Source organism: Moesziomyces antarcticus, assembly GCF_000747765.1.
Source record: "Moesziomyces antarcticus DNA, scaffold: scaffold_v10020, strain JCM 10317, whole genome shotgun sequence".
Taxonomy (NCBI): Eukaryota; Fungi; Basidiomycota; class Ustilaginomycetes; order Ustilaginales; family Ustilaginaceae; genus Moesziomyces; species Moesziomyces antarcticus.
In genome coordinates this window covers 75,205-283,862 of record NW_014638990.1, presented here as the reverse complement: position 1 = coordinate 283,862, position 208,658 = coordinate 75,205, and the positions used below count along the sequence as shown (strand labels likewise).

Sequence of the window (208,658 nt, the reverse complement as noted above, 5' to 3'; positions counted from 1 at the left end):
CCTAACCCTAACCCTAACCCTAACCCTAACCCTAACCCTAACCCTAACCCTAACCCTAACCCTAACCCTAACCCTAACCCTAAGTTGACCCCCGTTCACCAAGAAACAACCCCCCCTCAAGAGGGGATCAACCCCCCCTATGGTACCCTTGACCCCAGGTTGACCCACCCTCCCAACCCGCCTTGACTCAGGTTCACCCTGGTCAACCAAAGTTGTTCCAGGTTGAACTTTGGGTACCCTCAGCAGGCAAACTTTATTGGCTCATAGCTCTGCAACCTTAGAACGCGGTACCACAAGTTTCTGCATACACCTTCTCAATAGGTTCCTTTACAACTTCCATTAAGACAGATTCTATGTTTCCAAGCCAACGCTCAAGGGGACCATTGTAACCCTAACCCTAACCCCTGTGAGTTGGAGTCCGCGACGATGATATGACCTGGATAACTGCGGAGCGCCCCGACCACTGGAACACGCTCGGGTCTCATATTGGATCTGCTTCTTGCTCGGCTGGAATGAATCGCGCAACACGCATGGGCATCCGCTGGGTTTGACGCCATCCGCATCAACCTCGTGACGAATGGATGGATTAGAGTGTCTATCGAGACGCGCGCAATGCAGCGACTGCCTTGTAGTATGTCATCCCAAATAAAGGCAACGAAGACTTTCAGCGCTTTAGAGTGTCGTTGAGCAAAGCAGATAGTATTCGAGAGGCCGCATCGCCGTACCACAGGTGCTCGAGAGGGTGATCTACTCATGTCTTCTATCGGAGATTACGTACATGAGCATGCGAGATCAAATGCCTGCATTGGGGCAGAATTGCGAGCCTTGGTATGCAGACACGATAAGTAGTCTCGGCGATCCGCGCGATGGCGAGCATTAAGGTTGGATCTCTCGCGCAAGTGTGAGGTGCGCACAGACCAAAGCCAGCAAGCAATGCGCTTTCGAACTCGCATCCTGCTTTCCTACCACCGCCACCGCGTTCCTTTCCAGTTGCGCTTCCCACTGCACCGACATTCGCCACGATGGCGTCCATCTACTACGCACTCGATGTGCTCGCTTGCGCACTCGTCCACCTCTGCGTTGCAGCATCGGCATCTTCATCGCGCGAGACACGCCTGTTCCCCTTGCCCATCTCATCTTTTGGCCTTGCTCGCTTCTTTGACTGCGTCAACTCGACCGCCTATCCGACTGCATCCGTCAAGTACATGATCAATCGCGAACGGCTCAACATCTTCGCAGATATTACTGAGCTCGTAACAAGCGCAAGCCGAGATCTTGAAGAATGCAATGAGCAGGTCGGCAGCGATACCTCTACACTCGACTATATCAGCTTCTACCACACCACGCGACGTGTCGAAGGCACCCCAATCTCGCAGGCACAGCATGATCACACCATGGTGTACTGCAATTTCGAGCTGGACCCACCCGTTGATATCTCCACCACCACGACGAACGCTGTTCCATTGACTGGCTCGGCCCTAGCGAGGGTCTTGGGAGATTGTACGGTCACAAGTGTCTTTGCAATGCATCCGCTGCTTGGTCAAGGTCATAGTAAAAGTTTGTCGTTCAGTCGTTGCAAGGTTACTCAGGGCAGCTCGCTCGTCCCAGCATATTTCATGGCCCCTCCCGCGTTGTCGGCACTCGAGCCCTTATGCAGCTTTACGTCGACCACCGCAGCAGTATCCGGGACCCGACCCTCGCCCACCGGGTCTACTCAGAAGGCGGGGCTGATAAGCTGAAGAATGCGAGATTGATTGGGCGCAGCTACGAACGTGCTTGTATGCAGCTACGAGGTTGATCTGCTACGAGTTGCATGATGATGGATCGCGAAAGGTCTGTTGTGATGTACGGACAAATGCAAAAGAGGACGCAAGGCGACACGACACGCATGGCCCTGAATTCAGGTTGCAACTGGTAAAGGGCGCTGCGCGCATGTCAAGTGCCCCCGTCCGGCTAACTACTGTCGCAGCGGTAGCCCCGCCGGGTTGCCTCGACAATCGGTCCTTTTCCTTATTTCCTCTGTTGAAGTTCATGCTTGGCCTGCTGGCGTAGCAGCTCATCGTCGTGTCTTTCGACGCTCGACTGCTTAAGAAGCAGCGCGGCGGCGACCAATCCTGCGGCCCCGAGGCTGGCTAGGATGAGAAAAACGGTACGAAAGCCGCGCTGATTTGCTCGCAGGGGATCGTTCGGCTCGGATCGCAGGTACAAAGAAACGACAGTACCGCAGAGGGCGAGGCCGATCGCGCCACCGAGGTTTCGTACAAAGTTGCGTGTCGCGGTCACCACCGCCATCGTTTTGCGTGGTACCGCGCCTTGAATGGCGATCAGAGATGGTTGCAGCGTCAATCCGACGCCCACGCCCGTCAAAAGAGAGAATCCGATCTGCTTGGCCATGCCCGAGTGCTGGTTGAGCGTTGAAACCAGCCCTAGACCTGTCGGCCAAAGAGTCCATCCCAAGAGGAGCAGCTCTCGGTAGCGACCGGTCCAGGTGATCAAGAGGCCCGATATGGTCGACGTGATGGCTGCGGGAAGAGTTCAGCTTTTAGAATGCGCATCGCTCGTAGCGTAGCTTGGAGCACTCACTCTGGGATACGGTCAGGGGGATGAGCATGAGTCCGGCCTTTGTGGCGTCGTAGCCGTATACGGCCTGGTAGAACTGTGGTATCATGTAGACCTGACTCACAAAGAGCCAGCCGTTGATGAATTGTGTAATGCAGGCACCGCAGACGGTTGCATTTGTAAACATGTATACTACGAATGAGCACGAATGAGCTGTCAGCATTTGCTTCGTCTTTCTTTCTTGACGCGCGCGAAGAGTACTTACGGGGCATGAGAGCGGGGCGCGAGGGCTTGTCTCCCTTGTACTGCCAAAGACAGAAGAGGATGGCGGTGGCGAGGCCGACAAAGAGCGGGGCCAGAACTTGGACGGAGGTCCACTCGTACCTTCCGCCAGCCCAGGTGAATCCGAGCACGATTAATGTGGAAGCGGCGAGGGAGAGAAACGCGCCGAGGTAGTCGATCGCGCGTGCCTTGGCTCTCCAGTCACCATCGACCTTTTTCAGAGGCATAAAGATGAGGACGCCGATAATGCCGGCCGCCGAGGTGGGAAGACTGAGGCGGAAAATGTTACGCCAGCCTCCGGTGTTCTCGGTCCGCGTAGTCAGCGCGCCGCCGACGACGGGTCCTATGCCGTTCGCAACGGCCACGAGTGCTCCGAGAATGCCTTGATACTTGCCTCGCTCTCGAAGGGAGACCACGTCCGAGACAATGATCTGGGCCACGGTCATGATGCCACCGCCTGCTATACCGACGATGGCACGGAAGAGGATCAGTATGGCGTATGTATCGGCGAGGGAGGAGCCCAGCGATCCGACGAAAAAGAGTGCGAGGAGTGCAAGCAAGAGAGGTTTGCGCCCCACAATATCCGAGATGCGGCCATAGAGGAGCTGGAACGCGGTCGAGGTGATAAAGTAGGCAGAAGAGATCAGGCTGGTCTGCGATCCAGCATGTAGCTTCTCGCCGATGATGGGCAACGAGGCAGCAAGCGTAGTCTGGTCCATCAACGCGATCAAGTCGATGAGCCCGAGAGTGAGAAAGATGGCGACGATCTGCTTGCGCGGCACGTAAAAGGTCTGCTCGTTGAAATTGTGCTCTCTCTTCTTCTCGTCGCCCTCATGAGCACTGCTAGACGAGGAAGCTGCTGGAAACTGTTCGGACGTCTCTGGAGGCATCGTCGTTGATGCCGTCTCTGATGCGCTGGCCGACATTATGATGGTGGTTGTGGTGGATGTCGGATGGATGCGTCGGTGGTGTTGGTGGCGACAATGAGGCGCAAAGACGTGCCAGCGAGACGTCTGAGCGAGATTCTTCGCGAATGTCAATGTGTCGCCCGTTATGACACCAGAGGCTGCTCTCTGCCCCGACTCTGCCTTCGGATCACGGTGGGCTAGGGCTTCGATGGGCTATGAAGCCCTTCGGCGCCTTTCACCTTCCTTTTCTCGATGAAAGTGGGGTCGGCTAAAATAAAATGGCTGTCCGTTACTGCGTAATTTTAGCGTGCAATTTGCCATGCAGCGCGCTAAGGCTCGGCTAACGGCTAGGGTTGTGGCATGGCAGCAAATTCCGGATCCTTTTCTTCCATCGACAGCCGCAGCTCGACAACGACGGAGAGCGCACCGACCCACTACCTCGGAACCTTCATAGATGCCAAGTCGGCAAGAAGCAGCCGAGCACCGCTGAGGTAGATGACTCCAGTGGGTGAGTACCTTCTCGGAGCCTTTTTCACTCGGTCAATATGGCACTCGCCTGTGACCTGCTCGTCGGCGGCGAATGATGTCTTTGTTTGCTTGCACCGCACATTTGGGTCAGATCTGCATTCGAGATGGGAGCGGGCTCGCTCTCCCCATTTTTGATGTTGCTCTGAGCGGCGAGAAGATCTTGTTTAGATCATGGTATAAAGGCCCCTCGCTTTTTTCTGCCGACAAAGTTGTTCTCAGCATGCTCAATATAGTGACGATCGAAGGCGACGGAAACAAGCATGGCTCTACCAGGAGACATCAAGAATGTCTTTCGCGGGCCCAGATCTCTACACGACGTAAGCTCAGCTCGACGTCCCCCTCTTTGATCCACCCCTATGCTAATGTCGCTGTTGTCTTTGCCTTCGTTTCTGCCAAAACAAGTTCTACGATCCAGACAAGAACGTAGCAACGCCGCTTGTCGAAATCCCATCCTCTCTCAACCCATTCTATCAGGACGGCGTACGCATCTTTGCCAAGCTGCACTCGGATCTGCCCGCCAAGAATGTCAAGAGCCTTCCCGCCCTCAATATGCTCCGTCAAGCCGGCCTTGACGCTGGATTGAGTAGTGACAGCAAAGGAGAGCAGCCTTCAGTGTCAAACATTGTAGAATACTCTAGCGGATCCACTGTCATCTCGCTCGCCATCATCGCCAACATTTTTGGCCTCGACGGTGTCACCGCCTACCTGTCCAACAAGGTGAGCTCTCCTGACCCAAACGATACTAGCCCCGTCCAGCACGACCATGCTCACACGCTCTCGATTGTTTTGTACAGACTTCAAAGGCCAAGCTTGATCTCATGCGTTTCTTTGGTCTGAAGCTCCGTGTCTTTGGGGGACCGTCGCAGCCAGAGCCAGCCGATGTACGCGGAGGAATCTGTGCCGCAGCGGAACACGGCAAGAAGAATGGCTGGTACAACCCTAACCAGTACGAAAACGAAGCCAACTGGCAAGCGCATGCCCAGTGGACCGCCACCCAGCTTGATCGCCAACTTGGCCACGAGCTCGACATCTTGGTAGCGTAAGTGTCGCTCATTGCCCCAAGAATATGAGTGTACGAGATCGCTGATAACATCGACAATACAGTGGGATGGGCACTTCGGGAACCATGACAGGAACGGGACTTGCCATCAAGAAACTGCAGCCGCACGTGCATCGAGTCGGAGTGACGACGCAGCCTGGCGACCGTGTTCCCGGTCCACGCTCCGAGGCTCTCCTGGCACCCGTCACCTTTCCTTGGAGGGAGAGCATCGATGCGATGGAGTGGGTTGGCAGTCGAGACGCCTACACGCTCAGTCTGAAGCTGTGCCGCCATGGTCTTCTCGTCGGTCCTTCTTCGGGCTTCAATCTGCAAGGACTACACCAGCACTTGGGCCGATACAAAGAAGAGGGGCGACTGGACTCGCTCCGCCACCCGACGCGCGGCGATGGGCTGATCAACGCCGTGTTCATCTGCTGCGACGGTCCATACCAGTACATAGACGAGTACTGGAACAAGGTGGACGCCTCGGAATTCGAGTCGATAGATGACGACATCCTTCTCGACGTCGATACCCACCGCTACGATGACGCCTGGGAGCTGGATGCCGCGGATGCCATCTCTCGTTTCGGGCTCGTCAGGTCAAACAGTGTATTGGAGACTGGATCGGACGTGTACGAAAGGGAGCACGCGGACAAGCTCTTCGAAGCGGCCATCCATGCTGAAGACTCGCTCGTGTCCGTGGCGCCTTCGCTTAGCAGCAGGTCAACCTCGCTGGGCTCGATCTTTGACTCTGTCACAGATGCGTCGTCCATCTCATCGGACTCTCACTCGTCGAAATCAGACGCTGTCCCCGTCTTCATCGACCTGCGTGATCAAACCGAATGCCAGCCCTTGGCCTTGGTGCATCCGATCTTCTCGGTGCCTCTCGATTCGCTCTCTGCGCACAAGGACACGTGTCCCTTTTCGGATGCACGGGTGCTGCGCGCCCAGTGGCTCGAGCTCAAGCCTCTCTTCTCGAAAGAGCACGAGGGCTTGCCAGCTGATCTGCGTGCGCACCTTGTTGGTTCTGATGTCGCAGAGCTCGACTTGGTCTTTCTCTGCCACACGGGCAGCACATCGCGTATTGTCACCTCGATTGCCCGCGATGCCGGCTACTCGGCCTGGTCTATTGCCGGAGGCGTGAAGTCGCTCGTAGCTGCCTTGTAACGCCACACCGATCAACACTCAACAATCTCATCCTCTATTGATTCGTGCATGTCTCGATTGCCTTGGGCATGAGCAATGGTTCACTTGAGGTCATCCGGCAGACCGCCATCGAGCCATGTCTTTGCGGCGCGGAGGAGGGCGTCGTGCTCGGCCCCGCGATGTCCGGGCATGTCTCGCTTGACCTTGAGCGGGGAATCGGACTTGCCCTTCATCGAGATCTCTTGGCAGTAGCCGAGGTAGCGGTAGCCGGTGGGGAAGGTGGCGAGCAGATGATCGTCCAGCTCGGGCACCTTTCGGGGGTCGACGGGGATGAGCTTGTCCTTTTCGTACCAGTGGCGGACGAGCTTGGCGCCCCAGCTCGGCGTGCCGTCGGCGGCGGTGTAGCGCTGGAAGAAGAAGCAGAAGCGACAATCGGACTCGGCATCCACTTCGATGTCTCCCTCGAGCACGAAGCGCTGGGTGATGGTGGCCTTCATCTTGCAGATGGCGCGGTCTCCGAGCAAGTCGACGGAAGTGCCGTGGATGCGGTGCATGATGAAGGCGCCTGCTTCCATGCTCGCTTTGCTAGCCTCGATAAAGTCGTTGATGTGCGTCTTGCCGGTCCATGTGGTGTAGACGTAGGCTCCATCGGGATGGAAGATGGACCGGAAGTTCTCCCACTCTCGCGCGTCGCGGTACAGCGGCCACCCCTGCGCTAGCTCGACGATGCGCCAGCGTTCCAGTGCGAGGTCCAGAGGACCATTGTTGCGGATGGCCTTGTCCGGGCGCGTGTTGGCCGGCAGACCCGACAGCGGGACTTGCTCCGTAGGCGTGGTCATCGTGGTGGTAGACGGAGGAAGGTGGCAGGTCGATGAAACTGCTGGTGATGAGCAACGAGCGACCGAGCCAAGACCAGGACGATCTTGCTCTTTATTTGTATGCTGGGTTGGGAAATCGAGTGGGTATTCTTTTAAGCGCGTCCCGTCAATTCCGTCCCCACAGCTGCCTCCGATGCGTAGGAGTCGAACTTGACGCTTCTCGTGGCTACGCGCTCGGGATGGACGGCATCGACGGCATGAACGGGATGAACACCGGCAAAAGGTTTGGCTTCGCCAGTCGCCCACTTCCGAGGACTCTCAACTCGGCACCGCTTGAAACATAGAGTATCTCGTGCGACCTCGATACCTGTTTTACTTGTGGCGGTTGTGGGGCGTTGACTAATTCTGCCACCTCACCGCTGGTTGGGATTGGTCGAGTGGCCGTTTCTCTCGCGGATGTCGGCTGATCACGGCGACCATTTCGTGCGTATGTTGCGCGGGGCATTGTGACGGCTGTCCACACACAAGTGTGTGTCGCGTTGGACAGTTGCACGATGACACCGGTGGATGTGCCCGGAACGGAAGCCGGGATCGGGACCGCCTTTGTGGACCCTGGGCGCGGCGCGTATGTCTTGGCGCGTAAATCGTTTCCGATGGAAGCGGCGTTCAATTCAGATCTGTCCGGCTTGCCGAATTCGGGAAGCACGTTTCGCATGTTGCACACACAAATCGGGTCACAGCGCTGCGAAACGACAGCAGTGATGGCCGTACGGGTGGGCAGCTGGTGGGGCCTCTGTGCCTCTCACTCCATCTCATCGTGTCATCTTCACAACACCAAAGCATGGCAGGGTACACCGCTCTGCACTCGACGGGACGGAGCTGCAACTTGCTCCGTCGCCGGTGGCTCTTGGTGGGCCTGCTGTGCTTCACCGTGTCCGTCATTTACCTGTTCAGCCGCGATCGAACGCTCCGCAATACGCTCAGCTACAGTACACGGCCGCTCTGGGACAAGTTCGACGACACCATCCCGCACGATGAGATCAAGCACTACACGGCGTGGTCGCTTCCAGCCAACGATACAGCCGCATGCGCCCGCCACGGTTGGACGCCATACCCACCACCACAACGACCCAAAGTGTACGATGTGATCATCTTTAGCGTCGAGCTCGAGATGCTCGAGCTGCGGCTCAAAGAGCTTTACGACGCCGTGGACGCCTTTGTCATTGTCGAAAGCAACACCACCTTCACGGGCAAGCCCAAGAAGCTTGGCTTTGATGCCGCCAGGTACGCGCAGTATCGCGACAAGATTCAATATTTCACCATCGCAGGTCGAGCATTGGCACCGGGCGAAGGGCCGTTTGCGATCGAGGGTGAGCAACGCAAGCACGTCACCGAGCTGCTACGCTCGCAGGTCCAGCCTCCCGACGGCAGTCTGATCCTCATGTCCGATGTGGATGAGATCCCTTCGCTCGCTGCTGTGCAGCTTCTGTCCACCTGTCAATCGCCTCTGCCCTTGCACTTGTCCCTGCGATCGTACGTCTACTCGTTCGAATTTCCCACCACCGCCAAGTCATGGCGTGCACAGGTACATGCCTGGACATCCTCCGACACCTGGTACAACCACGGCAAGGTTACCGACAACATCCTCCTCGATGCTGGTTGGCATTGCTCCTCCTGCTTCCACCGCATCTCCGACTACCAGTTCAAGATGCGATCTTACAGCCACAGCGACCGCCTCTTTGGCAACCGACATTGGCGTCAACTCCTCCATCCCAACATCATCCTCGACAAGATCTGTACAGGCAAGGACCTCTTCGACATGCTCCCGGAAGCGTACACCTGGAGCGAACTGCTCAATCGTTGGAGCGGCGAAACGCGCAGCAACACCACCGCCAATCTGCCCAGAGGCTTGATGGAGGACCAGTCCAAGTTTCAATTCTTACTCCCCGGCGGCTGTAGAGCACGAGATTTGGCGTCAGGACTGGACTGACCAATTGCATGCCCATGTTTCCGGTTGCATTGCCCGCATGAATTGTGCCTCCGAAGCTGGGCAAGATGAATCCCTGAGATGCTCACCGAATCCGACCGCTCAAGACTCGCCTGCAAGGTTGACAATGTGGGCCAGAACTACAAACCGATCTATTTGACACGCGGCGACGTTTGCATCGAGTCGATGATACACATTGAGTAGAGAAAAGGCCGAGACTAATACAGCAGAGGCAGGCGTACAAAATGGTCGTGGCGGGGAAAAATGGGGGATCAGAAAATGGAGCAAAAACCGACGCGCTGCCATGGGTGGTGCGCTCTTCAAGCCTCGCGATTGCGGCCGACGGCCGGAAGGTCCAAGTAGCTCATCAAGTCGGCATAGCTAAAGATGCTCGAGCTCTTGGAGAAGAGCAAAACCACCGCGGCGATCAGCAAGACGGGGATCCAGAACCACACTAGCATCGCGTCGTCGCGCAGGTGCAGCTGCGTCTTGCGACGTCGTGCAGCGGCGGTGGAAGACTTGGTCTTGGCGCTGTTGCTGCTGCTCGTGGATGCTGCACGTGCGGCGTGCGTCGCTGATGACGAGGAACCCTCTGCACTCGCGTGCGCGGATCGTCGACGCGTCGAATTTCTGCGAGAAGGACCGGCGATGGGAGTGCCGGCTTCCGATGCGTTCTCGGCGCTGCGGCTGGTGGACGCAGACGGCGTGCCCATTGCGGCCTCCGACTTGCCGTCCTGATCGTCCGCGGCTGCGACCGACTCGTATGCAGGCGGAGGCGAGTAGAGAGGGTTGAGACCCCATGCACCTTCCTCGACAATGTTCTTCCAGAGCGTCAGCAGACGGCCGCGCTCGTCGTGCTCCCAGCCTGCGGCTTCATCCGAGCGCGCCTTGCCCTTGGCGGCAGACTCGTTGGCAGCGGTCGAATCCGAGTCGTCAGCGCCTCGGTCGGCGCGCTGAGATGCTGACCACGGCATGAACGCGGGTGCAGGCAGACCGAGGTGGAAGACATTGATCGCCGGCATGGCGGGCATGGCGGGCATGTGAAGCTGGGCGAACTTGTGCGCCACGGTCTGGGGCAAGAAGCCGCGGTTCATCCAGTCTGCGCCGGTGTCGCCGGCCTTGGTCAGCCACGACTTGTTGGCCGAACTGTCGCGCTCCGCCTTGTCATCAGCGCGCTTCTCGCTAGACAGCTTGGCATCGGATTCGGAACGACGGGCGTCCAGGGCCTTGAGCGAAGCCTTCTCGTCAATGACCGGAGTCGGCAGCTCAGAGAGCGCCTGTCGAGCTTCCAGGTCGTCAGCAGTGTCGGTCAACATGCCGCGTCGGGGCAAGGCGTCAGCCTCGTCATCGCCGGCCACCGAGCAGCTGTCGTCGCTGTATTCGTCAAAGCTGGTGCTGACATTGTCATCGTCGACGTCCGAGTCGCTGGCTTCACTGCTGAGCTCGTCGGACACGAGGTCCTCCTCATCTTCGTCGTAGTGAAGGCTCGAGGCGGCGTGCGACGTGAGCCTGCGCGTCTGCCAGTGGCCAGTGCGGGCGGTGTTGTCGAGGATCATTTCAACGTCCACCTGCTCGTTGTTTCGAGCGAGGTCGACGGCATACAGACCGTTTGCATCGGCAACATCATCACGAGCTCCTGCGCGAAGAAGCATGCGGGCGATCGTGACGCGACCCTGGATGGCGGCAAAGTGAAGCGCGGTGACTCCGTTGCGGTCGCGCGCATCCAGTGGGCAGCCTCGGCGGATGAGCAGCTCCACAAGGCGGTGGAAGCCCATCAGCGTGGCGAGGTGCAGCAGCGTATGGCCTTGCTTGTTGGCCAGACGGATCGCATCCATCCGCGGTTGTGCGTCTGGAATGCTGCTAACATCCGCGTCCAGCAAGGAGAGGAATTGGATGACGCTGTCCTGGAAGTTCGTACTTTGCGATCGGCCGGCAAAGAGACCAGCCACGGCCTCTCGCGCCTGTGCGTGGCCGAGGCCGTTGCTGCCTCCGGACCCGGTGAACGCGGCCGGCATGCCCGGCTGCTGTCCACCGCCAGAGCCAACGACGCGCATTGCAACCTCGCGGGCTGAGCGCATCTGCCCGGTCATCTGCAGACCGACTACCTGAAGCGCCAGCTCCATGAGGGCTCGATCGGTCGTGTCGATGTACGTGAAGAGCTGCAGAGGCCCGTTGACCGGAGGTGGTTGCGGCACTTGAGTGGCACCTTTGACGCTGACGACGACCGGGCCGGGGCTGGTACTGGGCGGCAGAAGGCAGACCAGCGTGTTGCTGGCCCACACCTTGGTGTTGGACGCCGGCACATCGCCAAACACGCACGTGATGCCCTCGGTGAAGTTCTCGCCGAGCACGGTGACTTCGATGCCACCGCTGGTAGGGCCTTCGCCGGGAATGAGCTTGGAGATCTTCGGGATCGGCGGATGCTCGATGCTGGGCGTAGGAGCAGGAGGCGAGGCCTGGGCAAAGGTGGGTGCCGGTGGTGCTGGTCCAGTGGAGTTCGGACGCAGATGGGGAGGCAGCGCAGCCGCTGCGGCCATCGCCATCAACTGTGCAAAGTCGACGCTGCTCGAAACTCCGGCCTGTGCGTTGCGGAAGAATTGCTCGAGGTCAAAGTTGGGCAGGCTGGCGAGGTTGGTCTGCAGAGTGGTGGGAGACAGCGAGCCTTGTGCGAGCTGCGCCTGGAGTTGAGGAGGCATGGACGACAGCGGTAGCGATAGCTGAGGTGCACCGTGGGGCTGCGGCAGACCTTGCGATGATCCCGGACCCACCAAACCAGCGGGAGCGGGAGAACCACCCATACTGGAGGCATCGCCAGGAGTTTTGGCGCCTGTGCTGGTGCTACTGCTGCGGCCCAAACCGTTCATGGCCGTGCCGGCACTGGCAAACGCGTTCCAGAAATCGGCCGAGCTGAAATCGACTCCGTTGCCGACGGCAACAGGCGAGGTGGCAGAAATGGAGGGCGTGTTCTGGCCGGTGCCCGAGTACGGCGTCATGTTGAGATCCTTGCCCGAGGTGTTGCGTCGACGTCGGTTGCCGTCGTACGGCTTGGAGCGCTCCTTTCTCTGCTTGGGCGCCGTCTCGAGGGTGATGCTGCCGCTAGGTGTGGCACTGCCACTCGTAGAATTGGTACCGCCGGCGGTGCCGTCACTGTGAGGCGAGGGCTGCGGAGGCGGGTTTCGAGGGCTGGTGCCATTGACCTGCTTCACGACACCCAAGGAGGTGGTGGCCGAGGGTGAGGTGACATTGCTCGAAGAGCCTGCCGCGGCTGCGGCTGCTTGAGCAGCTTGGGCGGCGATGCCCATCGACTTGTGGTCGTCCGTGATCATGATGGGAGGCGTGGAGCCGGTGGCGATGAGGCGGCCCTGCCAGTCTCGCATGGTGAAGATGACGCAGAAACCGACCTTCTCCTTGTGGTGTCGGCAATAGCACGTGATGCGGGTGGGAAGCACGGCCTCGCCCTCCTCAAAGTCGACGTAGTCGCCGCAGTTGAAGAGGACGACGCGCTTCTTCTCCTCGTCCTCCATGCGGGCCTGCGTCTTTTCCACAGCGTCGGGCGCGGATGGATCGATGCCGAGGCTCTTCATCTCTTCTTCGGTGGGTTGACTTTCGAGCGGAGTCTTGGGATCCTTCTTGCGATGAGCACGCTTGCGTTCGCGTTGGCGACAGCCTTTGCAGACGTAGACGCGGTCGTGCGGAGGCGTGGCGTTGACGACCGTGGCATCGACGAAGAGCGTCTTTTCGGGAGGAACATCGGTCTTCTGATACTTTTTCGACTTGCGCTTGGTTCCACTGAGCGGCGGGAGCTTGATGTGAGAGAAGGAGCCGATGCGCTCCCAACCGCCTGCAGGCACGCTTCGGGGTCGGACGAGCTCGATTCGCATTCGAATCTGCGTCTCCACGCGCGACTTGGCACCGTGCATGGGAACACCGTGGATGTGTACCTGAAGGTCCTTGAGACCCTCGCGGTTGGGACGCACGACGTCGAAAGCCGAGAATCCAAGGTCGGCGTCAAGGTTGTTGCTGTGGACTGCGGTTTGCGAGCCCGCTCGACGCTGCGCAGCCGAGACCACACCCGCCGACTTTTTGGGCTCGGACGACTCGCCCGAGTTTCTGCGAGATGAGGACGCACTTGCGCTTGCATTTGCACTGGCTTTGGTAGCGCGCGAGGCAGCTGGCTTGGCAGTGGGAGCCGACGGCGGCATCATGTTTGCCGACGAATTGGTCGGGATGTTCATCGAGGCGAAGGCGTGGCCATTGGAGCCGTTGGCCATGAGAGAGGCGGCTTCGTGCTTGACTGCGGGCGAGCCAAAAGAGCCGGACTGGACAAAGGAGTCGAACATGGCTTCGTCGTTGTCGCTCGTCTTGCCGTTCCAAGCTGCTTCTGGATGGCCGTCCGAGTCGTCGCCGCTGCCTGCAAAGCTGACGGTTCCGGACACTGAGGTGGGATTGTGCGAGAGCGAGCCCGTCTTGGAGTCGGAGCCGCTTGGGCTGTCGTTTGTCATCGCGTGCGAGGCGCCGGAGAAGCTGGGCATGGCGTTATGGGACGAAGCTGGCGACTGGATGGAGCGCGGAGAGAAGCCATAGTCGGTGCTGGAGGTGGAGTCCATGTCCATGGAGAGGTCGGCGTCGTTGGTGGCGGCGCCTAGGTTGGAGAAGTTGCCGTCCCAGCCTGGAAAGTTCATTCCGTCGAGAGCCAGCTTAGCGCGCTGATGCGACTCGATGTTGTTGATGTCGAGGCCAGAGATGATGGACTGGGGATGTGCGCCCCAGATGCTGGGCGAGTAGGCGTCGAAATTGGCGGAGTTGGGATGGGATGGGGTTGGAGTGACGCCGGACTCGCGTGCGCGACGGTGCGATGCGCTGGGACGCGTGTCCGACTTGAGCGCCGCCACGTCTTCGTCGCCCGTGGAGTCGCTGGAGGTGGGGCTGCTGGTGTTGGTGAGGCTGGGCGGCGATGTGGATTGTGAGACTGTGTGGGTGCTAAACTGGCTGTGACGAGGAGGGCTTGCAAAGCTAGCAGACATGGCCGATGGCGAAGGGTTGAGGCTGCCAAGTGACTTCGATGGAAGCGGGTCGAAGGACGAAGGAGCCGAAGGTGGCGCAGCAGATCACGAGATGCGGTGTCGACGTCGGCTGTGCTGTGGTAGCCTGATCGCGAAAAGGCTGGAAAGTGCTGTGATGGTCGAGTGGACAGTTTGATGCTCAGCGCTCGAGTGCAGCTATTGCAGGTTGCTGGATATGATTGTATGAGCGTATAGGCAAGATGAGGAGCTGAGCAAGAACCGCGCGATGCGATTCGAGCCTAGTAGACCGCGTTGGTCTCGAGCTAGCTCGCGTGTTTGAGCCGTGAGCGGAGGCGTGACGGAGTACGACGATGGCAGTAGCGGTGATGGTGATGAGATGGTGAAAGTGAGAGGCGGATTGGATGGCCGACGTCACGGAGAGAGGGGATGGTGAGGCGGTGGATCGAGATACGGAAGGCTGCACACGTCCTGCAGTTGCTCCTTTGCCTTGGCGGGAGGTGCAAAAGAAAGGGCGAGAGCCTGAGCCAGAGCGAGAATGAGAACGAGCTGAGCCAGGCGATTCGAGGTGAAGTGGGCTCAGACGCGAGACGGCTGCAGCAGGTGGGCGAAGCGAAAAGGCAGAGCAGTCGGCAGGCAGCAGGCAGCAGATGGCAGCAGAAAGCAAGGACTCTCTGCTCCAGTGCATTTCGGTCGAGGTGTGCCGGCGCTCTGCGTGGAGTGGCGTGGCGTGGCGCTGCGTGTGCTGAGCTCTGTCGCTCTCTCCGGCTACGAAGCTCTGCCCCAAAACCGCTCGAGCGCTGCAACACACAGCTCGGCTGCCTGATTTTGGCTGCTCGCGCGTTCGGTCTCGGGGCCCTTCCGCGTGGATGCGTGGCAGGTTGGGGCAAAAAAAGCAGGAAAGGCAAAAGAGGCGACGGGAGCGTAATTGACCTGACGGGCAGCTCGGCTGTGTAGCCCGCTTGTTCTGCACGCACCTGCAAGCCCTCTCTCTCTCTCATTTTTTGTTCCCACCTCTTCTTCCTTTTTGTTTGAAATTTCGGCTGGAGGCCGCTGTTAAGCTTTTTCACCCAGTCAGATCCACGCGATCGCAAAGCACAAACCAGATCCATTCGTCAGGCCTCGCGGGCGACAGCGGCGGCCCAGGACATATTGCCGGGGCCGTACGTGCGGTACATTCGAGTCGCAGCCACGACGCCGCTTCGGCTTGGCCCGCTCGCGCCTACGACTTGTGACAGCCGAGAATGCACCAGGTCGCAGCAGAGTAGATTCGTTCATCGGGACTGGCCGAGCCATTTGCGATCTGACCCGCTCGGAACAACCGAAGATTCTCATCCCGTAGTTCGATGATTGATCTCGTGATCTGCCTGTCGTTCATCTCGACCTCGCGGATGTGACCCGATACGGATCAAGTCAACGGGAGGCTTGGCGGGGCTCGGAATGTGGCGCCGTGATACGGAACCGTCACGTCTGCATGTCGCTTTCCGGCGTGGCGTGCCCATATGATATGGACGACTGCAAAGTCGGACCCACACGGAGCCCAGCTGCAACAATTCAGCCACGGTTTGATTGCATCTGTGCGGCACACTCGGATCAAGAAGAAGTGTCATAGCGTCGGGAAGCCAACCAAGCCGATACACCGATTCAAGTCGAAGGCAGGCTCTAGAAAGACTGTCGAGCTTGTCCGGGCAGCCTCCACCATGCAACACGACCTCGATGGGCAAGGCGAGCCTATTGTCATCTGCTTCAAGGCCCAAGGCAGTGTCTGACACTCTGCAATCTTGTAGCATGGTGATCGCAGACCATACACAGAGAGTACCGAAGAGCCCGACGGAAGATTGCAAAGCAGTCTGTAGAAGTCTGCAAGCTTCTGCACGAGACCGCTCGAGAACGAACAGGAGGCGGCAAAGGCGTGTCGTGTCTCTTTCGAAACTTTGGGGAAACGACTTGGCTGGGCCGGGCAGGCCGACGAGCGGAGTTCAACTCCGAGCGCTAAAATAAAAATTTAATTTTAAAAAGACTGCCAAACGGCCAAATTGTTGGGTTGGGTTGAGGTGAAGCCGAATCGAAGGCTGTCTCTCTCCGCCTTTCCAAGCCGGACCCTCGCTGCAGGCAGGGTGCAGATGGAAGGCAAGCAAGCGCTTTCGCCGCGCTGGGCTGCGACAAATTGACCGATCAGCTCCACACTCTGAAATCTGTACCGACCGCGCCATCTCCGGGGTTCCACCGAAACCCGTCCAGGCGAGGCTGCCATGCCAAAGTCGGAGCGCATCCGTCTTATCTCGCCAGCGGCACAGCAGCGTCAACACCTCCGCTACAGTATGCGGCCTGCAGCAGGCTTGGGGGCGGCGATGAGGTGGTGGCAGTTGCTGCGCCTGCTCGACGGAGGGCAATGGCTGCACCGTATCTGCAATCGCTCCGAAGCCAGTCTCATCTGCATGCAACGTCACGAAATGCATGCCTGTGGCGAAATCTCTGTAAACGCTGCAGACCGTTAATCTCGCAGACAAGAGAACCAAAGATGATGTGCATTACCGACAGACTACCAGAGACATGAAGCGAAGCGAAGCCTAAAGATACAACCGAGACAGAAACAAAGGGAAAGCGAAAAGCGAGCGGGCGGCTCACACACCAGTCCTGGTGAGCATCTTGCGCTGGTTGGTGAAGCGGATCACGTCGCGCTTTTCGAGGATGAAGAGCGTGCGCTCGAGCGCGTGGTTGGTGTAGCCCTGGCTCTCGACGAATTCGTGGCGTAGCTTGCCGTAGCTCGTGCTCCATCCGATGGGCAGCCTTCGGCGGATCTCGCGTTCGAGCTTCTGGCACTCTTCGGCGAGCTCGCCTCGCGTCATGCCCTCCACGTTGCCCGCCTGCACCGCGTCCATGGTCGAGGAGCGGAAGAGACGCATGGCCTCGTCGACGTGCTCCTCGCCCACCGTCGGCGACAGCGTCACCTTGGCGAGCGACTCCGAGATACGCACGATCGCCTCGAGCTGACGCACGGTGATCGGGATCGACGAGCGCTCGTCGTTGTCGCGCTCCACCTGCGCCACCTGCTTGCGCAGCGCCACAAAGTGCGACGACAGCTTCTCGGCCGCCTCGGGCGACAGACGCGGCGCACACCGCGCCTTGCAGAACGAGATGTAGCGCTTCATCTGCTCAATGTCGAACTCGCCCGTCGCCGTGGTATCGTTGGCGCGATTCATGTGGATGTTCATCACGTGCTTGGCCATGGTGCGGTCGCGCTGCTCGTTGTGCTCGTCCTTGACGATGAAGATCATGTCGAATCGGGACAGCACCGTGGTCTGAAAGTCGATGTTCTCGCCGGGCGACTTCATGTCGTCGTATCGTCCAAAGATCGGGTTGGCCGCCGCCAGCACCGAGGTTCGCGTGTTGAGGATGGTGGTGATGCCCGCCTTGGCGATCGAGATGGTCTGCTGCTCCATCGACTCGTGGATCGCCACGCGGTCCTCGTCGCGCATCTTGTCAAACTCGTCGATGCACACCACTCCACCATCGGCCAGCACCATCGCTCCGCCCTCGAGGTAGAACTCGCGCGACTGCGGATCACGCTGCACCGACGCCGTCAAACCGGCGGCGGACGAACCCTTGCCCGAAGTGTACACGGCGATGGGCGACACCTTTTCGACAAACTTGAGCAGCTGCGACTTGGCCGTACCCGGATCACCGAGCATGAGCACATTGATATCGCCACGCAGTCGCATTCCGTCAGGCAGCACCTTTTTGGAGCCGCCGAACAAGAGACAGGCGATGGCCTTTTTGATGTCTTGGTTGCCAAAGATACTTGGCGCGATGCTCGCCGAGAAGTTTTCGTACAGCTCCGGGGACCTCGAGATCCGCGCGAACTCCTCCTCCTCCTCGGCAGAGAAGATGCGCGCCATGCCACGACCACCTGCACCCTCGGCGTCGATCTCGAGACCCACGACACGCAGGTACGGCGTGCGCAGCGCGAAGGCACCGGCCTTGGATCCCTTGCCGCCCTTGGCGCTTGCGAAGGTGGAGTAGATACCCGTGGCGATGATGCGCGAGCCGGGCACCACGCGTCCACACAGCGCACGGTCGACCGACATGAGCATGTGTCGCGGCAGCTCTCCCACGGGCACCATGTCGGGCGCCTCCTGCAGCTTCACCGTCTGGTTGTCGACGAATCGGCACTTGTCGTGCAGGATGACGTACGGATCCGTCGAGCACTGTGGTGAGGTGGTGTCCATCTTGGTCGAGTCGCAGTAGCGCGGCAAGGTGAAGCCGCCAAAGCCCGAGACGACAGGGAGCGATTTGGTGGCACGGCAGTCGCGGCACATGATCTGGATGTGGGTGGCACGCGACGAGAGCGTGGTGGTGCCGATGACGATGCCTGGCACACGCACGAGGTGCGAGATGCTGTCGGCATGCAGATCGCGCATGGGTGTGAGGTTGGCATGGCTGCGCAGCGTGACCTGGCAGTCGGGTGCATCGGGACGCGGTTCGCCAGGAGTGATGACCGGGTAGAGGATGGCGCGCGCGGCGCGCTTGACCGCCGACTCGAAGAGCGGAAGGATGTCCGAAGGCGTGTCACGCAGTGCTTGCGCGAGGTCGTTGCTCCACAGCTGGATGTGCTCGAGCTGCACCTCGAGGACGTACTGCCTTGCGAGAAGATTGGCGCGCAGCCGATCGCGATAGACGTAGTCGCTACCCGTGCGGAAGGTCTGCACAAAGTTGAACAGCGTCTGCTCGGTCTGTGCTGGAGCATCGGGAGCCCGAGACGCCTCCGACCCGGCGAGTGCCTGGGCGGAGAAGACGCGGCCAGCGTCGAAGCCCGACATGATTCTCGTCTAGTGCCAAGGTGCGGCGGATGTCGTTTGTTGCCGTGGTCTTGTGTAGAGAGGTCTCGGAGGCGGCGGTGAGGGGCGCCTGTTATCTCGGGATCGGACTTCTATGGAAGTAGGAGGTGATGGAGCGTGAGAAGGTAGGATGTTGCTGTGTGGGTATCTTGCTTAGGAGTTGCGGAAGCGGATCGAGATGGTCGTTTGCAATTGAGAATGCGGAGCGAATGGATCGAGCAACACACCGGCCTCCCCTCGAGCCGTGCAGAGAGAGAGGTTGGTCGACTGTTGATCTGCGCATGGGCAGCTCCTTGCAAAAATGCCACCGCCTTCCGCGCGAGCAATTAACACGACGGACCGTTCTCAGCCTCGCGACGCGTCTTTGCAATTTACGCCACGCCCGGCGGAGCGCGCGTTCATCCAGCCCACCAGAGACGCGCGTTGGGCAAAGACGCGTCTGACTTTGATGCGGCCCTTTCAGGACGCGCGGTTGGCCTCTCGCCCGAAACGACTCGCCCCAGTCACAAGTCGCACCGGATGCCTCGCCCTGCCTCTACTCGCTCTCAATCTTTGGTACATGCTCAAGTCAAGCTTGCTCGCTTCGGTGAAAGGGTATTCTTGTGACGCAATTAGCCCCCGGAGATATGGATAAGAGTGACAGTGTGGTTAAGTGAACGGATAGCCGCTTGCTGCTTCCATAAGAGCAGAGTCGGGAGAAAGATACTCGGAGCAAATGGCGGTGACGGAGCCCGACTGCGAGGAAATAAGGCTGTGAAGCTAAGTGAATGTAGCGGGTATATTGGTTTGATGGCAATCCACCACTGGACGGCAGAGGGCGATCACGCCTCGATCATGTGGCTCAGACGCGCAAGCAGCTCGCCCGGAAGACATCGGAGCTTCAAGCAGCGCACGTAGGCGCCCTTTTCGGCCTCGAACATGGCGCCGTAGTTCTTGGCGGCGCACTGGAACGCCGACACTTGGCGGATGACCTCGGCGATGCTCCTGAACTTGAGCACGTTCACCAGCGGCTCCAGATGCACCGAAGGAGGAAGCGGCGCGAGGTACGCAAACGCGCCGGGCTCGGCCGGAAGCAGCCGCAGCTTGCCATCTGGGCGCGTCGTGACGGTCGCAGCGGCCGTTGGCGACGTCGGGTCGAGCAGTGTCGGCATGGCATCGCACTGCATGAGATCCGACACAAACAGACCGAAGAATGGGATGCAGCCACGGTTCGACGCCGAGCTTCCTCCCTCGCCAACACCACCGCCACCAGCCGCGGTACCGCTGGCACTGTTGCCGCCGATGCCCGAGGTGCCGTCGGCAAGCTGCAGCATGGCGTTGCGCAGGTGGCGGAAGTTGTTGCGCGGTCCCACAAAGCTGTTGAGGTCCTTCCACATGCGCATCTCGAAGTAGCCCACCCGATTCCACGTCCTGCGCAGCCGCTCCACCCAGGGCGTGCTCAGCCCAAAGATGATCTGCGCCAGCGACGCAAAGTTGGACTGCAGGTAGCACTTCCACGCGATGCGGATCAGCTTGCAGATCACCGCCGCGCGCTCGTCGATGTTCTGCGTGAGCACCACCTCGCTCGCAACCCAGTTGGACGTCAGGTTGAATCGCGCCACGATCGCCTCGACGGCGCGCTCCTCGTGCACCTCGCCGAGCCGCTGCGCCTCGAGGCGGTCGCGCACACGGTCGCGGTAGAAGGCCTCCCAGTCGGTCACCTCGGAGCCAAAACGGCGCTCGCGCCACCTTGAAGATGCCAGCTCGTCCCACGTGACCGATCGCAGCAGCTCCGCCTCGATCAGGCACATCTGGCGCGCCACCGACTCGGACCGATACGAGAGCAGGAAAGATCGGTGCACGGGAGGCAGAGGCGCAATGCCGCGTCCTGGCGACAGGTGCAGGCCTGCGACCATCGAAGCGCGATCCGCCGCAACTGCAGACTTGCTCGCCGCGGCGCCCGGGCCGGTAGAAAAAATCGCTGTTGGGGCAATTTTGCCCTCGACAGGTATGGCGGCGGAAGCAGGTGCACCCGCAGGAGGCTGCGTGGCGGTGGCGTGGTCCTCGGCTTCCGAGGCCGATCGGCTCTCTTGAAGGTCGAGGAAAGAAGACTGCGCCTCGATCTCGGCGTCGTCCACAGACGCTGACCCTGCCAAAGCCGCCTCGACCTCGTCGTACGAACGCTCGCAAGGATGCACGGATGCGTTGGACGCCTCGTCTTCTGCATCGGCGAGCGAGCCGCCAGTGAGCGAGGAGGACAGAGTGCGATCGGCGCCAGAGTGCGTCGACATCTGGCTCGCACGCTTGTCGAGCGAGGCTGCCTCGTCTTTGCCGTCAGCGTCGTCCGCACGTGCGTTGCGCGCCAGCGAACGCTGCCAGAGCCTTTCAACGCGGTTCGCCTTCTGCTTCTGCCGATCCTCGTCGATGATGCCTTCCAGCCGACGGAGGGCTGCCTCGACATCGCCAGGCTCCTCGTCGTCGCTCTCGATGTCGTCCAGCCGAAACCCTTTGACGAGCTCGTAGCCTTGCAACGCCTCGTCGGGATCGAGCATCTCGGATTGAACCGTGCTGATCATGGGAGGGGCTGGAGGCAACGCCGTAGGGGAGCCGAGAAGATGATCCGACACGTGCAGAGCACTGTCCACGCTCAAGCCACGCACATGACCGCGGCTGAACGAGCCGACGTGCACTTGACGCGTTGCTGCAGGATGTCGAAACATTGAGGATGCCATCGAGTCGAAGCTTTCGCGTCCGCCCTGCAACACGGGAGGCTCGAGGTCCCGGATGTTGTTTGCCTGCCGGAGATCCCTCGCTCCCGGCAGCCGTCGCAGAGCTTTGCGGACCGCAAAGTCGTCGTCGTCGCTGGACAGATCGATGTCGTCAATCTGGACGATGCGAGGCGCACCATTGCTCATGACCGAAGCTCGCATGGATGGCCCGCGACTAAGCATGCCGTGCGGCTTTCGAGACGTGCCCGAGTCGTGCTCGATGGAGGCACGACCAGCCGAGACGGAATCCTCAGAGCCGCGGCCGTAAGGGGCTCGTGAGACCGAGCGGAGCGTCTGTTCGCTGGTGGCGTGGTGCAGCGGCTCTTCACCCTTGGTGCTCCGCTTGACGAACGAGTCCAGCGGGCGGATAAAGGACGCATCCAGACCAAGCGGGTCATGAGCATCCAAAGCGGCAGGGTGCAGGACATCCTCGTCGGTATTGTGAATGCCGAGGCCCCGGCCGTCTTGCCTGCTGATAGAGGCCCTCTTTTCAGAGAGGGCGTTAAGATCGATCGAGCTTGCCGGCGTGGACCTGTTTGTCGATGCACCCGCCAAGCTGGGTGTCTCTTCTTGACCTGTGCTGTCCTCCGACATCTGACTGGCTCCGCCTTCTTCCTCGTCCTCGTTCGCCTCCTCGGTACGCGACAAAGGACGCTGGCGCGGGAGCGTCGTCTGGCGCATCACCGAGGACGACTGACGTCGAGCTTGTTCGATGGCAAAGTACTGCAGAAGGCTATCGAGGCCGCCCTTGGCGAAGAGGAGATCGTGGCACGGCTCGGCCTCGGCCTCGAGGTCGTTGGCACTGTCCATTCCTAGACCGCGATTGCCAAGTACACGCTTGAACTTTGACAGACGGCCGACCGTGTGCACGAAAGCGCGCGACCACGCGTTGGAGGGATGCGGCATGGGTGCAGGCGACGAGCTATTGGAGCTCGGGGCTGCTCTGGGAGGAAGGAACGTAGCGGGTGCTAGCGTGTGCCTGTGCGAGACCAAGACGGACTCTGCGGCCGCCTTTCGAGCAGCGAGCGACGAGCCCGAGGAATCCACGCGGGAGGACTTGGCTGCGGGGCTCTGCTGCTGATGCTCGGATGACGGAGATCGGACATGCGGCGCGTCGTGTGAGCCGTTGTCCTCAGAAAAGTCGAGATTGACGTCCTCTGTGGTCGATGGCACGGAGCTGGAACTGCTGGGAGCGTGCTCCTCGTTGGATGCGACGCTCATGTGCATACCGGAACTCGACTCCGAGTCGTGCGAGGACGACGCAAAGGTGGACAGGCTGTCGGTCTTGCGACGCATAGACGTGCTGTCCGGGAGTCGACCGGCGTCATTCAGAAGGAGGCCGCCGACGCCCGACTGCGAATAGGTCTGCTTGAGCGATCTGACGATCTTGCGCAGACTGTTGACGATGTTCATGTCAGCTGGGCGCGATGTGATGCGCTCGTCCTTGGCCATAGCGTTGAGCCAGGCTGCGAGACGCTGACGCAAGGCGCGGTTGGGGAGGAAATCGGAATCAAAGTGATGCTGGAGCCAGTGCTTGATGACGACGTAGGTGCGGACACGGACGATGCGGCGACGAGCTTCGTCCTCTGCCGAGGTGGGATCGGAGATGGCCCACTCGAATCGGAGGATGAGGAGCTCGAGCAGGTCGAGCGGCGTCATAAAGGCGCGGTAGGTGTAGAAAAAGTCGTTGCGCAGGTGCAAGTCGATTTCGGCAGTGAGCTCTGCGACGAGACGAGACGCGGATGCGGCGAGGAGCATTGGCTTGGGTTGTGACGACTGGGCGTTGCGTTCGGGCGTTGCGTCTTGGGCATCGCTGCTGCTGCCGAACGGAAGCTGACTCTTGCGGTTGCGACGCTTTGTGGTGGATGATGGGGAGGTCGTCGTGGAGGCGGGCGAGGTGAGCGAGAGGGTGGACCCGTGCTCGGTGTGGCCGAATCGATTGCAAACGACAAAGGAGCCGTCGTTGGTGTCACCTTTGACGGCCCAGACGGCAAAGCGTGGATCGTCGCCAGGCGAAGCGGACGTGGGCAAAGCTTGAGCCTGAGCGAGGAAGTCCGAGGCCGGGGAGTCCTCCATGGCAGCGCGTCGATCCAAGTTAGGTTCGGAGGAGGCGAGGTCTTTTTGTGGTACAAGCCTCGACCGATGCGACCTTGGCAAGGAGCCAGACGCCTGCGAGGCTGATGAGGGAGTCGGGCGGTGGTAGCACTGAAGGACGTCAAAGATGAGCGTCTTGTCATCGAGGCGGCTGGAATTTCCATCTTGGGTCTGTACGAGAGGCTGCAGATCAAGCGGGTTCTGTTCGATCGAAGGATCGTTCTGTTCGCCGCGAGCTGTAGCGTCGGAGACGGTGGACTCGAAGGACTGCGCCTCTCTAAGCTGGTGAACCCTGGGGGAGCTGGAGGGTTGCGAGTCCAAGCTGAGGTCAGGCAGGCGGAGCTGAGGCGGTGAAAGCTGGCTGGCGGAGATGCCACGGGAAGCGCCTGAAGAGCTGCTGGAGGAGCGCCTGCGCCGAGACTGGGGCTGAAGTGCGCGGTGCTGGGGCGCGACTTGCACGTCGGGCAGCGCTTTTGCCCACAAGTCGGCGTGACCGAGACCGAGAATGGCGCCGAGCACGTCGCCTTCTTCGATGTGGTCGGTGGCGTAGCGATTGGCATGGGGACCGTTGACGGGAGAGCTTCCGGTGCGCGCCATGAGAGCCGGTGCGGCTGCGAAGCGGTATGGATGGAGACGGTCGACAGAATTCTGGGCTGCTGCCGACTTGTGCGGCGAGGTTATTGGGAGGGCTGGCGCGAGCATGGTCGTGGCATGGTCGTGACCAGCTGCTGGTGCGTGATTGGTCGAGAGCTCGGCCGCATGGGTTGCATTGGGAGCTTCGGGCGCGGCAAATGGGGCCAAGACGCCGGAAGCTTTGCGACGCAGGACGGGGATGGATTTGGAGTGTTTGAGGCTGAGGTTGCCCGTTCGTCGAAAGAGGCTTGCGCTCAGGTTGGACTTTGCGGGGACAGGTGTTGGATCCGACGGATCAGGAGTCCAGACCGCGCCGGATGAGCTGGAGCGCGGGATGCCATGTTGTAGTGCTGGAAGTGCCCGAGGCTTGACAGGCTGAGGCGAGAGTGTCGTAGAAGCTGCGGCGTGGTCGGGACGACGAGATCGGAATCGGAAGCCGACGCGGCCAGAATCGAGTCGGACGGCAGTGATTTCAAAGCGAGTGGCCAGACCAAAGTCGTGCGAGGCAAAGTCGGCATCGGGGTCGGCGGTGACGGTGTCGCGGATGGACTCGAGCAGGGCGAGAGGGATGTCGTGCTGCACGGCAAGGATCTTTACGGCGTTCCAGTTGGTGGTCTCCACGTCGATGGGCGCGGGAGCTGCGAGCTGCGAGGTGGACGACGCGAGTGCCGCCGACGCGTTGGCTGGATGGGCGTCCATATTATAAGACGGGTTCAAGGCCGAGGGCGATTCGGGATCGATATAGGGAAGCAGAGCGCACTGCTTCCATCACCACGCTCGGATGTAGGTACGAGGCTACGAATACGAGGGAGCTGCTTCAGCGAGCCATGCTATAGTCGCATCGGGCGTCCATGTTATGCTGTTGGGGTATGAGCGTCGTTTGTATGGCGAGATATAAGTCGGGACAGGGTCGTGATGGTTCGTTACGAGAGCGCGCGCGCGTTGGTGTCGACGCCACTTCTATGGAGACGATGTGGCGCGGATGTGGCGGCGATAGTGAGCGTGAAGAAGAGGGATGGACTGGGGGTGGGATGGATGGTGGGGTGGTGGGCGGTATTGAGCAATTTGGCAGGTCCACTGTTGCAGGTTCACCATCGCGGGACGCCTAAAATCGCCTTTTTTGGTTCATGGGAAAGAGAGCGCGCGCCAACCTTTCTTTCAGCCTTTGCCTTTGGCCCCCCTGAGCCTCAGCCTCGAGCAGCGGCGGCGAAAGTGGGAAAAATGGGAAATTTGAGTTGTGAGAATCAGTTCAGTACTGCGCCAGCGTTGTCGGTCGCGACCCTGCTTTGTGCCGCGCCGGGCTGAAATTCATCTCGCTTGCAAAGGCGGTCGATTCGGATGGATCTCGGATGCACTCGATGGCACTCGATGGCACTCGATGGCTCTGCTATGCCCAGCCAGCCAGCCAGCCAGCCAAGGAAGGCGCTCAAAGGGGTCATGGTTGCCCGAAACCAGAATCACGCTTTCAGGTTGGGCTGGGGACTCCAGGGTCCTGCCTGCTCAGAACGAGGCGCCCACGCAGCGTGCTGGAAGCGCAGGTGAACTGCATATATGGTGGGGGTGGGCGTGGGCGTGAGTCATGACAGAAGATGGAGGCTGGGTGACATTTCGATCAGAAAGCTGCAGCGCGGGTCAAAGCAGTAAGGCGTCTGTCTTTGGAGCAATGCGGATGGATGACTAGCAGGGATGCAACCACGTCGCTGATGCCAGGCCAAGAGCGCCCGGGAGAACAGCGGGTGGATGGCAATTATGAGGATGGGGAGTGGATCACATGGCCAGCTCGGCCTGGAGCGCGCGGAGCTCGGCATCGTCGTCGTCCTCCACCACCGCCTGCTTGCGCTCGGCCTCTTTGGCGCGTGATGGACCGGCGGATACGGCTGGGGTATGCAGGGGTACCGAGTCGGCTCCGACGAGACGCTCGTTGAGCTCGTCCTGCTCGAGCTCCTCGAGCTCGTTCTTGAGCTCGTCCTCGTCGATGTCGTTGCCCATGCCGACAGGGTTGGAGATGGCGTCGGAGATCTCGTTGGTGAGGTCCATCTGTTCGCGGATCGAGTCCATGGTGGAGTCGACCTTGTCGATGTTGAGGCTGCCGTGGATGGTCTTGAGCGCGTCGGCGCCCTTGCGCATGGCCGTCATGGTCTCGAGGTTCATGTTGGCGCTCTCGATGGCGTTGACCTGCGTCTCGAGCGTCATACGCGTGCCTGCGATGCGATCCAGCTCATTCTCGTACGCCTTTTTCTGGCGCAACGCCGCTTGTGCCGCGCGCTTATTTGTTGTGACGTTGGCCTTGGCCTTTTTCAGTTCGTCGTCGATCTTCTTGTTGAGGTGCTCCTCCTTCTTCTCGAGCATGAGCAGCTGCTGCCGCAAGCCTACTATCGCATCGCGCGCCGAGTTCTTGTTGTCCTTCTTGCCGAAGAAGTTCATCCAGCCCGACATGTTGGCAGATGTATATGTGCGTGTGCACCGAGCGGGGCAGGGATTAAGATTCTATGCGCGTATGGTAGCGGCGTAGCGGCGGTGTCGTCGAGCCTACAACTTTGCGCCGCTTGCAATTGCGAGACCGTCCGGGCTGAGTCGCTAGATAAGCTTCCGTGCTGGTGAGATGGACCGAAAGCGCGAGCTGACCGAAGAGAGTCGGTGAACGAGCCGGATGCGATGCGATGCGATGTTGAAAGGTGAGCGATAAGAGAGTCGAGTGGTGACGCTGCCTTGTAGGGTGTGGATGCGATGGGATGTAGGATGGATGGAGGGCAGACGATGCGACGTGTGGAGAAATGGCTCAGCTGCACATCGGTGAGGCGGGCGCGTGGTTGATTGCTAGCCGATCTGTTGAGACCCAAAAGGGCCCTTGCTGGGCTGGCTCGCATCACGGCCCGACTGGCGAGCTGCCGTCACAGCGAGCTGGCTGGCTGGCAGGCTGGCTGAGTCGCGCCGGGCAGCAGCCATCATCGCCCATTTGCGTCGATTTTGTTTTACTGTACACTTTCAACTCCACTCGCGCCTGTCCACTCGTCCTCGCCCTCATGCGCTGTGATGAGGCGGTACGCAGAAATGAGAGGGTGGAGGCTGGCGCGAAAAAAAGACTTTGTTATGCCGACGCCAAGTGCAGCTCTGGAGAAATTGGCTCGCTATCCGGCCTCCAAATCGGCGTTCTTGAGAGAGTGGCGCATGCTGTTCGGATGTCTCCGATGAGCATCACCTTGGTTCCATGGTCACTGTCACACTCCCACACGTAGTCGTATCGGCACATCCGAGGGCGAGTCATCTTGTTCGGCACATCCGTCGAGTCAGAAGCTGCGCGGAGCATCATAGAAAAGGCGCAGAGCAGGATCAAGGCAGGAGCTGCACACCACCATGAACGTGCCGTCGACTTCGCGCCGTATGCTCAGCTGCCAGCCTGCTCGTCGGGGCTTGGCCACGCTGAGCAGCTCCAACAGCGTGCGTCCCTTGATCGCATCGCTGCCACCACGCTCCAAGTACCCGCTTAAGCAGCCCGAACTCGCCGTCGACCATCTCGTCGTAGGTGGCGGTGTGGTGGGACTCTCAATCGCCGCCGCGCTCGCCAAACGATGGCCCGAAAAGACCACCTACCTCGTCGAGCGCAACAAGTCCTTTGGCGAAGAGACCAGCTCGCGCAACAGCGAGGTCATCCATGCCGGCCTCTACTATCCCGCCGACTCGCTCAAGACGCGCCTCTGTCTGCGCGGGCGCGAGCTCATGTACGAGCGCTGCACCCAGCACGGCATCCCGCACAAGCAGACGCAGAAGCTCGTCGTCGGCGGTGACCATGCCAAGTCGTACCTCGAAAAGCTGCAGCAGCACTGCGCCTCTCTGGGCCCGTTGGCGCCGCCCACACGGCTCATCTCCGGCAGCGAAGCGCGCGAACTCGAGCCGCACCTTTCGGACAACATCGGCTGGGCGCTGCTGTCCGAGCGAACGGGCATCGTGAGCAGCCACGAGCTCATGGCCAGCCTCGAACGCGAGCTGCTCGACGCCGAAAATGCCGAGGTGGTGTACGATACAAAGGTTGTGCGCGTCGACCCGAGCGAGGTGCGCGCCGCGAGCACCAGCAGCAAGCGCGGCGACCACGGCTCCAACGACGGCTGGATCGTGCAGACCGTCACGTCCGAGACGAGCGGCACCTCCAGCGAGGCGGATGCGCTTCTGGCCAAGGTGGTGATCAATACGTCGGGACTCAATGCGCCCATGGTGCTCAACTCACTGCTCGCCGAGCTTGGGTCGGACGAAGCGCCCATCCCCATGTGGCACTCCAAAGGTAACTATGCATCCTACAAGGGTCGTGGCGCCGACGGCATCCGCCACCTCATCTACCCCGTGCCAGATACGCGCAACAAGGGGACGCACGCCCACACGTCGCTCGGCACGCACCTCACGCTCGACCTCGACGGCAACGTGCGCTTTGGGCCGGACACCGAGTGGATCTCCCCACCCGAGACCACGGCCGACACGCAGCAGGCGGTCGACTTTTGGAAGCACGCGCTGACCGTCGACGAGGCGCGCATCGAGTCGATGTACGCCTCCATCACCGAGTACCTGCCCAACATTGACAAGGCGGGGCTTGCGCCCGACTATGCCGGCATCCGACCCAAGCTGATCGGGCCGGAGCACAAGGCGTTTATGGACTTTCAGCTGCTCTGGCACAACTCGAGCGACTTGCGTGCGCAGCGGCTGTGGCAGCGCGCGCCCGGTCTGCCCAGTCCGAGCGCGAGCTGCGTCTCACCCGCAAGGCAGAGCGTCGACCAAATCCACGGTGGCGCGATGCTCAGCCTGCTCGGCATCGAGAGTCCCGGTCTCACATCGTCGCTCGCCATCGGCGAGATGGTGCGCGACATTGTCGCCCAGAGCTTCTACAACGAGAACGCCACGCGCCAGCCCAGCCCAAACAAGGGCGCGCGCAACGAAGAACACGCGCATCGCCTCGATGCGTGGGCCTAGATCCATACGCCTGCCGCAATACAAGATCGTAAAGAACGTCGCACAGCCAATGCTGCTGTCCATTGTCATGTGTCTGTGCGTATGGTGCATCTCCATGTTTCTCACACGGAGAGTCTTTTCTTGTCGTCGGGGGAGAGAGAGAGTTGGAATAGCATACCCAGCAAGGATTTACTGGAGCTCGACAGTGCCGCCGGCAGCCTCGATGGCCGCCTTGAGCTTCTCGGCGTCTTCCTTGTTGAGCCCCTCCTTGAGCACCTGGGGTGTGGACTCGACGAACTTCTTGGCCTCGACCAGGTTCCTGCATCAAAAACACGGCGTTGTGATAATGTCAGTATGAGCTCTTTCTCTCTGCATTGTTTTCTTTCCCAAGCTTTCCTCCTTGGGTCGGTAATCGGCGCACTCGACGGGAGAGAGCTGCACGGGAGATGATGAAAACGCACATATTGGAGTTGGTAGCCTTGACTTCGCGGATGACCTTGGCCTTGGCGGTGGGATCCTTGAGGCCGGTGAGTTTGAGCGTAAAGACGGTCTTTTCCTTTGGCTTGGCGGACTCCTCTACCTCCTCTGCAGCGGCTGGGGCGGCGGCGGCGGCGGGGGCGGATGCAGCGGGCATGGCGATCTCGGTGATGTTGAGGCGCGTCTTGAGTGCGCTCACCAGATCCGCCGCCTCGAGCAACGTCAACTTTTCAATCTGGTCCACGATGCCCGAGATCTTGGCATCTACGGGTGCCGCATTGCGAAGCGTCGAGGTGGTGCTAAGGCTTCGAATCGAAGAACGAAGCGCTGGACGCGAGGCCCGCAGAAGAGTCCTCGAGGACGAAGCTACCGCACTGCCAAACATTTTTGAAACAAAAAGGTGATGATGGATGGTGGAAGTCAATCACCAACACCATACGATCCCGACGTCTTCCCACCAACTCAAGCGACTCAACCTTCCTCACCAAAAGTCCTCGCGAAGGACCGGACCAAAACCACAGAGACACCCAGCCAGAGGCGATCTCTCCGTGGGCCAAAAGGCCAATTTTTTCCAATCGTCCTTCCGCTTCGCGCCCGATTTTGCCAGTTCTTCCCAAGAGCCTTCAAAAAAATCGGCGCGCCTTAGGTCACACGCCCTGGGCTCCCCATCCCTTCTCGCACGACAAAACCAACGCTCCCATCAGCTCAGCTCACCTCTCTCGAGCTCTCTCACACACATCGGCACTCTTCAGGCTGAGGGGTTGGAGGGGGGAATGACAGGACTTGCATTTCGTCCTGCCACTGCGCGAGCGACTCGATCAAGCACGCCACACACAGAGGCGCAGCGGCCCAATCTCGCCTCGCACATGGGGAGGAGGGGAGAAAAGTGAACATGAAAACGAGCACACTGAGGCTCAGACACTAGGCACTGGGCACTCGGCCAGGCTGACAGCGCGCTCAGGCAGCCACGCCGGCACGCGGAGCAGCCGCAGCAGCATCAGCGACCTGCACGCCAGCGCGGCGCTCAAAGCCGTTGGCCTGCACCTGCGCCTTGAGCTCGTCAAGACCAAGAAGCTTGTCGGTCCAGAGCGGGTTCTCGCGCGCCGTCTTCTCGGACGCCTTGAACAGATCAGCAAGCGCATCCTGGCCCTCGGGAGCAGCACGCAGGTCAGCGACGGTGCGCAGGCCCAGATGCTTCCAGATCTCGGTGAGCGCGTACACGAGGTGGTCGACGTCGTCGGACGTGTGTCCGGGCGTCGGCGTGACACGCAGCCTCTCGAGACCGCGCGCGACCGTGGGGAAGTTGATCGGCTGCACATAGCAGCCAAACTCCTCGAGCAGCATGTCCGAGGCCGCCTTGGCCTTGGACGCATCGCCGACGAGCACGGGCACAATGTGCGACGGGTTGTGCTGCAGCGGGATGCCCGCAGCGATGAGCTTGTCCTTGGTCTCGCGCGTGCGCAGCTGCTGCAGGATGCGCGAGTCGTTCGACTGCATCAGCACCTCGATCGCCTTGTTGGCGCCCGTCAGCACCGCAGGCGGCAGCGTGGTGGAAAAGATGAACTGCGGCGCAAAGCAGCGAATCAGATCGACAAAGCGGTTCGAGCCGGCAATGTAGCCGCCGACGTTGCCGTACGCCTTGCCGAGCGTGCCGGTGATGATGTCGATGCGGTCCATCACGCTGCCCTTGAGCAGACCGGGCTTGTGACCCTGGGCGACCTGCGCGTCCCAGTCGAGATGCTCGGCAACACCGGCGCCGCGCGGGCCGTACATGCCCACGGCATGCACCTCATCCAAGAAGGTGATGGCGCCGTACTTTTCGGCGAGCTCGATGGTCTTCTCGATGGGACCGACGGTGCCGCACATGGAGTAGACCGACTCAAAGGCGATGATCTTGGGCACGTCGACCGGGAGCGCCTGGAGCTTGGCCTCGAGGTCGTGCATGTCGTTGTGCTTGTAAATGACCTTTTTGGCGCCCGAGTGCTTGATGCCCTGGATCATGGAGGCGTGGTTGGAGGCGTCGGAGAGGATGACGCAGTTGGGCAGCTTGGAGCCGAGGATGGTGAGCGTGGCATCGTTGGCGGCGTAGCAGGAGCCAAAGACGAGCGCGGCATCCTTGCGGTGGAGCTGCGCAAGCGTCTGCTCGACGGTCTCGACGTGGCGGTTGTGGCCGGCGATGTTGCGCGTGCCACCGGCACCGGCGCCGTACTTGTCGAGCGTCTCCTTCATGGCCTCGAGCACGGCGGGGTGACGGCTCATGTTCTGGTAGTCGTTGGCGCACCAGACGGTGATCTCGTCGGCCTCGGCGGAGAGATGGCCCTTGGGAGCGTTGCCGGCGAGACGATTGATGTTGTTAAAGTAGCGGTAAGACTTGTCGGCATGCTTGGCCTGGAGCTGGTCGTGGTAGAACTGCTCGTAGTGGAAGCCGGGCCGGTTGTGCGGCTCGGGGTCCGGGTGCATGCCGAGGCCGGAGCCGGGGGTGCGCACCTGCTTGTTCTTGATGCTCTTCCTGCGCTGGTGCTGGGGCAGCGAGTCGCCGGCAGCAGCAGCGGCGGCGGCAGCTTCGGCGAGCTTGCGAGCGTGGGGGCACTTGTCGACGTTGGCCTGGTCGTCGAGCTTGATGCCCTCCTTGGCGTGGAGGCGCTCGATGTCGTCGGGCTGGGCGACGGCGGCGCGGGCAGCCTCGGAGCGCGAGACGTAGTGGCGAACCTGCTGGGCGGCGCCTCCGTTCATCTGGGCCGAGAAGGGGCAGCCGGCAGCAGCAGCCGCGGTGGGCTTGGCGGCGATGGCGAGGAAGGAGCTGCCGGAAGCGCCAAAGGTCGGGGTGAAGGTGTTGGCGGCGGCGCCGCTGTTCTGCTCGGCCTTGATGGCGAGGCTCTGGCTCATGACGGGGCACTGCTGGGCCTGGGTGACGAGGCGCGTAGGTCCGCCCGGGTGGAGGAGCGTGGTGGACATCTGTCGGAGCTGGGGCATGGAGACGCGGCCCATGTAGGGGCAGGCCTGGCGGATCTGCCTGAGCGGGCAGAGGCTTCGGTCCATGGTGTCGCGGTGTCGGCTTGGATGCGATGGAAGTAGGTTGGTAGTGGGAGTGTAAGGAAAGAGGTTCGGAGATGCCTGCTGGTGAGGAAGCAAGCGGATGCGACGAGGTTGAGAAGAGGAAGAAAGCCGTGAGCGAAATGTGCCTTGTGAGCACCTTCTGAGCGTCAGCGTGGCGGACAAAAGCGCGAAGTTGGATTGGCCGACAGATCTGAAATGCTCCTTCTTCGGGCGTTGGGGCAAGCCGGAGCGTCGCCGATGCGCTGCCCGCCTCTCACTCCGGCTAGCATCAGCCCTCTCTTGTGTGTCTCTGCAAAGGCTCGACCCTTGATTCTTTCTTTTCGCTGTTCTTGCACCACTTTTTCACACAAGCGAGCACGCAAAGATCTTGCGGCGATTCGCCTTGCGCCCGCCTACGGATCGCCATGGCAGCTGTTTGCTGCTCTTTGCCATCTCTTCCCCGCTCCAAGCAGCAGCAGCACACGGCTAACGAGGTTGAAATTTTCGACGATTTTTGGGCGAGCGCCTCACCTTGCCCGCGGCTCCCTTATGCAAGCCCTGCCGGTGGTTTGGCCAGTCAAGTGAACCCTCGGGTTGCCGCCTGCGCCTCCGAGTCACGCGGCCTGCCATAAGGGATTTCCTAAGCACCTCAGCCCGCGCCCTTGCATTTCGGCGCTGACACGTACGACACTTCCTTTTTTCGCAGATTTGTGCAATCCAGGGCCCTAACAAACGCCAAAATCGCGGAAGCTGGCGACCGTGCAAGTCACGGATCCGCTCAGGCCATCCACACACAGCACGGACGATCATCTCGGGTCGAGGTGGTCATGCATTCCACAGATGAGCGGTGAGGCGCGTGTACAGACGCTAGCAGGGGCGGCCAGACCTTTCAGATCATGCCATTAGTTGGTGTAGATTAGGGTCGAATGGTTTAGGCAGACTCGGTGGCCTCGCGCGGCTTCGAGATGACCTGGATGCCACCTGCACACAATCACGGCCGTCGATCCACACAAGCGATTGCAGAAAACAAAAAGGGGCCAGAAGAGTCAGCATAGCCGTCCGTGGTAAAGATTCAATCTCACGCCAGGCTGTGACGGCACTTACGGTGCAGAGCGAGGAGCGTGTCGCGGGCGGGCTGGTCGGCCTCGGCGGGGGTCCTCTCGATCCTGAACTCGGCATCCACGAGCACGCGGTAGCCCTTCTTGATGTTCTTCATCCTGTCCACGCCGCGGTCGCCGAACACGTAGAATCGGTGGTACGACGTGGTGGTTTCGGGACGCTCGCCCTCCTCGACGGGACCGGTGGGAGGGTCCGAGGTGGCAACCGTGTATCGCACGTAGTCCTTGCCGTTCTTGGTGGTCTTGATCTCGGGGTCGGCAGCAAGACGACCAAGCACCTGCATGCGTGCCAGGTCATTGCGCACAGCCGAAGTCGACAGCATCTACATTTCCAACCCACTCAGACCGTCAGTCGAAAGTTTGCACAAGAGTTGAGCAGAGAGATCGGCAGATGATCAACGTACACGAGTGCCGCGAAGGAGAGTCTGTCTTGTCGAAAGGCCGAACATGTTGGTGTGTTTGTGGTCGATATGAGCAAAAGGGTGACGGTGGGTGGAATGAAAGCTGAGTCGACGCAGAGGCCTCCGCAAAGACCAACAGCGCGCGCGCGTCTTCAGTCGGGGCTCAGCTTTTAGAGCTCAGTGGCTTGCTCGCCCTTCCGCCACGCAGCGCACGCGCCTCTCGCTCCCATCACGCGCTGCCATTCCTTGCCGCATCGGGGAGCCCAACACGCGCCACCCTGTCTCGCCCAGGGTCTCCTGCAACCAATTTACGCGTCGCACCTCATCCTAATCGCGCCGCCAAACTAACACCTTGGCGCTGAAACTGCCGACCAGCTACTCCTCGATCTCCGCTTCATACCCAAGCGAGTGGCAGCTGCTGACGATCTACATGTAACTCTCAAACGACTGTGCGTGTGTGTATACAACGATGCTATGCGTGAGACTGAAACCTGTGCACTGCGCGAGTGCGTATCTATATTGGCGGCTACCACCACACGTCGCGTGCGCCCGAGTTTTGCGACGAGGTCGATGGCGACGGCGATGGCGCTCGCTCCGGCCCTTCGTCGACAAGAGAGCTGCCACTTGCCGCAACACCGCTCGTTGTGGGTCCTGCCTCACCTAAGCGTGCGACTTCTCCTTTGGTCGTCGGCGCCAAGTCTCGCAGGTCCGCAGACGAACGCCACGGGCTGGCGCCACTCGCTTCTGCTGCCTGCTGCGCGTTCATGTCGAGAGGGTCCACGTCGCCGTCCGACTCGTCTCCAATCGATCCAGCGTCATCTTCCTCGATGGAAAAGCGTCCTCGCAGCATCTCGCTTCTCTGCTCCTGCCCTGCACTGCGTGTGCCAAACTTTCTCGCAAATCGCTGGCGATACTGCCGCTCCCTCTCGTCCAGCGCTTCTCGCAGCCGCGCCATCTCGCTTGCCGACGGCGTATACGCCGCACCGTACCGGCCCGGATTCGCCGCTGCCACCACAGGCGATGCACCGTCGGCGGGCGAAAAGCTCGGGTTCGAGAATCCGGGCGACAACGCTCCTCCCCCCGGGCCGCCACTCAGCACGGACGACGTGTCCATCTGCGACTCTTCCTCGGCAATGTCCGACAGACCCTCGGGTCGCAGCGTGTGGTAATGCGACAGCCCGTAGAAGCCCGGATCCATGGGGATCACGTCGTCGGCGTACGAGAAGCGCGCGCCAAAGTACGCGTCGGTGTCGAGCTCCGGCGGCGAGGATGCGCCCAGATCGTCGTCGTGCGAGTCGTAGCCCACACTCTCGGAACGCCAGCCTGGCGACTCGGGACGCGACGACGGCGCAGACGGAGGCGCGCTGCGGTCTGAATCCGCCTCGAGCTCGGCCAGCGAACGGCCGGCGACGGGACCGCCCAGTACCGCAGGTTGACCACGGCGGCTGCCAGTGTCGCGCCGAGACCTGCTTGGCGCCGGCGCAGCTTGCACACTGCTTGCCTGCTGCCAGGACGCGGTGCGACCCTGCATGGGATGATGCAGGTGCACCGGTTCAATGCGCGTTGGTCCTTCCGCCCTGTAGCGCGCCTCTTCCGCGAGTCCGAGTCCGATGCGATGCGCGAGCTCGTCGTGCCCAATGCTTGCGCCTTCGACATCGCTGCTGGCCGGCGTGGCGGCGCCCGTCGACGGCGTCGGCGTCGGCTCCGTCCACACAGTCTCGTGCGGATACACGCCCTCGAGTCCGAGCTCGTTCTGCTCGCTCGGGTCCCAGCCCTCGGATCCGGTGTACGACGACGGCGCAAAGGGGTAGTCGTGCTCGTCTCCGCGCGAGCTGATGTCCGACGGCATCGATCCCGCGGGCGAGACCGCATTCAAGTGCGGTGGCGAGTTGACCGCCACACTCAGCGGACGATGCTCCTGCGCCACGGGCAGCTCGACAGCGAGCGAGCCCACCGTGGACGCCGGCGTGCCCGGATGCGTCGATGCCGGGCTCAGCATGGGATCGGCCACAAAGCGCGCGATGATCTCGAGACCCTTTTCGCGCTCCGCATCCGAGCCCGCGAGGTACATCGACACGAACGGCCACGCGTGCACGCCGCCCGGACCGTGCTCCACCGCCGTGCATACCCAGTCGGCAGTGTGCTCGCGCACCTCCTCGGCGAGGCGGTGAGGAGAGCGAGAGGCGGCACGTCGCTCTTGCAGCGTCCTGCGCGGAGCATCCGTGTAGGAATGCTTTCCCTCCGCGGTGTCGGCGTGCGAGGGATCCAGGTCCTGGCTTGGTCGGTCGTCGCGAGTGCGTCGTGTCGACTGCGCTTGCCTCACGGCATCGATCCAGGCCTCAATGTCGTCTGCGAGCCGTTCGCGGTCGCCCCAGAGCACCAGCATGCCTCGCTTCAGGCGGATACGACTCCAGTCTCCGATGGCCGGGTTGACGAGCTTGCTCGTCTCGAGTAACGTACGCGCCGCCTCGAACTCGGCGTCGCGTTGGACCTTGCTCTCGTCCTGTGACGGCTCAGTCCAAAGCGACACGAACAGATCGGCGGTGCTAGGAACGGGGTCGGTCTTGCGCTCGGAAGCGGGGAAGATGGGATCCAGCGCGCCGATCGCCGAGGGTCGGATGTGTTCGACCTGGTTGAATGCGTCGGACGAGCTCGGCGAGGACTTGGTGGTGCTCGTACGATGGAGTAAAGGCTCGGTGAGCATGGTGTGCGCGACTCGCGCGATGCGCTGGCTCGGCACAAGAAGCGTGCGAAAGATGGCCAGTGGCGCGGTGGCTCCAACTGAGGCAGCGGCGGATGCAGCAGCGCCTTTCCTGTCTGAGGTCTTGGATTCTGGAACAACCTCGTCGTCTCCAGCGAGGACGGCACAGACATTGGCCACCCATCCCATGGGACCTCGGACGCGGCGGGGAGTCTTGAGCACGCCGGCATAGAGCTGCGCAAAGTGCATGAGCGCCTCCGCTGCGACGTAGTCCCACTCGTGCTGGCCGATCGCCTCGGTCCAGGCAGACACGCGTCCGGACGCTGCCGACCCCTGCTGCTCCCGGGCGGTCGTACTCTTGTGGCGGGGATTCGCAGCGGCAGACTCGGCAGAGCGAGCGTCTGCTGCAGCTGCTTCGCGGAGACTGGCAAAGGCAAGCGACGACGACGGCCGCAGGTCTGCCCATGGACTGATGAGCACCGCTTTTCCGGGCATGGGCAGGCTGCTCCAGTCCCGCTCGGCCAGGCCGGGCTCGTTGCGAGCCTGACCATCGAGACAGAGGAGGAGCGCCATGGCGAGGTTGCCGCCTGCACTGTCGCCGGCGATGGTGATGGAGGCCGGATCGATGCCCTCGACCTCGATGAGATGGGCGTAACACCGCAGGCACTGGAGCAGAGGCCCGGGGAAGCGCGATGTGGGCCCAAGATCGTACTCGACGGCCACGCAGCGAGCATCGTTGTCGCGCTCCTCGAGGCTGCACACCTTTGTGATGATGCGGATGAGCGCTTCGGCGTAAAAGGCGACGGAGCCGAGCGAGAAGCCGCCTCCGTGGAGATAGAGGAAGGTGGTGGCGGATCTGGACGAGGGGTCTGAGCGCCTGACCTCGACGGGCACGTGGGCGTCGGCGCCGATCCAAAAGGCGCGGAAGCCAGGCCGGGTGTATGTATGCGTTGAGTGTGGCTTGGACTTTGCTTTCGAGTGAGCTTTGGGTGCATCCTGTATTGTGGACGTCTGTGCGTTGGTCGGTGACCTGTCTGTCGGGGTATGGTCGCTTGTGAATTCGCGGACGATGCCAGCGGCACCACCACCCGTCCTCCAGCGGACCAGGGGGCCGATGGTCTCTTCTGCAAACAGGACTCGGGGCACGAGATGAGGGAAGCTGGTGCATGCGAAGCGGACGAGGAGGAGGACGAGATGGTGGAAAGGCGATAGCTGTTCGTCCTGGTCGAATGCATCCAAGCTGGAAGATTCTTCGTCGGACGACGTGATGACAGCCGTCGCCGAGGCGGGCGTAGGACGGTCGTCCAAATCTCGTCGCAGACGGTGGTTGGGTGGTGGAGGATGGTTGGTCAGCGGTGTCCAGGAGGCAAAGTGGGTGGAAGGTGGGCGGCTGAGCGACCATCTCTGGTAAAAGTCAAAGGGGAGGCGGGTGCAGACGTAGGCGAAAGCCTTGAAGGCGACGTCTACGAGCTCTGCGATGCCGCAGGTGCGCAACAGGTTGACTGCGTAAAAGAAGGCGACGACGATGAGGTCGGAAAAGTAGAGGCCGCCGAGAAGCGGCTTCTGAGGGCGCGAGCGCTTGCGACTGCTGCTGCTGCTGCTACGTTGGGAGGGACGCAATTCGGGCGTCGAGGGTGCGACGAGCGAGCCGTCACGAGAGCGAGCATCTTTGCCGCCGGTCCGAGCTGCCTTTGCGTGATGCGAAGGTAAGGAAGCAAATGTGGAGCGTCGGAAGGGAGGTTGATCGAGATCAAGAGGTTGGTCTGGCTGCTGCACACGGTTGTAGCGATACCTATGCGATGATATGACGGCGGTCTCTATGCTCAAACGACGCGCCTGCTGACCCTTTGATCGAGCTGCGGAGGCCGAGGTGGATGTAGGGTCCGGCTTTGTACGAGAGGATGAGGAAGCCTTGAGGGTGGAGGTGGACGATGCCGGAGAGAGAGTGGGCGAGGCGGGCCGTTGTGGGGAAGGACGAGCCTTGTTGGGTGCTGGTCGCAAGATATCGAGCATGGTGAGAGTCGGTATGTCTGTGCTTGGGGAGAGCGGCTCAATTCGAGCGCCGGGTATGAAGCTACTTGGAATGCTGGAGCGTGCGGACCATTCTCTGTGATGGCCACTCGGTCGGAGCGGTGCACTGACGATCGATCCGGTGTTGGCCTGTGATGTATGCTGTGCGCGTTTGTGTGCAGATAGCAAGCGAACGGTGAGCTGGTCGTGCAAGCCTCCGAAGACGGTCGCCGGCAATGGTGATGGTGAAGGGCGAGGGGTGATGGCAAGACGGTGGGGTCTGTCTGGGCACGGGATGCGATGACGGTGGGTTGCTGAGCCGCCGAGAGCAACACTTTGCACCTGCACAAGGAGGCGGTCGGAGCTTTTGGCGGAGGCATGCAGGTGCGGGCTGATGCTGCAGCGGCCTCAGCACACGTTGAAAGGTGGGAAAGTGCATCATTTCGCTGCATCGGACTCTCGTAACGTGCGACGCCGGGCTGTCGGATGTCAGATTTTGGCAGCAGCGTGTGAATGCCGTTGCGCTGTGCTTTGCCGTGGCTGAGCAGCGAGCCGAAGATGTGGGGACCGCGGCAGCACAAAAATCGCCAAAACAGAAAAATAAGAAAAAATGACAGTTGGGATTGATTTGCTTTGATGCCCAACAACTTTTGGTCTGCTATCGTCGCATCGTCATTCCGAGCGGCCCTTCCGAGGCCTCGCCCTTTCTCACGCCTATCGGATCCACCGCATCGCTGTAATGCGACCCCACTCGAGCCCACTGGGGGGGGAGAGATGGCTTCAAACTGCTGCTTTGCCTTGCTGACTCAAAGCCACGAGTGGGGCCCAAGCTACGCTGCTCCTGCAGGGCCCTGACACGTTGGTCAGCTCCGATTCCCACCCTGCGCTGCACGACCCTTCCTTTGCATCTTTTGTCTATTTTGTTTCACGCTCCAAAATGGAACGCCACCACCTCGAGGCATCGAAAGGGTGGAGGCTGCTGTAAGGAAGACCCCACGCCCACCATTGCAACTTGTGGGATCTGCGCCGCTAACATGCCGGATCTCTCCGACGCAGCCCCACCGCTTCATCCCCCCACACGCTGTGCCCCAACCGTTCACACCGCCGACAGGTCGTAGCGACCCAGAAGCACACACACACGGCTCGATGCGGGTCAAAAGCATACACTAGATTAGAGAAGGGGCATATCATATGTGCGCGCTGCAAAGGCTCCAACGAGGTGCCAAAGCGCAACGCCGGGTAAGAGGGTGGTCAGAAGACCTGGTATCAAATGGGAAAGGTGAATATTGTGTGGGCTCGAAGAATGAGCACTTGATCCTCTGTGAGACTACTCATCCTCCTCATCCTCGAGCACAAAGACTGGGTCGGCAGTGGCAGTGGTAGCGACGGGTGCTGCCGCCGCATTTCGGCCAGCGACGCTCGCGCGCATGTGCCTGGGCTGGGTATCCTCGTTGGCAGCCACGTTGAGTTGCAGAGCGTTTGCGCCGAGGTCAGGCACTACTTCGGCGACGTACACGCTCCTCTTGACCTCGCGGCGCACCGCCCAGCCCTTGAGCATCATCAGCACGGTCGTCCAGCAGAAGAGCAGCGCCACCGCCGCCACCGCCACATTGAGGATGGCCATAAAGTCGCCGTAACCGCTGCGCATCGCAGCAAACGACACTTCCTCGCTGCTCAGCATGAACACCAGCCCTCCGCAGCACAGCGAAAATGCGGCCAGCGCCTCGGTGGGAGGACGCGAGGGCAGCACCGACGCCGTGGGCGGTCGCAGCCACAGCAGGAAGTACGTCAGGCATCGCAGCACCGCAAAGCCAGCCAGCAGCTCGCCCCACAGCATGTGGATCTCCACCTCGTAAACGTAGTCCTGGTGGTGCGCCGCCATCGCCACGCCCGTCACGCCGATCACCAGCGCAGGGAACGGGTTGAACGACGCAGAGTACGACGCCGGCTGCGTCTGCGCCTCGACCAGCAGCTCGAGCTCCTCGTCCGCCTCGTCGTACCCGACACGTGCGCCTCTCCCAGCACCACCACCGCGCATGCGCGATGCATTGTGACGACGACGAGCCTCGCGCAGCGGCACAGCCGCCACGTGATGGTACGCGATCGGGAACGAAAGCATGTTGCGAATAAAGCGCGTCTCGAGCAGCATGCCCATCAGCCCGGCGAACCAGAACATGACCGCAATCGAAATGTGCTGGATCTGCTTGATCGTATACGGGTCGCCCGGCTGCGCTCCGAAGCGCTCCATCCAGGTATTGGAAGCGCCGTAGATGAAAATCACCAGACACTCGACGAATTCGGCGCTGGGCATGTTGCGGCGCCAGGCTGCCAATCGCTGGCTGCTGCCGCCTCCCCGCACGCCGGCTGCTGCACTGGGTCGCTTGTTCCACGCCCATCCGCAGTCGGCATACGCGCCCAGATAGCGTCCGAATGTGAGCAGTCCAAACCAGAAGAAGATGCCGCCCTTGATGCCGTGCGCCAGACACACGTTCTTGTAGCCCGAGCGGCAGGAGCCCGTGTAGACGGCCAGACCGGTGTACGAGGTTGCAAAGGCAAGGATGGGCAGCGAACGCGCCGCCACTACGCGCGCGTATCGCAGCACGGTTCGGAAGGTGTCAAGGCGACTACTTCGCGGCTGTGTGGCAGGGTAGCCCATGGCTTCGGGATGGCTTGAATCTTGGGGCGCGCGGGCTTGGTCGTCGTGAGCCTGCTTGCGCCACAGCGAGACCGACTTGAGGCTGAGCGGGGGAAGCAGAGTCGAGTCGGGCCCGAAGATCGAGTTGCGAGGCGTGTTGCACGCCGTGGTCGTAGGCGAAGCCACCAGACGATCGGCTCCCAGGTGGCTGTTACCGCCAGCGAGGTTGCTGCGGCGCCCGCCTTCGGGGCTGCTCACAGCGGTACTGCCGCTGCCGACCCAGTTGACTGGCTCCACGAGCGACTCGGCGCTGCCACCATGCGTGCGGTGCCCTGCCTCTCCGTCCTCGTCGAAATGGACGCGGTGCGGCGAGCCCGAGCCTGATCCTGATCGCGAGCTGAAGCCGCTTCGCCTCGGCGCGGCCGTATGGCGGTGCATGTGCTTTTCGACGTCGAGCTCGTGCGCGTCGCTCTGCGCCTCTTCAGAAAGCATAGCCTCCTCTTCAAGCGCATCGTAGCTCTCGCTGTTCAGATTGTGGCTCTGTCCTCGGCCGAGCATCGTGCCGACAACATCCCTCCACGACTGCGGACCTCCTGTGGCGTTGGCAACACCGCCGGTGGGAAGCCACGCATTGGACTGAGCGCGCCTGTGCGAGCGGAGCGCGCCTACTGCGGACCAGATCTGGCCAACCAGACGGAAGACGTCCGATCCGAGCGTGATGAGCGAGATCCACAGGATGGCCCAGCCCATGGAGCCGTGCGCGTTGTCCGGGTAGAGTCTGGGCGTGAGCGCCTTGTAGATGATCGAGATGAACATGGAGCCGCCGAGAAGAGCGAGGTAGAGGAGCGAGACGAGGGGAGCGAGAGACGAGTGGGCAGCGCGCAGCACGAGCGCCATGGGCAGCAGGACAAAGCAGCTGACGATGGCCGTCACGACGTGAAGGACGAGCAGACCACGGTGTCGGCCGGGCTCTTGGCCCTGGGCATCCTCAATGCGCGAGGCAATGTCCTGAGCGATGGCCTTGCGTTGATCCGCATCGTTCTCGTCAAAGAGCTTCCTCCATCGTCCATCGACGACGCCCATCTTTTCTGTGCCGGCGAGGACGTCGGCATCGGCAGTGAAGCGCTGGAGCTGGGCGAGCGAGCCGACACCGTAGGCAAAGTCCCACTCGATGTAGCTGAGCGGGTCGGGGCCCTTGGCGCGGAAAAGGAGCGTCTCGTTGAGCTTTTCGCGTACGGGACCCGAGCCGTGCGAGTGTCCGTGGCCCCCATGCGAATGCCATACCGGGAGCTCGCGCAGCTCGGAGCCTGCGATTGAGGCGTCAGGGATCGAATCTGGGCTGGGGCCGTCCATGTGCATGCTATGGGCGTCATGACCGTGCTCGTGGGTGTGCGTGTGTTGCGTCGCCGCCGCTGCTGTCGCTACATCTTCATGTCTGTGGCCGGCGTCATCGTGGGCGTGAGTATGCGGGTCCTGGTGATCCATGGAAGTTCCGTCGTCGTGTTCCATCCCGTGTTGCTCCGGTTCGAGGTGCGTGTGTGCATCGTACTTTTGCTCCTCATCGGCATCGTCTTCGTGCTCGTCGTCACCGTGTCTCTTGAGGAGTGGGCTCAGAGGCAGCTCACGGATGTAGCGCGGTTCTGCACGGCCATCGTAGGATGAGAGCTGGCGCTCGCTTGGCGGCTGTGAGAGCTCGATGCGGGCGCCTTGGAGTGACGCACTAGCGGCGGCCGAGACGAGGCAGAAGGTAGCCAACAGAGAGACGATTTGACGCTTCGAGGAGCCGGTTTTGGAAGATGCAAAGGGCCGCATTGTGGAAAGAGTGGTGATTTGCGCGGATCACGTTTCGATCTGGTCTGGCCAGCAGGAGAGAGGGAACTGCGGCCGTGAGAAAGGACACGGAATCGCAGCCCCCTGCTCGAGACAGATGAGGCGGGGGTGCAGCGGAAGAGTTATCGCACTTCGGCTGCTCCGAATGCTAGGTCGAGCAGCGGGATGGGGTCGAAAGAGTCGGGGCTGATCCGATCCAAAGGGAGACAGACGTTGCTCGACGTTCCGAGCGATGGCGGACGCTGTACAGAGGTGGTGTGGTGGTGTAAAGGAAAGGGACTCAAAGGACTCAGCAGCAGCGATCCCGCATCCGCACCGTTGGGAGGCTCGCTCATATATGGCTGGCTGCCCAGCTCAGCCTTTTTGAGTCAGCGCGAGGAGGGATGACTGCCAAGACCCTCGAAACGCGGATGTGCCTCGGCAGTACAACGTCACTCTTTGCACGCGGAACCCTATACCGGCTGGCCGTCCCACAGGGCTCAGCGCAATTGAGCCGTTGCCTTGGCCGAGTCCACCGGAAGCTAGCTCGAGCTTACGACCGGAAGAGGCAAGTTCACGGCTGTCCACAGAGTTAGAGCTCGACAGCCGGGCGAATCGGCAACCCAGAGAGTCACGCAGAGTCATGCAATCCAGGGTGCAAACTTGTGCAGCCAATGCAGCAGCGCCGCCTCGGCTCGGCGGACGTCTTCGGAAGCTGCGATCCGCGGATGCACGTCAGCTTGCCTCGACATCCGCAGCCGCCCTTGACTTCGACGTCGTCCACGCCCTGTGTCCTCACTCACTACAGCTTCAGTTTCTCCTCTCGCAAAGTTGGCTCTAGCTTTCGCTTTTCATCACACAGTGCAGGAAGCAGGACCGGATGAAGTCGGACCCACTTTCACTTTCAGGGTGCCATCGAGCCCAAAGGATCGTCCTGGAGCCATGCAGCCGAGTGGTGCCAAGGCATGAGTGCGTGCCACTGTGACTTGTTCCGGCCAGTCTCCACTCTGATCCACGCCTTTCTTACGTCCGAGGTTGGCACGCCAGAGGCACTCCACAAAAAAAAGGTCGAGGCTGCTCGACGCAAGGTGGCATCATCGCTGGAATTTACCAAAAAGAAAAAAAAAAAAAATGGTTGCCGTTGGAGCCACTACTCGACCTTGCTTCCCGCGGCTTTTTTTTTTATCTTCGACAGTCATCTTACGCTCCAATCCAGGCCATCCGTCCCGAGAATATACTCAGCCCCGAAGCTTCATCTCGCCGTGCATGGTGTTGCCCACTTAAGTCCGACCCGCGTTGGCTGCCAAGCGCCTCCATTGCAAGACAATAGAGCCAACTTTGCGATGGCTCGCAGACACGCCGACAGCAAACGGAGACCGTCTTGGTGGTGCCGTCGTTCAGTGTGACTGCAGCGTGTGGGTAACGATGGCTGGGTTTGTCTAAACACGATCCCGAGGTTGAGGCTGGTGTTGTGCAGTGGAACACATCGATCCCTGCGACCTAGACAGCTGCAGGATGCGAGGATCGGCGCTCCTCTTTCGGATGAAGAAGCCGAAAGCGCCTTTTTTTTTCGAGCTTTGGTTCGGAGGATTCTTTCGGACTCAGCAGAGCCGCCCTCAGCCAAAGAAAAGAAATAGAGAAAAAAAAAAAAAAAAAGAGGGCGAAAAAATTCCGCATCCATTTCGGCTCGCTCTTCTCCAGACTTGACCAATTGGCATGTCGATGTCAAAGTCGACTGTGTATCTCGCAAAGTCTTCAGGGAAGGCAGCATCGGCCAAGTCGGCCTGACACACCCGCTCGTGGTCATGCATCTCACCTCCGCTGGTCTTTCTCGCGTCGAAAGTTCTTCCGGCCAGCGACCGAGGCTGCAGCCAATCGTTGGCTTCTGCGCCGAGTTGGTCGCCGTTCATTCACCCGCGACGATGGCAACGGCAATGCATCTCGCTTCTCTTCCAGGCCCATTCCACCATGCAAGCAGATCACAGCTCCGGCGCCGATCTTCGGGATCTCACTTCACAATCCCCACCTCGCTCTTGTCAGTGACCACTCTGGCTGACAGAACAACAGGTAAGATGTGGACACTACGCCAAATCTATTCGCTTCGCTTTGGTGCAAGCCATATCCAGGTGCGTTTTGGGGCCTCTAGTCGTTTCGCGGAGGAGTGAGCGGGGGAGGTGGAGCCGAGCGGTCTACGCCCTGCGACGAGCTGGTCCACGGGGACCCATACCCATTGCGACGGTCGGCATTGTCGCTGGGACCCGGTCGCGACGGCCCACGCGAGGGCGTGTCACTACGGAATCCATGCGACTCGCGTCGACCGTCGGTCGGGTAACTGGGTCTCGTCCATGTGCGGTTGTTGCTGCCCCAAGTGCGCTGCCTCGGTGCATCGCCTTGGTCTCCCTCGTACGGCGAGCCGTGGCCCGAGCTCGTGTCTGCTCCTGCGGCTGCGAGACTCACCAGCGCACGCTCCACCGCCGTTCGCCTCTCGCCGTTGGCGTTGTTCTCGTCGCGGCGCCAGGGCGGCGGTCGTGGCGACTGAGGAGGTCGGCGCCATCCGCGCGCGTTCGGAGCCGGAGATGGACGTGCGTCTGGCGGAGGCGAGCGTGTGACCGCGCGGAAGAGGTCGTTCCCGCGCGACCGACTGGGACTCCGGCCCCCGCGCTGACTCCTCGTCGGAGTTGCCGAACGCTCAGCAGATGCTTCCCAGGTATCGTCCTGTCTTGGACGCCAAGATCCGCCGCGCGCATCCGGAGCGGTATCGGTACGGTCCCAATCTCCACCATCGTATCGTTTGACGTTCCATGCACTCGATTCGCGGCGCGGCGAATAGTCGCGTCCGCGATCCGAACGTTCGGGACGCCGATCATCATCGCGTTCGTAGCGGCGAGGCGAGGCGGATCGATCCCGATACCGCGATGGAGCAGCTTCGGATCGGGATCGTTCTCGACCCGAGCTGGCTTGACTGGCGGGTTGCCGAGGCGAAGAGTTGCCCTGCGGTGTGTTGCCCTGCGCAGCGCGGGTCGGCGTCGCGTTGGCCTGATTGCCATTCTGTTGCTGTTTCTGCTTCTTGTTCCGAGACGGGGTGTTGGGCGTCGCTGGCGCATCGATGGGCCGCTTGGCGGGCTGCTTGGCGGGCTGTCTGGCTGGCTTGGGTGGCTTGGGTGGCAGTGGGAACTTTTGGGCGGTCGATGCAGCTGCCTGCGAGGCGCGTTTACGGATCTCGGGAGGATTCGACTTGGCACCTTGGGCTGCTTTACCCTTTCCTTTTCCTTTTCGAGTTCCGTTGGCTGCTCCGTTGGCGCTCCCACTGGGTTGCGCAGTGCCCGTCTGCGTGGAAGCTGTAGCTCTTTGAGATGGTGTGGCTGGATTTGCAGCGGCATTGGCCCTTCCTTTTCCTTTCTTGGATGCTGGTGGATTGCGTGGAGCGTTGGGCTGAAGCGGCATGGTCTGGGCGCGGCTGCCGTTGGCTGCTGCTTGTGCAGTCGCTCTGCCACTGCCGCTGGCGCTGGTCTCAGCCGGTGCAGCATTGGCAGGAACGGTCACGGCGCGTGCCGTCACATCGTCATCCTTGCGGTTGGGGAAGAAAAACTTGAAGGGCTGCTTGATCTTCTCGCCTCTCTCCCTTGCGGTGCGCAACACGCCCGAAACTCTGGAGATCAAGGCGGCGGCGGTACGTCCACGGAGGAAGTTGCCCTTGATGCCCAGATCGCCATAGTTGTCGATGAGCAGCTGGAAGATGCGGTAGCGCTCTTCGGTGTACTTGCGCGTGTAGTAGATGGTCTCGGAGCTGATGATCTCGTTGAGCTTTTCGAACATCAGTCGATGCGTCTTGGGATCCCAGCGCTCCTTTGACGACACTGGCAGGCCGTTGGGACCGATGACGGTGCGGACGGGTACGGTGATGGCAGTCACATCCTGGACGGATTCGGAGCGGCGATCGTGGACAGGCAAGGCATCTGAGGACGAGGATGAAGACGAAGATGACGACGACGACGAGGATGTAGACGAGGAAGAGCTCACGCTGCGTGCGGAGCTGGACGAGGAAGACGAGGAGGAGGAGCTGGAACTAGACGTGGACGAGGTACTGGCCACCGAGGAAGCGCGAGGACACTGAGTGGTGGTGGTCGACGATGACACTTCCGCGCGAGGATGCTCGACTTTGGGGGCTGCTGTCGGAACTCGAGGTGTAAGAGCATTCGTAGTAGTTGGTGTGGTCGGAGCGGGTGGCTGTACTTGACGCGTGGACGAGGATGGTCGAGCCAAAGCCTTGGCTACGATGACGCCGTTCTCGGCCACGACATCCTGGAAGGCGGAAGGATGAAGCTCCCAGAGATCCTCGCCATCACTGACGTAGAGCTGCACGCCTTGGGGCTCGACACCGAATCGGCTGGCTGCGACGTTGCGGGCATCGTTGAAGTCGAGCACGGATGCCAGCACCTTGCCATGCGGGCCGAGGTCGAGCTTGACGCGGCTGCGAGCCATGACTGGAGGCAGCGGCCGTCAACGAGCGAACGGAAGTGGATCTTTCACCAAATCTGCATGGTCGATGGCGGAGCGGCGCGCCCAGCAGATGTTGCGGTGGGTGTATCTGCGCTGACCTGACCACCCCAGTTTGCGTGTGGATGGATGCAGGAACGGGTGTTGGTGATCAGGAAGCAAGAGGTGTGAGCAGGTCGGGGTGATGTGTCGAGAAGAGCAGCGAGAAAGACTCGGACGCGCCCACCCAACTTTTTGCCTTTTTTTCAGTTGTCACCCAGTATTTTATTTTTCTCATTTGGCAGTGGCGGACCCTGCGAGTGGAGGCGGCGGCGGCGGCGTATTTGTTGGCCAAGATTTCGGGACCTGGAGGAAGCAACACTGTTTGCTGTCGAATGCCTTCATTCCAGCGGCATGATGAGACTGTTGGGCGTTGTCGCGGCTCACAAGGCGCCTTTGCTTATGTTGGATGCAAAGGACAGGTGCAAGAGCCTGGAACGGGAGCAACGGTGGGCTACGGTGGGGGGCGAGGCAAACAGTGTTTGATCATCGCTACTCACAGTTTGTTCTCCTCGCGCCACGCGCGATTCGAATCCGCGTTCGCGCGCTGCTGAGCGGGAGAAAAGAAAAAGGGCCAAAAAAAACTTGCTCAGGGTTCGAGAGTGGCCCCACCACCCTCAACGCGCCGCCGTGCCCCAGAGGCAGGCGCAAAAAAAAAGGAAAGGAAAAAAACATGGAATTCGGAACTCGATGATGAATCGACGCGGATGGAGAGGCGGGGAGTTTGGTGCAGCCGGGCAGATGCGTCAGGTTGAGGTTCAGGCTATCGAGGCCATTTCGGAAGTGCCGTCGTCGACATCTGCATCGCCACCACATCATCTCCATCACGCTCGCGATATCCCACTTTCGGCTTCATCCCGCGCTCTCGACGTCGACGCAGCATTATCCCACACCATCTGCTCATCGTTCGGTTCCATCCGCAGTGTTTCGATCGGCTCATCCACGCGTCGTCTGCACACTCGACTCCACATCCGAGCGAATCCTGGCTCAGCACTCGTCCTTGACTCCATCGTCATCCATCACCGGCGCCACTCTGCATTCACCCACATCGAGACCGGAAAAAGACCGCAAGCATACCCTGCCGAGCATCGAACTTCACCCGGATCGCACGCCGCGAGATGTCACTCTGGCCTCTTTCATAGCCAGCCCCACCCGGACACACCCGTACGCACCACGACAGCGCTCATGTCTCCCTGCTCTAGTCGTAGCCCGTGACCCGGCCTAGCAATCCATCCGCAATAGCTCAGCTCCTACCGCCGAGCGTGCATTTGCACCACTCCACCATGGCGGACACTGCAAAGTCGCCGGCACCGCAGCCGTCGCCGACGCGCAGACAACCATCGCCGCCGGGCATCGAGAACCCTCATCCCGTCGCATCCACCTCGGCGAAGACTCTCGATGTCCTCCCGGCCGCGTCGTCGTCGTCTGTCTCTACAAATCCAGCCGAATTCAACCAGCTCATCACGCACGCCGCCGGATCCGAGCCCACCCAGCTCGGTGACAACCCGGCTATCGTCGACTCCGACTCCATCTCAGCTTCGCTTCAGGCAGCCACTGCTGGCCTCAACGAGGAGGATGCCAAGCTGCTGGCTTCGCTTGCAGAGGGCAACGGACTCTTGTCTCATCTCTCCAACCTGGCGGCACAAAATGGCAGCTCCACCGACCTCATAAACGCGTATGCAGGTGGCCTCAACCTCGACCCTTCTTCCGCCATCAACTTCTCCACCGATTCTGCTGGCTTGAACGCGGCCCAGCAAGCCTTCCGAGGCGCCGTCGATCTCAACGAGGCCCTCACACACCAGGACATGCTCTGGGACGACGACGCTTTCGACGATCTCGAACCCGAGGACGAAGACGGCGAGGATCAGGGCCCCATCCAGGCCTACGCAAAGCTCGAATTCCCAGGCTTCTCCTACTACATTCAGACGCTCGACGTCACCATCGGTCGACGTCCCGGACAGCTCCAGCCCAACCAGCGCCCCGGCGCCCAACCCCCGCAACTGCCCAACGCCGCCTCGGGCCTTTCTCAGGCGCACATCACCTCGGAATCCAAGACCGAAGGCGACGTCGACGTCGACCTCGGCCCGCTCAAGTCCATCTCCAGGCTGCACGCACGCATCTTTTACTACACCGGTCCCATCCATCCACCCAACACGGCCTTCCTCAACGGCACCCCCGCCCACAGCCGTGCTTCCAGCGCTACGAGTGCTCACCAGAACGTCGCTCCCTACCGCATCACTTCGCCTGCGTCCCTCAACCGTGTCAACGGCGCACACCTCGCCGGCACCGATCCGGCTTCCGCATCCGATCTCTACCAGGCTAGCCTTGGCGCCGAACCCGAGCACGGCGATGGCCAGTTCGTACTCATGGTCGTCGGACGCAACGGCGCCTTCGTCGACGACGTCTGGGTAGAAAAGGGCGGCCTCGTTGTGCTCGGCAAACGCACAAAGATCCAGATCGCTGAGCGCGTCTTCTACTTTGTCCTCCCGCCCCCACCAGGCGAAGCAGCCCACAGTGACGACGGCGACAGCCAACGCGCTCACGACTCCGAGTCCGACTCGCTCTCGGATCTCAGCAGCGAAGAAGGTTCCGACGACCAGGACGAAGATGACCAGGAAGACGACGAAGAAGCAGACTCTTCCAGTTCCGTGTCCAGCCAGGAGGGCGAGGATGATGATTATGACGGCGAGGATGCCGCTACAGCGAACAAGACCGGCGGCCGCAGAAAGTCTTCTGCCAGTAAAGCAGAAGCCGACAAGCCGAAGCGCAGACTGGTCCTCAAACCCAAATCCAGAGTGGGCAAGCCATCTGCAGTCGCCAACTCCGCTGACGAGTCGGGTGCGGACGAGCCTATGGATGAGGAGCCAGATGCACAAGATGCAGGTAAAAAAGGCCAAGGCAAGGCGCAAGCCAAAGGAAAGCCGGCTGCAAAGACCACAGCCGCTGCTCTCGCCAACAGAGCCGCCGGCAAGGGCAAAGGAAAAGGCAAAGGTTTCACCCGCGGCAAGATGCCCACCAAAGGCCCCCTGCCCGACTCCAGACCCGGCGGCGACGATAGCGACAGCCTCGGAACACCGAGTGCGGGCGAGGAGCACAGCGCAGACGAAGACCAGGACGATGGAATCACCACGCCTCCTCCTCCAGCAACAGCCAAAGCAGGCACCGCCGCAAAGCGCCCAGGCAAAAGCGTCAAGGGACTCAAGGGCGCCCAGAAGGCCAAAGCGGCCCGTGGCAGCAAAGCCACTGCAGCGCCAGACCATGGCGAGGCTTCCGAAGATGATGCGGCAGCAGATGCGCCAGACGGCGCGATCAAGAAGGAGTCTCCCACGCCCGCCTGGGCCATGGGTGCAGGCGTCGCGGGTCGCAAGAGGAAGCGAGGCGACGCTGTGGCAGATGAGGAGCCTGCGCTCAAGGTGGGAACTCCCATCGGCATCGAGGCTCTCGACGCCGCGAAGCGTGCCAAGGCTGCCAAAGCCCGAGCCGACGCTTCTTCACGCGCATCTGCCAGCCCCAAGAAGGACGCCACCGCAGTCGCGAGCGCCGTCGCAGACGATGACGATGTCGTCATGGTCGATGTCAAGCCAGCTCAGTCTAAGGCACTCGCGGCAGCAACACCCGCAGCAGCAGCGGCAGACACAGCACCATCTGCAACTGCTGCATCGAAGGCATCCGCTGCAATCAAGCCGACGCCAGCCAAAGCTGCGGCCACCACAGCCAACAAGTCGGTCTCCAAGACTGCAGAGGCTACCACGCCAGCTTCGAAAGCCGGAGCGAAAGCCAAGCCCGCCAAACCAAAGGCGACCAAGCCGAAGAAGAAGAAGGGAACAGCCGCAGACGAGACCTCTGCCACTTCCGAGGCTCCGGATCAGCCCGCCAACAAGACGCCAGGCGTCGGTCCAGGCGCTGCGTCGATGCCTGTGGGTGCGTTCCCGGGCGCGTACGGCGCACCGGGCATGCATCCGTCCTCTATGCCGTACGATCCAAGCTCGGCCAATGCGGCTTCCACCATCATTGCTGCGGCCAATGCGGTCTCGGGCTCGATGCCAAACTTCGGACAGCCTCAGGCTGCGGTCCTGCCACATGCTGTCGGCCAGATGGCATCTCCTCTGCCTATGATCCCTTCGGCAGTTGCTGGTCGTAACGGCGGCGTCTCGGGCACGTTCTCATCGCTCCCCACGCCGGGTCCAGCGAGTGCGCAATCGACGGCGGCGCCGAACTCTGGCACTTCCTCAAACAATGCCTCGGCATCGGACGCATCCACGTGGCCCACCACGGCGAGCATCATTGCCTCGGCAGCCAGCCTCGCCAATGCAGCAAAGCAGAAGCAGACGCCGGCAAGCAACACCGCTGCTGCTGCTGCCGGAACCAATGCTGGAAACAAGACGGGCGGTGCCGCTGCGGCTCCGGCTCCTGCAACGCCCAAGCCACCGCCTGGGCCGGAGGACAAGCCGGGCCTGTCCAATATCGAGCTCATCTCGCAAGCGCTGCGCTCGGACCATTGCGCCAAGAAGGGCGGCAAGCTCACGCTGCAGGAGGTGTACGAGTGGATTGCCAACCGATGGATCTGGTTCAAGCGCAACGGTCGGCACACGGGCCGAGACTGGCAGAGCTCCATCCGTCATGCGATCGGTTCGTCGCGCGACTTTACGCGCATCCCACGCAGGTCCGACGAGCCGGGCAAGGGCATCTTCTACACCATGTCTGATTCCAAGCTCGCCGAAGAGCACCGCGCCAATCTTGCCAAGCAGAAGGAGGAGGCGGCCAAGGCGGCGGCAGCAGCACCCGCTGCGCCCGCCAATGCTGGACCGGCCGGAAGCCTTTTGTCGGGTGGCGCCTCGACCCCCGGTGCGGATTCGCAGGCAGCCTCCGGAGGTAATGCTGCTGCCACAGCCGTTGCGGGAGCTGCTGCAGGCGCAGCTGCGGGCTCGTTGCCGGCGATCCGGATCCCTCTTATCATCGGAACGCCCCCTTCGTCTGCGACCGCCGCTGCGGCCGACAAGCCCAAGGCGGCACCGGGCACGATCGAGTCGCTGCTCGAGACGCCGCCGATCGTGCACCACGACGGAAAGCTCTACTTGAGTCCGCAGGTGTTTGGCCATCTGAATGCCGGGCAGCTGGCGCAGATCGAAGGACTGGGTGCGCAGCAGGCGCTGCAGGTGCTGCAGGCGTATCTGGTGACGCATTTGAAGGAGCGCATGCGGGTGCAGCAAGCTGCGGCGCAGAAGAAGGATGCGGGAGCGGCGGCAGCCAAACCCGCATCGACTCCGGCCAAGCCCTCGCCGGTGCCGACTGCAAGCGCCAAGGCTTCGTCGACTGCAACTTCGGCTGCGGCAAAGACTGCCACGGCGGCGCAGGGTGCGTCTGGCGCTCAGGCCGGCTCGGCGAACGGGCTCGCGTCTGGATTGAAGCCTGCATCGAGTGCGGCTGCCGGGCCGAGTACGGTAGCAGCGACAGCCTCGCTCCCCCGACCGCCGGTTGCGGGTACGCCTCTGCTGCCAAAGCCAGTGTTGCCATCGCCGATCAAGCCATCGATTCCGACGAGCGCTCAGAGCAGTGCCGCTGCAGCGGGCGCCAAGGGCGTACCTTCAGCCAGCGCGGCGGCTGCATCCAGCCCAGCTCCGACTGCCAAAGCGTCAATGACGCCAGCGTTGGGGTCCAAGGAAGCTGCCAAGAGCGGTTCTGCTGTCGCCACGACGGCGGCCGCTGGTGCGACGGCCAAGACGCCGGTGCTGCCGAGCACTCCGCTGCGAACCTCGGCAGCCGGTGCTGGTGGTGTGCCGAAGCCGAGCACGCCAGCGCCAGCGCCAGCGACCAAAGCGGCGACGCCGGGGCCTGCTACGCCGCAATCTGCAACGACGGCAGCCAAACCCGCGTCCTCGGTATCTGCGAGCGCCAGCACGTCTGGCACGCCCAATGCAGCAGCGGCGGGTACGAGCGCGACGGGTGGCGAGGGCGACGATCCGCTTTCGGCACTCTCTGCGCTGGCGGCGCATCCGGAGGCGGCGGCGCTGATTGCGCTGCTGCGAAAGCAGCAGGAGGGCGGAGCGAGCGGCGGCAAGCAGATGGCCAAGCTCACGCCAGGCCAGCTGCAGTTGCTCCAGATGGCCAACAAGCTGGCGGCGCAGCAGGGCAAGAAGAAGAAGAAGAAGGCCGCGGCGGGCGCCGCCGGGTCGCGCGAGGCAACCGCAACGCCGGGACCCAGCGGGCCAGAATCGTCGCCTGCCGTGGGCGGGCCAAGTCCAAGTCCAGGCCCCAAAGCGGGATGATTTGGACTGTCTCAATCATGGTTGTACACTATTGACGCAGCTGGCACAGTAGGAGGGAAACTCAATCTGGAAACCATCTCTTTCCATTCCATTGCGCTGAGATTCTAGGCCTTCGCCCAGGCGGGGGCGTCGTTTTCGAGAAAGTGACGTTCCTCGTCTGTCGTCTGTCTGCCGAGCACTTTGTTTCTGTGGCAGTATCGACCGAATCTGGCGATGACGTCTCTGTGTTCCTTTGCAAAGCCAAGGAAGGGTTCGCCGAGTTGTTGGCCGAGCTGGACGGCTTTGTTGTGATCGTCGATGTTTTCCGAGTGGCTATAGGGGAGGTAGAAGAACAACCTCAGTGCGGGATCAACTTTTGTGTCGGAGCCGTGTTGGATGGCGATGTCGGCCCACTTGCGCGCGATGGGGTCGGATTGAAACTGCTTGGGCGATCCGCGAAACGCATTGCGCGGGTATTGATCCAGAAGCAGAATCATGCCCAGATGCTGTTCGGCAAGAGTCGGTTCCGGGGTAGAGGCAGGCTGAAGACGCTCCGAGTGGACGGCGGGATAGATGGCCGAGTATCGATCTGTCATCTGACGGTCGAACTCGTCGCTGCTGGCGAAATGCCGATGTTGTCCAGCCGCTTTCCAGAACATGGCCATGTCGACCAACGCTCCCACCCCCGCAGCGAGCGTGGGCGCTTCGGTGCGGATGAGCTCCTCGAAGGTGCGCCCGGCGAGTGCAGTTGCCACCGAAGTCATCGTTTGCGATTTTGATAGTCTAGCGGTCGGTGTGATGGTAGCGTGGCTCGGATGGAGATCTGTTGAGGCAGAGGCGTGGTGGTTGGAGGCCAAGCTTAACCCCGTTGAACGAGGAGGCTTTCATGCATGCATGGAATCCGTGCGCCAATCCGAGGTGGAGGCGGAATATTTGATCTTGTTAGAGCTCGTTCTGATGCACACGGCAGAATTTCGCTTTCCGCCTTTCAGGGTTCAGAAGGCGTTGAGCGGGATTCTACGCTGCGTCGTACACCGCTGTCCGCCACCGCCGCTCCACCCACCACCACCATCATCGCCGCCACAAGTGCTCCAGCACAGTCGGCTCCATTCTCACAGAAAGCGCCGTCGTTCATTGCTGCGGATCCACGACTCTGCTCAGTCTGCCTGTCTCTCGGCTTAATCACAGTTCGCAGGATCGGATTCATCCTTCACCCCGACTATATCAGCCTGCGGGTCAGGCGCATAAGCTTCGTCCACCATGGCACCCAACAGGGGTATCGCCTCGCACTTTGCAGCGTCCAAAGCAAGCATCAGTCGCACCGCACGCTCGCTCAAGTCCAAGTCGACCAAGGATGCCGCCAAGGCCACTCCGCCTACCACCGGATCCACGGCCGTAGAGCCTCTGGCCGCATCAAACGAGCCTGCTCCGTCTTCACCCGCGGCGCCGTCGGTGCCAAAACCCGCGACACCGAAAAAGTCGACCGCAAAAAGACAAACTCGCACACGACTCAGGACGCCGGACGAGGGCGAAGTCGACCGCATCATGCTCGAGAACCAAGCTCTTCTTCAGGCCAGCCCCTCGCGCGCTTCTTCGAGTGCTTCTGCCGCACCCACCGACGATGCACCACTGACACTGCTCGGAACGCCACCAACCACGCCGAGCGCAGGCTCCCGCTCGGCACGCTTCTCGCCGCTCCTCGAACCTACACAGATGTCGCCAATCTCGGTGCGCACCGACCCGGACACGAAAAAGATGTTTCTTCTCCTGCCCAAATCGCCCAAGCCGTCGAGTCCGGCAGGTGCGTCTGCAGGTCCATCGAGCCCGTCGAAGCGCAAACTCACCACGCCGCCCAAGTCGACCTCGCCAACCAAAACGCCAAGAACGCTCGACGCCACTCCTCGCCGGCTCATCACGGGCGAGCACGAGGTCTTTGGTACCGAAGAGGAGGACGGCCTGGTGCTCACGCCGGGTAAGGCCAAAGGCACGCGCATTGCGCTGGGTAGCCCGAGCAAGAGCCCGCTGCTGGCCAGGCTAGGTGACACGCCCAAGGACAAGGCTCTGCGCACCATCGTAGACGAGGACGACGAGTCGTACATCACCCCGCGCAGCGTGAGGCAGCGGCCCAAAGGCGTCCCTCTGCCCCCACTCGCCACACAAAATGCAGCGGCTGTCTTTCGCGGCGCATCCATCCCATCGTCCAGCAGTGCACCCAGCATCTCGCAGCGCCAGCGCAAGGACCTCTTCCACACCGGTCCCTTTTCGGGCCTTGCCGCCATATCGTCGTCGCAGAACGAGGTGGAAAGCGAGACCGACCCGGCGGATGACGAGGCTGATTTGCCCGATCCAAAGCACGCGCTGTCGACGCAGCTGCCGCTGCCCTCGTTCTACTCGAGCCTCATGACGCTGCATGTGGCGCTGGAGCACGCGCTGGTCGTCCACCTCGCCACCGCGGGCTGCGCGAGCGCTACGCTCGAATCGTCCGTCCAGACCTCATCGGATAGCGACTCGGAATGTGACGCTGCGTTCGGATCCACACGCAAGGCCACCAAGACGGTGCGTCTGCCCAACCTCATCTCGTACACGGCGCTGCGTCCTCTCGTGGAGCGCTCCGGTGGGCGCCGCTTGGGCCCCACTGAGCTGCGACGCCTCGCCAATGTGTGGCTCGACTTCCAGCGCCAGAGCAGCGACGCTGTCGACGAGGTGCGTGGGCTCGGCTTCATCATCGGCAAGACGCGCGGCATCGACACGCGCACCGGTCGACGCGCGCTCGACTGGGGCATCGGCATCGAGCTCGAGATCAAGCGCACCGTGCGCGAAAGGACGCCGCCCACACAAATCGGATTCGGCGGCGTCGAAGTCCAGTCGTCTCCGCTGCTGGCTTCCAGCGACAATTTTGACGAAACGGTGAGGGGCACACCCAAGATGCCGTCGCGGGCGACCACGCCCCCTCCCGCAGGCGAGCGCGTGGCTGCCAACGCAAGGACGCAGTTGATGTCGCCACTCTTGGGCTCGCCACGCAGGAAGGTGTGCGCAGAGTCGCCCACGCCCAGCTCGCCAAAGGTGCGCAGCTCGCTCGGCGCAGCAAAGGCGCGCGAGGGCATGTCGGTCGTCGCCATGTGGAACAACGGATTGGAGACCAGAAAGGCCGAGGTGGCAAGGCGATTACGCCAGAGATGCGCGCGCTTCCACCAGCTCTGGCTCGACGAAAACGGCATCAGTGTTCCTGCTCCAAAGCAGGCGCACGAACCCTCGACGCCGTCGCGCAAGCCTGCTGGTGCAGCTGATGCAGAGAGCGATACCGAGGATGGCGTGCCAGGTCCGCCGCGCGAGGTGGTGATGGGTGCCGGCGGGCTGTTGACTCCCTCAGCGACGCGGTCCGGCGGGCGAAGGGTGGGCAAACGCACCTTCCATCTGGATCCGTCCGAGCTCGACTCGCACACGCTTTCGGACGAAGATGACGACGACGCCGTGCTCGGCTTTGAGGCTCTCCAGGGCGGCAAGCAGTCGATGCTGGCGGAAGTGTCGCACTCGGTGGTGCGGACGAGCAAGTCGATGCCCAACCTCGCTGCTGCCGCAGTGCCACCCGAGGGGGCGGATCTTGTAGCTTGGCATGTTGAGTTTCCACTCGACGATGCGCGTGTAGTCAAGCCTGTTCCTCTGGCTACGCTTCCCTCGCTTTCTGCGCCGCTCGCAACGCCGCACCGCAACAAAGAGATCGGATTGGGCATTAGTGACCCTACGACGCCGCGGAAACCGATCAAATACACTGCTGCGCCCGAACTCGCCTCGGAGGCGGCACCCTCGACGGCCGGCATGTCGCTTCGCGAACGGATCCAGGCGAAAGAACAGCTGCGGCGCACCGCTTCGCTTCCCGCGCTGGCTTCGGGGTCCATGACGTCCATGCAAGCGCTTTCACAACGCGCACTCGTATCGCGGTTGCCGGAGCTGTGCTCGATCCTCTTTATGCTGTTTTCCAACGGCACCACGCTGTCGTCGACGGGCATCACGCGGTCTCCGACGATTCCCATGCAGGACCTCCTGGCCAAGCTGAGCAAAAGCACAAAGATCACCCTCAGCCCACGCGAGTGTCGCGCCGCCATCGACCTGCTCGCCTCCATAGCTCCGGGCTTCTTGGTGGTCCTCAACCCCTCGGATACAGCCGCAACGGGAACCAAGGAGTATGTCCGCCTGGGAACCAATCCCGACACCAACGCGCTGTGGAGGCTCAACGATCTGCGTGCCCGCATCGCCTCGCAACTCAATGCCCACAAGTAAACTTTAGCACCATGCAATCATGGGCATCCCGGACAGCATCCCGACGCAATTGCATGCTCAATTTGATTTCCATGCGACTGTGCATTTGATTGAGAAGGCGATCAGCGACGCTTGTAGATGCACGGCTTGAGCAGCTGCTTGCCATGGCTTGCGAGCTGGTCGAGCGTGGCCGTGTGCGGGTCGAGCGCGGGCGCATCCGTGTTGCGCAGCGCAGCAGCGTGTGCGGCGTGGCCGAGGCGCGTAAACTCGAACAGCACAAAGTGCGTATTGGAAGCGTCCTACCAACCAACCAACCAACAAGAGCGAGCATAAGAATCAGTATTAGCATGTAGAAGGCTGGTGGCAGAGGGGCGCGCAAGCTCACCTTGTGTTCGAGGCCAAAGCCGAGCATCTGAACGACGTCGACAAACGCCTCAAAGCCATCGAACCGACTCGAGACCTCGGCGACGATCAGCTCGCCACTACAACGCAATTCGGGGATACAAGCGTCAGCACATCTTTCCCTGCGGATCCCACTTGTGGCCGTCGAAACTTACCCGACTCGCAGCACGCGCTTGGCCTCGAGCAACATGTGGATCCAGTTGGTGCCCATGAGGCTGAGGCAGAAGACGGCCACATCCGCCACCCCGGGTGCGGCATCTTGCGGGATTGCTTGCAGCCCCAGCGGATCGTCTTGGTCAAAGTACCCCGGCAGGGGCAGCCCGCCAATGGCAGCCGTATCCTGCTTCCTCACCCAGCCGTCCTTGGTGGTGAGCAGGTCGTAGCACAGCACCTTCACACCCCTGGGCACCAGCTTCTTGGCCAAGCCGCCCTCGCCGGCACCCAGGTCGACGACCAACGCGCCGGGCGTGAAGCGCGCCTTGCTCTGCTTTGTGAATTTCGACACGGCCGCGCTCGCCGTCGACTTTGCTTTCGCCTTACTCCCCTTGGTGACGCTGGCCGCGGAGGCGGGGTCGAACATGTCGACGATGCGATCGAGCGGGTTCTTGGGCCACGAGCGCACCTGCTCGCGGAATCCTTGGTGGTACTCGTCGAACATGACGGGCGACGCATCGATCATGCGCACCGCCTCGTCCGACGCCGTCGTGTACAGCTTCTCGTTGATCGTCCGGAAGCGAGAACCGGAGAGCTTCGAAAGCATCTGCGCCTGCAGTGCGGTGAGTGCCCCGCCTGCGGGACTCGCGGGGCTCTGCTTGACCGCTGGCTTGGGCGTCGAAGGCGATTGCGACTCGCTGTGCTTCTGTTGCTTGGCCGACGTTGCTGGCGCTTTGAACGTGGCAGCAGGAGCGCTGTTGTCGTCGTTGGATTGCTGCTGCGCCTTGAGCTGCTTGTTGATCTTCTTGCGCTGCGTCTTGGACAGCTTGCTGAGGTCCACCTCCTCTCCATCTACGACGACGATGCGCGGCTGGTTCTGCGCCGCCCTCTGTGCTTCGATGCCCGTGCTCGCGAACGGATCCTTCTTGGCAGGTTTGGCAGTCAAAGTGGCACTGCCACCGCTCTGCTGCTTGGCCTTCTTGCTCGCCGTGATGGCATCGGCTCTGCTGACATCCTCCGCGTCCGAATCGGAGCCATCTCCACCGCGAGAGGCCGGCTCGTCTTGCCAGCGTTTGCGCTTGGCCGTCAGCGCACCCTTGAGTCGCAGATCAGCCGCACTGTTTGGCTTGCCATTCGCATCGGGCGCGTCGGATGTTTTGGGCGTGGCTCCCACGCCGAGATTCGCCTGGCGTGGCCTCGAAGATGATGCTGCAGCAGCGGACTGCTTGGTCGATTCGGCGGATCCGGATGCGCTCAAGCCAGGCAGCTTGGCGAGGATGCTGTCGGCGAGCGCCGAACGCTTGAGTTCGAGCTGAGCCTGGAGCTGGTCCAGATCCAAGCCGTCGGACATGTCTGAGGAAGTGCGCAAGATCGTCGGCTCCTCCGACAGTGGCGTGAGAGCTGGTTTGGTGATTAGGGTGGTGACAGGTGATGGTCACGAGCTGGGACCACGCAGTCAAAATTCCCATTCCGAGCAGGCAAGGAAAAAAAGAAGAGGGGGACTGGCGAAATGCCGCGGGAGGGCAGGCCGAGATCCGCGGCTGTATCAATTTCGTGGGTCCCGATTCCGCGGGTGCATCCAGCAGGAATCGAGAGACGCTCGGAGCAGCCGCTGGCGGACTCTTGCTCCACCTTCGGCAGCATCGTCGTCCTCCTCTACATCTCGCTTGCAACTCACAGCTTCTACGCCGAGGGTCATCCGGGCACAGCCGACAAGCTGCACCATGAACGGCGCTTCCGCATCCACGAACCCGTCCGCCAGCATGCGGCGCACGTCTGCCTCGTCGCCAGGATCCCCGTCGCCATCGCCCCAGCAGCCGGCGCCGGCTCGCAGGACCAAGGTGAGCTGCTTCCCTTGCCGGACGCGCAAGTCGAAGTGCGATCATGCACGGCCGTGCTCGTCGTGCGTGCTGCGCGGCACCGAGCAACAGTGCGCCGATCCCAATGGCGCGGCGCCTTCGAGTGCGCAGCCTGCGTCGTCGAGCTCAGGCACCTCGACGCCCCTCCATCCGACTGCCAAGTCACGCCAGCTGCCATCGTCGGCCTCGATGCCTGGCCTCACCGACTATGCCACAAGCCAGGCCTTCCACAACGCAAACACTCTCAACAGCTCACATGCCAAGAGGAGACGCACCGAAGCACCGCCACCACCGCCGGAAACAGCAGCTCGACCTTCTCAGTCACGTATGGAACCAGATCAAGACATCCAGCAAGAAGTCAATCACATGAAGCAGACCCTGGCTCGTCTGGAAGACATGCTTGAGCGTCGGTCCCGCGATCGGCCTAAGTCCGGCCGCACTTCGTCGGGCTCCGCCCCATCCAGCCCGGCAGTGTGCGATTACAAGCTTGACCTCGACGAAGACTGCCCAGGTGAGGTGGATCCACCTTCGAAGGAGTACAGGCAGCGCTGGCACAGGCTGCGCTTCCTCTTGCCGCCGCTCGTCGATACACACACCATCATGTACTATCTCTTCGTCGAAGGCGATTGGCTCATGCCCTGGATCGAGCCGCCTCGCTTCATCGCGCGCTGGCGACACGCCTACGAGCGCCAGGCCATCTCGGACATCTTGGCCATCCAGGTGCTCTGCATCGTCGCCAACGCGGCGCTGCTGCTCTCGGACAATCGCCAGCGCATCATGCAGTGTCCGATCCCCGTCCGCACGCTCCATGTACAGCTCATGAAGGAGGCCGTCAGCATGGCCGACGCCATGCCCGCCCTGCGTGACGGACGCACGGAAGCAGAGAGCTGCGACCTCCTCGAAATCATGCTCAGCATCAGCTTCTACTTTCGCTGCATCGGCAAGGAGGCGCTCATGGGCCGGTACTGCGAACGCGCCGTTTCGCACGCCGTGCGCATCGGCTACGACAACGAGTTCCGCGCCTGCTGGCTCGGCCTCACACCACACCAGGTCGAGAGACGCCGGCTGCTCATGATGGAAGCCATCCTCACCACAAAGTGGATCGCCTTCCACTGCCGCAAGGAGCTCGCGCATCTGCGCACTCGCTCCTTCAACCTCGGCAGGGCGCATCTCGAAAACGTCGGCCAGCTGCCCCCGCTCTCGGCTTGGCCCGAGTCAGATTCGCTCTCGCTGGCTATCGGCGCCCACGCGCAATCTTCCGCATCCTTGCCGGGCGCTGTGACCGCCAACTCGCATTACCTGCCCTGGCGCCCAAAGACGGAGGAGGAACGCGACGTGGTGCGCACCTACGTCTTTGTCACGTGGTCATTCAGCCACGAGCTGACGGCACTCGTCGACCTCATCAGCAGGACCGAGTCTCGTCTCTTGCAACCGGAAGCGCTCGCACGATGCACCAAGGAAGACATGCGCGACATGGCGCGTCAGACGCGCCAGATCCTGGCGCGCTTGAACGAGTGGTTCCACAGCTCGCTGCCCGAAGCGGGTCTCGGCTATGACCAGATTGTTAACGCGGATGCCAACGGCGCTGATTCGATCCAAGCCAAGCGTCTGGCTACCATGATCATGGTCAACCACGCCTACATCTACAAGACGTCCATCCTGTGTCGTGCGTGGTTGCTGCTGTCCGACCGACTGCAGAGTCTCAACGATCTGCATCGCGAAGACGAGCACGAGCATCCCGCCACCATGGACCAGCACTTCTTCGCCCAGTTTACGCAGCGCAGCATCGACCACGTGCAGCACATGCATGCTGCGTGGCTGCCGCCCACCTTTCTGGCCGAGATCGAGGCGGCGGTGCTGGAGAATGCACGGCTGTGCATCCGACTCATCCCGGTCATCCGCACACTGCAGTCGCAGCCGTGGTCGCACTTCTACATCTCCTGGGTGAGCCAGTCGAGCATGCAGGTGGCCGTCAACCTCGCCGTGCCCCTCGTGCGCTCGCATCACCGCCAGAATCTGTCGCTGCACTCGCAGCGCACCAAGCCAGGCGCGGGCGTCATGGCGTCGCGCACCGACGAGCTTCGACAGGACATTGTGACGATCTTTGAGGCGGTGAGTCAGCTTTCGGACAAGGTGATGGCACGGCGCACGGCGAGGGTGCTCAATGGGGCTATGCGGTTTGGCGGGATTGAGCAGCCGATGAGCTGTGCGGATGACGATGACGATGCCAATGATGTGTGGCAGTCGGAGGGGAATTCGGGTCAGATGCACAAGGCTGCCGAAGGACTGGCGCTGCTTTCGGCCGCTTCGGCGAGCGACGCGTGCGGGAGGACGCCGTCGGACCGACACACGAGCAGCAGTCAAGGCTCGCCGGCCTTGGCGACGCGTGCGTGGGAGTCGAGCGGCCGTGACACGATGCAAGCACGAAGGGAGGGTCAAGCCAGAGGAGCGACCCACTCGCATTCGACTCCGACGTATTGGCACAGCGTACCCGCTTCGGAAGCTTCCATGCCGGCCACCTCGGCGGGGTTGGGCATGGAGGGTGGAGTGGCGAGAGAGCCCATGTGGTGGGAAATGCGCTTTCCTATCGATACAAAACAGCCCGCTGACGGCAGCACAACCGCTACTACCGGCAGCAGCTTTGGCAACACCGTGGAGGCGGCCGGCGGCGGCCAGACCATCATGTCCGACTCGCAGCTGCTGGACGAGCTGCTCAACCTCGACGCCTCGTTTTGGCAGTTTGTCGTCGACGGCACAGGCCTCACCGCCGCATCTTAGCTTTGTCCTCAAGCTCGAGTCCTTTTGTTCATTTTTGCAGGGTTTGCAAGGAATCAACGTGCATCTGCTGTCAGAGAATACCAGTCGTTGGGTGTCACTTCACTTAGCCTTGAAGACCTCGTACACTGTGTTACGGCAAGCGAAGGCAAGGGGTCAGCGCCAAGAAGCCCTGGCTCGAATTCGATGCGAAAGCTGCTACTCACCTACTGCAAGGCCGTCGGACGAGATCTCGAAGCGACCCTTGCCGACAAAGACGGTGCGGTTGACCCAGGCGAGCTTCGAGGTGGCGGGTGCCTCGATCACGGGGGTTGTCTTGCCAAACGGAAGCCAGGACATGATTGAGCGACTGAACCCTTACTAGAAAGGTGGCGGAGGAGGTGCGGGCACTTACGAGAAGGTACTGGTCGTCGAAGTTGGTCGACTGGGCTGAAGCGTCGCCTCCAAGGACTGTAGGGCATGGAAAAACGTCAGTGTTTGATCTGTATGGCCTTGTGTGGTGATGGGACGTACTCTTTGCGACGGCGGAGGTGACCTCGAGGTGACCGTAGTACTGGATGTAGAGCGCCTCGCCATCCTGGGTGATGGCATGGACGCGCACGTCGAGCTTGCCGTAGCCGTCTCGGACGATGGCAAAGTCTCCGCCGTTGGGAGTCACCTTGGCTTCGACGCCTTCGCCCTCGACCGTGCCGCCAGTGACCGGGATGAAGGCTGACCCGAAGAAAGGAAGTCAGTTTGTCAAATTGGGACGAGGTGCGTGGGATGAAGCAAGACTTACATCGGTCACCGACGGGCGTTCCGGGTAGAGCGTGAGGCGCCCCCACGGTCAGCGTCATGGTGAAGGCGTGCGTGAGGCTGATACTGGGCTTCGACATGTTGGCTTTCTGCGACTGTGCTTGCGAGAGAGGGGAGATATGGTGAGGAGGAAAGATTGGACGGCGACTCGTGTTGGCCCGACCAGGCTCGCAACTGCAACGTCGGCCCAACCCGACATGTGACTGAGCGGCAAGCTTCCGCCTCAGGGCCGGCAGCATGCCCGCGAGTGGAGGCTCGGGATAGCCGCCGCGTCCGTGCGCCGTGCAGGCTTGGACCCCGACTGCTGCGTAAAAAAGACGCCGCGGGCCAGATCGGCGTCTCGCGCAAAGGCGGCACCCGATGAGGCAAAATCGCGATTCGGAGGAACCGCCTTAACAGATGTGCTGGCTCGCGAAAGGCGGCGAATCTCCACTCTCAAACACCGAATGCCAACGGACGCTGCCGGCTTCCATGACGCCAACGCTGACTCAACGCGCTTCCACATCCATCCCTCGTCTTGCGCCAACGTCAACGGCAACGGCAACGAGTCAAGCAGGACCCTGGATCGCAGTCCGCCGCCCGTCCACCCGCCCAATGCGCTGACCGCCGACGCCGCTCTCTTGGTCGCTCAGCTCCCCACTACCACCAGTCCCGTCCAGTTGCAGCTTCCACTTTGCACATCGACAATCACACCCCCACACTATCGCCCACCATGGTCAAACCCGACGCCGACGTCATCAAGGAGTTCAACGAGCTGGTCAACATGACCGCGCCCGAGCTCGAAAAGTGGCTCAAGTCGGACGACTCCACCTCGTCCGGCTGGACCAACGGCAACTCGGACGGCGAGACCGTCGGCCACAACTCGGGCACCAAGATCGTCGACATCCTCAAGCGCAATCCGGACAAGAAGGACGACAAGTACACCGACGACGACCTCAAGCACATGCGCAAGGTCGTCAGCTACAACAAGCGCCACCTCGCCCAGGAGGAGCATCTCAAGCAGAAAAAGTCGGCCGACGAGCTCAAGCAGACCAAGAGCTACAAGAGCCTCAAGAGTGAGTAACCTGTCTTCCCCCTCGTCTCCTTGCCTCCCCCACGCGTCGAGTGCTTCACAACTTCATTGCGGCCACGTCTCACTGCATCGGAGTTGAGAGCTGCGGCCGTTTTATCAGCAGGCGGCTGCTGCTGCTGCTGCCTACAACCGACTTCGCCCTTTCCGACAAACACGTCCTGACACGCCCCTCGACTCGCCCGCCGCCGCCGCTTGCTTCCTGCCCTGCAAAGATGGTGCATCCGACCCAGCGGCATCGTCGGCTTCGTCGTCGTCCACGCCAGCCGCTTCCGGCACCACATTCCGCTCGGACGTCGCGCTTCCAACCGCACTCAATCTGGGCAAGATCGGGTCGTCGGCTACCACCGCCTCGACGGCCGCAGCGTCGTCGCTCGCATCGGCCCAGGCGCGCCTCTCGTCGGCAGAGTACCTCGACCAGCTCGAGGAGGGCGTCAACAAGACCATCGACGCCGAGATCGACACGCTGCTCACCAGTTACAAGGAGCTCGTCAGCCTCGCCAGTGTAAGTCCGCACGCACACGGTGTTATTCGTCGTAGAGACTTGGGATCTGACATCTTGGGATTCGCCAACAGATTGCGGACAAGGACAAGTTCCGGGTGGCGCAGGAGGCGTTCCAGACCGAAGCGAGAGCCGATATCATGGTGCGTTCTTCTCTGTTTAGGTACTGCTTTTGATGCGCAGTGGAGCTGACGTTGATGGTTGCGAAATGGCAGGTTCGGTCGGTGCAGACGCTGTCGTTGCTCTCCGAGTCGCTCAAGCTGTCGCTGCTGCTGTCCAAGGCGCCCGATGCGACGCTCAGCGACGAGGCGGTCGAGCTCATGCACAGCACCGAGCGCGAGAAGCTCAAGTGCGCCGTGCTGCTCGCTCAGCTGCTTGGCTTGGACAAGCAGGCGGCAGGCGAGTGGGTCGAGCAAATGGACAGCACCGTCTCGGCGAAAGCCCAAACTCAGCCGGAACAGCGCGCGCCACCCACACAGTCCGCAGCGCCAACCGAGGCCAGCGAGACGCGAACCGCAGAGACGCAAGCTGCTGCGGGGACACACGCCGACACGGGTGATGAAGACATCGACGACGACGATATGGAAGACGTCTCTGCCGGCTGAGCTGCGTGCGAGCACGACTCTGGATTGTTTGATTTTTTGCATCCGCGCGCACATGCGCTGCGCCCTCGCGACGCCGCCTTCGCCAGCGCCTCTGTCAGCCTGCTTCTTATCGCCGCCCTCTTGCTCCTGTCGAGACCCGTGCACGCGCGCTGTGGGGCTGCGAGCATAGCCAAGACTGACCACCACCGTTGCGCCTCTTTCCAGACTGGGGCCACGACCCTCTCAAGGCCAAGTGACGCGCGCCGTCCCCGAGACCCACGCGATTCACCACCACGCGGCACCACACCACCGATTGAGGATTCGCATTGAAGCGCTAAAAGAACGGTTGGAACTGCCAGAACTCCTGCTGTGCGCCCATGAGGTCGTGTGTGCTTTGGCGGATTTGGCCCGTGTGCATATCGACCATCTGCTGCGCTGTGGCCCTGTACACGTCGTCGAGCGCCGTATCGTCGCGAGGCAGCCCAAGGAGCGTGTTGAGTTGGCCGCGGTGCGGGTGGGGTGGATGGGTGAGGCTGTGGATGTAGAGCGTGCGTACCGCTTTGGGAAGGTGCTCGTCGACGCTCTCGCGCGAGGCTTTGAACATCTCGTCCCACCCCAACTTGCGCGTGCACAGCGGGTTGGTAAAGTGCGAGGAGGTGAAGGTGGGTCGGCCACGAACGAGGTAGTAGTAGAGCAAGTGTGCGCCGAGTGCACGCAACATCGCGGCATGCGACGACGCAGGCAGCAGCTCGAGCAGCAGCGGCGTGAAGAGATGCACGTTGTTCACGTGCATCCTGTTGTGCAAGTGTCAGCCACGTGTGTCAGCCAAAAGTGGGCATGGCCTTGCCGGGGAAGGGGCGGACTCACAGGAAGAAATCGTGATGATAAGCGTCGTCTTTGGGCGGCACTGCGCCGAGCATGAGTGCTGCAAGCAGCGCCACTTCGGAGCTGGCCTGACTAGCATCACTGACGTTCCAGGCATCGATGTATTCGTGCACCACACCATACGCGCGCCCACCTTTCTCGAACGGCTCGTCGACGAGGGGCGTATCAGCCTCGCGCAGGCCTAGCGCATCAACACCCACTCGGTCGTCAGCTTGCACCTCTCCCACCAGCTCCAACAGGCTCTTTTGCGCCCTCGGCTTTTGCATCAGCCAGTCGTGCGGGGTCAACCACGTATGCCTCGCCGCAGTCACCGCAGCCATAGCCATCGCCTCGGCCGCCACGCCCACCACATCCGTCTCGACCGCATACCCAAAGTGGATCGCCGCATGCAGCACGCCCCCATACCAACGCGATAGCATCTCCCTCCCGCCCTCGTTCGCTTCTGCGCTGAAGACGTATTCCTCCAACACCCCCCCCATACCCCGTTCCTGCAGCTTGTGCTCAAAAAAGTGCAGGTACGTCCAGTAGTGACTCGGTCGACCCAGATGATCGCCCCAATTATCGTCTGTAATCTTAGGCACAGATAGGTTGGCGGTGGTGTGGGGATCGTACCGCTCGCGACGCGAGAGGTTGAAGCCGCCCAGGTAGTGGTCGCGCTGATACTGCATGTGCGCACGCAGGTCCGCGGGCGTAGCACCCAGCGTCACGTCGGCGATGAGTTGGTGCGCAAGGTGATTGTGCATCCCGCGCGCGTTGAAGAAGCAGTGGTACAAAGCGTGGTTCGTGGCGAGCAGCGAGCTCAGCTCGCGGATCGAGTCGTCGCGCACCAGCGGCGAAAGCGCCTTAAACGCCGTACGAGCCTCGAACGACATGCTGGACATCCAACGAGCGGGTAGTACTCGAGTGGGGAGAAAGCACCGCAAATGGCCGAGGGTGGGTCGATGCATCGCTTGCACGAGCAATGGTGGTGTGTCGGTAGCTCAGCTGTGGAGTGGTTTGGAGCGTGTCAGCATGGCGCGTGCGCGCAGAATGACAGCTGCCGTGCCGCTCTCAAAAATCCATCCCTCTGCTCCACACACGATCCACTCCACTGCCACACTCCGGCTCACTTCATCCTTTCACAGCCGGAGGACTTTGGACTGGGACTTGTATACGTTGAGCTGTGGGGTAGAACGTGACATGCGAGCGACGAAAAAAAAATGGCAAGAGGAGCAAGATCAAGGTGTTGCGGCTCTACCCTTTTGCTTTACGGGGAGGCAACCACGCTTTTCTCCCTCCTCTTCCCTCTAGGTTGGATGACTTGTAGATGCGGGGGGAAATTATTGCTTGGTCATGGTCAAGTCGGTGAGGACGCCGGTGTCGAGGTCCGAGAACACCTGGAAGACGCCCTTGGTAACGTCGATCCAGTTCCACGTGCAACCCGCGCAGCGATCCACCACCGTCACCACGGCATGTTTGCCCTGGGGATCCGAGATCCTCACTCGGTCGCCGCACTGGAAGGGCGAGTCGAAGCTGATGGCGGCGGTCATGCTCGAGTCGCTCGGCGTCGGTGCACCGGGACATGCGGGGTTGAGCAGTTGCGACCCGTAGTAGTACGTCACCTTGCCTCCGTTGACCTTCTTGGCCTTGCTGTGGTGCTTGCGCGTCTCGAGCTTCGCCGGTGCATTCACCAACGCCGATGGTTCGTCCACAGCATCGTGCGGGACAGCCTGTGGTGCAACGGGAATGCGTGGGTGCGAAAGTGGGACCATGTCCGGAGAGATGTGCTGCACCGGTGTTCCAATGTGCGTCTCTCGACCGGGAGCGAGCGTTTCGTGCTGTGGAACAAGTGCCCCCGACACGGCACCCGCCAACAGTGCGCTCAGGATCAACGTCGTGCGAACCATGGTAAAGAGAAAAGTGGTGGAGAGAGTGTGTTGAGCGAACAAAAGACGCCGAGTTGGAAGCAGAGTTGGGTATATATCACAGCCCCCCACTCGGCGGACAGGGGGATGGCAACAATCAACAGCACACATCGCCCACAACGTCTACACACAGTGGATCCCGCCGGTTTAGCCTCCACTGCCAGCAACAGCAGCGTAGGGGAAGTTTGCGCTAACTTACTGCAGGAGCAAGCCCAAGAGCGAATAGGCCAACGCAGCCGGGCGGGCAGAGGTTCGTGCATCGCCGCTCCGCCCCCCAGAGCGTGGGATGGACCATCTCAATCCCCCAATCGCTTGCCAGCAAACACAAAGAGCCGTGAGGAGGTCCGCACCCCCAAATGCAAGGGGAAGCCACCCCCCCCTTTCAAGAAAATGAGATTTATTTATTTATTTTATTTTATTTTGTTTTGTTTTGTTGATGGGAGCCGCCGCCATCATCCAGCGCGACATGTCACATCGAAGCCATCCCGGCGGCTCATGCACGGAAACAACATCTCATCATTCCCGCGCTCGAACCTTGGTCACCCTGCTCGCACTGATCGCCGTCCGCACACGCCCGCACTCCATCTGCATCTGTGACACTTGCAATTTTCCCACCGATTCTAAATGCATTCGGCCCCTGAGGCTTCTTCAGCGCCCACATCCGATCAATGCAGTTCGGTCCTCGCGCAGCGAGTAGAGAAACACCCGTCCGCACCCCACCACGCCCACGGCGCTGCTGTCGGGAAACGCGGCGGCGATGGCGCGTGCTTTGATCAGCCGCGCATACTCGCGCTCGTCGGCAGACAGCGTCTCGAGGAACGCGCGGAACATGTAGGCGCCCTCGTCCTCGCCCTCGCCCTCGCCCGCACCGCCCGCGCCGCCGTGGCTGCCCAGACACGCCGTGAGCGCCGCAGCGAGCCGGTCGAAGTTGGCGCCGGTAAAGTCGACGGCGAGAATGGGCACGTTGCCCGCCTGCAGCTGGTCCGCGAATTTGCTCACCTGCCGACTCGCCTTGTCCAGCACCAGCTGTCGGCTCGACGGCTTGGGTCGGTTCTGCTGGCTCTTGTCGCCCTTTTTGGAGCGCTCGATCGGGCGTTCGGGCAGCAGCATCTCGCGCTCGCGCACCGCGATCGTCGCAGACGGCATCACCTCGTTGCCGCTGTACGTGCGAGTGAAGCCGCCGTGCGCGTGGTGGTGGTGGTGGTGGTGGAAATGATGGCCTCCGCCAAGCGAGCCCGGCGCGCCTGACGCAGCTGTGGCCGAGCGCGATCCCACCACGTCCGCCCCCACCGCACCGAATCGGCCGGACCCAGCGGCGCCGCCTGCAGAGCCAGCCACCTGCAGATCGATGCTGCGCTGCCGTGCGATGCGGTCCTGCACGAATCCAACCAGCTCGTGCCGCGCCACCTCAAACTCGGCGCGCTGCAGCACCACCTTGACTTTGAGCACGGGCGACCGAGCCTTGGCAAACACAAGCAGCAGGATGCCTTCGGCGCGACACGTGGCGGCGGCGCTCTCGGGCGTGTCGTACGTCGCGTGCTCGTACTGCAGATCCGCCGCGATGCCGTGCGCCCACAGCTCGCGGCAGATCTCCATGCGCGTCTCGAGCAGGCCGGGCGTCGAGGCCACGTACACGTCGCACCGCCGCGGCGTGTACAGCCCAAAGCTGCGCTCCTCCTCGGTGCGCGACAGCAGCTTGGGCACCTGCACCTCCTGGTACTTAGACAGGCCCAGCGTGAGCTTGCCCACCGCCAGCTGCACGCCCACACCGTGCAAAGGCGCCGCAGACGCCGTCGAGGGATTGGCAAAGTGCTTGAGCAGCGCATCGTACCGCCCGCCTGCCGCCACCACGTCGCGCCGCTTGCCCGCACGCACTACCGTGAACAGCACACCGCCCTTGTACAGGCTGCTCGACTGCGCCAGCAGCGGCGAGAAGAGGAAGCGGCGCTGCACGCCAAAGAAGCGCGCCGTGGCCACAACGTCCGAAATCTGCGACACCGCCTTGGCCAGCCGCGTGCGCTGGTCCAGCGGGAAGAGCCGTTCCAGCCGTCGGTGCACCGCAGCCACGTCGTCATTGAGATTAAAGGCTTCGAGCTCTTCGATCGTCGAGCGCGGCAGGCCGAGCTGCAGCAGCTGCGTGCGCGCCGCCTGCATCGTCTTGGATCCGGCGAGCAGCGCCACCACGCCAAGCACCGCCGTATGGTGCTTGGCAGGGATGCGGTCGAGGATCATGGACAGGATCACCTCGTGGTTGATGTGGATCACCCAGTTCTCGCTCGCCACGCCGGGGATCTCGTCCAGCACCTCTTCCACCAGCGCCAGCGCCTCGGCCTCGGCAGCCGCCGACTTTTCCGGCGACACAATGTCGAACGACGCCGCCAGCACCGCACGTGGCTGTCCGCCCGCCACGACGTTCTCGCGAAAGACGTTGCCGATCTCGTACCGCTTGAAGCGCTGGTTGCTGCTGCGCGCAAACACGCGCGCGAACGGCACCGTCAGATCGTACGGCAGATGCACCACGCGGCCCGTCCGGTCGAGCATCTGCACAATCTTCTCGCTCGCCGTGTACAGCCCGTTGGGCGGCACAATGAGCGGCGCAGCAAACTCGACCGCTCCGTGCCTGCGCGCTGCACTGCGAATCAGATCGCACACCACGCTGGTCAACGACGTATCGCGGTCCGTCTCGGCACCCGTGTCAAAGGTAAAGTCGCGCACCAGATCCGCTGCGGTTCGGCTGAAGAGCGCATCCATGAGCTGGTGATTGTACGCGCTCGTCGGATTCGCCATGAGGCGCAAACACTCCTCGATGTACTCGTCCTCCATCTTGGGCGGCAGCAGGTCGCTCTTGAGGATCTCGAGCGGCGACGGTCTTCGATCGGGGTCGTGGTCGAGCATCTTCCGAATCAGCGCCGTCTGTTTTTCGAGCTTGGCGTGCGGCCAGACCGCGGGCAGCCCCACACCCTGATTGCGCAGCTCGCGAATGAGCAGGATGCGTTCCATGCCCGTGCGGTACACGCGCTGGCTCGCGAGCATCTCAAAGAAGATGATGCCGAGCGAGTAGATGTCCACCTTGAAGTTGTACTTGGTGCCGCCCTTGGCGCGCAGCTCGGGGGCGGTGTAGAGGAAGGTGCCCAGATCGCTGGTGAGATCGGTGCTCTCGGCAAGCTCTGCAGTGCCGGTCAAAGTGCCCGCATTGCCATCGGCGATCTGGAGCGCGTTGGTAGCTAAGCCAAAGTCGCCGATCTTGACGTCGCCGTTGGCGTACATCAGCACGTTCGACGGCTTGAGGTCGCGATGGATGATGCCGAGACTGCTGATGTGGGCGAGCGCCTCCACCATCTGACGCAGGATGCGCCACGCCTCGTCTTCGGTTAGCCCCTTCTCAATCGCCTCGCGCAGCGTGCGGTTCTCGACAAACTCCATCTGGATGTACAGCACGCGTTGGACGGGAACGCTGCCGGCCGGTCGAGCGACGCTGACGCTCCTCGACATGGACCGGCCCGCGCGGGAGGCACGCCGCGACGACAGAGGGATGCGGCTGAAGTCGTCGTCGTCGTCATCGTCCCCAAAGTCGTCGTCGGAGCTCGACTGGTCGCTGTCCGAATCATCGTCACTGCTGGCGTCCGAGGGTGTGCGTAGCGCTAGTAGACCGCCCTTGAAGGACGTCTCGGCTTTGGCGCGGGCGGAAGCGCTGGCGTTGCGCGGATTTGGGTTGCTGTCGTCGTCGTCATCGTCTGCGAATCGGATGTCGCTGTAGCTGCCTGTCAGGCGAGACGAGCTGGCGCCCGAGGCAAAGACGTCGTCATCCTCGTCAAAGTCCGGGACGGCACGAAACGAATCGTCGCGGCCGTTGCCTGGCTTCTTGGACGCGGCAGGACGCTGGAAGCCGTTGCGGAAAGCCGACATGGAGAGGCTGGGTCCGGAGGCATGCGTCTTGCTGGTGGTCGTGTTGGTCTCGAGCGTGTGTGCGGAGGAGAAGCCGTCGGTGTCGCTGCCAGTCAAGCCTGTGATGGGCACGTGCGTCTCTTCGATCCAGCACGTCGAGTATCGCACGATGTGCGGATGGTCGAGACGGCTGAGCGCGCTGATCTCGCGCAGCGTCCGCTCGTCCTCGTCGGGCGAGCTGGAGAGCTTGATCTTTTTGACGGCGTAGAAGCGGCCGTCGAGACGGTTGCGCGCCTTGACGACGCTTCCGAACGCGCCCTTGCCGAGGAACTCGACCTCCTCAAAGTCGGAGAGGTAGCGCGAAGAGGAAGCGGCATGCGATGCGCCAGGACCGCCAGGCGCACGGAAGGGCCAGAGCGATCCGAACGCCTCCGAATCGAGCGGGTTGCCGAGTCTGGGGCTGGGCGAGGCGAGAGTCTTGTTGTTAGGATCGCTCTTCTGTCGAGCAGTTCCCGGCCGAGGGGTGGCCTTGATGGCGCTCGTTGTGACCAAGTCGGTCGCAGCGTTTGAGGCGGAAGCCTGAGGCGCCATCCTGGTGGAGGAGCCCTGTGAGAGCTCGGTGTCCTCGTATAGGATGAGCTCTTCCAAGCGCGACACGAGGGCGGCGGCAGTGGGGCGCTTCTTTGAGGCGCGCTCGAGCATGAGCAAGAGGAAGGCTTGCACGTGAGGAGCGAGCGATTTGGAGCTGCGAATGGCGTGCTCTGGCATGTCGTACTCGACGATGCAGTCCGGGCCGAAGAGCATCTGGCAGGCGCACACACCGAGATCCCAAATGTCGCGCTTTCTGCTGTAGGAGAGTGGCTGGTCGATGGCCTCGGGCGGCTTCCAGGCGTCTGGGTGGACGTCGTCTTGGATGGGGCCGACGATGTCGTTGAGCGGGTTCGACTTGTGCATGTCCTTGAGGCGGCGCGAGTAGCACGCGCCTGCGAGGCGGATGGATGTGGACGCGCCTGCTTCGACGAAGACCGAGTCGGGATCGATGCTGCGGTGGACGAGGTTGCGGGTATGGAGGGAGTCGAGCGTCTTGAGCAGAGCGGCGAGATGGTGGCGGACGCGCTTCCAGGGGAGCGAGTCGCACTGTTGGAGGAGGCCGCGGAGGGCGACGCCATCTGTGCGCTCGGTGACGACGCTGAGCTTCCAGCCCTGGGGCTCTGCGACGCGGGTGACGGCGCTGGCGAGGACGTTGAGCAGACCGGGCTCGCGCACCTTGACGAGCTTGTCGAACTCGAACTCGACCTCTTCGAGCTTGCGCTTGCCGGCGGAGTAGGCGTAGTGCTGGGATGCGATGAGGTAGTGTTCGAGGATCCAGGTGTGCGAGGGCACGCGTGAGTCGGCCGGATCGTCGTGGGCGGGCTCGGCGAGATGGCGGATGGCGAGACCTGCTTTGGATAGGACGGGACCGACGCGGAGGACCGAGGTGACCCTGCCGTTGTGTTCGATGGGGTCGAGGAAGGTCTCGATTCGCGAAGCATCCGAGGCGGAAGCGGCCGGTGCTGTCGTGCTGGTAGAGGCGGCGGCGGAGGAGGAGGAAGGGTATGGATTTGCCGGGCTGGTAGGGCCGTGATTGGCAAAGTAGCTGTTCTCTCGCTTGCGCTCCTTTTCCTGCTTGAGCAGCGCTGCTTTCTTGCTGGCCTCCTCCTGGATGAGCTGGGCGAGCTGTTCTGATCGTAAGGTTTCAGCATGCTTTCTACGGATGCGTTCCTCTTGCTCGTGAGCATGCTGACGCTCCTGCTCTTCCTTTGCGCGCTTCTGCATTTCCTGTTCGAGGCTGAGCGAGGGCGCGCCGTCCTTGACTTCTCTGGGGATGGCGTTGTGGATGCTGATGAATTCCTGGCCGGTGGTGATGAGCTCCCAGATCATCTCTGCTCCGAGGAGCGACTTTGCCTTTTGGTTGAGCTCGTGGCTGAGTTTGTGAAGATGGTCTGTGGAGAGACCGCGATGCCTGCCGTCATTCTGCTTGACGATGATGGTCGGAGGCACGAGCGGGTAGTTTTTCGGCAAGCGGAAGGTGACGTAGGCGCACAGAAGCGGTTTGAGACGCTCTTCGTCCGGACGGAGGACTACCTGGAACTCGTGCAGCTGTGCCGAGGCAGCGCCCTTCCACGCCTTCTGCTGGATGGGCACAAAGTCATGGTCGAGAATGGTCTGGATGGCCTCGATTTCTGTGGCTTGGATGTTGGCGATTTCGAATGGGCTGATGGCAGGGGGTGCTGCGGCGGCGCCAGTCATGTTGAGCGAGAAAGAAGTGGTGAGACCATTTCAGGTGGGGAACGCCGGTGGTCTGTGGGCTGCGTAGCCTGAGTGGGCTGTTTGGTGTGATCGACTCCACTTGCGTGGAGCTGTTCAAGGAGCCGTGCAGCGCAGCATGTCGTTATCGATTGCGTCTCGTTGATGGTGGTGATGATGATAAAGGGGAGGAGGTGTGATTTCTCTCTGCGGTCACGAGATCGGTGTCTTCGGATGTCGCCGACTGCAGCCGCGAGCCTATTTTCGCCGGGCGATTCCGACCCAAAAAAAAAGGGTCAGCAGAGCAGCACTCGGAGCACGGACCCTCTTTTCCAGTAAAAAAATGCCTCAAAAAAGCACGATTTAAATCGCCTTTTTTGGCTCGATTTTTACGAGGACCCTGAGAAACTCCACATTCGTGATTGCTCTTGGCTCCTCTCCAACGCCATCATCCATCCATTCCGCCGACCACCCAAGCATCGCCCGTCGCAATGAGCCTACAGGACAAGCGCAAGGCCGTCTCGAGCTCCTCTTCAGCTCCAGGTCCCTCATCTTCGAAGCGCGTACGCATCGACGACACGACACGGCGCACCGCCAAACGCCACGCCGACACCGACTACTTTGATGGCGACCCCGAGATCGAAGAGCAGGACCGGCGGCGGCTGCGCAAGGACCAGAAGCGTGGGCGCATCGACGACCGGGGCGAGGACCTTTCTGCGAGCGACGACTCGGATGACGACGCCGATTCGGACGCCGGTGCGGATGCAGGTTCGCATCGGCGCCGAGCTGAGCGCCGGCGTAAGGCGAGCGCCAAAGACGATGCCGACGACGACGATGACGACGACATGTTCGACGTAGGCTCAGACGACGATGCAGCACCGTCGAAGGACAAGCACAAAGCAGCGGGGAAGAAGCGTTTTCTCAAGCTCGGCGAGCTGGAAGAGGGCCAGGAATTTGGCTCCAAGAAGCGGTCGGCGCTCGACGCGGATGCCGACGCGGATCTTGTGCGCGGCGACGGCGACGCGCACGATGATGATGACGATGCCGATCCCGATCTGGAGCTCGAGGACGACGCTCACTCCGCCAACGGGCAAGACGAAGCGGTGGATCTCAATGCGTACGCCGAGCGCACGCCGCCCACCTCGCCGGGCGGGACGGTGCAGCCACGCGCCAAGGCGCCCAAAGTGACGGGGTTCAACATGAGCGACGAGATGCGCACGGGCGCGTTCGACGCCGACGGTAACTACCACGAGCACGCGCGCGATCCACACGCGCAGCACGACACCTGGCTCACGGGCGTCTACTCGCGCACCACCATCCTCGACGCGCGGCGTGCGCAGCAAGCGCGTGACCGCGCGCTGCGCGAGCGCGAAGCCACTGCTGCACAGCAAGACGGCGACGAGGACGATGTCAAGCGTCGACTGGTCGAGCATATGCATCGCACCGAAACCGTGCAGCGCACACTCCAGCGCCTCGGCAAGCAGCTTTCCGGACAAAAGAAAAGCGGCCGGAGGGAAGACGTGGACAAGGCGGCAGGCGAGGTGGAGAGTGTAACCCATCTGGCATCGGTATTGATGAGTCGCTTTGGAAGGCTCGACGTCTACGAGCGGACGTATGAATCGCTGCTGCACGACGTGCATAAATCGGGCCTGGTAAGAAACACCTTTGATCCTGCGGCCAAGTTCGATCCGCCGACAGAACCTGTAGACCCGGCACAGACGACGGCAGAATGGGAGTACCGCTGGACGCCAGCTTACCTCGCTGCAGCCGCACGCGAGCAGGGCACATCCGTCGATCCCGAGATTCAGACATTCGGTCCGTTCAGTCTCGCCGACCTAAATGCGTGGGCAAAGCAGGGATACTTTGGCGACGGCGGTGACCGCATCCTCGTGCGTCGTGCCGCGTCCAAGGATGCCTGGATTCGCTATGCGCAGCTAGAATCTTAGTGCAGGATCGGGCTGAGTCGGATGCGTCCAAACCCGGCGCTGAACGTGGTTTGCTCTGCCATACTCCAATTTCAAGGAATCAGCCTGCCATCCGAATGGGGAGTAAGTGTGTGTTCGGGGGTGGAACGTACCGATTCCATCCGGTGGAGCTGTTGCAGGCAACTTATCCGCCGCGACTTTGACCCCAATCCACAAAAGCGTCGTCAGTCTAGATCTTTCCACCTTCGCAAGCTAAGGATACGCACCGTAAATGGCCACCTCGTACAGCCCCTCTCCATGCCTTTCGATCCAGGCGAAATCCTGGGGATCTTCCGCGACCTTTACTGCCACCCTGATGAACTTTTGTGGCGTCCCCGCCTGGTGATGAGGATGTCCCTCGCCCTTTGCCAGCGTCGCGTCTGGTTTGGGCGCAGGGGCTGGAGCAGCAAGAAGTCGATGGGGGATGTGGTTGGGAACGAGCTGTAGCTCGCTAGAGATGGGGAGGGTGGCAGCATCAATCGGCTGATTGAGTGCCAGACTTACGTCGAGATACGCAGCTACTGTATCGCGCGCATACAGCAGGGTGATCTCTGCAATGCCGGGAGAGCGATTCTCGTGCATCGACCGGGTGAGTGGAACTCGCAACTCGCGAGGCGTAAGATCCGCACACCAAAACGGCACAGCTGATCTCGAGTTGCCCACGGTGCCCGAGGGTGGGGAGGGGAAGGTTACTTTCCACCGCAACTCTTCGCCCGTCATTGTAACTCTGCCTCCCTCCTGCGGGGCGAGATAGTGAAGTCGGGGTGCGACGATTCGCATCCCGTCCTGCGATTCACGCTGCTCTTCCTCGAGAGCCGTCTGTCGCAACCGCTGCGCATTGTCGTTGATGCTCTGAATCATCCCGTCCGAAATACCGTCCTGCAGACACCAGTCGATCCACCCCGGACGAGAGTTGTACCACCAGTGCTTCTTCCTCCTCGCCTCGAAATCCGCCTGCTTTTCGCCAGATGAGAGCCCAGGTGCTGCCTCGAACTGCACCAGCTCAATGTATACTCCGTCTGCAAAGACGATGAGCGCATTGGATGTGATCCCGTCCGCGTGAACACCGCCGCGAACAACTTGGAAGCCGAGCGCGGAGAACGTGCAGATCGCTCGCTCCAGTGCGCTCTCGATCTGCGAAGATGCCGTGCGTGGGTCGTTGACCAGCAGGATCAGATGGTCCAGCGCGGGAATCGCCCCGGAAGAGGCAGAGCGCGAAGTCATGCCGCAAATCCTCCAGTAGAGAGGCGTTGTTCGTCCCGAGCGGTTTGGCGTGTGCCTGCGTGTACCGCGTGCGAAATGGCCTGCAGGTGTTGGATGGTATGGCGATATCGTCTGTGCTCGAGAGATCCTCGCTGGTCAATTTGAGCTGCGTTCACCGGCTGCGAAAAGCGTCGTCGATGCACGACTAGAAGCGATTGCGCCAGCGTCGAGATCCGAGCTCAGCGGCGGGTATGACTCGATTCAAGCTGCGTTGTTGAGCTTGCGAGGCAGGTGGTGGTGAGCCGTGCTTGGGCGGTGCACGGCTGGGTAAAGGCGATGTAGACAACGAAGGTGATGGTCCCAACTCGACTACTCGATTTGAGCACGAGTCACAAGCGACGCGCACGAGCCGCATCCCCACCAAAACCCTTGGACCCTGACTCCCCCCTCGTCCCGGATCTCGGACGTATGAGCTAGCTGACACCTTCACACCTCTCCCTCGCTGTGCCTCACACCACGCAGCCGCCGTAGAAGAACCAATCCATGTAACGATCCGACCAGTCTCCCGACGTTGCCTCTTCCGTCGAAACGTTCACGTTCAAGTCACCCAAAAGCCAGCGTATAGTAACGCCTGCTGGCTTCAGACAGCTCTCACACTCACGCCGCTCGACCACCACGACAGCATTATTCATATTAGCGTCTGCATTCTTTTCCAGCCTTACGGCTTCCACCACTTCTTCTTCTTGGCCTGCGCCGAGTCGGCATCTGCTCCCCCACCGACGCTGCCACGCCTCGCTTCGGATGCTCCCACGACGGGCATCGATGCGGACGGTGGCAGTGCAGCGCGCGTCTGCGCATACGCATCCTCCACCACCGTCCCAAACCCATCGGGGCTGTCGCGCAGCTCGTCCTTGGCCGAAATTCGACGATCGCCCGGTGGCTGTGGCAGCGAGTAGTTGCGTGGCAGTGACGGCTGGTCCGTCGAGTGTCGCCGCGACGAGTCCGACTCGCCTGCACGCGTCGGCAGACCGCCCAGACCCGCCTCAGGTGCCTTGCCTGCGCCCGCCGTGAACGACGCCCTGGCGCTGAGTCTTCGCGATGCCGGACGCGACAGCTCCACCGACTGACGTGCACTTCGCGACAAAGGCGGGCCATTGCCCGTCGGCGAGGCGAAACCGCGCTGCGGATACACCGCTTCGAATGTCGAGCCGTCGTCAGCTTCCAACAGAGCGCCCATGGGCTCCAACCCCAATGCCGCCGATGTCGAGCTGGCATCCGGCACCATCGCTGCGCCCACATTACCCGCATCCGAGCCCACAGCCGCGCCCGAAGGCAGCGCACTCTCGCGTGCCGGTGCGGCTTTGGCCGTCGCCGCCTCTTCGGCGCGTAGCATGCGGTATGCCTGGCGCAGTTCGTCGTCCGACCCGTGCTCGTCCTCTTCGTTCCGACTCGAACCAAACGTGGCGCGCTGGTGTGACAAAGCGCCCAGCGGCATCGGAGCCAGCGCTTGGATCGACGTGCGTTGGCGCGGCGTCGGCGCATTGCTCTCGCTCATCTCGCTCATCCTCCTCGCGTGTCCAGGTCCAGTCTGTGGGCTGACAGAGACATCCATCTCGGACATCGCCTGCGATGGTCTTCGGCTCGAGCGTGCCAGACCAAAGCTAGTCCTCCTGCCGCCTCGTGGCGATCCGCCATCGACCTCGGGGGTCTGCTTGTCGTCTACCCTCGAGCGCGATTGCGCCGCGCTCACCGTGGCTCGGCGGGTCCTCAGCCGCGCCGGCGAGGATCTCGGCGACGTCTCGTGGGCTTCGCCACCCATAACCACCGTGCCGAAGCTCGAGGTCGAAGACGCAAACGATGCTGCCGAGCTATCCAGCCCTCCCCGTACGGGCGACGACATGAGCAAAGACGAGGCAGTCGAGCCGCCGTACCGAGACAGGCTCGAAAGCGCAGCACGTTGCAGACGCTCCATCGCGATCGGCCGCGGATCGTACCCAGCCTGGTCAATGCACATCCCTGCGGCCTCTTCGATGCGGCAGCAGATCTGCACAAACTCGTGTGTCCTCTGGCGGATCGTCGTCGCTTCCTTGGCATCAGACTTTCCATCGTGATCGCCAGCTTCCGAAGCCGCCCATCCGCCGTCGACAGAGCCAAGAGGAGATTTGACATGCTCGCGCTCCTCGGCCGCATCGGCGACGAATGCCACGAATGCAGCCAGCGCCTGAGACTGGTCGATCATATACGGAGCCCTTGGGATCGCTTCGCGATGCAAGGGCGAGAGCGAGCTCAGCTTGCGCAATGCCGCCGCCTGGATCTCGGCGTCGTCGTCGATCCTGGTTCCCAGCAGCTGCACTGGCGGTGCAGTGGGTGGCTCGGTGGAGACCACGCTGATGTAGTCGTCGTACGCCGACGAGTAGGTGCGCAGCAGATCGCTCAACGGCATCAGCTCCCAGTCCTTGTCCTTGTCAAACGCGACCTTCTTGCTGGCGAGCGCCAGCAGCACTTTGCTCAGCAGCAACAGCTTGCGCTGCGCACTTCGGTCCGGTTGCGACGGTGTGAGCCCGTAGAGCTGTGGAGCGTTGAGCGCCGCACAGAAGAGGCGCAGGAACACAAACGCACCCACGCCCTGGATGCCCGGCCGCGTCGACTTGGAGCTGCGGTAGCGCTCGTTGACCTTGCAGCGGATCTGGTACAGCACCATGCGCAGATCAGGAGGGCAGCTGTGACGCTGCCGATAGATGTTCTGCCACATGGTCTCGCTGAGCTTGCGCAGCGAGTTGGTCGTCATCGGTCCGTCCGGAATGGTGTCGATGGCGTTGGCGGGCAGCGACGGCGGTGAGCGGATCGAGGTGCTAAAGTCGAAGTGTGGCTCCTCGCTTCCCGCGCTGCCGACTGAAGCGGACGATTCCGATCGAGCCGGCGCGAGAGGATCGTGGCAGATCTTGCGTACGGTCGGGCCCAGGCATTCTTCAAGCCAAGAAAGCGCTCGAAGCCGCTGAAAGTGGTCGACGGAGCGCGACAAGAGCGTGTTGGCGCGGAAGAGCAGTTCCGGTTCCATCTTCTCGCCCCAGCTGGCACTCTCTGCCTCAATCAGAGCCGAGATGCGCTCGGAGATGGTGCCCGAAGCGGCGTAGATGCGGATGAGATGCGAGATGATGGCATCTTCGCGCATGGTGCTGGCGAGCTCGCTGATCATGTCGGCCGCATCCGGAGCGTGAATCCTGGCATACACCTCCTCGTACATGCTCAGCGGCATCACGGCTCCCTCGTGCAGCCGGATCGAGAGCGAGATCTCGCCGACGATGCCGCGATGGAAGGTGGTCGGAATCCTTCCGTCATCGGCGTCGTCGGCACCGTGGTGCGATGGGAAGGTGGAGATGGACCAGATGGGGAAGCGGCCCTCGACCTCTTCGTTCCTGCGCAGCGTCTCGATGGGGATCTCGACCAGACCCAGCAGGATGTACTTGCCTCCGACGTTGGCAGCCGAGCTCGAGAGCGAGCTGGTGGTCTTTTGCGTGGGGTGCAGCACCTCGATGAGCAGCGACCGTGCATCGCCAACGTCTTTCAGATGAAACTTGTCGATGGCAAACGTGTTGATGGCAGATTGAGAAAGGCTGGTGCGTGCGACCAGCTCGCCATCGAGACGGATGCGGCAGTAGCGGTCGAAGCGAGCCTTTTCGAAGCGATCCTTGTCGTCGCGTCGCTGTGCCGAGGCGCGAGAGGTGGTGGAGAAGCTCGAGCTGTGGCTGAGGCCGGCATGGATGCTCGGTGCGGCCTCGCTGGTGGAGGTGTGGGTAGAGGCGAAGCGACTGGCGCCGGCGTGACCGCTAAGGGGGCCGGTGTGGTGATCGCCGATGGAGCTTGCATCGTCTTCGGCGATGGAATGGGCGTCGTAATGCGAGGCCGTGCGCGAAGCCGGTCGACTGGATCCGCTGGCAGCATTGCTGTCGTCGACGAGATCTGGATGGTGGCGAATGCTGCTGACCGAGGGCTTGGCATTGTGACGCAGACGTGAGCTGGGCCGAGAGCCGGGGCGGGAGCCTGGACGCGATCCAGGCTGTGAACCTGCGCGGGAGGATCCGGAGAGACCGTCTTCGGTGAGCGGCTCCGAGCCAGGCGATTGCGAATCTTCGTTGTCGTCGGAGCGGAGCGAGGCGAGCTGATGCGAGAGCGACCTTGGAAGCTCGCCGCTGGCGATGCTGGGAGCGCCCCCTGCACTGGAGACGGTGGGGGAAGCGGGCTGGCTGCTGTGTATGAGCGGATGATTGGCCGAGCGGATGGGAGAGGCAGGCAGAACATCGGTGGTGGTGTCCTCGATGGGCCATCGCGGCATGATGCTTTTGGCGTCCGAGATGGTGATGTCGAGCTGACGGAAGAAGCGATGCGTGCCGCCGGTGTCGAGCGTGGCGGGCGAACCGTAGATGTCGGGTCTGGCGAAGATGTGGAGGAGGGTACGCACGTATTGGAGCTGCTCTTCGGACTTGAACTCGATGAAGATGGGCTCGGGGCGATGCGTGCGCTCGTTGGGCGATGCGGCTTCGTGTCTGCGTGTGGTGATGGAGACCTCGGTGCGAGCGCGTGACTGGCGCGGACGGACGGCGAGGACGTGCGGCCTCCCAAAGAGCGAGTCGTCGACGGCGCGGACGTCGGCGTGGGAGAGGGCGGCGCAGTTGAGCGTGTGAGTGAGGGCGTTGCCTTCGCCAAAGATGGAGAGGCCGCCGTTGTCGCGGAACAAGAGCGTGGCCCGCTTGAACTGGCCTAGAGGGCCGACGGAGGACGAGGGCGAGTTGAGACGACTCTTGCTTGGCTTTTCGCGCAGCCAGGATGAGCCGCCGTGGCGGAAGCCGAAGGAAGCGCGCTCAAAGACGGCATCGTGGCCGATCTCGGCTGCGCGGGACTGGTTGGAGGTGGCTCGCATGGAGAGCTTCTGCTTGACGGTGGCGGCATCGCGGAAGAGCGGGGCCCTGGCGAGGGTGGAGGAGGCACTCTTTGCAGTGGATGGCCACCAGACGTGCACGCTGAGAGAGACTTCGGCATCGCCAGTGACGGGCGAGCGGGGGCTGCCTCTGATGGAGCCAGAGCCGGAGCGAAGGCGCGTGAAGCTGGCGTCGCGACGTGCCGAGAAGGGCGAGCTGTGTGGGCTCGAGTCGAGGACGGAACGTGTGTAGTGCATATCTGGAGAGGCGCGAGAGGTGGAATGCGGGGATGTTGATGGTGGTGCCCCGAGCTGGGATGAGAGTGCGGCAGGGACGGACGATGAAACGGCTGGACGCGCGAACGGAGTCGAAGTGGAGCGAGGAGAGCCGCGCGGGTCTGGGATGGCGGAGGAGGAAGGAGAAGACGAGTAGTGTTGCTTTGAGCCAGATGAGCTTGAGAAGGATGCAGAGGCGGGGATGTTGGCACGCGCGTAGGCAGGCGCTCGATCGTTTATAGACGGGATGCGCGTTGGTGCTGCGCGGAAGGAAGGCGATGATCGAGATGCATTTTGTTGATGTTCATCCGTGTAGGGTTGCGGAGATGTTGTGGCCGTTGTAGACTCGGAGGAGTGAGCTGGCTGGAGCGCTGCGGCGGCGGCGGAGGACGACGACGACGACGAGTRGGAGGAGGATGAGAAGGAGGGGAGGCGGTTGATGGTGTGGGAGGGTTCATCGGGCGAGGCGCGGTGAGAGCGCATATCCTGATTGCTTGCACGCTGTTGCAGGGGCTGGGAGCGTGAAAGGGCGATGTGGGCGATGCCCGAGGATGGATGCGCGGGAAGGTGCGCGTCAAAGGACGGCGTTGGTGGAACCGCGGATGAGGAGGTGGCTGCATGCACAGTGGGGGATGCCACCGGAACGGGATCTTCTTCCAAGATGGCGGCCTGTGCAGATAGTGGAGATGATGCATGCATGAGCTGCAGGCGCGAGCGATCCAAGCTTGCACGGGGCGGGCGAGGGGGTGGGCTGGCCGGCGATGCTGCCTCGAGTCGACGGATGCTGGAGTCGTGATCAAGAGGGGGGTTTGAGGACGATGCAGCGGTCTCCCTGCCGCCTGGTAGTCCAGACGACGACATGGATGAGGTGCGGATCGATTCGGATGAGTGCGGGGTGCGAGTGGAGCGGTAACCGCAATTGGGAGCGGTCCGAGCGCCGGCCAAGTGTGTTTGAGCGAGGCCTTGCGGGAGCTAGAGCTGCAGGAATGGGTCTGTCGAGCGGGTATCAAAGCATTGTGTTGCGGTTGTGCGGTATGGGTCGCCGCTGTTGGTGCTGATGCGAGAGCGGATGCGGATGCGAGAGCGGATGCGGATGCGAGAGCGGATGCCAAGAAGAGGTGAGGTGAGGCGAGGTGAGATGAGATGGGTCGATGAAGGCGGGGGTCGAGGATGGGCGGGTGGGATGCTGTTGCTGAAGCGCTTTTTCGAGGATTTCGGACTCAGCTCGAGCTCGGCCCCCTTTCGCTAGAGCGGCAGCAGCAGCGGCAGCGGATGTGCCAAACAAAGGCGGCTCAGCCACGGCCGTTGGATGACGGGAATGTGATGTTGCAGAGGCAGAAGGAGGTGGGGCTTGCCGGCATCGAAGCCGATGCTGTTCCTGCTGCTAATCCTCGCTCGCATTATTGATTTCAGAGTGAGTTGGTGATTGCGCGGCTGACAGCAGCCCGTCGCTTCATTCCTCATTTCGCGCGTGGGCCGCCTGTGATTTCACAGTGGAGCGCCTCGCAGTTGTGCCTTTTCGCCTCGGCTTTTTTTAGGCGTCTGGAAAATCATTGAATGGCTTTTTGACAGCTCTTCGCCGCACATCCTCTTTCGGCTCGGCTTGGCTCGGCGGCCACCTCCTCTTAGGCTAAGTTAGTCATGCCTCAGGCTAGTGGTGCAACACCGCAACGCCGTTCGTGGTTCTGGAGAAGCAAGAGTTGAGATTTTTTGGGGGCGTGTGCATGTGCGTAGAGCGATGATGATGATGATGATGGTAGGGGGGGAGGGAACAATTACACAACGTTTCCACTAGAGGAAGACGCTTGAATGAGAAAGAGAGATGAAAGAGCGCAAGAGCGCACTTTTGCCAAACACAGCACAGCTCGCCAACTGCAGCTGCATCATGGCATGAGGAGAACCACGGAAGCGTCTTTACTCGCACAGTAGCACAGCGCGCTCCGGGACAAGTTTTGGTGGTGCGGAAAGGATGATGCTACATGTCTACGGTGACCATGAAGACTGAAGTCGAAAAAGAGGCGGGATCGGTCGCTTAGTTGTCCGAGGAGAACTGGAAGCTGACGTCACGGCCGGTGAGCTTCTTGTAAACCGACGAGAAGCTGTCCAGCTTGTACTCGAGCGAGGTGGCGTCCTTCGAGTCGAGGAAGCACTTGACGAGACGGCTGCCGTCGGTGGCGACGCGCGTGCGCTTGCCAGTGATCTCCGAGGGGTAAACGAGGTCCTCGAGGATCGACTCGTGCACAGCGGTGAGCGTGCGCGAGTGGGGGCGGGGCTGCTGGTTACGGTTCTTGCGGCTGGGCTTGCCAAGGATGCGGCGCTGGCCGACGAACACAACGTGGCGGTCCGAGAACTTCTTCTCGAGCTCACGGGTGAGACTGTGAAACAGGAGCGACAGGTAAAGGGTCAGTATGTGCGTCGATTGTAATCGTTGAGAGCAGCAGCAGCCAAAACATCGCTTGCATGCCTGGTCCCTGCACGGCATGCCGCCCTGTACGGCTTCGTAGTCCGTGCTGTACTGCTTTGCATCTCTTCGAACTGCAGCAACTGCATCCTCTGCCAATGTTGGGTGTGATCCACGTCTGCCCTCCCTCGTATGCCAAGCTGTGCAATGCGTCGTGGGGCCAAGCCCTTCGTGACCTTCTTTTCCCCCCTTCCTGCCAGCTGTTGGCTGCTGGTTTTGGCATTGCTGGCTGCTGCAAGATGATGTGGCTGTGTGTCGAGACGAGAGATGCTTACCGCTGCTGGATCTTGTGGAAAGCCTTGAGCTGGGGCATGGGGACGAAGATGACGATGGCCTTCTTGCCACCCTTCACCTCGATCTCCTTGGCGCACGAGATCTGGAGGGGGCGGAGCTCAGCCTTGAGCTCCGACACGTTCGACTCGAGGTCGATGAGGGCCTGAGCGACAACGGTCTCGACCTCGTCGGCGGGGCCGGTGGGGGCGTTAGCCGTGCGGAAGATCTTCTGCTGGACGGAAGCCATGGTGACTATATGAGGACGGAGTCTGCGTGGTGGTGGATGCGAAAAGTGGATCAAGAGTCAGTCGGTTGGGTCCTTGGGCGTATAGGAGGAGACGTAACGCCACATCGTCATCGCAAGTCGGTGCTGGCGGTGCATGCAAAGTCGAAGATCGGCTGAGAGAGGAAGCAGATGTGTGTCGTACTGCGCCGCAAGTGTCGCATGATCATGTTCGATTCAAGTGGCACTAGCTGGAGTAGGTCCGAGTTGTCGGACGAGCGTGTCGATCGAGATCTGCCCGAGAAGATGCGCTGGATGCGGCCAACATATGCCTGCTCTTGCAGCATGCAGTCGAGAAACATGCCATGCCGTGTCCCGGCGATAGGGGACTTGGAGTGGAGCAACTTTGCGCTTGTTTGTCGGAGTCGTCAAGTATCGTCGTCTGCAGCTATGTTGGACCAACACGAACAGTACGGACGCCAGGCGGGTGCTTTTGGTTTCGTGTCGTTGCAGCGGCACCTTTCCTACATGGCGTCATGACAACATGCTGGTGCCATTTGTAGGATTCTTCTGCAGTGGACGATCGCAGCGACATGAGGCGAACAGCATTGCGGCTGCGATGGCGTAGGTACAGTACTGGATCCGATGGTGTCGATGCGTATGCGTGCGTGCGTGCGTGATTGATAGATACCGGAATGCTATTGTTGCTGTACTGCGGGGTTGCTTCCACTAAAATCGTGTCTCGTGGATGCGGTCGGTGGTGGAGCGACGTGGATGTTGGTGCGTGCGATATGCGAGAGCTGCGATTGCGATGACGACGTGTGCGACAAGAGTCTTCGATGCACCACTTACCTTGAGGATGGAACACCGGGTGATGACTGGTGGAGAAAGGTATCGTGACGGCTAGAGAGACCAAGGTGGAAGTGACCAGCTCTCGACGGCGTCGGGCGCCGCTCTCACTGAGGCTCGGCCAGCTCCAACCGTCACATCGCGCTGTGCTGCCCAAGATTCCATCGCAGCCTAAATCCAACGGCAGCTCGAGTCTCGCCGCTCTCACCCCTACTCGTCCCGACCCAGGCCCGCCAGAAGCGCTTGCCAGTCGCACTCTCCTCGACTTTCTCGCCTGGCCGACGCAGCCCTCGTTGTGGCTCGCCCTCAGACACCCTTGGGGCCACGCATCGCAGTCTGCTGCCGAAATTGTGACTTTCTTCTTGCGGCCGCGACGAGTTCGGAGAGCACTTGAATTCGGTGTTGCTTGGGCGAATGCGTATCATTTCAAAATCCGGCCAACCTGAATTTAGTGCTGATCACGTGATGGCCCAAAGCTCGGCCGAGATCGGATGGTCACGTTAAAATTTCGACATTCTGCGCAGGAGAGCCGTCTGCTGCCCCAAGTCTGTCGGCGCCAGTGCATCGACGCTGGCCCACACTTGCGGTGAAGGCGAAGGGCTGGGACCAGCGGGCGGCTGCAACGGGCCTTGAAGTCGGGCGAAGGGCAGCGCAGCGCAATCAGGAAGCGAGTCGAAGGAAGCCTCTTCACGGAGAGAGCGAGCCAAGGCAGCCTCACAGCCTGGCAGCAGCTGTGGCAGCGGCCAGCGGCAGAGTCGCAGGTGAAGCAGTGCCAGTCGGGTCGAGGTTGAGGGCGAGTTTCGAGCTTGACATCGTCCGTTCCCTCACCGATCCATCCTTCTTCAAGACATATCGATTCATCATGGGTAAGTGATCACCGCAAGCAACACTGCGCAGCACACACACAGAATCAATGCATCGACGACAGCGCACACACACACATACGACATCCACGCCGACCACGCAGGAAGCATTACAGACGACCAGAAGGTCGTATCGCAACTGCCAGCACTCTCGACAAACGCTTTTGATATCGACATGATGACCAGCACGATATATCGAGGATGCCCTCAAGCACGACAGACGCTTCTGCGACGCTCTCGATGCGCATCGTTACCTAGACATTCAGCCAACAACCTCCGAATCTCACAATGAGGAGGTTGATCAGCTTGTCGCCGACCAAGGCTTCGCTTCATCTCCACCATTCTTGCGCCGCCTGAACGGCTCCATCTGGACGGCTACACCATCTCGAAAGATTCGCCGCTCCTGCCTCGCTGCACCGACCGGGCGCCTTTGCTGTAGCATGCATTATCCCTAAAGTGCCTCACGGAGCGCACCCGAAAGCTTCTGCACAATCAGTAGACCCATGACGTACATCGCCACCACGGCAGCCGGCATCATCACGTGGAGGCCACGACTCACTTTCAAAGGCCTCATCGATGTAGTCCCACCGCCAGCCCATGTCGATCCGCGCCGACGACAACGGTCGACCAACCAACCACCACAAACGCCACAGTCCCACCCTCGTGGCGCTTTCAACCACGCCATCATACTCGGCTGTCGTGTGCTGCCTCGTCGATGCATTCTTGTGTTGCAACACCGCGCTCGCACCCGACCTTGTCTACGACCGAATGCTGACCTTTCCCCCAATCACGTACGTCATTGCTTTTCGACAGCTGTCGGCAAGAACAAGAAGCTCTCCAAGGGCAAGGGTAACAAGAAGAGGGCTGTTGACCCCTTCACCCGCAAGGACTGGTACGACATCAAGGCCCCGACCTTCTTCGAGAACCGCAACGTTGGCAAGACGTTTGTCAACCGCTCGCAGGGTCTCAAGAACGCCGATGACTCGCTCAAGGGCCGCATTGTGGAGGCCTCGCTCGCCGACCTCAACAAGGACGACGAGCAGGCGTACCGCAAGTTCAAGCTGAAGGTCGACGGCATCCAGGGCCGCACCTGCCTCACCAACTTCTACGGCATGGACTTCACCTCGGACAAGCTGCGCTCGCTCGTGCGCAAGTGGCAGTCGCTCATCGAGGCGCACCAGGACGTCAAGACCACCGACGGCTACCTGCTGCGCGTGTTCGTGATTGCCTTCACCAAGAAGCGTGCCAACCAGGTCAAGAAGAACACGTACGCCAAGTCGTCGCACATCCGCGCCATCCGCCAGAAGATGTTCGAGATTGTGCAGCGCGAGGCCAACTCGTGCGACCTGCGCGAGTTTGTGGCCAAGCTCATCCCCGAGGTGATTGGCCGCGAGGTCGAGAAGGCCACGCAGGGCATCTTCCCGCTCAAGGACGTCTACGTGCGCAAGGTCAAGGTGCTCAAGGCGCCCAAGGACGACCTGAACAAGCTGCTCGAGGTTCACGGCGGTGCTGCCATCGCTGGCGCCGAGGACGCCGGTGTCAAGGCACGCAACACCGAGTTCAAGGAGCCCGCTCCCCTCACCTCGGTCTAAGCTTGTTTTTGTCGTTCCTATTCTCTCCATCCGCTAGCATTCGAGGGCTTGTGGCCCTCGTCCCTCTTTTTCTCTTCTCGGTTGTTGTGTGTGCAAGGTTTGATCGCCGCCATGCGCAATGCCGAGCAAAAGAGCGGTATCCAATCCGTTCCTACTCTGTACAATGATGCCCAACCCCCCCTATCACACCGCCCCAACCCATCACCTGTTTTCTGAAAATGCAATGATCTCAGGGATTCGACTCTACAGCTTTGGGTGCGAATGAAAGCCGGGTGAGGCGATTGTTTGAGGGGGCAATGTTGGGAAGGCGGAAGCGATTCATCGGGGCCAAACGGCGAGATTGTTAGATTACTTAGGTCTTAGGTGATGCTTTGTGTCGGGGTCCTTACGCAAAAGTGGAGGATGTGGGAAGGTTTTGCAATGCCAACCTTGCTGCTACCTTCCACTCTCAACCCCCACACACACTTTGCACATTGGCACATACGACACGATGAGCGCAGCATCGACACCGAGTGGGCCGCAGCCGATCATCTCGAATCGGGAGGAGGATACGCTTCGGAAGCAGGCGAAAGCCAAAGCTCTGTCCGAGTGTCGTGCGCAGATGGAGGCGTTCGCACAATGCACCCAGACCCGAACCATCTCGATGCTCTGGGCGTGCCGTGACCTGCGCAACGACCTCAGCAAATGCCTTCTTGTCTAGTAAGTCCATCCTTCCTTCACAAACGATGATTCACAAAGCTGACCGATCGATGGTGCAGTACATCTGAGGAAGCGTTCGAAAAGGACAAGCAGGCGTACCTCCAACAATCACGTCCCGATGCTCGATCCATCTAAACCCCACTCAATGTCATTCTCTGTTCGCGGAAAAGCTAGCTGATCGATGGTTTGGGTGCGGATGACTGCGCAGAAAGCCAGCCTCGAAAGGCAGCGCATACTTCGGCATCGGTCTGCTGCATCTTTGCGAGCTTGGTGGCGGGTTTGCGGTCCAAGTCGACCATCCATGTGGACGCCTCAGCCGCGCGTGGGAAGCGCAGCAGCAACGAGCAGTCCTTGAAGCTGGCCGAGACGAGAAAAGCCTGCACTGCCTGCTGTACATTTGATGCTTGCGCGCCATCGAGCAAAGGCTGCACAAGCGGAAGAAGCTCTGCGGCCGCTGGCGTGATATTTTCGGCAGCGGCACTATCGTTGGGGAGCTGGCCGAGGACGTGTGAGCCGGTATGCTGGGTCCAGGCGTGTGCGAGACCTTCAACGTCCCACGGATCCAGCGCGGCTTGCAGCCGCTTCAGCCGATGCAGCACAGATACTTGCGTGCCATCGTGCACCAACGAGCGCCGCAAGAGCTCGCGCTGAACCTGCACCACCAAGTGCGTCCATACATTGTTCCGCAGCATCTCCACTCCTTCGCCGGCAGACGCGCCGAGGGTCGCAGCAGCATCGGCAAGCGCGCGCGCGTCGTCTGGCCGCACCAGTGCGCCGTTGCAGAAGACGCGCAGATTGTTGGTCTTGCCACGCGTTGCGATCCAGTCGGTCCAGAGCGCATCGAGCGCCCTACGCACGCGTTCGGGATCGTCACTGTACAGATCGAGCGGGTCGTACAGCGCATCGAATTGTTCGCGGGTGAGTGCGGGATTGCGTGCGACGGCGTGCATGCGAAAGCGGGAGTAGCGCGTCTTGATGTCGACATTATCCGACGTCGATGGGATGGCGTCGATGCGTGGCAGAAATCCCCACTTGGGCTTGATCTCTACGCACAGCACATCGCCTCCGCTCGCAGAAGTAGACCGCGCAGTGATGTCCTGCACGGCGTAGATGCAGCGTAGCGATTCGGCGCGAATGCGAGCCGGGTCCGAACGGCGTGCAGCAGGGCGGTGGATCTCAATAGCCGCTGCGAGCGTATCGATGACGGTGCGATCGCGGTCTGTGCCGATGGGAATGCGGATGCAGTGTGGAAGCACCTCCGAGTCGCCGAGGAGCGGCTGGATGACGTGCTGCGTAAAGCGCTCTGCCTCGTCGACGTCGTCTTGCACCTCCTCCGAGCCGGGCGGCAGCGACTTGGGAATGCGCAGCGCATACGCTCCCTGTGCCGTCACGAATGGCGGCGCCTCAATGCCCGCAGGGGGATCGTAGGAGAGCAGCAGATTCTTGCCGCCTTCCGCGTGGTACCGCCAGTGCGTAGCATCGATGTCGGCCACCGAGATGGTTCGTGCGGCCTGCGGCGGCAGTGGCGAGTGGTTGGTGTGCGGCTGCTGCGAGGACGACAGCGTCGACTTGAACGGCGTCGCGTGGCTCGGTGCGAATGGTGTGGGCGGCATCTTCGCTTAAGCTGAGACAAAGCTGGTGGGGATGATGGGATGCGCAGCGTCAGGAAGAACCGTGCATGGCCTGGAGCCACCAAGAAGACGGAGGCTCAGCCTGGACCCTGAACCGAATCTCGTCAAGCCGGATCGGGGGCAGGACAACCCAGCCCGCAGATCCAACGCCAAGTCGACGAGTGAATTGGCGCCGAAAAATCAAGCGAAAAAAGGCAGCAAAAAATGCCAAAAAAAAAACCCAAAAAAAAAACTGCAGCACCTAGGATTCCCGCGTGGTCCCCCACCGCAGTACTGACTAGGCGATACCTTGCTTAACTTCGCAGATCGGACGGGATGCGGTGCTTTCAAGGTTCTATGGCCGCAGATAATTGTTTTGCTCGCTGTACAAATTATGACGGCAACTGACACAATGTGTTTGAGGGAGCCATCCATCCAAACAAAGGGATTCAGGACTAGGCAAGTGAAGCGGTCATGGCTCGGCAGCGATTCTGACTGGGTGAGAGTGGGCATCGGGGCTCGATGTGGGCTCGTTCGCATGCGCAGCGCAGCGCACCGCAAGGTTGGGTTCGGCGCAAGGAGCTAAAGCGAGGGCAAAAGGGTGAATCGCCCAAGGCGCAGTGAAGAGTGGGTTGAGGGTCAGACCCGCGCGCCGGCGGTCCGAGCTGCGAGGCGAAAGAGCCCAGCGTCGGGTTTGCCTTTATTTGACAGCTGGGAGAGATGCATGGAAGCCGACAACCCTAACCCTCGCCAAGCGCAGAGTCCGCTTCATGCGCATTCGCCCCTCGCCCACAGAGTCATGCTCTTCGCCGCCACTTTGCCACTGGCACAGCAGAGCGATTTGTGCGGCGCGTTCCTAAGCCACGCCAGTCTGCGCAGCACGCTGTTAGCCCTAACCCCTCAGTGCACAGGTGTTAGCCCTAATCCCTCGCAGCGCCTGCGCACAACATGAAGGTGTCCGGCTTTCAACGTGCCCCCACCCTGGGCAACAGCCGCTTGCAGCTGTCATGAGCAAGTGTTGACCTCTGCACCTGGAGCGGATGCTACTTAAAGCTCGCCTCCCTCGCCCTGTCTTTCTTCCAGTCTCGCTCCTTCACCGTTTCCCCTTGTTTCCCCTTTAGCGCTTGACAAACATGGGCATGCTATCGCGATCGTCCAGCTCGGCGTCGTCCGCAGAGAAGGGCGAGGTGGAACCTGCTCCTGCGCCGCGCATGGCCAAGTTCGCCACGTCGCGCAGTACGCGCTTTGACGAGTCCGCCACCACCCAACGGCGTCTGGAGCGCACGCACTCGATCGCCGCCTCGCTGCGCGCACCCTCACGCATCGACCCCACCGCCAAAGTGCCCGTCGAGTTCCGCACGCTCTCCATCCAGCTCTCCCACGGCGGTCTCGCCGACCCTACGCACAAGAGCGACCGAAAGGCCGTCAAGGAGCTCGCCGATCTCGACTGGCACAAGCTCAGCGTCGACGAGGTGCTCTCGCGCACCGCCACCTCGGCACAATCCGGTCTCGACCCAGACCAGGTAGAGAGAAGGCTCAAGCAGTACGGCAAGAACGTCATGTCCAAACCCCCGCGTAGGCTGCTCCGCAAGATCGCAGGCTACATCTTTGGCGGATTCGGTTCGCTGCTCATCGTCTGCTCCATCCTTGCCTTCGTCGCCTGGAAGCCTCTCGGCGAACCCAACCCGCAGACGTCCAACCTTGCACTTGCAGTGGTGCTGCTCGTCGTCGTCGTCATCCAGGCCGTCTTCAACGCGTGGCAGGATTTCAGCACGAGCCGCATCATGGATTCCATCGTAGGCATGCTCCCCGACGCAGTCACCGCCATCCGCAACGGCGCACATGCCAGCATCGAGGCACACGACCTTGTCCAGGGCGATATCGTCGTAGTGTCGCTCGGAAACAAGATCGCCGCCGATCTTAGGTTGATCGCCTGCTCCGAGGCAAAGTTCGACCGCAGCGTAGTGACCGGCGAGGCCGAGGCGATTGCAGGTACGGTCGACATGTCCGATGACAACTACCTCGAGACGCGCAACATTGCGCTTGCCGGTACTAGCTGTGTTTCCGGTTCGGCCATCGGTGTTGTTGTGGCCACGGGCGACAACACCGTCTTTGGCAGAATCGCTGCCATGACCAACCGACCCAAGGCGGGTCTCACGACGCTCGAGCGCGAGGTACGATTCTTCGTCACCACCATCGCTGCCATCGCCATGGCGCTCGCCGTCATCTGCGTCATCATCTGGGCAGCCTACCTGCGCCCCAAGCATCCCGAGTTCATGTCCGTCTCGGCACTCCTCGTCAACGTCGTCTCCATCCTGGTCGCATTCATCCCCGAGGGTCTGCCCGTTGCTGTCACGCTCTCGCTCACCGTCATCGCCAAGAAGATGTCCAACGCCAAGATCCTGTGTAAGCAGCTGTCTACGTGCGAGACGCTCGGTTCCGTATCCGTCCTCTGCTCCGACAAGACGGGCACGCTCACTTCGAACCGCATGACTGCCACCTCGGTCGGCGTGCTCGGCTTCGAAAGCACCCCCGCCGATGCACGCGATCACGTCAACACCGGCGCTCCTGTCGGACACGCCTTCCAGCAGCTCCAATTCGTAGGCGCCGTATGCAACGCAGCTGTGTTCGACGCAGCCACCATGTCGCTCCCCGTCGACGAGAGGAAGGTGTACGGAGACGCCACCGACTCGGCCGTGCTCAAGATGGCTGAACTCATCAAGCCCGTCGCCGACACCAACAGGCCGTGGGATACAGAGTACAAGCTCAGCTTCAACTCCAAGAACAAGTTTATGCTCCAGCTCGTCGGCCTGCGTGCCGAGGCTACCGCCGACGCAGTTGAGGCTCGCAAGCTGGTGGGCTCCGTCATGTCGACCGGCGAGGCTGCCGCGTTCGATGCCGAGAACGACAAGATCCTGCTCGCCAAGGGTGGCCCCGATGTGCTGCTCAAACGTGCTGTTTTCGCCATGGACGCTGCCGGCCAGGTGGTGCCGATGACCGACGAGGTTCGCGACTCGATTGTTGCCATGCAGTCCACGTGGTCGTCGCGCGGACAGCGATGTCTGCTGCTCGCTCGCAAGATCATCCGTGCCGGCGAGCTCGAAGCCTCGATCCCGCTCGAGGATGCCGTGATGGCCGCCAACACCCAGCTCACCGTGGTGGGTCTGGTCGGAATCGTCGACCCGCCGCGACCCGAGATCCCCTCGGTGGTCGCCACGTGTCGCGGCGCGGGCATCCGCTTCTTCATGGTGACGGGCGACTTTCAGCTCACCGCCGAGGCGATTGCGCGCCAGTGCGGCATTGTGACCGCCGAGAAAGTAAAGCGCTTCGACGATCTGCACTCGGTGGAGCTGCCCGTGTACAACACGCAGGCGGACAATGCCGATCGTCCACAAAACGCGCTCTCGCTCTCCGGCCCCGATCTGATGCGCATGGAAGAGTCGGACTGGGAGCAGATTTGCCGGTATGACGAGATCGTCTTTTCGCGCACCACGCCCGAGCAGAAGCTGCGCATCGTCAAGGAGTTCCAGGCGCGCGGCGAGTGCGTCGGCATGACGGGCGACGGCGTCAACGACGCACCCAGCCTCAAGCAGGCCGACATTGGCATTGCCATGGGCGGTGGTTCGGCCGTCGCCATGGAGGCGGCCGATATGGTGCTGCTCGACAGCTTCTCGTCGATCGTCGATGCGCTGCTCTACGGCAGGCTGGTCTTTGTCAACCTCAAAAAGACCATCGGCTACCTGCTTCCCGCAGGCTCGATCGCCGAGCTGTGGGCGGTGCTGCTGTCTTTCTTCTTTGGGCTGCCGCAGATCCTGAGCAATCTGCAGATGATCTTTGTGTGCGTGGGTACCGATGCCATCTCGTCGCTCAGCCTGGTGCATGAGCAGCCCGAAGCGAACCTGCTCCAGCGCAAGCCCCGCGACATCAAGAAGGACCGTCTGGCGGATTGGAGGCTGCTGGCACACGCCTATCTGTTTGTGGGCATGCCGCTCACCGTGATCAGCTGCGCCATGGCGTTCTGGTACATGCAGCGCAACGGCGTCGCCTTCTCCGACATGTGGCTCACCTATGGCGCCGGCAAGGTGCAGACCTCGAACCCGACGCTGTTCAACGAGGTGCTCTACCGCGCCAATGCGGTGTACTTTTTCAACCTCGTCATTCAGCAGTGGTTCAACCTGCTCGGCTGGCGCACCCAGAGCCGTAGCATCGTCCAGCAGCCTCCCATCGGCAAGAAGAGCACCCAGAACCTGTACCTCCTGCCCGCCATGGCTCTCTCGCTGCTCATCGCCGTGTTCCTCAGCTACATCCCGGCGCTCCAGCGCGTCTTCCTCACGCGCGGCGTCGAGGTCGAGCACTACTTCCTCCCCGTCGCTTTCGGTGTGGGCATGCTGGTGCTCGAGGAGCTGAGGAAGCTGGCTGTGCGCCACTTCCCCCGGTCTTTCCTCGCGTACGTTGCCTGGTAGACGCGAGCCTTTCACGATACCCATCCTCTTCTTCCTCATGTGATGCCAAGAATGTAGACGAATGTTGTCAGTTGCATCGATTCAAGGTTCTGCCCAGCTTGCTTTTGAGCGTGTGCTAATGGCGACGCATGAGATGGCGCTGCCGACGAGGATCTAACATAGATATGATTTTCGACGGGTGGCGGCTAGCACCAAAGCGGTGGCGGAGTCGAAAGTTGGGCGTCGCGCCGGTCGACTGTCGCGTCTCCTTTGCCTCGGGCATTCTGCCTTCTTGCCTTTCTGGCAGATTCGAGCACCGACCGCTGCGCCCTCCCTTTGTGGCTCGGCAAAAGCCGTCTTTTGCTCTGAGACGCGCTGCGCCGCCCGATGAAGCACACTGTCGCGCCTGCCACCGCTTGCGGTCTGAGGAAGCCGTGTTTCAGCGGGTCGAGCGGGGCTGACACTCGACTTTGAGAGAATCGAGACTCGCAAGGGGCCGGCTGGATCTGGGACCCAGCGATCGCGTCTCAGAAGGAGCGATCCAAGCACTCATCGGTGCAAGGCCGTGCTGGCGCCTGCAAAGGGGTGGCGGTGGCCGTCGGCTGCGCTGTGAATAATGCTTCTCACAGAGCCGGTCGGCTGTGCCGGCGCATAAGCGCAGATTGTGCGGAAATGCGCAACCGCTGCCAAGCTTCCAGGGGGGCATTGAGGGGGGGAAGGCGAAAAAGGGGACACGGGGAGGGAAGCGCTCCGTTGACAGCGTTGCAGCTGCAGCCTGCCAGCGCTCGGATGAGCCGCGTTGGACTGCACGCGTGCGTTGGGGCGCTGCACGGGCTTCGGCTCGGCGATGACAGCGCAAGTGGGAAATTTCGCAGCGTCGCCAGCCGCAAGCCCGGCCAGCCGACTTGGCACCATCTGCGCAATGTGCCAGCAACTCGGAGCTAGCATCTGCGCCAAGCAGCTGGCGCAGCCAAGCACCAAGCGCTTGCGTCTGGCATGGACCTGCATTGCGCCCACCTTGGAACAAGGAAGCTGAGATGAGTTCATTCACGGCTTGCATGTCGGGCAGGCATGTTGGATAGTGCAAAATGCGCGAGGGTGCTGGCAGCATTGGCAGGTCTCGATCGACAGGCGCCGGTTGCAAGCGAGAGACAGACAGCACCACGCGGGGCGCAAGAGCGCGAATGCACACGCGCTGCACATGCACTCGAATCCGAGATCTTGGCTGCACGCGCCCTGGCCTGGCACGCTGGCATCTGGCTTTTCCTGGCTGGCCACTCCCTGCTCGGCGAACTTTGAGCTTGCCTCTCTCTGCTGTCCTCATCGAGCCGTCCCCTTTGTGAGCCCGTTGTGAGGTGCGAACAAAGAACGAGGGCCACGCACACGCACCTTCGATTTCGCACCCACGCCGAGCCCCCCCGGCTGCACTCCGAATCGCTGCATGGCCAGCAGCTCTTGGCGGATGCCACCTCAATCGCAAAATGATTCGCTTGATCCGATCTGTCGCCCTGGAACGCGCTTCGGATGAGCCGTCGATGAGTGAGGCTGGAACGACTCGTCTCGCCTCGCATGCTGAGCTTGACTGCATCCAAGACACCAGATCTCGTCGGGCCAGGGCGTGGATGCAAAGGCGGAGGCGGGCCGAAGAGAAAGACCGTGCAAAGCAGAGGCGGGCCAGGGCAGGCGCAGCGCAGCGCAGCGCAGCGCAGCGAGTCGCTCGGTTGGTCGGGGCTTGGATGGGAACAGAGGCGGTTTCAGGGTTCAGCACCAGCCCATGCTGCACTGCCAAGAGGCGCAGCGTGGATTCCTCGCCGCCTCTCCTCGCTCCTCGCGCTTGGCCATGCAGAGAGCTTGATCCTATTCCATCCTCGCCCTCGTCCGGTCGCCCTCTTCCTTCCCTTCCTCTTCCATCCTCATCCCCCTTTCCCCATTTCCGTGTGTATCCCTGCGATTCCCCATCCCTACTCGACGAGCTGGTTCTCGCCTCTTCCTTCCTTCTTCCTTTATCTTCCTTGCTGTAGCATAACCCTATCCTCCATTCTACCACCTACCCCCTCGCATCCTTCCTCGTGCTTTTGCGCTTTCCGTTGATCCGTAGCTCTCTCCTCTCGACAACAAACACCCTCGTCACCTTCGATTCGATCCAAGCCGGTCTTGTTCGTATCTCCACTGCCATCCTTTGCATCACCATCCTGTCTCGCTCCATCAGCATTATCAACATCACAATCATCACCATGAAGTACCTCGCTGCTCTCGCTCTGGCTTTCGCCGCCTCCATCTCGGTCGCATCGGCTGGCCCCGAAGGCCCCGTCGCCGTCCCTCCCGGTCAGGGCCGCTCCAGCCGTGGTGTTCGCTCCGTCATCACCGGCCACAAGATCCGCTCCCACGTCCACCACTCGCGCAGGCAGCACCACAACGACGACCTCGTCCTCCTCGACCGCAGGATCAACAACGCAACCATCAACGCAGACGACGAGGAGGTCGCCGCCATCGCTGCCGCACACAACAAGCGCAACACCTGCACTCCCAAGAAGAGCGCCGCCAAGACCTCCAACGCCTACCGCGTCAAGGGCGGCAACGGTTCCAGCTCCAGCTCCTCTTCCGGTTCCAGCTCCAGCTCCAGCTCGGGCAGCGGCAGCGGCAACGGTAACTCCGGTTCCAGCTCCAGCTCCAACTCGGGCTCGTCCAGCTCCAGCTCCGGCAACGGCGACGGCTCTTCCTCGTCATCGTCTTCGTCGTCCAGCTCGAGCTCGAGCTCCAACTCGAACGGTTCCGGCTCGTCGAGCAGCTCCTCGTCGTCCTCGTCCTCGTCGTCCGCCTCCACCTCGCAGTGGAAGCTGGTCAAGTCGTACTCGGGCTCGAACTTCTTCGACGACATGGACTTCTTCACCAACGCCGACCCCACCCACGGCTCCATCACCTACGTCGGCCAGGACCAGGCAAGGAACCAGGGCCTGATCGGCACCAACAACGGCAAGGCCACCATGAAGATCACCGCCGGCAACGGCTGGGCGCAGTCGGTGCGCATCAACACCAAGGACTCCTTCACCACGGGCATCTTTGTGCTCGACGCCGAGCACATGCCCGTCGGCTGCGGCGTGTGGCCCGCCTGGTGGTCCACCCCGACCAACCCCAACGGCGGCTGGCCCAACGGCGGCGAGATCGACATTATCGAGGGCGTCAACGACTACTCGTACAACACCTACTCGATCCACACCACCGGCGGCTGCACCGTGCCCGCCAAGCCCAACATGTCGGGCAAGTTTACGCTCCAGGACAGCCGCGCCACCAACTGCGCCTCGGACGCCACGGGCAACCAGGGCTGCGGCGTCACCTCCACCAAGGGCGGCGACTTTGGCGTGCAGTACAACAAGAACGGCGGCGGCGTCCACGTCATGTACTGGTCCGAGTCCGACGGCATCTCGACCTACTTCTTCCCCAAGGGTCAGGTGCCTAGCGACATCAGCTCCGGCTCGCCCGACCCGTCCAACGGCGGCTGGGGCACGCCCATGGCGCACTGGCCCGCCTCGCAGTGCAACATTGGCAACTACTTCTACAACCACGTCGTCGTCTTCACCAACACCGTCTGCGGCGACTGGGCCGGCTCGGGCGCCGTGTGGAACAACGCCATGAACGGACAGTCGCAGTCGTGCCAGGCCATGACCGGCCAGGGCTCGTGCCAGGCCTACCTCGGCAACAACCCGGACTTCAGCGAGGCCTACTGGTCCATCAACTCGCTCAAGATCTACCAGACTTCGCGCCGTTCCTAGAACCCGCATCTCGAGTCGGGCTCGGCTTAGTCGTTGGTCGTGCACTGTAGCTGGTCTGCATGCTGCGCGCGCCACGATGGCCATTCGGAATCGCGTCTCCCCCTTTTGATACACACGGGAACTTCACACACGACCACCACCTCCTCTCCACCTATCTTTTTCCCCTTCCTGATGTAGGCGTGCGCGTGGCTTGGTTCGGCGACGGGGACTCGGCCTGGCGCCACCATCCTCGTCCCACGGCCGCGCGCAGCGCTTGCACGTCCGGCTCGAGCAGGTCTCGATCCGGCGTCGCACATCCACGTCACCCTTTTAGCTGTGCACACCTGCAAACATACACTTGCATTTGGTCGCGCACTCCCGTCTCTGTCTGAAAAGCTGGCTTGCGTGAACGTTGTTGCACTTCCGATGTGGACAAACAGTGTGGGGTCTCTACTGTGAGCTTAGGGTGGGGTGGGGTGAGGGGACGTTGATGATCCAGCCCTGCTGTTTGACGAGGTCGAGGAGGGGACTGAGTACGCTGGATGCGTGGAGCGTGGGGGAATGGCCTATGAGGATGAGTTTGCGTTTGGCGCGGGTGAGCGAGACGTTGAGTCTGCGCAGGTCGTTGAGCAGTTCACCTGTGCTGCCGCCGCGTGCGCCCGTGGATGACGGTACATGGTTGGCACGCGTGAACGTGACGATGATCACGTCCTTGTCTCTACCCTGCGACTGATCCGCGGTCAAAATCTCGACATCCTCGAGCGCGTGCCTCCCAACCCCGCTCGCACGCGTCGCCACCAACGAACGCAGCAGCTTGATCTGCTGCCGATACGGAGTCACCACCCCAACCTGATCCGCACTGCATCCTGCACGTAACAGCGCCTCGGCAATGCTAATAACGAGCTCGGCTTCAAACTGGTTCTTGACCAGCTCGCCGTGCTTACTCTCTCCCACCATCTCGAGCGGCAATCCGGCCGTGTCGATAAACCTCACCTTGCTTTCCGGCTTCAGTATTTCCTCCATCCACCCGCCCACTCCCGCGCCTTGCAAAGCCGCCTCCAGATGCGGAAGCTCCAACCTTCGATCCCTGACCTGCTCCGTGCCCGCCCTGAGCTGCCCGCTATACACGAGCTCGTTAGCCAGCCGCATGATGTCGGCGTTCATCCTGTACTGCGACCTGAGCGCCACCATGGCTGCATCGCCGTGTCGTTCGCACAGTAGCTTGAACAGCGACACGTCCAACCCGCCCGCCTTGGCCTCGGCGTTCTTCACCAGCGGTGGCAGCTGATGGTGATCGCCGACCAGCACAAACTTGTCCGCGAACCGCAGCGGCCCCAGACACGTCGGCAGCGGGATCTGCGACGCCTCGTCCACAATGCAGTAGTCGAAAAGATACTCGGGCGCCGCATCGGTAGCCGACTCGGATGGCGAGTCCGCACCACGCCGACTGCGCAGCTTGGCCATGCCGGACGAGAAGAAGGTGTGGTGCACACTGAGGCACGTCGCTGCCACCACGTTGGGCGACTCGAATGCCTCGCGCAGCTCCTCCAGTGTCGAGCAGCGCGGCAGCAGGAATTGGTGCGCGTCCGCATGCACCTTGTCCCTGCTACCCAGACGCAAGATCCGCATCGCCTCCTCCTCGCCCTTTGCGGGCTCGTCCTCGGCGAGCTTGCGCAGGATCGTGTCGACGGCAGAATGCGTGTAGCTCGTCAGCAAGATGCGCTTGCCAAGCCGCACGAGCAGCTGGATCAGCTTGGCGATCGTCGTGGTCTTGCCCGTGCCGGGCATGCCGAGCACGAGCGCATAGTCTTGGGCTGACAGCACCTTGTCAATCGCTATACGCTGATCCTCGTTCAGGCTCGCGTCCGCCCGCGTCTCCGCCACGACCATACGCACGCGTTCGTCCTGCACAGGCTCGAGGAACCGCGGTGCACGCATGTCGACCACGAGCTCGCGCCGCTTCACATCACCGCCCCTCTGCGGCGTCAGGAAGAGCGCGGCCAGATTGGCTCGAACTCGACCCATGCCGCTTCCGAACTCGTCCTTGTCGATGCGGAACACCACACGGTCCGCAGCAACCTGGTTTCCTACCGGTCCGTCAACACTGCCTTCGGCATCTCGTTCGAGAGCCCGCTGCATAACCGCATCCAGCGAATGATCTAGGCCGATGTCGACCGATGTGGGCGTGACTCGGGTCACGAATCCCTGCGCGACCGAGAGCATGTCCGGCTCGATCGAGATCGTCACGGGGTCGTTGACCGAGATGTGACCAGCTAGCACGCTCGCCTCGGCATCCTGTCCCGCCTGGCAGTGGCGAACGAAGCGGTGAACGACGCGGCGCATCGACGACGATGCCGGCGCTGCCGAGGCTTCCTCAAGCTGCAAGGCGTTGAGGTCCAGGCGCATGCTGGCAAAGCATCGTCCTGCCTTTTCGCGTTGCTCGGCCGACATGGTCCACATCTCTCTGCGGATGCGCACGGCGTCCTCCTCCTCGAGATTCAGGAGTCGGTCCCACTTGCGGAAAAACTCGAGATGCACGGCTGTCAGATGCGACGTTTTCTGCTCGTACACATCCGCAATCGGCGTCCTCCTCGCCAAGACCAGGTCCGTGCCCTGTGCCTCCGCGACGCTGAGCCTCGAGACGTCTTCGTGTGACGTATTCGACTCCTCTTTCGGCTCGACGACGTTCTCGATGGCGCGGCGGAACAGCATGCACCCGTCGACGGCGTAACACCTGCGACACTTGTACTCGCTGTCGATGGTGGGTGGCAGGACCCGAACGCGATCGGTCTGCGCCGCCTCGGGGTCGGGCTTGGCGAGCCGACTCGGGTTGTGACGCAGGTAGTGAGCCAGCTCGTTGCGTCCGATGATGAGGCTGCGAACCTCGTTGCGGCTGCGGCTGATGCGGTGCATCTCGCCGGACTTGGAGTAGTACAGCAGTCCGTCGTTCACTCGTGTGGCGTAGCGGTCTGACATCATGAGCGTATATAGCATCGTCTGTGCGCGATGCTCGGTTGAAACCACCTCGGCTCGGCCCGTCTTGAGCTCAAGCGGGACCACGGATGTGGTCACCTTGGATGCTGGCGGCGCTTCCGAATCTTGCTTCTGCACGCCTCGCGCAAAGGCACCGTTGCTATTCGAGCCAACCTTGCGCGACGGCTTCGGGTCGGAGCCCTCGGCGATGTCGCACTCGACCGAGACGTCGACCTTACCCTTGAGCCCAAAGGCCGGGCTCCAGATCTCCTCTTCCACATCGAGGATGCGGCGAATGCGCACCTTTGCCGGCTTCGACTCGGGGCCACGGCTTTGTTCGCGAAGATTGGCCTCGGGATGGAAAGAAGCTTCGGCTTCGTGTTGTAGAAAGACATGCGCGAAGCGAGCAAAGGCAGCTGCTTTCTCGCGGAGTTGAGCAGTGGCGTCTTCGGCACTGAGCTCGATGGCATACAGGCTCTCGACGTTGGAGCGCACCTGCTCTTCGATCTGATGGTCCACAAAGGCTCTGCTGAAGTCGCCAATACCCTGCCATCGCTCCGGCCAGGGAGACACGGCCTTGACTTCTGCGGTAGGCATCGATTCGCCGTCCTCAAATTTGGGTGGTGGGAAGGCTTGGGTGGTTGGGGGAGGTGGCGCGGTGAGACAGGCCTGGAGGAGTTCGTGGAGCATGTTGCCCATCACAAGGCTGACCGTTGTATCGGAAGCGCCGCGGAGTCGGTCTTGAACGACGGGCTTGCGAATGCATGAGGCGACATCAGCGACTTTGGTGGCCGGCACCAAGACGTCGGGATGAACCACGAGGAGGTTGTCTAGAGCGTTATCTGCGCTGTCGGCGTCTGTTGACCTTGAAGCCAAGATCATGAGCTGAGCCTGTGGAGCGTCATCGGACGCGAGCATCTCCTGGGTGGCGCACTGCGACAAGGACGGCATCGAGGCGAGATCATCCCACAGCTCGTCATCGCTCTCCACCGATTCTGCGCGGACGTCAGGTGGGGGAGCCGGATTAGCAGCTGGTTCTTCGAGTGCTATCTCGATCGCAGGGTGCGGTGCCGACCTGCCCTTGTTTGATGCGCTTGCATTGCTGTGCTGCTCGAGGAGGATTGGCACCTTTCTCAAGTCGCGTTCGAAGCGGCCGACGAGATGGACGATGTCGCCGGTGCTGACGATAGTCTGCATCCAGTCGTCGCGCAAAGAAGCAAGATACACATCGGCCTGCTGAGCGTCCTGAGGTCGTACTCCGTCTGCTCGCTTGCTCCTTGAGTCAAGTTGGTCTTTTTCGAGAACGAGAAGGTGCTCGGGCCGTGTGCGTGCAGGGCCGGTGTGCGTGTCACTGGCAACGTTGTACGAGCCGTGGACTGTTGCCACGACACGACACCGGACGTACGTGCATTGCTCGCGAGGTTGTCGAGGCGTATTGGAAGCCGACGCACCGGTACTGGTGGTAGCTTCGAGACCGCGATCTAACTTCTGACGTTTCACGGCCGATGGCGAATGACGTGACGCGAGCTTTGGCGTGGGCGGCGCTGGCTGCTGAAACCAGTCCTCTAGATCGAGGTCGAGAGTTGGCTGAGTTTGGAAGCGAGTCGTTTCGGAGAGGGCTGCTCTAGGGCGGGAGGGACATGAATTCTGCACTTTCGATGTCTGTGAGCCTTGTAGGCGGATTGGCTTGGGCTTTGGCGGGCTCTGCGAGGGAGGAATGGAGAAGTGGGAAGCGTCGAGGTCGGCGAAGAGCTCGTCCATGAAGAGAGCGTCCGCAGCGTTGAGCGCCATGGCAGGCAGGCAGGCAGAGCTTTCGGCAGACGGCCGATTGCGATGTGCTGCAACGTAGTCTGATCGGATCAGCCGAGACGAAGGTGACGGCAGAGAGCCTCGTCGTTGTTAGCCAAAAATTTCGATGTGACCCATCTTCGCTGGAGGTGTTGGTCTGATGGCCGCATCCTCCACAAAATCACCCTGCTGGACCCTGCGCTCTGAGGACTCGTGTCGTGTCGCGTGTGGCCGTAGGCGCGCGGTTTTGATTTGTTAAATTGATACGCTCATGCTCATGATGCTTCACAGAGAGGACAGCATTGGGAGCGCACACAACTGCGCGGATGATGGAGAAAGAGTGACTGTTGCAAGAGCTCTAAAAATACAAGGACGCCATCGAGCACGGCGGCATCCGACTTCAGGTGGTGAGCTTGACCGAGAACGCCTGGTTGGGGCCGGCTTCGTTGTAGTTCTGCTTGGTGATGAAGGCCTTGGCCTGCGGATCGCCAAAGACGAGCTTGGCATAGATTGTGCCGCCGAGGAAGGGCGCCAGGTCGGTGCGGTCCTTGAACTCGGAGAAGTAGTCGGGCACGCGCAGCGCACGAACGTTGCGCGCCTGCAGCGGGTTGGGCTCGGCCAGGACCTGGGCCGCTTCGGTCTGCTCGGTAGCGACAAACTCGGAGAGCGAAGAGATGGCCTCAATCTGAATCGTCTTGATCTTGGCAGGATGGCCGGTGAAGATCAGGTTCTCCCAGAGCTGTGGCCGACGATCCGCATCCTCGACGCGCGAGATGGCGTTGGCGATCGCCAGCGGCAGCGGCACAGCTTGGCTCCAGTCGGGCATCGCAGTGGGCATCGGATAGCTGTCGTAGCTCGACGTGGCATGGCCCGCACTGCCATCAGCTTCGGCAACCACGGGTCCTGCACCGAACGGCTCGTCGCCCACGTGCAGATCAGCCGCGCCCGCCACATCCTTGAGCAGCTCGGGTCGGAAGAGGGGCTCGAGGAAGCGGAAGCGCTCGGGACCGATCTTGAGCTTGAGTCCGCGGAAGTGGACAAGCACCGCCTTGTCGTCCGTCGAGCCGCCGGGCTGACCGTCCTCGCCCGTGATTGAGGCGAGCACGGCTTCGTCGATGCCCTCGCCCTGGTTGGCCTCGAACGCTCTGCGCCTCTCCTCGTCCTCGTCGTCGTGCTTCTTGGCACCGTCGACGAGCACAGCAGCGATGTCAAAGTTGCCCTCTTCATCCTCGCCGTCGGCGGCGGAAAGCAGGCCACCAGCGCCCTTCTTGACCGCGTCTTCGTCCAGCACCAGTCCTTCTTCGACGAGCTGCTTGGCAAGCGAGAACATGGCGCTCCTGAGAGCCGTGTCGTCGTTCTCACGCGGCGTCGCCGATGCGGCCTTGCGGGTATATCGGAGCAGCGTCTGGACCGCCTTGGCGACGCTCTGATCGCGGCGGAGGAGCTGGGCGAGGTAGAGGATGCAGTGGCGCGCGCCGACGTCGGTCTTGACGTTGGCGTTGGATTGAACGACACATTCGATCACCGGAGTCACGTCGCAGCTCTCGTAGCCGAGATCGACGACGCACGCGTTCATGGTGCCGACGCCGTAGCACGACAGCAGCGGCTTCTCGGCGATGGTGATGGCTGCCGAATTGAAGTGCTCGAAGAAGATCTGGGTGAGGTAGGCGTGTGTTGCACGCGAGATGGGAAGCGGCAAGCTGATGAGCACGTTGGAATCGTTGTGCGAGCGACGGATGGGCAAGAGGTGGAAGAGAACGTAGTTCCACAGCGCGATCATCTGCTGCCAATCGCGAACGTAGCCCTTGCGCATGGGCCAAAAGATGGCGACATCATCGCCGCGACGCTCCGCCTCGTCGAGCGCAGATCCAACCAGGTACTGCGAGTAGTCGGGAGCCGAAGACGAGCTCGACGATCCGGACGCGGCCGAACGCGGAAGGCCGACGCGTGCTGTTAAGGAGATGGACGGACGCTTGAGGATCTCGTGGATGCCATAGCCGGCGGTGATTGTGTGGGAGCCGGTGACGACGATCACCGTCCTTGCTTCTCGAGCGGTCATGTTTGCCGACGAGAGGAAAGAGGGTGAGGATGGAAGCTAGCTGGGGTGTAGGGAAGGGTGCAGATGTGGAGTCGAGGAGCAGCCGGAGCAACGTCTGTGCTCGACTTTGCATCCAAAGCGGCTCCGCGTCGGGACTCGCACTCGACCCTATTCTTCGCGTCGCTTCACCCGCACGATAAAATGGTGATCGACCCTTGCTTTTTGGCGCGGTTGCGACTCTGCTGCTGAGCCTGGCAGGCTTAGAAAGGGCGGAGGAGCGGCTGAGCCAATCCGCGATGGATGGAGCGAGAGAGAGGGCGTCTGGAGAGCGGCTGCACGCTTTGGTCAACCGCTCGAGAATTCTTCGCCGTCGAGGCCCGTAAGCCGTGCGCGGCCCAACAGCATCCTTTGCAGGCCATCGCTTCTCCACTCACTTCTCGTCGTCGTCATCCTCATCGCTCTCGGCTGCTACCCTTGCGATCCATCTACCGCGTTTGACACAGGCCTCTCTTTTGTAGGGCCCCTTTTCCGCGCACAGCAGCTTTCGAGCACCACCCGAGATCATCCTAGTCAGCCGCAGTAGACGTCTCCACCTGACACGCAGCACCATGAACCGCGGACCCAGTGGCCCACAGAACATCTTCCGCACGCTCGAGCGTCTGCGACAGCAGGCTCAGCAGGCGTCACAGCAGTTCAACAATGCAGGCAAGCCAGGCGGAAGCAGCGGAGGCAGTGGAGGCAGCGGCGGCGGCGGACGTGGAGGCCCGCCCAACCTCGCCAACATCCTCGGCGGTTCGGCTGGTATCGTTGCGCTCGTCGCGCTCGGCTTCGGTATCAACATGTCGCTCTTCAACGTCGACGGTGGTCACCGTGCCATCAAGTACTCGCGCTTGTCAGGTATCAAGGAGAACATCTTCAACGAAGGTACCCACTTTATGATCCCCTGGTTCGAAAAGCCCATCGACTACGACGTCCGAGCCAAGCCTCGCAGCATCGCCTCGCTCACCGGCACCAAGGATCTCCAGATGGTCTCGCTCACCTGCCGTGTGCTCTCGCGCCCACGCGTCGATGCGCTCCCCACCATCTTCCGCGAGCTCGGCACCGACTACGACGAGCGCGTGCTGCCCTCGATCGTCAACGAGGTGCTCAAGTCGGTCGTCGCGCAGTTCAACGCCTCCCAGCTCATCACCCAGCGAGAGATGGTGTCGAGATTGGTGCGCGACAACCTCACCGCACGCGCGCAGCGCTTTAACCTCGTCCTCGACGACGTCTCCATCACCCACGTCTCCTTCTCACCCGAATTCACCCACGCCGTAGAGGCAAAGCAGATCGCACAGCAGGCCGCGCTGCGTGCCGCCTTCCTCGTCGACCAGGCCATCCAGGAGAAGGCCTCGATCATCGTCAAGGCGCAGGGTGAGGCCAAGTCCGCCGAACTCATCGGCGAGGCCGTCAAGAAAAACAAGGGCTTCCTCAAGCTCCGTAAGCTCGAGGCCGCTCGCGACATTGCCACCATCCTCTCCCAGGCCGGCTCCCACAACAAGGTGCTGCTCGACGCCGACACCCTTCTGCTCAACGTCGCCAACGAGGACCCCACCCACTCCTAGTCGCGGCTGCATACCCTCGTGCCTTTTCATTCTCGCCTGGGCGTGCAGGGTGCAAGCCGCTTGCAGCTCTTCTTGTATTCTAATGCCTGTTCACCAGCCTGCCCTTGCATCCACTCCGCCCTTGGTCAAATCACAACCCATCGCTCATCAATTCCTGCTTGTCCACCGCGAAAGAAAAAAATCGTTGAGATCGAGTCCGCAACCACCTCACCGGCCATCCGGGCGTCAACTGCAACCTTCGTACACACTCGTGACGTGCACAGACCGCAGAGTATCCGACAGCAGAGAGCACAAGCCGCCGCTCTAATGCGAACGGCGGCGTGCGCCTCCAACGGCAATTTTGTATTTTAGGGTGGGGGGGGATGAGTAAGGTCACAAGATTAGCTCCCCTCATCCCAAGTCGCTTCCTCGGCCACGAGCCGAGGCATCGAATGGAACTGGGTGTAAGCGTGCGTAAATGCCTTGTGGGATGCAAGTGACCGAAGCAGAATTCTCGAAAACCCTCCAAGCTGGCCGAAAGAGACATGGCGAACAACCGCTTAGAAGAGGCGGTAGACCTTGCCCATGGTCGACTTGACGTGGAGCGACTTGATGTTCTGCCACTGCTTCTTGAGGAGCGAGATGAGGAAGTTGATGGCAAGCATGACGTTGGCCAGCAGCTGGTCGTCGGTCATCTGGACGTGGCCGACGGCGACACCGAGGCAGAGAACCTTCTTGAGCTGGAACTTGATGGTGCTCTTGACCTCGGTGACCTTCTTCTCGAGGTCCTCGTTGTGCGAGACGGGGGTGGGGAACTTGCCGGCCTTGGAGAGACCGGGGCCCAACAGACGAGGGATCTGCTTGATCAGAGCCTCGGAGGCCAGGAAGGCGTCGTACTTCTTGGCGAGCTTCTTGACGAGCTTCTTGTTCTTGTTGAGCTTCTTCAAGTCCTCGACGGTCATGAACTCGAGGTTGATGAGCTTGGCACGGTCGACATCGGCGGCGTCGGCCAGAATGCACATGCTCATGCGGGGACGGGGCACATGGGGAAGCTTGACGGTACCCGAGAAACGCTTGTCGCGCTGGGGGTCGTAGTTCTTGAGGCCGATCTGGAGCTCGACGGTCTCGTTGAAGTTTCGGCGCTTGTCCTCCGAAGCCTGGATCAGCTCCTTGAGGGTGTTACGCACGCTGGACACCTGGATCTTGCTCATCTTGACGTTGTCTTTGATGGGACTGGTGGGGAGAGAAGAGAGGACAGGATCAATCTCTCGCGCCTAGTCGGGCGCCGCTCGCCCTGCGCCGAGGACTCCTCTCAGCCACTGGGTGCGCTCGTCTGCCCTGCGCTGCCCCTCGTAAATTTCCTCCCTTGTCGCGGGTCAAAGATTCGAATTTTCGGATCCGAGACCGAGTGCTGCGGCATTACTGCGGACTGACCGGAATGTTTTGCGCGAGTATCAGGTGTTGGATTCCGCTGAAGAAACAACGCCAGCTTGAGAGTCGAACGAGCAAATCGGCGATCCTAGACAAGCTGTTTTTGCATCCGATCTCATCGGGGCGCAGTGGGAAGAATTCGAGACGAGGCGGCGACCGTGCGGCCTCGTCGCTGGGTTCACTGATCGTCTCGACGTTGCCAACCATCTTCACTCTTCCCAGCGGCTCTCGAAGAACAACTCGCGTTTGCATCAAGCTACGCTAAGGCGAACCACATAAGCACGAGCTCGACAACAATGAAGCGTCAAGCGGAAAAGCAGATTCGCAGGGAGGACGGCGAGGACGGATCCGATGACGACTCGCCGTCTTCACAATCATCCATGCCAGCCACGCCTGCTGCCGGACGTGTCATTCGGGGACTTCCCAAACGAAGGGGTACTCCCGGAACACCAGGAGCTCCCGCGGCTAGCTCGTACATGTTTGGCGCTACGCCGTCCTCGTCACCTTTCGGTGCATCCGCCGGTGGCGCCAACCCCTTTGCAAGTCCCGGTGGAGGCGCGGGATTCGGCAGCGCCACCTCTTCAGCGAGTCCAGCCCCAGCTGCCGCTGCGCCAGCACCCACCTTCAACTTCGGCGCTTCGACCGGTGCCAGCACGATCGCCTCTCAACCACCCGCAAAGGCCAATCCGTTCGGCGGATTCACTGGATTTGGTGCCGCCAAGCCTGCCGCCCCGTCGACGAACGCAGCGCCTGCATCGACAGCTGCAACCTCTTCGCCAGCTTTCTCCTTCTCGCCGTCGGCTGCCTCCTCGTCTTCGTCTCCAGCCGCTCCCGCCGCCTCGACTACGCCCTCAAAGACTTCCAGCTTCATTGCCGGCATCGTCGGCGGCTCATCCGCGTCTCCCGCTGCACCAGCATCGACCACTGCGGCCAACGGCGCTTCCAGCTCTGATTCGTCTGCAGCCAAAGAGAAGCTCCGATCCCTTCGTGGTCTGAACCTTTCCTTCCAGACGACTTTGGCCCAGAAGATCAAGGAACAGCTCGACGCCGACCCTTTCGCCGACCTCTCCGGCCTCCTCGACTCGTTCAAGGACCAGTACCGCAAGCACCGAGAAGGAGCAGACAAGAAGTCTTCCTCCGCGCTCTCTGCAGGCGCTCCGTCCTTCCAACCATCGAGCAATGGCACGTCTTCCAACACTGCGGCACCATCGTCTTCGCCAGCTTCCTCCTCTTCCCTGCCGAGCTTCAGCTTTGGCAAACCTGCAGAGGCGACAAAATCCGCGACGACAACGCCTGCAGCTCCTGTTGCTGCTCCGTCCTTCTCATTTGGCTCGAGCAGTACTGCCGTCAAGCCAGCCACCGGCGGCTTCTCCTTCTCGCCGTTGCCGTCGTCGACCTCCACAAAGCCGTCCGGCAGCACACCCTCGGCATTCTCGTTCGGATCTTCAATCACATCGAGCAAGCCCGCAGCAGCAGACTCCACACAGGCCGCTAGCGATCACGCAGAAGACGAGGACGAGGACGATGAAGGCGGAGATGAAGATGAGGACGACGAGGACCAAGACGATGAAGAGGACGAAGAAGAGGATGACGAGGAGGAGGATGAGATCGACGACGAGGACGACAACGAACAGGACGAAGACGATGACGATGATGACGATGTCGAGGTGGTTGAGACCGCTTCCAAGTCGGCCAGCGCTTCGGCATCAGGCTCAACCGTCAAGCCGCCGTCGTTCTCCATGCCTAGAGGTGGATTCTCGTTTGGCGGCAAGCCGCTCAGCACCTCTTCGGCCGATGAGGACAAGGGCAAGGCCGACGCAGCACGCAACATGCCTGGTGCCCCCAAGCTGGACCTTCCCGCCAACTCGGGCGGCTTCTCGTTCGGTGGCAAGCCGGTCAACTTCTCCACCAGCAAGCCGAAGGAAGCGGTACCCCCTGCGACCACAGCCGCTCCTTCCTTCTCGTTTGGCAAACCCGCCGACTCTTCTACGCCCGCTGCCCCAGCTGCCAAGACTGCGTCCAGCTTTTCTTTCGGCAGTGGCGTCTCTTCTAGCTCGTCCAAGGAAGCGGCTCCCGCTTTTGGCGGATTTGGATCGTCTGCAGCGAGTAACTCGACATCGACCTCGACAAAGACGCCTGCCTTCTCGTTCGGTGCATCGACAGCAAGCAAGCCAGCAGGCGCATTCGGATCGTCCTTCGGCACGCAATCCTCCAGCTCGACCTCAAACGCCGCCCCCACCTTCTCGTTTGGCGCCTCTTCGCCATCGGGCACCACGACCAACTTTGCCAACCTCTCGGCATCCACCGCGTCCAAACCGGGCGCATTCTCGTTTGGATCACAGGCGATCAAGTTTGGCGATGCCAAGAACGACGCGCAGAACAAAGACGACAAGGACAAGTGAAAGCAGGCGCAGCTGACTCAATTCCACGCGGCACTCCCCGAGTGTTTCCTGGAATAGAAAGGTTGTATTCTCCGATGAGGCAGCTATCGGCCTCGGCTGGCGTGGAATCGTCGTGCATGGCGTTCGGGTGTGAGACATGAACAAGGCCTGCATCGACTTTGAGCGGCTCGTCGCCGACAGACTAGACTTTGAGTGCACGCACCGAGTTTCCTGCTGCAAGCGCGATCCAGTCCGAGTCGTGAGGTGCGAATCCGGACGTGTTGCCGCCGCTGCTGCCCGCTGTGAATTCGTTCCACTCCTGCACAACGCTCTTGCTGCCGCTGGAACCTCCGCCTCCGCCAAAGCCTCCCACACCAGGAGGCAGACCGCCGCCGCCGGCCCGGAGCCACGAGACGTTGTTGACCATCTCCTGGTTCGGGGTGGTGTAGGCGAGGAAGGGAATCTCGGCACCGATGCCGATGCTGCCCGCCAGGCTGGCGGTGGGCGCCGGACTGGCAGTGCCGCCGAAGGAAGAGGTCGAGTGAGAATAGCCCATCGAGCCGGGCGCCGGCGAGGGCGCATGGCCGTTCCTGCTGCGCCTTCCCTGTGCCGATGCGGTGCGCAGCGTCGTGGACGCCAGGTCGTAAACGAGCACTTGAGCGTCATCGGCGGCCGAGCATACCATGCCTTTGCTTGGACCGAGCACTCCGGCGCCGACCGAAGGCGGGCCCCATGCGATGGCATTGACTGCCGCAGAGTGGCCGCGCAATTCAAGGATGGGCGATCCGGGTGCCCTGACGTCCAAGATCTGCACCGAGTCGGACTCGAGATGAAAGGTGGCCAGGTAGTTGGCATCCCATGGGTTGAAGGCGATCCGAAGTAGAGGAGCGGCAGGTACGCTGCGTGTTGACGTCGCCCTGGAAGATGTCGACATGCTGGTGCCTGGACGTGATTCGGTGGCGCCGGGGGCAGTGCCAGTCTCGTAGATGATGGTCGAGTGTTCGAGGCTTCGCAGGTCGAAAACACGCACACTGCCGTCGGCACCTACACTGGCGAAGACATCGGCCGAGCCTGGACACCAATCGACATCGTACACTTCGCGATCGTGTGCGATGAGCTGCGTTAACGCTGTGCGCGTGGGCAGATCCCAGATTGTGCAGGTGGTGTCGATGCTTGATGTGACGATGAGATTCGGAGAAGGCGTGTTCCACGAGAAAGAGGTGAGCGGAGCAGGTGGACTCTTTGTGTTCTTTGAGTGCGCCAAGACACTCTTTTCGCGCAAGGCGAAGGGCAGCTGCTGTGGATCCGGCTTGGACGCACCTGCCGTATTCCCGCCGACGTAACCGGCTTGGTAGGGATCGGCGAATTCGTTGCGATGGATCTCCCAAATACGCAGACAGTCGGCTGTACTTGCGAGCAGCTCTCTATCTGGGTAGTGATCTGGTCCTTCGCCACCTTCAGAAGAGAGGGAGGAGCGTACTTTGGCGCCCCAGCTGCCACGCTTGGCTAGCTTGGTGGTGGGCGACGCATATCCGCGGTCACCGGAGCTGGACTCTCTGTCGAGCGAGTCATCTCTTCGCTCGCTGGATGAGCCATCGAAGAGGGTGGATGGCTGGAAACCTAGTTTCGTCGGAGGATATGGGTGGGATGCATCCGCCAAGAGAGTGAGGGAGGATGAGTCGCGTGGATGGAAGCCGAGGATCTGGATGCGGTTGGTATATTGCTCGACGAAGGAGCCCACGGCTATTCTAGCGCTATCTGGAGGTCCTGGCGTGCTTGAAGCTGGCAGTCCACCAAACTCGTCGTGGCGTCCTAGCGGCGAGGGCGAAGGCGGGACGTACCGTGCTGAGCCGGATGGATTGCGCAGGTGTTGTGATGAGGAGGAGGGCGAGGAGGTGGACGGATGATTTGACCATGCCAGCGCAAAAACCGGCCAGGGCGCCCTGTATTCCGCTGTCGGAGGCATGCCGATGGCGACAAGTGCAGCCGTGTGCCGGACAAAGCTGCTGTGACTGTGGCTGTGACTGTGGCTGTGACTGTGGAGGAATCACTCACTGCCCAACCGCAGTCGGCGTATAGAAGCGGGGGACCGAAACGGAGGCGGGCGCCAGCTGCTGATACGGTGGCGCGAGCAAAGGCAGCAAGGTTCCGGAGTGGCCCAAAGTGATGATGGGAGAGGTTCGAGGTTTTGCAGGGACGAGTGGGACGGATCGCTGAGGGGTATCGGCAACGAGCAGGCGGTTGAGCGTGTTGGTCTCGTGGAGGCGCCTCGGCAGTCGAGCACCGCACGGACGTGAGATCGCGATTTTGCAGGCACAGCTTAAGCACGAGGCCGAAGGGCGAATTCCGAAGAAAGCGGCCGTGGGCAACTTTTTCGAGAAAGGGGTGCCTGCCCATCAGCCGTCCTTAGCTGGCTTCCCCGACACCTTTCCTACGCGCCTCAGACCATCCATCGCCAATGCAAGATCCACACGAGGTCGAGATGGCGTCGGAAGCTCCGAGCGGTCTCGCAGTTGCTGGCGAGGTCATGCCGGAAGCATCCACTTCGGCTCTTCCGGCTTCGAGCACAACCGAGCATGCGACTGTGACGTCGCAAGAGCCGCTGTATGATGCGCTGCACGAGGCCAAGCAGAGCCTGGACAGCCAAACGAAAGCGGCTGCGCACATCCATCCTCTGAACGCAACAACCCAGTCACTCTACTCGGCATCGAGCGCAGACGGCCGGCTGTCCCGAGACGATTACCGGCAGCTCATCTCTCAGATCCGTCGCTCTGTCTCGCAGTTTGCAGCCACCACTCCAGCGCTCAAAGCACCCGCATCAGCGCCCTCGGATGTGTCGCAACCCAACGATGCGGCGGCTGCAAACCAGCTGCGTCGGTACATCTCTCTCTTGGCCGAAACATCTACGCACACCACGGCGCTTGCACACTCTATTGCTCCGTTCAAGGCTCAACGAGACCCGGCTTCTTCGACCAATGGCCTGCTCGGCTCCTCCCTCGCCTTCCCTCCGTCACTTCAAGCTGGCACCTTTCGTAAGGGCGAATCTGCCGCTCCACCTTCGAGCTGGACCGACGCCCTGCAGACTCTTGAGGCCCTGTGCAGCACGCTAGAGCACACAGCGAGCAAGCTCGGCCTCGAAACCTTCTCCGACCCGGCCCCGGAAGTGGCAGATGAGCCTACAGCATCGGGCTCGACAGGTGTGCTGACACGCACGCTGACTCTCGGAGCCAAGATCCTCGTCATCGATGTCGAATTCCTCCTCGAAGGCAGCAGCTCGGCTGCGAGCCTCCGCCCAAGGATCAAGTTGAAATTGTCGTATGCTACCGACTCTGCGGATTCACAACACGTGCGTGATCCTCGTTTGGGATTGGTTTTGGAGACTGACATCCAGAAGATCGCGGACAAGCTGTTCGGCAACGACGGACCGGGCGCGATCGAACAAGACCGCACTGCGGTTGCTCAAGCGCTAGCGAAATGGACCACCAACCTCACCGACCTTCTCGCACTGGACGCCCTTGAGGCTAGAGCTACCGAGGCTTCGGCCGACCGGGCAAGGAGCACTGATCTCTTCGCTGCCATGCAGGATTTCTGCTCGGCTGTGGTGCGAGTATCCGAAGCGGAATCTTCGTCTTCTAACCCGGACGCCGTTCTCGATCGTGGACATGGACTCCACCAGCTCCACGCCGACAAGCCATTCCTCCACACCGTCTTCGCCCGAGACGCCACGTCAGGACAGGAATACACGCTCTCACTGGGAGTGCAGGCGCTTGATCTCCCTTCGGCCGATTCCGGCCACGCCAGGTCTGTCCAGCCTTCTTTTTCTCTGACACCGCAGGCAGAGGAGCTCTTGCTCTCGTCATCGGCCAAGGACCCGGCGACCTCGCTAGGCTCCGTCCCTTCGCCTGCAAATGCCGAGAAGCGTGTTCCATTGCACTTTGTCGTGCGCCTTTCTCCGCCCGTCGTCGTCACTCGACCCACCGCAGCCAAGTTGGCCACGATTTGCAACCTCAAAGAGACCACGCCTAGTGGCAACACTGCCGCTGCTCCTGCCATCGCATCTGCAGGCGCAACCTGGTTCGAAGACGTTCTCGCTTCCTCTTGGGCCGAAAGACTAAAACAGTCCCCGATGCAAGACGACGAAAAGCCCAGACGATGCATCTTTACGCTAGCCCAGACGGTCGAGAGTGTCCGCAGCGCTCAGTCGCAAGGTCTTGTTGTCGACTCGTTGCCGCTTTTGACTTCGACAAACGCAGCCGGTGATGGCACCGACGGAACCGGTGTCGCAAGCCAAGCAACATCGACGCTAGCCAGACTCTTTGCCGCCATCGAGATATTGAGGGACGAAGTCAAGGTGACCGAGCTCATGCACGCAGCCGTGGCCACGAAGCCGGACGAGCCGGCGCAGGCCGATGCGAAAGCGAACGGGTCCGCCGAGCTGTCCCTCGACGACCTGCTGGGTTCCGCCACCGGCTCCACCCCGACGCGCATCCCGGTCACCCTTGCATTCCGCGTCCCAATAGCCAACGCTGCGGAAGAGGCGCGGCAAACGCTCAGCTTGCAACTGGCATTCCGCACGCCGACCGACGATGGAAGCACGGTTAACTTTGATGCGTCCATCTCGCCCTCAAAAGCATCCGCTGGTTGCGGATGGCTGCTCGAGGCGGACGCCAACGCGTCATCTGCAGGACAGGCGTCTGTTAAGGGTGCTCGTCTCGAAAGTGCGTCGGATGAGGCTCAGGCGATCGCTGCCGGGCTCTCGGGCCTGGACTCGCTCGAAAAAGTGGTGCTCGGCCTCGCCGGCTGGGCCGAAAAGCAGCTGGGGGTGCGCATCACCAAGCCTGAGCCAACAGCGCCGTCGGGGCAGGCAGCCTTTGACCCGCTCTCTTACGAGCAGCAGAACGTCCATGCGTAAGTGCGTAGCCTCGTCCACATACCGCCGAGGTGCAATTTGAGCTCTCGCTCCTTCGAGCCCTTGGCGTCTTGCGCTTGCGATCGAGTGTGAGGCTGATGCTTGAGTGCTTCGCCATCTGATACAGAATCTACGAAACGATTGCGCCCCACTTCTCAAGCACGCGGTACAAGCCGTGGCCGCTCGTCCCGGCGTTCCTCTGCACTGTGCCTGCAGGCAGCTTGGGTGCCGATCTCGGCTGTGGCAACGGCAAGTACCTTCCCCTTCGCTCGACGCTCGGCCTGACGGCATCCTCTTCGACGGAGGACCAGGAAGGTAATAGCCTACTCACTGTCGGAGTCGATCGCTCGTCGAATCTGGTCGGACTGGCCCGCGACAACTTTGGCATGCTAGAGGGCAGCCGTGCGCAGGAGTCAAGCGAGGCCAAGGGCACAAGACGCCAAGAGGTTGCTGTTGGAGATGCCATCCAGTCATCGCTGCGAACAGGTCTATTCGACTATGCGATCAGCATCGCCACAATACACCATTTCTCCACCTGGGAGCGAAGACGCGCGTCGGTGCAAGAGCTTATTCGCATCATTGCCCCCGTTGCTGCCGACAGCCACGCTGATGCGAGTGCAGAAGACGCGAAAGAAGTCGATTCTCGCCTGCACGGAAGCTACGGCCGCGGGCGCTTCATGATCTTTGTTTGGGCGCTTGAGCAGAAGGACGAAGGCAAGCGCCAATTCGAGGCGCCGAATCCCGAATCGCTCAAGAGCCGGCCAGAGATCCACGACCCGCTGCGGAACAAGGCCAAGGAGCGTCTGGTCTCGTACAGCGGTCTACAGGCGAGTGCGCAGCCGTGCGAGCCGGTTCCACACGCAGACGAAGCGGAAGCGTCAGCAGACCAAGTGCGCGTGACTGACGACCAGGATGTGCTGGTGCCGTGGGTGCTCACCACGCCGGGGCAGAAGGCGAGCAAGAAGCCCAAAGCTCCTCGCGCTTCCAAAGCCAAGACTCGGAAAGACGGTGCGGCTGCAGGTGTCGACACGCGCAGCCTCGAATCGCGCGTGTCCGAGCTTAGCGTCGGAGATAGCTCGACGAGCACAGAGCAGCCTGCGAAGGAGGCTGACGAATCACGGCCCGTGTACAACCGATACTACCACATGTTCCGCGCTGGCGAGTTGGAAAGGCTCGTTGCGGATGCTGCGGAATCCATGCCCGCTGTGCACCGGAAAGATTCCCAGCCACGCACCATCCGCGTCCTCCGCGAGGCCGGTGGGTGGGAACGAGGAAATTGGTGGGGGGTTTGGCGGGTCCAGTGGGCCGAATGAACTCTGCACTCTCGTCCTGACGAAATGCATTCTCATTCAACAGAACAATGGCGAGTCTGGAGCAAGGTTGCGCAAGTGCGCTTGTGTTTATATCTGTGCGCATTGGTGGGTGGTGAGGGGGAGGCTTCCGTCATGCGGTGCGCAACTGTGGGGGAAACTTCATTTGAGCTCGGGGTCGGACTGGAATGTGATGTTGCGCTCGCTCATCCCACCAACCTCGAAAGAAATCCTGGGTGTATTGGTGGGTTCAATGACGTACAGTCGCATCTCATGTTGCCAGCACATGCGTGTTGAGATGACGAGAGTAAGGACGGATGACAAGGTCAAAGGCGAAGACAAGATCAAGCGCAGGATGAGACGCCGGCGCAGCCATTGACAGCGACGCCTGACTCTGGCTCAAGCTCGAGCAGCCGTCGAATTCAGCGGCGGGCGCGCAACTCTTCAGGACTCAATTCCGCTCGGTCTTACGACCAAGGATTCATCATGCAACACTCATGCTCAAGCCAAAACAGCAGCCGGAGAAATGGAGAAGATGGGTATGAGATTGTCATCGAAAACAATTTTGAGAGAAGCCGCACCAGGCAAGGCCCGGAACTGCATTTGGTGCAAAGAGAACCAGAGTGACTATTCGTGTGTATCCGTGACTAGTTTGATTTGTAGATGAGGCATGCTAGCATCACAACATCATGCGATCAGACGCGCGCGTGCGCCACAGATCCAGCGTGGAATCATGATAGGTGCGTGAGAGAAGCACTTTAGTACTTCTTCTCGTCGTGGGTGGCGAGCTCGTCCTCCTTGACGGGGGCGACGGCACCCTCGAGGTCCGAGCGACGAGCGCGGATCTCGGCGTTGGCGGCGGACGACTTGATGGCGGTGGTCTGGGCGTACATCTCGTCGACCTCCTCGAGCGACAGCAGACGGGTCTCGTAGATGAAGAAGTAGGCAAAGACGGCGCAGCCGGCGCAAGTGCCGGTCCAGATGAAGAACACCTTGGTGCCAAGACCAGCGTGGCCAGGGCCGGACTGGACGAGATAGGGAGTGGCGAAGCCAATGCCGAAGTTCCACAGCCAGTTGGAGGCAGTGCAGAGCGAGAGAGCCTTAGCGCGGATGGCGAGAGGGAAGATCTCACCGCAGACGACCCAGGCAGCGGGACCCCAGGTGGAGGCGAAGCCGGCGATGTAGATGCAGACAAAGGCGATGAGGGCCTTGCCACCGGACTGGTTGGTGTTGGGTACGGCAGTGCCGACGACGGCGACGATGAGCTCGCAAAGGCACATCCAGACGGCACCCCAGATGAGGAGGTTGCGGCGACCGACGCGCTCCATCATGTACATGCCTGGGAGGGTGGTGACGACGTTGACGACATTGGAAATGACCGAAAAGATGAAGGGGTTGGAGCCGGGGAGGGCGTTCTGGAAGAAGGTGGTGCCGAAGTAGAAGATGAAGTTGATACCGGTGAGCTGCTGGAAGGCCTGGATGAAGATGCCGGTGAAGGAGCGGAGGAAGTAACGGCGGTCGTTAGGCTTGAAGCAGTCGAGGTACGAGCCGGTGCTGTGGGTCAGCTCGATATCGAGGTTGGTCTGGATGACCGAGAGCTCGGAGCGGACGATTGGGTCGTCAACGTCGGTGGAGTTGAGGCGGGCGAGCGACTTGGAGGCAGCCTCGTGGTTGCCCTTCTTGACGAGCCAACGGGGCGACTCGGGGAGGACAAGGAAGAAACCGCAAAGGATAAGAGCAAACGCGAACTGAATACCGACGGGGATGCGCCACGAGCTGGTGTTTGTGCGGTTCTTGGTGCCGTAGGTAGCGAGCGAAGCGATGAGGAGACCGATGGTGATAGCCCACTGGTAACCGGAGACAACGGCACCACGGATCCAGCGAGGAGCAGTCTCGGACTGGTACATGGGGACGATGGTTGAGAGGATACCAACACCGAGACCAGCGACGACACGGCCGCCAGTAAAGACACCGAAGTCAGTGGTGGCCATCTGCATGACGACACCGACGCAGAAGACGAGGAGAGCGACCTGCATACCCCATCGGCGACCGAGGACGTCCGAGATGGGAGCACCAGCCAGGGCACCAACGAAGGTACCGGCGGAGAGAATCGAGACGACAAGCGACTGGTCGCTGGTCGTCAGATCGAAACCGGGCTTGGGTACACCGGAGGTGTTGGAGGGGATGTTATCGAAGTACTGTCCGAAGGTCTCACGGAAGTTCTCCATGACGAGGAGACCCGAAATGGTACCAGTGTCGTAACCGAAGAGAACACCACCGAAAGCGGAAGCAGCGGCCACCAGAATGGCCGGGAGCGACTGTCTCACGCTAGCGGGGCGGGCCACAGGGCCAGTGGAGGCGTAGCCGGTATCGACAACAGCACCTCCAGCCATCTTGAAGAGATAGAAGAGAGAGGTAAGGGTGTGTGAAGGGAGAGGTGGTAGGGGAAGAGGCTGCCTTGAAGGGGAAGGGGAAGGGGAAAGCCTTGACGGATTATGGGGAAGAGGTGATGGGGTTCGAGCGAGTCCGGGGGGGTTTATGTAGACGATGGGCAAGGGTCCGTAGCCATTGGGGAGGCTGGGGCTCGTGTGAGGTTGGTGGTGGGGGGCTGCTCGAAGGGGCAAAAAAAGGGGAAGGGGAGGCTGGGGCTCGTGTGAGGTTGGTGGTGGGGGGCTGCTCGAAGGGGCAAAAAAAAAAAAAAAAGTCGCGCCACACCGACGCCGCTAGCTGTGCTGTACCGCACAGCGACAGATGCAGCGAGGCCAGCAGGGCACAATAACAAAAATGGAGAAAGAAACGACGAAGGGCAGAGTGCCGTTTGGCGCCCACATGCGGGCGTGGAGCCAGGCGAATGAACAATAGAAAGCATGGGGATGGCCAGTGTGGCCTCGCTCTGAAGGCCCAGTCCTGGGTAGCAACGCGGACGCGCGCGACGCACCCCAGCAGTGAAGAGCTGCCAACATCCAATCAACACACTGGGGACCCCAAGCGGAGCGCAGACGCCCGGATCTGGAGGATGGGGGCTGGCCACGGGGGCGAAATGCAGGTTCGACGACCACCAGCCTAGCGAGCCACGCACGCGGGGCAAAAAGAGAAGAAGAGAAGAGAGAAAAGAGGAAAGGGCGAATCGTCTGGGCGTCCCAGGCGCACTGGCACAGTGGCGCACTGGCACGGAGGAGATTCGAACCAACTTCGGACAATAAGCCGTCTGACGGCCACTCGGGCAGTCAAACCCGGCTGGCGGGCTGGGGCGATGCGCCGGTGGCTTTCGGCCCTGAGGCAGACTGGCAGAGCCGAGCGTGGGGACGGCGTGGAGCGACTCGCCTCCTCGCTCTGGTGCGGGCATGCAACAAGCGGGGACCCAGACTACCCAGGTTTGATTTGGCACGCGTCGACCTGAGGCCTAGATTATTCAGTCTCCGACGCATTTGATTGGCTCATTCGCCCGGATTTTTTTTCTCGTCTCTCTTGTTGCTACCCTCATCGACGCTGCGCGGCCTGTTTTTCTGCTCGATGCCCGTCCCTCTCTCGCTCTCTCGCTCTCTTCATTCGACGGAGAGCCCTTTGAGCGTGCGCCGCAGAACGGTGCGCCGCTGCGGTCCATGTCAAAGCTTGAGTTTGAGGCCTTTGGAGCTTTCGAATTTTGAGCCGTGGCAACAAGCCATCTTGGTTCCAATTCTTCTGACGGCATCCCCATCGGCCGGTCATCGAGAAGCGCAAACCCTCCATGTGGTCAGTGCTAGCCTATGAGAGCTCGACTTGGCTTGCTGTGGTCGCAGGCGTGTTGGGATGCGCAGCTCTTGATTCCTGCTTTGCATTGAAGCTGCCGACTGCCGAGTGCACGCAGCCACCGCCGCGCCCGCCCCGCGGGGCCCTCTGTCTCTCCGCAGTGGGGCAGCCGTGCTAGTGACCGGGAGTTGGAGGCCGAGTTGCACCGTAACGGCACCTCACAGGTGCTCCTGTCACTTTCGTCTCGCTCGCAGGTCCGTCACAGATGCCCAAATCGGGTGCATGCATGAGCCACCTCCCGGCATCACCGGCTGGCTTGGGTCACGGCGAGTCTTTCCGTTCGGCTGGAATGCGCTCGCTCGCACGTCCAGCTTGACTGCACCGAACTTCGCTTTATGCCACCGCCCATTGCGACGGTCGATTTGTTGGATCCGAGCCTCGCTGCCAAGTCAATCCACCTAGCCGAGCTGTTGGAAGCAGCTCCACCCGCCTTTTCGAGCAGGCGAGCCCTTTGCGGGGACTGCCAAGCTGTCGAGCGCTACGGCAAGTACTTCGAACTCGAGACGCCACAAATTTCTTTGGGCCGCAATTGCGCATCTGAGAGCTGGCAAAAGCAGGCTAAAGCAGGCACAGGCAGGGCGCAGATCAGGAAAACTACTGAAGAGGGACGAGACCGCTGCACTGCACTCACACTAAGAAATTTGGTGATGATCGGTTCTTTCGACCGTAAATCGCCTGCCAGCTGCGAGCGCTGGTCGAGATAGGCACTCGCCCTGTATTCCGTCGGCAAGCTGTCGAGGCAGCAATCACCGTCAGAGCTCACGCGCCGCCACGGGACCGTCGAGCACGCCTGTCGCGGGGGAACATCGGCCTCGCTTAGATGGCCAAGAGGGTTGGCAACCCCAACCTCTGCCCTCACGACCTCGTGGACCTGCCTTCCCGCCTCCCCGCCAGTCAGACTCAACGCGTCCACCTATGCCCAGGTTTGGCCTAATTCGGCTGGTCCACCGTCGGTCGAAGTGTCTCAGCCGCGCAGCTCCTTTCTCCGAGCTGCTTGCGGAATTCGAATTTTCGGTGTGTTTTGGTCCTTTTTTTTTGGGGGGGAGAGAGGGTCTCTCTTTTTGGTTCACGGAATCCCACTTCGTACAATGACACGCTCTGGACGTGCACAGTCGGAACGGGCGACACCTTGTCTCTCGCACCGGTAACAGCACTTCGGTGTAGCTGTCCTTAGGCACAGATTGAGGCAACGAGAAGTGCAAGGCGATGGACACATGAAGATCTCGAGCGATTGTTTTTCTTTGTTCGATCGGAGGATTTACGGACAACACCTTGCTAGAAGGAACCGAAGCGGACGTTACGGGAGCAAGGGACAGAAATCATGGCCTCGTGTTTACAGGCGTGAGGCACGGAGACTCTTCAACCGAACAGGTGCAGCCAAGACAGGATGACTCTGGAGCTCTGAGCTTGATCCGAGATGTCCGACACGACCGGAGCATTCAACCTTGCTTACCCAGACCAAACGGCAGTCAGACTGAGAGGACCGAGGCCCGTCATCATCAAGCTCAAGCATGGTCCGATCGGCTGGCGGTCCCCTTGACCGTTAAAGCGCACAAAAGAAGGGATCGAATACATTCGGTATACAGTCCGCAAGGGCTGACGATCCAGGTCAGGGCACGATGGATCGAGCTGCAGGTACCAGGTCACTCGAGTCGCCGGTCAGTTGTCATCGCCATGCGCATCGCCGTCCTCCAATCGTGTCTCTGCGAAAAATTCGGGGGAGGGGGGGGGGGGGGGGGGCCCGTGGGGCAGACCATGACCCTGACATGCTCTCCACAGAGCCATGTTGGGCCCCGCCTCCTCCATATCGAGTCTGGATGCTACATCCAACTCAGCAAGCAAGCTTGTGGGGTCAGAGACGCACTGCCATGTCCTTGGCGACGACGCAGGCACACCTCGGCAGCTTGGATCACTGCCAAGCAGCAAGGAGGGAGGCTCAACGCGAGGATCGGCCATAGTTCGACCGGTCAAGCCACACGTCGCCGGGGAGAATCAGAGTGGGCCCGTTTCGGGTTGTCATGTCATCCAATCCGAAGAGAGCGGCGATGAGCACAGTGTCATGGCTACTGTAAGACGGTCGAGACTGCTCCGGCCATGGCTTGGAAGCCCACCCAAAGTTTCGGAAGGGACAGGATTGAAAACTACCTGCAGCAGATCACCAACTGCTCGTGTGCCTGCGATCCCCAAGGACGATTCAGATTCGGTCTCGGACGAAGCCGAGCGAGGTTGCAGCGAAATTTTGACGAAAATTCTCCGCTGAGGCCCAGTGCCGCAGGTTGGCGCGTCTCGGTCGCAATCTCAGCCGCAGACGCATGACGATCAGACCCTCAAATTTTTTAAGGTGGGATCGAGCAAAATACGTATTGGTGTGTGCCTGAGTCGCCATACTGTCGTACAACAAGTTGGACACCATCCCATGTTTCTCCTTCGCGTAGAGCACATGCTGGACACTTCATGACGTCCGCTTCTACTAGAGGTCTCGTCGAAAGCGTCTACAAGCTACAGTACCGAGAGAGACGCAGGCAGGAGCCGCAGCTGGATGTAAGAAAATTCTCGGCTTCCTGTGCTTTTCGCCCGCATGCATGAAGCCAAGGAGCTTTTTCGGAGAAATTGGTTGACCGATGGAAATTAGCCCGTCACGCAACCAAGGTGGGCAGCGCAGGACAACGCCAGAGCAGCAGAGACGAACAGACAGGAGCTTGTGCACCAAGACAGCAGGGGCACACGAGTTGGACAAAGGACCTGCCCGTCGTGTGCTGTTCGCATCTGAGGTGGCCTAGGCAAATCTCGAGAGACCGTCTGACGCTTTGAAAAGCAGGTCCTCCGTGGCCAGTCGAGCCGAGGCACTCATTCAAGCTACTGAAATTGCAATTCCACCTTTTTGCGATTTGGACGCCTCGCGTGGCGATTCAGTCGGCCCGCGTTGTCAGTGTCGACGCCTCGGTTGGCGCAACTGTGGCTTCAGCGAGGCTCGCCTATGACGCCCTGCATTTTCTCGTACCGCATTCGCCCACGCGTACCACAAAGCCAACGCTCACGACTCACGCAACCCACTTTCCTCCACATCCTTACCCCACCTTTGTCATAGAACATATGAACGCTAACTTTCGATTCAAATGTCACAGTGGTTCAGTGAGAAGGTCAATATGGCTCTGTTGGCGAGGCAGGAGTGACACACATTCTCGAGAGGTGAGGGAAGGGTGACAACACTCTGCTGGGGCGCTTGAGCTACGCAGAGAAGACGCGACAGAGAAAAAAGGTGCCGTGAGTGCAGCGGCAGCAGAGGCGGATCATGCATGCAGCTCAAGGCAAGATTTCGGCTGAACTTTGCACCCGTGTCGCGTAAGGCGTCGAAAAGGCTGCGCTCCGATCCTGGGTCTGGTCTCTCAATTCCCCTTCGGCCGCGGCGCGCGCCGCTCGGCTGGCATCGAGCAACGCAGCTGAGTCTCGCCCCCCAGCTTCGTTTCGACGCCCTTTTCGCCGCGCACAACACTACTATTGCCGTCCGCTCGCTACACGCAAACTGTCGCTCCATCCTACCGGCCGCAACGGCGATCCCCTTAGCGAGCGGGATCGGGTGCAATCCTGCATCCGCCATCTTTACTCTGCCCCGTCAGCAATCGTTTTCAATGTTGCACGAGGCGAGCTCGGTGGCACGGGAATGGATTCAGAGCAAGTTTCAATAACGCTCAAGAGGCGTGGGTAGGCGGGGTCTCGCTCTCGCCTGTTGAGTGTGCATGAACGATTTATGCCCAAGGTTCCTCCGAGTATCAGCCGCCCCCGATCCGTTGTTCCAGCGCACTGATCCCCGCATCCCGCATCCCGCAACCCCACCCCCGCACCCGCCTAGTCCCTCCAGTCACTGCAGTAGCATATTCCGCCACAGATCTCCCCAGGAAAGGTCTCGCCACCATCGTCTGGCACGCCCCAGTCTGAGTGGCGGAACTTGTAGATCCGAGCACGATAAGAAAATCTCCATCCCCATCTCCGTTTCTGTCTGTGTACAGTAGCCGTGGGCAAGATCATCCCCGCATTTTCGACCAGAACCTTGAGACAGCTGCCACTTTGGGAATGCCATGCCAACTTTTCGCACCATCTTTGCGCCCTGACCCTCGTCGTTGCAACAGAGCATGAGCGAAACAAGGTTTGATCGGAATTGGTCTCCGCAGTCTGTGCCCGGACTAGCTTGCCCCGCGCTCGATCCCATCGACGTGCAACATCCCCACACACACGGTGTTGGAGTGACCAGGCATGTGCGCACGGAATAACGGAGCCCCGTCCTCCGTGCATGAACACATGCGCCTCGCTGCCCCATCGACTCCAAGCTTTCTCGACCCCCGCATAACTCTCACACACACCCAGTCGGCGTCCGCTGCAGCATGCCTGCGGAGATCACTCTCGCTTACCGATCTGTCCTGCCGCTGCTCAGCTCGGCAACCACGTCGTGATCCTGTCAACCCTTGACATTGCGTGAAGTGCTTTGGTATGGTCCCAATGAGCTGATTCGGACGCCTCCAATGCGAAGCTTCACTGCAGCGTATCCCGTGCTGCGAACCGTGCGCCACGACTCCGCACCACCAGCCCGCCACTGTAGTCCGCAATTCGGAGATGAGTTGCATTCCGAGCTTTTGCGCGTGCCGCACCTACACCAGATTTCGTCCATCCAGGTTGTCTCGCTTGTCGAGATCCAGGAACGCGTCGAGCGTGTGCCGACGGCGACAGCACTGACCGCTTCACGCCGAAGGCTTCCTGGCTTCCTGAATGTAGCGCACCAGCGCAGAGGCGTCTCCGGAGAGCGTCTCGTACAGGAAAGTTCGCCCGTTGTTGACGCGGATTGTGAAAGACTTGCCGCCCTTGAAGTCGAGTCCAGTGAGCAAGTTGGGTATGGCTTGCTGCAAGGGTCGTTCCTGCGCTAGTGCCACTCCACCCTCGTCCTCCTCGCCGCCTTCAGGGTCCAGGCGCACCGAGGCTCTCCGATCCGAGCTCCTCTCAAACTCAACGCCGCCATGCGACGCCGTAAGCGAGGAGCTGCCAGCTGGGTCCAGAGCGGCGCTCGCATCGCTGCCGCCCGCCTTGGAAGGAAGTGCGAGGATGACCTCGCTTTTGACTTTTAGAGCCGTCGCAGTCTCCTTGACGCACAGCAGCCTTGGAAAGTCGGTGAGCACCAACTGGCGGCGCTTCGTGAACATCTTGCCGGCGCCCGTCTTTTTCTGCGCCACGGGCGTGCTGTACAGCATGAGCTCCTTGGGCAGTAGCAAAGCTGTCCAGCTCTGTTGCAGGCCCACTGCCGACGCAAGGCCAGCATCTCCACCTCCTTGAGACTGCTGCTCTCGCACGGTAGGGCTCGGACTGTGGCTCAGACCACCCGTTCCTTGGACAGAGCGGGCGAAAGGTCTCGAGCCTTTAGCAGCGGTGTAGTTCGCACCTCCATTGCCGTTCTCGGAAGCCTGAGCCGCATCGATCGACATCGACGCCATCTTGCGCCTCGGTGCAGTGTTGGCTCCTTGAGGGAGCGGAGACGCGGTGCCACCGCCGCCAGCATTCGACATGAACCGGCTCTGGAACCCGTCTGCCAGCCGTTGCAGGCCACTTTGTCTTCGTGGCAAACGTTGCTCGCCCCTCGGATCGCGCACGTTGGAGCTCGCGTCGGACATGTCCGAGTCGTCGGCGTCGTCCGCTCCGCTCCGCGACATCGCGTCGAGACTCAACGAGCTCTCTTCGGCGCCTCCATGTGGCTGATTGTCGATGCTCTGCGTGTCGCCATTGTAAGCCTGCGAGTCGGACGAGCTAACAAAGCCCTCGTCAAAGCTGAAATCGCTCGTGTTGCCAAATTCTCGACGTTGCGGCATGGGCGCAGGCTGCACGAGGCCCGTCTTGATGTCCGGGGCCTCCACGCGCCAGAGGGCATCAAAGTCGACGCCGGAAAAGAAGCGATGCGCCTTGATCTCAGCAGCCGAAGGTCTCTCTGCTGGATCAAGCACGAGCAGACGGTTGATGAGCTCTTCCGCGTCATCTGGGAAACCTTGAGGGAACGTGAATTCCCGATTCTTCACCTTCTGGAGCGTCTGGTACTCGTTGACGCCTTTGAAAGGTGGCCTACCGGCCAGCATCTGGAAGAGGACGCATCCAAATGCCCACCAGTCGGCGGGTTTGCCTGCTGGCTGCGCCTTCTCCACCAGCAATTCTGGCGAGACGTATTCAGCCGTGCCTACAAAGCTCGCAGCTCGGGTCTGCTGGGGCGGAGGCGGGGTTTGAGCGGCAGTGGCTTTTGCGGTCGGGACATCCGTCTCGCCAACGGCATGCACGATCTTGGCGCTGCCGAAATCGGTGATCTTGATGCGATGCGCGGCATCGAGCAGGATGTTTTCCGGCTTGACGTCGCGGTGGACCACTCCTGCGCGATGCATGGCATCGATCGTGTCGGCCAGTTGAGCTGCATAGTATCGGGCTGATGCCGCGTCGAAGCTACCGTGCTTGCGGATGAAGTTGAGCAGCTCGCCGTTGCTTGCCAGCTCGAGAACGAAGTACAGACTCTCGCGATCCTGGAAGGTCCAATAAAGCGTCACAACCCCTGGGCATTGGATCATTCGACTGAGCGCCTCCTTCTCGATGGCAACGTACTTCTGCTTGCCCTGCTTGAGGATGTGAACCTTGTCGACCACTTTTACAGCATACGACTTGCGGCCGGACAGGTCGATCCTGCGGCGACGCTTCCGCGCCGATTCACTACCGACCATGGCAGCTGCAGCCGATGTGGCGTTCGGGTCGACCACCGAAGGATCCTTCGGCGAAGGCCCGGACAGCAGATCCCATGCTTCGAGCACTGTAGAGTAGGACCCCTCTCCGAGCGTTTCTCCGAAGTGGAAATCATTGGGACCCCTTGTTGATGTCGTGCGAGACTGCGACGGCGTGCTGGGACGGTCCGAGCCGATGGAGGCCGATGACGGTTGCAGACGCGGGCTGCGCAGAAGCGAGATCGAAGCTGGACTTCTGCCGTAGAGCGAGTCTGAGATACGTGATGGTCCGACTCGGATCGTCTCGGGCGAGCGTGCCAGCTGTGAGGCCGGTGAGGCTGACCGCGAATGGGGATTCGGACGCACGGCAAGAGGCAGCATTCCCGCGCTTGGCGGAGACAGGGCCATCTGATAATCACCGTCCAGCCCAGAAGGCGCGGGGGAAGCTGGCGACATCTTCCCCGCGCCATGGACGGTGGAGCGCTCCAGCTGGTCACCGTTGACGCTGTCGTCGTCCTCCAGGATGACAGAGACATGCGGTGGCGCGCGATTTGCGGAGTCGTTGCCCTGAGCAGTGCTGCACGAGCTGCTCTTCGAGTGTGTTCCCGATCGAGCGTAGTAGGCATCCGAGAGCGGGCCTTCGACAGGGCTTTGAGGGGCGGGAGAGGATCTGTTGCGGTCGAGGCTGTGACTTCTTCGGCTGATTGAGCTTTCGCTCGTGCGAGCCCGCAGAATGGCGGGTCGTTTTGAGTTCGACCACAGGCGTTGGCGTTGAACCAAATCGGGTCTGCGTGAAGTGCCAGCGCTTGAGCCGACACCGAGCGACGCCTCGCTGCCGGCGCCACTGCTGGGACGCCGGAGCTTCGGCTGAGACGGGAACTCGCGCATGCGTCTATCGGACGCGGCCTCATCCGCGGTAGCTGGCGAATAGCTGGCGGGGACCGGAGATGGCTCGCTCGGAGAGTCAGGCAGCGAAGCGATCCCGGCTTGTGCTTCCATACGGACCACTTCGGCAGGCGTGGGAGGCTGTGGAGATGAGGCAGAGCCGTTCGATGCTTGGATCAGGTCGGTCGCAGGTGTGTTCTTCGCTCTCGCGTTTGCAGAGGAGATTGTGTATAGGGCAGGCCTGGCAGGTGATGCGTCGACGACGCTGGGATCTTGGATGCCTAAGCCTGGTGAGGCGACGCGACCGAAAGCCTCGCTGCTGCTCTCGGCACGTACCAAGACGGGCTTGTGCGTCGCCGAAGATCTGCGTCGAGCATTCCGAGCCGCATCGGTGCCACTTGCTTCGGCCGTCAAGAAGGGATTGGCAGTTGTATCTGCGCCGGCATTGAAGGTCGTGTGGGGGCGAATCTCGTCCACATCTGGAGTGGCTGTCAAACCCGGCTCCTGGGCAGCGTACGAGTCTTCAGGATGCTTGGGGACGAAGAGGGGCGCATTCGTGACTGAACTGGTTCGGAAATCCGCTGGGACGGGCGTGAGAGCTGGGTGGAGCGGAGTGCCGGTGGTTGAGCCAGCGGTATGAGGTGCGCTTGTGAAGTAGCTCGAGCTGCGCGGCAGAGGAGTGCGCATAGGTGGGACCAGGTTGAGCTCGTCCTCGGAGCTGTCGAGCGGATTGAACGCTGTGGATAGGTCAGAGGCCGCTGGGCCCAGGCCGGTGACGATGTTGGCCTTGATTCCTAATCGACCAGCTCCTTTGGCAAACTTTTGGCGCAGCACCTCTCGAGAGCGCTTTGCGGGGGACGAAGACGACTGAAGATCTTCGGACGAGGGATCCGACGGCTCTTCAGGGGCTACTGAAGGCGCCTTGGGCTTGTTGGTGCGCATACCGGGCCCGACACGATACATCCAGGCGTCGGATGCTGGTTTAGGAACGCCCTTATGTCGGTCGGAGGTGGAAGCCCTGGAAGCTGCTGTCGCCTGGCTGGAGCCGACCCCTGCAGCAGCTGAAGGATTGGAAGACACCGGTGGAGCCATGAGGTCGATGCTAGCAGCGGAGATGTCGTTATGATGGTTTTGCGGAGCTTGGGCGAAATCCTGGTGGCTCGAGCGAGGCTGTGTGGCCATGGCGAGAGGCCCGTAAGGATTGTTGCGCCGACCAGCGTTGCGGAAGCTAGCACCGGCGCCACCGAATCCGAGGCGGACATTGCCCATGGGAGCTTCGCGGAAGGGCACAGCCTCGAGGCTGCTTGTGCTGTTGACGGAGCTGACGGAGCTGACGGACATGGCTCGACCGAGGCTGACGCCGCCTGCGCTCGAAGCGCCCTCGCTGGCCTCGCCGCTCCCACTGCGATTGCCCGAAGCGATGCTGCTGGAGGAGGAGCTGGGATGCGAAGGCGAATGTGGTGGTGCAGCGGCGGCACTTCTGTGCGAACTGGATGCAAGAGCTGTAGAGCCCCACGAAGAGAGGGGCAAAGACGACTGGGACGACTGGCGAGAGCTGTTGGCGGTCTGCATGGGACCGCGATTCTGGGAGGCAAAGCGACGAGGCATGGGGCCCGAGTCGCTGATCATGAGCTCGTCATCGTCGTCGTCGGTGGTGAGTTGATTATGAGCCGCCGATACAGCCCGTGAGGACCTGTCCTCCGCCTCGCTTCCTGCTCTGGACAGAAGACCCTTGCGGATTCGAGTCGTTGATGCGGAGGACGAAGGTGGCGCATTGGAGCGAAGACTGCTCTTGCGAGAAGCCGCAGCGCTCGAGGTTGCCGACGGCGCCTGCAGGGGTGTGGGCGCGCTCATGGGAGTGTCGGGCGCCGAGGGATGCGGTGGTGGCGGACCGTCGGGAGGCGCCATGACAGCTGGCGCCGAGCCCGAGCCCGAGCCACCCGTAGGATGGGAATCACCGTCCATATGAGCCGGCTGTGGTGTAGGATGCGATGCTCATCTGCGAGACGGGAGAAGGAAGGAGACGGCGACGAGAAGCCAGGGTCTTGCCATGCGCATTGATGAGCCTCTTGGCTGCACGCATCACTTGGCTGACTGATTCGTGCAGCCAGAACTCCTGATGCCATGCAATGTACGCCCGTTCGAAGCAAAAGGCGCTGTGCTGCTGCAATTTTTGGAACCATTCGAGGCGGGTCGCGCACGCTCGGCAGCTCGCGTGGAGGTCCGTCCGCCGGGTCCAGAACATGAGATGGATCGCAGATGAACGAGCCCGATCGACGATCTTTCCTTTGTTACATCATTGTGAGCACCACACTAGAATTGCCGGACTCGTACGAAATTGCACCAAGGCCTCAAACGCACGATAGTGTGAGTAATTTGAGCGTAAGCCATGGTCGTGTGGTCGCGTCGCGCCGCCATTTCGCGGTGGCAAGGCTTGCTGCGAAGCCTCCGCATTTTCTTCTGCTGCTGAGCGGCATTTTCCCGTTTCGGCAACGCGTAAATTTGGAACCCTCCACCGCCGCGTCGAGGCGGTCCGCAGATTCATCCACTTTCTACCGCGGCCCTCTGCGGCTCGCGCCAGTCATGAGAAAAATCAGAGTGCGGACCTGCCGCGAAATTTCACAAACTTTTGCCGGAAATTGATGGACGCGGCTCGACCGACAGAGCACGGCCAGGCGACCTCGGCAAAATGGGCGGCTCGACGCTCGCCTCAGCGCTCGCCTCAGCGCTCGCCTCAGCGCTGAGGCCGTGGGAGCGGAGCGGATGGAGAAGCTGTCGAGGGATCTCCTTGCATTCCCGTCTTCCGATCTGGGAACGAACGCGAGCCAGAGGCGGGCGCCGGAAGCTCCATCCTTCCGACCATCAACTCTTCCCATTCTAAGCTCCAAAGCCAGCCCAGCTCTCCCCCCGCACTTGACGCTTCTACACGCATCGACTCTGCCTCCCTCCTGTCTTTTTGCTCTACAAGTGCCGGCCACTCGTACTTCGCATCCTCACATCCGCATTCCCATCACCTCGCCCACGGCTTCCATCTCCTCCACATCCCACCGACGTCGTTGTCAGCCTCTGTGTTCTTCGTGACCATGTTGCTCTCTCCAGCCGTCAAGACTTCGTACCTCAACACCATGGCGGGCGGCTCTTCGCCTACGCCTAAGCGCAGGATGGAAGGCGAAGAGACCGCAGAGACGTCGCCGCTCTCGGGCAAGCGTGCCCGCCCAACCATGCCGCTGCGAGGCTCGCGATCCGCGGCGTCGTTGCAGTTCCAGCAGCAGGCTCCGGTCCATCCTCCCATGCCTGTGCGCTCGATGTCCGAGTTCGCGCAGGATCCCTTTGCGAGCTCGTCCGACATCACCCTTGATGATCTGAGCGCACCCCAGCAGCAGAACTTGCAGCGCGACATCTTCACACATTCCTCCGCCACCTCGAACAAGGGCAAGGGTGCTGAGGCTGCTCCCTCGTCCGTCTTCACGAGCAACAACCCGCACTGGCTCAAGGTGGTCACCTCTTATGGCTACACGTTCATCAAGTCGGACGAGCTGCATCTGCTCGAAGGCAATGCCGACGTGCAGATGGTCATCGAGTCGAATCAGAACGAGGTGCCTCGCTCGCCTCCGGCGCAGATGCGCTACCCTATGGGTCTCGAATTCCCGCCCACTCCGTCGCCCTCGGACGATGGCAATGGAACCCCCGCCCACCGATACTTTGCTCAGCAGCATGCCGGCGGTAAGCCGCTGTGGGAGCATGTCGAAGGCGATTGCGAGGCTGCGCGCGCGCAGGCGCAGGCAGCAGCTGGCGGCATCAACGAGATGATGATGGACGAATGGTGATTGCATCTCGTCATCGCTCTGTTGTGTTCTCGTAGCCAGCTGTATCTGTCGTCCTTTGTCCGCTCCGTCTAAGTCTGTCGTCCCTCGCATTCAGTCCTCCCCGCATCTTTCCTCCGACCTTTCGAGTGCTGCTCACTTGTCCCCTTCGCTCCTGCCTGTCTGATGCAGCCTCTTGTATACTAGCTCCATCCGCGTCTTGTCGTCTGCCGTCCCGCCTATGAATCAGCCGCACTCGTAGTCTCATATCACCTAGCTCGACTTGATCGCAATGCTATCTCTCATTTACGCAGTCTCTTTGTCGTCACGCGATTCGCTGTTGCGCAGGCTGTGGGCACGTTCGCCCAAAGTGTTCCTGATGGTTTGAGAAGTGCGGCATGGTGCGGTTGGGGTTTGAGGGGATCGGGCGAGCTGGTCAGTGCTTTAGCCAGGGGGCAGAGCACCGGCGTCGATGGCCTCGACCTCCTCCTCGGTGAGGTCTTCGGCACCGGCGTAGGACGAAGGGATGGGCGAGCGGGGCAGGACCATGGTACCGGAACGCGCGCACTCGAGGATACCAAAGGGACGGACGAGCTTGAGGAAGGCGTCGCATCGGCTGCTCTTGCCGGACATCTCAACGATGACGCTTGTAGACGAGACGTCGACGACGCGGCCGCGGAACTGCTCGGCGAATGCGATGACGGAGCGCATGTTGTCCGACTTGACACGGAGCGCCTCGGTTGGCGTGAGCGGCGTCATGGCCTGCTGCGCCTGCTGAGCTGCTCCCGAGGAGGACGAGGTGGAAGCAGACTTGCCGGCATCAGTCTCTCGTTCTGCGATGAGCTCGGGCGTGTTTGCGGGGCTGGAGGCCTGTTGGGACTCTTCAAAGTACTCGGGGCCGAGGATGGAGACCTTGACGAGCATGAGCTCGCGCTCGATGACCTTGGTGTTGGTGTAGTCGAGCACGGCCCAGACGGGGACGAGGTCCTCGAGCTGCCTGCGGGCCTGCTCGATCACGCCGTCCTGGCCACGCAGCACGATGCACATGCGCGACAGATCGCGGATCTCGGTGCCGCACACGACGAGCGAGTCGATGTTGAAGCCTCTTGCGGCGAGGGTTCCGGCGACGCGCGACAGCACACCGGGCTCGTTCTGGACGAGGCAGTTGAGCGTGTGACGCTTGAAGGGCGCCTTGGACGGCGGCGGCGTGTTGTACAGGATGTTGGACACCGCCTGTGGTGCGTCGAGCGAAGGAGGCTCGAGCGACGGCAGCGGCGGCAGCTTGCGCAGCTTGTGTGCGAGCTTGTAGTCGAGCGCCGACGTCGAGTCGGACTCGAGCGGCTGCTGCTGGCCCTGCTGCGGCTGCTCACGCTTGTCGGTCGAGTTGGGCAGCGCGGCCTTGATCGATGATGACAGATGGCGGACGGCCGTGGTGCTGGCAGGCAGGCGCGCCATCGGCTGCGATGCCGACGACGATGCCGCCCTCAGCATGGAAGCAGCGCCTCTGGAGAACATCCTGGCGACAGCTGTGTGTGTAAGAAGCGGTGGCGGGAATGGAAGAAGCTCATGCGAAGCTGGCTCGCTTCTGGCGTTGGGCTCCCGAGGCTACTCTGGGTTGCGGATCTTCTCGCTCGCCCCCACCTGATTGAATGGAAAAACGGTGCGTGATTGCCCCGCCCCGCACGGCCAGCCTGCTTGATCCTGTCGAGACTCGCAGGCCAGCATCCAATCAGTAGGCCGCGCTGGCTAGTGACTCGGAGCGCCATATCTTCTTGGTCTGTGTTGCGACTCTATCGCACGAGTATGTCTGTCAATTTGGTGCCTTTTTTCGGTGGGTCTTCTTTCGGCCTTTTTTTTCCAAATTTTACTTCACTCCGCTCGACTTTCTTGACAGCTCGGTGAACGGCGCCGGTTGTGGGCCGGATCGAGGCATCGGTCAAGTCACGAGCCAGGCGACCCGATCGTCACGCCATCGCGCCGCCCATTGTCAAAGACCAGCAGCCTCCGCCCGCCTACGCTCCATTTTGGGGCCCACGAGCATCCTTCCGGTCGAGCGGCGCCTGGTTCCATGGCAGTAGGGAAAGCAAAGTGGGCGTCAGGAACACGCACAGGTACGCGAGCATGGCACCGTGCAGTTAAGGTTGAGCACGACGGACTGCTGGGACGGACATGTGCTAACTTGGGCGGCCACGAGGCAGAAGCCTGAGCCAGCTCGCGTGCCAATATGGTCGGAGCACGCAAGGGTTCCGTTTGCCTGCACGAGATGCGTCGGTGGATGAATTTCAGACTCCCTGATCTCAACACACCGGAAAGCGCACCGCATCGTGACCGTATTCGCCGCCTCGCTTCGCTTTCACCGCACTCGGCGGAACGGCAGCAAGACCCGCGGGTCTTGGCATCGACTGACACTGAAAACCACTTTTCTCGCTCGCTTTGACAGCTGCCCCGCTGCAGCTTGACGCCGATCCTCTCAACATTACGAGTGGGTCGCCACCTGCTCTCCCACACATCTTGTCACCCCCCCCCCCTTTTCTTTGCCGAGTCGAAGGACACGGAGGTCTTTCCATCCACCACCACCGTCCCGACCGCAACAACTCGCAAAACACTGGACGACTGGTAACATGTCCATACCAAACGCCGCACACGGCGGCAACGACCACATTGCAACAGAGACGGTGCAGACCGGCTCCGCATTCAAGGAGATGCCGTCGTCGCATCCCTCCTCGCCCGATGCGGAAGATGTCGAAAAGACCCGCTCGACCGCACCCTCGACCGACTCAAATGAACCGCCCGAAGAGCTCAGGAGAGCGCTCAAGACTCGCCACATGGTCATGATCTCGATCGGAGGCAGTAAGTACCGAATCGCCCGCCCACAGCACTCAGCCCGCCGACGATGACTACGTACTCACTTTTCTCTGCAATCACCTCACAGTTATCGGACCCGGTCTTCTAGTCGGATCGGGCTCGGCACTCGCCAATGCCGGCCCGGTTGGCGCGCTCATTGCATTCGCCGTTACGGGTGCCATCGTCTATTTCGTTCTGCAAGCGCTCGGAGAGATGGCAACGCTCTTTGCCATCCGCGGCTCCTTCGTCGAATACGCTGGCCGCTGGGTCGATCCCGCGCTCGGTTTCGTCGCCGGCTGGATCTACTGGGAGCTCTGGATCTCGGTGCTCTCCAACGAGTACAATGCCGTCGCCATCGTCATCCGCTACTGGGACGGAGCACGCGTCGTCCCCACCGGCGCATGGATAGCCATCTTCTGGGTTCTCTTCATGGGTCTCTCCATGCTCGGCGTCCTGGCATACGGCGAGGTCGAGTTCATCCTCGCCACCATCAAGGTTATCGGCATCGTCATCTTCTTCATCCTCAGCATCGTCATCAACGTCGGTGGCGCAGGCGGCGACCAGGGCTACATCGGCTTCCGTTACTTTAGGGACCCCGGCCCTTTCAATGGCACGGGTATCGACGCCCTCAACGGTATTGCCAAGATTCTCGTCGTTTCCGCCACCCTCTACGCCGGTGTCGAGAGTGTCAGCATCGCCGCAGCCGAGGCCAAGAATCCCGCCCGAGCCGTGCCACTGGCTATTCGCTCCGTCTTTTACCGAATCTTGGTGCTGTACCTCGGAACGATCTTCTTCATCTCGCTTAACGTGCCTTCCAATGACACGCAGCTCGTCAGCGCCAAGAGCAAGGCCGCCGCCTCCCCGCTCACCATTGCGCTCAAGAACGGCGGCATCGGAGCGGCCGCGAGCTTGATCAACGCGCTCATCATCCTCTCGGTCATCTCGGCGGGCAACTCTTCGCTCTACATTGCCTCGCGTACCTTGCAGTCGCTCGGTGCTACTGGCAGGGCACCCAAGATCTTCGGATGGACCACACCCAAGGGCAAGGTTCCCATCCCTGCGCTCGTGCTCTCCAACCTTGTCGCGCTCATTTCGCTGCTCTCGATCAACGCCGGCGCTTCGACCGTGTTCTCGTACATCATCAACATCTCCGGTGTCAGCACGTTCATCATCTTTGCCATCATCTGCCTTTGCCACATCCGCTTCCGTGCCGCATGGCAGCGTCAGGGACGCTCGCTCGACGAGCTTCCCTTCCGTGCATGGCTCGCGCCCTACGGAACTTGGGTCACGTTCGTGCTCAACATCGTTCTTATGTTCTTCCAGGGTTACACCACCTTCCTCAACCCAAGAAAGGCCGCCGACATCATCGTCGCCTACATCGTCATCCCCGTCGCCGTCATCCTATACTTTGGCTGGAAGATCATCCACAGGACTCGAATGTGCGTATCACTCTCCTCGCCCATGCTTTCACCTTCCTTCATGCTGACTGGACATTGACATCTTCATCCTTATTCTCGCTGCACAACACAGTGTTGCCCTGGACGACATCGATCTTGACTCGGGCCGTCGCCTGATCTCGGACTTTGAAGGGCCCACAGACGTGGTTGATGGTGATGCTCCCGCCAAGAAGCCATGGTACAAGAACCCCAAGAAGCTCGTCAGCCGCATTCTGGCATGAGAGGAGAATTCAGTGCGGATTTCGCATTCAGTTAGGATTTCGCGTTCAGTTAGGGTTTCGCGTAGACAAAATGCATCGTTTAACTTAGTGGCTTGCCTCAACCTCTCGCATCAAACTTGGACTGCATCGCCCTGCCTGACGTCGATCGCGAGCATAACGGCTGAGCGTGTACGACCTCGATGGGCGCAGTGATCGGCGAGAGAGCGGAAGGGGCGGGTAGGAGAGGACCCGGGCCGTCAGGAGCGGCCCGGACGGTCTAGGTGCCTCGCGCCACACTCCATCCCAGTAAGGAAGCCAGGTACGCACTGCCCTTGCAGTCCCCGGCAACCTGCGCAGGCGTGGTGGCTTCCAGCACGTCGGGCAAGATGCTCGCCTCGCTCACGCTGCCGCAAGGGTACGCATGATGGTGTACGGACCGCCCCTCGACCCCAGCATATTCACAGCGACCGACGCTGCAGGCGTCTGTTGCTCTTCCGCGGAGGATGCCACGCTCCAACACTGCCTGCAAAACACACTTGGAGTCAAGGCAGTTTGAGTCGGGGTACAGTACGAGTTTGAGTTTGTGAGTGTGTACTTCCTTGCGCCGTGAGTGAGCGGAGGAGAGTGCGGAAGCGCGAGCTTAAAGGGAATTTACGGGCCAGTCGCTCGACTGCGGATAACAATAAAAAAAGCCGCATTCGACCAACTGCGGATATCCTTCAGAAAGCCGCGCTCGATCAAACTTTGAGTCTCTCGAGCGGAAAGCGCACTGGGACGATGCGGAAGCAAATGTGATGACTGTGAGAGCCGGAGTGGAGCTAGACTACAGAGAAAGAAGGGAGGGGGTTGTCTGTGAAAGCGCACGCTTACTGCTGGTAGGGAACGGAGGCGTACGTGGGAGTGGACACCTTGACATCCTTCTCGGAGCTGTCCTGCTCGATGTCCGAGTCGGAGCGGTGGGCAGCAGTGACAGCCATGGCGGTCTGCTTGTCGAGCTTACGCCAGCTCCAGTAGCCCTGCTGCTTGCAGCCGCGCATGTGCATGTAGAGTCCGTACCAGGCCACGACAGCGAAGCCGACGATAGGCACGAAGAAGGACTTGCGGGTACTGGTCTTGTCGGCCACGGTGGCCTGAACGCTAGGGTACCAAGCACCTCCCGAGACACCAGCGGCGACGAGAGCACTTCCGAGCTTCTGGTTGGCGCCAAGGTTCGAGGTCGCGAGAGTGAAAATGATCGGGTAGCAGATGGACTCGAAGAAAAAGATGAGCATCACACATGCGATGCCTCCGGCTCCAGGAACAACTGCGGCCAGGATCGACATGACTGCCGAGCCGATTCCGAAGATGAAGAGCATCAGAGCCGAGTCGACCTTTGCAAGAATGGGAACTCCGAGGAAGCGCGCGATCGTGAAAACAGCCAGTGTGACCGAGAAGAGATCTGCTGCTCGGCCCACGGTGATGTTGAGACCGGGCTGCTCGACGTAGTAGTTGATCGTGAGGGACGCAACAGCCACTTGGCTGCCCACATACATAAACTCTGCGAAAGCACCGAAGATGAGGTGCTTCTGAGTCCAGATCGAGACGGGCTTGGCATCGATGGCGGCGTCGACCTCCTGCTTGACCTCGGGGAGCTTAGCGACGAAGAAGAGGAGGTTGATGACGCAACCGAAGAGCGAGATACCGAGGTAGACCCACTGGAGGTGGTTGAGGGTGTGCGACTGACCAGTCTTGAGGAAAGTGCGACCGGCAATGATGGGGCCAAGGACGGAGGCGACACCGTTCCAGGACTGAGCAAACACCAGACGGAAGGCGGCCATGTCAGGGGCACCGAGAACGGTGATGTAGGAGTTGGCGGCCATCTCGAGCCATGCGAGACCGGAAGCAGTAACGAAAGTGCAGACGAGGAAACCTGGGTAGGAATAGTAGACAGCGCAAGGCCAGAACATGATGGCGCCGAGGGAGAAGAGACCGAGACCGCCGTGGATGGAGAAGGGGTAGCCGTACTTCCTTGCGAGAGGACCGGAGATGGGACCGTTGATGAGGTAGGCGCCGAAGTAGCATGCCTGGAGTCCGGTGGACTGAGCCTTTGTGAGGTGGAGCGAGTCCTGGAAAGTCTTGTTGAGCGAGTCGAGCAGACCGTACGACAGACCCCACACGAAGAAGAGGGACGAGACGAGCGCGAAGCTGAAGTAGAGTTGGCTCTTGCTGAGCGTGTCGGCCGTGACGGCGCGATCGGCGGCGGGGCCGTTGTTCTTGTTGAAGCGACCCATGGCTCTACGACTACAGGCACGGAGTGGTGTCTGAGCTGGTCTTGGGGAAGGTGGATGTAGGGGAAGGGGAGGGAGGTGTGCAGGTTCAGGACGAAGTGGCACGCGAAGGGCGTAGACTTTATAGGCTCGAGCACATGCATGTCATTACGGAGGAGCAGGTGGTGCGACGCATGCTGGATCAGGAAGCGAGACAGGCACATACAGCGGAACTGCACCTGACGGACGATCTATCGCCTGGTCTGCGCTTGGTACGAGTCGATAAGTTAGTGCATCTCGACCGAGGACAAAGACACGAGGCGGCGGTCGGGGAGGAGCGCGGGACCCCACAAAACTTTGGCCATGGCCATGCGGCTTTCCCCACATCGAGTATAGTACGACGTGTTGGCAAGCGAAGTGCATGATTGGCCGGTCATGGCTGGTATGCATGCCCAACAACTGCTGCTGCTCGGTGGCAAGATGCATCCTGTGACGGTATTTTGTGGTTAGCGAGCGCGAGCGCAAGCGCGGGGGGGAAGCAACTGACTGAGGCGGCGGCCGGTGTGCTGCAGTACCGCGCCCCACACGTCTCGGATGAGCACCGCATCGCTTCGCGTCCACTTGTGCCGCGGGCGCGCCTCTGAGGCACTGGAGCCGTTGAAATTCGATAAAAACGAAAAAGATCCGGCTCGCCGCGTGGGCGGAAACGCGGGGGAGAACCCCTCACTCCCCGCACACTCACAGTGCCACTGTGCAACATTTGGGCGGCAGCATGTGTCGTTCCACCGAACTTTGGATTCCGACGGCAGAACCATTGGACAAGATCAAGGGTGCCTGCATGTCACCAAGGGCGAGATGAATTGTGATTGGTCCAGAGGGAAGCGAGCCGCCCGACGGCCCAGGCCTTCCAAGTGTGTGCGGCTGTATTCATCCCCACAGTTTTTGTATTGGACAGTAGCGGATGGAAGGAGTTGACCGGTGGGGCTGCAGAGATGCCAACGCGGGAACGCCATTGTTGGCAGAGTCAGGGTGGGGTCCCAGACGCGTCGGCTGCAGAACAGCAGTGTGGTCGGTGGTAAAGACGGGTGGAATTGACGGCGAAACTTGGCACCGACGACCGATGTGTCCCCGCTTGCTCCTCGCCGGTCACTCGTCGAGAGGTGGCTGAGATGAGCGCGGCGGTCATGCGGACTACCCCGCACCTCCTCGAGATCGGGCCCGGCTCCCAGCCGCCCTTTGCGGCAAAGGTTACCCCACACGTAGGCATGTGCACAACGTAGCCGCTCATCTCGGTGTCAGTGTGGGCACAAAGCCTATTTAATTTACTCTGTGCTAGACACGCAGAGCCAGTCTCGACGCTCGATGCTCGATACTTGACGCTTGATGGTTTGCTTTGCCATGGCAACCCTTCCCCGTCGTCGCCGGTGGATGCGGTCGGGGTTCGATCCGACCACATTGTGGCTTTGGCAGTTTGTGTTCTACCGACATTATGCCGTGGTGGGAAGGCTTTGCACTTTGCAATTGGGCAGGTCGCGAGCCTCGTCGGCACTGCCGGAGGGCACAATTGAGATGCCGCTCGGTCAAATTTCGCCCAAGCCTCTGTCGGTCCGGCTCGACTCCGCACGCCACCGCGCCGCACCGCCCGTGTCGAGCTGCGTAGCTGTTGCTCTCCGGGAAGCTTGGAAGGCATGAATCGCATTTCCGCCGAAAATCCTCCTTTCTCCGCCGCTAATGCGCGCGGCTCCCGGCTCTGTTCGGCTCAACTCTCATGGATATGTTGAGCATGGCCTAGGTGCGATCGATAACGACGCGGTTGGGTGAAGCGGCAAGCAGCTCGTCTTTGAAAGGAAAGCATTCGTTGTGAGCATCGCGGAACGTGGTAGCCCTGCGGAAGCGACGCCAACCGAGGGGGCAGATGGGCTTGCGGGCTTGCGCACCTGCGGAAGCTCGACGCGAGCCAAGCCTTTTTTGCGGCTCCAACCCGCTTTCTCTGTAGTCTCCACCGCGCCCCCACCTGGAACCGAACCGCCCCCCCGCCCCATTCATTCGATCCCCACCCCGCTTTGGCCTCATCGGTGCCAGCCTCAAAATGCCCGTCGAGACATGACCCGCCAAATTAGAGCCGCAGTGGTGTCTCGCAGCCAAATCTCACATCTTCGTCTTCCCGATGCGCCTCTGCAACCTCATCCGCTTGAGCCACAATCGGCGATGGTGACTACCCTACGTCTCCGAGCTCGCTCAATGCAGCTTCCTTTCAAACGACCAATCTGTTGCGACACTTGAGCTTGCCCTACGTACATGCAAGCGCTCGACTATCCGCAGGTGATGTCCGGGTAGACGTCGAATCTGCGCTGGGTGCTGATGGGAATGTTTCGTCGCGTCTGCGCAACCTCTTCGGGATCGAGCGTAAAGAAGAGCGTATCCTCCTCCTCTGCCAGTTTCGCCTTGACGTCGCCGAGCGGGCCGACGACGGTCGAATGTCCCCAGGCAGGGTACGCCTTTTCGCCCTGACGCCAGCCGTCCTTGTCGGTGGACTCGCCATCCATGGCTTGCTGGCTCGGGCGTGCCGGGCTGCAACCGAGCGTGTACACCTGGTTATCCGTGGCGCGCGCGCGCAGCAGCAGTTCCCAGCTCACGGGCCCCGTAGTGGTGTTGAAAGCGCCCGGATAGATCATGCATCCTGCGCCCAGACGACCAGCGATCATCGCCGGCTCGGGGAAGCGCAAATCGTAGCAGATGCCCAGTCCGAAGCGGCCGAGGCTGCAGTCGAAAAGCGTGACCCGATCGCCACCCGCCAGGGTCTCGCTCTCCTGGAACGTCATCTTGCCCGGGATGTCGATGTCGAACAGATGCAGCTTGCGGTGGATGCTGATGAGCTGGCCCTCTTCGTTGAACACGCACGACGAGTTGTAAATGTTGCCCGTCAGATCGTCGCGCTCCGGCACGCTTCCGCCCACCAGCACCACCTTGGCCTCGCGCGCCGTCTCGGAAAGCATTTTGAGACTCGGCGACAGCTTCTGGATACGCTCGTCGATGTCAACGGGTTTGCCGACCCCCTTTTCGCGCGCCAGTCGGGATTCCGCACTCGGATCGGTGGATGCGTCGATGGTCCAGCGGATCTCTTCTTTGCCCTTGCCCATACGCGCCAGTGCAGAAGGAAGCGGCTTCTTGATCTTCTGATAGGCTCCACCAAAGGACTCGGCATACTCGGCAAAGTACTTCACCCCGTATGGCGAGTTGAAGCATTCGGGCAGCACCACCATGCCCACGGGGGCCGAGATCGAGGCGGTTGCACCCGGACGCGTGGCTGCTGCCCGTAACACTGCATCGCGTGCACGCTTGAGGTTGAACGCCTTGTCGAACGATGTCGAGCCCAGCTGAATCAGTGCGACCGAAGTCTTTTGAAGCGATAGAGTGGGTGCTGTCGACATGGCTGTGATACTCGGTGACTGTCGGTGTCGGATGAGCTGGGGGGTGATGGTCGAGATCAAAGCATTTAAGTGCCGCGCGCTCAGATCAAGCACGCTCATCGGTCAATTCCCCGGCAACTGTCGATTTTTGCGTTCCGACAGCGAATCGGGAGCAGCTCCAGGCCCGATTATTATCAGATTGATGCAAGGTCCGACGCCGAGTCGGTTGCTCTCGGCTAAAGGCGGCGTCAAGGTCAAGGCTCAGCACCCACCGAGCCTACGGAACGACTTCCGCCAAGTATTTAAAGAAGAAAAGCAAGCGTTCACGGGGAGGTCGCGAGACTTCATCCTCGACCTTCATCACAGCGCGCGAAGAATTTCATCGAGTACCCCTCGCTCCTGGCTTCAACTAGAGTATGCAGCGATCCAACAGCTTGTCCGAGCTGCGCCACGGCGTGTTCTCGTCCAAGAAGCTCGTCCGCATGCTCTCTCCACCCAAAATCTCGCCCCTCTCGCGCATCATCCTATCGCTCACTGCCATCAGCGGCGTGACGGTGCTCAACTCTTTCCTGGGAGGAGCGCTGACGGTGGCATTGCCCTCCATTGCAAAATCGATCGGTCTCTCGCAAGAGTTGCTCTCGTGGCCACTCTCCATGTTCTCGCTCGTGAGCGGTGCGTTGCTGCTCATCGCCGGCGCCATGGCTGACGCTTTCGGGCGGAGACGTGTCTTCCTCTTGGGCGTCGCCGTCTTTGCGGCAGTCTCGATCACCACCTCCTTCATGCAATCTGGAACGGGCCTGATCGGATGCTGTGCTGGCTTGGGTCTGGCCGCCGCCATGCTCATCCCTGCGGGAGTGGGCATCCTTGGCAGCTCGATCCCGGAAGGTCCCATCAAGAACCGTAGCTTTGCACTCATCGGCGCTGCCCAGCCCATCGGCTTCATCCTGGGTCTCATTCTCGGTGGTCTGCTTGCGAATAACTGGCGCATCATCTTCTGGATCCTGGGCGCTTTCGCCATCGGTCTCGGAGCGTGTGCGTACGTGTCGCTGCCAAACGAGGGCGAGGAGCTCATTCCAACTGCCGCAAACTCGCGTGCCAGCTCGGTCCTCCATCTGCCCACCAATGCGGCTGCAGTTTCGGTCGAAGGACGCGCCTCCACCACGTCGGTACCGCACAATCTGGACGAGCTTTCTGCGTCCGCGGGCTTAGCTGGTGCCAGCGACAGCACCAGCCGCTCGATGCGACTCAAGACCTTCGACTGGTTTGGCGCATTCATGTCCACCAGTGGCCTGGTCATGCTGACGTTTGCACTTGCCGATGCCGAGTCGGCGCCGCACGGCTGGAAGACCTCGTACGTGCTGGCGCTGCTTCCGACATCCGTGTCGCTGCTTGCGGCCTTCATCTCCTGGGAGCGATATCTCGAACGCAGGCAGCGCACCTACGAGACGGGCGCGTCTGTTGCAGCCACCAATCATCAAACGCGCAACGCAACGTTCTTCAAGGCACCACCCACCACGCCGCTGCTGCCGCCGGCCATCTGGCGAGCGCCGCGCTTTGGAGCGGTACTGCTGGTCATCTTCCTCGCCTGGCTGTCGTTCAACGTGATGTCCTACCTCAGCACTTTGGTGTTCCAGGAGGTGCAGCATGTTTCGGCCACCAAGACCTCGCTCTTCTTCCTTCCCATGGTCGGCATGGGTCTGGCGCTCAACGTGCTGGCTGGTGCTGTCGTCGGAAGGGTCCCCGCCGTCTGGCTTATCGTGGGAGGTGCTACCGCTGGTGCAGCTGCTTGTCTCATTCTGTCTCTGGCCGTTGAACCCAGCACGCCGTACTACAAAGCCATGCTTTACGTCCTCATCCTCCAGGTCGGTCCGGATGTCTTCTTCCCCGCGGGCTCTCTGTACAGCTCCAAGTCCGTTGGACGACAGCATCAGGCACTTGCGGGATCGTTGTTCAACACCACTATCCGTGTAGCGACATCGCTGGGTCTGGCCATCTCTTCGACCATCTCAACTTCGGTCACCAAGGCTGCCGTGTCCAGTGCCAAGAGTCATACGACGCTTCTGCTGTCGCGAGGTCTTTCACTGCATCCGTCGATGCTGCTGACCGGATCTTCGCTCGTCAAGCGCGCGGGTGGTGCAGCGGTGGATGCAGGTAGCAGCGAAACGGTACCAGTCGAAGCACTGCTTAAGGGATACAAGGCTGCGTCTTGGTTCTGCTTTGCCTGTTCTGTGCTGTCGATCATCGTCGCCTTGGCAAGACTCAGGTCCATCGGCATCGTCGGCGGAATGGAGGGCAAGTCAGAGGACAGCTCGGTCAATCCTACACGTCCCAACTCGCCACAGCTCCCTCAAGACGATAGCGCGTACGAGCTCAAGACGATGGTAGAGCCGCGCGACCGCAAGGCCTCTACCTCGGCCCTTCCCCGTCGCTAGAAATAGAGTCAGACTGACTACCACTGTGATCTCAACAACACTTATGGGCGTGATCCTCGATACACGAGCAATGTGGAAAGGAGAGTCTCACTCTTGTGGCCTCAAGTGACACACGACACAGACCAGTGAAAAGTCACGGTTGACGTGTGTTGTGGTATTAGTGGGTCGTAGCCGTCCGGGATGATCAGCTAGATCGGTATGCGGTGAGTGCGAGTGCGGACGAAAAGACCGACGAAAAGTGCAGAGGTAGTACAGATGTTGAGGGAGGGGCGTGATCGGGGGGTGAGGCGGGTCTATGCAAGAGACGAAAAAGAGAGAGCGAGTAACACTACGGAAAACCGATTCGAGAACCGTGAGAAGTGGGGCAAAGAGCAAAAGAGAGCGAAAAGGAAGAAAAGTTGATGGTAACACATGAGGAGAAGAAGAAAGAAGAACGATTGCGGGAAGAATATACGATGTTGAATCGACCATTTTTTTTTGGGTTGGTTGGGAGAGGACAGACGCTCAAGGCATCATCAGCAAGCTAGTCCCAAGTTGGAAAGCGGGCATGGCCACCTTAGAACTTGAGCTGCTTGGGCTGCTCCCACGAGAACTCGGATCGGCCAAAGTGACCACCGGCAGCGGTAGCCAGGTACTGGGGCTTCTGCAGGCCGAGGTCCTTGACAATCACACCGGGGCGCAGGTTGAAGTTGCTGCGGATGATCTTGACGAGCTCCTCGTCCGACTTCTTGCCGGTGCCGTACGAGTCGACGAAGACCGACAGGGGGTCGGCGACACCGATGGCGTACGAGAACTGGACGAGCACACGGCGCGCGAGGCCGGCGGCGACGAGCGACTTGGCGACCCATCGGGCGGTGTAAGCGGCGGAACGGTCGACCTTGGAGAAGTCCTTGCCGGAGAAGGCACCACCGCCGTGGGCACCCCAGCCACCGTAGGTGTCGACGATGATCTTGCGGCCGGTGAGACCGGCGTCACCCTGGGGGCCGCCGATGACGAAGCGTCCCGAGGGCTGGATGTGGTAGATGGTGTCGTTGTCGAGCAGGTTGGCGGGGATGACCTTCTTGACGATCTTCTCCATGATCTCGGAGCGGAGGTCCTCGGTGGAGATCTCCTCGGCGTGCTGGGTGGAGATGACGACGGTGTCGACACGGAGGGGGATGGTGGCGCCGCCGTCCTTCTTGTACTCGACGGTGACCTGGGTCTTGGAGTCGGGGCGGAGCCAGCCGAGGGTGCCGTCGCGGCGGGCGGCGGACATGGCGAGGTTGAGCTTGTGCGAGAGCATGAGGGTCATGGGCATCATCTCGGGGGTCTCGTCGGTGGCGTAGCCGAACATGATACCCTGGTCACCGGCACCGTGCTCCTCGAGCGAGCCGTGGTCGAGACCCTGGGCAATGTCGGGCGACTGCTGCTCGATGGCGACGAGCACGTTGCAGGTCTTGTAGTCGAAGCCCTTCTCGGACGAGTCGTAGCCGATCTGCTTGATGGTGTTACGGATGACCTTCTGGTAGTCGATCTGGGCCTTGGTCGAGATCTCGCCGAAGACCATGATCATACCGGTCTTGGAGGCGGTCTCACAGGCGACCTTGGAGTAAGGGTCCTGCTCGAGGCAGGCGTCCTGTCAAGCGCAAGGAAGCGGGAAAAGGGAGATATCAGCTTTCTGCCGCAAATTGGAAGTGAAGCGCCTAGGCTGTCCCTGCAAGCTCCTGGATCAGACCGAGTGATCTTTCGGATCCCCCGCCAACTGCGATCGGGCGCAATCAACTGTGCTTCGCCTTTTTGGAGCTCGTTTTGGGAGAGCTTCGCGGGAAGCTGGACGGACCACTTCCGCATTGATTTCGCACCGGCCGAGCCAGTCGACGCCGCGAATGAAAGCAGCGATTGATCCAGGAGACGAGCAGATCCACGCCCTGATTCGTGAAAGATACTTACGAGGATGGCATCGGAGACCTGGTCGCAGATCTTGTCGGGGTGACCCTCACCGACGGACTCGCTGTGACGCAAAAATGAAGCAGGCAGGAAAGTGCAAAACGGATATGATCAGCCGCCATGCTCGGACGGTAAAGTACGACGCTGTGAATGCGTGGACGAAAACACTTACGAGGTGAAGAGGAAGTGACCCTCGGGGAGAGTGCGGATAGCGGGAGCCATTTTGTCTATGAATGACGAAGGGGGTGGTAGAGGATGAGGATGGATGTGAAGGGGGTGGTGATGATAGAGAGGAAGGGAGAGGATGACGTGCAGCTTGGGGATGGGGATCTTTGGAGGTAGCGAAGCGTAGCGTAGCTCTGGCATTCAGCAGCAAGCAAGCAAGCAAGCAGGCAGGCAGCAAGCACGAGCGGCCGTCAGTCCAAGGCGGAACGTGCCGAGAGACGACAGCCAGCGATCCCAATCGAGAAGAAGAGAAAAAAAAAAGCACGGACGTGTTTGACGTGCGTTGCACGCGCCAGGCACTTTGCCTGTCAGTCAGGGTCTGTCGGCGGCTGCAAAAGTTGGAAGAAATCGAAATTCAACGCCACAGCCAGAGCGACCCGACGAAAATCATCCCATCAGGCGTCTCCCGCAGCCCCCAACACTCACACACCTCACTCACACACCTCACTCACACGCTGCGCGACCTAGAGCTTGCTTTGAGTGACAGGCACACTGACGCGTGGAGCCGCCGCTCAACCCCCAGTCTGTCGTCCCGGAAGCCGGCGTCGAGTAACAGCGCAGCACAGCAGCGCACCCTTCGCTTCTCCCCCATGCAATGCAAGGCCGGCCAGAACGTGCTCATCCTTTCCTTGCTCGTGAGCCAGAAAGAGCAGCCACCCGCCTAGTGCACAGACCAGATCCTTCATTCCTTCTTGCCTGCTGTGAAAGGTCAAAGAGAACAGGGTTCCACTGAACTGCAGACGCAGCGGCTGTTGTCGATGAGAGGGCCTCGAATGAAAGTGCCTGCCGGCTTCGGTGAGGGCGTGGAGTGCGGCCATACGTGACTGGGCTTGCAGATCCCCTGCACCTGCGCAGCGATGGCGTGCTCGAGCTAAAAATCCGTCACATCCGAGGATCTCGCGATTTCGTTCGCAATATCGGGCCGTAAGAATCGGCACACCGATTCCGATCGGTCGACGGCGCTTCACCACGTGATCTTGGCTGCTGCTGCTGGTGGATTTCTTCCACACTTCGGAAAAAGTCAGAGAGGAGGCTGGGCAAGCTCTTCTTCGTCATCCGGCAACGGCGAGCACCACCACCACTCTTCCACCCGAGCCCGACACAGCGCACCACACAGCTTCGTCGGCATCTCTCGCCTCAGCAACACGCTCCAGTGCTACCGACGCACGACTGGACATCGCCGACACTCCCGCCCTCTCACCAGCATCACCACCGACCGGCTCGCTGCGGTCACCCCTTCGCCGCCATGCGCAAGGCGAAAGTTTTCAGCCACGAGACCGTCATGCCACGCATGTCGTGGTCGGCGCGCAACCTGTACAACATGATCGCTCGCTCCACCGTCCCCTTCCACGCCTCGCAGACTTCGTTCACCAAGACCTCGCTCACCATGTACCAGCAGCGATGGCGCTCCAAGCGCTTCCTCCGCGCATATCACGGCGACTGGATCCCAGAAAAGCGCTTCAAGCGCTGGTTCCTCCCCACCGAGCTCCCCAGCTTCGTCCCGCCCCAGGTCTCCGCCGCAACCGCCTCGGGCGTCTCGTCCGGCTCGTCCACCTCTGGTCCTCGACGCGGCGGTCTTTTTGATAAGGCGCTCCAGGCACGCAGGGCACCTGCTGCCCCCGCAGCTGGCGCACCGTCCGCGTCCGGCTCCGGCTCGTCCTACGCCACCGTCACACAGCAAAAGGCGCTCGAAGAGATGGACGCCATGCCTACCGCTTCGCTCTTCATGCGCGACATTGAGCGCCGACTCGACGTCGTCGTCTTCCGCTCGTGCTTCGCTCGCTCCGCCTACGAGTCCAGGGCCATGGTCGTGCAGGGCAAGGTCAAGATCAACGGCACCAAGTGCTCCAACCCCAACCAGCTGCTGCAGCCTGGCGACCTTATCAGCGTCGAGCCTTCTGCCGTGCCCATGCTCAGCGAGGAGCTCGCAAAGAAGGCAAAGCAGCAGAGGATCAACGACGCCGTCTCGGGCGAGGCCGACGCAACCGAGGCTGCCCAGGCGAGCGAGGCCGCCGAAGCCAGTGCAGAGTCTGCGCCAGCTTCCGAGGCCAAGGAGGGCGAGGCAGCTGCTGAGTCTGCTGATGCCTCCACACAAGCGTCGGCCGAGGCCGAGGCATCGTCCGAGAACGCTGGTGACAAGGCCGACGCTTCTGCCGCTCGCGCGGACAAGGGCAAGGGCAAGGAGAAGGAAAAGATGCTTCCGCCCGGAGTGCGACCTTTCACGCTGCCGGACTATGCTGCGCCGTTCCTGTTCGTGCCACCCTACCTCGAGGTGTCCTTTGCCACATGTTCGACGATCTATGTTCGACACCCGACCATTGTTCCATACAAGACGGTGGGTGCGGATGGAAAGCAGCGTTGGACGTTCCGTACCGATCTGCCTTCGCCCTACCCGGCGGGCGGCGAGCTCTACTCGATGGCCTGGGAACACTATACGCGCAATGCGCCGCGCACGCGTGCCGATGCGCGACGCACCAAGCTCGAGGCGCGCGTGGGCCGTAACGGCTTCGAGTCGCAGCGCGCAAAGGACCAGAACTCCAAGCGATCCGCTCTGCGCAGGGGCTGGGGAAGGACAAAGCCCGTTTCGGGTTGGAGAAGGCATCTTGCAGCTGCTCAGGCCAGACAAGAATCGCACACCCAGTCAGCGGCTCGTGTCGTCGCTTAGAGCGTCGAGTCGTCTTGCCCGAGGCCAGCCTCGACTCATGTACACTTTCTTCTCACCGCTATCTAAAATCGCATGCGTCGTGCATCACTGAACTTCCCCTTCCATCGATGCGTAATGAATCAGCGTTGAGCATGACGCTTTGTCTTCCCGGTTTTGAATTGCTTGGCCATGACTCTAGGCGACATTGCTCAGCTCTCGTTGACAGGCCGTGGTGCCGATTCCACGGCAGGGGTGTTGTCTGGTTCAATGCCCATCGTGACGTCTTGCAGTTCGTCCCGAGGACCGCTGTTTGGATTTGCGACGCCTTGGTTCGCGGGCTCTGCGACAATATCCCCTGCAGAGGCGGTGGATGACGGTGTAGCTGCATCGGAACGGATCAAGGAAAGCAGCTCCGACTCGTACGTGAGGTTGTCGTCTGCAATGACAGCCTTGACGTCGTCCGAGATGAGGTTGTCCTCCACTGTTGGCATCGCTTGACTCGCCTCCTCGGCGCGCGCATAGACGACCCAGAAGACCGAGAGCGATGCATCTTGCGGTCTGCCCATGACCACATCCTCGCGCTGCACCTGCACTGCGCGGCCACTCGCTACCTTCCACCACGTGCCATCGGGCTGCTTGACGTACGAGATGCACCGATTGCCCTCATGGCACAGCACCGCACACAGATCGTATGCAAGCTGCGTCCATTCGGGATTGGCTGCCTCGCGCCGAGCCTGCTCGGCCACTGCCGCACGCTTGGCATCGATCTGCGCGCGGATCTTGGCGATCAATCGGTCGGTTTCAGCCAGATCCATCCGAACCGCCTCGAGAATCTTGGTGATCTGAGGTGCCGCTTCGCTGAGCGACGCCGAGCGGATGGCATCGGCACCAGGAACAGCCGAAGCAACCTGCTCAAAGTACCGCTGTGCGCCCTGCAGCACCTCTGTGCTGGGCCTGCCGCTGTCGCCAAGGAGTTTGCGCTTGCGCGCTTCGAGCTCTTGACGCAGTGCATCGAGGCGCACCATCTCAAGATCGCGCAGCTCGGCATCCAATCGCATGCCCTGCCGACGGTCCCACATGAGCGAGTCCAGATGCATGCGCTCGTTGATCGTGAATGGTGGCACATCCGCATCGAGTGATGACACGTGCTCGATGCCCAGGCTGATGGTACGCGCGGTTCGCGTGAGCAGCGCACCCTCGCCGTCGGATGCAAGTGCGGCGCGCAAGCACGAATACGTGTCCGTGTTGACCGAATCGTGTCGGATCTGAATGAAGCTACGTTGCTGCTCCACCTTGGGTGCGGATCGACTCGGCCCCGATGCGCTTTGCTGAGGCGAAGCTGGCCGGGTCAAGGCAGCGGCCCCGCTCGAAAGGAAGAGCGAATCGTCCATCCACAGCGCATCCGTCTCGACCGCCTCAGCCCCCGGCGTATTTAAGATGAGCTCGCTCACCGATGCGACGTGCTTTCCGTAGCTCTCGACGAGAAACTCGTAGAACAGGCTGGCCACTTTGGCTGGCGGGGAATGATCAGCACCCCGCGCGATCGTCTCGCTGGGTGCGAGGCTCGTGACGTTCTTCACGACGCACAGCGGTCTGTTGGAGAGCTGCGCAAACGCAAACAGCGTCTGTATGCGCTGCGCCAGCTCAATGTGCGCTTCGAGCTGCGGTTGGCTCGGCTCCGAGGAGGCGTCGGTCGACGCAGCGCCTTTCCAGTAGTTGGACAGATCGGCGCTGCGAGGATCGGCTGGTCGTGAGGCAAGGTATGCTCGACGCACGGGGGGCGCAGCAAAGAGAGCCTGGAGCAGCGCGGCAACCACCTCGAGCGAGGCAAAGGGAGCCACCATGGCGATGGGCGCTCCTGCCAGCCGTCGAGTGTGCAGGTCGGTCTCGAGGTGCTGTGGCAGCGCCGGCGATCTGGCGCCAGAGCCACTGGTGTGCAGCAGATCCTGGTGGCTTTGTACACTCGCCTCGAGTGCCTGTCGTAATTGCTCGTCTTCCGACATGCCAATGTCCTGCGGTCGCCATAGAGAGAACAAAAAATGCAAAGTCAGCCATAAGGATCTTTGAGATGATGAGGGCAGACGGTCAGAGCTTCAACGCGCACCATGGACCAGCTTCGCCTGCCTCGACCTTTCCGCCCCCGCGCCGCTCGTTCCCCAGAGCCTCGAGTGGCTCGCCGGCCGTACGTCCTTGGTCGTCTGGAAGACTGAAACACGGCGTCCGAAATTGGAGCGACAGGAGCAGGTTTCGATAGTTTGCTCCGATCGCGCAGACCGTATGTATGCCCGTTGCGCCGAGTGCTCTGCTGACTGCCAGGCACGACACCACCTGTCCCATTGTCTTCGATCTCCTCCATCGGCGATTCCTTAACCCGACTGCTCCTGACGGCATCGTCATCCGGACTCCAATCCGGGTCGTCTCCGTTGGCTCGCGACCGGCGACGCTTCGGTGATGAACTGTGTGCACTTACACCAACTGTGCTTGAAGGCGCTGGTGGACGATAGGTCTGTTGGTCTTGCAACGAGGCGGCCATGGCGCGCCTGAGGTCTTCGTCGGTATCTGCATCTTGGGTGAGATCGATGACGTCGCTGAGACCGGGATTGGAAGGGCTGTTGCGCGGTCGTACGGGCAGGGGCGATACGATGCCCTGGTCGTCCTGACGCCAACCCTGACTCGACGATGGCGGAGGACCTGGAGGCGGACCGTAAGCCGGCGTTGTCGAAGGCGTCCATCCTGATGCGCCGGTCTGTCCCGAATTGTCGCCCTGAAAGGGTACTACAGCAGTAGAGGAGCTCTGCGTGGTTGGTCTCTGTTCAGAAGTATTCAAAGTCAGCGATGGACAGCGCCAGTCTGAAATAGTATGCAGCACGGATACTGACCTCTGGTGGCGGATCGTCGAAGAACGAGTTGACGGCCCTCTCTGTATCCCAGTTGGATCGTTCGAGGACTAAGCCAGCTTGGAACTCGTTGCAGCCCGTGATGGCCGAGACCTGCTGTATCAACGAGGCTCGGTCGGTCATTGTGCCGATGCGCAGCTTGTCAGACTGCGATGGAGGTGGTGCTGTCACTGACGAAGAGGCACTGGTGTCGCAAGGTGAAGATGGAGAGGTGCAAAGACGTTGGTGAGCCGGTCAGTGCGCAGAGCAACACACCGCCAAATCAAAGCCATGTGGAGTGGAGGAGGAGAAGGTTTGACGTCTCGGCCGAAAAACAAACTGTTCTTCCAGATTTTCTTAGAGAGCCTCCGCTGCGGGTCCACTGCTCTCAACCAGCCATTCTGCACTCTTTGCTGCTCAGCTTCTCACCACGATCACCACACTTCGCCGTCACCATGAGAAGCACAGCAGTCCGACTTCTCAAGCTCAAGCCGGTGCCCGCGTCGGCAATTCCGTCGCTCCGTCTGCCTCCCGCCGCGTCTCGCACCCAAGCCGCGTCCGCAGCTTCGTCCGGGGCAGCTCGAACCAAACCGACCATGGCCAACGTGGCGGCCGAGCTCGAGTCGAAGCTCGTCGCGCGCCAGGAACTCGGTAGCAACGTGCGCTTCTCCGAACACGTCACCAACAAGGAGCTTTACTGGAAGGTAGGTTGCTCTCCACAAGCCAAATCGCCCATTTCTGCCAGATGCTGATCTTTTGCACCCCGTTTCGCCGCAAATCACAGATCTCCAAGCCACAGCGAGACGTGCTCAAGAAGGTCTTGCGCGAAGCATGATCTTCGGTCCATCTCGCTCTTTCATTCCTTGTATTTGTACCGGCAACATCCAATCAGCATCACCATCGGTTCTCTGCACCATTTTCACCACGACACGACCTGAGCATTCCTCTGAGCCACGGGCTTCGGTCCGGCACACGAGCATCATGGGAGGACCGAAAGAGTGGCATTACAGGATTCTACACTCGGGAAAAGGGAAACGGCACAGCGGCGACCCGGACTCGGTGAAGTCAAGCCACAGGAAGCGAGGACCAGCTCTGGGATCCGAATGTGGGCGTATGGAACGGCGCCGCATTGAGCGAGCCCGACGATGCGGCGGATGCCAAGCTGTCGCATCTTACGAATCTCGGACGGTGCTCGGAGGAGCGTCTGGATCGAGGAGGAGTCTGCACGAACGCGAACGCGCACTGGCCTTGCGCTACCGCCTCGCCCACGCGATCGACTTCCGCTGGAGGCGAGGGGAGCGGTGGAGGAGGCGACGCCGCACGATCGTGCGCATCCTTGGCTTGGCTGCGTGCTTCGGTTGCGCTGAGGCTCTTGGAACGTTTGCGCAGCGGATTGCGCGATGGGCGTAGTGGCGGCGGAAGCGGTAGCGAGGTACAGCCGTTGGTGAGTCCCGTCCACTCGGGAGGTGGCGGCGAGTACGCGCACGACTTGCACGGCTCGCGTGGATACGGCTTGGGTTCGAAGCCGTGACCGACCTGCGCCCTGAGCGAGGCGTAGGATCGCTGGCCCGCATCGCTTCTCGCCGTGGCGCTCGGCATGCGCTTCATCGAGCTGGGCAAGAGGATCCGATGATGAAACACTGAATCCTCTGCGCTCCAGGGTACTGCCAGACCACCGAGCTGAGCGTGCATAGGCTCGTTCAAGGTGTCCCAGGTAGCCAGCGATGGACCCGTTGCGTAGGAATCGGTCGTCGACATGACAGACGGCGAAGGCGACATGCTGCACGACGCCGAATCCGCCACATCGAGACCTTCGCTCGAAGTCATGCGCGCCATCGCCTGCGCACTTGACTGCATCGGCAACGTCCCGCCAGTCGCACCGGCCTCTGTGGGAGTGTCGGCGATCGTGGCCCACGAGGCGCTGGCGTCCTGATAGGAAAGAGTGTCGAACAGCGTCGATGAGGGCGACTGAAAATCTGGCGACGAAGGTGCGGTTGGTTGGTTCGACATGGCCATCTGATTCTCGACGGCCAGACATACAAGGTCCGAAACGCGCTCCAGCGCTGCTCTCTTCTGCTGTTCTTGTCGCTGCGTCGAGAATCGCTGGCTGGACCGCCCAGCTATTCTGCCGTTGCCGTACGTCAGATCGAGGGAATCTTCATCTTGCTGAAGTGCGCGCTGAGCGAAAGGGTCGATGAAGCGTTCGGCACCCCATGCTGCGCGCTCGTCGAGTTCTCGCTCGGAAGGAAGTTCGGATCGCGCCTTTTTGGAAAAGAGCGACTTGCGACGTCGCTGGACGCCGTCGTTTGCCAGGCCATCGCTGGAGGTAGAGGTGGTGGTGGCATTGGACGATCGACGACGACCAAAGTCCTTGCCTCCCCTGCTGACGGGGGTGGCCGACGGGAGTGGTGGGGATCGGAGCTGATTGCTGAGACAGTGGGGCGAGGCAGCTGCGGACCAGCCCTGCTCGAGTGCCTCGTTGAGGTTGAGCGCCGATGGCTTGTCTTCTACACCACCCGAGGCCGAGTCTCGCGAGAACAGTCGACGGCCCTTGGACGCTACCGCCGAGAGCGACGGCGGTAAGTAGCGACGTTCGAGAGCCGGCATTGCGATGCGTTCAGCGGTCGATGCAATTTGGCAAGGGTGAGATGGGTGGGATCAAGATGGACGATATGGATGGAGGGAAAGATGGTGGCGTTGCAACCAGGCACGTTGCCATCTCAGACACAAACAAGGCCCAGCTCAAGCGACGTCGGCCCATTGGATCGTTGTTGGGTGAAAGAGTGGCGACTGGTTCATTTGGTGACGGGGGGCACATGGAGATGCAACAGGGGTCGCTTGTACGCTACACGACGCCACCCTCGACCCCCGCGCATCTTACGGCAAGGACGTGTTTGCCCACCTTGCAAGGGGATGCAAAGGCTGGGCGCGACCCGAGGGAGTGGACGCCGGTGTGGTGTTAGCAGAGGTTCGGATCGGAAGCGTGCGTTATGCGAGCAAGGCGTGCCCTGCGAGGGGGTCCCGCAGTGGGATGGGAGGCGCCAGCTGTAGCAGTAACCTCGCCGATTAGCTTAGGTGGAGTTCACAGCTCAGGAGGCCGAGTGCAGATGCAAAGGCCGACGGTGGAAGCGAGCCATGAGACAAGCTTTTCATGAAGCGATATCGACGGGGATGCTGGTGCGAGGTGCCAGTGTGGAACACGATGCGCCGCTAGCGAAGCAGACAGATGCAAGGAGGCCCCATCTCAAGCGGGCTTCGCTAAAACTGACAGGGCGCACAAGCGAGCGGCGCAACGAAAGGGCAAATCGGCGACTCCATCGAGATCCAGGATCGGCCGCCGCTGTCAATCGGGTCGAGTGCATGGCGACCCAAAATCCCAATTCGGATCTGGCCGCCCTCGATGTAGAGCTCGGCCTTGATCTTTGCGCCCTCAAGTTACGCCCTGATGCGCTCAAGCCGCCTGGAATAGGAGAAGGCCCACGAATGCTCCTGCCAAACAATGCCATGGCGGACAGACTTGCGCCGAACCGACCTGCCTAAATGAGGTCGAAACACGCGAGACCCCTCGGAGCTTCTTTTTCGACTTTTCTCGGGCGTTTTTTTCTCGGGCAGAAGTCGGCTGCTGTGCCGTGGAAAAAGGGAAAAAAGGACAAGATTTCGGTCGGGCTGCGTTCCGAGACAGAAGGACAGCCGCACGGGCACAAGAACACACGGGCACATGGACACAGCACCGCGCACGAGGGGATCCGAGACCAACACGGCGATCCTGCGCCGCGCCCCAACCGCTTCTTCTCGACGCACGCAGCTGCACGCTTCTTTGTGTCGAGCTGCACTAGCAGCCATTCATTCGTGATTGGCAGCTGAACTCAACTGCTGCCGGATCGACGCAGTGCAGGACAGCGACCCAAACGCTCTTTTTGTGCCGCCGCTGTGGCAGTCTGCACTGTGCCACCTCAAGCCAAAGTTAAGCTGCACGTCGACTTACAGCATGCGCGCGTATCCAGTGCACTTCAGAGGCAAAGAGCGGGGGAATCGCGGCTGACTCGTACAAGGCGGCAAGTGCATCTTTCTTGCATCTCCGCTCGGCCGCCTCTGATATTTTTCGAGAGCCGGTGGGAGGCGGCGGTTTTTTTTGGTGCGCCCACCGCCAGCAGCCCAACACGCACACACTCTCTCTCTCACACACGCGACCGAGCCGCCTGCAGATCCACGCTGCGTTGAACTCCGTCGTGCTTCAACTCCCACCATCGACCTGTTGTTGTCGTCGACTCTCACCCCGCATCCTCAACCCATACACGCACGACGTCCTTGACTGGTGGGCGACAATCCTTCTTCGCATCCATCAGCCCACCTCGTCGCCGATCCGCACTCGAACGCATCAAGGCGGCGCGCACACTCTTTGCTGCTGCTCCTTCGCCTCGACGTATCGCCACATCGCCTATCTTGCACCATTGCGAAAATCCCTATAAGCTTACTTGCTGAACACCAGCCGTATCATGCATACCCTCGTCTTCCGTTCACATACCGTCTGAAGCCGTCGCCACACCGCCAACACCCGGCTGATCGTCTGCCATGTTGCGCGAACTCTCCAGGAGCCGAGACGACTCAACAACCGCTGCCTCGATCGCAAATCGCATCGGTCGATATCGAAGACCCAGCAACACCCCAGCGTCGCCCTCCTCGTCCTTGCAGCCGTCCCCTTCCCCGCGGCAGGACTACTTCAACGCGCCATCGCCCTCCTCGTCCAAGCACACCTATCTGTCTCCCGAGGAGAGGCGACATGCAGGTCCGGCATGGTCAGAAGCCTCGATCTCGCCGCAGTCAAGCACAGCCGTGTCGCCAGCGATCAACTACGATCGCGAGCTACCAGATCTACCGCCCGACGCACTCTCGGACATCGACGCAAACCAGCTCGCCCTGCGAAACTTGCAAAGGGGCCAGGACGAAGTGCGCTCCCGCCACCTCTCGCAGTACGAATCCGTCTCTGCATTCGCTGCCACCAGTCCAGCATTGACAAACACGGCGCCAGCATCCAAACCCGACAACTCAAAGCAGTCGGCTGCGCTACGCTTCGCTTCAGCATCCACCTCGGCCGCCGTCTCGGCTGGCCTCGGTCTCAAAAAGCTGGGCAAGAAGGCATCGGCTGCGCGGTTGCGTCGTCCAAACACTTCGCAGCTCGCTCAGGAGAGGGATGCAAGCTATGCTGCTCTTCGCACCCCTTCCTCCAACGCCGATCCACAGGACGTCGCCCAATCGCCCGCAGGCTCGAGCTACGCTTCGAGCTACGCCTCACCCTCACCCCATGCCAACTCCTTCTACGATAGCGCCGACCCGGCCATCGGTCTGCCCTACGACGTCTCGCACAACGTTCACGTCGATGTCGGCCCGCATGGCTACACTGGTCTGCCAAGCTCGTGGGCGCAGATCCTTCTCTCCGAAGGCATGGACGAGCATCAGATCCGCCAGGATCCGCACACCGCAGCCCGGCTCGTCGAAGAGAGGACCGAGTACCTCGTCCAACAGGCCGTCCAGAGCGGCGCAGATGCCGACGAGACCCGTCGCATCCTCTCTCAGAAGCTCGCAGCAGACCATCAGCTCAGTGAAGCGCTCGCCGCCGCCGCCTCCGCCTCGCCCTTGCGATCCCGCCCACGTCGCGACAGTGTCCAGTCCAGCGCCAGCAGCTCCTACAGTAGCGTGCTCGAAAAGGGCTGGGATCTCGGCTCACCGCCAAAGCCTCAGGCTCCCCAGCACTTCTCTCCGCTTCCCGCCAAAAGCCCGCTGCTGCCGGACTTTGCCGCCGAAGACTACGACGACTGGGCCACCTCCCTCCTCAGCTCCATCCCCTCGGGCGCCTCCAATGACAGCGCCACTACGCGATCGACAGCTGCAGACAAAGCTTCGCGCCGCCGCTCCAGATCCGTCGGCGAACTGGTCGGTCGCAATTCTCTCAATGGCCTCGGCATCGGCATTGCAGCCGACGCCACACCTCGTCGTGCCGCCACCCGCGACAGGGACCTGCTGAATGCATCCAACGCCACACCCAAAGCGTCCCATCGCCTTCGAGCCTCTGTCGGCCTCGATGCGGAAAGCGCCAGTGTCACCTCGATCTCGTCCAACGAAGCGCGTCACATCGGCACACTCAAGCACGCCCAGAGCATCGACGAAGAGGTGCAGGAGAGACTTCGCGAAAGCCTCGACAACGGCGACAGGGATCCCGAAGAGGACGACGAGGAGGTCGAACTCGTACAGATCGCCCAGGCTGCCATTGCCACCAAGGGCGTCCTGCGTCCCGTGCGTGCCTCGCAGCTGAGCGCTCGCAAAGTGTCGCCCTCGTCCGGAAGTCTGGACTTCAACAGCCCGCACGCCAGCCCGAATACAAGCGTGGCGGACCTCCATTCGCGGCCAGCGCGGTCGCCGCATGCCCACGCCAACAGCGTTGCGTCGCGACCACCATCGTCTCTCTCGGACACGAGAATGTCGCGCAGCGGATCGACCGACTCGTATGCTACCGCCAACTCGCATGCGGCTTTTGGCAAGCATGGCAGCCTCTCGCATGCACCGCCACGCATCTACACGGAGAACGTGTCGATGTTGGCGGATCGCGACCTCGCCAGCTCGCCGCTCGAGACAAGCTCGTCGGGACACTCGTCGTTCCGCATTCGCAGTCCAGCCTTGACCGTCGCCACATCCTCGCTCGGGCACACAAGCCCGGCAGGCACCATGACTCGGGGCTCGCCGTCTCCGAGCCTGTCTGTGCGCGAGTCGGTGTCTCCAGAGGTGCCGCCCAAGGACGCCGATTGGAGGTCTCGCTCGCCTGCGCTTTCCGTCTCTGCGTCCGAGTCGGGCGACGGCGCCGCATCGCCCTCGGCGGCCAATGGTGCTTATAGCTACGCCAGGAGGGGACCTTCGTCGCTGGACAGCGGCCACGTCTCGGGACACCAGACGCAGGATAGCTGGGCAAGCACGGCGCATTCCATCACTTCGTCGGAGGGCAGCCACGGCGTGACGCGTGGATTGGGTCTGCGCGAGCGTCGTCATGCTCCGCCTCGCATCTACCCACCTTCGACGTCGACTCGATGGGCACACATTGCGCATCAGGACGATAGCAGCAGTGCATTGGGCGGATTCGCGCCCAGCCGCCGCTCACAGCAGTCGCCCATGCACGCGCCTATGCAGAGAAAGACGTCGGCAGACGCTTTGGTCAGGGCCGACCGCAGCCCCATGAGCGACGTTTCGCAGGTGCAGCAGGTCGGTCAGCAGCATCATGACGACCGCAGCTCGATCCGCAGCGCGCGCTCGGACGGAGAGTTTGCCGGCTTGGATTCGAGGGACCGGCGGCAGCCCCATCTCCCGTCCAGTGCCTCGCCAACCACCTTGGATGGCCGTCCTTCGCCATCGGGCTTCTTCTCGCCCAAGTTTACGCAAGGCTCACTGCAGAACGGTGGGCGAGGCAGCATAAGCTCGGTGGGTACGTCGTCGAGAGACTCGATGGGGCCTCCGCCTCCGCCGCCTCCGAAACCGTCGGTGGTGCGCAAACAGCCAGAGTACATCCTTCCGGGAGCCGATGGCTTCTACACGATGCCCGCAAGTGTGGGAACGACGGGTCGCGACGCAGTTGGCAGCGATGCTGCCATGCTCAGCGCAGGCCGGCTTCGACCTCCTCCGCTATCGCCTGCGCTGTCACCATCGTCGTCCACCGAGGCATCCGACTATCATGCGACGATCGAGGAGTGGATGCGAGACGACTACTCGGACCGATCGCCGGCTACGACGACGTTCTCGGCTACGTCGCCAAGTCCTTCGTCGAGCAGCCGAGACTCGCCGCTTCCTCCACTGCCCAAGGAGGACGAGGAGGAGACTTTCGACTCGATGCCGCAGGCATCGCCCTACCTGACATCTCCCACCGTGCTGGTGAGCTCGAATGAGCCGACGCACAATGCATCGCAAGCGCCTGCCAGGGACGACAGAGCTTTGGCATCGAGGACGCCGTCTGGAGGGCCTCCGCGGCTGGAGCTGAGAGACTCGATTCGGGATACTACGAGGCTCGAGGCGTACTACGCTCCGCCGTCGCCGGGCGAGTCGATCGAGATGCTGGATGACGCAGGCTCAGGTCGCGGTAGCGCTGAATCGGGTATTAACAAGTCGGACGCAGGCCGGGAAGCGAAGGGAGAAAGCAGCCGAGAACGCAGCCGGGACGATACACGATCTGTGATCTCGATCGGGCCGCGGGCGCACGACGACGCACGTCGCTTTCCGGTATCGATGCACTATGCAAGCGGCTTCGACACGGCGTCGATGCTGGGGGACGATTCGGAGGCGATCCGGTCGTTCCGGGAGCTGATGCTGGCGCGGCAGTCGATGGACCTGGAAGACATGATGCCTTTGCAGATGGGAGCCGATTCGAGCGCGCCGCCGGTGCCTTCGCTGCCGAGCATGAAAGAGCTGGAAGCCAAAGTGGCGGCTGCGAGCCTCTCGCGCCCAGGCGGCGAGTCTGGACGAAGGAGCGACGAGTCGGGATCGAGTTCGCACTCCTCCGGACGGGTGACGCGCAGCAGCGCCGCCTCGCCGAGCTGGTCCGAGACGGGCGCCGAGGTGGTTGCGACCCGGCTTCCGGCCAAGCTTTCGCATCTGGCGGTCGAGTTGGATCTGCAGCCTCTGCGACGCGGGGTGCTGTGCGATCTGGAGATGATCGGGGACGGCGAGAGCGGGCCGGTCTTCGCTGCCAACGACGTGGTGAAGAAGCGACGCGCGGCGATCAAGATGGTCAAGTTCGGTGCGGATGCGGACTCGGAGCCATCTGCTCGACTCAAGGGACTGGTGAAGGAGGTGGGGGTGTGGCGACGCTGTCGACACGTCAACGTGCTGGATCTGTACTCGGTGGTGCTGGGTACGGATGCGATTTGGATGGTGCAGGAGCTTGCGGAGCGGAGTCTGGCGGACGTGATTGCGTGGAAAGAGAGCGGGGTTGAACTCAGCGAGGCGCGGATGAGTCGGATCATGCTGGATCTCGTCGAGGCTTTGCAGTTCCTGCACGGGCAGAGGGTGTTGCACCGCGATGTGCGGTCGGACAATGTGATGGTGTCGAGCACGGGCGTATGCAAGCTGAGCGACTTTACGCACGCCGGCGAGCTGGGGCCGGATGCAAGTTGGAGGCAGTCGGTGATTGGGACGCCGTACTGGATGGCGCCCGAAGTGATCAAGGCGGACCGGTACGATACGCGGTGCGATGTATGGTCGGTAGGGGTGGTGCTATGGGAGATGGTCGAAGGCGAACCGCCTCGGGTCGAATTCCCACCTCTGCGTGCGATAACGCTGACGGCTACGCTGGGACTACCTGCGCTCAAGGATGCGTCGTCGCTATCGCACGAGCTCAAGTCGTTCCTGCACTGGGCGACGGAGATGGATGCGGAGAAGCGGCCGAGTGCCGAGATGCTGGCGATGAGCGACTTTCTCTCGGACCCCTGCAGCCGCGCCAGCATCGTGGCGCTTCTCGAAGAGGCACGCCAAGCCGAAGCCCAAGCTGCACGCGAGGAAGCGGCGGAGGAAGCCGGCATGGACGAGCCAAGAAGCGGTAGTGGAGGCAGAAACGGATCGGGACGACGGGATAGCTGGAGTAGCGACTCGACGACGAAAGGATGACGCATGCGTCAGGATGGATACCCCTGCTGCAGCACACACGACTGCAGCATTGTTGTCGCATGCTCACCAATATCAACATCATCTTGCGCAGAGAGAAGCTTTGTTCATTGCATGTGTGTGTTCTCTTTTCTCGCGCGGGTGTGTGGAAAAGAAAGGGTTCTTTGTGTGAGCGTGTGTGTGTGTGTGTGTGTGTGTGGGAGAATAGCAGCGCAGACAGGGGAGGGGAGGTGGAGAGGCATGCATGGGCTTCATGTGGCGCGCGCGTGCATCTGTGTGGATACAATAAGTGGATCCGGGTGGCGGAGATAGGATCGCCATGGTGACACGCAGAGACAAAGCGGCGCCGGGATTGCGCAAGACAAAGGGGGCTTGCAGGCGTGGGAGTGGCAGCGCGCCAAAAAGGGTAAGAAGGTAAGAAGAACGGCCCCGTGCGGGACGGGCGGACGCGTCTTCCCCGATGGACCCCGCCCATCCCGAACCGATCTAACAATGTTGAGCCGCGCGAGAAAGTCGCCGCACCCTCTCTCGCAGAGCCGTTGAAAAGTGCACTTTCTTTAGCCGGTTCAGTCGGTCGCGTTGACCGCAGCGCAAAGTCGAGCCAAAGCGCGCTCTCTGCCACTTGACGAAACGCACGGCGCAGTGCATTCCTCAAACGCCTCTCTCTCTCTCTCTTGCAAGCCCACTGGCTCCTACAGTAAGCGTGCAGTCCCGTTACAGTTCAGCTCAGTCGATGCAGCTGCAACAAGGTTCGTGCCTGAGAGAGCCAGAGCCAGAGTCAAAGGCGCTAGATAACCGGAAGCCACACGGGTGCGTGCAGAAGATGTGTGTGTGTGTGAATGTGTGTGTCTTTGCTCGGCTGAGGAATTGATGATTTTGCTCAGCTTTCAGCCAGCGCCGCCATTCAAGCTTGACCTCCTCCCCTGTCGATCAAGCTTGCTGTCTCGCATCAATCCCCCCACCATCTCTCTCTGCACGTCCGCCCCCGCCACGTCTGGCAGAGTATCATACATACAATCCCCCCCCCTTCATCTCCCTCTTTGCCCCCACTCCACACGCATCCCCACCCCTTCCGTGGCTCTCGCTTTGCATACAATCACCACCACCCCCCCTTCCCGGCGCCACCAACGCTTCCTCGCTCCTTCCCTCCTGCTACCTTCAACCACACCCCTATCCTTACCACAGCTCAACACCACACTCGAGACGCCACCGCCTCTTTTTTGCGCCACCCTCTCTCTCTCGGAGCAGAACACGCACAACCGACCGTTCAAGCCAACCCCTTTGCAACAGCGAATAGCCGATCGACGTCCAAAGCTCGCATAGTCGCCGGTCGACTCGTCCACCGTATCGCTTTCCTCTGGCTCGGACATCTTCTCGTCCCTCTTGGCTAGGACGATCGCAAATCTTCATATCGAAAAAACAGAATACAAGCATTCTTATCCGGCATTCATCGGGCACACTCGCCTCCTCTCCTGCATCTTTATTCTCTCTGCATTCTTGGCTCCCATCGCATCTCCACCGCATCGCGCCTCAAGGATCTCTCTCTCTCTCGTCTCCGCCCAACAACATTGTTTCCCAAGCCTCGCTGCTGCTAAAACGCTCGCTCGTTCAGCACCGCTTCATGCGCACCAAGTCGCTCTCATCCCCATCGGCGTAACATCGCGCTCTCCTCAGCTCAAGCTTCATCGAGCCCCTTGCAATCATGCCGGTGCCTTCCACGACGGTCGCGACTGCTCGTCCAGCAGACGCTATCGCTCAGAATGGCCTCTCGTCCAACGCCAGCGTCTCGGCTGGAGCACCTTCGCCTGCCCGTCTCCAACCAAACGCTGCGGCAGCTGCGCCTCGTCGCTCCGTCTCGGCAAGCTCTTCCCAGTCCAGCACCTCCAACAACTCTGCGCGCAGGCCTAGCGCCGCTAGATCCGAGGCCTCAGCCAAGTTGAAGGCAACACTGTCCGCCGCTGCAGCGTCCGATCGCTCCAACGCCGCAGCAATCTCGTCCAACAACGACCAGCGTCTGCCCTCCAGTGCACCCATGTCCAACTCGGCTTCCTCTTCGTCAGCAGCACCACCACCATCAAGTACTCACAACGCGGTTGCCCTCGACGACACGCTCGCCAACCATCCCATCCATGCCTTCAGAGCCGACCCCGCCAATCTGCCCGCGATGCCAGCACAGGTCTACGCCTCCCAGTCCGCCACCCAGTCCGCCTCCCCTGCCCACATCGATTCGTCTGCAAACGGCTACCTTCCTCCACAGATGGCTACCAACGCTGCCCCGCTCCTCACTTCGCCCAGCCGCTCAGCACCGCTGCCAGCTATGTACACCGCCACCTCCACCTCGCACTCGACGCCCTCGGCTTCGCCAAACGGTCGCATCCGTTCCCAGACCGCCGCCAACGCCGCCTCGCCACACTCGTCCGGCTACATGGCCAACGGCTCCAACGTCGGCTACCACGGTTCCCGAAGCATGCGCACCAGTCCACAGATGCGCGCCCTCCCGCACCACGCCCACGCTGCCATTCCCAACCTGCAAGGCATGGGCTCCAGCATCATGGCTCCGCCCTCGGCTCCCAGTTCCGTCTATGGCGGCACCGCCAACGCCAACGGCCACTCCACCATGCCAGCCACAAGTCCCGGCTACAACCAGGCTCAGTCGGGTCCCCAGTGGGAGCGCCACACCACCGAGCTCACCAACTGCATCGTCGCCTTCCTCTCCCCCATCCTCCCCACCGAAGAGGAGTACAGAATCAAGGAAGCCACCCGCCGCCAGCTCGAGCGGCTCGCCAACCGCGTCAGCCCCGGCTCCAAGCTCCTCGCCTTTGGCAGCATGGCAAATGGCTTTGCGCTCCGCAACTCCGACATGGACCTCTGCTGCTTGATCGGCAAGGGCCCAGATGGTCAGCCCACCACCCACCATACCGCCTCCGAGCTCGTCGAGATCCTCGGCCAGCTCATTCGCGAGGAGACCGACTTCACCGTCATGCCCTTGCCCAAGGCGCGCATCCCCATCATCAAGATCAACCGCTCCCCCACCACCGATCTCCCGTACGAGATCGCGTGCGACATTGGCTTCGAGAACCGTCTGGCGCTCGAGAATACGCGTCTGCTGCTCAGCTACGCCATGGTGGACCCCACGCGTCTGCGCACGCTCGTCCTCTTCCTCAAGGTGTGGACCAAGCGCAGAAAGCTCAACTCGCCCTACATGGGCACGCTCTCCTCGTACGGCTACACGCTCCTCGTGCTCTACTTTCTCACGCACGTCAAGAAGCCCGCGGTGCTGCCCAACCTGCAGCGCTTGCCGCCCACGCGCCCCATGAAGCCCGACGAGATGGAGCTCAACGGCAACAACATCTACTTTTACGACGACGTCGCCACGCTGCGCAAGGAGTGGAGCTCGCAAAACACCGACAACGTCGGCGAGCTCCTCGTCGACTTCTTCCGCTACTTTTCCAAGGAGTTCAGCTATGCGCGCGACGTCATCAGCCTCAAGTCCGAGAACGGCCTCATTCCCAAGGACGGCAAGACGTGGAATGCAGAGCTGTGCATCGAGGATCCCTTCCAGGCCGGCTACAACGTCTCGCGCACCGTCACCAAGGATGGGCTCTACACGATCCGCGGCGAGTTTATGCGCGCCAGCCGCTACCTCACCAACATGCGTGGGCAGAAGATCTCGGTGCTCATCGCCGAGCTGTGCGAGGAGCGCGAGGACAGCCTCAGCCGCGCGCCCGATGGGCCCGGGTCGATGCAACGCTACCCGTACAACACGCACCTCGGCGTGGGCGGCGCGAATGGCGCCGGCTTTTATGGTCAAGCGAACGGCGGGCGTCACTATCGCGACACGTACGGCTCGCATCGACGCTACGATGCACCCAACATGAGCGGGTACGGCGGCAGCTTTGCATTTGAGCAGATGGCGCGCGGGCTGAGCCAGGGCGTCGCCTACCCGCCTACGGCTGCGATGCTTGCGCCGCTCTCGCGCACGCATGGGCTGAGCCCCAAGCCGCAGCCTCGCTTTGGCGCGGGCAGCACGCATGCAGAGGGAGCTGCGGCGTTCAGCTCGGCGCAGAGCGATTCGGGTGGATATGCGCCGCTCGACTTTTCGCGCGCGAGCATCGGGCATGCTTCGGCGCGCACGTCGCCGTCGTTCAAGCACGCCGTGCCCACCGGCTTTGCGGCGGCGAATGGCAGCGGTGCGCAGGAGGCATTTGCGTACGGCGCCGAGATTAGCTTCGGTGCGCCCGCGCCCGCGTCGACGCGCGACGATCTCGGCAGCACACCGCGCGGCAAGACGTCGCGCTCGTTCAGCGAGACGCTCAATCGGTCCAAGTCGCTCCCGCGCGCCGCGGCGTTGGCGAACGGACATCGCACCCAGCCTGCTGGCCCGAGTGCGGGGTCGACGGGCTTGGCGCCGTCCAGTGTGACTCCTACGTCGGTATCGTTCGACCATGCAGTGCTGCCGGCCGAGCTCGAGTCACGCATGGCCACGCTGTCGGTCCAACAAGGGCCGGGCGCGCGGAGGCTGTCGAATTCGAGCCGTGCCTCGTCGTCGGCGCAGTTTGACAGCAGCGTGAGCATGCAGTGCTCGTCAGCCAGCTCGCCGTGGTCTGTGGGACATGCTGCGTTTGATGCGCACCACCAACAGACGGACACGCATGCGCTGGTGCAGGAGTACCTCCGCCGCGCCGCCCAGCTCGGCACCGACATCACGCTCCCTCTTGACGCGGACAAGGGATCGTCGCACGATGTGGATGGGGAGGGCTCGGTGATTAGCGAGGCGACGCTGGACGAGCTCGCGCGGCTGTCGGAGCTCGACGACGATGAGCACGACTGGCGCGAGGGTGTGGAGGACGAGGGGGCCCAGGCGAGGAGGAAGCACCAGCACAAGGTGGCCGCGGCGGCGGCGACGGCGGCGGCGACCAGTGGCATCGCGCGCAAGGATAGGGAGAATTCCGCCGCGAGGAGGTAGGTCCCTCCGGCCGGGATGAAGCGAAAGTGGAATTCGATGTAGCCTTGATTCCACAGCCATGTGTCTCCAGAGCGTGACGTGGTGTGAGTGCCCAGTTAGTTCGCGTGGTGACGTGGCTCGCAAGCGTGTCACTGCTCGTGCGGGGTACGATTCCAAGTCGCACCTGCTGTAGTGGTGTAGTTCATAACAGCGCCTGCATCTTTCTTCTCTGGAGTGCGTCTGAGCGATACTAGCGCTCTTTGCTGGGACGGGGTAAGATGACCGGAGCCCAGTGTTGCATCAAGGCAGCGTGCATAGCGATGGAGCTAAGAGCATGTTGTGGCGTGTATGCATTCCTTTACGTTGTCCAATTGAACCCCCCCGACCCTGATGGTGCCAAGTTATTCTTCGCCCACGACGGCCCATGTTGTACAGTCTCGACTGCAACTGCCAAAGCGGAGGCGGACAATGAGCAGCTCGCAAGACAGATCCCTGATGACCTTGCCATCTCTCGAATCGGTCCACCTTGAGTGCACTTGTAGACTTGAATGCTGCACACTCGCCTTGACAGCTGCGCCCAATCGTATCAGCGTCGATCGAAGGGGCAGAATCGTTGACAGCTCGCACACGCCTACATTGGATCTCAAGAGAGACAAAACTTTGGGCGGATGTTGGTCTCCTTCAACAAAAGCACCATCGGGACTAACTTAACCGAATATAGTATGCTTCCGCAGGAACGTAGACATCTGCGGCCATAGAACCTTGAAAGCACCGCATCCCGTCCGATCTGCGAAGTTAAGCAAGGTATCGCCTAGTCAGTACTGCGGTGGGGGACCACGCGGGAATCCTAGGTGCTGCAGTTCTTTTTTTTATTTGGCTTTTTTGTATTTTTGGCTTTTTTTGGCCTTTATGGACTTTTTCGCCTCTGGGATGGTGAGAAAGAGCAGCGTCGGAGGGCGGTTGGGCGTTGGATTTCTCGGCACTCGGAGCGCGCATTGTGGTGGAGGTGTGGAGGAGAAATGCAGCGATGGTAACGTTGAGCAGCTTCCACCAACTCACTCCGCACGACATCCGCAGGTGGAGCAAGCAAGATGCCGCGCGAACGGTCACGATCTCGCTCACCCGGCGCCGACTCGCGCTCCGGTCCTCACGCGACGCTCCTGCGCTACGGCGTGGGCGAGATTGGCGAGGACGACTACTACGTGCGATCGGCCGAGTTCAAGGCGTGGCTGGCGGACACGAAGCGCAAGTACCTCGACGAGATCTCGAGCCGCGAAGCACGCCGGTATTTCGAAAAGTTCATACGCCGCTGGAACGACGGTCGTCTGCCGGACGACTACTACAAGGGCACCATCCGTAGCGCCGCCACTTCCGCGGGCTCGTCCAGCCAGACTCGGCACCGATGGGGATTCACCAGCAAGCCGACGTACACGGCGGCGGAGCAGGAACAGCTCGCCATGGTGAGGGACAGTGTGGACACCTTGACCAACAGCTCGACGCGCGGCGCTGTAGAGGCTCGAGACGCCGAACGCCGCGTCCGGCGCCGTACACAGGAGGAGGCCGAACCGGCTCCAGCACGCGATTCTGGATGGGCCTCACGTTCGGGCGCGGGCAAGAGCAGTGCAGATGCGCAGCTGGACCGCGAACATGCGGCAGACATGGAGCGTGTGGCACGCAGCCAAGCACGCCAGCGAGACCGACACCAACGCCAGGACGAAGACGACTCGCTGCATGGCCGGGCAACTGGCCGCGAGAGGATGCTGGAGAAGAAGCGCGAACGTAGTGCAGCCCATCGCGACTTTGCCGAACGTCGTGCGGCGGACGATGGGATCGAGATGGACGACCGAGAGCTCTACGACGATCCCAAGCCGCAACAACGTGCGAGCCGAGACGGCGGCAGTCGCGGTCCGAGCCGGCGCGAACAGCAACGACAACAGCGCGCCGAAGAACGCAGGGCCGACATGGACGAAAAGGTCTCGGCACTGCGCGAAAAGGACGCAAAGACCATGGACATGCTCAAAGCCCTAGCCGCCGAACGCTTCGGCAGCTGAAACTGCAGCACGACTAAATTCGAGGTCTAACATGCTCAATTCCGCCCCCACGCCCAACGGAGATTGCGCGCGCCGGGCGCTTTACCCGCTCGACGGGATCGACTTTTGACAGGCGCATCTGAGACACCTCTGAAACTCTCCCGCCTGGCGGGGAGATTATATTGAGAGCCGCACCACCGGTTTGTTACAGCCCACGCGCAAAAGTCCGCCCACAGAGCCAAAGGGCATGACGCAGTGTGGCGTGCACGTTCTATTGTGGCGGCGAGGTGTGCGAGCCAGTTGCGGGCTGGGTGAGTGGGTAGCAAGGTGGGAGGGCAGACACATGCACGAGCAAAAGGACCCTGACAGCTCTCGTTGCCGATACACACGCGCACCACGCCAGCACACCTTGCCGTGACATAGTTTCGTGCCGCCAGCTCCGCCAATTTAGCGTCCCGCTCCGCACCAAACACTCGCGCCCGGGCGCCTGAAGTGCCGTCTGGTCGGTCGGGCCCCTGCGTCCCCGCATTGCGTGTCGCCGCACTCATCCACTCCCCGCCTGCCCTGACGCCTTCTTTTTTCTCTTTCGAGGCTCGGTATCGAGCTAAGCTGTCCGGTTGCACGTCAACCCCCACCTTGGTTTGGTACTCGCCATTGCTCGTCACCACCATCTTCATCCCGACATCGTGTGCGACCGTGGCCCAGAGCTGCTCGACACGATTGGAATCGCCTTTGAGGTGCACCGAAAGTCGCCGCTTATCAGGGCCCAGCGCGGCGATCCGAAACCGCGAGCCTCGCGTGCTAAGCGAAGTACGGCGCTGCACCCCACGTAGCAGCTTCAAGTTGCCGCTAGCCGCTTGCCTCTCTCTTGCGCTCTCATTCAACGACGACGGTCAAAGCTAAAGATAGAACTCATGGGTGGATCGACGTTCATGGCAGGATCGACGACTTCGGGGTCCGGTGGTGCCAAGCCGGCGCTGCCACAGCGTTCGCGTCGACGATCCATGGTCGGCGAAGCGCGTCCGACTCGATTCGATGCGCCACCACTTCCCGGTATGGTTGCATCGTCATCAATGCCCCAGCTCGCCCAACGCTCCAGCACCAGCCACACAGTATCCGTCGTGGCACCGCTGAGGATTGCGGACAAGAGACGCTCCTCCACCATCTCCACGGCATCGGCGAGTTGTACGCCAACCATGCCGCCAAAGAGTCGCTTTCGCAACTCGGTCGATTCCAAGTCGCCTCCCCACACAAACCTTGATGATTCGACCGAATCGTCGCCGTCGTCGGTCGCTACGTCGCTGGCCGATGGAGAGCTTGGACGCGCCTATACGCACGATGCGGTATTCACGCACGACTTGACCGAGCACGGACGCAAGCGAAGCTCACTCTCCGCGATTCCGATGGGAATCTCCAAGAGTCATCAGGAGATGATCGACGACAGTCCCGGGACGTTGCATCGTATCGAGGCAGCGGGATTGTTCGACTCGGTCCGGGGGTTGATGCACGATCTCCAGCTGGATATCGGCCGCGACGATGCGAAGTCGAAGCCAGAGGCGGGGCAGGATCTGAGGNGAGCCGATGGACGGACCACCAGCCAACGGGCGCCTCTTCCATCTCTTCAGCCTCGTCACTATCCGGGCTCGGGCTGCGGAGACGGGGAGCAATTGGCTCGGGCGAGAGACTGCGAAGCCGACTGGGTGCAGTCGACGCGGAGGACGAGTCCGATTCCGAGTCTGGGTCGATGAGCAGAGCGTTGTCGGCACTGTCGTGGTTGATGCACGATCTCCAGCTGGATATCGGCCGCGACGATGCGAAGTCGAAGCCAGAGGCGGGGCAGGATCTGAGGTCGTGGTTGTCTAGTCCACAGCGAAGCGAGCCTTCGAGTGCGCCCGCGATCAGCGTTACTATCGACACACCCGAGTCTTCACCCCAACCCATCCCGCCCAAGGCCGATGAGACAGATGCTGGGAGCTCGGAAGGCACTTCACCGCGAGCAGGGGGGTTGTGGGGGTTCCTGCGAACGCCCTCACCCCTACCCATACGCACATCCACTGCGTCGTCGTACTCATCCACATCCTCCTTCGTCGCGTCCGATCCCACTGCCTCAAGCACCCTCTCACTCTTCAGCAACCTCCTCGGTCGTTCGACGCCCGAGACTTCATTGCCGGAAGAGGCGCCCGTGAGACTCGCACGCACTCGGATCGACGAGGAGAAGCTCGCCCAGCTCATGGTCTCGTGCGCCGACACGCGGCATGTGCTCAAGACCGAATCGGACCCCGCCAAGCTGCGCGACACCGGCCTACGCTTGGAAAAGGCATGGCGAGACCAGCTGCAAGAAGCCGGCGCCTTGAGAACCAAGCTCGCCGTAGCCCAGGATACGGTCGAGGATCTCGAGGATGAAAATCGCCAGTTGAGGAAACAGATCGCTCAGCTCGCCGAGATCATCGTCGAGCGAGAAGAGCAGTTGCGCACCACAGAACAGCAGCGCAACGAGGCGGTCGAGAGGAATAAGCAGTTGGAGAAGCAGTATCAGTCCACGTTATCAGCATAGCACCGTTGAATCCCAGTCGCGATCGAACCAAGTCCACGTGTACAGAGTGCATGCACACCTCAGGTCGGCGTTTGAGACAAGCAAGCCGTGGAGCCACTGAAAGTTTGGCAGGAATGCGATTGCGCCCACAGGCATGTGCGTGTCTAGACGGCCTTCATCTGGTCCTTGATCGCCGTCTTGGCCTCATCCTTTGCGGCGACGACATCCTTGACCCTCAGCCCCGTCTGGCTCTCTACACTCTCGAGCCCCTTCCTAACCGACGACTCTGTGTTCTCCTTGACCTTTTCGAATCCATCCTTGGCTCCGCTAACCAGATCTCTTGCCTGGGCCTGCCACTTTTGTCGCTGCTCCGTGAGCGCCGGGAGGTACTTTCGTTCGGTCTGGGTGTAGTACGCTCCGAGGTTGGCGGCGAGTTGCGGGTTGGTGGTGTTGACCGCAACGATGGCAGCGAGGGGTGGCGTGAGCATTCGAATGGGAAAGGCGCGGTATCGGGTAAAGATGCTTCCTGCCAGCGTGGCGACTCCGACGTAGAGCAGACCCGGGGTGAGCGGTTCGGTGTCGGGGATGAGCGACTTGACCTCGCCCTCGACGGAGCGCTCGAGAGAGATCCATCGGTCTACGAGCGATCGAACCGATCCGCGCGTCTCGGCAGTCACGCTGGAGACGGCTCGTCGTGCAGAGCCAATCTGACGCTCCAGCTCGGTCTGCACCGGCACCACCTCAACCTTGGCATCCGGCAGCGGATAGATCGGAAGCTACACAACACAAGTCTGTCAGCAAATGCACTTCGCGCTCGATCGAGTGAGTCGGTTCCTTACTTTGGTCGAGCTCGAGGGTGCTTCTTCGCTGTACACGGGCTTGGCAATCGAAGTGCCCGCGACCATGACCGAAACGCCTGCTACCACCTTGGCCGAAGCCGTTCGTGCCTGTTTGAACTCCAACAGCATTCAGTACGCATGCCTACGGTGGGGCTTGTTCGTGCCGGGGGGGTGGTGGGTGCTTACCGAGGCTGCAATCATTGTGGCTCGTGCTTGATATGGAGGTATGGAGAGGGAGAGATGACGATGATCGCGACCGCATTCCAGTGCTGCACTGATCCGTGTGGAGCAGACTCTCGCTTTCGGAAGAGCCAGGAAGGCCCAGCTTTGGCCTGCGACTGGCGATGACCGCACGTGACGACGCGCGATTTTCGAACCCAATTTGGGATTGGATTGCGGCGTAACATTTTTGACCCCCGCGCTGCCTGACGTCTCTCCCTCCGAACGCTCCCTCTCGGCCTGCACTACAGACACCGCAGCGGTCATTGCCAGCCTTCGCTGAAGATCAAGGCGGAGCATCCTTACGATGCCAAAGATAGTGCTGAGTCGTTGATCACGAGAAGCACAATCATATCCTCGTAAGAAAGAACGGGCATCGCGTGCAGATTCACTGGCTGCGACTGATGGTGACACGGCTGATATTTTGCCTTGGCGTGTGCTGCTGTTCAACGAGAGACGGCATCGAAGGACTATGTATACTCAGACATGTACTGTAAGGTAAGCAGCAGGTCGGGCTTGATACCGAAGGTTGATTCGACGTCTAGTCGGGCCGATGCATAGTCGGAGCGAATCGTGAACAGAGCGAAACGGTCGAATCAAGCAAAGTGGTTGCAAGGTGAAAAGCACAAGCGAAGATGAAGCTCAAAAGGGAAAGCACAGACGGTACGAAGCAAGAAGTGTGGTGATGAAGGTAGGATTATCGGATGCGATGAGAGAGAGAGGGAGGTTACGATCAAACGAGGGAAAAGCGATTGTTCAAAGGAGAGACTCCAGGATGTGCAGTGAATGCGACCATGCAAGCTAGGATGCTTAGTTGATCGAGATGGGAGTGCACGAGGTCTGGATGAGGCCGTTGTTAGCGGAGCCCTCGCAGCAGACGGCGGTGTTCTTGCAGGTGTTCTGGACGGCGACACCGATGAGGAGGGGGATCTGCTGGCAGTCGAGGCCGATGACACCGTCAACAGCCTCGTTGAAAGCGAGACCAAGGCCGGCAAGGGCGTCCTGGGCGGCGGGGCCCTGCTTGATCTGCGAACAGCACTGGGCGACACCGGTGGCGCACTGGCCGTTGCCGTTGTGCTCGCTGCCAGTGGGGAGGGCCGAGGCGACGGCGGCGAAGGTGGCAACAGCGGCGAAGATGGTCTTGAACTGCATTTTGAAGGCGAAGTGGTTTAAAGCTGAAGAGCTAAAAAGAGAGAGAATGTGGAAGAGTGTGGAAGAGAGTGGAGTGGAGTGGAGTGGATGAGTGGATTGATGATGAAAAGAGGAGGAGGAAGACGCCATTGGTCTTTGTCTTTATACTTTTCGATGCCACTGATCAGCTCGTATGAACAGCTGCGTATAGCGTGCTTGAAGCGCTGGCTGTACAGCGAAAGAGAGGGAGAAGAGCGACGCTGCGAGGCACTGCGACGTCTCACCGAGAGGCAGGAGTGGTGGCATCCAAAACACTCGGACGGCGCACCATGGTTCGGGCACAATCGCAGTATCCGACGCAACGAACGCGCGAGACAGACGGTATCAAAAAGCCTAGCCGCCAAGCATGCTGAGGCCAAGTGCCTGTGATTCGAGCCCACAACAAGCGCATCAAAACAAGCGATGCACCGTATGCGGCCAAGGCGACGGATGCGCTCGATCGCATGTTTTGGCGGCCATCTCGAGTGGAGCTACGAGCTTGAGACAGGCACGTCGAGTCTCGCTAAGCCTCTGCACCCAAGCCTCACTGGAATCGTGTTTACGCATCCGACTGGCACGGAAAGGAACTGCAAATGTGCCATGCTGGCTGCGAACGGCGGCAAGGAATGAGAGTGTGCAGAGTTGATGCAGCATCTGCCCATGAAAAGCGGCGTGCAGCCAGGTGGGTTTGTGCAGTGCTGATGGAGACAGCGAGTGATGCAGCTCACCGGTACGTAGCGCACATTGCTGTTGAACCTAATTCGGGAGCTGGCGTGTGCATCAGCCACGGAGGCAGCAGCATGCACGCGGCGTCCAAGAGTGCGCGGCTGCAAGCGGCGCGACGTAGGCTTTGGCACGGACATCCCGTTGGGCAGCTGAGGCAAAGCATGGGTAGGGATTTTCTGTGTGCAGCCCGTCGGGACGGGCTGAGGGTACCGATGTGGGGAGGGCGAGCGATTAGCGCATCGGATGTGCAGTCAGGCCTTCGAGATGGGCGGTTGGCAGCATCGAGGAACGCAGACTGCTTGGCGGAGGCTTGCATTTTTACGAGCCAGAGCCATGCATTGTGCCCCTCTGCCGTGGCCGCCCTTGCTGTCACATCTGCGCCGTCGAGCGCCAGGCATTCGCATCGCGTTTTTCCTGCCGCCTCCCTCAGCAGGTTTGGGCTGGGTTTTCCTTGCTATTTTCCCAACACCACGGAGAATTTCAAGGCCGCCTCTCTGCTTAAGCGACGAGATGCACATCCGCGCGTCCTCCTCGCGCCAACGCCCCCGGCTGCACGTCAAGCAAGCTCGTGCATCATGCACACGCACCCCGCACCTTGCCTGCTTGAGCGCTTGCTGGACGCCGCAGACCAAATTCCATCGAGCTTCGGTCAAGAACATCCCATATGCGGAGGCTACAACATTGTGGACAATGCCCGAATCGCTCCAAGCGAGAGTGACTATCGATGACCAAGCCACCGTATAGCGCGAAACGTGGGGGCCTTACTGAGACGACAGCCGACCTTGAAGGGGAAATAAAAACATTGTGAGAGACCAAAGCGGCGGAATTGCGTCTAGGACGGGGGGGATCTGACTCGAGCGTTGGATTCACACAAGGCGTGTCTCGGTGCTGATTGGGCGGCGACAGATCATCCAGGGCATTCCTATGCTCGCGCAGCCAGACGAGAGGCGACGGGAAGCCCACTATGCCCCCGTTGAGTTCGACAAGCTTGTTGCCGAGACGTGGCGGCACGGGGGGATTCTGACGTCGATCATCCCACTTGCGCTTCGGGACAATGGAATCGATAGACATCGCCGATGGCCATCTCGACTTCCCGAGCGAAAGATCAATGCAGGAGCGACGGGCGGAGGGTAGGTGGCGGGTTTGAGATGAGGAATGTGAGGTGCTGCGTGGGAAGGGGCATGCGGGCGGCCTCGTGCGGTGCAAATGTCAAGATCTGCACGCCCTCTGGCTCGCCTCGCGCGCGCTCTTTTCGAATCATTCAATCCCCGCTAACCGCGTTCCTCACCATTACTTCCGTCGTTGGCCTCGCAGCGAGCAATCGCAATGAGGCTTGGAATGTACAAGCGCCCTTGCTCCGATCCGATCGCCCCGCTCTCCGTCTATCGAGCGCTTTGGCCAAGATGCACTCCACAAAATCCCCAACTCAGTACCTTTGCGCGTCGTCGCTGGGGGAAAATGCCAGCCTCGGTTTCATACATGTGACCGCTTACCCCCACAACTCAACAGCGCGGAGTGGGAGGAACACATGCGCGACGCCTGCACGTGCATCTCACCTCCTCCCCACCGAACTTGGTTCTCCGAGTTCCGATACTCGGTGAGCGCCGATACTACCCGCCCAATCACTGGCTTGGCAATCTACCATCATCTAACCCCACGGTCTGATCTCCACACACGATACGATCGGACGAAATGCCGAAAAATGATCCGACGTCATGTAAGGCTAGCACATTGCGATGTGGCTACAGAACGGTCGGCGAGTCGGTTTTGGGAGGTGCAAAGGAGGTGTTTAGGCAACGGGCTCCTCGATCTTGACGACCTTGCGGGCACCCGAGCCACGAACCTTGCGGGCAGGGGGCTGCTTGCGGCCACGCTGCGAGCGCAGGAGCGCCGAGGCGCGGACAACGGCAACTACAATAGATGAAACAATCGTCAGTATCACTCCGAACCATGATCGGGTCTCTTCCCACAGCATCGCATCAGCACCATCATCGCTGTCGCCAACCGTGGCTGTCGCGGTCGAACGAGCGAGGGGAGTGTGGGCTGGTAGACAGCAGAAGAGGCTGGAGGAAGGTTTGTACTTCGGGCAGTCGCACCGCTCCTATGACGGGGCGATGCAACATTGGTGAGCCAAGCTGCGTCCGACAGGGACGACAGGGCCCCACGAGAGATGCGCATGCGCACACCCCGCCCGAACGCCGTCGATCTTGCATCGCTATTACGCCCAAACCTTCAAGGAGAGTTTGTGGATCCGGTGGGTTCTAGCGCGATGCATTGGTGTCCGTCTTCCTCCTCTGTCCGTCCTCTCTCCAGCCTCTTTCGCCTCTGTCGCCTCGCTTCTGTCGCCGTGTGGTCGGGTTGGCTGCAGTGGGCTGATGTGTGGCGCTGATGCATGCTGGAAGGGTTGGGCGGATATCGAACTTACCCTTGGTCAGGTCGGCACGGTAGCCCTTCTTGGCGACGACGTTGGAGACGACGCCGGCGGCACGGCGCGAGCCGCCCTTCTTGATGGTCGAGGCGTTGTTGGTCGACTTGATCGAGAAGGGGGTCTTCTTGGAGTTCTTGGTGGTCAGAACGATGCCCTTGCCGGACTTGGTGGCCTCAATGCCGACAGCCTTGGCGTTGACAACACCAGAGTACTGTAAGCACAAAAGATGCAGTCGATATCACGTCGGTGTCAGTCTATCCGTCTCGATGTCGATGCGATGGCGATGCAACGGCGATGGATGATCGATCGGGACAGTCGAGTGCTGGTGCATGCCGAGAAGAGCTGGTCCGTGACCTCGATATGCATGCAAACGGCCCAATCCAGCGATGTCGCAAACCTCCTTCGGATATCGCTTTCGATGCAGGCCGCTTCGAGTCGGCTGTCGAATGGCGTAGGTGTTGGTGTGATCTTACCTTGTAGCTGTGCAGCTGGACGAGGTTGCGGGGCTCGCGCGAGAAGGTGCGGCCGAGACCCTTCTGCTTCACGATGAAGCTCGAGTTGTTGCGCACGAGAAGCCACTGGAGGTCCTGGGAAGCCATTTTGTAAGATGTATTTGTCGTCGGTAGTGATGAAATCGAGACAAGGAGACGATGGTGTTTGAGAGTCAGCGGCCGGCGACGACCACGGGCGCCGCCGCTGCTCGCCTGGGCAAGGCTGCGTGCACAGTCCGTGTGTGCCGTTCTTCTGTCTGGCCATCGACAGATCGGCGTCGACTGGCCTGGAGACTGCGTGCGCCAGGCTGGCGGAGCGCCCGATCCTGACCTCGCTCGGAATGAGTGGCCAGGCGGGAATGCTCGGACCCGACACGTCTGGACTTCGGCCGAGCTCTCGAGCATGTCTATCGGGGGATCGGTGGGCCGATGAGGGCGATGCCCAGCCCTGGCGCATTTTCAGCTCCACCTTTTTGGCGTTCATTTTCTTTAGGAGCCGCAAGAAGAACGGCAGAGGTTCCAGCGTCGCACCGACCGACGCCGGGCTTGAGCAATACGTTCCGAGTAACATCCATTGCTGGCTGGTGTGGACGCCGTTTATACGAGAAGCCCACGGGTGATGCGGCCTAGAGACAGGCTTGGGGCCTGTTGAGACACGCACGACGGACAGAGGGAGGCCGATCGGCCCGATGGGCGTATGGGATCGACGATCTGAGCTGACGGCCCGACTGCGCACGGAGGTGTGCGTGGCGAGCTGCAAGGTGAGGCTGAGCTGCAGTTGTGTGAATTCACATGCGCTGCTCGACGCGTCGTTTAGCCGGGCTTGGACCACATCTCGAAACGTTGTCCGCCCAACACCATCACATCCTCGATAGCTCAGCACAACGCGCCTCGCCACACCCACTGCGACCAACGCTCAAGACTCTACTCCGACAACAACGCACTTGCTGTCGAGCTCTCCATCCTCGACCCCCACCTCCCGTTTTATGTATCTTGACCCGACCCTACCACCTCACAACCAGCACGAATCGCATCTCGACCAAGCAGCCTCGCACTCGACACCGACACCAGCACAGCATGCTTTCGCATACGAACCAGCATATTCCAGCGACCCGCATGGACCTGCTGGAGACACGGCGTCGCCCGAGCGCGCCCGCGACAAGGGCAAGCAGAGGCAGACGGACACCACTGATGACGCCGATGCATCGACCATAGTACGCGTCGTCGACCCCGAAGCGGCCCAAGACGCGCTTCTCGAGGCTCGAACAGGTACAGACGCGTATTGCGCTGCATCTGTCGCTACCGACGTCTCCGAGCTTGCGCCCGAGCTGCTCATGCGCATCTTTGCCTTCCTCGATCCCATCTCGCTCTGTCGATCCGCCGCGGTATGCCGCGCATGGGCCCTCGTTGCTCGCGACGACTCCACGTGGAGAGCCGCCTTCGCCACCTATTTCAGCCTTGAAGCTGCGCAGGCTAATCGCGCCGCCTCTTTGGAGGCATCTGCCACGCCAGCGCTCCGACGCCTCACAGACGCCTCTTGGCGGCATGAGTTCCAGCAGCGCGTCGATCTCCTGCGCCGGTGGCGCAAGTCGCGCACTCCCACCGTGCTCTCCACCCCACGCATCGACATCATCAAGAAGATCTCGCTCTCCAAACAGCACCGCCTCCTCATCTCGGCCACGGACACCTACGGCGTCGCTTCACGCTCCAATCCTTGGACCGGCAAAGTGACAAAGGGCTACCTCGATGCTGAAGGCACCGCCAACGGTGCAGGAAACGGTAATCCCAACGTCGAGTTCAGCCCAAACGTCACCACGCTCAACACGAGCTCCGACGCATCCCACATCTACTGGGGCTTCCGCTCGGGCGAGGTCGGCATGACAACCATGGCCAGGCAGGGGACCAATCCACGCGGCGCCATCAAGAGCATCCGCTTCACGCCTCGAGCCTGTCATGCCGGGCCGGTCACCGCCATCGCAATCCCGTTTGCCAGCGACAGCGACGGTGCGCACGGTCCAGGCCGTAGCCCCGAACGCCTCCGGCAGGCAATCGCCTCGCTTGGCGACGTCGCATCCACCTTCGTCACGGCCGGCTTCGACGGCACAGTGCGCATGTGGACTTCGAATCGCTCGTGGCCGCTCTGGATAGCTTCATCGGCTACCAAGCCTGCCACGACCGAGGTTGTCGCCACGACGGCTTCGGCCGCTGCGCCCATCTGTGCGCTCGCCTACGACGCAAAGGCAGGCATCGTCGCGGCCGGAAACACCGCGGGCAAGCTGTTCGTGTGGACCAACATCGACGTCGCTGGCTTGCTGCGCATTCCTTCCGAGGCCTCGGATCCAGAGCACCTCCGCAACGGCAATCCCGAACCACAGACGCTCGAGGCCAATCGACAGTTCTCCCGGCTGTCAGACGCCGTGCGCCGCACCGTAGTCGATGTGCCGCTCGGACCAAGCAGCGAGGTTGCTGTGAGCTCGATCTTTATCGACGCCTCGCCTTTGTCGACCGCCAGGGGGCTGGAGGACGTGTCGGAGGCGCACGAGGGTCAGATCTTGGTGCATCATTCGGGCGCACGGGTGCTGCTCCGCCATCGCATCCCGCGCGATGCGTCGCGGGATGTCGAGACGACCGTGCTCGGAGCGGCGGTCATGGACGAAATCACGGCGATCCGGCCGGACTTTGAGCCGCGCTTGCCCAAGCGCGACGTTCGCTCCTCCACCGCCCAGAGTCCTGCCACGAGCGTCTATGCCTCGCCCGTGCTGTCGGCCGCACGTCCCGAAATGGCGGTGCCGTCACTGACCAGCGTGGCTCCGACGCTCGTGCTGGGACCGAGCCCATTCGACACGTACGCCGGGTCGGGACAGTACGCCGAACGAAAGTACGTCTGCGTAGGCACCAAGGCCGGCTCGCTCTTCCTGTTTGATTGGGAGAGCACGGGCGTGCTGATAGACGAGACGACGCAGGAGGAGTGGCAGGGCCACAGCCCTCCGCGCTTCCGGGGCCAACGGCAGTTGCTGCCGTCTATTGGATGGGAAGCTCACCATACAACCATTAGCGCGCTCGAGCTTACGCCGCTGCACATCTTTGTCGGCGCGTGCGATGGCACGATCAAGGTGTTCGACTCGCTCGCGGGTGATCTGATCCGCGTGATCAATGACCGTACAGCCACGCGGCATCCGGCGCGCATGCTGGCAGCGGGCGAAATGACGGCTTCGGAAGCGGCGCGCTTTCGCGTGACGCAGATCATTGCGGACAACGACTGTCTGGTGGCGAGTATCGGGCACCAGGTGTTGGCATTTCGGGCAGAGCCGGTGCTGAGCAAGCGTGCGGCGGCAGCAGCAAACGCAGCTAAGGGCAAGGGTGGAAGGCCTAGGGTGGGAGAGAGCAAGTATGCGACGCAGTTGGAGATGAGGCGCGACGTGCGCGAGTCCAAGGCCGAGCTGCAAGCCGAGCACGAGGAGAGGCAGGCCGAGTATAGCAAGATCCGCAACAGGCAGGGATTCGAGCTGGACGGGTTGAGCGAGCAAGAGGCGCTTGAGTATGCGTTGATGCTGTCGCGCGATCAAGAGGCGGCTACATTGTCAGGTAAAGCGAAAGTGATGGGTGGCAGTGGGTATGTACCCGGGTCGTTTGCTTCGAGCAGTCGAAAGAAGATCGAGGCTCCGGAAGAGGTGGTGGATGATCCGGAGCTGGCCGATGCGCTCGAGCAGATTGCACTCGCCGAATCCAAAGCCGAAGCCGAAGCCGAAGCCGAGCGAAGGTGGGGGATGTTGGACGACGAGGATTTTGGTGTGGATGATGTCGATCTCGACGAGATGCATTTGCGGCCTTCGCCTTCGCCGTCACCACATGCATCGCCGTATCTGGCCGCAGTGGGGTCGCCACCTTCTCGCGCATGGACGATTCTCTCACAAGCCGGGTCGAGCGCCACTACGCCCAACACTGATCGATGGGGGAGCAACTCCAAAGTGCGCATGGTCAACGTTCCGCGCAGTGCGAGGTGGTCCTCACCCACCCCCGCCGAAGCCTCGATCGTCTCGAGCGTAGGTAGTAGTATGGGCGCGCTCAGTCCGCCCGAATGGCCAGCTATGCCGCCGTCAAATCCCGCGTCGCTATCTGCTTCACCACGCTTCGGAGAGAGACACACTGGTGCTGCTAGTCCGGCGTCAAGACCAACGCTGCCAACAAGACCCTCGGCCTGGACGACAAGGTCACCGGCTGTCGCTGCGACACCTCCCCCGACCCAGTCGCTCCTAGCCGCCTCGTTGCATCCCCAAGAGCAGGCGCGAGATGCAGATGCACAGCTGCAACAGGATATCGATCTCGCCATCCAACTCAGTCTTGCCGAGGCGGAAGCGCAGTAACGTGATTCGAATTGCATGCCATTGGACTCAGGCTTTGAATGCGGCGAGTGGACGTGTGGGATGGACGTGCAGTGAGAGATCGTGAGCAACTACGGCCTGGACATCACACAGCGCGGTGATGGCGAGCCATACGTCGGCGGCGCTGACGGCAGGTGCACCCGTCCGCGGCTCGAACCGCCGTGCAAGCGCGCCGAAGGATATCCCCGGTCGCTGCCGCACGGTTGCCAGGCACTGTTCGAGGAGCGACCGCCAGAGACGCGAGGTGGCGTGCGGCGTGCGGTGCAGCGTCGTCCATGCGTGCGGCAGCGTGCGCGACGGTGTGTGCAGTGTGTAGGTGTGCACGTACACGCTGGCTACCAGTATGGGCTGTGAAGAGAGTGGCGACAAGAACGCCAGTGGTCGCCGACCCGCCACCAGCCGCGTGACGGTCGTGTGCGCCACATCAGGTAGTGGCAACCCCGCCGGTCCGGCGGCCAGCAGCGTCCTTGCCAACGCGCCAACGTCAGGTGCCCCCTCACACTGTGCGGTCCACTCCGTGCGCAAGTCTGCGCTATCTAGCCAGTCCAATACGCTATCGCTCGGAAGGGGTGGAAGCGTCAACACCGCGCGTTCTAGCACTTCCATAGCGTTTGCCTTGGCGCGCACATGGATGAGGCTCTCGAGGTCCTGATCATTGAGCACGCGCGCGTTGAACGCCGCATTCTGCCGGAGCGCCTCGAAAGCTCCCGTCTCCACCCGCGTCTCGACGACCCCCATCTCCATGAGCACCATCATCGCCGCTGCCTCCCCGTCCGTCTCGACCGGCTGCACATACATCCCCTCCTCAGCTGCGCACAGCTCCTCCCACGCCGACCGGCGGTGCGTCACCGAAGCCTCGAGATCCCCCGCACCCAGAATGAACCGCGCACCACCGTCCGGTTGCAGCTTTTGCATCTCGTCGCCCAGCACAAAGTTCGTCCCGGGCCGACGCCGGATCGTAGGGTCGCCGCTCACGGAGCGCAGCAGCTTGGCGTCCAGCATGCGCGATATGGCCGCCTCGATGCGCGCGTCGCCCACCGAGCTGCAGAAGTCGGCTTTGGCCGCTTCATCCACCACGTGCTCCGCGGACCCAGACGCAGCGTCGACGTCGGTTTCGACGGACGAGGTGGCGACGACGATGCGCACCGCAGATTCGGCCATAAGTTCCTCGATCGACGCATCGCGCTGCGTGGGTCTATCGGCCTGCTCGCTACCGAGCGCGGCGCCCAGAAGCTTCTCCAAGCGCCGACTGGTGACACCCACCTCGGAGCTGAAGAACGCCTCGAACCTCCTCTCGACCGGCTCCTCGACGAGATCCTCCTTCCAGCTCGCAGTGAAGTCGCTCGCCTCGGTCAGCACCGCCGGGAGCGCATTCCGCGCCGTCGGCTTGGTCAGCGAGCGCTGCACCTCGTTCTTGTCAATGCTGCTGCGCAGCAGCTCGATCTGTGCGACCAGATCGAAATTCGTCGCCGAGGGGAAATCAACGTCCTGCAGCGTCCCCTCCTGGCGCGCAGCGAGGTACACGGGCACCCATCGCGACTCGAGCGCAGCGAGGTACGCCTCTTCGCCGTAGAGCGTGCGCATGCGCTGGTACTGGCTGCGCCACTGCGCCATGATGACGCTGCGCGTCTTGGTGCGCTCTTCGGGCTCGATCACCTGCAGCAGCGCCGTCCAGTCCGAGCGCCCACGCACCTCGTCGCGCACGCGCAGGATCACCGCCGCATCGCGCAGAAGCTCCTTGCGCGCAGGCGTCCAGAAGTTCACTTGGTCCACGTTGCGGCGCCCGCGCCGGTCGCGTCTCGTCACACTGCCACCCGTCGCTTTGTTGTCCGCCTCGCCAGCGTCCTCCTCGTGATCCGAAGACGTCTGCCGCGCCCGACGTCGCTGCCGAGCGGCTGGCGTAGCGCGTGCGGCCGGCATCAGTCGCACACCCGTAGCGGACCGGATGGCACGCAGGATCGCCTTCTGCGCCGCATCCGCATCAAAGCGCACATCGCCCGCCACGAACTTCTTGCGGATGACGCCGAGCGCGGTCTCGATCTTGGGCCGCAGCGCGTGTGCCGACGGTGCTTCGGTGAATGCCTGGTCCAGCAGCGCCTGGAACTGCTCGTCGCGACGCTGGCGCAGCTGACGCGCCTTGGCGAGTGTCGTCATGCGGCCCTGCTTCTCGCGCTCCGCCTGCGTCCTCTTGCGCCTGACCGAGGCTGCGGCCGCGATCGGCCTGTACACGTTGGTCGGGAGCGAGATCGTAGACAGCCGCAGCGGCCAGGTGAAGCGCGGCCTGCTCTGATGCGGCGCAACGTCCGGATCGTCGGGCTCCTGGGCCGCTCGAGCTCGATGCTCAAGCACGGCGCGCACCACGCTCTGGGGCACGAGCGTGGCGTACGCCAGCCTGTCAATGTGCTCCTGCGATGCAGATGCACAGTCTTGCGCGTCGATGCGTCGGAAGAACCTCGTCTGCGACGGTCGAAGCTGGTGGAAAGGCCGCCACGACTTGTTCACCTTGAGCGCAAACATGAGCTCCTCCGGCAGCGTCTTGAACGGATCGACGTTGTCTCCGGGCCTCAAGCCGTGCACGACCGCACCTTCAGTAACCCCCTCGGTGCCTTCCTGGCCACTGTCGTTGGCCAGGAGCGCCTTGCTTTTGCTTGGACTGAGGCAAGAAGCCTGCATCCTGGCCCAGAACAGATTGATCTTGTCGGCATCCAGGCCTACGTCAAGCACTTCGACCAACGGCTTCTCTGCTTCCTCTGCCAGCCAATTGTACCGTGGGATCCGAGACCGAGGCTCGACGGAGACTGCAAACGAGACGGGATCGCCGCTGGAGGAGTCGAGCTGCTCTTGAGCAATGTTGGAAGCTGGATGGATATCGAGCACGCCAAGTTCGGAGAGCTGGGCGGCGAGGCTGTAGAGTGCAATCTTGACGTCGACCGGAACGCCGTTGGCGAGCCCGATGGCAGCTATGAGCTCCTTTGGCAGCGCATGCATCGGCAGACGACGCATGTTGGGATCGAGCGCCATCTGCTCGATCGGCTCGGACATATGCCGCACTGCGACTAGCCCGAGGTACAGATCCAACGGCGCGTCGGACCAGAAGAAGCTGAGAGGCAGTGTGGCGCCATTGCCAAACCTGGCACCGGGTGTCTCGGAGATTGACGATTGCAGGCGGAGGAAGTGCGCGCAGGCGTGATGGAACGCCTTGAGCCGAACCATTTCGCCGCCCAGGAAGCCGAGATGCTGTCGGTGCACGCTCGTGACGTCTCGGAAGGGCTGACGAAGCGGCGCGAGCTGCGCCATGTCGGCCGGCAGATCCGTGAGCCGCATGGGATCCGACTGGTGCCAAGGCTTGACAATATGGAGCGCATCCATCGAGCCAACCTCGACGCTGTCGGTCGCAGTCGTGAGAGTCGAAATGGTTGCCCTGGTATCAAACCAGCCCTGGCGCCCCGTCTTGACCGCGTCGCAGTAGGCATGCAGCGTCTGCTGCGGCAGATCGGGGAGGTAGATGATCTGGCGTCGGGGGTGTGGGGCGCTGGGCCGATCGATGCGGACGTAGGTGCGACGGAGCAGATCGTTGTTCATCGCAGCTGCAATCGCCTTGTCTCTGACCTTCTTGTCTCGCAGATTGACGAGCTGCGCCTCCGAGGCGAAGCCGTGCCGCTCTACAAAGCTCGACAGCTGTTCGGGGATCAGGAGCGCATCCATCGCGCCGCCTGCCTCGCGGATGCACTGGACGAGAGCATGTGCGCTGCGCAGCTGTGTCAGGTTTGTCCGCTTCTTACGGTCTGAGGTGGTCGGTGTCGATCCGGCCTTCAACACTCTCTTGGAAGCGGGAGTGGCGACAAGCCCCCAATCGGCTTCGGTCTTGAGGTTGGTCGGAATCGAGAGCAGATCCGCGACGTTGCCAAGGTCGGCTTCGGGTGCCGATGTCGCTGGCTTCGGATGATCGTCGGGTGCATCCTTCTGGCCGTCTTGCGCTGCTTCGTGCTGAGGTGCGACTACAGCATCAGAGGGCGTTGCCTTGGCTGCCTCGACTGCCTCGTCGGTCTGCATTGCTGACGGGCCTACGACGGGAGCCGTAGCGAGGAGAGAAGTGGGCTGACGTGCGCTCTGCTCCTGCGCAAGGCGCCGCTCCCGACGCTTGGCTGCTCCCGCCGCTGGCGAGTCTGGCACGGCAAGCTGAGGTCGAGAAGCGTCCGAAGGCTCAGCGCCAGGTTCAGCGGCTTCCAGGGTAGCGGTGGCCGTCTCCATCGGCATGTCGGACAACTCGGGCGCTTGCTCGGTGCCCTCTGCTGGTAGGGGTGTAGCTTGTGAAGAGCAAGTAGCTACGTCGTTGGCGTCGGCGGCAAGCGGGCTCGGCTCGGCACCACCGGTCGGGGCTGGATTCTTTCGCGGTCGGCCTTTCTTTTTGGGAGGCGTGTTCAGATCGGAATCAGCTCGCCTTTTCGGCGGACGACCTCTTCTGGGCGGATCCGGGCGTTTACCGGGAGTGGCGATCTCCTGGCTGAACGAGGCAACAAGCTGATTGATCTGCGCCGGTTCATCCCAGGCAGTCGACTGTTGATGGAAGCACGACGGACCGCCGGCGAGTGCGAGGCGGTCGCGGTCTTGCTGCTCGAGATAGCCATCGTTGGCAGACTGGAGGACCCAAGCGTGATTACTGAAAAGCTTTGAGCTGCGTATGCGAAGGCTGTGCTCATGGAAGGTGCGGATGCGGAGGTCGTTCATGGATGGCTCGCCATCGGCGTCCTCTGCGCGCAATACGATCTGTTCGATGACGCGAGTAAAGTGGCCGGTGGCGTGGAGCTTTGCCATGAGCTGAGCGGCAGTGCGACCGGAAGGACCGGCGCGCGCCACCTCTTCATACATCCAGCGCTCCAGAGTGAGCTCGCGAGGCAGGCGCGACTCGAACCTGTCGAGATCCTGCTGCAGGGCGGCGTTGAGCTTGCGGGCGCGTTGCTGCTCCTCGAGCGAAGCCGGATCGTCAAAGTCACCCTGGAGCATGTTTTCCATCTCTTCGAGGCCCTTGTGGGTCATGCGGAGGCCTCGGGAGGTGCGGCCTGTACTGGCGATGAGCAGCTGGACGACCTCGAGGAAACCGTCTACGATAGCGTGCTCGAGGACGTTGATAAACATCCTCTTGAGCGAGAGGTTGTAGGCGATGTTGATGCGGTGGACGAGGCCGTGGCGCTTTGTGATCTTGGAGTTGGTGGAGTTGCAGAGGAGATAGATGCGGAATCGCACGAGCTCGGGCCTGCTGCTCATCCACAGCCGAGCCTTTTCGGGGTCGACGTGCTGGAAGGTGGGAGCGAGCGTCTGGATGGGGACGTGGGCATTGCCGTGGCCGTCGGAATCGATGAGCTGAATGGCTTGCGATTCTTCGTCTTTGACGGTGATGACAGGACCGGATGCGGGATGTGCTTCTTCCTGATCCGACTCGGCGTCGACGTCGGGAAGATCGATCTGAGGTGTAGGGAGGCGCGAAGAGGAGGCGAGATCTGTGAAGAGAGGAAGCATAGGCCCTGATGCGATATCGGACTGATGCGAGTCGGTGGTGATCTCTGCGTTGCGCTGCTGGATCAAGAGGTCGCAGGCGTCCTGAAAGCGAGCTGCAACAAAGTAGCTTGCCGTGGTGCCAGTTTCGCGTGCCTTGATCTTGACGATGAGGCCGGGGTCGGTGAGGCGTTTGCAGATGTAGTAGACGGTTTTCTGGTCGGTGTGGATAGCGGATCCGATGTCGGTGCTGAGGACGGGCTTTTCGCGAGAGCGGCAGATGATCTGGAGCACATTGTATGCTGACGGCGGGAGGAAGATGTCGTCTGCACCGACAAGCTGTCGCTTGATGGCGGCCGGTTGCAAGACGAGGCGTAGACGGTCGCCGTGTGCGCTCTGGAGCCGTGGGAGGTCGTGATGCTCGGCGAGCGACGGGTCCAAAACATCGACCCAGTCATACTCGGGAGCTACAGGCTGATGCTGAGGCTCTCGCTTTGTGGTTGGCGTGTTGGGCGCCGAGGCCTTGCGCTTTGTGATGCCGCTCCTTGCGCCCTCGCGTTGGGGCACGCCGGCTACAAAGAGGCCGACGTTGACGTGCGGATGCGCGATGAGCTGTCGAAAGACGAAGGCGAGGTAGGAGGCATCGACAAGCTGGTGTGGGAGCTGAGAGCGAGATGAGTGGTCGGTATGGAATTGGCGGATGAAGGAGGTGAGGCGGTCGATCTCGGTGCCGGACTCGCCATCCAGGCCGATCTCGTTGATGCAGTGGTGGATGAGCTCGTCGATCATTTTGGCGGGGCTAGGGGGGTTTTGACGAGCATGGCGCTGTGTTTTGCGGATGATCAGACGGGGCCAGGCATGGCAACGGCAAGCATAACGATGGTGCGAAGTAAGGATCGCAGCAAGGATGGTGGGCTGAGGTGAAGAGGCGTTTGACACAGTTGGCTGGCTTGGATGGGTCGAGGAGAAGGCCAGAGCGCCGCTTTTCAGGGTCCAATTTCTCCGCATGGTCAGACGACAAAGCATGACTAAGCACCGAAAAGTGCCGTCTTCTCGCCGTCTTGGCGCCAAATTGTGGAAATCGACTTAGCAGCTTCGTAGCCATCTCCTCACTCCATCATCATCCTCATCTTTGCTCGTTCGCCCGCTCGCTCGCACGCACGCTGCTCTGGATCCAATAGCTCGTCAGCACACGGTCACATACTACCGGTCACGCACATTCGACTCAGCACACGGACGGACTCTGTCGATCTCCTCTGCAGTCGCTTCGACCTAGACGTACACGAGCACAGCCTGTGCTTCTCCGATCCGCAGTCACTGCAACAAACACTCCCACGCACGAGGACACAGCCGTCATGGCGATCCAGACGATCGAAGGCATCGTGACCAAGGCAGGCGTGATGGCCAAGACGGTCACGGTCACAGTGGAGCGCCGCTTGATACACCCCAAGCTGCTCAAGGTAAGTTGGAGGCAGCGGCCAAAGTGCCCAACCATGCGTCGCTGACATTGATACTGATGATGACCTTGACTCGTGCGCAGCCGTTCATCCGCCACAAAAAGTACCTGGTGCACGACGAGCAGAATTCGCTCTCGGTGGGCGACAAGATCGTGGCGTCGGCGTGCAGGCCGCTGTCGGCACGCAAGCACTTTACGCTGCTCGACAAGGTGGGCACCGAGGCGGAGGCGGAGGCCCGCCGCGCCAAGGCTGCGAGCTACATGTCGGCAGAGGACAAGGAGAAGGGCCGCATCGAACAGCTCGTCAAGAACGAAATCGCCAAGCGCGCCGGTCCCGGCGGCTCGAGGTGATGCTTGCCTCCTCTCCAATCTGCCCTCCATTCTCAAGCCCTTGTACTATATCCCACCCACTCGCAACCAAGCTTAACACTCACGACTCACGACCTTGTGTGTGTGTGTGTGTATCGTTGATTGCTGTTTGCATGGTGATCCGTTGAAGATGAGCCAAAAATGTGACCAGTTGTTAGATCGAGCGCGCTCGTTTAGACTTGTTTCTGGCGATACGCGCGGCTATCAGGGTCCACAAGCGAGCCGCGGCGGCCCAAAAAGCGACGTTGGGGACGCGGCGCACTCCGGGCCTACAAAAAGCCGGAACAACACGCTGAGCCTACACAACCTCGGCAGCTTACCTCCGCACCACCTACACCTGCTCACTTGCCTGGCCGCCCGAACCGCACACAGGCGTGGGAATAAGCGCCATGCCGAATCACACACCCGCCACCGACGGTGGTGAAGACCATCTGCGTCCGCCGCCAGCCTCGGCGTCGTCGTTGTCGCTGCGCAGCGAGGCCGACACGGCGGGCTACATCACCGCCTCCTCCAGCCGCGTCTCGCATCTCGATGCCGATCCTGTTACGGCTCTGCCGCGAATTACGATCGGGGGTCTGTCGTCGACACCCGTGCGTCGCATGGCACACAGTCCGTCGGTCGACTCGCTCAGCACGGGCGATACGAGCGATGCGCCACACATGGCATCGCTCAGCTCCGTGACGACGTTCGTGCCCACGTCGCTCACGAGCGACGGATCGGACGACGAAGAACCCAAGGAGCCCAAGGAGGAAGAGTTCGTGCCATCGTACGAGTTTGATCTGCGCGATTCGCACGAGCGCACCGACGACGAGGCAGATGCGAGCGCCGAGTACGACGCAACGATGCTGGGCGAGGCACAGGAAGGGGATGTGTTGACCATCAGTCACTCGCATTCGACGAGTCTCGCTACGCATCCGCACTCGCGCGTGCCATCCGAATCTGCCGTGCGTTCGTTTCTCCCCACGAGTCTGTCTGCATCGTGGCCAACGCTGCCACCGTCGGCAGCGAAGCTGCAGCGTCGACGACGGAATCTGCTGCTCAAGCTGCTCAAGACATGGGAGGGTCGCGAGCAGGTGTTGCAGTTGAGCCACTCGCTGGTGTTGCTGCTGCATGCATCGCTCGACCATCCTGTGCCGCGGTCGTACCGCGCCGCTATGCTGAGACCGGCAGGTGCGGTGCTGGCGCTGTCGTTCCCCAAGCCAGTCAGGGTGGCGTTGATGCAGAGGATCTATACGACCGCCGAGGGGATCGATAACTTTCGCCGCATCGTACTGATCGCGCGTTGGATCACGGCAGCGACAGAGGCGACCATGGAGCATTGGCAGCACCGCAAGCTTGCGCGAAAGCAGAGCCAGGTGGAGCTCGAGGAGAAGTTGACGGGCGAAGAACCGCGCGATAAAGCGTCGGACCACACCAACAATCCCACGTGGCCGACTACACAACCGTCGTTCGACGTGTTTGAGGAGCAACACCACTCACCCACCCCTGCAAGGCAGAGCGGACAGGCGGTGGGTGGGTTTGTACAGCGGGTGCGGTGGGTTTGGTCGAGGGTCTGGACGGTATCCCACGTCGAAGCGGCGGCTGATACAGTGGGCACTATCGGGGAAGCATGCGAGACTGCGGCGGTCCTATGCGGTGGAGGGATGTTTTGGCGCGCCGTGGGAATCCAGCGTCTCGGCCTGCCGTTCCTCTCGCGTCGACGACGTCGGGGTGTGGAGCACATCGGAATCGTGCTTTCGCTGTGTAGCGTCATGCTGAGCTTGGTGGCTCTGCGGTTGGAGCGCGCCTCGCTGCGGGCAGATGTGCGGTCGGCACATCGACGCATCACGCGCGCCAACGATAAACTTGGCTGGGCAAGCGATCTTGCCGGCACAACGATCGACCGCAACCAAGCCCTATCGCTACGAAAACGCAACCCCACCCGATCCCATCGCCCCGCCCCGCAGGAGAAACAACTCCAGATGCTCGGCGACCTTCAGGATGCGACTGACATCGACGATGTATCCTCCTCTTCATCGGCTTCGGATGATCATCCGCATCCAAGAGGACAGCATTCGAGTGTCGATTCGCTAAGACGCTCGACGGAGCGCGCACTGGTTCGCGCCGAAAGCGACCTCAAGACCGCGCGTCGAAATGTGCGCATCAACTCTTGGCTCAAACTGGCCAACTGGTCCGAAGCCATCTTCCTCGCCTACGAAGCCGCCGCCCCCAGCATCGACAAGGACGCAGTCGAAGCTTGGACCGGCGTGGCTGCTAGCACCATCCGCCTTGCTGCTCTTTGGATCTCCCTCCGCTCGTCATAACCACATACCCGAATGTAACGATTCCAAGTATTCCATATGAAGATTACGTGAGGGTGAGGGGGGTTTCTAGTTGGATTTGGGAAGGACCATCCAGGCGGCTAGAGCGACGATGAGGCCCGACACTTTCTCCTGCGGCGTGTGGAAGTAGATGGCGGTATTCAGCAGCATCCAACTCCACAACCCCACCAGTGCCACACTTGCCGCCACTGCCAACTTCGCCTTTTGCTCGCCCACTACCGCCCTAGCCCTCTGATCCACCTTTGCATCCCCGAACACCGCCCTGCCGACTGCAGAGTTCGCGACGAGTGCAGCGAGGTAGGGAGCGATATCTTCGAGCAGCAGTAGCGACGAGAGCACCATGATGAATGTATGGCCCGAGATATCGTGTCCGCCCCTCCACGCTGCTCTGATCGACTTGGCCGCTCCGGAGCTTGCAAAGAGCGCGGGGTGGGTTGTGGACGATAGCGGCGTGCGTGTTCGGCAGTACATCTCCTCCACCTTGCCCAAGCCTGCGTTGGAGCCCGGCACACACACTGCGCCCGTGGCGGTCAAAATGCGCTCTGCCAAAGGTGGACCGAAGAACCAGTTGGCAAACAGCAGCCATGCACCCGTCGCCACAATGTAGCGAAGCACCGAGATTGACACCGGACTCGTAATCGTCGCCTGCTCCTGCCCCGATCTAGCCTCGTCCTTCTTGAGTCGAGGGGTGGCGGGGGCGAGACGCAGGAAGAACAGCTGCGCAAGCCACGCAGCCGTGGTCCAGAGCCACGCCTTCTTGACAAAGATGCGGTTGACGATGTTTTTGCGGTTCGCCCAGTAGTTGAGTGCGTGGTGCGGCGGCAGTGCGATCGTGGGCGGCAGCGGCCCAAGCTGCGTACTTCCATCCGCACCAGTCTGGATGCTCGGAGCCACAGCAGCACCGGGCAGCGTAGAGGGGAATTGGGAGTCGGCACCCGACGAGAGGCGGAGGTTGTTGATGTGCGTGCCGTACGCGATGCTGTACGCGGTACCGAGCAGCACGATGGAGCTGAGGTACGCGACGAAGACGATGTGGTGACGCTGCAGCCCGAGCGGCAGCGCCGAGCGCCGTTGAGTGGATGGTCGACTCATCTAGATGCAGCGTAGGTGGATGGAGGGTGGGAACAAGGAGTGGAGCGAAAGAGGTGGATGCCGGAAGAGGGGTTGGAAGGCGACGTGTTCGCAACCGGCATTTCACGGTGCCGAAGTGGAGGCGACGTCACTGTCCCGATGGCCAGAAATCGGGCGACTGCGCCCTCCACTTTTGGGTGATTCACGTGGGCGCGAGGTGAAAGTGCAAAGTGTTGGTCTTCGACTTTTTTTGGCTCTCGATGCTTCTTCCACCTCTGCGGGCCGCACTCTGTCGCCATGGCGTCCAACACACCGCTGCGCGATCCGTTTGCTACCGAAGACGACGAACCACCACGCTCAGGTGCGGGTCGACCACCTCCACGCACCTCCCGATTCGGCGCACCAGGTCCCACGCCATCGCTACGAGCCACACCGCCCACTCAGCCGTCGTCACGACCGCATGGATCGCTCGGCGCACCGCGGTCACTCGGCCTCTCGCTAGGAGTGCCGCGCTCGCGCATGGTCAGAACTAATGCTGTCGAGCATTCCGAGGCGGATGGAGGGCGCAGGACGGTGCAGACGGACGATGCGGTGCGTGCCACCGACTCGGACGCACTGCTCTCGCGACTCTCGGCGCTGCGTCTGGGCTATCTTTCCCCCGAGCCGTACACGCAGGAGTTTGCAGCGGCAAGCGCGTCGAGCGCGCGAGGGATGCAAGATTCAGCGGCGCGCAGGTCGCCGCTCATCAACATCGGCACGTTCCTGCGATGCAGCACCATCGACCAGCACGTCGAGACGTTCCTCATGGCCGGCACGGGCAGGAAGCAGATCATCTCGATAGGCGCAGGTAGCGACAGCAGGTACTGGCGCATCATGGTAAGCACAGACAACAGGCTTCCGAATCAATTTCGCGAGTGTATGTCGCTGACGTAGCCTCTCGGGATAGTCGGATGCACGACTGGCGGGGCAGCTGCAGCAGTACATCGAGGTGGACTTTGCCGAAAACGTGCAGCACAAGCTAGCATGCATCCGCAAGAGCAGTGTGCTCCAGTCGCTTCTCGACGCACCTCCATCCGACGCGAGGCAGCGCGACGAGCAAGGCAGATGCGTGCTTCGGTCGTCTAAATACTCGCTGCTTGCTGCCGACGTGCGTCTGCTCCACCCGGACACGCCGGAGGCGGATCGGATCGAGGCAGACAGCGTGTTCGGAGGGCTGGACGCGAGCCTGCCTACGCTGGTGCTGTTCGAGTGTGTGCTGGCGTACATCGAGCCGTCGCGCGCCGACTGGCTGCTCGCGCACCTCGGCGAGCGATTTGCGCGCATCGAGGCGGTGAGCTACGACATTGCGCTGGCGAGCGATTCCGACGCCTCGTCAGCGTCGAGGTTCGGCGAGGTGATGCTGGGCAATCTCGAGGTAAGCCCAGGCTGCTGCCGCTTAGAGACCAGAAATGTTCACCAACTGACGCCTTGTGACTACAGCGACGCGGGTTGGAGATGGCTGGAGCGAAAGCGTATGCGACGATATCGGCGCAGAGCCGCCGCTTCGTATCGGCATGGATCGGCGATGGATGCAAGACGCCGCAAGTGGAAGCCACGAGTCTGTATGCAATCTGGACCGCGCTGCCGGCGAGTCAGAAACAAAGGTGCGTCCAGATCTCGGTGCGGAGCGGTGCGGGTGCACGATGGGCGGATCTGGAACTGACGCTGCTCTGCATAGATTGTCGCGGCTCGAGGGGTTGGATGAGCTGGAGGAGTTTGATCTGCTGCTTCGGCACTACTGCATTGTACGTGCGTATCGCGAATAAAGTGGGTGCGGATCGCAAAAACCGGGCTTGGCCATTGCGTATCTCAGGTGCGTGCCAAGGGGTCGGAAGAGGGAGCAACAATGGCAAAGCGAATCGCAGGTTGACCGGTCCGGCAACGGCGTCGGAGCCACGCGTGATGCAGAACCGAGTTTCGGGACAATCTCGCCTCTTCCCCCCCACGTTAGTCGGACGAGGCATTTCAGCCCGCTGCATGCCGATTGCAACTCCGCCTCGTATGCAAGGCCCTGGTGTTCCGACGCAGTTCGGATGGCCCGGTTGTGGTGGATAAGAGCGCGCAGCTTTGGTTTCTCGTGCAAAAAAGGCTGCTCTGGGGGGGAAATCAAAAACTTGCATGGAAGCTCCAAAAGGTTCGCCTCCCAAAACACGGGCTGTAGAAGGCTCTGCGTGCAGCTGCGCATCGGACGGCTTCCTCGGACCGTCTCCGACAGACAAATCGAACAACAAAGGGATTCGGGACCGTGCCGTCCGAAAGTTTGGCACACGCACTCACTCATGCACGAATGAAGCTCGTTCCTCCCCACCAGAGAGAGCTAGTTTGACCCACCAAAGCTACTACAGTTTGACTCAGGAAGTCGAGCATCGCGGATGGTCCGGTCTAGAACCTGTTTCGTAGCCAAGGAGCAAGGGGGCTCGGCAAGCGCTGTCTGAGATAGACGAGATTGAGTACCGGCTGGGCTGGGTTAGTGGGTTGAGATTGCCGAGCCCAAAAAAAAGGAGGGAGAGAGAGGGAGAGAGGCGATCCGAGTGATCTGCCCGTGTTGATCGCGTGGAAAGGCCGGAGCAACGCATGAACCCGCGCGCCTTCTCGCCCGTTCCGTGGTACTGGCATTGTAAGGGCCGGCGCCACGGGATGGCATTGAATGTTGGGGTAGAGGGAATGAAAAGGGAATGAAAAGAAAAAGAAAAGAAAAAGAAAAGGCGGAGGAGCATCCGACGGCACTGGATTGGGACGGGACGGATTGCAACTGCACGCGGGCATCGATGCAGAGCGACCCGAGAGAGAGAGAGAGAGAGAGAGCTCGCATGATAGAAAGGCCTTCATGCGGGGCGAAAGCAAGAGTGCCAGCGAAAGAGAGAGAGAGAGAGAGTGAGTGAGGGAGGTCGGAGGCTCGGCAGGCTTGCGGCTCCGCGATTGGGTGGATTGAGCGCAGACGGCAGGGGTTTGGCAGTTGAAAGAGTGCGGCGTAACCTGCTCGGCTAGCGTCGGGCATGCCGCTTGGCTGTCGGCCTCTCCAAGCGTTCGGGAGTGGTCCGGCTTTGCGCCTCGCATGCCCATGCCCACGTCGGCTGGCGGGCATGACGCTTTTGCGTGCCAATCACTCACTCGCTTGTTTTCGGACACGCCCGCCGCTTCATGCACTCGGCCTTGTTTCAATGCTCGCATGCTCCCACCCACGCTTTGGCTTGCCGTGATCTCCGTATGCACTGCTGCATGCATGAATGCCCCGAGCTCTACAAAGAAAGGAGCTGACCCAGGAGGTTGGGAAGGCGGGCGAAACCGAAATTGAGGCTCCGACCCACACAGTTGCAGGCGGTTGCAGCGGCATGCACGAATGCCAAGACGCATGAAAAAACCGCGAAATCGAACCTAGACTTGCTGCTGCTGCTGACGCTGGTGGTGGTGGTGCTGCTGCTGCTCAGCTTACAGGCCGAAGTTTGTGATGCGATATCGGTGTCGGAGCTGGGATGTTTTTGGACCAACGGTCTGATATCCGACGTGGAATGCATGATCGAAACGAGCGAGCGTGCATGGTGAAGGCATGGCGGAGAACCCGGGTTTTTCCGGACGCATGCACCTCGAGAAACAAAGGAGCGAGGCGACCGAGCAAGCGGTAGTTTGCAGGTCTCGCTTCGAATATCCGGGCGTGCAGCTGCTGGTTTGGCCTTGCCGAAGCGCTGCCACGTCGAAGCCCGACGGGAGGCGAACTGCTGATGTGCTCCTCCTTTGATGCAGCCAACGCATAGGAAAGCGCCAAGCGAAGTGTTTGTTGACCGACGCCACCCCACCCTGCCGCCACCCCTTACCATCTTGGCTCGCATGGGAGTGTGCATCAAAGGTCACAGTGCAGCCGTATCCGTCGTCGCACACCCGACGCTGCTGCTGCTGCCGCCGCCGTGCATACACAACCCGACGGGACGGCTGGAAAGAGGGGCGAACAATGCGGCTCGTTACGAGCAGCCGAAGGCGGATGCGGGCGGGACGTGCGCTTCGGAATTCGCCGTCGAGGTCGAGATTTTGGAGAGATCGGCCGGCATCGTGCAGGTCGCGAAAGCGGAGCGGAGCCTGAGCTGGCCTTGATCCCACTCACTCCTGTGACTTTCGAGATTTCGGACGCTGGCCCGCTGTGCCGCTGTGCCGCTGCGCCGATGCGCCAAGCGCTCCACCATGCACCGCATGACGCGCGCCGCCCATCGAGTCCACTTAAAGAGCTGTACTCTGCAGGCTGCAGCCCAGGTGGGCTTCCGCTGCACCGTGCCGGCCTCGTTTCTCCGACTCGTGCCGCTCCGCTGTGCGGTGTTGCGGCGGATGCAATTCCGATGCCCTGGACCGGAGCAGTCTCGGTGCAGGTGCACGGCGCACGGCGTAGAGCCCCACGATCCGACTGTACTCATTTCGAAAACACATGCCGACGTTCGCTCGGCGTTCGAGGCAAGTCGGACTTGGCGAGCGTCGTGGCGAGCGACGTGGCGAGCGTCGATGAAGCGCTGTGGACCAACCGAATGGGCAAAGCTCGCTTTTGCCGTCCAAGTCGGGCCAAAGCTGCTTCCCGGCACAAGAGATTCCCGGGAACCGAGTCGAGCAGCTGCAGCGTGTTTTACTGTATCTGAATCAATTTTTTATTCTAATTTGATTTCTGGGCGGCGTCGGTCCGAGTGCGGTCGACTCGGAAGCGGACAAAGCGAGTCTTCCTTTGCTCTGGGTGCCGGTCGCCGTCCGTTTTTTCCCCCTTTCTTTTCCTTTTCCCCCTCTTTTCTGACGTGCCGAACGTGATGGCGTTGTGATTTTGGTGCGAGCGGCTGTGCGAGCCGATGCGCTTCTGGGCAATCTCACCCACTCTGCCACCCACTCCGCCCAACCCAACCCAAATCGGCAGCGCCAAATTGGACCGCCAAATTGGCCCAACTCGTGGCTCGATTCGGCGCCGCTTCTGCATGTCGCTGAAGCGCTCAGTCGCTCTGTCTCGCCAACCGATGCCGACGCCGACGCCGAGGCTGCAGCGAGACGCGTCCAAGAGTAACACCTCGGCACCGCTCCCAACGGCCACGCTATACTCTGCGCTACGCTGCGCTACGCTGCGCTGCACTGCGCTCCACTACGCTCCACTACGCTCCACTACGCAAAAGCAACACCACACTACGCTAGCTCTATCTCGCCGCCTCTGTTTCTGTTGCTGCATCACCTCGCCTAGATCCTGGGTGCGCTCCACTCGCAACCGCTGTTCCACTTCCACTTCCTCTTCCATTCCTGCATCCCCCCCTTCCCCCACCCGAATCTGCTGTGCTTCCCTCTCGCCCGCCCGCGAGCTCGCTACAGTACGCCAAGGTACCTTACCGCCAAATACGGCCCTCTTCCACCACCACCCAGATCCTGTCACTCTCGCATCAAACCGCCCAGCCATTGCGCTTTCTCCCTTCGTCCTCGTGTCAGCAGCGCTCGGGGCCCAGCCCTGCATCCGACTCGAATCGATCCTCCTCCTCGTGCTTTACTCCTCGTGCTCGGGCTTGTGCCCGTGCTCGTCGCCGTCCTTCTCGTCGGGCTTCTCTGCTTTTGTCTCAGTCGCTGCTGCTGCTGCCGCTGCCCCGTCGTCGTCGTCGTGCCCGCTGGCTGTTTGCCCGCTGCACATCCTCTTGGTGCCTTACCGCCAATCTTCGCACTCCGCCTCCGGAATTCGCTCATCTCGCTCGACCCCGGCAACCTCCTCCTCCTCCTTCTTTTCCGACTCATCAACATCCGTCACCCAACGCTCCCTCGCCTCGACCCGCTGCATCTTCACCCCGCTTCCATACCTCACTCCTCTACACGCTCGCTCGCTTCATCTACAATCTGCGATCCTTGATCTCGGACAAGACGCCGTCGAGGCGGAAGCACTGCAAAACTTCCACTCGTGTGCCTTCGCCCTTGCCTTTCCCAACTGGCTCCGTCGCCGCCCCCTCTATCTCTCCCTCCCTCCTGCGCACTGCACCACCATCGCGCGAGCGTTCATGTTCGACCACCAACAATCCAGCACAAGCGTCTTCTGGCTTGATCCACACCCCCAACCACATCCTCGCTCTCCATCAGCATGCAACATTCGGGTCACGATCCATACAAAGACAATGTCAGCTCCTTTCACCGCGACGCCAACCGCGACCGCCAACACACCATGAGAGACCCTCATCCCGCCGACGCTGCTGCTTTCGACCGCCGCAGACCTCCTCACATKCAGCCTTCGGGCCTAGCTCACAACCACCCGGACTACGATGCTTCACACTACCCTCCCAGCCTCCCTCCACGCCAACGTACCGCTCAAGACGGCTCGCCTGTCGCCATGAACGCACATGCGCACAGTCAGCACCAGCACCACCCGCCAACGAGCCGCTACGCCTCCGAGCATCCCTCGTCATCGGCGCTTCCCCCCACACAAGACCATCCCTATCGCTCCTACGACCCGCGCGACCCAGATCCACGCCGGCATCAGCAGCACCCGGACGACCGCTCCACCCGATACGCATCGCACTCCTCGCACTACGACAGCTACGACCAGCGCCACAACTCAGCCCACGATGCCCAAGCTCACCAAGCGTCCTACCGCCACTCCCCGAGACTTCACTACTCGCATCTCTACCCTTCCCAGCCCCACCCTCAACACGGTTATCGCTCCGAAGAACCGCCGCCTTCCGGCGCACACTCCCGCCATGGATTGCCCTCACCACGCCATCTCCACCGTGCCGAGCCGCGCTATTCTCCCCCAAGCGACACCGCCGCACGAGACGCGCCCTCGCACCTCCACAGGTACCCGCCCGCCACTCATCAGTATGCTCGCCGTCGCTCTGACACGGCCTCTCTCGACGCGCACACGCCTCTGGATCCACACAACGGCGCAGCTCCCAGCTCTTCTCGCGCTGCCATCTCCTCTTCCTCCTCCTCGTCCAACCATGGCGCTGCGACATCGTCTGCAACCGCGTCGGGTGCCGGCGCGCCGGTTGGCTCCACCTCCGCCGCGAGGAAGCGCAAGAAGCAGTTCAAGTACATGCTCGAGCACAACGTTTCAGAGCCATCCAAAGCTTCCGCCGCTGCCGGTCCCGACGACGACCACGAGCGCGATGGTGCCGATCCTGCCGATGCCACCGAGGGCGCTCCCGGTCCGGCGCAACCGCACAAGGAGAGCCGCAAAAAGGTCAAGAAGGCCTGCGTGTTTTGCAAGCGCAGCCACATGCCCTGCGAAGAGGCTCGTCCGTGCAAGCGATGCGTCAAGCGTGGCATCTCGCATCTCTGTCGCGACGCCGAGCCCGCCAGCGCTGCAGGTGCAGCCACCACCTCGGGCACCACCTCGTCGTCGTCTGCCTCGAGCCACATCGCCGCCTCGACGCCCACCAAGCGCAGGTTCGGCGAGGCGCGCAACCACGCGCTCAGCCGCCGCAACAAGGCTGTGGCAGAGACCGAGTCCGACTCGGACGCCGAGAGCATCACCTCGTCCGCCGCGTCCTCGCTGCGTCCGCGCACGGGCAGCGATTGGCGCACGAGTCAGCCGTTCGACATGATGGGCGTCATGCCCGGAGCCACCGCACGCGATCCGGACATTCGCCCCTCCATGTCCATCTCGGGCCTGCTCAGTCCCGCCAAGATGGAGCTGCAGCGCCGCCCTGCCAAGCATGAGCCCGTCTCGGCAAAGGAGCAGGAGGATGCATGGAATCGCTCCATGGACGCGCGCATGCAGTCCAAGATGAAGCACATGCTCGAGGCCGGCCCTGCCGCGGCGGACCTGAGCGACATCTTTGGCGAGATGCCAACATCGCTGCTCATGACGCCTGCCATGGCCAACCTGCCCAAGGCGCAATCGCTGCTGCGACCCAGCTCGGCCGAGCTACCCGCGAGTCCGCGCAGCGCCGAGGTGGGCAGGTTGAAGCGATCCCAGTCTATGACGGCCAGTAGCACGCAGGAGCACGAATGCGAAGTGGACGAGGCTGGGTTCAAGCTGCCACTACGTCCGAGGCATTTGCTGCAGGAAGAGATGGCCACGACTTCGGCGCTGCGAGGAGGCAAACCGAGCTACTCGTACACGTTTGGTTATGCCAAGCTTGCGCGCTGGATGCACACGCGCTACTCACGCGAGAGCTGTGAACAAGTCGATCGGTCCCTGGCAGTGATTCGACCGAAGCTCATGGCACTCTCACGCAGCTTACCCGAGGAAGAGCTGATAGGAGTCGAGGATAACTTCTACCAGCTTCTTGCGTGGTATCAAGCCAACGTTCTTGAAGCCATTCCGATCCCCATGATTGTCACCCGTCGAACGGGTGAGATCTACGCGGCCAACTCGCATGCATGCAAACTGATGCAACTGCCCGAGACGATATTCGAGGGCGGCCAGATCTGTCACTACCAGCTCGTGACCGAACCGGACTGCGTGAATATGTGGGGCAAGTACGCCCAAGAAGCCACACGCACCCTCCCCACCCCCCCAACGCAGAATGTGACCCTCGAGGTCGATCGCAGCTTGTTGCTGTTCAATCGGCCCGCATTCGATCCTCGCACCGGCGAAATGCTCGGCGACGGAACCTGCCCCGACGGCTCAGTCGCTGTGCTGAGGAGAAGGGTCGTGGTGACGTTCGAGGCAAAGGTCAGCAAACACGGCCTGCCCTTCCTCGTGACCGGCTTCATCATCCCCATCCCCGAAGATTAATGCCTCTGTGTTTCGTTTAATCCAACTTTTACGCCACCCCATGCTCTTGGCTATCTGGTCCATGCTGCCAAAGTCGTTTCTGTGACGTCAGGCAATGTGTGATATGACGACGGTAGGTTCCTCGACGCCATCCACCCGCTGTGCTGATGAGAATGGTCGTAGTCACATTCGGAGCTAAGGTCGAGGTGGGCAAACACGGTCTGCCCTTCCTCGTGACCGGCTTCATCATCCCCGTCCCCGAAGATTAATGCTTTTGTGTTTCGTTTAATCCAACTTTTACCCCCCAATCCATCTTTGTGGCACTGCTCTTAGTGACCCTGCGAAGATGGTCTCTGTGACACCAGGCGATTGAGTTGGCGAACAATCGTGTTCTACGCCAATCGATGCTTGTGGCACGGCTCCCATTGACACCGCGGAGCTTCTTGTCTCGATGCCAGGCATTGCGTGGGATGGCAACAAATCCTGCCCCTACGGCATCCCCACAGGGCTGAGACGTGAGAGTCGTCGTCACGTTCGAGGCTTGGCTTCATCTTTACCATCTCCCAAGACAAAGCTTCTGTGATTCGCTCCATCTACTTTGACTTCTCGCTTCTCCTTGCTTGTGGGGCTTGCCACTGCTCCCATTGATATCGCAGAGTTTCTTGCTGTGACGCGGTGCAATGCGCGAGATGGCGACGGAACGTGCCCCGACGCCATCCACCCGCCGTGCTGCGAAGAAGAGTCGTTACCACTTTTGAGACTTTCCGTTCCTCGTGACAGACTTCATCGATGGCGACGCATGCTGCTCTACCGCAACCCCGCAGTACTGAGGAGGAAAGCCATAGCCACGCTCGAGGCTTTTCTCGTGACCGGGTTCATCGTACCCATTCCCGAAGACGAGCGCATTCTATTCTGTGTTTGGTCAACTCGACTGATACCCCATCTCAATTTTGCGGCTTTCCACCGCTCCCACTGACATCGCCAAGGTTGACTTGGTGACGTCAGACAATGCGTGAGGATGGCGACGGATCGTGACAGGCCTAGTCGTTCCCATTACCGAAGGATCCCCGAAGATTGGTGCTCTTTTGTTTTGCTGATCAATCAATACGCCACCGCAATGTTTGTGGCTTTCCACTGCTCCCGTTGACATGGCGGAGAATCTTGCTGTGGTGTGGGTAGCGTAGGGGATGGGTTGTCATGCCAAGACTGGCTCCACTCCATGTTGTTGTGAAATTGATCACCATCTTTGCATGGCAGGCAATGGGCGAGATTGACTGTTGGAGATTCGGCTCGAGACCGCGCTTTTGTGTTTGCTTACTTCCGCCTCCCGATCCTTGTGGCTTTCGAGGATATCGACACTGCGGAAGCTCTTGCCAGAACACAGGCCATGCTCCTGATCGTTGGCAATCAAAGCTCTCCTCTAGACCGCGCATTTATGGTTCGTTTGATCCAGTAAAACGCCTTCCGATGCTTGTGGCTTTCCACCGTTGCCGTTGACGCCGAGGTTCTTGCTGTGTGCAGGCAACGTGTGAGAGGATTTGTCGCGCGGAGACAGTGCGGTAACGGCGTTGTAGTGCCGACCTCTGATATCAGACCATCATAGAAAGATCTGCTTGGGGCTGGCTTTTGTGCTTCGTCTTAAGTCCAACTCGAATTCTTGTGGCCTGCAGCCTAGCACCGCGGAGGCTCTGGCTCTGTCGCAGGCGGTGTGTGAGATGCTTTATCGTGCAATGTTGTTGTGACAAGGCGGATGCTACTTGACGCGGGTTGTTGCACACAGTAGTCATCGCTTCCAACCGTGAAGCTCTGGATGTAGACCGACATGGCAGACCAACATCGTCGGTCCACTAGTCCGTCGCTGTTGCATCCGCATGGAGACTGTTTCAACGAACTGCTCAGCTAAAATCACGCCGTGCTTGGCCAACAGACAGCTTGTTTTCGACGCGGCCTGGATTGCATCCCAATCCCTCTCCTCAAGGCAAGGACCCTGTTGGGCGATGAGCAAAACGATGGTGGATGGTGCAAAGCGGACGAGACTTTGAGCAAGTGGCAGAGCAACACAGGTCGATCCAAAGTAGAGATTTTGCGAGCGAAAAGCGAAGCATACGGTGCAGTGCAACGACGCACACAGAGTGATCACGGTTAACGCTCACGTCTTTCAGATGGTTCAGCACTTTCTCATGGGCGTTGTCCGAGGCCTGAGGACGGTAGTCTCATATCCGAGCACCAGCTAGACAACATGCAGCACCGCAAAATCAGCCTGGCTGAGCAAGTGCAGTGGCTCATGACCAACATACCAGCTCGAACAAGAACCGAGCACGTCTCGACGACTGTTGTGTTGACCACCGCACCAAACGAACTTTCGCACCGAAATGTTTGCGCATCTGCTGGTGGCGCTTTGGTAGTCACCATGGACATTTCATCTATATGCAAGTGTTTCGTATCTCTACGAGGATGCGGGGGTGAATTGGATGCTTGCGCCGACGAGCACTCTGAGCGTATCCACTACGGGTGGGATGGCGGCCAAAATGAGCAATATCGCACCGAACAGCACAAAACTCAACGATGCAATAGCCATGCATCTCGGAGTCGAAATCAAACTGCTAGCACCAATAGCGCCGGCGGTGCTACCCATGGCGATACCGATGGTGAGATAGTCCTTGCTTCCGGCGTCTCCGTCGTTCTTGGGGTCGAGACCGAAAAGTCGGAAGAAGGGATCCTTGACGATCGTAATCACGATGCCGGTAACGACGACGAGAATCACTGTCATGCTTTCGTCCGCGCCGATGGTGAGGGATAGCTCGATCGCGAGCGGGGTGGACATGAACCGGCTCGCAAAGGCGAGGGCGCGTTCGGGGGCGATTCCAATAGCCCCGGCCACTGTAGGCCAGACAAAGACCGATAGCATCGAACAGGGCACTAGCACAGCTAGCATGTCGACGAGGTGAAGCCAGAGGTCTCGACGGTATCGATACATCGGAATCGCCAGCGATACAATACCGGCATCGAGGGTGGAGAAGAGCACGTCGCCTGCTCCGATCACGGGACCGGTGTAGCCGGATGTCGACCAGAGCACCGTGTACTTTGCGTCCACCGAGTACGTTGAGAGAGTGCGGCGGAGCGTCCAGCCCCGTGCAGCGCCAAGGCCCCAGAGAATGAGGACGGTGAGGATCGAGGTGGTGAGGATGGGGTGTGCGAATCGACGCATGCGTGGCGGGACGATGGTGATGCTGAATAGGAACGTCAGGATGTTGATGCCCAGAAAGAGCGGCAGCGAGATGTTGACCAGGTAGAAGACGGGGAGCCCCGCAACGACGATAGTCAGAGTCACGAGCCACGGGATGCTGGACCAAAGTCGCTCGACGAGTCGGTCGACTGCATCCATCTTCTCCTCTTCCTCTTCCTCTTCTTCCTCTTCCTCCGAAGATTGGGACTGCTGTGGTTGCTCGGCCTTGGACTTGGAGTCGTGCTGGTTGGGTGGGCTATCGTTGCTGACGGTGATTTCGCTGTCTGCGCGACTGGGCCTGCGCGTAGCTCCCGGGCTACAATCCGCACTCATCCTTGCTGGAGTTGGAGGTGCGAGCGTAGGCACGACGGTGTCTGCTTCGTGCTCGAGCGGTTCAAGCTGTCGCTGTTGGATCCTGGTCTGTCGTGCGCTAAAGATCCACTCGTCAAACGTGGGCGACACCGCCTCGTTACCCGCGCTCTGCGGTCTTCCGCTCCTGCCCCTTCTGTGTGGGGACTGCGATACGCCTCGGTCGAAGCGTCTTGCGAGCGACCTGCTTCTTGCAAAGCCAGGATGATCGTGACCCAAGCGCGGCGAGGGATAGTGATGCTCGCGCACGGGCGAATGCGACATGGCATACGGATCTCCCTGCTGCCTTGCAGTCTCGAGCTGCACGTGCGTCAACTGTCTCTCCGCATCTCCCACCCCTGCTGCTACTGCTGCTACGGGAGCGGTGACGACTGCAGTCACGCCCGTTAAGCCCTTGGCCAAACTTGGCTTTTCTCCCACCGACAGCGTGTGAGACAGAACCCCTACGAGCGTCGCCTCGCTCGTTCTCCTTCCCTCTTCGTCTACCTTTTTGCTGGCGAGTCGGTGCTTGGCGCTGGCTATCGCCCAGCGGCCGAGCTTGTGGAGGATGACGGGGAAGGCAAGGGCGGCGAACTGGGAGGCGGCGAACCAGCCGGTGATGAGGCCGATTTCGCGCGCGGCGATGATCTCGCGCGCGGGGATGAGGATGAAGCTCGGCGTGAACATGACCGACATGTAGCGGAGGCAAAAGTCACACGGCGCCTCGAGCAGCGCCAGCAGTGGAGCGAGCAACACTTTCTTGCCGTTCTTGCGCGCGAGGAAGCGGGTGGAGAAATAGTCGGCGAGGAGGAGCAGCGCAAAGAGGAGAAGCATGGCGATGACGGGGCTGGGGAAGCGGAAGGGTGCACGGTCCATGCCGAGCTTGATCGCCCATACCAGCACGAGCAGCGCAGTAATACCGATGGGGACATGGAGCCAGTTGGTGAGCAGATCGCGTTGCCGTTGTGAGTCGGTGAAGAGAAGACGGATAGCGAGGAGGATGTGAGAGGGCGATCGGATGCGATCGACATATGGACGAGGGGTGCATGATTGGCACTCGGTATCCGTGGGTGGTGAAGAGAGAGGAGTAGAGTGGACCGAAGGCTTGGTGGGGGATGGTGGAGTAGGGGAAGCCATGGTCGAAGTCATGAAGGGAGGCGGAGGTTGGACAGGCGGGAATCGATGAGCCTGCGGGTCGGGCTTCGAAAAGCTATATGCACACCCCCTTCAACCCCTCGTGGATATATGTATTCCTCACCCCTTGCTCACAGCATACAGCGATCTCCCTCAGCGGGCCTTTGTCCCTTTGCTATGCGCTCGTGTGGCGGTGTACGGAAAGCTCCGAGCGCGCGCTGCTGCACGAACATTTATCATGGGGGTGATGCAGAGGCGTGTGCATGATTGGCACTCGGTATCCGTGGGTGGTG

At 61.2% G+C, this 208,658-nt stretch overlaps 73 protein-coding genes across 73 annotated transcripts; 33 read left to right on the top strand and 40 right to left on the bottom strand.

The window, feature by feature from the left end:
• Positions 1–1,022: 1,022 nt before the first annotated feature.
• Positions 1,023–1,739, top strand: PAN0_020d5977 (uncharacterized protein; the record flags this gene model as incomplete). Its single annotated transcript, XM_014798671.1, has 1 exon — positions 1,023–1,739. One exon carries the CDS (start codon positions 1,023–1,025, stop codon positions 1,737–1,739), a length of 717 nt encoding a protein of 238 aa, XP_014654157.1.
• A 271-nt stretch (positions 1,740–2,010) lies between these two features.
• Positions 2,011–3,767, bottom strand: PAN0_020c5976 (mfs drug transporter protein; the record flags this gene model as incomplete). Its single annotated transcript, XM_014798670.1, has 3 exons — positions 2,011–2,522; positions 2,584–2,751; positions 2,825–3,767. The coding sequence occupies 3 exons, from the start codon at positions 3,765–3,767 to the stop codon at positions 2,011–2,013; spliced, it is 1,623 nt and encodes a 540-aa protein (XP_014654156.1).
• Positions 3,768–4,537: 770 nt separating this feature from the next.
• On the top strand, positions 4,538–6,483 carry PAN0_020d5975 (cysteine synthase; the record flags this gene model as incomplete). Its single annotated transcript, XM_014798669.1, has 4 exons — positions 4,538–4,594; positions 4,680–4,994; positions 5,072–5,316; positions 5,382–6,483. 4 exons carry the CDS (start codon positions 4,538–4,540, stop codon positions 6,481–6,483), a joined length of 1,719 nt encoding a protein of 572 aa, XP_014654155.1.
• An 80-nt stretch (positions 6,484–6,563) lies between these two features.
• Positions 6,564–7,995, bottom strand: PAN0_020c5974 (pea pathogenicity protein 2; the record flags this gene model as incomplete). The annotated part of the gene is made up of 2 exons (XM_014798668.1): positions 6,564–7,342; positions 7,806–7,995. The coding sequence occupies 2 exons, from the start codon at positions 7,993–7,995 to the stop codon at positions 6,564–6,566; spliced, it is 969 nt and encodes a 322-aa protein (XP_014654154.1).
• Positions 7,996–8,121: 126 nt separating this feature from the next.
• Positions 8,122–9,270, top strand: PAN0_020d5973 (glycosyltransferase family 17 protein; the record flags this gene model as incomplete). The annotated part of the gene is made up of 1 exon (XM_014798667.1): positions 8,122–9,270. One exon carries the CDS (start codon positions 8,122–8,124, stop codon positions 9,268–9,270), a length of 1,149 nt encoding a protein of 382 aa, XP_014654153.1.
• Positions 9,271–9,587: 317 nt separating this feature from the next.
• PAN0_020c5972 (uncharacterized protein) lies at positions 9,588–14,976 on the bottom strand (the record flags this gene model as incomplete). The annotated part of the gene is made up of 2 exons (XM_014798666.1): positions 9,588–14,324; positions 14,551–14,976. 2 exons carry the CDS (start codon positions 14,974–14,976, stop codon positions 9,588–9,590), a joined length of 5,163 nt encoding a protein of 1,720 aa, XP_014654152.1.
• A 1,936-nt stretch (positions 14,977–16,912) lies between these two features.
• On the bottom strand, positions 16,913–19,108 carry PAN0_020c5971 (MCM-domain-containing protein; the record flags this gene model as incomplete). The annotated part of the gene is made up of 1 exon (XM_014798665.1): positions 16,913–19,108. The coding sequence occupies one exon, from the start codon at positions 19,106–19,108 to the stop codon at positions 16,913–16,915; it is 2,196 nt and encodes a 731-aa protein (XP_014654151.1).
• Positions 19,109–19,947: 839 nt separating this feature from the next.
• On the bottom strand, positions 19,948–25,299 carry PAN0_020c5970 (lte1 protein; the record flags this gene model as incomplete). Its single annotated transcript, XM_014798664.1, has 1 exon — positions 19,948–25,299. The coding sequence occupies one exon, from the start codon at positions 25,297–25,299 to the stop codon at positions 19,948–19,950; it is 5,352 nt and encodes a 1,783-aa protein (XP_014654150.1).
• A 1,068-nt stretch (positions 25,300–26,367) lies between these two features.
• PAN0_020c5969 (snf7-domain-containing protein) lies at positions 26,368–27,036 on the bottom strand (the record flags this gene model as incomplete). Its single annotated transcript, XM_014798663.1, has 1 exon — positions 26,368–27,036. The coding sequence occupies one exon, from the start codon at positions 27,034–27,036 to the stop codon at positions 26,368–26,370; it is 669 nt and encodes a 222-aa protein (XP_014654149.1).
• Positions 27,037–27,954: 918 nt separating this feature from the next.
• On the top strand, positions 27,955–29,556 carry PAN0_020d5968 (NADsdehydrogenase; the record flags this gene model as incomplete). The annotated part of the gene is made up of 1 exon (XM_014798662.1): positions 27,955–29,556. The coding sequence occupies one exon, from the start codon at positions 27,955–27,957 to the stop codon at positions 29,554–29,556; it is 1,602 nt and encodes a 533-aa protein (XP_014654148.1).
• Positions 29,557–29,724: 168 nt separating this feature from the next.
• On the bottom strand, positions 29,725–30,397 carry PAN0_020c5967 (clpS-like protein; the record flags this gene model as incomplete). Its single annotated transcript, XM_014798661.1, has 2 exons — positions 29,725–29,854; positions 29,997–30,397. The coding sequence occupies 2 exons, from the start codon at positions 30,395–30,397 to the stop codon at positions 29,725–29,727; spliced, it is 531 nt and encodes a 176-aa protein (XP_014654147.1).
• Positions 30,398–30,969: 572 nt separating this feature from the next.
• On the bottom strand, positions 30,970–33,051 carry PAN0_020c5966 (delta-aminolevulinic acid synthase; the record flags this gene model as incomplete). The annotated part of the gene is made up of 1 exon (XM_014798660.1): positions 30,970–33,051. One exon carries the CDS (start codon positions 33,049–33,051, stop codon positions 30,970–30,972), a length of 2,082 nt encoding a protein of 693 aa, XP_014654146.1.
• Positions 33,052–33,979: 928 nt separating this feature from the next.
• Positions 33,980–34,615, bottom strand: PAN0_020c5965 (single-stranded DNA-binding protein; the record flags this gene model as incomplete). The annotated part of the gene is made up of 3 exons (XM_014798659.1): positions 33,980–34,029; positions 34,153–34,489; positions 34,571–34,615. The coding sequence occupies 3 exons, from the start codon at positions 34,613–34,615 to the stop codon at positions 33,980–33,982; spliced, it is 432 nt and encodes a 143-aa protein (XP_014654145.1).
• A 478-nt stretch (positions 34,616–35,093) lies between these two features.
• Positions 35,094–39,281, bottom strand: PAN0_020c5964 (esterase; the record flags this gene model as incomplete). The annotated part of the gene is made up of 1 exon (XM_014798658.1): positions 35,094–39,281. One exon carries the CDS (start codon positions 39,279–39,281, stop codon positions 35,094–35,096), a length of 4,188 nt encoding a protein of 1,395 aa, XP_014654144.1.
• A 1,324-nt stretch (positions 39,282–40,605) lies between these two features.
• Positions 40,606–43,725, bottom strand: PAN0_020c5963 (uncharacterized protein; the record flags this gene model as incomplete). Its single annotated transcript, XM_014798657.1, has 1 exon — positions 40,606–43,725. The coding sequence occupies one exon, from the start codon at positions 43,723–43,725 to the stop codon at positions 40,606–40,608; it is 3,120 nt and encodes a 1,039-aa protein (XP_014654143.1).
• A 2,139-nt stretch (positions 43,726–45,864) lies between these two features.
• Positions 45,865–48,204, bottom strand: PAN0_020c5962 (uncharacterized protein; the record flags this gene model as incomplete). The annotated part of the gene is made up of 1 exon (XM_014798656.1): positions 45,865–48,204. The coding sequence occupies one exon, from the start codon at positions 48,202–48,204 to the stop codon at positions 45,865–45,867; it is 2,340 nt and encodes a 779-aa protein (XP_014654142.1).
• A 795-nt stretch (positions 48,205–48,999) lies between these two features.
• PAN0_020d5961 (uncharacterized protein) lies at positions 49,000–49,473 on the top strand (the record flags this gene model as incomplete). The annotated part of the gene is made up of 1 exon (XM_014798655.1): positions 49,000–49,473. One exon carries the CDS (start codon positions 49,000–49,002, stop codon positions 49,471–49,473), a length of 474 nt encoding a protein of 157 aa, XP_014654141.1.
• Positions 49,474–49,541: 68 nt separating this feature from the next.
• Positions 49,542–54,524, top strand: PAN0_020d5960 (uncharacterized protein; the record flags this gene model as incomplete). Its single annotated transcript, XM_014798654.1, has 1 exon — positions 49,542–54,524. One exon carries the CDS (start codon positions 49,542–49,544, stop codon positions 54,522–54,524), a length of 4,983 nt encoding a protein of 1,660 aa, XP_014654140.1.
• A 104-nt stretch (positions 54,525–54,628) lies between these two features.
• PAN0_020c5959 (uncharacterized protein) lies at positions 54,629–55,267 on the bottom strand (the record flags this gene model as incomplete). The annotated part of the gene is made up of 1 exon (XM_014798653.1): positions 54,629–55,267. The coding sequence occupies one exon, from the start codon at positions 55,265–55,267 to the stop codon at positions 54,629–54,631; it is 639 nt and encodes a 212-aa protein (XP_014654139.1).
• Positions 55,268–55,763: 496 nt separating this feature from the next.
• Positions 55,764–58,781, top strand: PAN0_020d5958 (uncharacterized protein; the record flags this gene model as incomplete). Its single annotated transcript, XM_014798652.1, has 1 exon — positions 55,764–58,781. The coding sequence occupies one exon, from the start codon at positions 55,764–55,766 to the stop codon at positions 58,779–58,781; it is 3,018 nt and encodes a 1,005-aa protein (XP_014654138.1).
• Positions 58,782–58,882: 101 nt separating this feature from the next.
• On the bottom strand, positions 58,883–60,666 carry PAN0_020c5957 (ribosomal RNA-processing protein 8; the record flags this gene model as incomplete). Its single annotated transcript, XM_014798651.1, has 3 exons — positions 58,883–59,059; positions 59,146–59,242; positions 59,318–60,666. The coding sequence occupies 3 exons, from the start codon at positions 60,664–60,666 to the stop codon at positions 58,883–58,885; spliced, it is 1,623 nt and encodes a 540-aa protein (XP_014654137.1).
• A 373-nt stretch (positions 60,667–61,039) lies between these two features.
• PAN0_020d5956 (uncharacterized protein) lies at positions 61,040–63,952 on the top strand (the record flags this gene model as incomplete). Its single annotated transcript, XM_014798650.1, has 1 exon — positions 61,040–63,952. One exon carries the CDS (start codon positions 61,040–61,042, stop codon positions 63,950–63,952), a length of 2,913 nt encoding a protein of 970 aa, XP_014654136.1.
• A 99-nt stretch (positions 63,953–64,051) lies between these two features.
• PAN0_020c5955 (phosphoserine aminotransferase) lies at positions 64,052–64,824 on the bottom strand (the record flags this gene model as incomplete). Its single annotated transcript, XM_014798649.1, has 5 exons — positions 64,052–64,077; positions 64,156–64,264; positions 64,344–64,399; positions 64,463–64,660; positions 64,728–64,824. 5 exons carry the CDS (start codon positions 64,822–64,824, stop codon positions 64,052–64,054), a joined length of 486 nt encoding a protein of 161 aa, XP_014654135.1.
• A 632-nt stretch (positions 64,825–65,456) lies between these two features.
• PAN0_020d5954 (uncharacterized protein) lies at positions 65,457–66,920 on the top strand (the record flags this gene model as incomplete). The annotated part of the gene is made up of 4 exons (XM_014798648.1): positions 65,457–65,799; positions 65,897–66,318; positions 66,390–66,458; positions 66,531–66,920. 4 exons carry the CDS (start codon positions 65,457–65,459, stop codon positions 66,918–66,920), a joined length of 1,224 nt encoding a protein of 407 aa, XP_014654134.1.
• Positions 66,921–67,233: 313 nt separating this feature from the next.
• Positions 67,234–68,656, bottom strand: PAN0_020c5953 (hypA protein; the record flags this gene model as incomplete). The annotated part of the gene is made up of 2 exons (XM_014798647.1): positions 67,234–67,693; positions 67,767–68,656. The coding sequence occupies 2 exons, from the start codon at positions 68,654–68,656 to the stop codon at positions 67,234–67,236; spliced, it is 1,350 nt and encodes a 449-aa protein (XP_014654133.1).
• A 447-nt stretch (positions 68,657–69,103) lies between these two features.
• Positions 69,104–69,670, bottom strand: PAN0_020c5952 (uncharacterized protein; the record flags this gene model as incomplete). The annotated part of the gene is made up of 1 exon (XM_014798646.1): positions 69,104–69,670. One exon carries the CDS (start codon positions 69,668–69,670, stop codon positions 69,104–69,106), a length of 567 nt encoding a protein of 188 aa, XP_014654132.1.
• Positions 69,671–70,336: 666 nt separating this feature from the next.
• On the bottom strand, positions 70,337–75,862 carry PAN0_020c5951 (kinase-like protein; the record flags this gene model as incomplete). The annotated part of the gene is made up of 1 exon (XM_014798645.1): positions 70,337–75,862. One exon carries the CDS (start codon positions 75,860–75,862, stop codon positions 70,337–70,339), a length of 5,526 nt encoding a protein of 1,841 aa, XP_014654131.1.
• Positions 75,863–76,350: 488 nt separating this feature from the next.
• On the top strand, positions 76,351–77,805 carry PAN0_020d5950 (uncharacterized protein; the record flags this gene model as incomplete). The annotated part of the gene is made up of 1 exon (XM_014798644.1): positions 76,351–77,805. The coding sequence occupies one exon, from the start codon at positions 76,351–76,353 to the stop codon at positions 77,803–77,805; it is 1,455 nt and encodes a 484-aa protein (XP_014654130.1).
• A 231-nt stretch (positions 77,806–78,036) lies between these two features.
• Positions 78,037–79,047, bottom strand: PAN0_020c5949 (glyoxalase bleomycin resistance protein dioxygenase superfamily; the record flags this gene model as incomplete). Its single annotated transcript, XM_014798643.1, has 1 exon — positions 78,037–79,047. The coding sequence occupies one exon, from the start codon at positions 79,045–79,047 to the stop codon at positions 78,037–78,039; it is 1,011 nt and encodes a 336-aa protein (XP_014654129.1).
• Positions 79,048–79,744: 697 nt separating this feature from the next.
• Positions 79,745–85,078, bottom strand: PAN0_020c5948 (uncharacterized protein; the record flags this gene model as incomplete). The annotated part of the gene is made up of 1 exon (XM_014798642.1): positions 79,745–85,078. One exon carries the CDS (start codon positions 85,076–85,078, stop codon positions 79,745–79,747), a length of 5,334 nt encoding a protein of 1,777 aa, XP_014654128.1.
• A 1,171-nt stretch (positions 85,079–86,249) lies between these two features.
• Positions 86,250–87,198, bottom strand: PAN0_020c5947 (40S ribosomal protein S7; the record flags this gene model as incomplete). The annotated part of the gene is made up of 2 exons (XM_014798641.1): positions 86,250–86,592; positions 86,954–87,198. 2 exons carry the CDS (start codon positions 87,196–87,198, stop codon positions 86,250–86,252), a joined length of 588 nt encoding a protein of 195 aa, XP_014654127.1.
• A 520-nt stretch (positions 87,199–87,718) lies between these two features.
• On the top strand, positions 87,719–89,341 carry PAN0_020d5946 (uncharacterized protein; the record flags this gene model as incomplete). Its single annotated transcript, XM_014798640.1, has 4 exons — positions 87,719–87,798; positions 88,139–88,422; positions 88,548–88,889; positions 89,073–89,341. The coding sequence occupies 4 exons, from the start codon at positions 87,719–87,721 to the stop codon at positions 89,339–89,341; spliced, it is 975 nt and encodes a 324-aa protein (XP_014654126.1).
• A 48-nt stretch (positions 89,342–89,389) lies between these two features.
• Positions 89,390–90,478, top strand: PAN0_020d5945 (40S ribosomal protein S1; the record flags this gene model as incomplete). Its single annotated transcript, XM_014798639.1, has 1 exon — positions 89,390–90,478. One exon carries the CDS (start codon positions 89,390–89,392, stop codon positions 90,476–90,478), a length of 1,089 nt encoding a protein of 362 aa, XP_014654125.1.
• Positions 90,479–90,968: 490 nt separating this feature from the next.
• Positions 90,969–91,312, top strand: PAN0_020d5944 (uncharacterized protein; the record flags this gene model as incomplete). The annotated part of the gene is made up of 2 exons (XM_014798638.1): positions 90,969–91,177; positions 91,237–91,312. 2 exons carry the CDS (start codon positions 90,969–90,971, stop codon positions 91,310–91,312), a joined length of 285 nt encoding a protein of 94 aa, XP_014654124.1.
• A 35-nt stretch (positions 91,313–91,347) lies between these two features.
• PAN0_020c5943 (inositol-pentakisphosphate 2-kinase-like) lies at positions 91,348–92,790 on the bottom strand (the record flags this gene model as incomplete). The annotated part of the gene is made up of 1 exon (XM_014798637.1): positions 91,348–92,790. One exon carries the CDS (start codon positions 92,788–92,790, stop codon positions 91,348–91,350), a length of 1,443 nt encoding a protein of 480 aa, XP_014654123.1.
• Positions 92,791–93,920: 1,130 nt separating this feature from the next.
• On the top strand, positions 93,921–97,250 carry PAN0_020d5942 (H /K ATPase alpha subunit; the record flags this gene model as incomplete). The annotated part of the gene is made up of 1 exon (XM_014798636.1): positions 93,921–97,250. The coding sequence occupies one exon, from the start codon at positions 93,921–93,923 to the stop codon at positions 97,248–97,250; it is 3,330 nt and encodes a 1,109-aa protein (XP_014654122.1).
• Positions 97,251–98,798: 1,548 nt separating this feature from the next.
• PAN0_020d5941 (glycoside hydrolase family 16 protein) lies at positions 98,799–100,999 on the top strand (the record flags this gene model as incomplete). The annotated part of the gene is made up of 2 exons (XM_014798635.1): positions 98,799–99,164; positions 99,251–100,999. The coding sequence occupies 2 exons, from the start codon at positions 98,799–98,801 to the stop codon at positions 100,997–100,999; spliced, it is 2,115 nt and encodes a 704-aa protein (XP_014654121.1).
• Positions 101,000–101,428: 429 nt separating this feature from the next.
• Positions 101,429–105,742, bottom strand: PAN0_020c5940 (DNA replication helicase DNA2; the record flags this gene model as incomplete). The annotated part of the gene is made up of 1 exon (XM_014798634.1): positions 101,429–105,742. One exon carries the CDS (start codon positions 105,740–105,742, stop codon positions 101,429–101,431), a length of 4,314 nt encoding a protein of 1,437 aa, XP_014654120.1.
• Positions 105,743–106,139: 397 nt separating this feature from the next.
• On the bottom strand, positions 106,140–107,798 carry PAN0_020c5939 (actin-related protein; the record flags this gene model as incomplete). Its single annotated transcript, XM_014798633.1, has 1 exon — positions 106,140–107,798. The coding sequence occupies one exon, from the start codon at positions 107,796–107,798 to the stop codon at positions 106,140–106,142; it is 1,659 nt and encodes a 552-aa protein (XP_014654119.1).
• A 587-nt stretch (positions 107,799–108,385) lies between these two features.
• PAN0_020d5938 (proteolysis and peptidolysis-related protein) lies at positions 108,386–109,381 on the top strand (the record flags this gene model as incomplete). Its single annotated transcript, XM_014798632.1, has 1 exon — positions 108,386–109,381. The coding sequence occupies one exon, from the start codon at positions 108,386–108,388 to the stop codon at positions 109,379–109,381; it is 996 nt and encodes a 331-aa protein (XP_014654118.1).
• Positions 109,382–109,920: 539 nt separating this feature from the next.
• Positions 109,921–110,571, bottom strand: PAN0_020c5937 (60S ribosomal protein l10a; the record flags this gene model as incomplete). The annotated part of the gene is made up of 1 exon (XM_014798631.1): positions 109,921–110,571. The coding sequence occupies one exon, from the start codon at positions 110,569–110,571 to the stop codon at positions 109,921–109,923; it is 651 nt and encodes a 216-aa protein (XP_014654117.1).
• A 516-nt stretch (positions 110,572–111,087) lies between these two features.
• Positions 111,088–113,193, top strand: PAN0_020d5936 (uncharacterized protein; the record flags this gene model as incomplete). Its single annotated transcript, XM_014798630.1, has 1 exon — positions 111,088–113,193. The coding sequence occupies one exon, from the start codon at positions 111,088–111,090 to the stop codon at positions 113,191–113,193; it is 2,106 nt and encodes a 701-aa protein (XP_014654116.1).
• Positions 113,194–113,374: 181 nt separating this feature from the next.
• On the bottom strand, positions 113,375–115,138 carry PAN0_020c5935 (WD40 repeat-like protein; the record flags this gene model as incomplete). Its single annotated transcript, XM_014798629.1, has 1 exon — positions 113,375–115,138. The coding sequence occupies one exon, from the start codon at positions 115,136–115,138 to the stop codon at positions 113,375–113,377; it is 1,764 nt and encodes a 587-aa protein (XP_014654115.1).
• A 492-nt stretch (positions 115,139–115,630) lies between these two features.
• Positions 115,631–119,394, top strand: PAN0_020d5934 (s-adenosyl-L-methionine-dependent methyltransferase; the record flags this gene model as incomplete). The annotated part of the gene is made up of 2 exons (XM_014798628.1): positions 115,631–118,080; positions 118,209–119,394. The coding sequence occupies 2 exons, from the start codon at positions 115,631–115,633 to the stop codon at positions 119,392–119,394; spliced, it is 3,636 nt and encodes a 1,211-aa protein (XP_014654114.1).
• Positions 119,395–120,149: 755 nt separating this feature from the next.
• Positions 120,150–121,784, bottom strand: PAN0_020c5933 (MFS monosaccharide transporter; the record flags this gene model as incomplete). The annotated part of the gene is made up of 1 exon (XM_014798627.1): positions 120,150–121,784. One exon carries the CDS (start codon positions 121,782–121,784, stop codon positions 120,150–120,152), a length of 1,635 nt encoding a protein of 544 aa, XP_014654113.1.
• A 6,129-nt stretch (positions 121,785–127,913) lies between these two features.
• PAN0_020c5932 (uncharacterized protein) lies at positions 127,914–132,764 on the bottom strand (the record flags this gene model as incomplete). Its single annotated transcript, XM_014798626.1, has 1 exon — positions 127,914–132,764. The coding sequence occupies one exon, from the start codon at positions 132,762–132,764 to the stop codon at positions 127,914–127,916; it is 4,851 nt and encodes a 1,616-aa protein (XP_014654112.1).
• Positions 132,765–133,488: 724 nt separating this feature from the next.
• PAN0_020d5931 (uncharacterized protein) lies at positions 133,489–134,626 on the top strand (the record flags this gene model as incomplete). Its single annotated transcript, XM_014798625.1, has 2 exons — positions 133,489–133,547; positions 133,768–134,626. The coding sequence occupies 2 exons, from the start codon at positions 133,489–133,491 to the stop codon at positions 134,624–134,626; spliced, it is 918 nt and encodes a 305-aa protein (XP_014654111.1).
• A 420-nt stretch (positions 134,627–135,046) lies between these two features.
• PAN0_020c5930 (acetolactate synthase) lies at positions 135,047–136,117 on the bottom strand (the record flags this gene model as incomplete). Its single annotated transcript, XM_014798624.1, has 1 exon — positions 135,047–136,117. The coding sequence occupies one exon, from the start codon at positions 136,115–136,117 to the stop codon at positions 135,047–135,049; it is 1,071 nt and encodes a 356-aa protein (XP_014654110.1).
• Positions 136,118–137,223: 1,106 nt separating this feature from the next.
• Positions 137,224–139,124, top strand: PAN0_020d5929 (general amino acid permease AGP3; the record flags this gene model as incomplete). The annotated part of the gene is made up of 3 exons (XM_014798623.1): positions 137,224–137,452; positions 137,535–138,885; positions 138,977–139,124. The coding sequence occupies 3 exons, from the start codon at positions 137,224–137,226 to the stop codon at positions 139,122–139,124; spliced, it is 1,728 nt and encodes a 575-aa protein (XP_014654109.1).
• An 845-nt stretch (positions 139,125–139,969) lies between these two features.
• Positions 139,970–141,373, bottom strand: PAN0_020c5928 (MFS general substrate transporter; the record flags this gene model as incomplete). Its single annotated transcript, XM_014798622.1, has 1 exon — positions 139,970–141,373. One exon carries the CDS (start codon positions 141,371–141,373, stop codon positions 139,970–139,972), a length of 1,404 nt encoding a protein of 467 aa, XP_014654108.1.
• Positions 141,374–143,661: 2,288 nt separating this feature from the next.
• On the bottom strand, positions 143,662–144,780 carry PAN0_020c5927 (carbon-nitrogen hydrolase; the record flags this gene model as incomplete). The annotated part of the gene is made up of 1 exon (XM_014798621.1): positions 143,662–144,780. One exon carries the CDS (start codon positions 144,778–144,780, stop codon positions 143,662–143,664), a length of 1,119 nt encoding a protein of 372 aa, XP_014654107.1.
• Positions 144,781–145,175: 395 nt separating this feature from the next.
• On the top strand, positions 145,176–147,191 carry PAN0_020d5926 (efflux transporter; the record flags this gene model as incomplete). Its single annotated transcript, XM_014798620.1, has 1 exon — positions 145,176–147,191. One exon carries the CDS (start codon positions 145,176–145,178, stop codon positions 147,189–147,191), a length of 2,016 nt encoding a protein of 671 aa, XP_014654106.1.
• A 556-nt stretch (positions 147,192–147,747) lies between these two features.
• PAN0_020c5925 (methionine adenosyltransferase) lies at positions 147,748–149,339 on the bottom strand (the record flags this gene model as incomplete). The annotated part of the gene is made up of 3 exons (XM_014798619.1): positions 147,748–148,806; positions 149,121–149,181; positions 149,290–149,339. The coding sequence occupies 3 exons, from the start codon at positions 149,337–149,339 to the stop codon at positions 147,748–147,750; spliced, it is 1,170 nt and encodes a 389-aa protein (XP_014654105.1).
• A 1,249-nt stretch (positions 149,340–150,588) lies between these two features.
• PAN0_020d5924 (alpha-L RNA-binding motif-containing protein) lies at positions 150,589–152,007 on the top strand (the record flags this gene model as incomplete). Its single annotated transcript, XM_014798618.1, has 1 exon — positions 150,589–152,007. The coding sequence occupies one exon, from the start codon at positions 150,589–150,591 to the stop codon at positions 152,005–152,007; it is 1,419 nt and encodes a 472-aa protein (XP_014654104.1).
• A 188-nt stretch (positions 152,008–152,195) lies between these two features.
• PAN0_020c5923 (uncharacterized protein) lies at positions 152,196–155,006 on the bottom strand (the record flags this gene model as incomplete). Its single annotated transcript, XM_014798617.1, has 3 exons — positions 152,196–153,998; positions 154,091–154,795; positions 154,866–155,006. The coding sequence occupies 3 exons, from the start codon at positions 155,004–155,006 to the stop codon at positions 152,196–152,198; spliced, it is 2,649 nt and encodes an 882-aa protein (XP_014654103.1).
• A 311-nt stretch (positions 155,007–155,317) lies between these two features.
• Positions 155,318–155,697, top strand: PAN0_020d5922 (uncharacterized protein; the record flags this gene model as incomplete). Its single annotated transcript, XM_014798616.1, has 2 exons — positions 155,318–155,566; positions 155,647–155,697. The coding sequence occupies 2 exons, from the start codon at positions 155,318–155,320 to the stop codon at positions 155,695–155,697; spliced, it is 300 nt and encodes a 99-aa protein (XP_014654102.1).
• A 230-nt stretch (positions 155,698–155,927) lies between these two features.
• On the bottom strand, positions 155,928–157,469 carry PAN0_020c5921 (uncharacterized protein; the record flags this gene model as incomplete). The annotated part of the gene is made up of 1 exon (XM_014798615.1): positions 155,928–157,469. The coding sequence occupies one exon, from the start codon at positions 157,467–157,469 to the stop codon at positions 155,928–155,930; it is 1,542 nt and encodes a 513-aa protein (XP_014654101.1).
• Positions 157,470–159,434: 1,965 nt separating this feature from the next.
• On the top strand, positions 159,435–164,501 carry PAN0_020d5920 (uncharacterized protein; the record flags this gene model as incomplete). Its single annotated transcript, XM_014798614.1, has 1 exon — positions 159,435–164,501. The coding sequence occupies one exon, from the start codon at positions 159,435–159,437 to the stop codon at positions 164,499–164,501; it is 5,067 nt and encodes a 1,688-aa protein (XP_014654100.1).
• Positions 164,502–166,200: 1,699 nt separating this feature from the next.
• Positions 166,201–169,464, top strand: PAN0_020d5919 (uncharacterized protein; the record flags this gene model as incomplete). The annotated part of the gene is made up of 1 exon (XM_014798613.1): positions 166,201–169,464. The coding sequence occupies one exon, from the start codon at positions 166,201–166,203 to the stop codon at positions 169,462–169,464; it is 3,264 nt and encodes a 1,087-aa protein (XP_014654099.1).
• Positions 169,465–170,534: 1,070 nt separating this feature from the next.
• On the top strand, positions 170,535–171,494 carry PAN0_020d5918 (splicing arginine serine-rich 12; the record flags this gene model as incomplete). Its single annotated transcript, XM_014798612.1, has 1 exon — positions 170,535–171,494. One exon carries the CDS (start codon positions 170,535–170,537, stop codon positions 171,492–171,494), a length of 960 nt encoding a protein of 319 aa, XP_014654098.1.
• An 893-nt stretch (positions 171,495–172,387) lies between these two features.
• PAN0_020d5917 (uncharacterized protein) lies at positions 172,388–174,027 on the top strand (the record flags this gene model as incomplete). Its single annotated transcript, XM_014798611.1, has 2 exons — positions 172,388–172,934; positions 173,018–174,027. The coding sequence occupies 2 exons, from the start codon at positions 172,388–172,390 to the stop codon at positions 174,025–174,027; spliced, it is 1,557 nt and encodes a 518-aa protein (XP_014654097.1).
• Positions 174,028–174,170: 143 nt separating this feature from the next.
• Positions 174,171–175,046, bottom strand: PAN0_020c5916 (uncharacterized protein; the record flags this gene model as incomplete). Its single annotated transcript, XM_014798610.1, has 3 exons — positions 174,171–174,782; positions 174,846–174,953; positions 175,032–175,046. 3 exons carry the CDS (start codon positions 175,044–175,046, stop codon positions 174,171–174,173), a joined length of 735 nt encoding a protein of 244 aa, XP_014654096.1.
• Positions 175,047–175,874: 828 nt separating this feature from the next.
• PAN0_020c5915 (uncharacterized protein) lies at positions 175,875–176,216 on the bottom strand (the record flags this gene model as incomplete). Its single annotated transcript, XM_014798609.1, has 1 exon — positions 175,875–176,216. One exon carries the CDS (start codon positions 176,214–176,216, stop codon positions 175,875–175,877), a length of 342 nt encoding a protein of 113 aa, XP_014654095.1.
• A 2,533-nt stretch (positions 176,217–178,749) lies between these two features.
• Positions 178,750–179,987, bottom strand: PAN0_020c5914 (ribosomal protein L28e; the record flags this gene model as incomplete). Its single annotated transcript, XM_014798608.1, has 3 exons — positions 178,750–179,003; positions 179,386–179,599; positions 179,862–179,987. 3 exons carry the CDS (start codon positions 179,985–179,987, stop codon positions 178,750–178,752), a joined length of 594 nt encoding a protein of 197 aa, XP_014654094.1.
• A 233-nt stretch (positions 179,988–180,220) lies between these two features.
• PAN0_020d5913 (uncharacterized protein) lies at positions 180,221–184,243 on the top strand (the record flags this gene model as incomplete). Its single annotated transcript, XM_014798607.1, has 2 exons — positions 180,221–180,463; positions 180,755–184,243. 2 exons carry the CDS (start codon positions 180,221–180,223, stop codon positions 184,241–184,243), a joined length of 3,732 nt encoding a protein of 1,243 aa, XP_014654093.1.
• Positions 184,244–184,270: 27 nt separating this feature from the next.
• On the bottom strand, positions 184,271–190,543 carry PAN0_020c5912 (uncharacterized protein; the record flags this gene model as incomplete). Its single annotated transcript, XM_014798606.1, has 1 exon — positions 184,271–190,543. The coding sequence occupies one exon, from the start codon at positions 190,541–190,543 to the stop codon at positions 184,271–184,273; it is 6,273 nt and encodes a 2,090-aa protein (XP_014654092.1).
• A 217-nt stretch (positions 190,544–190,760) lies between these two features.
• PAN0_020d5911 (30S ribosomal protein S17) lies at positions 190,761–191,561 on the top strand (the record flags this gene model as incomplete). The annotated part of the gene is made up of 3 exons (XM_014798605.1): positions 190,761–190,796; positions 190,936–191,214; positions 191,295–191,561. The coding sequence occupies 3 exons, from the start codon at positions 190,761–190,763 to the stop codon at positions 191,559–191,561; spliced, it is 582 nt and encodes a 193-aa protein (XP_014654091.1).
• A 407-nt stretch (positions 191,562–191,968) lies between these two features.
• Positions 191,969–193,882, top strand: PAN0_020d5910 (uncharacterized protein; the record flags this gene model as incomplete). Its single annotated transcript, XM_014798604.1, has 1 exon — positions 191,969–193,882. One exon carries the CDS (start codon positions 191,969–191,971, stop codon positions 193,880–193,882), a length of 1,914 nt encoding a protein of 637 aa, XP_014654090.1.
• Positions 193,883–193,948: 66 nt separating this feature from the next.
• Positions 193,949–194,992, bottom strand: PAN0_020c5909 (inositol phospholipid biosynthesis protein Scs3; the record flags this gene model as incomplete). Its single annotated transcript, XM_014798603.1, has 1 exon — positions 193,949–194,992. The coding sequence occupies one exon, from the start codon at positions 194,990–194,992 to the stop codon at positions 193,949–193,951; it is 1,044 nt and encodes a 347-aa protein (XP_014654089.1).
• Positions 194,993–195,268: 276 nt separating this feature from the next.
• Positions 195,269–196,776, top strand: PAN0_020d5908 (leucine carboxyl methyltransferase; the record flags this gene model as incomplete). The annotated part of the gene is made up of 4 exons (XM_014798602.1): positions 195,269–195,847; positions 195,918–196,385; positions 196,451–196,614; positions 196,689–196,776. The coding sequence occupies 4 exons, from the start codon at positions 195,269–195,271 to the stop codon at positions 196,774–196,776; spliced, it is 1,299 nt and encodes a 432-aa protein (XP_014654088.1).
• Positions 196,777–198,835: 2,059 nt separating this feature from the next.
• Positions 198,836–199,626, top strand: PAN0_020d5907 (uncharacterized protein; the record flags this gene model as incomplete). Its single annotated transcript, XM_014798601.1, has 2 exons — positions 198,836–199,054; positions 199,123–199,626. 2 exons carry the CDS (start codon positions 198,836–198,838, stop codon positions 199,624–199,626), a joined length of 723 nt encoding a protein of 240 aa, XP_014654087.1.
• Positions 199,627–199,989: 363 nt separating this feature from the next.
• On the top strand, positions 199,990–203,678 carry PAN0_020d5906 (uncharacterized protein; the record flags this gene model as incomplete). The annotated part of the gene is made up of 2 exons (XM_014798600.1): positions 199,990–200,996; positions 201,080–203,678. 2 exons carry the CDS (start codon positions 199,990–199,992, stop codon positions 203,676–203,678), a joined length of 3,606 nt encoding a protein of 1,201 aa, XP_014654086.1.
• Positions 203,679–206,103: 2,425 nt separating this feature from the next.
• On the bottom strand, positions 206,104–208,368 carry PAN0_020c5905 (uncharacterized protein; the record flags this gene model as incomplete). Its single annotated transcript, XM_014798599.1, has 1 exon — positions 206,104–208,368. The coding sequence occupies one exon, from the start codon at positions 208,366–208,368 to the stop codon at positions 206,104–206,106; it is 2,265 nt and encodes a 754-aa protein (XP_014654085.1).
• Positions 208,369–208,658: the final 290 nt, after the last annotated feature.